The sequence below is a fragment of the Homo sapiens genome, chromosome 16 (assembly GCF_000001405.40).
Source record: "Homo sapiens chromosome 16, GRCh38.p14 Primary Assembly".
NCBI classification, from domain to species: Eukaryota; Metazoa; Chordata; class Mammalia; order Primates; family Hominidae; genus Homo; species Homo sapiens.
Window position 1 is genome coordinate 51,304,576 of NC_000016.10, and position 288,358 is coordinate 51,592,933.

Here is a 288,358-nt window from a genome sequence, read left to right on the forward strand (position 1 = left end):
GAACACAAAGACAATTCTCAAGGCTGAGTGTCATTGTTCCTGCTGGGCCATAGCATCAGCCTCATTTGCTCCTCTAGACCCAGAACCACCAGTGATAATTCTGGACCTCCTAAAGTTCTCTGAATGGTGCTATTGAAGGAAGCACCAGACATCAGTGTTGCTTATTTTTGTTGTTGTTGTTTGGGCTTTTTTGTTTTGTTTTGTTTTTGTTTTTTGAGACAGGGGCTTACTCTGTTGCCCAGGCTGGAGTGCAGTGGTGTGATCACGGCTCACTTTCATCCTCCTGGGCTCAAGCGATCCTCCCTGCTCAGCCTCCTGAGTAGCTGGGATTACAGATGCATGCCACCATGCTCAGCTAAGTTTTGTATTTTTTATAGAGATGGTGTCTCACTATGGTGCCCAGGCTGGTCTCAAACTCCTGGGCTCAAGGGAACTGCCCATCTTGGCCTCCCAAAGTATTGAGATTACAGGTGTGAGCCATGGCACTTGACCCAGTGTCGTTTATTTAAAAACAAGTAAATATGTCTGGGATCAGTGGCTCATGCCTGTAATCCCAGCATTTTGGGAGGCTGAGGTGAGTAGATCACAAGGTCAGGAATTCCAGACCAGCCTGGCCAACATGGTGAAATCCCACCTCTACTAAAAATACAAAAATTAGCCAGGCATGGTGGCAGACACCTGTAATCCCAGCTACTCCGGAGGCTGAGGCTGGTGAATCGCTTGAACCCGGGAGGTGGAATTTGCAGTGAGCCAAGATTGCACCACTGCACTCTAGCCTGGGCAACAGAGTGAGATTCCATCTCAGAAAAAAAAAAAAGTAAATATTTCCTCAAATCCTATTTCTTACCACTTACCTAAAAATTATACTGATTCAAAACAAAAGTGGAACTTTGGTCATTGTTTCTGAGAGTGTGAATGTGAAACTGACTGATAATGTCACAGCTTCCCATTGACATGGAGAGGGGAGGCGCCATGAATCCTGGCACTTAGGAGGAGGATTAGCACCTCTGGTCCAGGTCTTCATGGAAGGCCCTGCTCTGCCTCCCAGGGAACACTCTGGCTGGGTTGCTGCTTTAGCTAGCAACAGGGAGTTTTGGGCTCTGCGTTCCTTCCATGCTGACACCTGTCATTTTTGCCACCCAGAAGCTGGCAAGTTGAGTTGAGTCTCTTCGGCTTGTGTGTTGTGGGAGCCTCCAGAATCCCAGCACATCTTCCATGTTTCTTGACTTTCTTGTTAACACAGGTTTTGAAGGCCTTAAAAAAAAACTAAATATATTTCTTGTTCTCAACAAACAGCTTTTCAAATGACTATTATTTATTCATTAGTATTACATTCAGAGTGCCGCGCTTCATGTTACTTGGAGAAATAAATGAAAGAAAAGCAATATCTCTCTAAATCCCCAATTTACAGCTTTCGGGGAGCCTGGAACAGTTCTATCGTAAAGCTCTGTCCTGGCTGGCCCAGCATATCTCTCTCCACTGTTTATATGTCTCTTTATCACTCTATCTGCCCAAGATGGACCAACCTAGTCATTTTGTGGGCTCAACAAATATCTTGATCCATTTTGTGAATGTTTTCAGCTTGGCTAAAACTTAAAACACATTTTCCCCAAGCACTTTTTCCTCTTAATTTTTAAACTCGTATATTTTAAGGAAAATTTAGCCCATGTGTTTCTCATTATTCCTGATTCATTTGCACTTAACTCATCAAAATGTTGCTCTGCAAAAGTTGTTTGCTTTCCAAGAAGACTCCTGAAGCTCTTTTTTTTTACATTCAGCCTGCCCCCATCTTTTGTCTCTTCCTTCCTTTTTTTTTTCCCTTCAGAGGCACAGTTTTCTTAGAAACAGGAATTTTTGCCCCCGGCAGCAGATCTATTGGCACATCATAGGAAAAGCTGACCCTGGTGTGGACTCAATCTTCTAGCTCAGTCGTGCCTGGCTATCCCTTCATAGCATTTGTGTTCAGGAGAAGCGTGTGCTCATGCAGTGAGGAATGGTCATTTTCTGTTCTGTTGACCAGAAAATAAATGTTGAGCACTAGCAAAAACCAACCATTTAGGATGTAAACTTTAGAGCTTTTTAGGTTTAACCAGATATTAAACTCATTGAATTTTACTTTTCTCATCTGTAAAATAAGGGCAACAATAGTACCTGTTGCATAGTGAGGATTAATTGATATACTGTACATAAGGCAGGGCAATACATGACAAGCACATTGTAAGTGCTCAATTATTACCTTTTTGATTTTACATGAATTTTCCCAGAATCACACACCTCTTCTCCATGAGATGCTCAGGATTCTTTATTTAGGTTATCCCAGAAATAGACCCTGAGTCCAGGATTCAAGTGCGGGTAATTGGTTCACATGATTTTAGAGACTTGGTGAGTACAAAACCTGATGAGACTCAGGAAAGAGTTGAAGTTTGAGTCCAGGGGCAGTTAAGAGCTATTGTTATGGGTCAGGTCCAAAGTCAGTCTACTGGACAATTCCCTCTTGCTTGGGGGAGGTGACTCTTTTGTTCTATTCAGGCCTTCAGTGGATTGAATGAGGCCCATCCACATTCTGGAGAACAATCTGCTTTACTCAAGGTCCATGATTTACATGTAAATCTCATCCCTTACTCATCCCTCATAAAAAACATCCAGAATAATGTTAGACCAAATATCTGAGTACCATAACCCAGCCAAGTTGACACATAAAATTTACCATCACGAGAAGTAAGACAGGGAGTGAAAAGAAGCCAAAAATCAGGCAATATTAAGCAGGCTGCCTCTCTGGGTAACTGGAGTTTCATCTCCCCGTGCACCCACATTCAGGCATTGGCTGAGAGCTGCTCCTGCATGGATTCCAAACTCTGCTCTTTTGTCCTGTTGCACACACAGGCAGAGTGGCTCTGCCACTCCCAAAGAAAGCCCTTAGATAAATGAAGACAGATGCTGATGGTTGAAAGTCACGCACATGTGCTAGGAAATGATATGGGGCCAGAAGACCAGGCAAGGCAGGTACAGTATTCACCACAAGGTCCCTTCATCTTTCAGTCTCTGATTGATACAGTCAGGCCTCCCTCTCTTTCTCACACTTGAACTTCTCACAACTTACAAGTCAGATAGCAAATATGCTCAAGTTTATCAGCAACAAATCCAGAAGAGGTTCTTAGAGAGAGTCTCTGGGTCTCTGTGTACAGAGAGAGAGAAGCAGGTACAAGTCTTAGTTTAGGAAGTTGGTGTTGGCTAGAAGCATGCTTTACATTCACATATGTATTGCGCATAAATAAACATTGCCAATATCCTAGTCTAAATTGGCATGAAGGGCCCATTCAAGAATAAATAATGGTTTTATTTGGCTTCAAAAAACAATAAAATACATTTTATTAGAAGTTCATTAACTCTGAAATAACTAAAAGCAAAAAAAAAACACGTAAGAAATATAAAAGTTGTCCCATAAGAAAAGTATATTACTAATTTGTTTTTTTAAACACAAAGTTTAAAATATTATAACAAAAAATACTGTGTCTAGACTTTATTCTTAGCTTAGCTAACTCGCAGAATCCATGCAGGGTCATTTTGTTAAAAACAGCTTTATTAACATTTAAATGATCATTGAAAATAATCAGTGGATACCTTTTCATAGCACTGAAATACCTTGGTTTAAATCCTAGCTCTACCCTCTCCTGGCTGTGTGACCTTGGAAAAACTAATTAACCTCTCTGAGCCTCCATTTCCTTCTATAAAATGAGGATAATATAAGAAGTTCCTACTTCATGTAGTTGCGAAAAAAAATTGTGAGTCAGAACATGAAAAGCATTTACAATAGAGCATGGAACATACTAAAAGCTCATGAAAGTCTAAGCTATTGTAATTAGAATAAAGATGCAAGAGTTTGAGTCCAGTGACCCCAGTTCAAAACCTGACTCTTCCATGTACTTGTGTGACCCTGGGGAAGTCACTTCATTTCCTGGGGCTTTCATCATCTTGCCTATAAGATGGTCATTTTTGCCCACCTGTCTCTCTCATGGGGTCAAATAAGTTCCTGAATGAGCAAGCATGTGGTCTCTAGGGCTTCCTTTGCTCTTTGCACTACATTTTGACATTCTTTTGGAATATCTCTCACCCACTTGTCAATCTTAGAAGTTTCTACACATTGGTTGGTTTAGATGAACCAACATCTAAAGTGACAATCTAGCAAATGGGATGACATGGTATAGTCCTGAGAAAGAACCCCTATATAGCCAGAAATACCTAAATGTGCATAGCAAGGATTTAAGCCCATAAGTTTTGCTGGTAAACTTTAATTTTTTCTAATTTTCTTTCTGAAAATGTCCAAACATGTAGCAAAGTTGAAACTAATTGTAAAATAAACCATATACCTACCACCTAGACTCTAACATTAACATTTTTCCATACTTGCTTTATTGCATATCTACCCATCTATCTACCAATTGAGGTTTTGCATTTTGAATTCAGAGTTGGAAGCTGCCTGTCAGATATGGTGATTATCCATCTTCTGTTCTCTGAGCAATCCTAGTTCCAGTGTATACTATGGACTCTATAGACCATTTGAATGCATCGGGGATTCTCATAGGTTGCATTCAAAAGCATCTCATAGATTTCCTTTTAGATTCAGTCAGAAGAGACCTATAAGAATCTTATTTAGACCCTTATGTCGTTTGGCTCTATGTCCCCACTCAAATCTCACCTTGAATTGTAATAATTCCCGTGTGTTATGGGAGGTACCCAGTGGGAGGTAATTGAATCATGGGGATGGGTTTTTCCCATGCTGCTCTTGTGATTGTGAATAAGTCTCACAAGATCTGAAGGTTTTATAAAGAGGAATTCCCCTGCACATGCCCTCTTCTCTGCCACCATGCAATACATGACTTTGCTCCTCCTTTGCCTTCCACCATGATTGTGAATTCTCCCCAGCCCTGTGGCACTGTGGGTCAATTAAACCTCTTTCATTTGTAAATTACCCAGTCTTGGGTATGACTTTATTAGAAGCATGAGAATGGACAAATACAGACCCCATCACTTTATTTTTCTTTGAAAAATGTAGTTGGCATTGTTAAATTAGCTAGTGCAAATCATTTATTTTAGCTCAAGGACAGAGAGGCTTGGAAGTGATTGACCTTTGATCTCATAGTCCATGCTAAAATCATAACTGGAATTGAGGCATGCTGACCCCAAAGTGATTATGTGATAAAATTGTCTCCCTGTCGATTCTCTAATAGTCTTATTAAGGTTTTGCTGCACTTGATTTGGCTTAAAAATTTTTGACCCAACTAACTCCACATGAAAAATAATTGTTAAATACTGCTTTTACACACCACAGTTAAAATGTTTCTTAAATATCCTTAATTTTTCCTTTACAAAAGAAGGTCTTGGGAGAATGTGTTTTCAGTTTACATACTGAGAAACTGAGGCATTGGGGGATAAACAACCCTGTTGGAACTCTGGATCTGCATTTTCTCAAGTCCCATTATATGAGATTCATTCATTCATTTATTCATTATTTATCAAATATTAAGATTGCACCTACTATGTGTACTGTTCTTGGTACTGAATATAATGCTGAACAAAACAGACTAGGTTTCCTTCTTTTCTAATGATGCTTACTGTCTAGAAAAGAAAGTAACAATAATAAAAAAGTGAATAATTCACTAATATTTTCTTAGAGACTATAAAAAATAAGAGAGATAATAAGTGAATGATTGGGAATAAGTGACTAGTTCAGATAGGGGTTAAAAGATTTCTTTTGAGCAAGTGAGATAATAAATTAATCATTTATAGAGTGGGCAGAGAGAACCACAATTGCAAAGGCCACAGACTGAGCCAGTATTGGAGGTGGAGCTGGTGAGAATGGTGAGAGTTTTCAGAGAAGACCCTTTCTTTTTTTTTGAGGGAGTGCATGGTCTTGGTGAGAGAAGGGAGCAAAAAACTGATAGGGGCTGGGCACAGTGGCTCACCCCTGTAATCTCAGTACTTCTAGAGGCCGAGGCGGGTGGATCATTTGAAGTCAGGAGTTCAAGACCAGCCTGCCAACATGGTGAAACCCCATCTCTACAAAAAATACAAAAATTTGCTGGGCATGGTGGCATGCACCTGTAATCCCAGCTACTCAGGAGAATTGCTTGAACCTGAGACGTGGGGGTTGCAGTGAGCCGAGATCACACCATTGCACTCCAGCCTTGGTGACTGAGTGAGACTCCAACCCTCCCCCCACTGCAAAAAAAAACCTGATAGGAACAGGACTATATGACCACAATATGGTAAAGAATCTGAATTACAATGTCCATCATTCATATTTTTTTAAGTAAAACATTCTTTTTAACATAATCTCATACCACCTTTACTTTACCATCATCTATATAAGCAGTCCATTATGGCATGCATCCTTTGCCCATGCCAACTTGAAACTCCTTTTGGACATAGACTGTATGTATCTGAATTAATATTGTATTCCCACTTAGGAAGGTGCCTGGCACACCATAGGTGTTCAGTAAGATTCAACTGAATTCAAGTAGGCAGGTCAAACACTCATGGGGTCATTAATTTGTCCAGATGGACATTCAATTCTGCAGAAGTGTCAGAGATACCCAAATTTTGCTTCCATAGTTTTATTAAATATAAACTAAATGTACAAGCAAGGAGGAAAGGTTAGTTTACAAATTTTGCTTCTGGAACTCAAGGACTCTGAAAAATAGTACTTAGTTAACTTTCAGTCCTCCAGAGAAGATTTTTTTTGGAAAATAATGCCAAAGGGATCTTGTGGCACACAGCCTTCTAACATGACTCCCAGAAATCCGCATCTCCTGGTGTTCATGCCATTGTGTAATTCCCTTCCATTGAGTGGGGACTGGATTTAGTGACTTACTTCCGATAAGTAGAATACAGCAGATGTGATGTGATACTACTCCTGAGCTTTGGTTATAAAAGATTATCATTTCTATCTTTCTGGCATCCCCTCTCTGGCTCTTATGGTGTGCTTGCCCTAAAGGAGAGGGCCATTGGCAAGGAACTGAGGTGGCCTTCGATCAACAGCCCACAAGGAATGGAATCCTGCCAATAACAATCAAGTAAGTGGGCTTGGAAGTAGATCTTGCCCCTGTCAAGCTTTCAGATGAGGCTGAAACCTCAGTCAGTACCTAGATTGCAAGCTTGTGAGAGACCTTGACACAAAGGACCCAGCTAAATTGTGCCCAGACTTCTAATTCATGAGCACTGTGAGACAATAAATGTTGTTGTTTTAAGTCACTAAGTTTTGGGGTAATTTTCCAGGCAGTGATAGAAAATAAATTCAGCTCTAATAAAGCACTGATAAGATGCACATGAGATTTACTAACCTCTGAAATAGGGAAGACTCACCCATGTAAGCTGCAAGGGTTTAATCTCCTTTCATCCATTTATAATTCATGCTTGGAAGTGCCTGACATCTGGGGCACAGCACGTTTACTTCCAAATAAGTAGAATCCTCATGTTGGTACTACCCTCAACATCTCTATGCACCTCTGTATTTTCTATAACTGGTCAGGGAGACCGATAAAATCCCTGCTGCTTGAAAAAGTAAGTCACAATAAAATACCATGTTGAATATACCCCTTCAAAGCACTAATGGACATCTTAAGAGGAAAAATCTTTGTGGGAATGGAGGCTCCTGCATGTGTATGCGTGTGTGTGTGCATGCACATGTCTGTGAGATGTATGTGTGAATCTCTGTGTGCCTGAGAAGTGAGAAGAAGAATGACTCTATCTGTGCACTTCTATGTTTTTCAAACACATTCAGTCTGCCTTCCAACTGCCCTTCCTGCCAGATGTTGACATGTAAATTTTGGCTTCAAAAATGAGAAGGCCAAGCTGATCCAAACAAATTTAGCTCAATGAGCCAGAGTCAAATTACCCAAAGGTTAGAAGTGACCCCTTATCCAGAGAGATCCAAGCACTGCACTACTATTTGCTACAGGGCTGCCCAGGGAGCTAGTCTAACATGCATTTCTGGCATTGGTATTGTTTCAATTACTAGACCATTCACATCTCAGCTGACACATGCAATGAAGCTTGCTCCTTGCCTGGTACATAATTTAAGGTAAAAAGAAAAGAGGGTGTGTTTCATCATGGTCTATCATATCTTTGTCTTTTGTTCTGGGAGGTATTTGCATACCTAAAGGGAAATGGCCTCTTTAATTTCTTTCCCTTCTCCTAATCAGCTGAGGCCTATTAAGAAGTGCTCTGTATCCTGTAATCAGACAATTTATACAGCATGCACCCTTAGGCAACAGCTATTATAAACAAGCTGGAGAAATCCTTTACAATAAATGATTAGCATGGGAAGACACCATTCATAATTAATTTTTTTTTCTGTTTTTGTTGGCAGATGGTCCGAGGCATCCAAGCATGGCCTATTGCCTGTGTCTTTATTCTGAACAGAACAGGGCAGCCTTGGGAAAATGCTGGCTGCTCAGCTAGCTCACTTAAAAAAAATCACGTAAGCACTCCCTCTGCTCCTCTTATTGGTGTTCAAGGCTTGAAGAGAGCTTTAGGGAAGGGTGTCTAATGGATCACATGACTGTACCTACTGGTCCTTTTCCTGCCTTGTTAATTACAAGGTGTTATGATCTTCACCACAGATTGATTACATAAAGGGGATCATTTCTTCATCCCCACCATTTGCCATGTAACTTTGTCATGCCCTGTATCTCTGACTCTGGCCTCTGTCATTGACTTGCTGTGCCAATGTTAGCAAATGTGAAGCACACACAGGCTTGAATAGCACTGTGCAACGGGACTTGTTAACACTTACCTTCTACTGTTGCTACATGAACATGCCCAGGCTAGCCTGATGGATGATGAGAGACATGTGGAATAGAGCAGAGTCACCACATTCATCTCAGCTGAGACCTTTCTAGATGGGTCAACAGCCCTCTACCCCCAGACGTGTGAGCCAGCCCAGCCAAGATCAGCCAAGTCCAACCTGAATAATTGAACACTGAGGTCTTGTTGCAGAATAAAAGTGTATTATTGTAACCCACAGTGGCTTTATGATTTTTAATTATGCAGCAGTATTGTGGCAGCAGATAATTGATACAGCCCTCAAATGGATAATCTCTTTGGGTATGGAGAAACAGGATTTGGAAACCCATAAGTGTAAGCCTTCATATATGGGTAGAACAGGTTTCTTGCTCACAAGAGACACCAACTTAAATTGAAAAGAAAGTGGTTTTGGACTAGTGCTAGGTACTGGTGCATAAACCCATGTATATACGCACAGGCTCTTGAGGGGTCAGTGAAAGAAGCTGCTGAAATGTCACTCGTAGAATGGGCTTCAAACAGGAGTGGGATTTTCTCACCTTCATCTAACTCCCTGCTGTTCTTTAATGCAACTCTCCTAAGCCCCCAGCATCCAGGTGTTCCTTTTGCCATTTATGATGCTGCTTCTCTCCTACTTTGGGATACCCTCCCTCTTTTCTGTTCATCATTATCCCCCTGATGCTAACCCATTGAATGGCTCTATTTTCCTCTTCTCTGCAGTACTTTTAGGTTTTCAGCATCTGTGTTACATGCACTAGGCTTTGGTTTTATATGATTACACATCAGACTGCAACTATTCTACATCTAATCCCTTAATTAATCTATAAGCTCCTGAGAGGAAAGCTATGGTACTAAATGCTTTCACAGCGTAAGGCCAAAGTAAATGCTTTTGGCACTAAGTAAAGGTTTCACATATATTCATGCCTTGATTGAGGTGGAACAGGAGACCTACTAGTGATATTTAATAGAATGCTACCAATTTCTTCTGTCTGACTGAAAGGCTCATAGATTCTAAGCCATTCCTTTCCAGAAACATCTTTAAGAACCATGCTGCAATTGCTTGTTGATCAAGGCTTGTCTAACTATGGTCCTGCTTGAAGGCAGAGAAGCCATTTCTATTCATCCAACCAACCATTCAATAAATAGTTAATAGGTTCCTTCTATGTAGAGGAGATCTCTATTATGTAAGGATAAGTGATAGAAGAGAAAGACTTGAGTATAAATCCACTGAAAATCAAGGACCAAAATTTTATAAGAGTGAATAAAGTAAAATGATCTCATTGGGTCTGCATATTGATTAAAATGAAACAAATAATTTATTTTACCTTATATTTAGCAAAATATAGACTATAAACACAACAATTTGTTAACTCTGAGAATGAACAAAGAATGAATCAAAGGATGAGATTTTGGCATATTTTTTGACATCCCTTACCTAACCATTGATCTTTATTGAAATTTTAAAAAGTCATGTTAATTACCCTGACTTGATTATTACACGTGGTATATATGTTTCAAATTATCCCATGATACCCTGTAAATGTGTACAATTATGTATCAATTTAAAATAATAAAAGACAAGTGATTTTTTGGAGTGAAAATATTTGAGAACTTCCTCAGTTTCCCCAAAGACTTCTATTAACCCTTTAATATTTAAATCACTAATGAAAACCCTTTTCCTGACATTTATTGTTGATTTTTTTCTTCTTTCATTGTTGTGTTCAATGAAACACATTTATTTGTTGTATTTGTTGGTAGTTTTGTGTGTGTTCCCTCCCAGTGGCCTCTACTATCCTTTTCATCAACTTTGTGGAATCTGTGAATTAACTTTGCCTGGGGCTTACTTTGTATTTTGCATTTTAGCTGAAGACTTCCTCCAAATGGTTCATAACTGATAGGAGGGGATGGTTGCTAGTGTTAAGCAAGACGGGACAAAGGAGTGGAGACTGAACTTGTAAGTTGCTAGAATATTACTTTGGAATATTTTGAGATTTTGATGTTTATGAGGTTCCCTATGAAACTTTGTAACTGCATGCACTTAGACAATAAAAACCTGAATGACAAGATCCCAATATAAGGCTAATTGATTAGGAACTATGAGGGAGGTAAATACTAAATCTGAAGTCAGGACATCTGGGTTGTAGCCTCCATCAAGTCAAGAGTCTTGTGTTCAAGCCAGTTCCCTCACTTTTCTTTTCTATCATGAAAAGCCTCTAGCTCCCCTGACTACTTTTTATGTTCTTTCAGCAATCAGATAAACCCAATATTTAAACTGTAAGGTCCTTGGCTATGGAAGGTGACTGGAGAACCATTGATCCCTGCATTTTATAGGAAAAGCAAGGGCCCATTGGAACCTGTTGCTGTTGGTAAGAGTCTTGCTATTGGTAAGAGACTTGCTATTGGTAAGAGACTTTCTCTTGTGTCTGGCTGTGGAACTCCTCTAATAGAGTGTTTGAGATTCCAGATTTGGCTTCTTGGCACCCTTTTGTGTGACCAGGAAGGAATGCCTCCTTCATACCCTGTCTTTTGTCGCCTCTTCTGAGAGGCACAGACTCTTGGCTATAACTTAACCTTCTCTTTCTTGGCAAGTGATTGTCCTGCTGTCACTTGGGCTTCTATAGCCAGCAGTATTATAGAAAGGTTCAGTTTTAGCTGCTTCTGGCATTTCTAAGTGGTAATAAAATAGGCCCTCTAAGACCCCAGGCAAACGTCTAAAGTGCGGCATCCAAAATAAAAAATAAAAACCCTTTTCTTTGACAGATTCAACTCTTGTTTTAAAGCCCCTAGACTGTTATATTCCTAAGAGAAGTTCCTCTCTCTTATCATCTCTGCCAATATAATAGCAGGAAAGAAAATCTGTGCTCTCTTCACTCCAGGACAGTTACGACCTATTGGAGAACTTTGTCTTAGGGGTTCCTTGGGGAGAACAGTATGATCCTTTGCAAACACCAATCAGAAGAGGAAGACCTTACATTTTAAAAGCTTTGTATAGCTTATCTCATTTTATTCTTATAATGATTTTATGATATATGTAGTGTATGATTGGTTTATATTTGGTTGGAAGTGACATAAAACCTGATTCAAAATAGATCAGGCAAACGTGAATTTGTATGTAGAAATGGCTTCAGTCTGAAATGATCCAATCTCAGGTTCAGATTCATCGTATTTTTGGGTGGCTCTGTTCTACAAGTTCCTCTCTTTGTAGCAAATAGCTATACTAGTTCAAAGCATCACATCTTCATAGAACCAAGCCAAGCCCTCTTTTATCCAGCCTGGAGTTTACTTCTACTGGATTGCGCCAGTGGTGTGCTTGTCCCTTAAGCTGATTGTGTAGATTTCTTCCTGGCTTCAAGTTCAAGGATGTCATGTTGGTAGCTCAACATCAGCCATAGTGGGAATATTTAGGCCATAGAAATTGGCAATTGCTGAAAATAAGGCTTTTATTATTTACAGAGCCAGTTGTCAAACATTTGTCAGCACACCTGTTTGTACCCAACTTTTAAGATTTACCAGAAAAATGGGCTTATGCCATTCATAGGTGGCTTAGGTACTAGAAGTGAAGTTCAATCTCAATCAAATTACACATCTAAAAAGGAGGTAAGATGGTGACCCAAAATATATTCAGGGCACTCTTACCAAGGAAGAGGGGTAATGGATGCTAGCCCTAAACAACAGATACTTTATTTTCCACAGAAGGAAAAAATGCTGGCTCTGTATTTTCGATGAAGCAGCTGAGACTCAAGTGCTACTCAGGCTTTCAGTGGAGGAAGTGCTAGATCTGACACTAGAACCCAATTCTTCTGCATGTCAGTTTCATTGTTCTTTCTTCTACACACTTCACTATTCTTACCTGACCTCTCCAGGGTCTGCCTAACATGGAGATTGCCAAGCCTGGGGATGATATGAGTCATTTCCTACAAAATCCTTTACCAAGTGATATCCAAACAGCATTGGGATATCACTGCTGAATGGTGGCATTTCTCTGCCTGCATTTCTTTACTGACATTGAATTCAGACTAACTTCCCCTCTCTTTTTCTTTTTTGGCAGGCTCTCTTTACAAGGTGAATTTAGACATATGAGCACTCCAGGAGGAGATCTGATTTGACAAACATGTCTAGAAAGAGGAAAAGCAAGCACTGGCATTAACTTGGCTTCCACTGAGACTAGGCTCCATTAGTGAACTAAATGTTGGTATTCTGGGAAAAGCCAGCTTGTTACTGGAAATTTTAATTCTTTGAAAAAAATGGCATTAGATTTGCCTTTGGTTGTTGCATTCCAAGAGCTCTTGCCTATGAAACCTTTCTTGATCATAGAGTGCAGCAAGTCTACCAGAATGTTCAATTTATCTGCTACCAGTCATCATTTCTTGCCCTGGCAGACATTGCTAATCAATCTGATGCTGACTCAGCTCACATTTAAACTAAGATTTCCTGAGATGATTCTGTATGCAACCACTACCAACTGATGAGTGCTGACATGAATATGAAACCTGTTTGAACTCCTTGTGCTTTTATGGTGTGTACTTTACAATGAACTCTGATCTATTCACTACCATTGAGTTTTAGTGGCATTTGATAATGTTGCACTTGATTATATTGTTATAGTATCCTCTTTTTTGATTCAAATCTGTTAAAAATTGTTTATCTCCAAAACGTTTAAGTACCTAGGGCACTTGGACTGTGTTTTATACTACTTTGTGACCTTCCCAGTGTCAAGATGGGTACAGACTAGATGCTCAATAAATATTTGGGTGATTAATTACCTAAGGAATTAGGATTAATCACCTAAAGGATTCTTTGGTTGATAAACCTAAGGAATTCAATAGAATGGAAGTCTAGGAAAAACTTTGCTTGCATGGAACTATCAAAGTAAAGCTTTGGACTGTGAATAATTCAGTCAACCTGCAAGCCTCGATTATCTGCTCCGAGTTTGTGAAGACCATTGCTGTTGTCCCCGAGGTGTATTGATAAGTTAACATGATCGTAACTCTCAAGATGTTTATGGTTCAGTACCAGGAGCAAGAGAGATAAGTGTGATCATCAGAATTGTAGAAATATAAAAGTGGTGCAGAGGAGAAAGACTGAGATGAATGAAGTTGACAAGGATAACAGGTTGAACACTCCATAGTGGAAAGAGGCAGTGAGATGGGAAATTATTCCATAAAGCTTCCTTCAAAGAGTGTCAGCAAGATGCAATGCCAATGGAATAGAAAAATCTTTAGAATCACAGTGTCATATTTGAGGGACCTTTGACTTTACATGAAATTACCACTGCATGAGTACAGCAACACTTTAATCTTGGATATTCCTTTATTATTTATTCATCCAACCTAGCTTGCATAAATATTTCCTTGGGCTTTTTTGTTTTTCCATGTTTGTTGGCACTGATTTTTCAGCAAAGGAGCCTCTTAGACTGAATGTGCTGTTAAACTGTGGCCTCCTAGGCCTAACCCACTTGATAGCCTGCAGTTTGTGATGGTACCTCTGCTGCCCACTCCAACCACATCCCCTTCTTCTACCTGCCTGATCCACCCAGATCCCCTCTGATTAATTATTCACACCTATATATCTTCAACTTCCATTAGGACCTCCCTCACGTTGTGGTGCTTCTTTACCCGCAAAATGCAGAGCCCTGGCCGGGTGCGGTGGCTCACGCCTGTAATCCCAGCACTTAGGGAGGCCGAGGTGGGCGGATCACGAGGTCAGGAGATGGAGACCATCCTGGCTAACATGGTGAAACCCCGTCTCTACTAAAAATACAAATAATTAGCTGGGAGTGGTGGCGGGCGCCTGTAGTCCCAGCTACTCGGGAGGCTGAGGCAAGAGAATGGCGTTAACCCAGGAGGCGGAGCTTGCAGTGAGCCGAGAATGAGCCACTTTGATCCAGTAGGAATGCAGGCCGAGGGCTTCCCCTACAGGGTCTTACTGAAGCTGGGACTTTACCTGAAGTCACAGCCTGGCTTAAGTTCCTCCCCTTCCCTGTCCTGCTTCTTCCACTTTTCTGATAGTTTCTACTGGGAGCGATTCCTTAACCATCACTTATATACAATCATCTTGCCAGCTCAAGAGGCTCCAGCCTAAGTGGTGTTTCTTACAGTATTGTCTATTATAAGAAGCTAGGAGGCTTCTTATAATGGCAGGCTCTAAGTCCCCACCTCAGACCTTTTAAAACAGAATCTTGGGGGAGGTGGGGCAGGCCAGAGAATCTGCCATTTATTAACAAGACCCCCAAGTTAGCTTTTATTTTTTCTTAAATATAAGATGTTGATTAATAAATATTAAATTTTAATTAATAATTAACTTTCTTAAGGTTTTGCTTAATAAAAACTAAAGTTTTACTTATGGGGCAGTGACATTTAAAGCAAGTATACATCAAGTATTTGGGGATGAGGATTAATGAGGTAGGTTATAAATAATACCTCAGTTGGCCTTGCCTCAGGGTCTATTAAATGATTGAATGATCTGAATCTAGAGGTAATGCTGGCCGGGCATGGTGGCTCACACCTGTCATTCCAACACTTTGAGAGACAGAGGCAAGGGGATCGCTTGAGCCCAAAAGTTCAAGAGACCAGTCCAGGCAACATAGCAAGAACCCATCTCTATTTTTTTTTTAAATGTCGATGTTCTGTGTTGATGGCATTTTGTGTATGTGTGTGCCTGCGTATGTAATGTCTGGACAAATCTTAGAAACACTATTTTCCCCCCCTCAACAGTAATTTTTTTTCCTCAGAAAATTTACTCTGGAAGCCAAATTCAGTGGTTTTCTATATTATTTTACTTTTTAAAATATTTTAATCAATGAAACACTTTAATTGAGTTTAGGTAGAAGTTCAATGTGTAGTGTGGACAAGCGCTGAGCTGTTCCACCTGATGGAGGTGGAGAGACTGGGATCCTGCCTGCTTCAATTCCTTCCCATTCTCTGATCAGAGCTACTTCCACTAACTCCTATTAGTTATTGAAAGGAGATTAATTGCCCTGTTATCTCAAGGATCTCCTAGAGCTCTTGCTGAGTGGAAGAGAAAAAGATAGATGAGCACTTTTTTTTCTAGGTTGCAGGCTTGGTACTTTGAGGGACTCAACTTTTTGGCAATGGAAAATGATATCCACTTGTTTGACCTAGCTACAAATGTATTGAATTATTATTATTATTATTATTTGAGACACAGTCTCACTTTGTCACCCAGGCTAGAGTGCAGTGGTGTGATCTCAGCTCACTGCAACCTCCGCCTCCTGGGTTCAAGTGAATCTCCTGCCTCAGCCTCCTGAGTAGCTGGGATTACAGGCGTGTACCACCACGCCAGGCTAATGTTTGTATTTTTAGTATAGATGGGGTTTCACCATGGTGGTCAGGCTGGTTTCAAACTCCTGACCTCAAGTGATCCACCAGCCTCCTAAAGTGCTGGGATTACAGACGTGTGAGGGGTCTAGAAATGACCCTTCTTGGACTCTCAGCCCCCAGGTTTTAGTGGGAGCCTGGATTTTAGCTTCCAGAGCCTGGAAGAACTTTACTAACCAGGTCTAGGCCTGAACCTTGGCTTTATTCACCTTGTGACTTATTGCAGGTTGTAAAAAAGGAAGAAGTCACTTAGCATCCCTAAGACATGGGGGCTGGTGGTGGGAATAGATTACTCTAGAAGGAGTTTAAGCTTAAAAATAGGAGGGAGAAGAAAAGAGTGTGGGGACCATTTCTCCTAAAGTGCTGGGATTACAGACATGAGCCACTGCACCAGCCCAGTATTCAACTATTCTTGAAGTGTCTGCATACAATTTTCTTTTTCTGGTGCAGGAGAACATTCAGTAGCTAGCAGAGAACCTAGCCCTGAGATTTGTATGAAAATTGTTGAATGGGTTCAATGGGACTCAGCAGAGTCCATCCCAAGCCACCTGAATAACGAAGGTGGATCTTACTTGTATCAAAGCAGCTGATCTCAGAGCCTCCAGCCCGTGGTTTCAGGTCAGTTAGCTGTTTTTATGATGCCCTAGTGGGATATGCCTCTGTCCATTCCTCTCATTCTTTACCCTGCCTTCTGCTTCAGGGAAAAGTCACACTGGGTCGGCTCCAAAGAGTGTCCCTGCTGATTCACTGTGGCTTTCTCTGATCATTAGCCAAACCAGGGACCTTTCCCTTGCCACTAAGCTGCTGGAAGTTCAGATGTGCTGAATTTTACCCAATGGCTTCATGCTTGAAACAAAAAAGCAATCAACCGAGGCACTTGGGGATGAAGGCACAGTGTCTCTCTCCGCTAACTCAGTAAAGGGACTACTGTCACTAGGGAGATGGTGATGAAGTCAGGCCTCAGGAAGCAGGTACTGGATCCAAGGCAAATCTCTGGATCTCAGGAAAAGAATTTAGGGGATCTTTCTTGGGATCCTTGGATACTCTACCCACTAGGTCTGTGCTTTTTCTGGCCTCTCCCCCTCTATTCCTGGCTTCCTTTCTTCCTACTCTATATGTGTGCCTTTGCTTGGTTTTATACCTTCTGTTGCTCATAGTCTCCACTTCCTTGTAAATTTGTCTTGTGCATGGCTCTTCAGAGCACAGCATTGGCTTGCGGCTTTTGATCCTCAATCCTGCTTTCCAGAAATAAAGTTCTATTTAAACACAGAAGAACTTATTCTTCAAAGAAGACTTCCTTGAAGTAAAGTAAAAATCCTTTTGGAAACCAAACATCAGTCTATTTGTGGAGTTAATAATTTGGCTCCAAGCAGGACACATATGTACTCTAAAGCATTCTTGGAAAGGTCCAGGAGATGACAATGAAAGTGCTGGAGTATCTGGAGAATAGGGATGAGGAAGAGATGGCTGGGATATAGGAGATGTTTTCCAATAAGGGAAGTAAGGGCTTAAGAATGAAAAGACATGGATGAATATTCAGGAGACACAAATTCTAAAGTCAACTACGCTGGCCTTCATAAACCATGAAGATGTTACCAGTTCTCCTGTAAGAATCTTGTGCAAAGAATGAAGGGTGGTCTCCCTGCTCTCTGTCATCTGTTTCTCATTTCCCCATACATTTCTGTAATGATGGACTTTCCATCCTATCACATTGTGGGAACAGCTCCGAAGTCCCTAATTCTACCAAATTAAAAAGACTTTTTACCAATTAACCATTGGATACCAGTATGAATTGCTTGAGAAGTCCCAGGTTAGGCAGACAGAGACTGATTTGTGCCTCTTAAAAGAGTGTCTACCCACACAAGCAAGCTTTCTCTTTGGGGGGAATCTATTTAAAAGAAACACACACACACACATACACACACACATGCACACCACAGATTGTAGCCATTTCGTCAGCCTGAGCTTTGGTCTTTTCCTTTTTCATTGGAGCAGGAGGCTGATACAAGGGGCAAGGGGTCTCAAAATGACCTTTTTTGAACTCTCAGCCCCCAGGTTTTAGTGGGAGCCTGGATTTTAGCTTCCAGAACCTAGAAGAACTTTACTAACCAGGTCTAGGCCTGAACCTTGGCTTTATTCACCTTGTGACTTATTGCAGGTTGTAGAAAAGGAAAAGTCCTTTCTTCCTGCTCTACACGTGTGCCTTTGTCACTTAGCCTCCCTAAGACGTGGGGGCTGGTGCTGTGAACAGATTACTCTAGAAGGAGTTTAAGCTTAAAAATAAGAGGGAGAAAAAAAAGAGTGTGGGGACCATAGAGCTCAGAACAGAGGAATGTGTTTCATCTTTATGAGACAAAACAGCAACAGGCCTATGTGGGGAGGCCAAGGCTCATGGGAGACTGTGTAGGGAAGCATTCTGTCGTTTTCTAATCCCTCCTGCCATTATAGAGAGGCCAGCTCCCTCAGCCTGGAAAAGTGCCAAGCCAGAGGGAAGGGATCAACTTGAGACCTCAGTCTTGCCCAGCTCTGAGCAGAGTCAGTCTTGCCCAGCTCTGAGCAGAGTCAGTCAAAGAACCTCACCACCATATGAATCCTGAGAGGTCACTGTTTCAACCCTCTCATTTGACACAAACACAAAGAAGGAAAGAAACATCTCCAAAGGCATGCATATACCCATGGCTAGAGCTAGAACCCTACGAGCTGCTTCCTACCAAAAATGAGCTTTTGCTTTAGATCCAAGAAGGACAAATCTCTGATTTAAGAACCCAGAGAAAAAACCAACACCTCATGGCTAAGTCATTGTTAAGTAAAGGGGTAGGGGAACAAAGGACACAGGTGTTCCAAAGCCATCAAATCATGGTGTCCTCCAACTCCCTGATCAGATGTGGTGGTGTGAAGGCATCCCCGAGCTTTGCTGGTGACAGGTCTTGTAAGCCAGATAGGTAAAATTTTAAAGCAATGTGAATGCTGAGAACATTATATAATTATGTTCTTAATTTTCTATGGTTTTAAAACTGTACTATCAGTTGGTTAGGGCTCAAACCAGTTTCACCAAAAGAAGCACTTGCTTAACTCATGCAATCAAACCAACGGAAAGAATGGAGGTCCATTCGAGCCTCTGAAATGACTGGACACCAGAGATTATGAGAGCCAGGAAGCTTTCCAGCCCCCTCTGCATGATGGTTTTATTCACGGTTTTACTTACAGTAGTTTTGCTATAGTCTCTGACACCCCTTAATCTCACATCTCCAGGCGTTACTACTGAAGAAAACTTGGAGCTCCTCATTTAGCTCCAGATGAAAACAATTCAAAGATAGATTTTCCCAACAGGGACCACTTGTCCATGTCTTTTCTTTTTTTTTTTTTTTATGAGTTCTTCTCTGAATCAGCATTCAGCAGAGAACAGATGTTGATTTGGGGGCCTCTGCTATGTTTTTCCATTGTCTGTTATTATGTTTCCAGAGCCTTTCCTAACCAAGGAAGGCTTCATATTTAGGCATATGACAGGGGTATAGAAAAGGTTTTTTTCTGTGATCATTTGGTGGTGTCAACCCACAGGTTTATCTTCAAAATTCTAAGACCAGCAAGAGGTTCAGTGCAGTGATTGATTAGCAATATCTTCCACGACTGTGGGAAGGTAGAGCAGGCATGCATGCTACACATTAGTCATCCTTGTGCAAGGGGCCTTAAAGGCGTTGAACCAAAACTAGGGGCACTAGGTGCATCAGATATGGTCTCTGCCTTCAGAGTCAAGTGAAAAAGACAGATAATTAAGAGATTAATTACCACAAAATGACAAGAGGCAATGCTGTGGATATGTATAAGAACACAAGCTAACACAGAAGAAAGAAAAGAGCAATTTTTCTTGTGGCATAGATAAATTTTGATTATCTACCCTTCTTTGGGGAGGGAAGATAGAAAAATAATTACGTGTATCTTAAAATGCACTATTCTATTTTTTTCTCCAATCCATTTACATGTCTAATTATGATTTTCTCAGATTAGTATTGAAATGCTATCTCATTGCCTGAATACACAAACCAGATAAGAGTGCAGCTAGAAGCGCTCTCTAAGAGATGACAAGGTGCCGTCTCCCTGTCATTGTTTTCTGTAAATGAATCATTTGGAGTTTATTGATGGTTTTTGCATATATTTCAAACTTACATTTGAAGTAATATTCTAACAAGGTGATTAAGGACACTAACACTATGGCATTACAGCATGACACAATGGCTCCTGTTCCCTGTACCCCTCCCTCCCATCAGGAATGAGGTATAGGAGCTTGAACAAGTCACTGAACTCTTGAGCCTAAGAATTCTCATTTGAGAACCACTCTTGATAACATAGCTGATGTGGATAAAGCCCTTAATATAGTGCCTGGGACACTGCAGTGCTCAAAAGGGATGGCTACTGCATGTCAAAAGTCATCTAGGCAAGGCATGGTGGCTCATACCTATAATCCCAGCACTTTGGGAGGCCAAGGAGGATGGATCCTTTGAGGTCAGGAGTTGGAGACCAGCCTGGCCAACATGATGAAAACCTATCTCTACTAGAAATACAAACATTAGCCAGGCATGGTGGCGCTTGCCTGTAATCTCAGCTACTCAAGAGGCTGAGGCAAAAGAATCACTTGAACCCGGAAGGCAGCGGTTGCAGTGAGCTGAAATCTTGCCAGTGCACTCCAGCCTGGGCAACAGAGTGAGATGCTCTGTCTCAAATAAATAACAACAGAAAAGTCATCTATATGCCCATGTGTGTGAGAGTAGGCTCTTACACATCTGTAGGATATCCATACCAGAGACCCAGATGCCTGGCTTCAGACTATATCAAGATAGCACATCTATTGCTGAGCCTGGGTTTGACGCCTCCCTTGCTCAGAATCTGTCTTTTGTAAGTGCGGGGGAAGAGATCAAGAAATTGGTTTCAGATTTTTAGCTATGCTGGGGAGCCAAGAGTTTATCCTAGCCAAATCTGCCCCTTCTTGCACTTTGGCCATGGTGTGAGAACTCGTGAATTGTGGCCACCTGACAGTGAGGTATGGGAGCCACCTTAGGGTCCCACAGCTCCCAAAGCCCACTGCATGCAAAGGAACCCAGGTGTGTAGTGCACACAGGCCAGAGCACCTCCCTCTGGGCTTGGCCCAGACCACAATGCATTTGGCACTGGTCCTATTTTCTTTTAAAATTTTAAGCCTGTGAGTGTTTTTAGGGGAATTTAATCCACATGTTTTTTATTCATTTGCATTTAACTCATAAAAATGCTATTTCTAAAGAGGTGGTGTATGACCAAGAACCACTTCTTAATTCTTCTTTCCTCTTGCCTTCATCTTTGTTCGTTGTCATCCTCTTTCTTCTCTGCCTCCACCTTTTCCTTCTCCTCCCTCCCTTTTCAAGTCTTTTTTTCTCAGAAAAAGAGATTACTTTCCACCCTTCTTATTCATCTAAATATCTAAGGTCGAATGTCTGAGCTTGCCTGGAAGTTAGCATCCATTGATGTGAATAAGAGATATATGACTTCTTCCAGGGCAAAACCTGAAGCGTTATTTCTGTTTCAATGCTTATTCTGTGGATGCCATCACGGGGTGCATTTAGGATCATGCTACTTATCTCAGGGTAACATTAGTCATCCTGATGACTCACATGTGGGTGGAGATAGAGCAGATGGCTGGGAGGATGCTCTGCAATGCAGAGTTTCTGGAAATTTGGGGTTTGAGTGCATATCTTCAGGCTCTAGAGCTCCAAAGGAGTCAGCATCCTGACAATCGTAGTTTTGGACTCGGGATTTAAACCAGAACATCTGGTTACCTTCCAGATGGCTGCTTGGTGTGGGGACCTGTAAAGTGGCCGAAGCACTCAAGCATGCACATGGAAAGACAGAGGGGCAAGACTGTCTCCAGGTCCACTGCAGGGAGTGGACTGCAAGGGAAGGCTGGGCAAAGCCTGTGCCTTTGTAACACAGTGACCACACCCTCTAATAAATGTCACTCTTCACTTGCCTCAAACAACTCCTCCTTCTATTGGGAGATGCTAGGAAGGGAGAGGTCAAGAACTGGGCTGAAGCATCATTCCTGACACAGAGGTGTGTGGTTGGCTGTCTTCTGCCCTGTGATTAACGTTCTGTGTGTGTCTGTGTGTGTGCCTCTGTGTGTGTCTGTGTGTGTGTGTGTGTGTGTGTGTGTGTGTATTCCAGTGAAAAGAAAACCATATATTTTTATTCTATTTTCACAGTATGTAGATCAGGGTTCTGCAAACAATGGATACTGAATTGAAATTTGGTTACATTGATATCACTTTTGACCATCTCCCAGAAGATACAGGGAAGCACACAGGTTTCAGATTTGTGTCGCCATTTCAAACCTAGGACTTGAGTTCTTTTCACAAAGTAGTTTAATTTCCCCTGGGATGTTTTAGGGGCAACCCGTTCTCCAGCTTCTTTTACTGTGGATTGGGAAAGAATTCTACACTAGGACTCAGAAGGCCTGGGTTGGAGAACTGGCTCTGATTCATTGGCTTACTCATAGCAGCAAAACACTTCATTTCTCTGAGGCTCATTTTCATTGTCTTTAAAACAGAGACCCTATAACCACAGAACTTTGAAGATCACCTAGTTCAGCTTACTTAATTTTATAGATGAGCAAACTAATTCATATTTGGACTATGTAGAAACAGATACTTAAATCCTTTAGGGAGGAAGCATGCATAGCAGGTAGAGAGCACCAGCCCAAGACTGCCTGGATTCAAATCCCTCCTCAGTCAAGTACTGGCTGTGTGACTTTAGGCAAGTTACTTAAGCTCTCTGATCCTCAGGTTCTTCATCTGAGAAACAGAGTAATAATAGTACCTACCTCAAAGGCTCTCAAGAACTGTCAATATGAGAAAAGGGCTTGGAACAGCACTTGACCCATGGTAAGGAGTAAGAGTTAGCTTTTCTTATTCACCCCAAGATCATGCAATGTACCAACAATATTGATGGAGCTTAGAGCCCTATCTTCTGAGGGCCACTATCCTGCTGTTCTCAGCACAGGCTGCATGTTAGATTCACATCTGATTTAATATTTTTAAAAAACCTTCCCTGGGCAATTCTACTCCACAGCTAGGACTGAGAACAACTGTTTTACATATTGCCCTCAACTACTTCAAAAGACATATATGTGTGTGTGTGTGTGTGTGTGTGTGTGTATGTACATATAAATATATTAAATATATACATATAAATATATACAATATAGAAATAAAATATATAAAATATATATATAAATATGTGCAATATATAAATATAAATATATACAATATATACATATAAATTTATTATATATACATATAAATATATAAAATATATACATACATAGAAATATATAACACACATATAAATATATAAAATAAATTAATATAAATATGTAATATATAAATATACACATATAAATATATAAAATATATGCATATAAATATATAATATATAAGTATATGCATATAAATATATAGTATATATAAATATGGAAAAATATATATGTATAGTAGATGTAAATATATTATATATATTTTTAAATCAAGTATAATTCAAAAACTTTATGTGTAAGAGATATCATTAACCATTTCTCAAGGCCTCATTCTTTTGTAAGGGCCATAGGTTTCAATTATTTTTCACTGTTATTTTCATTTCAAGGATGATGTGAAAAATACATTTTTTCCTGTTTTCTCACTTTCTTGAAAGCCCCTGGTGGGGGCTGTGCACAGGCTCACTGAGACTTATTTCAGAAGAACCAGAACAGCCCCCCACCCACCATCTCCCCTGACTACCCCCACCCCTTGATGGAGAGACACATCTGATTCCTCCAGTCATTATCATTTTAATGTACAAAATGACATTATGCCGAAAAGAAGGGGTTCATAAATTATATCTGATTTTAGAAAGTTTTCCAGCTATTGTATAAATGACAGATCTATAAAAGAAGAGTCAAAATGAATTTCAAATTAAAAAAATAATTCCATGTTTTTATGGCAAGGTGAAAAAAATTCTCGGAACAAAATGTTTCTGTGGAGGGTGATTCAGAAGCCCGTGGAACTGAGGAAGCTTGACGGGAGGCAGGAGACTGAGAACTGGAGGGAACCTGGGGTCTGTCAGAGCTGGGAGGTGATCACCAAGCTGGCGTGCCTGGGAGCCAGAATGTAGTCCCAGAGGCCCGAGGAGGAGCAGCTTAATTATCTACTTCGAGGAGAGCAGACGTGGAGGCTGTGTTGAAAACCACTGTTCACAGGCATTTTGACAGGCCTGGAGGCCTAGACTCGGGTGATGGATGGAGTTCTGCCTTGAACTTCTCAACACATATATTTCCACTGGAGGCCTGGATGTAACAGAGTAGAGTTGGACAATTTCCTCCTCTATTCACACAGAAATTTACATAAGGTCAGAAAGCCTTCCTGGGAAAAAATTTCCCCCAAACTGCTCCCACACATCATGGCAGTTCAGAGACATTGAAACCTGTCTGAAGGCCTGGGGTGGTGACCAGTGAGGCTGGATTGCAAACCAGGACAGGGGGCCCCGGAGAGAACAGGAAAGGGGTGAAAGAAGGTAGTCTTCACTCCATGCCTGAGGGCTGCAGAGAAGAGGCTGACACTGAAACTATAGCAAGCCAGACACCTTTGTGAGGTCCTGTAACCTAACGGGGGATGGTAGATCTTGCAAAGGTAAGGGGGTTCTTTCTTGAAGCCTTGAGGCCTCTTCATTGCAGAAGCAAACCAATTATACCCATAATGCCAGAGAAGTCATGTGTAGGGAGCCGTCACTTAGTTTCTGGCCTCATCTGTGACTCAACACAGTGACTGAGGTCACCAAGTCCAGCAGGCAGGTTACTGTGGACCAGACATGGGGGCACAGTGGTTGTGGGGTTCAATTTGGAGGGGTTCAACAGGGCCATCATCCCCCTCATGAGGCAGCATGGGGCCAGATTTCCAGGCACAAGGAAATGCCCCTAAGAGACATAGAAATACATAGGAGCAGTAACATAGACTGAAATCTCTGCTAAGAGAGTAGGGGGCAGTGGAGGGACAGGGTGGGACCTGAAACTATCATCGCAGACTTCAAAAATGGGTAACCCGGGGGGTGGTCCCAAGATGGCCAAATAGGAACAGTTCCAGTCTACAGCTCCCAGCATGAGTGATGCAGAAGACAGGTGATTTCTGCGTTTCCAACTGAGGTACTGGGTTCATCTCACTGGGGCTTGTCAGACAGTGGGTGCAGGACAGTGGGTGCAGCCCATTGAGGATGAGCTGAAGCAGGGTGAGGCACTGCCTCACCCGGGAAGCGCAAGGGGTCAGGGAATTTCCTTTCCTAGCCAAGGGAAGCTGTGACAGACGGCAGCTGGAAAATTGGGTCACCCCCACCCTAATATTGCGCTTTTCCAACGGTCTTAGCAAATGGCACACCAGGAGATTATATCCCACACATGGCTCAGAGGGTCCCACACCCACGGAGCCTCACTTACTGCTAGCACAGCAGTCTGAGATTGAACTGCAAGGTGGCAGTGAGGCTGGGGGAGAGGTGCCCGCCATTGCTGAGGCTTGAGTAGGTAAACAAAGCGGCTAGGAAGCTCGAACTGGGTGGAGCCCACCACAGCTCAGGGAGGCCTGCCTGCCTCTGTAGACTCCATCTCTGCAGGCAGGGCATAGCCGAACAAAAGGCAGTAGAAACTTCTGCAGACTTAAATGTCCCTGTCTGACAGCTTTGAAGAGAGTAGTGGTTCTCCCAGCATGGAGTTTGAGATCTGAGAACGGACAGACTGCCTCCTCAAGTGCGTCCCTGACCCCCGAGTAGCCCAGCTGGGAGGCCTCCCCCAGTAGGGGCAGACTGACACCTCAAACAGCTGGATACCCCTCTGAGATGAAGCTTCCAGAGGAATGATCAGGCAGCAACATTTGCTGTTCAGCAATATTTGCTGTTCTGCAGCCTCCACTGCTGATACCCAGGCAAACAGGGTCTGGGGTGGACGTCTGGCAAACTCCAACACACCTGCAGCTGAGGGTCCTGACTGTTAGAAGGAAAACTAACAAACAGAAAGGACATCCACAGCAAAATCCCATCTGTACGTCACCATCATCAAAGACCAAAGATAGATAAAACCACAAAGATGGGGAAAAAACAGAGCAGAAAAACTGAAAATTCTAAAAATCAGAGTGCCTCTCCCCCTCCAGAGGAATGCAGCTCCTCTCCAGCAATGGAACAAAGCTGGATGGAGAATGACTTTCACGAATTGAGAGAAGAAGGCTTCAGATCAAACTTCTCCGAGCTAAAGGAGGATGTTCGAACCCATAGCAAAGAAGCTAAAAATCTTGAAAAAAGATTAGATGAATGGCTAACTGGAATAACCAGTGTAGAGAAGTCCTTAAATGACCTGATGGAGCTGAAAACCATGGCACGAGAACTATGTGACAAATGCACAAGCTTCAGTAGCAAATTCCATCAACTGGAAGAAAGGGTATCAGTGACTGAAGATCAAATGAATGAAATGAAGTAAGAAGAGAAGTTTAGAGAAAAAAGAGTAAAAAGAAACGAACAAAGCCTCCAAGAAATATGGGACTATGTGAAAAGACCAAATCTATGTCTCATGGGTGTACCTGAAAGTGATGGGGAGAAAGGAACCAAGTTGGAAAACACTTTTCAGGATGTTATCCAGGAGAACTTCCCCAATCTAGCAAGGCAGGCCAACGTTCAAATTCAGGAAATACAGAGAACACCACAAAGGTACTCCTCGAGAAGAGTAATTCCAAGACAAATAATTGTCAGATTCACCAAAGTTGAAATGAAGGAAAAAATGTTAAGGGCAGCCAGAGAGAAAGGCTGGGTTATCCACAAAGGGAAGCCCATCAGACTAACAGCTGATCTCTCGGCAGAAACTCTACGAGCCAGAAGAGAGTGGGGGCCAATATTCAACATTGGTAAAGAAAATAATTTTCAACCCAGAATTTCATATCCAGCCAAACTAAGCTTCATAAGTGAAGGAGAAATAAAATCCTTTACAGACAAGCAAATGCTGAGAGATTTTGTCACCATCAGGCCTGCCCTACAAAGGCTCCTGAAGGAAGCACTAAACATGGAAAGGAACAACCAGCACCAGCCACTGCAAAAACATGCCACATTGTAAAGACCATCGATGCTAGGAAGAAATTGCATCAACTAATGAGCAAAATAACCAGCTAACATCATAATGACAGGATCAAATTCACACATAACAGTATTAACCTTAAATGTAAATGAGCTAAATACTCCCATTAAAAGACACAGACTGGCAAATTGGATAAAGAGTCAAGACCCATCAGTGTGCTGTATTCAGGAAACCCATCTCATGTGCAGAGACACACATGGGCTCAAAATAAAGGAATGGAGGAAGATCCACCAAGCAAATGGAAAACAAAAAAAGGCAGGGGTTGCAATCCTAGCCTCTGATAAAACAGACTCAAAACCAACAAAGATCAAAAGAGACAAGGCCATTACATAATGGTAAAGGGATCAATTCAACAAGAAGAGCTAACTATCCTAAATATATATGCACCCAATACAGGAGCACCCAGATTCATAAAGCAAGTCCTTAGAGACCTACAAAGAGACTTAGACTCCCACACAATAATAATGGGAGACTTTAACTCCCCACTGTCAACATTAGACAGATCAACGAGACAGAAAGTTAACAAGGATATACAGGAATTGAACTCAGCTCTGCACCAAGTGGACCTAATAGACATCTACAGAACTCTCCACCCCAAATCAATAGAATATACATTCTTCTCAGCACCGCATTGCACTTATACCAAAATTGACCACATAGTTGGAAGTAAAGCACTCCTCAGCAAATGTAAAAGAACAGAAATTATAACAAACTGTCTCTCAGACCACAGTGCAATCAAACTAGACCTCAGGATTAAGAAACTCACTCAAAACCACTCAACAACATGGAAACTGAACAACCTGCTCCTGAATGACTACTGGGTACACAAAGAAATGAAGGCAGAAATAAAGATGTTCTTTGAAACCAATGAGAACAAAGACACAACATACCAGAATCTCTGGGACACATTTAAAGCAGTGTATAGAGGGAAATTTATAGCACTAAAAGACCACAAGAGAAAGCAGGAAAGATCTAAAATTGACACCCTAGCATCACAATTAAAAGAACTAGACAAGCAAGAGCAAACACATTCAAAAGCTAGCAGAAGGCAAGAAATAACTAAGATCAGAGCAGAACTGGAGGAGATAGAGACACAAAAAACCCTTCAAAAAAATCAATGAATCCAGGAGCTGGTTTTTTGAAAAGATCAACAAAATTGATAGACTGCTAGCAAGACTAATAAAGAAGAAAAGAGAGAAGAATCAAATAGAGGCAATAAAAAATGATAAAGGGGATATCACCACCGATCCCACAGAAATACAAACTACCATCAGAGAATACTATAAACACCTCTACACAAATAAACTAGAAAATCTAGAAGAAATGGATACATTCACGGGCACATACACCCTCCCAAGACTAAACCAGGAAGAAATTGAATCACTCAATAAACCAATAACAGGCTCTGAAATTGAGGCAATAATTAATAGCTTACCAACCAAAAAAAGTCCAGGACCAGACGGATTCACAGCTGAATTCTACCAGAGGTACAAGGAGGAGCTGGTACCATTCCTTCTGAAACTATTCCAATCAATAGAAAAAGAGGGAATCCTCCCTAACTCATTTTATGAGGCCAGCATCACCCTGATACCAAAGCCTGGCAGAGACACAACAAAACAAGAGAATTTTAGACCAATATCCCTGATGAACATCAATGCAAAAATCCTCAATAAAATACTGGCAAACCAAATCCAGCAGCACATCAAAAAGTTTATCCACCATGATCAAATGGACTTCATCCCTGGGATGCAAGGCTGGTTCAACATACGAAAATCGATAAACCTAATCCAGCATATAAACAGAACCAAAGACAAAAACCACGTGATTATCTCAATAGATGCCTAAAAGGCCTTCAGCAAAATTCAACGGTCCTTCATGCTAAAACCTCTCAATAAATTGGTACTGATGAGACGTATCTCAAAATAATAAGAGCTATTTATGACAAACCCACAACCAATATCATACTGAATGGGCAAAAACTGGAAGTATTCCCTTTGAAAGCTGGCACAAGACAGGGATGCCCTCTCTCACCACTCCTATTCAACGTAGTGTTGGAAGTTCTGGCCAGGGCATTCAGGCAGGAGAAAGAAATAAAGGGTATTCAATTAGGAAAAGAGGAAGTCAAATTGTCCCTGTTTGCAGACGACATGATTGTATATCTAGAAAACCCCATTGTCTCAGCCCAAAATCTCCTTAAGCTGAAAAGCAACTTCAGCAAAGTCTCAGGGTACAAAATCAATGTGCAAAAATCACAAGCATTCTTATACATCAAGAAGAGACAAACAGAGAGCCAAATCATGAGTGAACTCCCATTCACAATTGCTTCAAAGAGAATAAAATACCTAGGAATCCAACTTATAAGGGATGTGAAGGACCTCTTCAAGGAGAACTACAAACCACTGCTCAATGAAATAAAAGAGGGCACAAACAAATGGAAGAATATTCCATGCTCATGGATAGGAAGAATCAATATCGTGAAAATGGCCATACTGCCCAAGGTAATTTATAGATTCAATGCCATCCCCATCAAGCTACCAATGACTTTCTTCACAGAATTGGAAAAAATTACTTTAAAGTTCATATGGAACCAAGAAAGAGCCTGCATTGCCAAGACAATCCTAAGCAAAAAGAACAAAGCTGGAGGCATCATGCTACCTGACTTCAAACTATACTACAAGGCTTACAGTAATCAAAACAGCATGGTACTGGTACCAAAACAGATATCTAGACCAATGGAACAGAACAGAGCCCTCAGAAATAACCCCACACATCTACAACCATCTGATCTTTGACAAACCTGAGAAAAACAAGCAATGGGGAAAGGATTCCCTATTTAATAAATGGTGCTGGGAAAACTGGCTAGCCATATGTAGAAAGACGAAACTGGAACCCTTCCTTACACCTTATACAAAATTAATTCAAGATGGATTAAAGACTTAAATGTTAGACCTAAAACCATAAAAACCCTAGAAGTAAACCTAGGCAATACCATTCAGGACATAGGCATGGGCAAGGACTTCATGTCTAAAACACAAAAAGCAATGGCAACAAAAGCCAAAATTGACATATGGGATCTAATTAAACTAAAGAGCTTCTGCACAGCAAAAGAAACCACCATCAGAGTGAACAGGCAACCTACAGAATGGGAGAAAATTTTTGCAATCTACTCATCTGACAAAGGGCTAATATCCAGAATCTACAATGAACTCAAACAAATTTACAAGAAAAAACCAAACAACCCCATCAAAAAGTGGGCAAAGGATATGAACAGACACATCTCAAAAGAAGACATTTATGCAACCAACAGACACATGAAAAAATGCTCATCATCACTGGCCATCAGAGAAATGCAAATCAAAACCACAACGAGATACCATCTCACAACAGTTAGAATGGTGATCATTAAAAAGTCAGGAAACAACAGGTGCTGGAGAGGCTGTGGAGAAACAGGAACACTTTTACACTGTTGGTGGGACTGTAAACTAGTTCAACCGTTGTGGAAGACAGTGTGGTGATTCCCCAAGGATCTAGAACTGGAAATACCACTTGACCCAGCCATCCCATTACTGGGTATATACCCAAAGGATTATAAATCTTGTTGCTATAAAGACACATGCAGATGTATGTTTATTGTGACACTACTCACAATAACAAAGACTTGGAACCAACCCAAATGTCCAGCAATGATAGACTGGATTAAGAAAATGTGGCACATATACACCATGGAGTACTATGCAGCCATAAAAAAGGATGAGTTCATGTCCTTTGTAGGGACATGGATGAAGCTGGAAACCATCATTCTCAGCAAACTATCGCGAGGACAAAAAACCAAACACCGCATGTTCTCACTCATAGGTGGGAATTGAACAATGAGAACACATGGACACAGGAAGGGGAACATCACACACAGGGGCCTGTCATGGGGTTGGTGGAGAGGGGAGGGATAGCATTAGGAGATATACCGAATGTAAATGATGAGTTAATGGGTGCAGCACACCAACATGGCACATGTATACATATGTAACAAACCTGCACATTGTGCACATGTACCCTAGAACTTAAAGTATAATAATTTAAAAAAAGCAAATAAAAAAATGGGTAACCCCATCGTTTTCCACAAACTGATTAAGTTTGGATGCCATCTACCCAGTTTTCTTCTCTAATCCATTATATCTCTTTATTCTTTCAACAAACATTAAACCCAATTCTGTGATAGGAACAGAAAGCACAGAGAAAAACTGAGGTAAGTGTCCACCTCTCCTGGGTAGAATGGTCCCGATATTCTGGCACAAGCTCATGGGTTGTCACACTCTCCCATCCTCAGCCTCTGTCACTTCTCCACACCTGTATCCCACCCCAGCCGGAGGCTTGGACTGTCATGCCAGCACCTCCCTCCTGGCTTGCAGATCCTTCAAGCCAGTGGTTCTGCACACCTGATGGCGGTCCTCTGCCTACAGGTGTCTTCCTTAAACATTTTCCCAATGATTAAAAGGTCATTAGTGAGGTGCTGTGGAAGGAAGGCTACAGAAGCAAAATACATTTAGACAATGCAGTATCCTTTATCCTCTTCTTGGAGACTCTTAAGAAACACTGAAAAACATAAGACTCCTGGATGTTCTGGGGTGATGAAGTCTATTTAACTTTGTTTCACCAAACACTCTCCAAGCTTAGGTGGCCACAGGGCGATTGGTCCCACGACACTTAATATCGTTCACTCTTCTTTTCCCATCACCATCTCCATTTTCTTTTCCTGTTTTGTCTTTCTCCTTGGAACTTAGCACTTTCTCAAATTCAGTTTGTCACATGTGTATATTGAATATTCTGTTTCTGTCCTCCCCACATTCCTATTGGAATTCAAGCTTTATGGAGTTAAGGATGAACACACACACACGCACGCACTAACAGGCACGTGCACGCATGCACAGGCACACGCACCTAGAATAGTGCCTGTAACATGGTGAATCCTCAACTCACTACATATTTGTTGTAGTGAGTTGTAGCATGCTTAGGCCAGCATGCCTCTCTCAGTCCATGTTAGACAATATCGGGATCAAGCAGAAATCACTTAGCTGCTAGCTCCAGGAAATACCTGCTCTTGTGAATCAACCAAAACACTTACTTTTTATCAGTTTTGATGACTGACTTCTTGCTCATCAAAGTTTGCTTCAGGACCCTTGCCTCACTCTGTCTGCTAATTCGAAACCACTTGTTAGAAATTCTGTCCTGTGCCAATAGCTCTCCTACCTTGTAAGACCCCCCCTTAAAATCACTCACCCTGGCCCTAAAGCCCCATCAATGCCTTCCTTAATTGTCCCCATATTGAGATTCTATCAAGGTGGTGTTCTGCGTCACCGCAGCTGGTCTGATCAACTTAGCTGTGCTCAGTCCACAGGTTTTCTGACGGTCCTTGGCAAGGCCAGTGATTGACAATTCAATTATTGTAGTATGAATGAATCCTGTTGACTGCTAATCCAAAGAATCAACTTTGGCAAACAGGTGTTTTAACAGGCCAGGAGCAAGCTTCTCAGCCTGCAGTTCAAGGTCTTTGGGTCACATTTCTCACCATATGCTGTACCCTGGCTATTTCAGATACTCTTACACCTTAGCTTGCATTCTTCTGTCAACCGCTCACAGGAGTGGTTCACTGGCTTGTTGATGAGCCTCCCTAATCTCTCACAATTTCAGGGACTACATTTAGGGCATGCAAATCTACTGAAAAATCTTTGGGTCCAAGTAGACCACACTTTTTGATTAACTTATATAAGAGCAGGATCTTGCTTTTCTCACTGGTCACATAGGTATTAGAATTCCTCCTCTGCCCTTCTTGAAGCATTTGTATTATAATTTAAAGCCTGCTAGAGCTGCCTTAAATGACTACAAACTTGCTGGCTTAAAACAATAGAAATGTATCATCTCACTGTTTTGGAGGCCAGAAGTCCAAAGTCAAGGCATTAGCAGGGCCACACTCCCTCTGAAGGCTCTAGAGGAGAACATTCCTTTGTCTTTTTTAGCCCCTGGTGGCGGCTCCAGGCATCCCTTGGCTTGTGGGTGACATCCTGGCTGCCTAACTCCAGTTACTGCTTTGATCTTTACGTAGCCTGTGTCTCTCCTTTGTGTGTCGCTCATAAGGACACTTGTCATTGGATTTAAGGCCCATTTAGATAATCCAAAGATCTCAAGGTCTTTAACATTATTACATCTGCAGAGATTTCTTTATTCCAAATAAGGTCACGTTCATAGGTTCTGGGAAATAAGAGATTTCCGGGGCCACCATTCAAACCACCTCAGGGTTGTCAGAATGAAACCCAGTCATTCATGAAACATTGCTCTAGAAAGAAATAAAATGTGTTATTTTTACTGTCATTTTATTGTCAGAGGCAAGGGAGCATCACTGTTTCCAGAGCAAAGATACTGAACCCCTATTATAGAATACTCTGCCTTCCATGTAATATCTCACGTGAAAGAACTTGGAATTGTTTTTCTCTTACTTTGGATTTCCACCTGTAGAATTCACTTATTCAGAGCTTGCAACCACTTTCAGAATAAAGTACTCAAGGTCTCCTTAAATCAGGTAGACCATATCTTTGCAACCTCCTCTTCCATCCCACCTGCCAAGCCAGCTGCGACTCCTCCCCATGCAGTGAGCATGCCTTGATTCTAGGGTTTTTGCTCAAACCTTTCCCTGCCCGTCTCCACCTACAGGACCCCAGAAATAATCATCCTCCAATGTTCTCCTCATCCCCCAATCTCTGCTTCCTAATCCCATTGTGAGATTTAGTTGTCTTCTCTAAAATGTCTGTGATACTTTTCTACTTCTCTTTATTACCAACTATACCTGTATTAGTTAGCCAGGGCTGCCAAAACAAAGTATCACAGACTGGGTGGCTTAAAAAACAGGAGTCTATTTCCTCAAAGTTCTGGAGGCTGGAAGTCCAACATCAAAGTGATGGCCAAGTTGATTTCATTCTGAGGCCTTTCTCCTTGTAGATGACTTGTAGATGGCCGACTCTCCCTGTATCTTCACGTGGTCTACCCTCTGTACATGTCTGCGTGCTAATCGCCTCTTCTTACAAGGACACCAGTTATATTGCATTAGGGCACACTGATGTGACTTCTTTTTACTTTAATTATATTTTGAAAAGCCCTGTCTCCAAATGCAGCACATTCTGAGGTACTGGGGGGCTAGAACTTCAACATGTGAATTTACACGGGGCATGGTTCAGCCCATAGCAATACCCTAGTTATTTTCCATATGTCAGTCTTCCTTACCAGATTGGGAGCGGCGTCAAAAAGACCCTCATCTCATCTTTTCCTTCTCCTCTGTCTCCATGTTGATTTGTTTTCTTCTCTTTTGTCACCTCTGCCATCTCCTCTTCTTCCTCCTTCTTTCTCTTCCCCTCTCCCTCTTTCTTCTCACTCCCTTACTCCTCCATATTTTTCCTCTACTCCTTCTTAATTTTTAATTTGTATTTGTTTTTATTTTTACTTTATTTATTTATTTATTTATTTATTTATTTATTTAGAGATGGAGTCTCGCTCTGTCGCCCAGGCTGGAGTGCAGTGGCTCGATCTTGTCTCACTGCAACCTCCGCCTCCAGGTTCAAGCGATTCTCCTTCCTCAGCCTCCCGAGTAGCTGGGATTATAGAAGCATGCCACCATGCCCAGCTAATTTTTGTATTTTTAGTAGAGACAGGGTTTCACCATGTTGGTCAGGCTGGCCTTGAACTCCTGACCTCGTGATCTGCCTACCTTGGCCTCCCAAAGTCCTGGGATAACAGGCGTGAGCCATCGTGCGCTGGCCTTTATTTTTATTTTTTAGAGATAGTCTCACTCTGTCACCCAGGCTGGAGTACAGTGGTGTGATCTCAGCTCACTGTGCAGCCTCAAACTCCCAGGCTCAAGTGATTCTCCTGCCTCAGCCTCCCAAGCAGCTGGGACTACAGGTGCATGCCACCACGTCTGGCTAATTTTTTTGGTTTTTAGTAGAGGCAGGGTCTTACTATGTTGCCCAAGCTGATCTTGCACTCCTGGGCTCAAGCAATCCTTCCACCTAGGCCTTCCAGTCCTGGGATTACAGGCATGGGCCACTGTGCCCAGCCTCTGCTCCTTTTTTGTAATAAGTACTGCTTTCCACCTGTGAGATATTTAATTATATTATTTCATTTAGCACCAACAACAACTTTAAAAAGACAGTGGCATGATTACCATTTAACATGAGTGTGTGAATCCATGGAGCAGCTTTTTAATCTATATGTCGGGTGACAAGGCCAAAGTTGAAATCCCAACTTGTTGGGTGCCAGAGCTTCTACTCTTCCCAAAACAGCCTCCTAGGATCCCTCAAATCTCTGATTCAATACCTTGCACACAGTGGATATTATGCAAATATGTGTGAATGAATCAACAGAAGTTGAATAATCAGGGCCATTTAAAATATTTTAAAAATAGCAAAGGAGGGTAAGAAAATCAAATCATTTGAGCACAAGCTATTTGTGCATCTGACAATTGCAGCAAAAGCATCTAAACAGCAATGTTTGTTAGTGGTCTGTGGGTTAATTAGTAGGTGCATGCTTGCTTCTGTGGAAATAAGACCTCATTATCCCATCTTTTTTATTTCAAGTCTGACATTTATGAAAGGTGAACAGATAACTTATCTGTAAGAGCAGCCAGCCACTGCAGGGCTCCTGCCTTGACAAAAATACTTCTCCTAGTATTTGTTTTCCTGAGAGTCTACACTCGTGGCTCTTTTGGCAAGACTCTTGAAACCTGGGACTGCAGATGGGAAGCAGTGATCTGGCAACTCCATCAAAGCCACAGAAGGAAAGAGGGGAGGATCCCTCTCTTGCTGGTGACCTTTCTGATTCTGTCCCATGAGGCTGCTTTCCCTCTCTGAGACCCTTGACTGGCCAAGGAACACTGCTGGGAATTCTGGTGGCCAGCCTCTGTGTGCACGTCTGAATTTAGGAAGGGGTCAAGTTCAGAGATCTTTGGGGCTCAAAGAGGGGGCAGATCAGATCATGGGTGGTGCTCACAGCTTGCTTTCTGGCTAGACCACACCAGTACTTTCTCAGAAAAGTCTTCAGCTATTCTCCCCCAAAAATGGAAGCTTCCCCTTTTTTTTCTGAGCACCTAGGTAACCCTTTCCAATGAATAACTTTTAGTAGCTAGCCATCATGGTAAAAATAACTCATATTTATTGAGTACTATCAATGCCCAGCACTGTTCTGAAGTCCATGAGTCCCCACAGTAGTGCCATGAAGTAAATATTAATTTAATTATGCTGATGATAAAGCGATAGCTGACTCTTGATGTGGCAGTACTTCCTCACGTGAGTACAGATGTCAGAACTCATTGAACTGTACAACTTAAATGGGGCTAGTTTTTTTGCACATAAATTACTCTTAAATAACGTTGATTTAAAAATTATACAAACATTTGTACAGTGCTTGCTGCATGGCTAAGCATGATCCTAACTGTTTTATGCAGTATCCCACTGAATCATAACAGCCCTGTAAGGTCACGTCATCCACTTATGAGGTTAGTGTAATCCCAATTCCACCCAACTTTAAATATCAAGGAAAGAACAACCCCCATACTAACAATATTTTACATTTACAAAACACTTTGCAGTTTCCCAACAACTTCCTGTGGCGTGCTTGTAAACTCCCCTCAGTTTCTTTGAAAGTTCTAGAGTAATCATTCCCTATACCGCTTGCTCCTCTGGCAATGAATCACGTGCGATTTTTGACATACTCCCACTTTTTAAGTTTTTGTAAAACCTGCTGTTTCTGTTCAACTTCTGCCTCCTTAGCTCTTCCCTTCACATAGTCTGTAACTATGCTTAAGGCGGAGGTCTGGAAAAAGGAAACAAAGAATGAGCTTGAAATTAGCCTCAGGAGGATAAAGTTCCAGGTTTAGATTTGGCCAAGTCATTTTAACCTCACCACACCTTGATTATTCTCAACTGTGCAATGGGGTAATAGTATCTACCATACCTTTATTGTGGGTGCCTGCTATATTGATAAGATTAGTATGGTCTTTTAAAGTGTATCTAGACTCTGGAAGCGAGATGCGCATGTTCATATCTCAGTCATACCACTTACCTATGTGACTTAGGGATTCCTCAGTTTTCTCATCTATAAGATGGGGATATTAAAAATACTGACGTCACAGGGTTGATGTGAGGATCAAATGAGTTGATACATGCAAAATTCCCAGAACAGTGCCTAGAACATGGCAATTACTACATAAGTGAATTACTGTTATTGTTATTGTTACTCAATCTAGGCTAAAACTATATTTTGTAAGCCGGGCAAAAATTGATACCTTTACTTTGCTGATGTGGAAGCCAAAGTTTAGTAGGTTATGAGACTGATCAATATCCAGTTAGTTAGAAGGTAGCAGAGCTCAGCTCACACACTGTTGGGAGGATGAACGCTGGGACGTGACAATGCTATGTCAAGTGTGCAATGTTCTGCAATGTGGTGGCATGAAAGGGTGCTGTGGCTTCTGCTCCTCTTCTCTTTTTTTTTTTTTTTTTTTTTTTTTTTTTTGAGACAGAGTCTCGCTGTCGCCCAGGCTGGAGTGCAGTGGCGCAATCTCGGCTCACTGCAGGCTCCGCCCCCTGGGGTTCACGCCATTCTCCTGCCTCAGCCTCCCAAGTAGCTGGGACTACAGGCGCCCGCCACCTCGCCCGGCTAATTTTTTGTATTTTTAGTAGAGACGGGGTTTCACCGTGTTAGCCAGGATGGTCTTGATCTCCTGACCTCGTGATCCGCCCGCCTCGGCCTCCCAAAGTGCTGGGATTACAGGCGTGAGCCACCGCGCCCGGCCTCCTCTTCTCTTAACACAGTTCCTGGCACCCAGCACATGGCTACTGATAAAATAAAGGCAGTCCGTGAATGGCTCACCACCTGCTAAGCTGTGTGTTAAGGCATTACATATGTTTTCATGTTTAATTCTTGTCATGACTCTGGGAGTTAAGATTATCTTCCTCATTTACAGATGAAGAAACCAAAGTTCAGAGCAGTTGAGAGAATTTGTCTTCATTACTCAGATAACAAATGACAGAGTTGGAATTCGAACACATGACGCTCTAACTCCCAGGCCCAGGCTAGTAAACACTAGACTAGATTCCTTGGATTTGACTGTGAGGCAGAGGGTCAGGGGAGGCGTTGGGTATGGGAGGAGGTGGTTTCCAGATGCCCTTTAGGTGCTTGGATTCAGCTGTCAGACTCATGTCTGTCTTCCTGCTCCCAAGATGGCTTGTGACATCTGGAAGGGCACAAGCCCAGGAGTGGGTCACCTAAACCAGAGACAAGTTGTGGGTGGCTTCCCAATGCCCCTGGGAGCCCTGGTGAATGAAGTCCCAACGTTCTGTAAGTTGGATTTTAATGCTTACCTTCTGTGAAGGTCTTAGCTTCCAGGGAGAGAAGGAAAAAGCAGGAGAATATCTGAACTGGGCATCCTCATCCCCATTCTCAGTACTCAGCCTTTGCCCCATTGTGCCTTCTGCTGCATGCACCGCCTGCTTTCTTCCTGCCTCGGCCTACCTGGCTTCCTCGACCCCCACACTCTGCCTTCCCCATTCATTTGTCTAAAAAAACCCTGGCCAAGGGCTCCTTAAAGGAGTGGTTGATTTCAGCACTGGGGCAGGGAAAATCCGAGATGAGCCAGGAGCATCTTGTCATGCCAGAAAGCAAGAAAGTTCTCAAAATATGATAGAGGCCTTTCCAAAGAACGCAAAAGCCAATGTGAAGAAACTCTAAATAGGCAGAGCTGGAACAATCTGAGTCACAAAATAAATAAAGATAGTAACCCACAGATTATAACCCATAGAATAAAATAAATATCCACAAACCCATACTGGTATAAAAAAATAATTGAATCAGTTCAACTGGCATTCCTGCCTTTACATCCTTTGTACATGCTGTGCCCCCTGCCTGGAACGTCCTCCCTCTGCACCTAGTGAGCTTCTCTTTATCTTTTAGGACCAAAGAGAAGGATTTCCTGCTCTGTAAAGTCTTCCTTGATGTCTTGAGCATAGCTGGTCTCCTCTTCCTGTTCCATGCCTCCTATATTTTGTGTATATTTCTATCCGGGCCCTCCCCACACTATTCCTCCACAACCAACGAATGTCTGGAGAACAGGTACCATAGCTTAGTCATCTGGGCATCCCCTGCGTGTGGCACAAGGCCTAAAGCACAGATGCTTTCGAGAACTTGAACTTGCTGAAGTAGGTTTGTCTTTCTCAGTTACGGGTTCCATCATCCATCTAAGTGCTCCCACCAATAACCCGGGAGTCAACCTTCCCTCCTCTCTTGTCTATCTGCCCTAGTCCAATCAGTCTGGGCCAGCTCTGTCCACTCTTCTCCAAAAGAATGATTGATCCAGGCTTTCTATGCCATCTGCCACACACGCATGCCCAAGCTGTCATCAGCTTTCCCTTACAACATGTTCTTACCTGGGCTTTGCAGCCTGCTTCCAGTTGATTCTGCTTAGGGCATAGCCAGAGTGCTGTTTGTAAGTAAATCATTCGATGCAATGCTCTTTGGCCAAGTCATTTTAACCTCACCACACCTTGATTATTCTCAACTGTGCAATGGGGTATAGTATCTACCATACCTTTATTGTGGGTGCCTGCTATATTGATAAGATTAGTATGATCTTTTAAAGTGTATCTAGACTCTGGAAGTGAGATGTCCAGGTTCATATCTTAGTCATACCACTTACCTATGTGACTTAGGGATGCCTCAGTTTTCTCATCTATAAGATGGGGATATTAAAAGTACTGACATCACAAGGTTGATGTGAGGATCAAATGAGTTGATACATGCAAAATTCCCAGAACAGTGCCTAAAACATGGCTTTCAAGGCTTCCCTGGGTCCCTCTGATAAAGCACAAATTCCTCCATGGGCTTTGCAAGGTCTTCCTTACACTCCCTGAAGTCACATCTCTTTATTTTCTCTGCTTTTTCCAGTTCCTCCAGTTCCCAGGCCTTTGTACACACAGAATCTCTGCTTGTACACATGACCTCCCTTTCCCCTCTCCTCCATGTCCTTGGTTTGTCTACCAATCTGCCTGGTTTCCATGAATGCTGCTTTCTATGATGCGTCCCCTCTGACATCTGAGACTGGATCAGGTCTCTAGTTGGAAGCATTTATAGTATATTTTCCTTTTATCACATTTGCAATTAAGGTGACCAACCATCCTGGTTTGCCAGGACTGGGGAGCGCTTAAGTGCTAAAACTGGATAAGTCCCAGTCAAATTGAGGCAAGTAGGTCACTCTACTTGTAATGGATTGTTCAATGCCCACTCACAAAATTAAGCACTATGAAGGTAAGGGCCCAAGTGTTTTATTCACATCTCTGTTCCAGGGCCTAGTACAGTGCTTGGCATGTAGTGAATGCTTAGTAAATATTATCTGGATGGACGGATGAGTGGGTGGATCTTAAAGGATCCTTTCAACCCTTTCGTCTGAGATTCAATAAAGGTAAATCCAAATAAAGCAGTAGTAATGTGTACAATCTTTTCAAATGTCCTGCAGTGACTGGAGAGTGAATTCTGCTGGTGGGAAGACGGAAATTAGAACAAAGGATTGTTTCTAAACAGAATGCCTGCACGCAGATATGAAGATGAGGGGAGTAAATGCCTTCAGCAAAATGAGGTCCTCATGATACTATACTGAACACTATTCATGCATCCATTCCTTAGAACTACTCTATCAAGTAGGTACTGTTTTTCATCTCTCCTCTGCAAGTGAGAAAAGTGAGGGACTGTGAGGTTAGGTAGCAAGTTCCAAGTCACAAGCCACGCTGGTGTTAGAGATGGGGCAGACCCCAGCCCTGGAAGCTGCACTGATTAAATTGCCTCTTTATTCATCTTAGATCCCCTTATGCTTTTCAGTCTCTAGGCACCAGTGATGGAATTGGGGATCACAGGAAAGAAAGGAAACACACAAAAAGAAAGAGGGTCTGGAGCTGGAGAAGAAAGCAGAGACCCCCAGTAGGCATCTGGGGCTCCAGGGAGAGTCTGAGTAACAGAGAAATCATAAGAGCGACACAATCTGAATATTAAGAAATCAAGGGTAAATGATCATTCCCTAGTATTCAAACTTGGAAATTGTCTTTTTCCATAGAGGAAGAGAATGGAAATATTGATTGCATTTATTTTCTCATGACACAAAAGGTAAATTAATCCTTTTAGAGCAGAAAACATGTTTTATTACATTCTGAGTAATTTCCTTTGAAAAAGCAAAACATTTTTTAGAGCCACTGGCGGTAAAACTAGATTTTCCCCCCACATCTTAGATGAGAATGTGTGTCATTATTCATGCATAATCTGATTCCAAGTGATTCCTTGTTTACAGTTTGTTTTTTGTATTTCCTTATGTAAGCAAGAATTAATACACTCAGACATGAAAGAAGTAAGTTAAATTATTTTTACTGCTTCTCTTTAGGACGTACAATATGTCTTCTTTAACTATCAATGACACGTAAAACAGTCAAAGAAAAGCACAAATAAATACCTATGGAAACAAAGACAAACATCCCAAGGAGAAGCTATGTGCTTTGGGGTCTTGCCTGGCCCGCCTTCCTCCCTGGCACCTCCTAGGTACCAGGGGACCTGGTCTTCCCCCTCCCTGACAACCATTGTGTGCCACCCCATCCTGGCTTGCCATCTCAGAGAACCTACTCCCAGCTGAGCTGGAAGCAAGATGAACATCCAGATGTGCATGCCTTTTGCACATCCTGGGGAGAGTGGCTCCTGGTGGGGAAAAGCCATAGCTATTCTCATTTCCAACCCAGAAAGCTGCCAACAACCTCTGGTGTGTGCAAATGATCTGAAGATGGTATTTGTGTGTTAATTTGTCAAAGAATTTCAAAGCCTGCCTGGGACTTTAAAAAGACTTGGTTATGGCTACATATTGGCTATTGTGAATAATGCTGCAATAAACATTGGGGCATTCATATCTCTCTTCAAGATCCTGATTGTAATTCTTTTGGATAAATAACCAGAATTAGGATCACTGAATCATATGGTAGTTCTATTTTGAATTAATTTTCATTTTTTGATACAGGGCCTTGCTCTATTGCCCAAGCTGGAGTGCAGTTACGCTATCCTGGCTCACTGCAACTTCCACCTCCAGGGCTCAAGTGATCCTCCCACCTCAGCCTCCCTAGTAGCTAGGACTACAGGTGTGCCCCACCATACGTGGCTAATTTTTGTATTTTTTTTTTTTTTTTTGGTAGAGATGGGGTTTTGCCATGTTGCTCAGGCTGGTCTTGAACTCCTGGGCTCAAGTGGTCTGCTCACCTTGGCCTCTCAAAGCACTGGGACCACAGGTGTGAGCCATTGCACACAGCCTATTTTTAATTTTTTTAGGAACCTCCATACTGTTTTCCATAGGGGCTGCCTCATTTTGCCTTCCTTCCAACAGTGAACAAGGATTTCTATTTCTCCACATTCTCACCAACACCTGCTGCCTTTTGTTTTTTTGGATAGCAGCCATCCTAACAGGTGCAAGGTGATATCACATTGTGGTTTTGATCTGCATTTCTCTGATAATTAGTGATGTTGAACATCCTTTCATAAACTTGTTGGCTATTTGTGTGTCTTCTTTGGAGAAATGTCTAGTCAAGTCTTTAGCCCACTTTTTAATTGGTTATTAGTTTTTTGCTATTGAATTGTAGGGGCTTCTTACATATTTTGAAAATGAAGTCCTTATCAACTATATGGTTCACAAATATTTTCTCCCATTCTGTAGACTGCCTTTTCACTCTGCTGATTATTTCTTCTGTGCAGAAGCTTTTAAGTTTGATATAGTCTCACTTGTCTATTTTTGTCTTTGTTGCCTATGCTTTTGGTGTTATTTCCATGAAATCATTGCCATAACCAATGTGATAAAGGTTTTTTCCTGTGTTTTCTTCTGAGAGTTTTACAGTTTTAGTCTTGCATATAAATTTCCATCAAGAGATGAATGAATAAGAAAATGTGACAAATATATATGACATATATATATATACATGACATATATATATACATGACATATATATATATACACACACACATACATACATACAATGGAATAGTATTCATCCCTTAAAAAGAAGGAAATCCTGCAATATGTATCAATATGGATAAACCTTGTGGACATTATACAAAGTGAAATTAGCCAGGCACATAAGGACAAATTTTGCATGCTTCCACTTACATAGGTATCTAAAATAGCCAAACTCATAGAATCAGAGAGTAGAAAGGTGGTTACCAGGGGCTAGAAGAGAGAGAGAAATGGGTTTGCTAATCATAGGGCATAAAATCTCAATTGTGCCAGATGAATGAGTGTCAGAGATCTGCTGTATAATATTGTGCCTATCATCAATGCTGAATTGTACACTTAAAAATGTGTTAAGAGGGTAGGTCTCCTGTTAAGTGATTTTATCAAAATTAAAATTTTATATATTAAAATCATAAATAAAAATAAAATATTATATAAGAAGCCTTGGTCAACATAAAGGATGTCTCAAGGTGCAAATCAGACTGAGACAAGCAAGGGACAGAGGACTTACATGTAAGGATGTGCTTACTCTCAAGTGGTAACCTGCACTGACTTGAGCCTGAAAGAGAGTGACTTCTTACCTCTCTTGCCTCATTCTAGTTTCAGTCTAAAGATACCTCTAAGTGTGTGACCTTAAATTCATTTTTATACTGCCTTTCCTGGAACTCTGTTCTTGGCAATCTGAGCAACTTACAGTTTGCTAACTTACATTTCCATAAACAGCTCTGTATATGTGACAACTGTTTAGAAATATGTTTCTACCTCTTTAATTCCTGTGTATGTGACATATAGCTCTTTTATGCCTTCATTATAAGAAAAACACAGAAGCCACTTTTTTTGCATTTAAAGCAGAGATGAAATAGGTAGCATATTTCTGATAGGGATGATCAACTGTGGCAGTAACAGGGCTGTAAAGTTTGACCTTATGAATCTGGAATACTATGGCCGCTGGGAAGTGGAGGCCTCCTGTATCACTGGGTCTGTCTTGTCATCCCGTCACCCCCCCGAACTCTCTTTGAAGAGATAAAGTGGCTTTATTTTCTCTCCAACTCAAATAAAGTGTATTCTTTGTCATCTGTTAGTAGGTCTTAGGCTCAGAGGATAGTTGGACCTTCCGCAGCCAGATACCATAGTGAAACTGACATGAAATATAACAGCAGCTTACTGAATCTTTACCAGGTGCCAGCCCCATTCTCAGCCATCACTTAAATCTTCTGCCCAGTACCAATCTTGGAACCAGGCAAGACGGGCTCCTGCTTTGGTCCCTGTGTGCATGTGTGTGCATACATTTTCCATGAGCTCTGCCTTGGCTCTTTGCTGGCTGTGCCTTTCCCCCTGGGGATGAAACTCTGGGGCTAAAGGCATATATTCACCTGTAACTCACATCTCCTCTTCTAGTCCACACTCAGGGTGTCCAGGACCTCGGAATTTCCTGTCTGTGGCTGCACACACCTCTCTCCTAGGTCTGTCCTCTCAAAGGAGGATGGCACTGCCGGTGTATGTCCCCATATCCAAGAGGTGGACAACTGGGGTGGGGTGGGTATCAGAGTGGAGGGGTATCTGGAGTAGGGATAGGTAGATCATGCACTTGAGAACCCCTTTTGTGTTCTGCTTCTTCAGCCCTGCAGATGTCAGGAATGGGCCTGCTCACTACAACTCTGTGAGGTTTTCTTATTATTTATCTTCATTTTATAGAAAAAGAAACTGAAACATAGAAAAGTCCAGACATCTCCAAATGCACACATTGAGTGGGTCAGGGAGCCTGGATTTTTAACTCAGGCACCTGACTTCAGAGCCCCCAGCTTTATCCATGGTCCTGACAAGCAGCAGTCCCCCTTCTGAGATCACCACTACCTGGTGATGCCATGCTACAGTGTAACAGGGAGATCATGACAGCTACCCCAGAGGCAGCAGCAGCAGCAGCAGCAGCAGCAGCAGCCGCCGCCATGAGGGCTTCCTGGGAGCAGGCCCTGCATTGGGTGTTCTGATGCAGTGTGTTAGTCAGGGTCCTCCAGAGAAACAGAACCAATAGCATGCACGTGGTTTCTCATAAGGTACTGGCTCATGTGACTGTGGAGGCTGGGACCCAGGAAAGCTGATGGTGTCATTGGAAGGCCTGAGAGCCAGAGGGCTGATGGTACAAATGGTATAGATTCCAGTCCAGGTGTAAAGCCCTGAGAACCAAAAGTGCTGAGGGCAGGAGAAGATTGATGTCCTAGCTCAAGCAGTCAGGCCAAGCAATCCCTTCCTTGCGTTTTTGTTCTATTTAGGACCTCAGAGGATTGGATGATGCCCACCCACACTGGGGAAGGCCATTTGCTTTGCCCAGTCCACCAATTAAAATACCAGTCTTTTCCAGAATTACCCGCACAGACATGCCCAGACATAATATCTAATCAGCTCTTGGGACATCCCATGGCCCAGTCAAGATGGCGCGTAAAGTTAACCATCACAACAAGTCAGAACAACCTCAGCCTGGAGGCAGAGTCCTGGAGAGGTCCTTTCGGGTCAGGTGTTACTCACTTAGTCACTGGATTGCAGATGGATCCTGGGGGTCAGTGGGGGCCTGATCAGTGGCTGAAAAGATCAGAGGGCATGAGGGCACTTAGTGACTTCACTAAGCCTGGACCTTTAACCAATATTAAACAATGGGATGAACTGAGAATGTTTCCCTAAACCTGTGTTATCCAATAACATATCTACTAGACTCAACTGGCTATTTAAATTTAAATTGAGTAAAATTAAATCAAATTAAAATATAGCTCCCCAGTCACACTTGCCACATTCCATGTGCTCAATAGCCACACGTGGCTGGCAGATACCCTATCAGAAACACAGAACAGTTCCATCACTGCAAAAAGTTCCACTGGACAATTTTTGAGTAGCCTTTGCCACTATTATTGATTTTGAAAGGACACATTTCCAACCTGTATTGGTCCGTTCTCACACTGTTATAAAGAACAACTTGAGATTGGGTAATTTATGAAGAAAGGAGGTTTAATTGGCTCACAGTTCCACAGGCTGTAAAGGAAGCATGGTTGGGGAGGCCTCAGGAAATTTACAATCCTGGCAGAAGGGCAAAGGGGAAGCAACCACCTTTTTCACATGATGGAGCAAGAGGAAGAGAGAGCAAAGGGGAAACTGCTACACAGTTACAAACAACCAGATCTCTCCTGAGAACTCTATCATGAGCCAGTACTAGCGGGATGGTGCTAAACCATTAGAAACCCCTGCCATGATCTAATCACCTCCTACCAGGCCCCACCTCCAACACTGGGGGATTACAATTAGACATGAGACTTGGGTAGGGACACAGAGCCAAACCATATCACAACATTTTTGCCTTATTTCCAAGTGTCAAATAATTTTTATACTGATAGGCCAAAACCGGTTAGGAAGTGTTTGAGGCAGCAGGTTAAATTGTGCTCTTGACTTTTAAGACCTTTAATATGCTCATGTGCATTTTCACTATCCAAGAGGGAACTAGAGAAGGCAATGTTTTCCAACTTATTTGGGCTAGATTATCTTAATTTTTTCCATATGTATTGGGTCTGATGTTCCATCTATAAGGTGCTCCATCCAAGTAGGAAATGTTTCTTTAGAGGATGAATGTGAAGCCAAACTTGTTGGGACTCTTTTTCCTGGAAAATCAATTGCCACGTAAGAATTCAGGATACTCTGAGACCTGCATGCTGGAGAGCCCTGTCCAAAGCATCAGACACAGGGGAAGCTACCTTGGTCCCTTCAGACGAGACCAGCCATTCATTGAATACTTCTGTGTGACAACAGTTGATGCCCAGAGGGATTGACCAGCCATACACTGCCCCAACTTCTGACTTAAAGAATCCAGGAGATATCATAAAGTGGTGTTGCTTAAGCCACTAAATTTTGAGGAGTTTCTTATGTGGCAGTAGTATCCAGGACAGAATTTCTCCACCAAGAAACTAAAAGTGTTAAGAAATCAGTCACTTACCCTTAGCTTACAGCTTCTTTTCAGTCCTCAAAAGAAAAATAAAGTAAAACAAAAGATGCCAGACATTGATTATTACAAAAAGGGAGCTGGACTAAGATATTTAAGGGCAAAGAAAGCTAAAGGCAAATTCTGATTATGTTAGTTATCCATGCTGCATATCAAATTACCCCAAAATGTATTGGCTTAAAGGGACTGGATAATCTTACAGTTTCTGTAGGTCAGGAATCTGGGTGAGCGTAAGTTATCTTCTGGCTCGGGGTCTTTATAAAGCTGCTGTCAAAGTGTAAGTTGAGGCTGCAGTCATCTCCAGCCTCCACAGGGGAAGAACCCACTTCTAAGCTCACTCATGTGGCTTTTGGCAGAATTCATGGACTGAGGCCTCAGTCCTTCCCTAGCTGTTAGCTGGAGGGCACCTTGGTTCCTAGCCATGCAAACCTCTCTATAGGGAAACTCCCAACATGACAACTGGCTTCAACAGAGCAACTGAGAGGCCAAAAGAAGGTGAGTGTATTAGTCCGTTCTCACAATGCTATGAAAAAATATCTGAGACTAGGTAATTTATAAAGGAAAGAGGTTTAATTGACTCACAGTTCCGCAGGGCTGAGGAGGCCTCGGGAAACTTACAATCATGGCAGAAGGGGAAGCAAACAATTCCTTCTTCACATGGTAGCAGGAAGGAGAAGAATGAGTGCCAAACAAAGGGAGAAGCCCCTTATAAAACTATCACACCTCATAAGAAGTAATTCACTATCACAAAAGCAGGATGGGGGAACCACCCCTGTTATTCAATTATCTCCACCTTGTCCCTCCCATGGCATGTAGAGATTATGGGAACTATAATTAAAGATGAGATTTGGATGGAGACATAGACAAACCATATCAGTAAGCAAAACAGAAATTGCCATCTTTTGTAACCCACCCTCCGAAACAACATCTTACCACTTCTGCGATATTCTATTTATTGTAAGCAAGTCACTAGGTTCAGCTCACATTCAAGGAAAGGGGCTTAAACAAGGGCATAATTAATAGGAGGTGGGGACCACTGCCATCAAAGAACCTGCCTACTCTACACTGACATTTTGTTAATGGGAGTCAGGTTGCAGTTACCTGATGGTTAGCAAGGTTCTTGCACTGACATGGAAAAAGCAGTGACAACATCGTATTATATAGGATATGACCATTACAAATGGAATACAACAACTCATATCTGCTTTCCCAACATATCTGCCTTCAACCCCTATTCCCCCCATTGCCCTTCTTGCTTGTGGATCTTTGCCAAGTTCATGCAGCATTGTGGTCTAAGGTATGGAAATCTCAAGCTAGACTTTCCATGTGGTAGCTTCTAGTAGTTCTGCTTTCTTGGAAAACCCCACGTGTTCTTTTGATCCTTCTGCCTTTGCTCTGTGTTCATTACTGACCTAAAGAGCATAAAGTTAAATTCATCTTATCTTAGCAGCTGTTGTATTTCTCCTCCCAGAACATGGGAAGCACAGTAAGATAATCCTTCCAGCCCAGCAGAAAGAGAAGATTCAACATGCACACTGCGGTGAGGATAAATAAACTCACCTGTCATATATATTAGCTAAGGTTATAAGGTTCCAAGGTATCACAAGAAAAGCTTCTTAGATTGTAAAGTGAATGTACTAAGGTGCAAAATTAATAATATGCTCAAAATTAGCCCCTGAAAAATTTTCTTAACTTCCACATAAAGTACAGAATACATTTTGTATGCACCCTGCAGGTTATCGAAAAATTTATCACCTGGGCTTTTCTTTGTCCTGCATTGGAAAAGATCATCATTTCTTTGACTGAGGCACAGATGAAGCAGTTGCCTTGGTTTACTGCCATTGTTTTATCAAAATATTCTTATTTAGTTATGTATCACCCAGCAGGTTTATGAGAGTTTATACAAGTTGAAAGAGTGTATTTGGTTTACTGTCTATGTGTTTTGTTTGTTTGTTTTATCAATAAAACAAAGAAAACAAGGAGAAGAAGTAGTGTGGACTCAGAAAATCTAGTAATAATGTGGCTCAGTGGTTAGTTACCTTATTCTGTAAAGAAACAGTAAATAATTTAGGCTTTGCAGGCCATACTTCTTCTGTTGCAATACTTCAACTCTGCCTTGGATCATGAAAGCAAACAAACCTAAATAATGGTCATAGCTGTGTTCTAATAAAGCTTAATTTGCAAAAAAAAATGTGGTGGGTCAAACTTGGACTATGGGTCATGGTTTGCCAAACTTTGGCATAGTTAGTTGAGTGATTACTTGTCTGGTTTACTTTGCATTAAGTCTCTAAAATCATCCATCCTTCCATTTACTCACCCATTCATGCAGCCAATTAGCTAGGCACCCATTCATCTATCCATCTATCTACACATCCATCCACACATCCACCCATTCATTCATCCATTTACCCATCCATCCTCTATCCATTCATCTATCCATCCATCCATCCATCCATCCACCCATCCATCCAGCCACTTATCTAGGCATCTATCCATTCATCCATCCACCTATTTATCCGTTGAGTCAACTGGCCATCCATCCATTCATTTATTGATTCAACACATGTTTATTGAGGGCCTGCAGTACACAGGAAGCACAGACATCAATAGTAGGTGGAATATTATTCTTTTTATGCTGAGCCAAGAGGACACACGGTAATTATGGCTCTATACCGCAACTGTCACTGAGATTAGTGAAGCTGAGGCAAGTCCCCAAAGTCAGGACATTTGCCCTTTCACATCCAATTGCCTTTTACACCCACCTTCATTCCAAGCTGTCTCTTTTACTTCTTAATTCCTCCTTGAGCTGCAAGAACAAAAAACAAACAAATAAGCACATCTCCTTAACGTTAGAGCTGCAATGTAAAATCCCTTTGCCCAGGCAAGGTATGGAGTGGTGAGATAAACAGACCCTTTGAAAGGTGCCCTTGTGTCTCCTTTGCAACCTACAGAACTTCTCATCCTTTCAAATTCTGATAGAAGTAAGAGTTTCTGTTTAGTTCTTTCTATTGTATACTTAGCCATATTTGTAAGACCTTTTTGTTGATCCCAAACCCTTTAAGTGTTGTCGCTGTTACCTCTGGGAACAAGTAAAGAGCCTCCACTAACCCCAGAGACATTTCTGAAATTATTTAATCCTGAAAAATTTCTAAAATTTACCTCAGGCCTGCAAAAATTACACAAATGGCTAATGACTAGCGCCCAATGCTATGCCAAAGATGTGACATTGCCCCCCCCCCCAAAATACAGAATAAATGATAAGGGGATGAACATGAAATATCTGGGTTAATTTCTGATGTGGTGAGACAAATTGACACATGCATGTGACGATCTTTACATAATGAAAGATCTTTCTGTGAGATCTGCCGTTTCTCTCCTGCTAACACTTCTTCTAGGAGTTAAGATAATAAGAGTCACTGCTTGAAGGGGCTTGGGTTTGCCACCAGGTTGCAACATTGGCTCCAGCCATGAGGTGGCCTCTCTTCAATTGCTGGCTGGGCCTTCTGATGTGTGCAAAGAGCTTCGAAGTCCCTTTGGTTTGAACAGGTGCTGAAAGCTGGGGAAAGCCAAAATATTTTTTTCTTTCTGGGTCATGAACTGTTTGCTGTTGGAAACATCTGTATGGACAGGCGTATGGGCTAAACAAAACAGAAGCGCAATGAACGATGATACCAGTCTTTGCTAGGGAGCCCCCTGAGGACCCCAATAAAGTTCACTTTTTAAGCACGAGCTGTGCACAGCGACAGGCAATGAATTATCCACGTTGGTTAAAAGGCCAAGGTCACCTCATAACAACGTTGCCCATATTCTGCAGTTAAGTCAGGCCTGTCCCCAAATATTATTTGGGGAAGATGTGTGTGTGTATATGTGTGTGTGTGTATGCATGCATGTGTGTGTGAGCATGCATGCATGTGTGTGTGAGCATGTTCAGAGTCAAGCGATGATGTAGGCCCGCTTTCAGTAGCAAAAATCACCATAATTAGAGGAAATGCTACAAGTTCATTTCCGCAAAAAAGAGCAAGTGAGGGAGAAGGAGCTTAAAGACTAGATGTTTAGACAGGCCTGCAAGCCCCCTTGTGACCTTGCTCTGATATTTAACAAAACATTAATCTTCTTGCCAGCAATTATAAAGGATACAGTGATGTCGCTGGCTCTCGGAGAGTGAGTAATAGTAATTCCATTGTTCCCCTTTATTTATGCCTTGGCTGTACCAGGCAGATGAGGTAGGTTGGGGCTTTGATATGTTATTATTCCGCACTGGCAATACATAAAGGATGATTACACAAATATCTGTCTGTTTCGGAGGCACTGTTTCACACCTCCTTACAACTCCAGATCAAAGCGTTTCAACATTTTATTATGAAATCATGGAAATCCTCCTCTAGTTTGCATATGAATTGTAGCCTTTTTTAAAACTGCCTATGTACCCCAGTGACAGTGGCTTTTGAACCGCAAAAGGGAACAAGGTGTTAGATATTTATTCCTTGAAGGCTGTGCTAGCCGGATAATCTTGCCGAATGCTTTTCGCCAGGGTACTGTCCAAGATCCAGCAAACACAAAAGCTTGCAGGTGGGGGGACCCTCCATGTCACGCAGAGGCCAACGATTTCTCCTTCTCTTGTCAGGAAACAAAATGTGGTGTGAAAGCTTCCCTGTGGGAGAGAAGAAGAAAGAAAAGTTTATGCACCTTGCAATTTCAAGCTAAACAAAAAAAAAAAGCCATCTTTGCCTTCCTAAAATAAAATAAAATCCTTACCCAGTGGTTGGAGTGGTGGCTGTGTTTACTATAGGTGATGGCCTCTGAGGTGTCACTCAGATTTTTGCCCACATTGACTTGGCAAAAACAGAGGAGAATCAGTGGCTTCTTTTGTGGGATTCGCATATAAACTGAGTATCTCCCTTTTTAGTTGACCTCCTTCTCTGGGGACAATTAATAATCTCCCTTGGAGTGTGGAGGGTGAGAGGGAAGTTGCCTGACAATTTTGATGTTTCCAGCATATATATGTGCCCCGGGGTGTTGCTTCTTTTACAGGGGTTTTTGTTTCTTATGTGGATCTATAAGGAGTACACAGACTGCAAGAAATCAAAGCCATTTTAGTGAAGGAAGCTTTATTTGGGATGGGAAAGGTCCATTTGTAGTTACAGAAGATAGAGTTTGAACTTGAGATTCTCTGGCCTTATGGATGGGCCTCTGGCTTTGATTAGCACCTGTGGGCTGGGCGCCTCTCAGAGACCATAAAGGTGACCTGTCTTATGAAACGTGGAGGGCGAGGAGGTGCTTCATGGAGGACAGAGAGGAAGAAAGAGAAGCAAAATCATGTTCCTTTTCTGAGGGAGTCAAACAAAGTGTTATTCTACATGGAATGGATTCCAAACCTCAGCCCATCCCTGGTCGTGTGCAGGGAAATGGACACTGACCATATAGGAGACAGCTGACCCTGTGACTGAAAAATCAACCTCCCTGTTTTTGTAGAGTTGCGTGTGGTGTAGATGGCAAAGTGAGGAATTGCCAATGTTTCCTGCAAAGGAAGGTGTATCTGCAGGCCTGATTGTGCCTCTTGCTGGCTTTCATTCAAGGATACTTCAAATTTTGTTAGGACATACTATTCTTACAATAAAATATTTGTCTTCGTCTCAATTAAGAGCACCCTGAAATGTATACCATTATACATAAATAGCTTATGGAGTGACTTATAGTTTACCCCGTTTGGCTTAAAACCAGCAGGGATCTATCAAGATCACAAATCCTACCCTAACTTTGAAGCCTGTCCTGGTACCCACACCCCGCTACTTACAGACAATGTGATAGTTGACACCGTACTTAACTTCCACCATCCTACCTGCCTGTCTCTATTACTCATAGCCAGCAGGAAACCTTTGCTCATGGTCTGACCTCTCCAACTATCAGACCCCGTCTCTCCTCTCAGACCTTCTGACCTTCAGACCTGTTGACTCATGCCACTTCCCTCTACTCAGAGGGGCAAATAGTTTTATTTTATAAAGTAGCTTTAAATGATTGGTAATGTCTACCAGGAATACTGTGTTGAGAAGGATTATGAAGCTTAGACTGGACTAGGGGGTGATGGAGAAGAGCAGCTTGATTGATTGGTGATGATTGATTAGTGAGGATTGATTAGTGATGGCTGATTAAGGATGATTGATTAGTGATGGCTGCCATAGTCATAGAGGAGAAAAGCAAGCAACTGTGCTGAGCCTACAGAAGTCACAATGTCTGAGCCTGCTGGGCTGCCCACATTTCCCCTTTCTCCCTCCAAATGCTACCATCCTCCCAAATCCATAGGGGAAAAGGCCACCCTTAAGAATTTGCACCTAGAATACTGAAATGATTAATGATGTGTTCACAAATTGTTTGCATAAGGAATACTTTCTTCTTGTCATCCTGAGAAAACATGATATTGGTCTTCTAACAAAACTTGGAAAGTTAACTTGAGAGAAACCTTTTAGTTGCTCTACAACAGCCTCCTCATCAAGTAAATGTATTTCAGCATCAGGGATTAAAAAAAAAAAGTCTACTTTTGCAGGTCATCTTTTGGGATTCGTTAGGATTTGTTAGGTCACCTTTTGGAATTTGAGCATTTGTTAGAAAACAAATTCTCACCGCGAATCCTTGTGTCCTGCCCCCCCTATATACTTTAAGATATAAAAGAAGCATCAGAAATGGCCCTTCTTATAAAGAACCTGCTAAGATGTGAAAGGGCCAAGAAAGAGGATGAAGGAGAATGGTGAAAATGGCCATAGGGTGAATATTTCTGACAATAGCACTGTGAATAATAATAATTGTAACAGCACTAGCACACAGTTTGAAGGCTGTCTATGTTGCAAGTATTGCCCTTTATAGACATTTAATCCTATGGCAATCATATGAAATAGATAGTCTTACTGTAATGGTATCTTTCTTTACAGATGAGGAAATAGAGGCACCAGGAAGTCAAGATAAGGGCAGGGTTAAGACCAAGATGATTGTCCACATTGCTGGAACTTTTTTTGCATTTGGCTCCTGGGAAAATAGACTCCAAAAATTTACTTGGGTCTTTATTTAGCAAGAAATAGTATTGGTATTAAGATAGAATATTTAGATTTCCAAGAAAAAAACCAGAGTCAGAATAATCTTTTCCCTTGTAAATAAAAGAGAGAGAGAGAGAGAGAAGGAGTGAAGGGGTAACATTCCTCGGTGTGAAAAGCATAAAAGTGTCCCAGCGCTGGGCTGGCCTCCTGCTGCTGGGATGTCCCCCACCCCTGCGTTCTCCTTTCGGCCCAGCAGCCCAGCTGACATGTGATGGAGGCTCACAAAGGGAAGAATTCCACAGGCTGGGCTCTGAGCTTGTCCATAATTTGTTACATTGTTCCCCCACTTTGCTGCACGTATGAGATATGCAAGACCCCCGACAGCTCTGAGACCACTGCGGTGGCTGGGCACAATGGGGGGGCTCTGAAGCTGAATTGTGGCCATAACCTGGAGTTCCTTTGCCTTTGTGACTGCCAATAGGATGCTTTAAGTCATTGGGGTGGGCCTTTGTGAGTGCGATTACAAACCAGGAGAGGAAGGGTGAGGAAGCAGGGCTATCTGTGCACGCACGTGCAACAGTTACTAAGCTCGTGTTTCTGGGGCAGGCGGAATAGGAGCTGGGTGTTTATAACATGGTCATTCTCCTTTACAGAATCCTCTGTGAGCCGAGCTGCTAACCACTATGACAGGACTTTGTTTGGGGAGCGTGTTAAGTTAGCTTGGCTGTTTCCACCTGCTGCTCAGACCCACTGGTGACATCATGCTCGCAGGCTCACTGGCAGGCTGGAGGATTCTAGTTTCATGTCCAAAGAACAAGCAAAAATGGAGCCGATCCATGTGGGAATGGTGCCCACATCTGAGGCCTCAGTCACATGTGTCCTGAGAGCTCTGGTCAGTGTTCCCGCAGTCCATGTCCCAGATGGCCCTCTTTTGAGACTGACCCATGCCCCGGAGCCAGAGCTCTGGTTCCCTGGCAACCGTCCCTCCCTGCCTCTCCTCACCTCCCACCCTGTCCTTCTGTAGACACCTGCAGCTGGGCTGCAGCAGGCATGTAGCCATTTGGAGACTCAGTTTCCTTATCTTTAAAATGGGGGGAGCCTACAGCTCCCTAAAATTTAGGAGGAGAGGGCTAGGCCCAATCATTTCACACACTTGCTTTGTATCTCTCTGCTGCTTCCCTGTCCATTTAAAAAATTATAAAGCAGGTATTACATATTGTATACATGCAGTACCTCTGTAGGTGCTGAAGCATAATAAAAGGAAAAAAAATCATGCACTTGCCACTCAAATTAAGAAATAGAACATCGCCAATATGGTAGTGTTTTCTGTATGTTTCTCTTCTATCTCATTCCACTCTCATAAAATATGGGTCAGGTTCAGTGGCTCATGCCTGTAATCCCAGCACTTTGGGAGGCCAAGGCAGGTGAATCACTTGAGTCCAGGAGTTCAAGACCAGCCTGGCCAACATGGTGAAACCCTGTCTCTACTAAAAATACAAAAATCAGCCAGGTGTGGTGGCACACGCCTGTAGTCCCAGTTACTTGGGGGGCTGAGGCAGGAGAATCACTTAAACTAAGGAGGTGGAGGTGAGCTGAGTGCAGTGAACTGAGATTACACAACTGCACTCCAGCTTGGGCAACAGAGTGAGACTCTATCTCAAAAAAAATAATCAAAATATGTACATCCCTTCAGACACACACACACACACACACACTTAAAAATAAATAGAGATCATTTTAAATGTTGGGAAAGTTCAGGCCCATATGAAAGTAGAGAAAATATTTGATGGGTTCCCAAGTGTTCATCACCCAGCTTCAGCAGCTGGTAACTCCTGGCCACGTTTGTTTCATGCCTACTCTCCTACTTTCTTCCCCTTCATATTATTGTGAGACCAATCTCTTATGTCACTTCATTTCTTCTAATTTTGAAAAATAAATATTTTCTTTCTTTTTCTTTTTTTTTGAGACAGTCTCCCTCTGTTGTCTAGGCTGGAGTGCAGCAGCGTGAACATGGCTCACTACAGCATCGAACTCTCTGGCTCAAGTGATCCTCCCACCTCAGCCCCCTGAGTAGCTGGGACCATAGTTGCATGCCACCATGCCTAGCTATTTTATTTTTTATTTTTTTTGTGGCCTTCGTTGCCCAGGTGGGTCTTGAACTCCTGGGCTCCAGAGATCCTCTTGTCTCAGTCTCCCAAAGTGCTGGGATTACAGGTGTGAGACACTGTGCTCAGACTTGCTTTTCTTTATAGTTTTACTGCATGTGTATATATTTCAAAATTTATATATTTTTAGTTTTCCTTCTCTGTGTATTTTATAAAAGCAGGATTATTTCGTGTGTTTTCTTCTGCAATTTTTTAAAATTCAATTTTATGTCTGGAGTTCATCCTCCTTGGCATGTGTACCTGTAGCTTATTCACTCCTGCTACAGAGTAATATTTCATTTTATGAGCATTCATCATTTATTTAACCATCTGTGTATAGGCATTTAGATGAGTTCCCGTTTAAGCAATTTTAAACAAAGCTGTTGCAAATATTGATAGACATGTCCTGTGGATCATACATGCAACAATTTCTCTAAGTAGAGACCAAGAGATAAATTTTTAGGTCTTATCATATGACCCTTTCTAACTTTATACAATGATGCTAAATTGTGTTACTGAAGTAGTTATTTTAACATATAGTCCCATGCTGATATTTGAGTTCCTGCTGCTTTACATCCTCACCAAAACTTGACATTGCCAGATTTTATTAACATTTTGCCAATCTAGTGGTACAAAAATGAGTGATTTTCATGATGCTGATCATTTATCTTTCCCTTTTTCCCACTAGGGTTGAGCACTCATGGTAAACTTCTCTAGTTTTCAATCACATTTCCTTCTTGGTGAAGTTTCTATTTGTGTCACTTTGTCTTTTGCCAATTTTCTATTGAATTATTTTTATTTTATTTAATTAATTAATTTATTTATTTATTTTGAGACAGAGTCTCATACTGTTGCCAGGCTGGAGTGCAGTGGCATGATCTCGGCTCACTGCAACCTCCGCCTCCCGGGTTCAAGTGATTCTCCTGCCTCAGCCTCCTGAGTAGCTGGGATTACAGGTGAGTGCCACCACGCCCAGCTAATTTTTGTATTTTTAGTAGAGATGAGGTTTCACCATGTTGGCCACGATGGTTTCAATCTCTTGACCTCCTGATCTGCCCACCTCGGGCCTCCCAAAGTGCTGGGATTACAGGCGTAAGCCACCACTCCTGGCTGAATTATTTTTTAATATCTTAATTTTCAAGAGATCTGTAAGTATTCAAATAATTAAACTTTTATTGACTGATTATTGATTGATTGTCTGGAAATTATATTCTCCCAGTTTGTGGATTTTTTTTAACTCTTTTTTTTCTGATGAATGGGATTTCTTAATTTTAATGTAGTCAAGTTTGTTAATCTTTTACTCTGTAGTTATTTACTATTACCATTATTATTACTGGTCTTGCATAAGAAAATTGTTCCCACCCAGTAGTCATAAAGACATTTTTATGCATTTTCTCCAAAAAGCATTAATATTTTGCCTTTTATATTTAGCATGGTTAATCTGCCTGGGGATTTTGACATATAGTATGAGGCAGGGACCTAATTTTAATTTTTTTTTTCATGTAGGTAATGAATTTCCCCAGTCCAACTTATTGAATAATCATTGTCCTGAAGTAGTTAATGGATTTGAGTTACAGCTCGGCAAATTCCACAAAGAAAATAAAACAGCACAAGGTCCCCACAGAGCGACGGGAGGCAGGAAAGGGGAAGTCCATGCCACCAGAGGAATAGTTTCATTGAACGCTTGATCTTTGAGCCGAACTCAGAAGGAGCCACCCCTGTAAAGGTCTATAGGTAAAGATTTGCATGCACAGAAAACAGTGTGTGCAGAGACATGAGATGAGAATGAGCTTTGCAAATCTGAGGAACAGAAAGATTTGGAGGGAAGAATGTTGTGAGTGAAGAGAGCCTGGTGTAAGTTGAGTCAACGCTCAGAGATGGCATTTTACATAGAATATCATAGGCAATGAAAAAAATTGGGATTTTACACTAAGCATAGTGAAAAACATTTGGGAATTTTAATCAGGAGAATTGTGTGACTTAATTTATGTTTTTAAAAGATCACACGGGCTGGAAGGTGAAGAATGTACCATAAGGGCCAAAAGTGAAGAAAAAGTCCAAGCCAGAGAGGATGATGGTTAGGATGGGAAATTGAGGTGTGCTTCTGTGCATCAGCTCATCTGGCCAGCTCACACGCAGAGCACATTCCTGGGATCCCCAGAACTGGCCTTTTCTCTGCTTCTCCTGTGCTTTGATCACCAGTCCCTCTGCCTGGGAGTATCCTCCCTGAAACTGAACAGAATCCTGTCCATCCTTCAAGGCCTTGTTCACACGCTTGTTCTTCCCAGTAACCTCCTCCTTCTGAATGGAATAAATCTCTCCACCTTCTTGGCCTTGTTCTCATGTTCCTTCTCTGCCTGGTGGCTCTTTGCTCCTCCCACCTTGTTTTGGGGTTACTTATGTGCCTAAGTTCTAGTCTTTATCTTGTTGCCAGCAAGTTGAGTGACCATAGGCCAGTCTCTTTCTCTATCTGAGCCTCAGTTTCCCCATATCTAAACAAGCAGGTTTTGAGTAGATCTTCTCTGAGATCCTTTTCGGGCTGTAACACTCTGTATTACATATCTCCTGCCCCATTAGATTTAAGTATAGTGAGTTTAGGCAGCTTATTTTCATTTTTATCATTCTGTCCAGGCTCTTACTGAGTAAATATTGATTATTATTATAATGTATGTAATCATCATTTACCAATAAGCGTTCACTCTGAGCTCTAGATGATGTTTTATGTAGGTCGTAAAAAAGAAAAAAGGCAGAAATTTAAGAGTGTAGATTAGCATTCTGAGTTCCACTGCCTGCTTTGTTGAGTTTCTTCTCATGTATGGATTTGGGGTCCCTCCAGGATCTGATCATATGAGTGACTACAGACTTGCTTAACTCTCCTTTTTGGATGGTGGGAACAGGCATCTACATGAGGCTAGTATCTCTCTACCCAGATGTGTGCTGTTAAACTAACCTTGTCATTAGCTTGACTTGACAAGTGGCCTGGTGACTGGTTACTAATTATCTAGTCCTTTTTATATTGTTGTTACAGGCTGATTAAACTTGATGGGTTCTGGAGATGCCGAGGAAGAGAGGCAGCATCACCTACTTGCCTGGACTCTAGATGGGCAGCTGATCATCTTGGACAGACTGCTGGATGCTGTACCCAGGGTGGTCACTCCCAGACACCATAGAAAATGGTATGTGTCCTCCCTTCTCTCTGCAGGGGTCTCTGTGGGTCATGGAATGGCTTTCTTCGGTTCAGTATTTCATGGGCATCTGCATGTCTCTGCCAGTCTCACAGATACAAGCCATGATCTCTGCTTTCAGGAGCTTTCGAGAGAGAGGGTATTGGCCTGTGCCTAGAGCACTCTGATCTCAACTTGACAGGTGCCTCCACAGACATATACCAAGTTCTGTGTCAACACAGAGATCCACATGATGAAATCAGAGGTCTTTTCTGAAGAGGCAGCATAGAGAATGGCATTCCAGGGAGATGGAAGAGCACCTATACATATAAACACGTAAAGAATGTTTCTGACCAGGTACAGAGGCTCACACCTGTAATCCCATCACTTTGGAAATCTGAGGCAGGAGGATCACTTGAGTCCAGGAGTTTGAGAACAGCCTGAAAAACATGTCGAGAACCTGCCTCTACAAAGAAATGCAAAACATTAGCCAGACTTGGAGGCGTGCACCTGTAGTCCCAGCTACTTGGGAAGCTGAGACGGGAGAATCACCTGAGTCCAGGAAGTTGAGGCTATAGTGTGCCATGATAACACCACTGCACTCCACCCTGGATGACAGAGTAAGACCCTGTCTCAAAAAAAATAATAATCATAATAATGTTTTATACAAAGCAAGGACTTCAGTGAACCTAGAAGCATGAGGTGTGTTAGGGATGGGAGAGAGGCCAGAAAGTGTGAGTGATGCTCAGATTTGAAGCTTACCCAGTGGGCAGTGGTGACCCAGCCGAAATTTCTAGGCAGGGGGCTTTAGGGGCCTTAGTGTGGGTGGCAATGCCAAGGAGAGTCCTGGGAGAGGCTGGAGCAGGAAGATATCGTGGGAAATTTCAGGTGAGAAAGAACCAGGGCACGGGGGTTAAAATGAAAGGGGATAATTTGGGAGCCATTTAAAGGGAGGGCATAAGCAAGGCTTGTTGACCACTCCGATGAAAGAGAGGGAACTAAGGTTCAAGGTTGGGCAACTGGGTGAATAGAGATGCCAACTGAGACAGTGATCCTGCAACTCCCTGCCCAAGACCCCCCATGGCTTCCCATAGGCCTAGAATAGAAGCCAAATTCCTCACTGGGGCCTCCCCATTCCATCCTGATGTGGTCCCTGCTTTCAGGCCTCATCTCCTGCCAATGTTCCCCGGCAGGAGAACATTACCTTCAACCAAGGTTGACTCATTACCTTCAACCAAGGCCTCTCCAGTCTGTTTCTCTACCAATCAGGCTTCTTGCCACCTTCCAGATATTGCACCTGTAGATTTCTCTGTGGCAAATGCTCTGCCTGATCTTCACATGACTGACTCCTTGTCATGATTCAGGTCTGTTCTGGTCATTTCTTCAAACACGTTTTTCCTTCTCTGGCTCCCCCACCCCCATCTAATGTGCCCCAATGCTCTCTACTTACCCCTTTATTTTCTGCATAATGCTTATCACTATCTGAAAAGATTGTTTCTTCTTATTATACACACACTTATTTCCTATATTCCCATCTAGAAGTTATGCTCCATGAGAAGGGTCAGTATGTTGTGCAATTCCAAGGACACTAATCACAAAGAACACAATGCAATTGCTGCCTCCTGCATTGTATAATCTGGTAATCTTGTCTGTAAGAGCAGTGACCTCCTCTGTACTGTTCACCTCCATGGCCCCGTGCCTAGAATGGTACATGGCACATAGAAAGGCACTAAGGAAATATTTACTGGATGAATAGGGAAGACAGGAAGTAACACAGCTTTTGAGTTTTGCAGGAACAAAAAAATACAATTGAATTTTGTTTTGGGCATGCTGAGTTTGAATCGCCCAAACAACTTCCAGGTTGATATGTGTAGGAAGAGACGGAAGATATGAGTCCAAGAAAAGACATGTCAACCTATACATGAAGGCCTGACCTTCAGAAACATTCTCAGAGACCTAGAGTCTATTATTTCAAGTAAGAATGTAATTTTCATGGATGGGCGTTTATTTGTCACTTGTCTTAGGTGATTTTTCTTGCCTCATCCATCAGATATTCAATTACAGACTTCGCTTGAAACTTCTCAGTTTGGGAAGTTATGAGACACATTCAAGCGCGTTTGTAGATTATTAGGGAAGTAAGAGATAGTTACGGTGCTTTATGCTGGGGCATAGAGAGAGCAGTGACCCAGCTCTCTCACCCTCATTCTTTTAGTGACATTGCCAAAGTGAATCATAGATGGTCTGGACATTGGTCAAAAGAAAACTTTGTGTTTTTATGAGCTGCAAATACATAATGCCACCACTTTTATATCCTTTGTCCTATGCCCACACAAATCAATCTCAGGTATTTTTTTTAATTAGCTCATAGGAGCCTACAATTCCTCAACACATCACTTCAGGCAGATACAACTAATCTCTCAGAGTTGGCACTGGGATTGAAACCTACTAGTTATACTTGTCACATAATGAGACTTACTTCTAGTTTCTACTTAGAAAAGCACAGAAATATTAACAACATCAATGAAACTTCCTCTCTGGTGGGTCTTGCACCACTCAGCCTGTCTATCAACTGAGAAAACTCTTTTCTCTCAGAAATGGCTCAAGCATAGTCCTGCCTAAGAGTGGGAGAACAGACATGACAAGATCCTTTCCAATCCTGGGATCCGTTGATACTAAATTGGAAGATAGGGAGAAGCAAGGACTGCAAATACAGAAATCAAGCATGAGTAGAGACTGGGAAAAGTTTACTCTCTCATTTCATAAATATTTATTGAGAATTTACTATGGGTCAGACACTTCCAGGCATTGAGAATACAGCAGTGGGCGAGACAAGAACACAGGCCCAACATTGTATTCATGAAACTTGATTTTTAGTTTTGGGAAAAATATGCATACATGCACATGTATATTATGTGCATGTGTATACATACATACGTACATGTATGTACATATACGTGTCTGTGTATATACACATATAACAAGGCCACAATGTCAAGCAGGGATTATTGACATAAAACTAGAAATAAGATAGAGGGATGTAAGGGGTGACAATATTAAATCAAGTGGTCAGGGACCGGGTGTGGTGGCTCATGCCTGCAATCTCAACACTTCAGGAGGCTGAGGCAGGAGGATCGTTTGAGCCCATGAGTTTGAGACCAGCCTGGGCAACATAGTGAGACCTCATCTCTACAAAAATAAACTTGGGTCAATAAATCAATAAATCAGGTGGTCAGAGAAGGCCTCACAGAGGCGGCACTGAGTGAGATCTAAATGACAGAAAGAAATGAGCAGTGCAGGCTCTCGGTTCAGTACATCCTGGCAGGTGGAACAGCAAGCACAAAGGTCTTGAGGCAGGATGGAGCTGCTGGGTCTGAAGAACTGGGGAGAAGCCAGTGTGGCCACCAGGTTAGGCAAAGGAAAGTCAGTGATGTGGCAGGGGCCAGATTACTTGGAGCTTCATAGACCACAGTAAGGAGTTGGGATGTGATTCTAATTGTGATAAGAAACCCTCAGAAGTTCTAGGCAATGCAGAAATAGGATTTTGTTTTTGTTTTTTTAAAGATCTTCATGGCTGCTGTATGGAATGTTGATCACAAAAGAGCGAGGATGGAAGGGGAATGTCCAGGTAGGGGAGGAAAAGAACGTTTGCCATAGGAAAATGTTCCAAGTCTTTCAGACTGCTCTAACTGTATCCATATACCATGGAGGGGTGGCTGTGGTCCCGCTGCCTGCCTGTGTGCTCTCACCACAGTTGCCTGTGTGCTCTGTTTTGTGTGTTTGGCTTCCAGGTCTGCTGCATTTGACTCTTTGTTGTCAGTGTAGTAGGTGGCTTTTTGTGATTTCTGGGAGTGTGGCTCCCCGTTCATATTTTATCTTGATTTTGGCCAGTCTTCTCTTATGGTTAATGTAACATTAATGTTCTTATTTGCTGTGATAAATTGGGTCTTTTGCTTATACCAGTAGAAAAAGCCTTCAGGTCTCAAGTGGAATCACGCCATTACCCCAATTCTTTGTCCCCAGAGAGTTCAGTGATATTAAGTCCCCACCCAAACCTCATCTTGAATTGTAATCCCCATGTGTTGAGGGAGGGAAGTGATTGGATTATGGGGGTGGTCTCCCCATGCTGTTCTCATGATAGTGAGTGAATTCTCAGGGTATCTGATGGTTTTATAAAAGGTAGTATTTCTAGCACTCTCACATGCTCTTCTCTCTCCTGCCGCCATGTGAAGAAGGTTCTTGCTGCCCCTTTGCCTTCCATCATGATTGTAAATTTCCTGAGGCCTCCCCAACCATGTGGAACTGTGAGTCAATTAAACCTGTTTTCTTTATAAATTACACAGTCTTGGGTATGTATTTACAGCGTGTGAAAATGGACTAATACATTCAGCAAGACTTGTTCAGTCTGAATAGTGTGTTTTTAGCTATGAATGTTTGATAACAGTGGCTACTTTTTGTGTGGCACTGTACAAGTTGCCATAAAAATCTGTGTATATTTTGCAAGTATCATATCATTGGGTCCCCAGGTAGATGGAAAAGTTGTTAATATTATCCCATTTGACGGATGAAGAAACAGATTCAGAGAGGTTAGACAGATTTTTTAGAAATGCTTTGTACGTGATTAATTATTGCTCTTAATTTTAAGCTTTTCTTCTTAAGTATTCAGATTTTTACAAATAATAATTTTTCAAATATTCATTATCTGTTATCTCCTGAGGACAGTTCCGTAGCATAAGTTACAACTTCCTCTGTGGGCTGTGTTTATATAGAGACCAATATTCTCCTTAAGTGCCTAAACTGTCTGCATAAATTTCCAAACACAATGCACTCCCATATGTGCCATTCACTGTGCTGAGAGCTGCAGGAACGATATCAATGAATGAGCCACACCTTCTGCCCTTAAAGAACAAGCAACTGGTGGCAGGGAATTGGGATGATTCTCCAGTGGTCAACACTGCCTGTTAATAGAAGCCCAACTCAAAGCAGTTTAGGAAAAATGGCAAAGTATTGGCTCATGTAACTGGAAGTCCTAAGGTGCCTCTGACTGAGCATGGCTGGACCCAAGGGGCTTAAATGATGTCAACAGGACTCCTTTTTGCTTCTCATCTTTCTCTAACTGTAACATCTTCTCTTCTATATACTGTCTTCATTTTCAGCTAGATTCTTCCCTCATAGTGGAAAAGATACTCCTCACAAATGTCAAGCATATGTCACAGCTAGGAACCAGCTAGGAACACAGGTCACACTTTCCTTTCTTCCAAAAAGAGTATTCCAGGGAAGTGCAAAGAATGATGGTAAATTCATCCAACACTAGTCACATGCCCATCCCTCAACCAAATACGTTATCCAGACACATAATAGACACTCAGTGATTGCAATGCCCTGTTGGAGTTAAGAAGACAGTAATGGTGCTTAAATAATATTAATATGTCCAGCATTGTATTTTACAAGCATCATGATATCTAGTGCTCATAACATTTTATGAGGTAGTATATCAGTCACTTTAGGCTAAGTTATGCTTCTGTAACAAACATTCCCAAATGTCAGTGGCTTATAACAACAGAAATTTATTTTTTGCTCACGTTAATGCTCATAACAGGTCAGCCTCAACTGTGCTCCATGTTATCATCATCTGGAAACCCAGGCTGAAGGAGAAGCCCCTATCTGAGGATTGGGTGTCTCCTGGGAGAGGGGAAAGATAAGATGACAGAACCACATGAGGCTCTTAAAACTTCTCCTTGGAAGTGGCACATCTCACTTTCACCAACATTTCATTGGCAAAAGCAAAAAATATAGCTAAGTATGAAATCTAATAGGCAAGAGTGTATCATCCTGTCAAGAAGGAGAACAAAAGTATTGAGGAATAACATGATCTCCCAAAGGCAGGAAATGTGATTATCCCATGCGTTTGTCTCCTAGGCCTGCCATAACAAATTACTGCAAACCAGCTGGCTCAGAGCAACAGCAGTTTATTCTTTCACTCTTCAGGAGTCAGAAATCAAGGTGTGGGGCCCTACTCTCTATAACTTTTTCTTTTGCCCTGTTCTAGCTTTCAGTGTTTGTTGGCAGACCTTGGCATTGCTTGGCTTGCAGCTGAATCATTCCAGTCTCTGCCTCCATCATCACCTGGCCTCCTCTCCTCTGCCTGTGTATTTTCTGGAAGTCTCCTCTCTGTATGTCTGGGTACAAAACTACCTCTTTTTTTTTTTTTTTTTTTTTTTTGAGATGGAGTTTTGCTCTGTTGCCCAGGCTGGAGTGCAGTGGCACGATCTTGGCTCACTGCAACCTCTGCCTCCCAGGTTCAAGCAATTCCCTGCCTCAGCCTCCCGAGTAGCTGGGATTACAGGCGCCCACCACCACGCCCAGTTAATTTTTTGTATTTTTAGTAGAGACGGGGTTTCACTGTCTTGGCCAGGCTGGTCTTGAACTCCTGACCTCTTGATCCACCTGCCTCGGCCTCCCAAAGTGCTGGGATTACAGGCGTGAGCCACCGCGCCCGGCCAAAACTACCTCTTTTTATAAGCATGTCATCATTGGGTTAAGATCTACCGTAATGCAGCATGACCTCATCTTAACTTGATTTCATCTACAAAGACCCTACTTTCAAATAAGGTCACATTCACAGATAGCTCATGTCAGGACTTGAACACATCTTTTGGAGGAACACAATTTAACCTGCAACATCCCATTTTTAAAATGAGGAAACTGAATCACAAAGCAGCTAAATACTTTGCTTGTGAACACACAACTTACCAGTGTGGGGCGATGTTAGAATCACACCTAAGTGGCTTGGCTCAGAGCCTGTGCTCCTAACCAGTCAAATATGCTAGATAAAAATTTCAGGCAGGGTTCTGTGGCTCATGCCTGGAATCCCAGCACTTGCAGAGGCCAAGGCATGTGGATCACTTGAGACCAGGAGTTCAAGACCAGCCTGGGCAACATAGTGAAACCCCGTCTTCACACATACACACACACACACACACACACACACTAGCCAGGAGTAGTGGTACACCTCTGTAGTCCCAGTTACTCAGGAGAGTGAGGTGGGAAGGTCACTTGAGCTCGGGAGTTTGAGGCTGCAGTTAGCTATGATCATCCCACTGCACCCTAGCCTGGGTGACAGAGCAAGACACTGTCTTAAAAAAAAAAAAAAAAAAACAAAACAAAATTCAGAATCTTGGGTTCTTCTTGGGTTCTTGTTTCAGCTATGCCTCTCACTAATTACAACCATGGAGAGGACCTCAGTGGTGATGTTTCTCAAATGGGCATGAATTACTGACCTTGTCTTTCAGGATTGCTCCAAGTTTAAAGCAACATGAGAGACTAGAAAGCCTTTAGAAAAAGTAAATACAAACTACCATCAGAGAATACTACAAACACCTCTACGCAAATAAACTAGAAAATCTAGAAGAAATGGATAAATTCCTCGACACATACACCCTCCCAAGACTAAACCAGGAAGAAGTTGAATCTCTGAATAGACCCATAACAGGCTCTGAAATTGTGGCAATAATCAATAGCTTACTAACCAAAAAGAGTCCAGGACCAGATGGATTCACAGCTGAATTCTACCAGAGGTACAAGGAGGAACTGGTACCATTCCTTCTGAAACTATTCCCATCAATAGAAAAAGAGGGAATCCTCCCTAACTCATTTTATGAGGCCAGCATCATCCTGATACCAAAGCCAGGCAGAGACACAACCAAAAAAGAGAATTTTAGACCAATATCCCTGATGAACATTAATGCAAAAGTCCTCAATAAAATACTGGCAAACGGAGTCCAGCAGCACATCAAAAAGCTTATCCACCATGATCAAGTGGGCTTCATCCCTGGGATGCAAGACTGGTTCAATATACGCAAATCAATAAATGTAATCCAGCATATAAACAGAACCAATGACAAAAATCACATGATTATCTCAATAGATGCAGAAAAGGCCTTTGACAGAATTCAACAACCTTTCATGCTAAAAACTCTCAATAAATTAGGTATTGATGGGACGTATTTCAAAATAATAAGAGCTATCTATGACAAACCCACAGCCAATATCATACGGAATGGGCAAAAACTGCAAGCATTCCCTTTGAAAACTGGCACAAGACAGGGATGCCCTCTCTCACCACTCCTATTCAACATAGTGTTGGAAGTTCTGGCCAGGGCAATTAGGCAGGAGAAAGAAATAAAGGGTATTCAATTAGGAAAAGAGGAAGTCAAATTGTCCCTGTTTGCAGACGACATGATTGTATATCTAGAAAACCCCATTGTCTCAGCCCAAAATCTCCTTAAGCTGAAAAGCAACTTCAGCAAAGTCTCAGGATACAAAATCAATGTGCAAAAATCACAAGCATTCTTATACATCAAGAAGAGACAAACAGAGAGCCAAATCATGAGTGAACTCCCATTCACAATTGCTTCAAAGAGAATAAAATACCTAGGAATCCAACTTACAAGGGATGTGAAGGACCTCTTCAAGTAGAACTACAAACCACTCCTCAATGAAATAAAAAAGGACACAAACAAATGGAAGAACATTCCATGCTCATGGATGGGAAGAATCAATATCGTGAAAATGGCCATACTGCCCAAGGTAATTTATAGATTCAATGCCATCCCCATCAAGCTACCAATGACTTTCTTCACAGAATTGGAAAAAACTACTTTAAAGTTCATATGGCACCAAAAAAGAGCCCGCATTGCCAAGTCAATCCTAAGCCAAAAGAACAAACCTGGAGGCATCACGCTACCTGACTTCAAACTATATTACAAGGCTTACAGTAAACAAAACAGTGTGGTACTGGTACCAAAACAGAGATATAGATCAATGGAACAGGACAGAGCCCTCAGAAATAACACCGCATATCTACAACTATCTGATCTTTGACAAACCTGAGAAAAACAAGCAATGGGGAAAGGATTCCCTATTTAATAAATGGTGCTGGGAAAACTGGCTAGCCATATGTAGAAAGCTGAAACTGGATCCTTTCCTTATACCTTATACAAAAATTAATTCAAGATGGATTAAAGACTTAAACGTTAGACCTAAAACCATAAAAACCCTAGAAGAAAACCTAGGCATTACCATTCAGGACATAGGCATGGGCAAGGACTTCATGTCTAAAACACCAAAAGCAATGGCAACAAAAGTCAAAATTGACAAATGGGATCTCATTAAACTAAAGAGCTTCTGCACAGCAAAAGAAACTACCATCAGAGTGAACAGGCAACCTACAGAATGGGAGAAAATTTTCACATCCTACTCATCTGACAAAGGGCTAATATCCAGGATCTACAATGAACTCAAACAAATTTACAAGAAAAAAACAAACAACCCCATCAAAAAGTGGGCAGAGGACATGAACAGACACTTCTCAAAAGAAGACATTTATGCAGCCAAAAAACACATGAAAAAATGCTCATCATCACTGGCCATCAGAGAAATGCAAATCAAAACCACAATGAGATACCATCTCACACCAGTTAGAATGGCAATCATTAAAAAGTCAGGAAACAACAGGTGCTGGAGAGGATGTGGAGAAATAGGAACACTTTTACACTGTTGGTGGGACTGTAAACTAGTTCGACCATTGTGGAAGTCAGTGTGGCGATTCCTCAGGGATCTAGAACTAGAAATACCATTTGACCCAGCCATCCCATTACTGGGTATATACCCAAAGGACTATAAATCATGCTGCTATAAAGACACATGCACATGTATGTTTATTGTGGCACTATTCACAATAGCAAAGACTTGGAACCAACCCAAATGTCCAACAATGATAGACTGGATTAAGAAAATGTGGCACATATACACCATGCAATACTATGCAGCCATAAAAAATGATGAGTTCATGTCCTTTGTAGGGACATGGATGAAATTGGAAATCATCATTCTCAGTAAACTATCGCAAGAACAAAAAACCAAACACTGCATATTCTCACTCATAGATGGGAATTGAACAATGAGAACACGTGGACACAGGAAGGAGAACATCACACTCTGGGGACTGTTGTGGGGTGGGGGGAGTGGGGAGGGATAGCTTTAGGAGATATACCTAATGCTAAATGTCGAGTTAATGGGTGCAGCACACCAGCATGGCACATATGTACATATGTAACTAGCCTGCACATTGTGCACATGTACCCTAAAACTTAAAGTATAATAATAATAAATAAAATAAAACACAGAAAAAAAAGATATTACATGGAAAAAAAAAAAAAAAGAAAAAGTACTGAGTTCTTCACACATGGAAAGCAATGTGGTGAGTCACGGATCAAGAATGAGCTAGAGTCCTGAGATGTTTCCTACAGTTATTACCACAAACCTACTGCTTCTGAAGAGCAACAAGTGGCAATATTTGGTAAAGCAATCAAATTGGTCTCCAGCTTTCCTGCTCCAAGTTTCTCAGTAATAAGCATGAAACTGTAATATGCAGCAAAAGAGGCAGTTACATAAAAATATATGTATTTTTAACGTTTTAAGGATGTGGGTGGAACCAGAGGGTTGAATGGTACCCAGATGATGTGCGGGCAGGATGTGCTGGATAAAGCAGGGTTAGGATATCCCTAGACATTTTGGTTATTAGAGCAAATAGACTTCTAGTCCTTTGTGATAATACCAACTCTTTCTGACGGCTCTTGGTATCCATCATATATGTTGATCAAATAATCTATTGATGACTCTCCTCACTCTTAGATTACCCTTGCTCTTATACTTTCCCTGTACTCCCCCAAAGGGAACATTGTGCAATCATCTAACCTATGAGGTCTTCTTGTCCATCTACATTCATTCCGTTAGTGATGCTACTCACTGCTCTGGCTTCCGCAGTCACCTGAACATGAAACCCAAAAGTCAGAGCAGGTAAGCGGTGTCTAACTCAACAACAACCATGGGCAGCATTCCACTGGCTTGAGCCTATTGATTCTTTTCGGTTTCTCCCCCTCATCACTAGCCCTTGTCTCTAGAACCTAAGTGTGGATGATGAAGTATGATGGGGATGTCAGTCTGACATTGAAGTATGCAACTCTGCATGTTTTCCTCCTACATCCTCTCTCCCTAGCCAGAATTTAGTGGACTCTTTTCTCCACACCTCAGCTTCTTCTTTTATTATTGCTTCTTGAAAAATATAAAAGTTGTGGTTGAAAAATTAAAATAAGGCTAGGTGTAGTGGTTCACACCTGTAATCCTCCATTTTTGGAGGCCGAAGTAGGAGGATCACTTGAGGCCAGGAGTTCGAGACCAGCCTGGGCCACACAGTGAGACCTCCGTCTGTACAAAAAAAATGAAAAACTAGCCAGGTGTGGTGGTGCATGCCTGTGGTCTGAGCTACTCAGGACATTGAGCTGGGAGGATCACTTGAGTGCAAGAGTTTGAGGCTGCAGTGAGCTATGATCATACAACTGCACTCCGCCTGGGAAGTAGAGAAAGACCCTGTCTCAAAAAAAACAAAAAGCAAAAACAAAACAAAGCAAAAAGTTAAAATCATACCCCACCCCATGATCCAGATATAGCTCATGTTAAGGGTTTGTGTATATCCTTCTAGATCTTTGTCTGTGGACATGCACACACATGTTTCTGGACATTACACCACATCCCCAGCCTCTTTTTTTTTTTTTTTTTTTTGAGACAGGGTCTCACTCTGTTGCCCAGGCCAGAGTGCAGTGGCACAATCACAACTCACTGCAGACTTGACCTCCCATCTCAGCCTCCCAAGTAGCTGGGATCACAGGCACGTACCACCGTGCCCAGCCAATTTTTGTAGAGATTGAGTTTTGCCATGTTGCCCAGGCTGGTCTCAAACTCCTCGGCTAAGGCCATCTACCCACCTCGGCCTCTCAAATTCTAGGATTACAGGTGTGAGACACCATGCCCGGCCCCCAGCCTCTTATCTCCATGTCTTCTTTCTTTCTTATTTTTGCTTTCTACTGTTCTTATTCTCCCCATAACCCTTATGGCTTAGGCCTCTTGAATCAACCCATGAGGACAACACATTTACCTAACACCAGGGCTGCTGCATATGGTTGTGCACTGCACAACTCCAGGGGGCGCTGTAGACTTAAAGCCCTTGTGACTGCCTCTTCTTGGCATTCCTCCAGAATAATACATGTCAGTATTTGTCAGTCTTGCGTAGAGCACTTTATAGATTTCAGTTTACAAAACATTTTATTTGACCCTTATAGCAATCCTGGATGGAAGACCAAGCAAATAAAATGAGCTGTTTTCTCATGAGCCAGTGTGAAAGACTCAGGTCGAACCAACCGTAAGGAGTCATGGACATCTTGTGTGTCTCTTCTCAGACTGTTTTCCAATGGGGAAAAGGGTGGAGGGTGCTCAGTCTCAAACTAGCCTTGAAAGAAGATGAAAAGACGTGACCAAAGGTGACAAGAAGAACAAGAAAAGGTTGGTGAAAGAACCATAAAACTTCCCTAACATGAAGACATTAAGATGCTGCATGCAGAAGAGGTGGGGCTTGTAAAAGGTGAGAGTAAAGACAAATATATAAATGAAGATATTTGGAGGCGATGGTCAAGGCCAGAACTTCTCTGCCTAGATAAGGAGGACATCTCACCCCTCAGGCTGAGGTTGTTGCTGAGAGACAGAGTGGAATGGTATTTCCATTTTTCTAACTCTCAGAATCCAGCCCTCCAATCCAGCCCACAAATAATCTTGCCTAATTTTTTCATGCGAATAGAAATCTTGCATTTTTTGTGAACCTTGAAATACATTTGGTTCTCAAGTTCGGGGGATCATGTTATATTTTGAAATAAAAATTGTCGTAATTGGATTAGGCTCAATTGCAGTTGTAGTAAGACTGGCTTTGGGTATGGAATATAAATGAGGTCAGCTTAAAGGAAGTAATTCATTCCTCTAATGACAACATCTTGGTCTATGAAATGAAAAAAGATCAAAGCTCATTCAAAAATAAATGGATTTAATGGAACAGTAGTTAAAGAAGTCTGGAGAATTCATTTTATTTTCATTGTATAATATCTGTTTCTCATAGAGTTGTCTTGTTCTTTAGTACTTTTTATTCTTATGACTGTGCATGGGTTTGATTAGCTTAATTAGAGTTAATGTCTTGGGAGCAGAATGTGGGACTGTGAAAGTTTGGGTTCCTGAAGACTTTGAAAAGAGAACTGTTGGCCTCGTTCTACATAAATTCAGAATCGAAAATGTCTGATGGTTATTATCATCTTAAAGTAATTGAAGCACTGCTAAAAATAAAAACCAGAAGGAGAAAAATTGAACCCGAATAAAAGAAATGGAGTTATCCCAGATTTGGATACAATTCTCTCGGCAAATTGAGCTTAAATCTGAAGTCTTAGGAAATAGAATGAATGCCAAAAAATTATTTTTCCCCCTGTGTGCTGTTAACAAGGGCAGTCTCTTCGTTTTCACAGTATTTCCTTCTATTTTCCTCCTGTTGTCTGTGGCTCCACTTTAGGTTAGTAGGGACTTTAGAGGGAAATACCACTTCAGATTAAAGTCTTGTCAGATCTCATTTATTAACTGGCATGGGGTCTGGTGTCCTGGAGCGAGAAGGTCTCCTGAGGAAGCATTTGTTGTGAGCCTCTCTTGCAGGGACTGAGTTTGGAGCAGGACTTTCCAGGAGCCGTCCTGTGTTAGGAGGAGACGAAGTTCCACAAAACTAGGACCCAAGAGAGGATTAAGTATTTTGATCCTAAAAAGAAAAGGGTTGAGGGATGAGGTGGGGAGGGAGATGTTCCAAAATGTTTTACTTTGAGCTGGGCATGGTGGCGGGTGTCTGTAATCTCAGCTACTTGGGAGACTGAGGCAGGAGAATCACTTAAACCCGGGAGGTGGAGGTTGCAGTGAGCCAACATCACGCCACTGCACTCCAGCTGGGTGACAAGAGTGAAACTCCATCTCAAATAAATAAATAAATTAATTAAAATGTTTTACTTTGATAACCTGGCCTTTGCATTCTTTGCATTATGTGAAATAAGCTTTAATCAATGGTAATATATGAAATAACATTGCTTCGGTCATTCAATAAATATTTATAAGTTAAAAAAATATATATGTGTGTATTTGTTTGTAAGCCCACAATATAGAATGCCTGTACTCGGGGCTGGAGAAAAGTGGTGAATGGAACTTAACACATTGCTGTCTTTTTGGCAGTATTAGGGTGTCTCTGTGTGTGTGTGTGTGTGTGTGTGTGTGTGTGTGTGGTGAATGTGGTGAGTGTTAGAGAGTCAGAGAATCAACAAATAAAAAACAATTTCTAATAGTGATCTGTGCTAGAAAGGAAATAAACCAGTTAATAATATATAATTGGACTGTTCTTTCCATACCTTTTAATAACATGTTTAGCATTTGAAAAATTAACATGTTTAAGTAACTTTATAGATTTTTTCTTATCAATAATTATTAATTACCATCAGATATAATATACATTGATAGAATATTTGAGCAACTGGAAGTTTTTATTTCATGCCACTTCAAATATTTCTTCACAGTATCTATTGCTTTTCATGGCATTTCTGAACCAAAGAGGCTTTTATATTTTTCGGTCTCCTTTTAGTGTTAGATTTTTTTTCACCTGTTAATTCCTTGAAAATGGAGCAATCCATGTAGAGTCCATTCATTTGGTTATTCAGCGCACACTAATTCATACCTTCTCTGTGCTAAGCTGGGTGATGTGGGCTGTCTCCAGAGTTTGTGTGACAGCCTCTGTTAATCATAATGTAATTCCAGAACACTATTATTTCATTCAGCCGGGAGATGATAGACAATTTACTCATTTTTACAATTAATTTTCCTATCCAAATCCTTTTTCCAGACCAGATTGAAAGTTAGCATTCAGTCCAGCCCAGGCTCAGTTCCTGCCAGTTCCTCTTCATGGAGCTTTTGACCATTTGTTTTTTGTTCCAGTCACGGCAACCTGTAGAAAGGTGTGGACGGGGAAAGCCCTTCAGAAATACAGGAGCCCTGACATCTCCTTGTCCCTGGAGAGGACGCTTCAGGGGAGGAAAACATTTAGTAAATGACAAAGGATACTAACCTCTTGGAAAGAAAGTTAGGGTGGACGGAGACTTTAAATATATGCCTGGGGGAAAATTTTGAAATCTTTTAATGCAAAGAAGAAAACATTTCCAGCAATAAAATGTAAAATATAATGAAAAAGTCTAGAAGAAGCCCTTCCCTGCATAGTGTCCTGCCATTTACAGACCTTCTTCTGAGAGGAGAATATGGCTACCTTATCTCAGAGGAGCTGCTTTAGGTACCGAGACGGGGAGCCAAGGTTGGGGTACATGGACACTCTCTCTTCCCTCCCTGCTAGCTTTACTTAGGCATAACTGACAAATAAAAATTGTATATATTTAAGGTATACAATATGATGTGTTGATATATATATATGTTGTGAAATGATTACTACACTCAAGCTAATTAACATATTCATCACGTCACAGAGTTACCGTGTGTGTGTGTGTGTGTGTGTGTGTGTGTGTCTGTGTGTGTCTGTGTGTGTGTTTGAGAGAGAGAGAGAGAGATGGGATTACTTAAGGTTTGCTCTCTTAGCTAATTTCAAGTATACAATACAACATTATCAACTATAGTCACCACATTGTATATTAGGTCTCTGGAACATATTCTTCTTATAACTGAAAGTTTGTGCTCTTTGACCACTGTCTCCCCATTTTCCTCATCCCCCGAACCCCTGGTTACCATCCTTCTCTTTTGAAGCCAGGCATTGGTGGAATTTTATTAGGATCTTGAATTGTCTAATTTATCCCAAAGAATGGAAGTTCCAGTGATTCATACAGGTACTTATTATCAGTTTTTCATCTTTACAGTGTTTGTTAGGAGTCTGTTGTCTATCTCAATGTAACAAATTACCCCAAAATATTGTGTCTTCATGCAGCAAGCATTTATAACCTCACAATTGTGAGGTGGGGGCACCAAGAATCTGGACATACCTGAGCTTGAGTCTCTGCGTCAGGGTCTCAAAGTGGGACTGGGGGAAAATCCCCACAGGCAGGTCCCAGTCCTTGCTGGCTGTTGGTAGGGCTTTGGGATGTGGGCCTGACAGCATGGAGCTACTGACAACATGGCAACTTGCTTCTTTGAGGGCAAGAACTTTGAGAGAGAGAGAGTGTGAGACAGACAGAGATAGAGAGAAAGAGACCCAGAAAGAGACGTGAGAGCCCGATTCTTTTGTAACCCAATCTAAGTAACATCTCATCACTTTTGCTGTGTTTGTGTTCTTTCCTTTAGAAATGAATCACTAGATTCACGCCTCACCCGAGGGCAGAGGATTATACAGTAACAGGAGACCAGGCTCATTGGGGGCTCTTTCAGAGGCTGCATACCACAAAGTTTTCACTTTTCCTCTCTCTTTAGATATTTACTGTCCAGCTCATAAGAAATATAATAATGACCTTGGAGTTGGTGATGATGGTGGTGGGGAGGTATCATTTTCTCAGAAAAGCCTTCACTAGTTACACCCTGTGGCTAGAGTTTGTCTCTTCTAGGATAACTTGCACATCTCTATAAAACTAAACTTGCATTGTCCATTTTCTGTTTGTGTGAATCTACACACTGCAATAGGGTAGGCTTATTTAACCCTGCTTTCTCAATATTTCCACACTCTTTGGTATGCAGTCGGTGTTTAATCATTATTTGCTGAATTGAATGAAATGGTGAATGAATTATTAAATATGTAGAGAAAAAGGTCACGCTTTTTCACCTTCATGAACTTATGAACAACATCCCCTTTTAATAACTTTAACACCTCACACATCCTTTCTTTCACCTCCATTAGAATCTTCCCGGTTGGCAGGGAGGACGTCTCATTTCTCCATCAGTTAAGGGTATTTTCATAGTGTTTCTTTGTGTGTCTTCTAGGAAAACAAAATTCTTTCCTGCCTCTAGTATACAATTACAGCATTAAATATTCCCTTAAATATCCACTTCCATGATTCTGATATGTGCCCATCTCCCAGGGGGTGGTACCTTTCCTCCCCCAATTTCAGAATTACTGCTCCAGTTAATCTCTGAACCCTTTTACAACTCAAAATTCTGCAGGCCAATTCGTTGCCAACATTTGGTCAGGAGATGAGTGGAGAAGAGAGGGATTTAAAAAATATATTGGGCAGCTTTGTTCTTAAGCTGGTATTGGTGCCATTATGGATCTGGAGAGGTTTTGTAGTCAGATTTTGATTATTTGCTAGTTTTGGCAACTGTTGAGATGTTAGATCTCATATTGTTTCTATCATATTTTATAGTTTCTTGTTTAACTCTTTGCTGAACGTTTTAGACACACATCAAGACTCTCAAGCTTGATTTAAAACAGAATTGGCAATTGTGCCTCTCTTTTTACTTCAGGCTCTCCTGGCAGGACCTGACTCCAGGTTGTTGGGCAATGTTAAATCCCTATGCTGTGTTAGGGGATGGTAGTGCACTGAGTGGCCATCGTGATCTCAAACACAGGAAAAGACTTTACTGCATTTAAAGAAGGTAGTGCATTTAAAGAAGATTGGAATCCCCACAAGTGGGACCAATCAATCTGTATTGGCTTTATAAATTTATTCTTATTTGACACTTTGATACTTCTCTTTGAAATGCCTGACCCTACATGTTTCTTTTTAAATTATTACAGATTTCCCAAGATTGTTTACCATTCTGCTTTATGCCTTCCTTTGATACTGTCCTCTGGTCAAAGAAGCTCCATAACCCTCCCACCCCTGATGATCCCCACCACCATTGAGTTCAGTCTATGCATTTTAAAACTCCATCTTCAGGAACTTTTGAGGAAACTCTTACCTCCCCACACCCTCACTCCAAACAATAGTGCATTGGAGGTGATTTCAAATACAGTTCATTGAGGCTGAGGAAATGGACAAAAACTTCTGTGTGTTTGCCCTTAAAAAGAGAGGCTGCTTGCCTGGTTGAGTCTTTGACAACAGGCTGTGTTTCCTACCAGCTCTTAACTGTGGGCCCACACTGACATTTTTGTAGCCACATATTACATGATTGGTTTTTGATTTTTCAGTTCATAGCTTAAAATCACATTGATAAGAATATGACCTCCAAGCATTGGAAAATCAACTCCAGGTCCTGAATTCTCTGCATGCCAATGCTCTAAGTCACATGAGCAGAGTGCCGTGTTAGGTACATTACATAAACCATGCAGACTCTAGGTTAAATGGTTCTGGATTTTGTAATGTGAAAAGACCTCTGGTGACACAGCTGGGAATGTAGGTAATAGGTGTCACTTGACTATTATTGCTATATGCCTAAGAGCTGTTCGGAGGTAATCATGGTAGACATTAGCTTATTAGTTGCCACACCAGCAAACATTCTCTCTATCCCTCTTCACGTCATCCCTTGCACAAGTTAAGGTAGTACAATTTGCTTAACAGAGAAAAACCAACAGCTCAGCAGCTTGACATCACAGAGATCTCTTGCTTGGGTAAAATTCAATTGGAGGTGGAAGTTGAAGGGAGGCTCTGCTCCAGGCAGTCATTCAGGTATTGAAGTTATTCCATCTGTTATCCTATTCTCCACTAGGGTTTTAGAATCTTTTCCATTTATCCAGTGAATGGGGAAAAAGAGAGTGCAAAGAATTTTGTGGAAGATTTTCATGGGTCAGGGCAAGAAGTAGCCAACATTCACTAGCCATAACTCTATCACATGGCCCAAAGAGGTTAGGAAACGTGGTCTTGCTGTATGTATGTCTAGAATGAAAAAGCCCAGTGCTGTCCCTAGACCTGACACAAAAGGCCTCTGGCCTGTGCCCTCAGCTTGAGAGAGTTCTACAAATCACAAACATATGCATAAGAATACACTTATGACAGAATACATAGCTGCCTCTATCATGTGGATCTGGTGCTTAGCCCTGGCACAGCATGACCTAGTCTGCTTCTGTGGCTAATACAGTTCAGGCCCCAGGGAAATGCTTCTCCACCTCTCCAGTCATGTTTCCTCAAAACAACATGCAGATGGGCCTGAATGCCAGGAAGATCTGAGGGTGCCCCACTGTTGAAGTCAGAGAAAGACAGTGCTGTGGAGAGCAGGAAGAACTCAGCGATGGAAGCTTTTAGGTAACATAAAAGACAAATTACACACATCTTCTTCCCAGATAGGAAGAATGTGGTAGGTTTTGGCATAACAAAACATTATTCCCACGAACAAGGAGAACCCCTTCCCTGCTTCTCTTTGTGCTCTCCTGGGTGACATCAGAGGGACTCACAGGCAGCTTCACCCTTATTCTTCAATGTGTTGTAACTATGAAGGCATTTTTCAAGGTAGAAGTGGGGTTGCCAGATTAAGCAACTAAAAATTTAGGAAGTCTTTTTAATCTGGCAACCCAGGGCAGGTAGAACATATTTTATTAAACTGTTTGTTAGCTTGATTGATAACTTAAAAATCTTCATACATATGGAGGGTGGGCTTCTATTTATATTCTTTCCTGGGATCCCCACATATTTAGGGATGAGCCTGGGCCCAAGTTTTGTTTGGGAGCTTCACAACTTAGAGGCTATCACTTCCTTTCCTGGCTGTAGGAGTGGATCAAGTGACAATGCTAAACAAACCAGCACAGCCAACCTCCTGGTCCAGAGGATCACACGTGAATAAGCTGATCTGATATAAGTGATTCTTTGGACTTTTTCCTGGGAATTAAGGACAAAGTTATTCCTGGTTTTGCTGCTGGCTTTGATTAAAGAACGCATGGACTAAGGAGGTGCCAGCAGCCGTTTTAAACCACAAGAGGAGCCACTTACAAAGACTCCCTGTGACCCAACTTTAGTCAAGCTCCTCTGAGCTCTCTTTTCACCTAGGCCTTGACCTTGACCCCTGGCTTGTCTTTGGCCTGCCCAGCCGAGTTTTGGTAAGAATCCTGCTAAATTACTTCCCACCCTTGATATGGCATCACACTTGATATCAAGTTTCTCAACCCTCACTTTCCTGCAATTAGCAAGAATCTTGTTAGGCCAGTTTAGCAAGAATCCCCTACCCCTGATGTCTCTCCTCTTAGTAATTTCCAATCCACTGACACCCTCATCCTGTTCCTTGGCTATAAATCCCCACTTGTCCTTGTTGTACTCAAATTTGAGCCTGATCTCTCCCCACTACTGCAATACTCATGAATAAAGTCTTCTTTACTCCTTTAACTAGTTTTGCAATAATTTTTTTTCTTTCCCACCATCCTTAGGATTAAACTGACACCCAAGAAAGTAGAATAGAAAAAACAGAAACTAAGTTCTTGAAGCTGAGATTGAGCTGGCAAATCAAGTCTCATATGCATGAGTCTCAAATATGGACTGTTTGTTACAAAGCCAGAAAATGTTTTTATTGATCAAGCAAATTCGAATCATGTATTACGATACTTGCCATTGAAAGATTCTTGACAATGGGAATGATTAGGTAAAGAATATATACAGAGGACTTATAAACACAGCACCCTGCAGAGTGCAAAGAGGGTTTTACAAAAAGAGAAGCGAGATCCCAAGAAGAGGTCTCACAGGGAGACTGTTATGCTTACCAAATGAAAAAGCAAGGCAGATGACCTCTGCTGAGCAACTTCAGCACAAAAGAGCCATGGCTGAGGGAGTGGTGACAGTAATCACTATCCAATGTGTATTGAGAGCTGATTGTGCATTAGACACTGTTCTAAACATGCTCCATGTGTTATCTTACTTATTCTCTCAATAATCCAGTGTGGCAATTATTACTATCTTGGCTTCAAAGAGGAGAAGACTGAGATGCAGAAGGGCTAAGTAACTTTCTCAGCATCGCACAGTTAGACAGCAGTGGAGCTGAGATTTGAACCCAAGTAGAACATAGAGTACAGAGAGGCTTTGGCATTCAAAGCTAAGATGCATTGCACACACCAGCCCTAGAAACAGACAGGTACCAAGGAACCATCCTACTCTTCTTTAACATAAACACAGCCCGCATACCAGATGCTCCTGCCACAGCTGATTGGACCAGGAAGAACACTTATTTGAAGGGGAACCAATCCACTAGTTGGTCAGAGCTCTAGGACTTCTATGTTATGATAGCCAAGCCTGTGTCTTATTTAATACACTCTGGAAGCACAGCTCAGCAGCTTTGCTGCAAAAACTGTTGGAGCCACAGATTTGAAACTAACGAGGCATTTCCATCCCTTATACCTTTGTGTGGCTTCTTCCTCATTCACTGACTTTGGCTCCTCATTGTCACGTTTCCTGAGGCAGCTGTTACAGAGACTCTTTTCCTGTTCAAACATTGTGAATGGATACACTTAAGTGAAGTAACCACCCCTGAATTATGCAGCCTTGACAGTGACTGGGGTCTTGTAGGAAATTGGAAGCTCCTCCTTAGAGATGTGAATACATGTAGTGCTACTAGCATATATCACCACAAATGCCCACTACAGATAAAATAAATGCCTGTAAGTGAGATGGTGAGCAGGTGATTTGGAGATGGACCATCAAAGTATCAATGAGGCACTGAAACTGCCTTTGCAAAGATTATGACATGAGAGAAGTCGAGCATGGCTGAGTCTATCTTGCTTCTAGCCTCACAGGTTGGCTGTCCTCACTTGTTCCTGGGCATACCATGGGAGAAATTTAGTTTATAGTTTAACTTTGAAGCAGGGGTGATAACAGTCCCTCCCTAAAACTAACCCCCTCCTTGCTCAGGGACAGAAGTTATCTTTGTAAAACTAAAGAAGGCCATGAGATTAGGATTATGGGAGGAGCCTAAATTCTGCTAAAAATATAGGCATAGTTAAATGATAACCTGCCATTAGTCCCTGGTTTGCTTTTCCATAATTCCTTGGGGCTTGGGGGTCATGTGGCCAGGGTCACGAGGTTTCTGACCTCCCCAGTTGCTCCTATAGATAACATCACTATTGTAGAATCTGAGATTGGTCTTTTGAGGTGTTTTGCAGACTTTTGTGTTCTCGTAACCAACTCCACCTGGACCTTGACTCATGACTCAACCAGTCTTGTGGTCCCCAACCAGAGGCAGACTCCGCGCAGGAGGACCATTTTCCACACCTCTGCAATTTCATCCCCAACCAATCAGCATCCCCCTGCGTGCCAAATTATCCTTAAAAACCCTAGCCTCTGAGCTACTGGGGAGGCTGATTTGAGTAATAAACTCCTGTTTACTGCTAAGCTAGCTCTGTGTTTATTAAATTCTTTATTTGCTATAATGACTGCTGGTGTGGAAGTCCAAGGCATGCCCAAGAAAGCTGATATCTGAAGGTTTATGTACCTGGGTGCATGACTCTGAGTTGGAAGGGATTACTATCCAAAAATAAGACTAGAAAGATAAGACTGCAGAAAGCTTTCCTTGCTGGGAGAAGTAGTTTGGATTGTATCTTACAAATCACAGGAAGTCATTGAAGCCTGTTGGGCAGAGGTGGGCTAAGAGGAAGAAACTTTGCTGCCTTACGCTTGTTAGAGAGTGAGTGGTCTATTGGATTCTAGTCAGAAGAACCCTGAAAAAACACTGAAGGAGGAATCTAAGGCCCTGGGCTTAGAGTTTAGCTCTCCCAGTGTCTCTGGGCAATGTCTGTAATCCTATTTCTTCATTTGTAAATTGCAATTCTAATCTCTGCTCCTCCCACTTCACAAAGTAGTTTTGAGGGCCAAATGACATGATAGAGTACATGAAAGCACCTAGCCAAATATAAAGCACCATATAAACAGTAATTTGGGTTATTGTGTTATCACATCCAGCTGGCGCGCCAAACCCATATCTTACTGGTGAAATTCAGCTGTTTTCTTGTCATGAAAAGAAGGACCATTAAGATGATCAGACAGAGAGGGGAGAAAGAAAACCAACATTACTTAACTGAGGCTAGAATGCTCTCTTATTGAGAAAGTTACATCATTTTAGACTTCTATGGTAAAGTTTCAATGGTTGCTTTATTTATTAGACATTTACTGGATACTTCCTATGTGCCTGGGAATAAAAAAGTAACTATAATAAGATTCTTGCTATCAAGGAGCTTAGTGTCCAGTACAAGGAGATTGACAGGTAATCATATAAGTGCCCTAAAATGCCATAGGGTCAGTGAAAGGTTTTTGCATATGGTGGCCTCAAGTGCAAGCAATAAAATGGTCCATTCTACTTGGTGCCCAGAGGTGCTTTAGAATAGGAACTTCTACCTAAGCTCCTTTCCCTCCTTCATGCAATCTAAAAAACTCTTATTGAGTGTATAACTTGTGCCTGGCCCTGCATACTGGAAGTAAAGCAGCCAGTTAGATAGGCAGACAGAACCCCTGCCTTCAGGGACCTTATATTTCAGAAGGAGAAACAGAAACCTAAGAGCAAACAGATACATGAAGAACAGGATTTCAGATGGTGACAAGTAAAATAAGGTGATGAATGAGGGAGAAAGATTTAGAGAAATGGGAAAGGCCTTTAGAGTACCTACATTTACAAAAGCAGAAAGAAACAGGTGGAGTTCATTTTAAGAATATGCTTTATTTCAGCTAATGCAGTTTACCCTTGAACAGTGCAGAGATTAGGGATGCCAATACCCCACACAATCAAGAATCTGCCTATAACTTTTGACTCTGCCCAAACTTAACTACTGTCCAAAAATGTTAGCATACTGTTGATCAGAAGCCTTACTGATAGCAGAGTTGGTTAACACATATTTTGTATGTTATAAATATTATATACCACTGTATCCTTACAACAAAATAAGCTAGAGGAAAGAAAACGTTATTAAGAAAATCACAAGGAAGAGAAAATATATTTACTATTCATTAAGTGGAAGTAGATCATCATGAAGGTCTTGATCTTCATCATCTTCACGTTGAGCAGGTTGAGGAGGAGGAGGAGGAGGAGGAAGTGGAGGGTTGGTCTTGCTGTCTCAGGGGTGGCAGAGGCAGAAGAAATTTCACTTATAAGCAGACCTGTGCAGTTCAAACCCATACTGTTCAAAGGTCAACTTTATATCCAAAATGTTATCACTTCCACATGCAACCAATATAAAAATATTAATGAGACATTTTTTCTTCTTTTTTCATACTCAGTCTTTGAAATCCTGTGTGTATCTTGCACCTAGGGCACATCTCAATGTGTCCTTGCCACTGTGCAAGGGCTCAAAAGCCAGGTGTAGCCACTGGCCACTGTACCCAACAATGCAGCTCCAGCTTCTCCATTAGACCAGGCAAAGTCTCCTCCTTTCTTTATTGCATGGGTGTCTTGTCTCTATTCTTAAACCCCATAAAAGGAATTTTTAAATTTAAATGTAATCTACTAATGCCAACATTACCGGCAATGTGCTCTCATTAATTCCTGTAAGGAATATCCCAGAATTGACCTGTTGGGCATGTTGGAAGGACTGAGTCACAGTGTTGGTAAGCCATCCCTCACCAGGCAGTCCTTGGGGCAGGGACAGGTCAGGATGGGTCCAGCCTTTCAGAATGGGCACCAGGGAGCCAGCTGTGGGGATGGGCTGGGCTTGCTTTCTCTGTGAAGATCCCTCCTGGGCTGAGACTGGAAAAAAGGAGCTCATTTTTGTCCTGTAGTGGTTCTCACCCTGGCAAAGAGGAAAATGAAAACGAACACTTTGAAATGCTAATTATTTAATCTCTGCCAATGTTGGCTGCTTCCAGCGGAGCCTCATGCTCATTTGTAAAATGAAACCATTTTAGGAAATAATCCAGGTCGGGAACGTGTGGCCCGAAGGAGGGCCGAGGCAGCCTTCCCTGAACCCCTCAGCCTTCCAGCAGGCTTGCATGTCCTCCCTGTGGGATTAGGCTGCTCTCCTGGCTCCTGCTAAGCATCTCTCATGAAGCCTCTTTAGTTTAGAGAACTTTGCCAGCAGAATGCCATGGGGGTTGAGAGCTCTGATTTTAAGGGCAGAAAGACCTGACGACTTCTGCACTTCCTTCCTGAGAACCAAGCTGCAGTTTTCATGTCTCTAGAATTTTCCTCCCTAGATCTGTTTTGACAATCAGGTGACATCATTTATGTGGTGTGTGTGGCACTGCCGGTGTCCAATCTAGTCAGCACTCAGTACATTTTAGCCATTCTTAGTTTTATTGTCATTGTTAAAGAGGGTCTCAGTCAGTTTGAGCTGCTGTAACAGAGTACTATGGTACTCTGGGTGGCTTTCAAACAACAGATATTTATTCTCACAGTTTTGGAGGCTGGAAGTTTGAGACCAGGGTGCAAGCATGGTCAGCTTCTGGTGAGGGCTTGCTTCCAGGTTGCAGACAGTCAACTTCTCCTAGTTTCCACACATAGAGAAAAGAGAGTTAGCAGCTCTCCAGTCTCCTCTTAGAAGGGCACTAATTCCATTCATGTGGGCTCCACCCTTATGACCTAATTACCTCTCATGATTTAATTATCCCTCTAATTACCTTTAAATGTGATCACGTTGAGATTAGGGTTTCAACATATGAATGAGGGAGGGGGACAAACATTTAGTTCATTGAAGAGGATTGGCAATTGTGTGGTTATTTCTGACACACAATCATTTGTTTTGTTTTTGTTTAGTTTAAATTACTCCTAATTATAGAGAGAAAGAACTCTCGGACAAAATCTCTTCCTTTGGCCCATATAAGCCTGTATTATTCTGCTAGGTCTGCCATAACAAAATACCACATTCTGGGTGAATTAAACCACAGAAATTTATTTTCCCATAGTTCTGTGGGCTGGAAGTCCAAGATCAAGCTGTCTGCAGGGTTGATTTCTCCTGAAGCCTCTCTTCTTGGGTTGCAGATGGCTGCCTAGAATAGCCTAGTCCCTGTGTGCTCATATTCCTGGTATTTTTCTCCTTTTTCTTATAAGGACGGCAGTCCTACTGGATCAGAGCACTACCCTGATGACCTCATTTGACCTTAATTATCTCCTTAAAGGCCCTTTCTCCAAATGCAGTTATATTGGGGATTAGGGCTTCAACACAATGAATTTTGGTGGTGGTTGTGGGGATACAATTCAGTCACATAACAAAGCCTAATCCCAAGTCTCACATAAAAATTCAAAGTATGGGACAATGCTAACAGAGAATTAAAGAATGACATTGCATTCCTCAGTTCTTTGGAATACACACCTGAGATTTCTCCCCAAATCTAATCATGTATATAACAGTGTTTTTCAAACTTCAGGCATTTAACTACCATCTTCATGTTTTACCATACTCACAGTCCCCCACACAATAATTTATTTAGTATCTTTCTTGAAATTGACTTTATATTTAACTTAAATATATTTATTTTAAAAATAAACTTGGATCACTACCCAGAAATGAAAACTTCCTTGCTGTTCATAAATAAAGTGATGATCAACTAAATCAGCGAATAAAAGAAATGACACTGAATTCTTCCTACTGTGTTATTTGACAAACACAAAGCACTCACTAAATGCAGACACTATCTAAGCACTTTATAAACATAATACAGTGTATTCCTCTTCCCTTAAAAATAATAAGGTCACTCTCCTTTGCTTATTTTATCGAAGAAGAAAGTAAGGCACAGGGATGTTAAATAAGTGCCCAACGTCACACAGCTAGGAATCCAGACAGTCTGATTCCACAGCTCTTAACCATTAAATTGTATTTACTGAAAGGCTAATTTCTACAGATTTCATGGTGAAAACACCTGGAGATTATTCCTCTACATTCTCAGGATGAAAATTTCAAAGTCACATCAAATAAACTAAAAATAATCTTTGATTCCAAGACCAAATCTGAAGAGTCTGGCTAAGAGCTAGATGCCCTGAGTTCAGGAAAACCTTTCAACCGAGGCTTTTCTGACTAGGAAGTCCTTGGGGGATCCTTCACCCCAGGTGTCTTTTCCTATCAGGCTACAAGAGACACAAGACTGGAAAAGAGAAGCAATTCGGAGGTGGGGGTGGGGAGGCTCATTCATGGCTCTGTCTCTGGGGGCCACGAAAGCATCAATTTACCACATAGCTGAAACAAAACATGATTGAAGGATCCCTGGCAGAAGTCTCCACCTTGCAAAGCCCATTGAACCAATTACCAGAATCATCTTGAGTGCCTCTCTGACCACACTAGGCTCCTGGCAGAACTTTCCTTTCAGATAACTAATTTAGCACCAGATAGCTAATATTGTTCACTTGTGTTGACTTGCACATTCTCACACACACACACATACACACACACACATAAAATTCATATATTAATTTATCTTTACCACAGTGCTTGAGATTTTATATGTATACATATATGTGTATATATAATATGTATATGTGTGTATATACATATATATGTGTGTGTGTATATGTATCAAGCACTCCGGTAAAAATAAATTTACGGTGCCAAAATGAGATTATTTCTGTAATGTATGTCATTTTGGCGTTGTGAATTTATTTTTACCGGAGTGCTTGACAGGTTATATACATATACACATATATTATTATATGAGTAATATAAATACAATATAATATATCAAATACTTTTAGCCCTAACTCTATCCTAGGAGAAACAAGAAGATAGAATTTGATCTCCTTTCTTCTTTTAGCTCAGCTAAGTGCCCAAGCCAGGCTGTGGCAAAGGAAGTCGTCATTTTAAGGTGAAGACAGGTGAGCTCACCCCAGGCCATAGCCCAGCCAGCCCCACATTTGTCCCAGAATCCAGGGTGAGAAAAGCCAGCGATTGGCCATTCCTAGCGGCTCCCACCTGTTCCCAGTCCTGCCATCCGGCAGGTCAAACTAGCAAGATATGGCGGGCGTTTGACCCCTGAGCCCAGATAACTCTTTCAAACCCCGTGTTCCACGTTGCCACTCTGTCCCGGAAGGCTGCCTTGGAGGTCTGCCCTGGCATTCAGACGGCCATTTGTCCCCTAGCAGGCCTAGCCAGTCGCCTGTTGCTGTCAGCGGGGGACTCGGGCCTGGCAGTTTCATGTCTTAAAAGTAGTTTTGTGCAAATGAGCTCCTCCCAGCCCCCCTGGAGCCCCCACGGCCCACAGGATTTCCAGGCACCGGAGAAAAGAAGCTGGTTTGATTTAAGCACACAGAGAGTTTGGGAGCTGGGGGTGGGGGGGCGGTGTTTATATTTTCTGCCTCCATTAGGATGGGTGGCTGAGGGGTAGGGAAGGTGGGGGCCGAGCAGAGAGAAACTTCATTTATATGTTAATAGTTGCCAGCACCCGGGCTAAACTGACAGAACTATTTCATGGGAAACTGACAAATTTTGTCAGCCAGGCTGTGCGTCCACATCTCAATGGAGCAATAATCTTGATTAGCAAAACAATTGGGGGCCTCCGGGTTCTCTCTCAGGTTACACTTGGCCAATGTGAGGAAGGCTGGGCCTTCAAGCTTGAACACATTTTCAAAAGCCGCCGAGTTTAGGCAAATGAAGGGAACCGTTGGGGTGGGGGCGGGGGGAGGGAGGCAAAGGACAAAAGGGGTTAATTTGATTGACCGAATCTTCATAGTCTTATAACAGTCATTTACTTAGCAAGTAATTCTGCAAGAAACCAGTGGCGCCGACAGGAAATTGGAGTGCAGGATCTGTTTGCCCCAGATGTGTGGGAATTTTAGCTGCCTCCTCCCTCCACTTGCCAACCCTGGAAAAAAGATTCGCATCCCCCTTGGGGCCCTAATTACCACATGCAGAATAAGTCACTATCTAAAAATACACACATACACACACACACACGCACACGCACGCTCCACACCCACAGAGTCACTGCAGTTCACTGCCGTTACCTCATCTTGACTCAGGATTGGTCTTCATTTTTATTATTAGTTCATTGTATTGCTAATTAAATCTGGAACATGGTGACTTATTCCCCCTTCTAGGATAGGAACTCGGACCGCTTCAAAAGCTCCGGTTGCTTTATTTTCAGTCTGGCCAACTGGCCCTGTTTCTGTTTGTAAACATACACTCAGGAAGGGCTGCGGTTCCCCCATCTGCCTGGATACCAGGAGAATCCTTGAGAAGAGGCTGTCCCCACTTGGGCGGTGAGTGAGAGGAACACACACAGATTCCACACCTCCCCAGTGGGAAGCTCTTGCCCACTGTTAGACCAATCCTGCTATCATCCATTGCTGAGGCCTCCTGGAAAAGCAATGGTTCAATGCGATGTGATGAATTAATTTATTTTAAGCTTTTTACCTTGAAATAGTTGTAGGCTTACCAACATGGTACAATGAGGTCCTGTGTACCCATTACTCAGCTTCCCCTAAAGATGACATCTCAGGTAATTAGTGTGCATTACCAAAACCAGAAAATGTGTCGGCATAGTACAATTAACTAGACTACAGGCCTTACACAAATGTCCCTTTTTCTTTTGCATGCACTCATTTGTTTTTCTTTTGCTTATCTTTGTGTATCATTCTATGACTCATTTATTTTTTAATGTAGTCACTAAACCAGTCCTGGGATTTCAGAGATGGAAATGTCATGGTAATCACTTCATCCTACCCTTCTCTTCAATCCTCCCCCACCCTTCCAACAGTCACCTCCCTACCCCGCTCTAATCTTGAGTTCCCACAGGAAAACAAAAAAACAAAAAAACAGAAAAACCCCTTAAGAAATCATCAAGCTACTACTCACACACTTCAGACAGGAGACACATTACCTCTTGTGTGAAGCTGACTTTTCTTGTTTGACAGTTCACATGAAGACCCAAATTTTCCCTGTCTCTAGTGGCTCCTCAATGACTCAAACACTACCATGCAACTCTGAATTAAGTCAGTTGAATACAGTAGTCATCAACCTTGGTTGAACCTTCAAATTACCTGCAGAGTTTCTGAACACCCCAGTGACAGAGTGAAACCCAGACCACTTCTATCACAATTTCTGCAGGTGGGACCCAGGCCCCAGTATTGTTTCTAAAGCTTCCCAGTTGATCACTGTACCCAGTTGAGGACTGCTTCATGCCAATCCTTCAAGGAGTTGAAGGTATCCAACATCCCACATAAGTAGGGTTGCCCGATAAAATATAGGGCACCCAGTTAAATTTGAATTTCAGATTTAAAAAAAATCTGGCTGGGCATAGTGGCTCACACCTATAATCCTAGCACTTTGGGAGGCAGAGGTGGGTGGATCACCTGAGGTCAGGAGTTGAAGACCAGAATTACCAACATGATCAAACCCCATCTCTGCTAAAAATACAAAAATTAGCTGGGTGTGCAGTGTGTGCCCATATTCCCAGCTACTAGGGAGGCTGAGGAAGGATAATCACTTGAACCCAGGAGGCGGAGGTTGCAGTGAACCAAGATTGCACCACTGCACTCTAGTCTGGGTGACAGAGCAACTCTGTCTCAAAAAAAAAAAAAAAAATTCCAACATTTTAGTGTAAGTATATTCCAAATGTTGCACAAGACATATTTATACTAAAAGTATTCATTGTTTATCTGAAATTCAAATTTAACTGAGTGTCCCATATTTTTATTTGCTAAATTTGGCAACCCAACACACTAACCTTCTCCTCTCCAGGCTAAACATCCTTATTTTGGCATCTAACATGTTTCCAAAACACTTCACCAGTCTGTCACCCTCTAGAGTAATGAACTGGGGTTTTGCACTTGCTTTTTGAGAGTGGCTCCAGTGATTGGTTCCTTAGTTTTGGCCTCCTATATTAGCTCTTTGTACCTTGAGACTGGTGTGGGACTTTTCTGCACAATAGACTTCTGTGGGCTCTTTCTTTCCTTGGTCCTGGGTCTTTCTAGGCACCAAATGTGGGAGAGTGAGGAGTTACCCAGGCAGCTCCTTATTCCTTGGATAACCTGATCCACATCAGGGTACATGTTATAGCTTCTCAAAGTGTGATTCTTGGATAAGAAGTATCAGGATCACCTGGGAGCTTGTTAGTGTAGGGGAGGACAAATTTGCCCCCTACACTCTTCGGTTCAATTACTGGGGGCCTGTGAATTAAACAACAACAGACAGATAATATACAAGAGAAAATACACACATTTTGCTTAATTTAATTTAATTTTAATTGCTATTTATGTATTTATTTATTTATTTATTTATTTTGAGACAGGGTCTCACTCTGTCACCCAGGCTGGAGTGCAGTGGCACAATCATGGTGATAGGGAGAGGAGGCAGAGAAATTCTGGGCAGACAGGGGCAGGTCCCCGCTGAAGCCCCACCTTTGAGCCAAAGGCCTGAGACTGAGGCCCACAGTGAGAACTTATATCCCTGTTTTCCCGCTTAAATGTTGCCTTTTCCTAAGCCACACATGGCCCTACTCTGCCCCATCCTGTGCCTATAAAGACCCCAGCCTGAGCAGGCAGAGAGGAGAAGCAGCTGGATGTCAGAGACTATGGCTGGCCATTGGAGAGAAGCGGCTTGACTTCAGAGGGACAGCCTGATGGTGTAACTTTGCAGAAGAATCCAACTGGAGATGGCTGGACTTCAGGGGAAGACTACCTACCACCCCTCATCCTCTTTTCAGCTCTCCTTCCCACTAAGAGCCACTTTCCTCAGCAATAAAATCCCTCACATTTACCATCCTTCAATTCGCTCATGAGACCTCATTTTTCCTGGACGCTGGACTAGAGCTCAGGGGCCACAAGTGTGGATACAAAAGGCTGCCATACTGGCCCTTTGCCCTCACTGGCGGAGAGCAGCCGTGGGCCCACCAAGCTGTTAACACTTAAGCTGTCCGTGGATGGCAAAGCTAAAAAGAGCACTGTAACATACTCTCTGGGGCTTCAGGGGTCACAGGAACCCCACATGGATGCTGCCATGGGACATGCACAGTATTCACTCCTGCTGGCATCCAAAAGTGCTCACTCCATCTCCTGCACCTGCTCACCTGCACGCTTCCTCCCATGAAGGGTGGAATACAGCAGGTCTGAGTGGAGTTTGATCTGGCTGGTGCCAGTTCCCACCTAGTTTGCTCAAGTGCTCCTTCCCGCAAGGAGTTGACAGCAGTGGGCTGAGTGAATGAGGCACCCCATCACAAGTCTTGTGAAGGTGTCAGGGAAATATCCTGCTTCAATGGCTAACTGCAGCCTCAACCTCTTGGGCTCAGGTGATCTTCCCACCTTAGCCTCTGGAGTAGCTGGGACTGCAGTACAGGCAGACACCACCATGCCTGATTTTTGTATTTTTTGCAGAGATAGAGCTTCACAATATTGCTGAGGCTGTTCTCCAATTCCTGGCCTCAAGCAGTCCACCTGCCTTAGCCTCTCAAAGTGCTATGATTATAGGCATAAGCCACCAGGCCTGGCCTAGAAAATATACAAATGTTATTGACATGTGCAGAACATACACCTGGGAGAACTCAGTGATGAGAAACTCAAAGGAGTGGTTAGAATTTGGAGGTCTGTATACCTAAATTAGCAGGTCAAGGGAGAAGGGAGAAGGGGCATTTATGGAAAAGCAAGTGACTTTTTGGAAAGATAAATAGACCCTAAGGAGAATAAATGGGAGATATGACAGTCTTGTGGCAATGTCTGTTTGGGTGTGGTGCCAGCTTTTCCTCTCCAAGAAAAGAATATTAGAATTACTCCTAAGGGAGGGACTTATGACAATTAAGTTTTTTGGGAAAGGCTTTGCTTTTATACAGATAAGGAATTTCGGATCTAAAATGCCTTCAGCCCTAAAAGATTCTTATGCCAAAATAGCATATTTTGGGGTTGCATAGCTTGATCTTCTTCATTAAAAATGCAGAATAGCAGGCCCCACCCCAGACCCACTGAATCAGAATCTGCAGTTTATCTAGATCCTCAGGTGATCCTCATTCACATTAACCTTTGACAAGCACAGTCCTAACTACAGCTTTTGTAAATGCAGCTTGTAACACATAGTGACTCTTGTTATTTAAGAAAGTCTTGATTTGTCTTAAATATATGGGTTTTATGGGGTATATAGAACCTGTGGGTATGTGTAGGCTTCCTGCAAGAGGTGAGCATTCTTCACTGCACTCATCTGGGGAGAGGAAGCAGAAAACAGATGTCTTAGCCTGTCTCTGTTGCTATAACAAAATACCTTAGGCTGGGTAATGTATAAACAATAGAAACCTATTGCCTACAGTTCTGGAGGCTAGGAGGTTCAAGATCAAGGTGCCAGCAGATTCAATGTCTGGTAAAGGCTCTCTCTCTGCTTCCATGATGGCACCTGGTTGCTGCACCCTTTGGAGGGGACAAACATTGTGTCTTTACAAGGTAGAAGGGACAGAACGGCCAGGAGGCTCTTTGAAGCTTCCTTTATGAGAATATTAATCCCAACATGAGAGTGAAACCTTCATGACTTTATCATTTCCCAAAAGGCCCCATTCCTTAATACTTTTGTAGGACTTTCTCCTTAGTTTAGCTAAAAATGGGGTCCTAGTCCCATGACCATGAAAAATTAGGCTCATAGACACTTTGAGGTTTGAGAAGGGCAGGGTGCATTGGGTGAAAAGGAAAAAAAATGGGAAATGAGGACTCTCAGCAAAACCAGAGTCCTGCTAGTGGGCTTCCTGCCTCTCAGATTGAATCCCAGCTTCCACCCACAAACAGGAGAGGCCAGGCTCCTGCCCCCTACAAATGGTATGAACTTCCATGGCTCCACCCCAGTGCACACTACTCCCAGTGCACAGGCCAGTCAGAGGTTCTCCTGGGACCACTTTATACTTGGCTGTCTCAGTACCATCACCTTGGGGCTTATGTTCCAACAGATGAATTTTGGAGGGACACACATATTCAAACCACAGCAATAGGAATGCGAGAGATGGATCTTGGGTCAGCAGGAGCAGGAACTCCAGTCTATCTTTGGCCTTGATCTTGCATCCTTATGTGGTAGAAGGGAGCTCTGACAAGGTAGTCAATGGTATTTCCAGGGGATAAGGAACCAGGAGGAGCTGCTTACAATGAGAATTTGCCAATCTGAACAAGCCAGGTAGCCTTATTCCCTGGCTCTCTCTGTGTTTATTTTTCCCACCTCATCTTAGAGCTATGAGGAATTACAGGAAGGGTTTGTCTACAACTAGGAGACAGAAACAGTGGGCAGTAGCATCCCCTCTCACCTCAACCCAGGCCAGTGTGGAGTTTACAGAAACACTCAGGAATAACCACCAGAAAAAAGTAATGCTCAGGTATAAGAGTCCCAGCTGCAAAGCTTCGCCCTCCATCCTCATGTAGAGAGTCTCCCGTCACTTGCTAACATTGAAAAAACAGTTTTATTTTATGATGGAAGGTGGCAATTTTCTTAAGGTTCTTGAAAACTTTTACAGTTAACTCCTGGGAAATATAGACTTGGAGTCATCTTTTCTATTTCCTCAGAAGCTGAATTCGGTTCTAAGAAATAGGAAGGTCCCCAAAGTATACTTGCATGTAATTTGCATTTATATTCTCTACATCCTCTGGCTTTAAGGTGGAGGAAATAGCACATCACTCTTTCCAAAATTTATGCTTCATCTTTTTTAATTAATAAAGGCCAGCAGTCTTTATTGTTCAGCATTTGAGGCCAACACTCCAAATTGCAAATCGTCACATATCAGGTGGATGTATTAATTCAACCTAAGTTTTCCTTTCTTGTTTTCCCTTGTTTTCTACTTTATCAGATTCTAACATGCTAAAGTTTGAAGAGATCTTAGAAACCATTGAATTCAGGGGATGACAAAAAGATCTTCTTTTGATTCAACTGTGGTAGAATGAAGATTGTGTTAAGAGGAATTTCAGACTATGTCTCAGCTTAGCAGAATATTAAAAAATGCTGTGATTGATTAGTGATGTCTGCATGGGCAAGCAGTGTGGAAGTGGCAACTCCATGCCAGGCATTGACCAGTGCAAAGCGGGGCCCATCCCTCATTTTACAGATGAGGAACCTGAGTACTAGGGAATAGAAGTGATTTAAGCTCATATAGAAAGCCATTAGCACAGCCAAGATGTTGATCTCTTTACTTCAATCTATTTCCATTATGCAACTGTAGGCCTCTAGTATCCTGTTTGGTCATCTGCACTACAGGTTAATTGCTAAAACTCTTATTTTCTTGGTATCTTATAGATACAAAAATAAGCAGAGAGTAACCTCCAACTGTCAATCCACTGAGCACACATAGTAAAAACTCAAAACTTTTTGAATGGATTAGGAAAATGATCTTTGTACACATACTAATATCACAAAATAAGTGGGTCATGGGTTAAATTTTCAGAAACATGTTTATAATGGTGCTAATGATTTTAAAGGTACACATTTAAGAATGAATTATTTATCATTATTTTGCTTCATATACAGAAGAACACTCTGAATCCCAAACATCTGACTTAAAATTGCATGCCACTAATCACAAAGAAGAGTACCAGATGAGGAAATATAAATAAACAGTACAAATATTTCTCCACTTTTATGAAAACAGCTGAAAGAGCAGGCTGTAAGAGAGGCAGGTGAACAATGACTTGTTTGTTTGGTTTTTTTAATTTAAAGAAACAAGCTGCTGTTTTCATGTAACACAGAGCTGTGGATTTTGTAGGAAAGCATGATCAATATATAGTAATGTTGAGATTAATTAGTTAATTATTTTTATTATTTATTATGATGTATTCTACTCATTTTTCCCCTGGAAAGAGAACTTTTTTTTAACAAAGCTGGTTCTCCAAAGGCTGAAGGAACTTAACAGCCACTTTTGCACTGGGTTGGAAGCTATGGCAAGAATCAAACTTATCCTTCCAATATCCTTTTATAATAAGAAAAGTTTGATCTTGGCACATTGTTCCCCAGCCAAAAACTGCATTTCCCAATTCCCTTTGCTGCTAGTTGTGGCTATGCAGCCAGGTTCTGGTTGATGGGAAATGAGAACTGATGTGTGCAACTTATTCCTCACAACTTTAAAAGGGAAAGAGTGTGCTCTCTTTCCTCAAATTCCTTTCCCCCTTTCTCTCAGTGAAATGTAGATGTTGCAGGAAGAATTAGGATGGCAGCTATCTCAACCATCAAGAAGGAAGCTGCATGTCAGGTTGAGAGACAGTAGAATGAGTTTGTGTCCCTGACGTCATTGAGGTACCATAAGCCACTGGACCATTTGGAGGAAGAAACTATGATCTTGCATAAGCCACTGCATTTGGGAAGTTATTATTGGCAGAAGCTGAGCATGGATTGGTTACTACATCTGAGGAGCATTTATTGCACCATCTTGAATGCAGGTATTTTTTAAGGTCTCTTAATGTTAGAGTAAGCAGAGAGCCAGAAATGAGCAGGGAAGGGAGCCCCTGGGAACAGAAGTCCTGGAGATGATGCCCACCTACTGACAGCAAAAGACAGTGGCTACATTGGCTACTTCTGGCCTTGTGGTTGGGCTCCTCTGGCTCTAGAGGGGACTTATCAGGCCCTAGCCACAGACAACCATGCTAGGAATTTTCTCCGCTGATAAGCATGCATACTCCTCCAAAAACTCGCCCTAGAGCAGCCTTTTGCTCATTATAATAGTAAAAACTACACCCCTGGGTGGAGATTTTACATGCCAATGAGACATGTGTACTAGCAATGTATAATCACAGAGCACGCGCACCCAAAGGGACCTCCCAAAATATGGTTGCAAGTGACACCTCCTCCTGCCCCTTCATGAATAATCATGTAAGATTCTCCTAAAGAGAGGCCCCCAGCACTGATTGCTATTGGCTCATTCTTTCCAGTGGCCTGTGGTTCATTCTTTTGAGCAGCCTGCTCCACCTTGTCTTTCAGGGTGTACTGTCTTTTTAAATAAAACACTGCTACTATTATACTATTTTTCCAGCCAGAACAGTCCAAAGTTTTTTCCACTCCTCTCCAGGAATGTACTTTGTCTTCCTTCAATAAACTCTGCTACTTAACCATTGCTATGTGTCTCTTGGTTGAATTCTTTCTTCCAAATTAGACAAACACCAAGGATTCCCGCACTTCTTGGTAACATGTAGATACTCCTAACCCACGTTCATGTTTCCAATAATTTGGAAGCATCGGATCATGATCCACTATCTTCTAGGTACCTACACCATATGAGTTATATGTTGAAAATCTTCATTCATTGAAAATTTCTCAATAGGAGAAATTGAGAGGCAGCCCTTCACCGTCACTAATCAGTTCCTTTTATCCCCAGGTTGAAGGTTGTTAGTGATTTTCCATTGTGCTTAGACTGAAGTCCAATTCCTTACATGGCCTTGAAAGTTGTGATTTTGTCCCTCTCTACCTTCCCACCATCACCTCCTATCACTCCCCTCTTACCCATCCTCTCTGCTCCAATGCTGTGGCCTTTTTCATTTCATAAATGAGACTTGGCAGTTCCTTCAATGTGGCCTTCTATTCCCTAAGATCTCCCCATGGCTGGTTCTTTCTTCCCTTCAATGGCTGACTTAAAAGGTCAACTCTTCAGAGAGTGAACCTACGTGAAGTCCCATCTAAAATCCATCTGAAGTGCCCCTTCATTTCTCTTTCCTTCATTTTTTTTCCCCATTTTTACCGTAGAGTTAACACCAAGAAAAATTGTCTGATTGATTCATTTTCTTGGTGTCTTGTATTAGTCAGGGTTTTCCAGAGGGACAGAACAAATAGGATCTATGTATATATAAAAGGGGATTTATTATGGAGAATTTGCTCACATGATTACAAGACAAAGTCACATAATCGGCTGTCTAAAAGCTGGGGAAAGAGAAAAGCTGGTAGTGGCTTGGTACAAGACCAAGAGAATCAAAACCAATGAAGCCAGCAATGCAGCCTTCAGTCTGAGGCTAAAGGCCTGAGAGTCCCCAGCAAACCACTGGTGCAAGTACCAGAGTCCAAAGGCCAAAGAATCTGGAGTCTAATGACCAAGGGCAGGAGGAGCAGAAGCAAGCATCCAGCACAGGAAGAAGAGGAAGCCAGAAGACCCAGCAAGCAAGGACATGAAGAGGAAGCCAGAAGACCCAGCAAGCAAGGACATCCCACCTTTCTCCGCCTGCTTTGGTCTAGCTACACTGGCAGCTGATTGGATGGTGCCCACCCACATTGAGGGTGGGTCTACCTCTTCACTGACTCAAGTGCCAAACTCCTCTAGCAACAGCCTCCCAGACACACCCAGAAACAATACTTTGCCAGCCATATAGGCATTGTGCAATCCAATCCCATTGATCTATCACACATCTCTTTCTCCTATGGGAATGTCAGCTCTATAATAGTATGGCTTACTATCCCAGTGTCTATGAAAGTGCCAGCACATAGTAGGTGCTCAATAAATATTCATTGAATAATTACAGACTGAACCCTTATGAGGTATGTACCATTGTCCACAGTGGACAGTTGAAGATAGGAAGGGAGGTTCACAGAGCTCTCTCAGAGCCTGGCGTGAGAGCACTGACTCAATGTACTGCCCTGTTCTGTAGACACTAGGCTCTTTCCTTCTAGGAACTAATCTAGATTCCTTGAAATTATCTGTCAGTAGCTTGCCTATATTACAGTCTCCATGAATGTCAATTAATTTACAAGGTGAATCCACTAATGGGGCAGTCAGAGATCATAATACATTTACATATTCAAATATAAAGGCAGACAGCTGTGGCCAACTCTTTTTTCTGGCTGTTTTGCATCTGAGTGTGGAAAAAAAATATGTTTTTGAACTTGGCTTTTGAGTTAGACTTGGCTGCCGATGATAAATGGCAAAGCAATTCTGATCTTATCTGGACAGTTTTTCCATGAAATATAAAGGGAGAAAGAAGCCAGAATAAAGATCTGAAATAAATATATTGACAGAATTCAAAGAAAAGATAATAGATTTACTCATGTTCCTGGCATGATTGGTTAGTGGGAAAGGAGGCTGGCCTCGCCAGAACTGTGTTTGGTTATAGATTAATAATCCAAGGTACAAATGGTTCCGGACAATTTAGAGAAAACATAAACTACAATATTCAACAAACTGGAGTTCAAAGGTTTCTGGAATTTGCTAACTGTTCTAGGTCATACATTTTTCAAAAGTGATGACACAATATGGAGTTTTTGAACTTTGCAACACAAATAGCAAGTAGGTTTTTGCCTGAATCTCATTAAAGAATTGTGCAACCATTATTTAAAAAAAAAAAAAAAAAGAAAGAAAGAACGAAAGAAAAGGAAGGCAGGGAGGAGGAAGAAGAAAAGTGGAAAGGTTAGGAAATGCCAACTGTCAAGTTACTGAAAATCGAAGAATAATCTCATAATTCTACTGTAGGAAGTGTGCTTTTAGTTCATATTCTGTGTTGCATGGTGGTTGCAAGCATGGTTTCCGGGTCACTCTGCAGATCCCCATCTGCCTCTGATCCTTATTGGCTCTATAATCTGGGACAAGTGATGAAGCTCAGTTGATAGAAATATTGTTTATGTCCTATGAGCTATGCCAGGCACATTTAACTTTTTCCTGAATCCACTCTTACTGCTCCAGTCTGTTCTCTATGTTACAGTAAGAGAGTTACCTTTATAATACAGATAAAGTCATGCCTCGATGTCTTTGCATAAAGATGAAGACCACAGTTCTTACTCTTCCTCTGTCACAGTCTACTCAGGTACCTCCTTGTTCTCTGTGCTCCAGCCACACTGGGCCTCTCCAATTTCCTTCAGTATGCCATACTTCCTGCCTCAGGGTCTTGGCAACTGATCTTCCCTCTACCTAGAATTCTCTTTCTCATCCTTTTGATTCCAACTGAATTACAAAGTCTTCAGAGAATGGTCCTTCTCCATCTTTCTGACCTGCTCCTTTCTTGCATGTACACAGGTGAACTTTGACAGTGATTTGTCAAACCAGTGGGTATTGTCCACTCTCCAACTAGACTGGGGGACAGAAGTGGCTTCTGACTTGGTCACTACCTCCCTACCACTTAGCACAAAGCCTTGCACATTGACAAGCACTCAACAACCACTGCAAGATTGAAGAGAATGAATGCGTCATGGCCTCAGCTGGTCCAGGTCTTCATCTGTGAATGCTGGGAAGACATTACCTTTCGCATAGGTTCACAGAGAAGATTGAATGAGAGAAAAGTTTGCAAGGGCTTTGTAAACCATGAAGGGCAATACCTGAGTAAGGGATGACTACAATTTTTAGATATCTGCTGGTGACCATTTCAATTGCCAGTGATCCGAAATGTAACTCAAATTCATGGGTTTAGTCTGAAAAAGGGAATTCTTTGGCATACACAACTGATTAGACTGGACAAGAAAGGTAGGATTCAGGTGCTGAAGTGGCATCATCTGATTTCTCTCTCTCTCTCTTTCTCTCTCTCTCCTTTGTGCATTTCCCTCTCTGCTTTCCTACATTCAATCATTGGCCGGGCTTTCCCATTGTGATGATGACCAATAGATTCAGGTTACATTACGTTATACCAGCCCAGCACTCCCAGGGCAGAGAGAGAGCCCTTTTCTCTAAAGTTTCAGCAAAGATCTATGAAAAATTGTCTTTGGCTCACCTTAAGCACATGACCTCTCTGAGTTGGTCACTCTGGAGAGGGGGATGCACTGAGAGAAGGGCCAGGTCTAGGTTACACAACACCTTCAGATCTTGTGGATGGCATTAGTCACCAGGAACTCCATGGACTGAGAAAAGGAAAGTGCAAAAGAAAAGTGAATGTTTCTGCAAAAGAAAAGTGAGTTCTATTAACAAAAGCAGAAACAAATGCAGACTGGAGAAATCAACAAGCATCCTCTAGGGAGACTCACCAGTTCAAATGAAGGAATTTTTTTTTTTTGAGACTGAGTCTTACTCTGTCACCCAGGCTGGAGTCCAGTGGTGCAATCTCGGCTCACTGCAACCTCCACCTCCCAGGTTCAAGCGATTCTCCTGCCTCAGCCTCCAGTAGCTGAAATTAGTCACCATGCCTGGCTAATTTTTGTATTTTTAGTAGAGACGGGGTTTCACCATGTTGGCCAGGCTGGTCTTGAACTCCTGACCTCAAATGATCCACCCGTCTCGGCCTCCCAAAGTGCTGGGATTACAGGCATGAACCACAGTGCTGGCCAAATGAAGGAATTTTTGGCTCCCATCTCCTCACTCTAATCTTATTGTGTCAGTTGAGTTCTGTCTTTTCTCCCGCTTGATGGAAAGGCAATACAAATCATATTCCACAGCCATCTTCACATAAAAGCTTGGGGAGGTCTTGCTCTGAGTTGGGAAGAAGGAGGTAGGGGAGGTGTACAGGAGAAAGCAAGTGAAGTGATTCGGTCCTCTGTTCATTAAAGCGGGTAAGATCAGAGTAGTCACATTCATCTCATACATCTGAATCCCCATAAAAGATAAGGTAAACCCTGTAAGAAGAAAAATGCCCCAGGCCCTCAAGTTTGGGGTTCCTAGGAAACAAGCATATTAGGGAACTCACTGGTGTTAATGAAAGAAAGAAATACCACCAAGCATTTTTAGACAGTTGACTTTGTCATTCATTACCTGTGTGATACTGAATAAGTGTGGCACATGCTGATGGATAGCTGAGCCAATCCCTGTTCAACCTCCTTTTTCCAAGGGAGGAAGCTGTGGCCAATGAAATGTAGGAAAAAGTCACTGGGTGGGGCTTCTGGAGCTACAGCAACCATTTTGTAATAATGAAAGTGAACAGCATACACAAAGTCTTAATGTAAAATCAAGAGGGTTTTTTGTTCGTCTGTTTGTTTGTTTTGGGGTTTTAGTGTTTCCATGCTGGCTTAACTAGCTAGATAACGGCTATCAGTGTTACATATAATAACATTGATTTGCACACCACTTTCTGGTCGCTTTTCCATTTTCTCAAACTGGTGGGAGCTGTTTTTTGAGTGTGGAGTGATCATTTAAAACAAGCTTGTCCAACTCGGGACCTGTGAGCCACATGTGGCCCAGGATGGCTTTGAATGCAACTCAACACAAATTTGTAAATTTTCTTAAAACACTATGAGATTTTCTTGAAATTTGTTTCCTTTTTTGTTTAGTTCATCAGCTATCAGTACTGTTAGGGTATTTTATGTGTGGCCCAGGACAATTCTTCCTCTTCCAATATGGCCCAGGGGAGCCAAAATATTGGACACCCCTGATTTAAAATAAAGATCTTTGCTCCATTCAAATTCTAATTTTGTAATACATTTTAAAAAACTTATTATTACTGTTTGGGTCCTGAATCTTTTAAAAAATGTTTCATGGTAATTTGAGGAAACTTTCCTATGAAACTTTGCTACATTTCTTGAACATTCACTTTGTTTTGGAAGTTGCCAAATTGTATTACTGTCTATAAAGAAAAAAATGTCTAAGCTGGGTGCAGTGGCTCGCACCTGTAATCTTAACACTTTGGGAGGCTGAGGTGGGTGGATCATTTGAGCTCAGGAGTTTGAGACCAGCCTGGACAGCACAGTGAGACCCCAGCTTTCCAAAAAAAAAAATACAAAAATTAGCCAGGCATGGTGGTGTGTTCCTGTAGTCCAACTATTTGGGAGGCTGAGGTGGGATGATTGCTTCAGCCAAGAAGGTCAAGTCTGTAGTGAGCCATGAATGCACCACTGCACTCCAGCCTGAGTGACAGAGAGACCCTGTCTCAAAAAAAAAAAAAAAAAATCTCTGAAAAGATTATGCTTGGTGTTTTCCTTAGCAGTCACACAATTCCAGTTATCATGTTTTCATGGTGAAGTTAGAAAATAAAAGAGAGTTATATTTCTAGCTGTAGAAACTATATTTGTTTGTTGTCATTTAAGTGGCCTGTCTGGTACTCTACCATGACCGTACTTCATGAGAGTAACCAACAAAACCTGAATGTACTTAGTGTGTGGTAGGTGCTCATAGGCCTGAGAGACAGATGGCGGTTATGATGAAAGACAAGAAAGACATTGATCTTCTGCTTTTAATTTGTGAAACAGCAAGACATCCACCAAGACGACATTTTGAGGTGGAGGTGTTTCCTATGTTGTGTCAGCTATTCTTGTATTTTAACAGAATCATAGAATATTGATGGGAAGGGCATAATTACTAGGAAAAAAATCATAGAACATTGATGTTAAGGAACAATGTTAAGGTCTACCTAGTCCAAAGCCTTCCTTTTACAGAAACAGCCCCGGATGCCCAGTGAGGGAAAATGACCTGCCCAAGGTCACATGGCCAGTTAATGATAGAGCCAGGAGTAATGCTTGGGTCTCTGAGATTTGCTGTTATTTAATCCCATCTTAACGGCTATGATCAAAGGACATAGTTTCTCTCACACATAAAGAAATAACTTGACTTTTTTAAAAAGCTGGCTAGGTGACTAATGAACTATGTCTACCGTGAAGTGGGTATCCTTAGTCAACTGCCAAGGCCTGTTTGTGCATGTGCTTTTATTTCTGCGTGACAAGCCCTCATTTGGATGCACAGTGAACACACATACCCCTGTGGAAAGATCATTAACTGAGTTGTGGTGGGGCCCACCGGTGGTCAAACCACATGTTTGTGTGTGCACAGGTGGAAATGATGGTCATTCTGAAAGTGTTCACCTCCTACCACCTTGGGGCTGTGTCTCAAACATAGAAGTTCCCTCTCCTGGGTAGTAACCCTCTTGTCTTAATTAAAAAACAAAATCTATACTTGCAGATTGATATCTGCCTATCTATCATCTATCTTCCTCTGATATATGTGTTTGTGGGTGTGCTTGGTGTGTATGTTTGTGCATGTGCATGCACTTACATATATAAAATGACAAAGAGATACATATTTTCTTATCAGATGGCTTTGTCAGGGATCTTGTGAAAAAAAAATAGGCATACACATACAGTTTTTAACCCAGTTATGACCTTCTGCATCAAAATTGGGTTTTGTAGGGTTTGGTAAATTACATTGCAATCTACTACTCATTCTGACATTAAGTATAAATGAAATTAAACTGTAATGAACAGAAAACACAGCTTTAAAGAAAAAAGAAGACATTAAAAGAGAGGCTGCTGGACTATATGCCCTTTCTGAATACTGGGGCCTCAGATTTTGTTTCTTTTTAATTTATGTTTGTGCCATTTGAACCCCCCTCCACAAGCCCCTCCTGGAGCAGCCTGGACAGCCCTTATGAGGTGAGACATCAAGCCCTTCTGATTCACAGCACTGTAGGGCAGTACTACTGCCACAGATAAGTTGAGCCTAAGCCACATAATTTTAGGATCTACTTTAAAATGAGAGCCCGGGCTTAGAATTTTTCTCCAAATTCTGAACATTATAAGCCAACAATGAGAACAACAACAACAGCAACAACAACAGAAATAACCCAAAGCAAATGCCCCCCAGTTCTTTTTGCCCTAATTTTTCACCAATATCAAACTCTTAACTTTCTGAATGTACAAAGAGATTCTTATTTTAAATCCAAGAAAGAAATGACCTCTTCAAATTCATAATGAGGTATGCATTGAACGGAACACAGCCCAAGGTGAGTCATTCATTAATCATAAACAAAACAGCCCCTGATCAAGGACACATAAGCACACACTGTAAAAAGAGGCCAGGTTACCCAATCCCTTTATTTAATATTAACTACATTATGTTTTTCATGTGAGTTCTGAGAAGGTGATTTTCTCACTTTATTTGTAGCCAGCTCAGTGTGAATGGATAATTACTTCCCTTAATGCTGTTTCCCCTGAAGGTTAACCCTGTTCAACAAGACACGATTGAATCTTGCCTCTCACGGTTGGGTGGGGCTGGAGTGGGGGGAAGGGTCTGCATCCGTAGCTAAAGACTTTTAGCTGGAATTCTTCAAGGATGAAAACATCCGCCAACAGGAATATTTCAAATGACATGAATAATATTTGTGATTAATAACAGCTAACCAGAGAAGTACAATCCAAGAAATACATGATTAGCTTATTACAGACATCTGATGTGCTAATTATCTTCAAAAATTTCATTGCTGATGACTGTTTTGGCAGAAATTTGAGCAAGGGAAGAGGAAATTTAAACTTTTATGTAAGTTGGAAACAAAGCATTTGGGCAATTGGACTTTAGAAGACCTGGGAATGGTATTTGGTATTTAATTCTGTCTGATGAGGAGGAAATTAAATAATGAGAATAGAAATCAGTGTGAAGATTGAAACTTGAGTCAACGAGAACTTGGCCGTCATTGTCAGAAGCTCTTCCTTACCTTCCTTGACAAAAGGCTCCTGGCCCTGAAATGAACGGGTAACATGATGCGGTTTGGCAAGACTTGCCTGGGTGCCAGTCATGGGTGTGTATCACTGCTTGTGGAAGACCAACAGTTCCCTAAGGATTTGCTTCTCATTCCCAGTGGAGACCTCTGCAGCACCAGCTACTTTCACTGAAGCATCACAGAATATCCTAACACATGGTAGGGGACCCAGGAGAAAGCCATACAGCTACTTCTGGGAGGAGCCTGGAGTACACACTCTCATTTTACTGATAGAAAAGCTGACTCCCAGAAAGGATGAGCAAGTTAGCAAAGATTTCAAAAGGATGATTGAATTCAGGCCACAGATAGCCAGCCATCTGCTGTGGGAATAGTGAACTGATATCACAGGGCCATTTGCGTAACCACACATGTTCTCTGTCTCACTTTCCAGAAGTTTACAATCAAGAAAGACATTTTGATGTTGATGGCAAACAAAGTAGGCTTAAAACACTCCTCAATTCAACTGCAAAGAAGGAGAGGCAGACTCTCCAGCAGGGAGACTCCCCATCTCCAGCCCTCCTTTCTGTAGCTTCATTGCCAAGGTGCTCCTTCTTTTGTTTCTTTCTCTACCATCCCCTAAGCGGATTGGGGTATCTTTGTATTCTATTAAGTAGGTGCAAAAGTAATGCAGGTTATGCCATTATTTTCAATGGCAAAAACTGCAATTACTTTTGCATCAACCTAATACATTCTGGAAGAAAAGAAGCAGGGGTCACAGCAGGCAACTGCCCGGGGTAGTGATCAAGACCAACGTGCACCTCCCAGCCTGGACAGGAGTAGTCAGATTTATGATTCTGATCCCCAGAAAACCAGATAATCCGCATTAAGCAAAGGTCCGCAAAACAATGAGTTTATCAGAGCAAACCAAGAGTTAAAGCAGAATGCTCCACTGAATGCAACTTAAGCCTCATGAGGACTGAGACCTGTGCTACCTTATTTACTGCTCTATCCCCCTTCAGACCCCTCACCCACTGATCTAGAACTGGTCTGACCCAGATTAGGCACTTATTTCTAGAAAGAACAACTGATTTGAACATTTTGAGCACCTACGTGGTGCCAGGCTGCTAGGCAACTATAAAAGAGACAAAACCACTGCCCTCAATGAGTTCTCAGTGAATGCAAACAGAAGAGAAGGTGATGAACCCAGTGGACTAGTGGCCAAGGGAGTGGACTCCTGGTGGCCAGATTAGTTCCTTAACTCTGCCATTTATTGGCTGTGTGACTTTTGACAAGCTAGTTACCATCTCTGATCTTCCATTTTCTCAAATGGAAAAAGTGGAGAGTAATAATCCTAACATATATAGAGGATTCTGTGAAGGCTATGAAATCACAGACGTACAGATTCAGCACAGAGGGGTAACTAGAAACAGAGAAGAAGTCAGCTAAATGACTACTTCAGTTGTCGCCAAAGCTGCAATTGCAGTTGCCTTGTGTGTTGCAGGCAGCTTTGATTGAAAAGTTAATCAGTAGGCTTGAGTCTCTATCAATAAAAAGGAGAGAGATTGATTTAAATACTTGATGATTCTTTTTAAAAAAGCCCTAAACCCCAAACACCTTAAAACATAAGTGATAGTGAATCAAGAGACAATGAAAGATGAATAATGGCATATTTTCATCAGAAAAATACAATTTTCAAGAAGAAAGTGGCCTCAGGGACCAGCCACGGTGGCTTATGCCTGTAATCCCAGCACTTTGGGAGGCCAAAGTGGGAGGGATAATTTGAGCTCAGGAGTTCGAGACCAGCCTGGGCAACACGTCAAAAGCCTCTGTCTATTGAAAATGCAAAAAATTAGCCAGGTGTAGTGGTATGCACCTGTAATCCCAGCTGCTAGGGAGATTGAGGTGAAAGGGTCACCTGAGGCTGCAGTGAGCCATGATTGTGTCATTATACTCTAGCATGGGTGACAGATGAGACCCTGTCTAAAGAAAATGGCTTCAGGAGTGAAAATTCAGTCTTGATGTGGAACTCTGAGAAGGAAGATGGGTATGAAAGATAGGAGAGTGGCTGATAACTGGTTGGGTGGGTGTTTATGGGTGCAGGATGAGCCAGTGCCTGCCAGAGCTCCCTGATATCATGTTCACCTCCATCCCACACACCCTACTCTGCCCCAAGGTACTCTGAGGGCTCAGAGGGTGTAGATGAGATACTCTTCTCCTTGGCCCAATCACATAATGGTGAACAGCTTAAGATGAGCAACAGCTAAGCATTCAGTAGAGAGGAAGAGCTTTGTAGGTGGAAGAGAACTGGCAAGGCTTCCTGGAGGAGGGGTATTTGCATGGGGTAGTGAAAAATGGGCATTTCAAAGCGAGAAGTATATTGAAGTCATCAAGTTCTTTTTTTTGAAGTCATCAAGTTCAACCTTTTAGCTGATAATTTGAAAAAAGGATCAACACATCAGGTGGTAAAAAACAGGCAAAGAAATGCAGTGTTATCTCTCAGTTTCCAGTAGGTTCTCAGGATAGCTTCATTGGCCTTCAGTAAACTGCTGGTGGTGGAATGGTAATAATAATTAGCAGTTAGTAAGTGTTTACCATGGCCAGGCTCCATACCAGGTGCTTTTCAGGTAGTCTCTTATTTACTTTTCTCAATCACCTTGGGAAGGCACTAATTTAACTGCATCTCTCATTTTATAGATGAGGAAACTGAGCTTCGAGAAGGGAGAGTAACTAGTCCTGAGTCACACAGTTGGTGAAATGTGGAGCTGTCTTGAAAGTTCATGGGTTCACCTACTGCACTGCTTGAAGAATATTTCGGTGTATTACAAATCTGTTCAGAAGCAGAACAGAGAAAACAAAAATCTCCAACAGCGTACACAGCTTATTTGCTAGCAATGTACATGCACATCAAGTGCTTAACACAGTGCCTGACATGGTAAGTCCTTTCTACATCTTAACAGAGATTTGCTTTTATTAATGAGTTATTTACTTCAGAGTCAAGAAGACAACCGGTACTCAGTAAATGGCAGGTGTTGCCATAATGACTGATACGATCAACATATGAGCCCTATTCCCTATCACCTTCCCCTATATAATCAAAGTCCTTGCCACTTTTGGTTTTTCCCTACCATTTCTAGTACAAAATGCATTTTGGGAGACTCTGTTCCCTTGATTATGCTGTTCTCTTAGCTGGAAGTGTCATTTCTTCATTCTTTGCCCATCTCATTCTGCAATGCCCAGCTCAAGAACTGTTATTCTGTGGTGTTTGTCCAGACCTCTTTAATTTCCTTGCCTAATCCTATAAACAGAATGTCTTTATTTCTCCTTCATGAAGGCTCCAGGCTTTCATTACACCTAGATAAGCACTTATTAATTTTTCTTGCATTATTCTGAGATGTAAACATGACCATTTCCCCCAACTCCACTCTGATGTCCTTGAAGTCTGGATGTTATTTGTTAATATTTACTCTCTTTTCATTCTTCATCCTGCCAGCAGCCTCTAGAACTGGGCTCAGCACCTAGTAGGCACTCAATAGTTGACTTCAATTACAGAGAATTTGGGGGAATCCCACTTTAAAACCCATGTGCTTTTTTCAGATGCATTGCTCAATACACTGTTAGCAGATATTGAGTCCTTACCAGAAATATACTGTACTCAGAGATCTCAGTCTGCTGTGTAGAGAACAGAGTTTTGATGGTACAGAATAGGCATCAGATAAGTCTTGAACAGGAATGATTGGCAGGAAGAGAACAAAGAAAACCAACACTGTTTGGGGATTAAAAGCCATGCTGCAGATACCTGCAAATAGGATTGTTGCAATATTGGCCCCCAAACCACCATTACCATAGAAACTAGAACTAGGGCTGGGTAGGCATTTCCCAACTTGCTGCATGGTGATCCTGAGTAGGTTTGGGCGGGGCACCTGTTTGGCACCCTCTGAGAACATGCTGTGGTAAACACCGTCCTCATCCCCAGGGAACCTGTCAGTGTCACACATTCTATCAGGCACTTAAGCAACCCCCAAATCACTACTTTACAAAAGCATCTTTTGATTGATTCATCAGCTACCAAACAGGAAAGACACAGCTGTCACAGTATGGGGAGCAGTAATTAGCAATGGAAGAAACTCACAGGTTGGAGTTTTGAGATTTGGCATGGAAGATAAAGCCAAAAAAGAGATCTTGGCCAGGCGTGGTGGATCACACCTGTAATCCCAGCACTTTGGGAGGCTGAGGAGGGTGGACCATGAGGTCACGAGTTCGAGACCAGCCTGACCAACATGGTGAAACCCCGTCTCTATTAAAATTACAAAATTAGCTGGGCATGGCGGCACACGCCTGTAACCCCAGCTACTCAGGAGGCTGAGGCAGGAGAATCGCTTAAACTCGGGAGGCGGAGGTTGCAGTGAGCTGAGATTGCGCCATTGCACTCCAGCCTGGGCAACAGAGCGATACCCTGTCTCAAAAAAAAAAAAAAAAAATCTTCATCCAAACACCCCAAAAAGCCTGGCCCATTACCTGACTCACAGATAGGAATAAAATGGAGTGTGAGAACAACATATTAGAATAGTAATATTCATAGTGTAATTAACAGATGCTGATTGAGCACTTATTGGTGTTAGGTGTTTTATGTATATCATTGAATGCTCAAAACAGTCCTATGGAAGAGGAATATTTTTTCCATTTTACAGATGAGGAAATAGGAGTTCAGAGACATTAAACACTTCGCTCAAAGTCAAACAGCAAAGAAGTGACACAGGGCTTTAGAAACAGGTCTTTCTGAACCCGATACATGAGTATCTAAACATTTTGATTTGCTCTGTTGGGAGGTGGCCGTAGTCCAGGATTTGGTTGTACAAAGTGGAACTTAAGTTTGAGGAGAGATTAAAACTTACTTGGTAAATCCCTGCTTCAAAGTACAACCTTTTCCTTTTTTCCTTCTCAAGAGTACCTGCTCCTCTCTCCATAGTTAAGCATGCAAATGCATAACATTCTGTCTCAAACTGTTAGGCACTAGGGAATTACAGTTTACCCACTGGCCATATTTAATTTTTTCAATGTGTTTTTATTTATTTCTCTGCTTCCGGGATCTTTTTTAGAGTTTTTTTTTCCAAAATGGGAAAATTCTTAGTTATTAATCCAGCTAACCTTAGTCAATTATTATTATTGATATGATTATTCTTAATTAGAAACAGGTTTTAGCAGGGTTAAGGGAAATTTTGAATAAAAAATGAATAGAGCACATAATCTACCAGCTTGATATAACTTTATTAATGTCTTGTATTTTATTGTGAACAATTAGATCACAGAACTGTATTTTCACATAGGTGTTATGTACACAAACATTCTCATATATTTTTCATAGATTTATATAATTTTAATTTTTTTTAAATCAAAACAAAACTTCCGTTTCACTGACTTTCCTAATTTCCCAAATGATTCTCCATGTCTTTGGATATTTAGGTTGGGTCTACTTTTCCAACATTGTGTTGCTAACAGTGATAAATCTTGCACAAACACTTTTCTTCCATTTCCTAAGGCAGTAATTTATTTTCCCAGACTACTTTGATGTGTCCTTCCTACCTAATTTTAAAGAGTTGACAAAGGACACTTTAATTTACTGACTTCAACTATTTTTAACCATCCTTTGATTCTTTTTACTAAGCCAAACACCACTGGGCACCAAGATGGCGTGATCCTCAAGTCACCATGACTCTTATCCAAGTAGTGGTGAAAAGCTGCAAAAGGCAAGCATCCCTGCTGGGATTCCTGGGTTTCCGTCATGAACCCAGCTTGCCTGTGAGACCATGTGAGAGCAGGGTGAGCGCAGTGTGTGTATTAACTGTGGCTTGTGCCACATACTCATGCTACACCAGGTACTGTGCCAAATGGTTTATATGCACCAGCGCCTAGCACAGTGCTCTACACATGTCAGTCCTTTGGCCAGTGTGTGCTGAATATTTGCTGTACGATTGCGTTCTCAGAATACCTTCAGAAGTCATTCCCATGATTAGTCCCATTTGAACGGCTGAGTAACTTGTACAGTCACATAGTGTCTGCGAGTAGTGGCTCACGCCTGTAATCCCAGTACTTTGAGAGGCCAAGGCAGGTGGATCATTTGAGGTCAGGAGTTCAAGAACAGCCTTACCAACATGGTGAAACCCCATCTCTACTAAAAATACAAAAATTAGTGGGGCGGTAGTGGTGTGCTCCTATAATCCCAGCTACTCTGGAGGCTAAGGCAGGGGAATTGCTTGAGCCTGGGCGGCGGAGATTGCAGTGAGCCGAGATTGCACTACTGCACTCCAGTCTGGGTGACAGAGTAAGACCTTGTCTCAAAAAAAAAAAAAAACAAAAAAAAGAAAGAAAAGAAAAAGAAAAAACTCACATAAAGTCACACAGTTAGTAAATGTTGAAGCTAATGGGATGCAGTTCTGCCTAAACCCAGAGTCCATCACCTTTCTGCGTTTTTTTTTTTTTTGAAAAAAAAAGGGTTAAAGCCTCCTGTCTTTACCATGTCACTGTGTTGCTCGTGGGTGGAAATGCATCTGCTTATTTATTTTCTTCTCTTTTATCTGATCTAATTTCTGGGAATCCTTAGGAGACCTAAAATAACCTCAAACTCAAGATTTTATTCTAGTTTTGTCTCAAGTTTTTATTTATTTTTGTTTTTTATTTTTATGTTTTGAGACAGAGTCTTGCTCTGTTGCTCAGGCTGGAGTGCAGTGGCACAATCTCTGCTCACTGCATGCTGGGTTCAAGGGATTCTCCTGCCTCAGCCTTTTGAGCAGCTGGGAATACAGGTGTGAGCCACTATGCCTGACTAATTTTTTATTTTTAGTAGAGATGGGGTTTCACCATGTTGGCCAGGCTAGTCTTGAACTCCCGACCTCAAGTGATCCACCTGCCTTGGCCTCTAAAATGCTGGGATTACAGATGTGAGCCACCATGCCTGGCCTCAAGTTTTTAAAGAGACAGTGGGACCAGAGGAACAGGTATATTAAAGTCCTTGATGTGTCTCACCAATATCCTAGAGGCAAGCCCAGTACAAATTTGCTCATTTAACAGATGCTTTGGAAGCTGCCATCTGTGCCAGGCATGGAGGTATCAGGATACGTGCACGTGAGAAACCTCCCATTAATATCTCCTATTAAGGCAGAGCAGAACTGTGCACATAATGAGTTCACAATAATTACTGAGCATGAGGGGTTCGCCCAAGAAAATAAACAAGGTGCTGAGATATGGATAGCAGGATGGGATGAGGGGGACCTAACTTCCATAGGTTGATCGGTCACTGCTTGCTATCCTGTGGAGCGTAGGGTGTGCAGCAGTACCCCTAGTCTCTACTCAGGAGTTGCCAGAAGTCTCTGTCCCCTCGGTATGACAATGGAAAATGTTTCTAGACATTGCCAAACGTGCTTCAGGAGCAAAACTGCCCCGGTTGAGAGCCACTTCTCTAGACTTGTAGATCATAACATTTTTGATGTCATGAATAATTTCCAGAATCTGATAAAATCCAGGAAATGTATAAAAATAATAACTATTATGGAGTGCTATGTGTCAGGCATTCTGTTCAATGTTTTTCACACATGATCTCATTTAATTTTCATAGCAGTCATATGAGGAAGGTATTGATTTTTGCTACTTTCTTAAGGGCTAAGATCACACGGCTGAGCCTGGGGTTGAACTTGTGTCACTGTAATCCACAGACATGGATCTCTAGAGAGCTGTGACTCTCTAGAGCCAGGAACAGGCATGGATTGTCCTCATGGCATCATCAAAATCAGCATATCTCACACTTTAAAGTGCACGTGAATCACCCAGGGAGCTTGCTGAAACATCAGTGTTAATTCTGCAGGTCTAGGGGGGAGCCCGAGATTCTGCGTTTCCGTAAGCTCTCAGGTGATGCCTATGCTGCTGGTCCATGGACCACACATTGAGCACCCAGGGCCTGGAGCAGCAGTTCTTACTTAAGCCTTTCTGGGTTACAGATGCAGCCAAGAATCTGGTAAGTTATGGAACTCTGCCCAGAAAACTGCAATTATGCACATACATCTCCTAAAAGCCCAGGTTAGATCGCAAGCTCTCTCTGGAATCATACATTAGCCCTTGCCAAACAGATGGATCTCACCTGTTCCCGCAGATTTCTGATAAAGCAGAATTCCTAATGCCACCTTGGCTTACCCCATTCCATCATCTGGAACACTGGCAGTCCTGGGGTCTTTGCAGTGCCTAACTGGGGCCTTTTTTGTTGTACTACAAGTCCATTACTTCCATCATTTTCCTAAGCAGAAGTAAACAGCAGCCCGTCAATAAAGAGCATTGGCCTCAAATCCAACCCACCACTTTCTTATCTTGCCTAAGCTTAGAAAATTCTTCAAGTCCTGTATGGTATCTTTCCATAATAGTACTTCTTCCTACCCACTCCCCTCTTCCATGAACAATCATCTACGTAATGCATATGCCATGTGATACAGTTATCAGAAAGCGATGTTACCTGAACATACACATACAAAACAATATGAGAAGATACTTTGCTAAAATAACAGATAACCTTAAACATTAATAAGTGGAAAATCTGTGAAATCAAAGCATTTTTTTCTTTTTTATATAATAGCCTTTCATTCTTTTTATGATTTTGTCTTTGAAAGCTTTTTCTGCAGATGACAGATGATATTGTTCTTCCATCCTGCTTCAGACAGAATTAAGGGAGGAAGGGGGAAAAAACTATTGTAGAGCCGCTCTGCTCTGCAACATGATTTTTATAATTAATATATACAACTGAGCAGAGAAAGGTACGTTATAATGAAATGCAATTAAGAGGTGTTTGTTCTTTTCCCACACATGATGACTATAATTTCCTTGGCTGTTTAGAAGTCAACCATTATCATTACATTTTGCACATATCTTTTCTATTTTTTTCTTTTGCTCCCGAATTTGTTTATTTTTCAATAAAAAACAAACATGGATTTAGAGCATTTGATATTCAGATAACATCATCTTTTAATTATAGTCCTTGGTGATCATTAAATCTAACACCTTTTATGGGATTTCTTGCATTGGCATGACTTCCAATTTTTAATTAATGGACCTTTAAAAATAGCTCCAAATAAAACCGTAATTTCAATTTACAAAAAAGCTTGGGTTGGGCGACAACATTATGTTTTCCTTCCATGTGGAAAGGAACCAATCTGATTTTATAGTTATCTGTCATCTTGGACTTTAATTATAACTCTCCCGTACAACCTGACATTTAGTCATGCATGCTGGGCTGCCCTCTCTTCAGGCTCCCCCGTTTTCTTTCCCTTTTTTCCTGATCCTCCCCAACTTGAATGGAAGAATAAAGGTTGGGAGGATCCACCAGTCACTTGTTAGGGGAGGCTGTGTATGATGGGGTGAAAACAGGCACCTATTCAGATCCTGCTTCTCATTTTCCCTGGCTGTTTTCATAGCTGGAAGTGTCTGGCAAGTCAGAATCAGCCCAACGGGTGTAACTCATTTGGAATCTCTAAGCTCAAGTGCTGCGAAACTCGCCTTTGACAGCAGAGACCCACCAACCTGGGAATGTAGAACCATCACCTTGCATACGGGATGCTTAATACAAAGCTGTGGCTGAAAAGAATCCAGGAACTTTATAGGAATGAACAGAAATAGATACAAATGTTAGGGAATTAAACGACACTAAATGTTAGGGTATAGTTTTTATTCAACATCTTATAAGTATTTTGAGACTTTAACAGTTCTGGTGGCATTTACTCTTCTTTACTTTCTTTCTTTCTTTTTTTTTTTTTTAATTTTTATTTTTTGAGATGAAGTCTCGCTCTGCTGCCACGCTGGAGTGCAGTGGTGCAATCTCAGCTCACTGCAACCTCTGACTCCCTGGTTCAGGTGATTCTCCTGCCTCAGCCTCCCAAGTAGCTGGGACTACAGGCATGCGCCACCATGCCCAGATAATTTTTGTATTTTTAGTAGAGACAGAGTTTTACCATGTTGGCCAGGTTGGTCTCGATCTCCTGACCTTATGATCTGCCCACCTTGGCCTCCCAAAGTGCTTGGATTACAGGCATGAGCCACCACGCCTGGCCTTCTTTACTGTATTTCATTTTAAGGGATTATTTAAAACACACATTGCAAAGAATGATTATGGCCTCTAAAGAGCTATGCTTAATATTTCAGAAGTTGTCGGGTGTGGTGGCTCATGCCTGTAATCCCAGCACTTTGGGAAGCCATGGTGGGAGCATCGCTTGAGCCAAGGAGGTTGAGGCTGCAGTGAGCGGTGCACTCCAGCGTCAGTGGCAGAGTGAGACTGTCTCAAAATAAAAACGTATTTCAGAAGCTACTATCAGTGAAGGATACTGCTGGTCCATCTATGAGTATGTCTCTCCTCCCAGGCATGCACAATCAGGAGATACAGGAAGAACACATAAAGCAAATATTTCTTTCTTTTATATATTGTGTAAAGTTTTATTAAAGTGGCAATGTTACTAAATATCTTAAATAGCTCTCTCAGCCTGTTAGTAGGAATCAAAATATATAGAGAATAAGATGTAAAGGAAAACACTTGGATCCCAAATAAGCACCTTCCTCTACAAACCCAGCTGTTGCCAGTTCAACTTACTGAGCCTCCTATGTGCCAGATAAAGCACTAAAGGGACACCACGACAAATAAAACAATAATTCCGGTTTTTGAGAAGCACTTTGGGATTGACAGAGACAGCCAAAGCAGACAGATGTTCTAGCAAAGTAGTGGGAAAGATTTCTCACACCTGGTAGGTGCTGAAATGCTGGGCTCTCTGGCCAATCTTCTGGTTTCAGACTTGCCTCTGAAAAGCTCCTTCCTTCTTCATGCTAAGGCTGAGTCAGCATTGCCTTGGTTCTGAGTGATCAGCAGTTCCATTTATGAAAGAGCTGCTGGTGAATCCTAGGGTGAGGGGATCCTAGGCTCCTTTTCCTTATACCCTCTTATTTCCTGATATTTCCCATCAGGGCAAAAAATGGGGAAGAAATGTTAAAATAAGCTGGACCACATTCCCCTGCTCTGAAAACTTTTGCTTCCAATTGTAGGAACAATTTCCTTTCAACCAGGAGTAAAGCCTTCTTAGCAACTAAGTTATGATTTAATTAACTTTTCCTTTACACTTTTACAACCTGCTTCAGCCAGGTCTTTTTTTTTTTTTTTCTGGCTATTGCAAAACACTGTTTGAAACTAAAAAGATTTTACAGGTATTTGTGTGGTGGGCTGTTCCCTTAGGCTTTTCCATTTGTTTCTCCTAGGGGTCTGTCTGCCTGGCTCAGCACCTACCCTGCCAGGAGGTGTCGGGCATGTGACCTACTGATGTCCTGCCAGCCTTGGTCCTCAGCTGCGTGGCTGTATGAGCACTGAAGGGTGTTTGGGGCCATTCCCTTTCTTCTTTCCTTTGTTCAATTAGGGAGCCATGAGCAGGGGTTATGTTTGGACTTGATTTTCCTAGTAATTTTCCAAGTAACTTTCAGAGTGCCTTGACCTCTCTTCCCTTGATTGTCAAATGAGACAGGTGAGAAAAAGAAAAAGTCAGTGAGACAATGCATTCCAAAGAAGGGAGTGTGGCCTCCTGGTTAAGAATCCAGGTCAGTCCAGGCACGGTAGCTCACGCCTGTAATCCCAGCGCTTTGGAAGGTCGAGGTGAGCAAATCAGTTGAGGTCAGGAGTTTGAGGCCAGCCTGGCCAACATGGTGAAACCCCATCTCTACTAAAAATACAAAAATTAGCAGGGCATGGTAGTGGGTGCCTCTAATCCCAGCTACTCGGGAGCCTGAGGCGGGAGAATGGCTTGAATCTGGGGGTGGAGATTGCAGTGAGCTGAGACTGCACCATTGCACTCCAGGCTGGGCAACAAAGTGAGACTCCATCTTAAAAAAAAAAAAAAAAAAAGGAAAAAAAATCCAAGTTAGAACTCAGAATTCAGACTCTGTCCGTGCAGTAGTTATAGACCCTTGAGTGTGATAGCTAATCCCATGAAGCCTCATCTCCCTTAGCTTTAAAATTGGGATAATATGGAAAATAGTATGGAGATTTCTCAAGGAACTAAACATAGAACTACCATTCAACCGAGCAGTACTATTACTGGGAATCTATCCAAAGAAAAAGAAATCATTATTGTATTAGTCCATTTCACACTATGGATAAAGACATACCAAGACTGGGAGGTGAGATTTTGTTGGACTTACAGTTCCACATGGCTGGGGAGGCCTCAGAATCATGGTGGGAGGCGAAAGGCACTTCTTACATGGGGGTGGCAAGAGAAAATGAGAAGGATGCAAAAGCGGAAACCCCTGATAAAGCCATCAGATCTCGTGAGACTTATTCCCTACAACAAGAACAATATGGGGGGGATCTGCTCCTGTGATTCAAATTATCTCCCACCAGATCCCTCCCACAACAGGTGAGAATTATGGGAGTACAATTCAAGATGAGATCTGGATGGAGACACAGAGCCAAACCATCTCATTCTGCCCCTGGCCCCTCTAAATCTCATGTCCTCACATTTCAAAACCAGTCATGCCTTCCCAACAGTCCCCCAAAGTCTTAACTCATTTCAGCATTAACCCAAAAGTCCACAGTCCAAAGTCTCATCTGAGACAAGGCAAAAAATCACAAGCAAGCTGGTTAATTCCTAGATAAAATGGGGGCACAGGTATTGGATAAATACAGCCTTTCCAAAGGGGAGAAACTGGCCAAAACAAAAGGGTTACAGGGCCTATGCAAGTCTGAAATCCAGCGGGGCGGTCAAATTTTAAAACTCCAAAATGATCTCCTTTGACTCCAGGTCTCACATCCAGGTCACACTGATGCAAGAGGTGGGTTTCCATGGCCTTGGGCAACTCCATCCCTGTGGCTTTGTAGGTATAGCCCCCCCGCCCCCCAGCTGCTTTCATGGGCTGGCATTGAGTGTCTGCAGCTTTTCCAGATGCACAGTGCAAGCTGTCAGTGGTCTACCATTCTGGGGTCTGGAGGATGGTGGCCTTCTTCTCGCGGCTCCACTAGGCAGTGCCCCACTAGGGACTCTGTGTGGGGGCTCCAACCCCACATTTCCCCTCTGCACTGCCTTAGCAGAGATTCTCCATGTAGGCCCTGCCCCTGCAGCAAACTTCTGCCTGGGTATCCAGGTGCTTCTGTACATCTTCTGAAATCTAGGCAGAGGTTCCCAAACCTCAACTCTTGACTTCTGTGCACTCACAGACTCAACACCATGTCGAAGCTGCCAAGGCTTGGGGCTTCCATCCTCTGAAGCCACAGCCCGAGCTGTACCTTGGCTCCTTTTAGTCGTGGCTGGAGAGGCTGGGACTCAGGACACCAAGTCCCTAGGCTGCACACAGCAAGGGGACCCTGGGCCCAGCCCACAAAACCACTTTCTCCTCAATAGGCCTCTGGGCCTGTGCTGGGAGGGCCTGCTGTGAAGACCTCTGACATGCCCTGGAGACACTTTCCCCATTGTCCTGGGGATTAATATTGGGCTTCTTGTGCAAATTTCTGCAGCTGGCTTGAATTTCTCCTCAGAAAATGGGTTTTTCTTTTCTATCACATTGTCAGGCTGCAAATTTTCTGAACTTTTATGCTCTGCTTCCCTTTTAAAATTGAAGGTCTTTAACCGCACCCAAATCACCTCTCGAATGCTTTGCTGCTTAGAAATTTCTTTTGTCAGATACCCTAAATCATCTCTATCAAGTTCAAAGTTCCACAAATCTCTAGGGCAGGGGCAAAATGCCTCCAGTCTCTTTCCTAAAACATAACAAGAGTCACCTTTGCTCCAGTTCCCAACAAGTTCCTCATCTCCATCTGAGACCACATCAGCCGGGATTTCATTGTCCGTATCATTATCAGTGTTTTTGTCAAAGCCATTCAACAAGTCTCTAGGAAGTTCCAAACTTTCCCACATTTTCCTGTCTTTTTCTGAGCCCTCCAAACTGTTCCAACATATGCCTGTCACCAATTCCAAGGTCGCTTCCACATTTTGGGGTATCTTTTCAACAGCGTCCCACTCTACTGGTACCAATTTACTGTATTAGTCTGTTTTCACACTGCTGATAAAGACATACCCGAGACTGGGAAAAAAAAGAGGTTTAATTGGACTTACAGTTCCACATGACTGGGAGGCCTCAGAATCATGGTGGGAGGTGAAAGGCACTTCTTACAGGGCGGCAGCAAGAGAAAATGAGAAAGATGCAAAAGTGGAAACCCCTGATAAAAACATCAGATCTCGTGAGACTTATTCACTACCACAAGAATAATATGGGGGAAACCAACCCCATGATTCAAATAATCTCCCATGAGGTCCTTTCCATAACATGTGGGAATTATGGGAGTGCAATTCAAGATGAGATTTGGGTGGGGACACAGAGCCAAACCATATCAATTATATAAAATAGACACCTGTACCCTCATATTCATCGCAGCACTATTCACAATAGCAGTCATGGAATCAACCTAAGTATCCATCAGCGGTGAACTGCATAAAGAAAATATGGTACATATACACCATGGAATACTCTGCAGTCATAAAAATAATGAAATCATGTCCTTTGCAGCAACATGGATGGAGCTGGAGGCCATTATCCTGAGTGAAATAATTCAGAAAGAGAAACTCAAATACTACGTGTTCTCACTTATAAGTGGGAGCTAAACAATGGATTTACATGGACATAAGGATGAAAATAATAGACACTGGGGACCCCAAAAGGAGGAAATGTGGTGAGGAGCAAGGGTTGAAAAATTACCTGTTTGGTACAGCGTTCACTATTTGGGTGATGGGTACACTAGAAGCCCAAACTTCACCATTATGCGATATATCCCTGTAACAAACCTGTAGATGTATCCCCTGAATCTAAAATTTGAAAAATAAAGGTAATAATATTTCATTCTTTATAGAGTCATTATGAAGCTCAAATAAAAGCTTTTAATACCAAACCTACCACACAGTAAGTACTCAGCAAATATTGGCAATTATTTGGGGTGTGCGTGTGTGTGTGTGTGTGTGTGTGTGTGTGTGTGTGTGAAATAGGAAGCTTGACTAGGATCAGGTGATTTCTGTATTAAATGCTGTCGAGCACTGACAGGTAATATAACCTTTTACAAGCCAAACCATTGGGCTCAAGTACCCAAATTCAGAGCTTCTTCCCCTCAACAGATTTTTTTTCTTTTATTGATCAACATATTGTTATTATAAAAGCCCATTTTGACTTTTCCTTACCAGTTGTTCCAATAACAGCTACAGGGTCTCTTTCTGTTTTGAACAAGTCCCCATATCTCCTAGTGCTCCTGATCTCAGTGACCATCTGACAGGGATTTACTCTGATCACAGATGGCTTCATAGGCAAGTGACCCACATCGCTTTATGAAGTCCTGCTCTCAAAAGGGCCTTGCATTTGGCTTAATGCCCTGTTGTTGACACCTTATCTTGAAATTCTTTTTGTATGTTTGGAGGTGTGGGGGAGACGGGGTCTCCATCTGTCACCCAGGCTAGAGTGCAGTGGTACAATCATAGCTTACTGCAGCCTTAATCTCCCAGGCCCAAGTGATCCTCCCACTTCAGCCTCCTAAGTAGCTGGGACTATAGGTGCATGCCACCATACCCAGGTAATTTTAAAAAGTTTTTTTTTTATAGAGATGGGGTCTCAGTATGTTACCGAGGTTGGTCTTGAACTCCTGAGCGCAAGCAATTCTCCTGCTTCTGCTTCCCAAAGTGTTATGATTATGGGTGTAAGCCACCGCACCTGGCCCTTGAAGTGTTTAATAATTTTTAAACAAGGGGCTCTGTGTTTTCATCTTGCTCTGGGACCTGCAACTGATGTTGCTGCTCCTGTATCAGACTTTGGTTTCTGATGCGGTATACTCTTGTTCTCTGAGCCTCCTTAAATCCCACTCCTGGAGTAGGTGTTTGCTTTCCAATCAAGTTAGAAAATTGTTGTGTGATCTCTTTTCTGAATCCTGTGGGAGAATCGCTTTACTATTTTATTCCTATGGGAAAGGCCTAGTGTCCATTTCATTAACCCAACTCTACACACTCTTCACCTCAATCATCTTTGCTGTCTGATATCAAAACCCATTGATGAGACAGATGGTGCAACCTAGTTGTGGGTGATTTGATTAATGTTGTTGTTCATGGTCACATGGGCTGCAGGCACTTAGTGTGCTTTCAGACACTTGGGATCAATTGCCCTGTAGTTAAAACATCAGCCTTGAGACAGTTGTCTGGGAGCCCCAGAAATCATAGCCCTGTCACCTTTGTTGACCTGCCTATGGTGATATGGTTGCCAAACCCTCTCAGGAACTCAAACATCCCTCTACCAGCTCCTACGCACCATCAGAATGCCCTTTGCCAGTTTTTTTTTGTTGGTTTTTTTTTTTTTTTGAGACGGAGTCTCACTCTGTTGCCCAGGCTGGAGTGCAATGGCATGATCTCTGCTCACTGCAAGCTCTGCCTCCTGGGTTCATGCCATTCTCCTGCCTCAGCCTCCCAAGTAGCTGGGACTACAGGTGCCCACCACCACACCTGGCTATTTTTTGTATTTTTAATAGAGATGGGGTTTCACTGTGTTAGCCAGGATGGCCTCGATCTCCTGACCTCATGATCCGCCTGCCTCGGCCCCCCAAAGTGCTGGGATTACAGGCGTGAGCCACCGCACCTGGCCCCTTTGCCAGTTTTATATCTGCCCTGCGTCGTTTTGGTTTCCCTTCTATTTCTCCTTGTAATGTCAGGCTATGCCCAGTGATTGACAATTATAATTATTCCTCAGAGAGCCTCATATTAACAACAGCCACTGATCTAAGTAAGATCATTCCAAACATCTTTATTTCCTATCCTCAAGTAGGACTTTAGCTCCTCCAAGCTTGAATTCTATACTTGCAAAGGAGAATTAAGACGAGGTTTCAAAATAATAGGTAAACTTCCTCTCTGTATCAGCCCGAAAGCAGAGCCCCCTCTCCTCAGTAGATTTTTTTTTCTCTTCTTGATCAACATATTATTATTTTAAAAAATCCATTTTGACTTTCCCTTGCCAGAAAAGGCTCTCCAGCCTCCCTGCTGCACAGCAGGAAACTCTTTCAGACTTGCTCAGATTGGTGGGTGGAGGAGACCACAATTATACCCCCTTTCAATGACATGTCTGGGGTTGCAGTGACTCCAGACAAAGAAGCTGAAATGTATGAAAGTTTCCGTGTCTTCAAGACAGAACCTAAAAATACCTGCCTAAGATGCAGGTTGGGAGCTATTTCCAACAACAGGGCTCCAAGGTTTTCCCGCTGAGAGCTTGAGAGGCTCTGAATTCTTTTCAGCAGGCTGTCTAAGCTACCTGGTGATCAGGGGAGTGATGGACAAAGACCAACACGAAGGTTTAGAAGGCTCCCCTAGAAGCACCTTGGCCCCCTGTTTTCACCCTGCTGTGATTGGCGACAGATTTCCTCACGTCTACTCTATGCTATTGTAAATAGCTAAGGACACAGCCCATGCAGAGGGCTGGGTCTTTAGGGATCAGTGTTGATGCCATTGGTCCTATTTCAAAGAGACTTCTCTGTCATAGGGAGAATAAAGAAGAGAGAAATGTGAGTGTGTAGTAAGGGATCTTGGAGATTCTTCAAGTCACTCTTTCACCTGATGCTTGAATTATCTCTAAGGTGGTTCCTCACCCAATCGTCATACAGCCTTTGTTTTCATACTTCCTTTGATGGAGAGCTTACTACCGATGGAGGCATCACATTATTCTATCTTTGGCCACTCCCCTTTAAAACACTCTTCCTTGTTCTTGAGTCAAAATTGACCTGTCTCTAACATGTAATTAGGGGCATGGATAATTCATCTCACTCCTATTCTACAGTTTAATATGTAGGGACTTGGAAACTTTGCTCACATGTTCCACAAATCTTGTCTGCTGTAGGCCAGTGTCTGTTTCCTTCAAGCTTTCTTTCTGTTACCTTGAGTCTAACCTCATGAGGTCTAACTCTTCTGGAAAATCCACCCAAGACCTTCTCAACTGTGGCACAAAGGTCATACCTTCTGATATGGGCATGTGAGAGGATATTCTGGGAACATTTTAACAGTGCAAATGAGGATGAGGTTTTGCCATGAGACTCAGGGATGAACCCTGTCAACCTGAATTCTTTGAGGCATCCAGAGGTCAGCTGGGCTAACTGAATCTGGTGTTGAAATGCTGAATCTGAAATCCATATCTGGACTGTGCTCAGGAGTGTCTCTTAGCATTTTGTGATGTGCAAGGTCAGCTCCTGGTTCCAGGAAAACTCTTTGTGTGACGGTGGTAGTGCTCTTCTTCCAGAAGGGTGAGGGAGAGTCTCCTGATTGGCTGAGCAACTTGAGAGAACAGAAACATTTGTTAAAGGGAGAGCGGAGAGAATCATAGTTGTGGAGGGCTCTTTCTTTCTTTCTCTCTTTCTTTTTTTCTTTCTTTGTGTCATCATATTATTATCTGTCTGTCTGTCTTTCTTTTCCTTCCTTCCTCCCTCTCTCTCTTTCTTTATTTGTCTGCCTGCCTTTCTTTTCCTTCCTTCCATCCTTCCTTTCTCTTTCTTTCTTTCTTTTCTTTTTCCCATTTTTTCTTTGTTTCTTTTCTTTCTTTCTTTCTTGACAGAGTCTCCAAGGCTGAAGAGGCTCAATCTTGACTCACTGCAGCCTCAACCTCCCTAGGCTCAGTTGATCCTCCCACCTCAGCCTTCTGAGTAGCTGGGACTACAGGCATGCGCCACCATGCCCAGCTAATTATTGTATTTTTTGTAGAGACAGGATTTTGCCATGTTGCCCAGGCTGGTCTCTATCTCTTGGGCTCAAGTGATTTTCCCACCTAGGTGTCTCAAAGTGTTGGGATTACAGGCATGAGCCTCTGTGCCCAGCCTGCCTGCTGCTTGATTGCCTGCTTGCTTGCTTTCTTTTTTCTTTCTTTCTTTCTTTCTTTTTCTTTCTTTCTTTCTCTTTCTTTCTTTCTTTCTTTCTTTCTTTCTTTCTTTCTTTTCTTCCTTTCCTTCCTTCCTTCCTTCTTTCTTTCCCTCCCTCCCTCTCCTTCCTTCCTTCCTTCCTTTCCTTCTTTCCTTCCTTCCTTCCTTCCTTCCTTTCTTTCTTTCTTTCTTTCTTTCTTTCTTTCTTTCTTTCTTTCTTTCTTTCTTTCTTTCTCTTTTTTCTTTCCTTCTTTCTTTCTTTCTGACAGAGTCTCACTCTACCACCCAGGCTGGAGTACAGTGGTGTGATCTTGGCTCACTGCAGCCTCTGCCTCCCAGGTTCAACAATTCTCCTGCCTCAGCCTCCCGAGTAGCTGGGATTACAGGGGTGCACCACCATGCCTGGCTAATTTTTGTATTTTTAGTAGAGATGGGGTTTCATCATATTGGCCAGGCTGGTCTCGAACTCCTGACCTCAGGTGATACACCAGCCTCAGCCTCCCAAAGTGCTGACATTACGGGCATGAGCCACTGCGTCCAGGGCCTTCATTATTTCTTGAAAAGGATATAAAATACCTGCATGAGCCACATTGTAAAGAAGGGGAAATAATTGCACCAAAAACCTGGACTAAAGAAAACCATGTAGTTTTGCATAAGAATAATTTCCTTTTTTATTTTTTTGTGAACTTTTCTTTTTAAAAAATACTTTTTAATTCAAAAGTTTTCAAATCCACAGTAAGGTTGAAAACGTAATATAATAAATGACCATATATCTTCATCTAGATTCACCAGTTGTTACCATCTTACTATAAACTACATCTCTTCTATACATACACACACTCTCTCTCTTTCTGTCTCCAAAAATAATTAGTAGGCATCATGATATGTCCCTCCCATTAAATACTTTATCTGGCATCACCCAAGGAGAAGGACATTCTCCTCCTCAACCAGAACACCATTATCAAAGCTAAGAAAATCATTAATTCAATAATGTCATCAACATACATTCCTTATTCAAGTTTCAACATTTTCAAAAGAAAGTTGTTTGGGTTTTTTTTTAATCCTGGTTTAATCAAATTCCTTGCATTTCATTGATTGTTACGTGTTTTTGTTTCTCCCAATCCAGACAAATCCCACCACTTCCCTTTGGTTTTCAGCACATTGTGTCCTTTGAAAAGCCCTTGCCAGGGTTTTGCAGAACAAGCCACATTCTGGATTTGTCTGGCCATTTTCTCCCAGTTAGATTCAGGTTAAACATTTCTTTTGCAAGAACACAGTTCCCTCCCACAGCATCACACCAGGAATGTTATTGGTTTCCTTTTTTTAAGAACCTCTTAATGCCTGCTCTTCCCTGTCCCACCAGCACAACAGCAGCAATGACCACGACACCCACAACACAGCACCCATTTAGAAGATGAGAGAAGATGGTTCTTTGTGGGCAATCCCAATAGAATTGAGAAGATTTTGAAAAGGTGGTAAATAAGGTGACTCTAAATGGGTTGTAAAAAGCATGCATTTACCGACAGAGTAGCTCCAAATTATCTGATCTGATTTTTAGTTACACTTAAGGGTAAAAAAAGAATGGACTTGGGTATTTTACATGTAACATCAGATGTCTTGTAAAAATCTAATGTCTTAGAGATTTTGAGTAAAACTGAAATGTCCTTATGATTAATGAACTGTCCATATGACTGTGGCAACTGGTTGCCATCAGCTCCTCAGTCTTCCTCAACATCTCCCCAGCTGTTCTGGAGACTCTTAGGGCAGGTGGTGTCTACCAGGTGATTTAGAATGACTCTACTCATGGGCTTTCACTCTGAACCTCTTGTCAAACCTTGGCCACAGCTGCCCCTACAAGGACCCCACTGCCCGAGCTTCCTGCCCTCAGTCGTGCACTCTGCAATCTGTTCTCTGAATCAACCCAGTCAATGATGGACCTTTCAAAGTCTCTCAGGAGTATAGTTCTTTTTTTTTTTGAGATAGAGTCTCACTTTGTTGCCCAGGCTGGAGTGCAGTGGCACAATCTCGGCTCACTGCAACCTCTGCTTCCCGGGTTCAAGTAATTCCCCTCCCTCAGCCTCCCAAATAGCTGGGACTACAGGCGCCTGCCACCACGTCCAGCTAATTTTTGTATTTTTAGTAGAGACAAGGCTTTACCATATTGTTCAGGCTGGTCTCGAACTCCTGATTTAAGGTGATCCACCCACCTCGGCCTCCTGAAGTGCTGGGATTATAGGCATGAGCCACCGCACCTGGTCAGGAATATAGTTCTTGTTTTTAACCATCCTGCTCAAAATTAGGGTTCAAAATCAGCTCTTAACCCTCAGGGCTCAAAATCAGCTCTTTGGGGCATATAAGTATGGGAGGAGGGTGAGGCTGGTGTTATAAATTCAGAAGTCTTGCTGTCTTTCTCCACTTTCATTGTGTTCCCGTTTTCATTAATTCCTGTACCCAGAGTTTCTCTTTCCTCCAATAGCACATTATCTTCTCCCCATTAAAGCCTCTCATAGACATCACAAACAGTAGCTACTTGGAGGGCAGGGTCTTACTCACCTGTGGCCTAAGCTCACCTTCAATACAACCAACACAATCTAATCAAGACCAGTATTCTGTTATGTGTGTTTTATTAGAAACCATTTCTTCAGGATATATATATCCATTTCTCTATAGATATAGACATAGTTATTACATAGGTGTAAATTAAAAGATATATTTAAAATACAAATACATGTTTTAGAATTTTATGGCCAAATATATTTGGGCATCATTGTGTTAAACACAATTGAATACATTTTTCTGTTGTTGCAGATGCTTTAACAGAATAGTGTGCATTGTGATTCTCCAAGAAAGGGTTATTGTTGCAGCATTTCTCTACTTACTGGAACAAGAACCCTTATTTCTTGGAGGAGCTTATAGAACTACTGTCACTCCAAACCTGCTTGGGAGCATGACTTGCTTTAGGAGTTGTACTTATAGAGGATTTCTTTAACGAGGTCAAGCTGGGACTAGGTATGTTTTAGTGTCTTGTGCCAACTGGCTGATTTTGGAAGCTAAAAGAAGAATTAGCAGGAGGGTGAATTGTCTTTTATTTAGAGTTTAAAAACAGCTCCAGGGCATGTTTACCCAATAGGTTCTGCCCTACTAGTCATTAGGAAAGAAAACTTCTTGTACTTTGTGTGTTTTTATTTTGTGATCTTTCCCTAAAGAGCCAAGAGAGATCTCTGTCATTCTATCAAAGATATGATAAAGTCTCTCTCGATTTCACCCCTTGGTTCACCATTCCTTATGGGCATCATCTATGTGAGAGACACTAAGCCCAGTTCTACGGAGGTTATGAAGGGAACAAGTCTTGTTTTCTTCTCGCAATGTTGTAATTGAAGTATAAATAGAAGCATAATTTGGGAATTACTACTTGTCCTTTCTCATCAATCACCACTCTTTAAGCGTGCCACTGGGATAATTCTAAAAGTGCTAAGTCCTTCCTCTCAATTCCTTCCCTGACAATATCTGAAAGGGTTTTAGGAAGTATAGTAATATTTGAGTTGTATGCAAATTTCCTCTGCAGGAAAACATGGAGACGGTGGCTGGGGTATCGGTTGCACACAGTCTAAACATTCCCTGCAGTCTTAATTAACCACATTTGCTTTCCTCTTGCTTCAGGCTGAGTCAGCCCAACCACCACTGAAGCCAGTTACCAGCCTGTGTGATCACGTGATGTGTGACTACATCTTGGCCTGTGATAAACGATCGTGTCTCTTGACCCACAGGAGTTTGTAACATTCTTTTAGTGTATACCGAGTCATTACTATTGCACTGAACCAAAGTAAATGAATGTCTACTGCCATTGTCATAGAAAAAGAGGAAAGAAGGAAGGAAGGAAGGAAGGAAGGAAGGAAGGAAGGAAGGTAGGATCATCTGCTCTATATAAACTCCCCTGATCCTCCCAGGCGCAACTGAAGGATTTGTGCTTTCACAAAGCTTTGCGTAGACCTGCGCCTGGTTGTGCATTCTTTTCAGTCAGTCACTGTGGTAAGGTAGTAATTGCATGCCTGGGTTTAAATAATGATTCAACCCTTATCAATTGGCCATGTGAATCCAGGCAAACTATTTAAACTTTGTAAACTTCTCTTGCTAAGCCCTTAACTTTGTACTGGCCTAGCCCTAACTACTCTACACATATTAACTCATTGTTTCCTTTTGACAATGTTATAGGATGGTACTTCATTAACCCCAATTTACAACCAAGGCCAAGTAACGTCTCCAGGGTTGATGGGTGCATTTCCTTGTGAGGGTGAAATGAGATAGATAATCAGTGTAAAACCCTTCTTAGCACAGTGCTTGGTCCATAGTTAGCACATCAAATTATAATTTTCATTCATTAGTTTTTAAGATAAAGTTTACATAATATTATAATGTGTTAGGCATTATTCTAAATGTTTTAGACATATCATCTCATTCAACTCTATGAAGTAGGTATAGTTTTCATGTCCATTTCATAGATGAGGAAAGTGAGGCACAGACAGGTAAGAGATCTGCCCAAGGTCACACAGCTGTTTAGTGGTGGAGACTAAATTGCATCTCAGAAAGCCTGGCTCAGAGATCGCACTCTTAGTCTTTATAATAAACGATCACTAATATTGTTGTTTGTTTAAGTGTCTGTAGGCACCCATTTGCCCATGACTTTGGACAGGGACTGTTTCACAGTTTGTAATTTCTGTAAGCCTATAGCCCCACCCAATCCCTGCCACCTCCCACTACCTTCACACACAGAACTGGGAGGTTCTGGGTGAATTTGTTGTCGAATACATACACATGCTAATAGTAACATATGATTTGATGAAGAAATTATTAGAAAACTCGTAGAGGTGGTAAATGTGAAATTTGTGCTTGAAATGAGAAAGCAAGTTAAGGAGGTACTGCTAAGCACAATTTCAGTGAAATGCATGCAGGAATTCCTGGGCAAGAAAATCACCGACTCCTGCTGAATCTTGGATAGAATGTTTTCTCCAGTGCATAGGAGAAACTGAGTAAGTTTAGTTCCTTTATTACATGACCTGCTCATGTGTATCTACACTGACAACAAACACTTGAGCTCTTACCATTAGCCAGATGCTAAGTTAAACCCCTTACTTGCTTTCATAGATACTGTAAGTATCTAATTTAATCCTTTTGACAGTCAGAGGAAGGAGGTCCTAACAGTATCCCTATTTTACAGATAAGTAAACTGAGTCATGGGGCCAATAGACTGAAGGTCACTTACTAGTTAGGTTTTTTTTTTTTTTTTTTTTTTGAGACAGAGTTTTGCTCTGTCACCCAGGCTGGAGTGCAGTGGCATGATCTCAGCTCACTGTAACATCTTTCTCCCAGGTTCAAGTGATTCTCCTGCCTCAGCCTCCTGAGTAGCTGGGACTGCAGGTGCATGCCACCACACCCGGCTAATTTTTTACATTTTTGGTAGAGATGGGGTTTCGCCATGTTGGCCAGGCTGGTCTTGTCTTGAACTCCTGACGTCAAGTGATCCGCCTGCCTCAGCCTCCCAAAGTGCTGGGGTGACAGGCGTTGAGCCACGGTGCCCGGCCAATTAGGATTTGAATCTACATCTTCAGTAGTAGAGCTCCTCTTACTGTTAAAATGGGAGCAATTCCAGGGGTCAGTGAAGTGAGGGACAAATTTGTGATAGTTTTGGTGAGTCCTAGAGTCTTGCTGGGTGTGCATCTCTTCTTGTCAATGTTTCTCAGTTGTTGACGTCCAGCCCTCTGGTCTATGGAGTGCAGCCAAGAAAAGGAACTCAGGGTAGAGAGAGAGCCCTAATGGCAAGGTACTGTTTGCTTCTGAAAGCTGTTACTAAATACAATAGCTATTGAATGCACAGAACATCTTTGGTGTAAATACTGACTGAGACTGAGAAAGATGTCTAAATTTACAGTACCCAAATCAGTTGTATGGCTTTACTCTAAAATCCTCCATATTATAATTTTTCTTAGTTTCTCCTTGGATTTTAATGCTCAGAAATCTACCATCATGTTGAGATAGTGGTACAGACCATGCCATAAAAATTGTCTTTGATGCCAACGGCAGACAAATATGACTGTTTTTATTGGAGGGGGAGGGAAAATTGGCATCAGTTAGGAAGTCACTGTGTGTTCACTATCAATGACTTCAGTTCCCTCTGGTTGGCTGCTTCACAAATCCCCAAGCTCCATGAAACAACATAAAAAACAATAAAAGGAAAAAAAAGCAAGCACAGGGTGATAAAAAGGCATCCAGAAAGATTTTCATAAATGCAACAGTACTTTAACAAAAAAAGCAATTTCATGTCTACTCCAGGTAGACACATAAAATCTTATGAACAAGTACAAAGTCTCATTCATGCGGCTTTCTTGAAGATTCTTTTAAAAATTTTAAAGGAAAGGAGTTGGATTGGAGGAAAGGGGGAGAAAATGACTTTTGGGGCCATATGAGTTTGGAAATCAGGGAAAAGATTCTTTACATCTTCCCTCTTTAAAGTGTTGTGAGTCTTGAAGCTCCCAACATTAGTGGTGTCTAGACGGAGGTTGCCTTGTCACGGGGCTCATTAGTATTCATCATTAATTCATATTTTCAAAGCAACAAAGGAGAAAACAGTAGTAGGAAGAATAAGAAAATGTCAAATCCTGGGAGTAACATTTCAGTGCAGTGTTGCAACTACGGTTAGCGGAGGTTGTGCTGTTTAAAAAGTCAATCCAAACACAGGGAACAGAAGCAAGCACACTCTCTCTTTCCCACTTAATGCCAAATGCATTCTCCTAGGTCCCAGCCTGTCTCTTCCTATCGGGAAGCTTCCTTGCATCCCAACCTCACCAACCAAGTCTCTGAGTCCCCGTTGAGAAGCCTCATTTGGTAGTCATGACTGCATACATTTATGAAGTGTACGTTTGTGCCAGGTGCAGTGCTTAGGGATTTACGAGGATTATCTCATTTCACTTCACAACAACCCTATGAGGTCATGGCCACATTATCCCTTATTTTACAGGCAAGGTAACTGAAGACAAAAAGGGGACGTGCCTGGCCTGGGGTCACCCAGCTGGTAAATGTCATGGCTGAGACTCAAACCCAGGTAATCTGGCTCTAGAGGCTGTGTGCATTAGTGGGGGACATCTACCCTAAAGAGGACATTGCTCCTCCGGCCCCAGAGACTTCCCTTCTGAAGGCTCATTCACACCCACCCTCTTCTCCTGCTTGACATGAGCTGGTTTGGATTTTTGGTTATCAGAGTGTAGATTGAAAAAAGACCATATATTTAGCATCATGTTTCATGGAGCCTCCTATCCACACCATGGAGGTGGAAAATAACTTAGCCCAGTGAGGTTTTTCCTCCTACAAATATGATAATTCTCTACTTTCCTTGATGAGTGGCTATATGTAAGCTTAATATTAATATATAAGAAGCTGTATTTTCAACTACCTTTTTATAAAGTATACATATTAGTAGGACATATGTGTTCTCTATTTTTTTTTTGTCAATTCTTATACTAGTATATATTTCCACTACTCCTAACACCATTACTCGTAACAGTTTTTCTTTACTTTTCCCATTCTCTTATTCTTCATTTTAGCAAGTGCCAAAAAACTTTCCTTGGGTGCTTATAACATGTTACGCTCCAGGCTAAGAACTGAGAGTACAAGGATAAAAAGGGTAAGATCCATGTATTCAGTGGGGGTTTCCCAGACATGGGAATTGAAAGTTATCATAGAAAATAATAGCTAACATGTATTGACACTATTTGCCATTCTGACATGTACTGCATATGTGTCTGTTCTTAATCTTTGGTTAGTTACTACTATGTCCATTTTACAGATGAAAAAACCAAGGAATAGAGAGGCTAAATCACTTGCCTGCAGACTCGTAGCTAGCAAGAAGGCAGCTAGTATTGTAGACTGAGGAATCTTGCTACAGGGTCTGGGCTCCTAACCGGTCTGCTTCAAAAGTAAATTACACAGACTGGGTATGGTGGCTTACATCTGTAATCCCAGCACTTTTGGAGGCCAAGGTGGGAAGATCACTTGAGGTCAGGAATTCAAGACCAGCCTGGCCAACATGGTGAAACCCCATTTCTACTAAAAATACAGAAATTAGCTGGGTGTGGTGGTGCACACCTGTAACCCCAGCTACTCAGGAGGCTGAGGCATGAGAGTCGCTTGAACCCAGGAGACAGAAGTGGGAGCGAGCTGAGATCTCACCACTGCACTTCAGCCTGGGGGACAGAGTGATTTCCTGTATCCAAAAAAAAAAAAAAAAGTAAACTACACAATTATATTTAGCGAAGAGATCACTGGACTCTGCCTGCATGGCCCAGGCACAGATGGAGGTTGATATGTGAACTGGGGCTTGAGGGATAAAGGATAAGTAGAAGTTAACCAGGAAGGCTGGATGCGGTGGCTCATGCCTGTAATTCCAGCACTTTGGGAGGCCAAGGCAGGCAGATCACCTAAGGTCAGGAGTTTGAGACCAGCCTGGCCAACCAACGTGGTGAAACCTCATCTCTACTAAAACTACAAAATTAGCCCGGTGTGGTGGTGTGCACCTGTAGTCCGTGCTACTCGGGAGGCTGAGGGGGAAGAATTGCTTGAATCCAGGAGACAGAGGTTGCAGTAAGCCAAGATTGTGCCACTGTACTCCAGCCTGGGTGGCAGAGCAAGACTCCTTCACAAAAAAAAAAAAAAGAGTTAACCAGGCAGAGAAAATAGCATATTGCCTGGCAGGGAATACAGTCCCTGCAAGGGCACAGGGGTCTGAGAAAACAATGTAGGTAAATAATTTACAGAGGTTGAATATAGAATGAGGAGAGTGTGGAGGCGTAAGACTGCATGAGGTAAGGATAGACAAAGCATGTTGTCATTTACATAGAAAAGTGACTGGACTATTTTGTGGGTAAAGGGAGTTATAGAAGGCCCTATGCAGGAATGTGCACTCACTCAATTCTGATTAGAACATAATCTCCATGGTTCAAAATGCAAATGAAATCAGGGATGTCAATCCTTTCAGGAAATCTTTTCTGGTATTAGTTTTTATTCTTTGAGTATATTTTTTCTTTACTTATTTTGGGAAATGTCTGAGTCTATAAGAAGTAGAGTATAGTTGAGAAATACAAATCTGCTTTAGGTTGTCAGTCTAAACAACATTTTGTACTGTCCAAGCCTGTAGGAATTAGTGCAGATGGAATAAGAGATGAGGTTAGTTGTGACCTGAGTACAGAAAACAGCCTGGAAGGTTATAGGTCCCAATAATCCCTTGAAATGTGCTTTTAAAGAAAATAATGTGTATCTCTTTCTCTTACAGATAAAGTGTAGCCAAAAGACAAACAAACCTGCTTAACTGAAGATGATCAGTTAGGATACAGGTAATTGAGGCCACACTGGACATACTGGTGGTGAAACAATTTATCCTGTTGTTTTAAGGTCCTTGATTTGATCTCCATGTGGATCTGTTAGTTTCAGCTAAGACTTTTCATCTGTTGAGCCAACTCTGATTGATTTGTAGTATGTGTTTTGAGAAGTCTTCTGAGGCTTTGCCTAGGGTCAATGAGGAAGACTGCTGTAATCCACTAGTGATGTCTGCAGAGGTCATAGGCAGGGTTAGTGGTAGCACATTTGCTAAGTGATTTGTATCCCTGGTCAAAAAGAACTCTGATGCAAGGTTATAGATATTTGGTGTCCTATTTTAACAGTGACCTCAAAATTTGGAGTTGGTAGAGGGGGAAAAGTAATGATGCTGCATGGATGGTTCCCTAACACTGCCTCAGTACAGGGAACCAAACCAATGTCCATGTTCAACCCACGGTAGCACAATATGTCCACACTCATAGACAACCATGCACTGTATAATGATATTTTGGTCAATGATGGACCAAATATATGGTGGTGGTCCCATAAGATTATAATTCTGTATTTTTACTGTACCTTTTCTACGTTTAGATGTGTTTAGAGTGACAAATACTATTGTGTTACAACTTCCTACAGTATTCAGCACAGTAACATGCTGTACAGGTTTGCAGCCTAGGAGCAATAGGCTATAATATATAGCTTAGGTGTGTAATAGGCTATAACATTTAGGTTTGTGTAAGTGCACTCTACAACGTTTGCAGATGAGAGAGCCTAACAGCACATTTCTCAGAACGTATTCCCACCCCCCGTAGTTAAGCAATGCATGATTGTAATTGTACAACAGATACTAGTATTGTGAGTTAACAGCCCCCGCATGTATAAATACAGAGGGACATGGTTAAAACAATTCTGTTCAGTTAGCACAATTTGCTGAACTAGACTTTAAAACAAAATCTAATTTTAAACAGTACTCCAGTTTTCAGGATATAGCCTATTTGTTCTATGTAGCTTAAGAGGCTTACAATGTGTTTGCATCTGAAACAGGTGAAATTACTATGGGAAATTTCCTTATGGCTGTTACATAACCAGGGTCCTACTGTCAAAAGGCTGCATGGATGGCCTCTGAGTAGCAGAGCTGAAATAAAACATTTTATAATTAGTGCATGATTCTAACAAAGGTAGACGTTAAGAATATGCTTGCGTGTTAAGGGGAAAATGATTTTTTTTTCTAGTTTATTTTGTAATTCCTAGGTTCACTCTAAGCTTTAGGTCTAAGCGAATGAAGGACAAATTCTTAAAACATAACATTTGCCTGTATTATTGCTGATTTTATCACCAGACTATAAGCTTTTCTTCTGAGAGATTTTGATTTATACACCCACCTGAATGGCATGTAATATGATTACTACCACATCACATACAATTTTCTTGCAATTTCATATTAGGGTGGTGACAAGAAAATCAAACCTACAAACAAATGGAAAACGCTTTGCCTTCTGAGAAGTTTCAGGCAGGAGCAGAGGAGAGATTTAGTGGGAAAACGAACCTAGCAAAACACATTTTAAAATAGAATGATAGGCAAGTTTATCAATTCAATTTACTTTGAGTCTAATTTTTTTGTGTTGGCAAAAATCCTGCCCAAGGCAATGTAAGAAAGAAGAGAGGGGGAGAGAGAGAGTAAGAGAGAGGGAAAGAAAGAGAAGGGAGGAAGGAAAGGCGGAAGAGAGAAAAAGAAAAAAGAGGGAGGAAGGAAGGAAGAAAGGAAGGAAAGAAGGAAGAGAGGATGGAAGGAAGGGAGGGAGGGAAGTCCAAATGGGAAATATCAGATTGAATGTAATAAAGCTGTCAATATTTGACAGATTTTGACCTACAAAAAGACATCTTCATATGTTTCAGCCTAACAGTACTTAGTGACTTCCAAGCAGTTGGATTTAGGACATTTGCACGGACCCATCTGTGTTAACTGGCTCGGAGTCCAAGCCATGTGCAGACCGGTCTTTCCCTAATTGCATAAAGATTTTTGTATTGAGCACCTTTGAAAATAGCTCTGGCTTCCCAAGGGGCATCTTTTCTTGGTGCCTGTGACCTCTAAAGAGAAACACAAATCACAGGCAGAGAAGTAGCTGTTTAAACATCCTTTGATTTCCCCTCGTCATTTAGTAAATGCATTTAAATTAAGCTGCAGATGTTTTGCTGTCAACACAACGCTGTATTATGGTGTGTTATTTTCCTGATAGAAACATTTTATATACTGTAAATAAACACAGTTTTGTTAATTAGTTAATGAATTATTTTTTAATGCTCCATTACGCTTTAGGGAAAAAATAGCTCAAGCTATTGAAAGTTCTCATTTTTAATAAACAGACCTTGTGGTAAATATAGAATGCCTAATATCTGGCGAAATGGTAGCACTTGCAGGAATAACTATGGCACCAGCTCTCAGTTTTAAGTTATTATGTGCTGCTTAGAGTATTTTAGGCTTGGATTAAGGTTTGTTAGAAATGCCCAGGATTTACCATAAAATCTTGAAGGGAGGGAGACACTAGGGGTGTGCTTATTTATTTTATATTTTATTTTTCTTGCAACAGGGAGGTGTTTTAAACAAATGGCAGACAAACTGAGAAATCTGCACTTCAAGTCCAACTCATCCTGAGAAATGCCAGAATTTTAGCAACAAAACAAACCCGCAAGTCTTCTTCGTTCTTGAGAGTCATGCCGTTTTCCTCCAAACAAGGACGAAAGGCTCTTTGCTTGTGGAGTGTCTCAGTCTAGCAGTAGATTGGAAAAATGTCCAAGCAGGGGACTCGAGTTCTCTCCCGGATGAGTTCATTTCAATAGTCACTGTGTTTCATCGGATGCAGCTGGTTACATTTTTAATAGGCAGATGGCTAATTTTACAGTTCCAAGCCAATCTCTCATTGGACAACATCCAGAAAGCCCGTGGTAGGGTGATGCCCAGCAGAAAGTTCAACAGGACACTTGGGGGGAACATATGCTAATGTCAGCCCTTTTACTTAAATGTCTTTAAAAAGAATATTCAGTGCTAAGCTGAGGGATTTTCACAGACTCAAGCCTAACACCAGATGGGTGGCCAGCTATGAAGTCCTTAGGGCCTGAGCAAATGCTCTTAATCTGGCTTGGATGGTCGGAGAATCAAATAGCACCAAACCAGTAATCTCTGAGTGATTTTTAAAAATGACAAAGGTGTATGCACTTGCAGAAATGACCAGGCTAACTAGAGAAGCGAGTTTCTCTTAATAGAAGTCCATGGCGTTACTAAAGCCCTGTGGTCCTATGATTACCTCGGCATCCCGACCTCCGTTTTGGGTGCCCCTCCCCATCTGACCTTTATGGAGTTACAGGAATGAATGTCCGTTTACCTCCCCCCAGGTGACAGCCCCTCGCCTCCAGGGTCAGAGAGGGCGGAATGTCTGTTGCAGTTAAGCATCCTTATTTTTAAACTGTTTGGAAATCTCTCTCTCCAAGGAGATGGCTATTTAGACATCTTAATTAAAAGGGAATTTGGAAATATCTCCCGTTTTGCAGCGCATGTAATCAAGCATTTCTTTTTCTCTGCAGAAGGACTTTGGTTGCCTCTTCACAAAAGGCTTTGAAATGTCCTAAAACAATCCCCCGCAGCTCGGGGTGGGGGTAGGGACGAGAGAGAGAGAGAGAGAGAGAGAGAGAGAGAGAGAGAGAGAGAGAGAGAGAAAACCAAAGCAAAAAACAACAAACATTTTCTGGGAGGTGATAAAAGTCTTGGATGCAAAGTATCCTTATTTTATCCCATGTGATGAATTGCCATAGGGTGGCTGGAAAACTCTTTAAGAACCCCAAGGGCAAATGCCGTTGTTTAAATGAGGCAAATGTTGTTTACCTCTAAGCAAAATAAAAGCTAAGGATCAGAAGAAAGAGGGGATCAAAAGATCTTTCTCCAAACAGATTTATAAAAGAGAGTGATTTTTAAATGATTTCAACTCCTACTTTATAAAAATATTTTATGAGGCACTTTTCTGAAAATAACATGCTTCTGAAGAGTTTTCCTCCCCAAATCGCTTCCTGAAAATGGTGGCATTACTTTCATGCAGTACAATTGCCTACACAAGACCTTATTTAAAACAATGCAAAAGAAATTTGACAAAGCTAGTAACTCTGCACAAGGAAACTGGGCATTTTTTTTTTTTTTTTTTTTTTTTTGCCGGGAAAATAACCTTCAAACCTCAAACTAAATCTGTAACTGCTTCTATCAAATTTTTCTTTCAAGAACCTGGAAAGCGGTTCATTTTGTTTTATCGAGCAGATTGTGAAAAGAGTTTTCTTGCAGAGTTTTTGTTTTATAATCAAAATAATTCGAGGGAAGTGACACGACTTTTCTTTTGAGATTTTTTTTTTTTTCTGGACAAAATCTAATAGAGGGAGAGAGAGAAAAAAATCTAACCAAAGCCAAGACTTGCAGACAAAAGTTACACACAATCAGAAAACCCTCAAAGATAGGTATAAATTATTCTGTCACTAAATTAAAGTATTGGTAGAAGAAAAGTCTTAAAAATGTAAAATGAGTACTAGCCAAATACCTTCACAGTTAATGGAATTATGGAAACTTCTCTCTGGTGTGAATACCCCCAAACACATTTTAGATTTATTTTTAAAGTGTAGTTTAAAGAAACTTTATACCATTTAAAAAAAAAAATAACTTTGAAAGGAAAAGAGCCAAAAGAAAAGCAGAAATTAGGGCAGTTTTTAAACTACAAGCCAACTGTTTGCTCTACTTTGCTTTATTTATTAGTTCTCAAGGTATTTAAAACTTGAGCATTAAAACTGCAGAATAATTTGCAAATGAATGCAGTTGCAGTTGTGAAAATATAACTCACAGCTGAATGTGGGTTATTCAGACAAATGGCTGCTTTGTTCGAGGAGGGGAAGTAAAGTTCTGTGTTAATTTATTACAAACTGCAGCATTTCATCCCTGATGTCCAGGCAACAATGTTTTTTATTTCAAGTAATTTATAAGCACTTCCCAGAGCACTTAGCGGTGATGTCCTTGGCTGTTTTGCTCCCAGAGACGGAGTGTATATGTATTTACTGTGGGAATTTGTTTTTAATAAAACTGTTGTAAGGCATTTTTATTCCTTTGCTTTGTTACATTAAAAACATTCACTGCATAAGTAATGTATTTTATTCCAAGTTGAAAGGCAACAGATCACAGCCGGCAACTGTATTGGGGGGTAGAGAATAATGACGAGAAAAGTAATGTTTAAAGTGAACCAGACCCTTTTCTGAGTTGCTCTAGGTGTCTCTTTGCCTCTGCATTTAAGGGAAGCAGCAATTAGATGACCAAGGGCCCAGGAAAAGTATCTAGGAGGTCCCAGGATGCAGGCAATCGGAGAATGGAGAATCAAATAGAGAAGGGCAGACTAAGGTGCAGCGAATGTGTGTTTGTGTGCTCCCGTGCATGTGTGCATAAACATGCACACGTGTGTGTGATCAATGTTACCAATTCTGATAAGTTTTCATGATTCCCCTGTATCTCCCAGAGTCAGTTCACGACCCTAGATAATCCAAAATTGGCCTTTATTTCAATGTTTAAGGAAAACAGATGCCTTTGTAAGTACACATAGACAATTTTAAAAATCAGATTCTGTGTGGTAGGAAGAAATTGTGGCAAGTTTTCAACTTCAAAGAGAGAATTGTGGAGTGATCTAAAAGTTTCAAGGGTCCTGTCCCAAGGGTAGCTGTTCTGCTGATGCCAAGAGTCTTTCTGGGGATCCCAGCATTTCAGTGGCCTTTAACCATTTTTCTTTATCAAGGGGGATGAGTTGGTTAAAGTCATAGCTCATTTGTCAACCTATTTTATTGATCTATCGTCTATCTATCTATCTATCTAATCTCTCAAGCAGCTTTATCATCCTTAAAACTTAGGGAGAAGATAATTTGTGCTGGTCCTAACAGCTGATGCTATAGGAAGTTGATAGATAATTTCCATATGGATGTGTTTGCAAAAACAGAAATGTACTATCTTTTACCAGCAAAATGTACCAGCAAAAACAGAAATGTACTATCTTTAACACGCATCACACAGTGCTTTACACGTGAACACAGTTGATGCAATCTTGTGCTCCAATGGCAAAGATTGTAACAGGCCTTGCAGCCTACTGAAGTATTAGGAGTTATATAAAATAGAGCCTCATAATTATCTAGACACATTTGAGAAGTTCCTTATAATTTGAAAATTGCTTTGACTTTTAAAAAGAAATTTGATGAGCAATTACTCTATAATAATAGATTTTTAAACTTATTATTAAAAAAAATAACGAGAGAACTGTTTGAACACATTACCTTTAAGAGAATGTAGCTTTTTGTTGTTGTTCCTCTGGCCACTAACTTTTCCAGAAGTGAGAAGTAAATTAAAATACAGATTGCTGTGTTAATTAACCATAAAAATAATATTTATTATTTGTAAAAGGGCCATGAAAATAAGCACTGGCCTGTGAGCCAGGGAATCGAAAGAAATTAGGAAGCAGATCTAATAAGAATCAGACCTTTGTGTTTAACAGAGTATTTCTCTTCTCATCCAGTAACAATCCCTAATGGAGAAGAATTGATAAATACTTTCTCCTGTTTCTTTATTTAAAAATCAACTTTTTTTTTTTTTTTAAGACCAGCTCTATGAAGCTTTCCTGACTGTATTCATCTTTTCTGACTCCTAGGCTGGGGAGCATATGTGTGCATATATGTAAACTTTCAGGGCTGGGAAGGCCTTTAAGGATCACAAGGCAGTCCTTCCTCTAGGCCTTGATTGTCTCATGTGAAAGTGGGTAGGTTACCTTGGGAAGAAGGAGGAATGGGCATTGGGAATTCTCGCAGAACATGAGTGTGGAATAGAGCTGGGCTGGGCTCAGGAGATAGATCCAGGCTAGATGGAGATCTGCACATCCTGAGGTTCTTGCAGGGCCCATCCCACAGCCTTGCCTCTGGAGCTTCTAATAGCTTGGGTCCCTTGGATAAAATGGGAGTCATGTGTTTTTCCCTTAGTGAAGAAATCAACTTAAGAACTGGTAATATGAAAATAATGTGCACAGTTTTTTTAAAAAAATGAGAGAGAGAAGCCGGGCACAGTGGCTTATGCCTATAATCCCAGTCCTTTGGGAGGCTGAGGTGAGAGAATTGCTTGAGCCCAGGAGTTTGAGACTAGCCTGGGCAACACAGTGAGACTCCATCTCTATTAAAAAAATAAAATAAACATTTTTTTTAAATGAGAGAGAAAGAAAACAGAAAAAGATAACACATCTACTCGAGAATTGGCAGCGACAGTTGAGCATATTCAGCTGACGTTGGAAACAATTATCTATCAATCAAATGATCCTCAATTTAAAATTTGTCCAAACAAATATTTACCGTGTATGATGAATCTTAGTGCTTCTGGAAGGAATCTGTTCATTCAGTTTCTAAATGAACAAATTTCAAATATTACTTGTCACTGCTGAGATAATTTTTTAACCCCCTTTTAAGCATGTCTTTAATAAGCTATGATGGTTAATTCATATACCATAGAATCTTTGAGCAGAAAACAGCCTTAGTCCCTACAAATCGAAGCCCAGAGTAACTAAGAGACCAATATACTGCTTCTCAGTTGAGCAGTCATTTCACAGCACAACTCTGCCTACTAAATACTAGTTAGCAAGGAAAAGAGAAACTCATGAAGTTAAAGGGGCTTTCCTTCAGAGCATGGAAACCCTGACTCTCTCAACCATGTGTTCTAATGCAGATCCTCTGCAGTAGGGGTAGAGTCCTCTGTGTACAAGTGGCAAGCTCTGCAGGTTGACCACCTCGGCTCCCAGCCTCCGATCTGCCCCCTACCAGCTGGGTGACATTGGGCTGATGACTTTACCGTCTTTGTGCTTCAGTTTTCTTATTTGCAAAATTGGGATGATAATAATAATAACATCTACCTTATAGGGATGTTATAAGACTTAAATATGTTATAAGGTATTTTCTGTGTCAACAAAGCTTGGCGTATTGGACATGCCTTAGTGTTACGAAACACTATTATTTCAAGGCAGAATCTAGGTTAACACGTGTCATTTAATTGAGTAACACCCATATGGAAACTTGACTTGGAATTTTGCTCAGTAATAGGACACTTTGCTGCCCCCTTTTCTCTTTTCTAAAGTGTTTTCTTCACCAACCATGGTGGCCAAGCTCTTTTTTTTTTTTTTTCATTCTATGTCTCCCTAGGACTTTTGTTTTCTCACTTTGTATCTTCCTCTTCCTGAACAGGTCTCTGTAACTTTGAGTTATCTCTAGACATCCTCATTCCAGCCCTATCTGACTCATTTGCATATGTCATTAGCATGTATTTTGTGTGTCCCTCTCTTAACAAATCTTAGAAAGGGGATAATGGTGCTACAGAAGTCACTAAGGCAGAACTGGGAGGTATTAAAAGGGGTACAGGAAGGTATTTAGTCTTTTCCAAGTCACTCTGGAGGAAACAGACTTTCAAGTTTCAGAGCACAGAAGCAGACCCTGTTAGCTTCTTGACAAGTTCAGGGTACTCAATGTTGCCCAAAGGGTCAGAAGAAAAATGTTCCTTAGGTGGCTGATCCTTCTGCCTCGATCAAACTCTGGAGTGGCAGTTGCTGTGATGAGGGGTAAATGTGGACCAGGAGCAGATACTCGGGCACCTGAATCACCAAGTTTGTTCTTTTTGGGCCTCTCCTCTTAGTTTCTCTGGGTCTTATTACAGTTTTTCTCTTCTCCACCATTAGGGACACCTGTCAAATACATTTACATGCTGGTGCAAAGAGCTGATCCAGTGTGATTTGGTGTCTCTCTGAAGGATTTGGGTTTCAACAAGGTGCAATGATTGCCTCTAGATTACAGGACCAGGGTCAAGAACTGGCAGAGTATATGACATGTTTGACCCTTACATGTCTTTGGTTCAGTCCATATTGTAACACCAAAAGACAAACTGATACTAACCATTGGTACAGTTCCCATGAATGTCTGGATGTCTGGTCTCCCTTGAAGAATCCAGGCCTGCCTTTCTTCGTTTTTCCTTTCCCTGCATCCATATGAAACACTGAGCTGGAATTTTGCTCAGTAGTAGGACACTTTCCTGCTCACTTTCTGCCCAGGCCTTGGTTTGCAGACCCTCTTGGTTATCACATTTTCATTTTCAAATGTCTGCCATCTAAGCCCAAAGGCACAGAGGCCCGCCACTATCCTAGATACTGGGGATCTCCATAAAGAGGCTGGCTGGCCCAAAGCGACCCACTAAGATATGATGTTAATATGTTTGGACTTTTTACTTTCTATTTTTGGTGTTTATTATAAAATGTGTATTGCATATTTAATGCACATAATGTTTATGTAAACACATCTATATTGGCATGCATGTTCACACACTTCTGATGGACGATGTGCATGATCTAACATGGAGACCCTTGCTGCTACACTACCGTGTACTTTGGAGCAGTTGTTAAAAGGTGAATGCATGCAAACACAGGTTAATTCATGAATAACAAATGAGCCAGATGGAGCTGTACCAAGGATGCCAAGAGATACATAGCTCAAAGAAGCAGAGCCAAGCACCAGGAGAGAGAGAGAAGAGAAGAGAAGAGAGGAGAGGAGAGGAGAGGAGAGGAGAGGAGAGGAGAGGAGAGGAGAGGAGAAGAGAAGAGAAGATAAGGGAAGAGAAGAGGAGTCCAAGTAATCGTAAATATGATCCTTAAAAAATCCAGATTCTTTATAACCAATTCTCTTAGCCATGGAAGTAGCACCACATGGGTAATATTGAACTCCCATTTTATAACACACATAGAATTCTTGATCAATCAATGTGAAAGTGGAGAAAGCTTAAAGAACATCTATTCCTATAGGACATTTTATGCAGTGGGAAAATCAGTCTTTGAGAGCTTAAGCAATTTATCCAGGGTCATCAGTGAGCCTTCTTTGATGATAAACATGTTTATTTTAAGTTTCTGGGAAGTGACCAGTTATTGCTGCATCTAGAAAAAGACGGTGCAGTTCTTAAAGACCACCAATAAAAAAAAAATATGAAAAAGTTTTCCAGGCCGGCTGGCTCATGCTTGTCATCCTCAGCATTTTGGGAGGCCAAGGAGGACAGATGGCTTGAGCCCAGGAGTTCAAGACCAGCCTAGGCAACATAGTGAAATCCTGTCTTTATAAAAAATATAAAAATTAGTTGGGCTCGGTGGCACATGCCTGTAGTCCCAGCTACCCAGGAGGCTATGGTGGGAAGATCACCTTTGCCTAGGAGGTCGAGGCTGAAGTGAACCATGATCACACCCTCTGAACTCCAGCCTGGGTGACACAGCAAGACCCTGCTTCAAAAAATAAAGTAAATAAATAAATAAATAAATAAATAAAGTTTTATTTTTCTGTTCATAATCCTGGAATGTACCGCTTATTAGGAACCCATTCTCAGTATTTCTACAAAAATTAAATCATGTTCCTTGCTCATGTGCCTGATGAGTCCAGGTCATCACCCATCTGGTTGGTTGTTTTCAGGAAAGAAATGTTGAGCAGCACAAAATTCTAGGAAGGGCACAGTGGATAAGGACAAGGCTTTAAGGTCAAATGAACCTGGGGTCAACTTCTAGGTCTGCTTGTTACTCAGGGTGTGACCTCAGTTAAGTCGGTTTTTCCATCTATAAGATAGAGATAATGATACTGCTTATCTCATCAGGCTTTCAGGAAGATTAAATGAGTTGCTATAGGTAAAATGTACAGTAGAGGGTCTAGCACATTGAAAGGCTCAATAACTCGTAGATATTTTGAGATGCAAATTAGCTTCATGATGTCAACTCTCTGTTGAATCACTTCTTGGGAATTAATGGCAGGGAAAGCTTCCCCAGTATGTCTTCTGCAGTTTCTGATGAGCTAAGGTTGCCCTTCTTCATTGACAAGAGCAACATACTCAAGGCACTCTGTCTTTTACAAATGAGTAAAATCACAGTTTGACAAGTTGAGGTCCAGGAAAAGAGTCCGGTCTCCTGGAAGAAAGACTAATGACCAGAGATTAACTGAGCAGGGCTACTGCTCATAAATGAGCCTAACCACAGCATAGGTCTATAGACCTTGAATTATCCATACATTCATTAATAAAGAAGTTTTGCTTTCTTTCAGAAAGAGAAATTGGGTGTTCTATGGGATATAGTATGCTCTCAGTTCCGGCCAGAGCAGCTAGCCTTTGGTTTACAAGAACCTTTTAGGCAGCAAATAACTGATTTGAGTTTTGGTGTAAAAAAGCTTCTTGTTGGGAGGCTGGGGCAGGAGAATCGCTTGAAACCAGGAGGCGGAAGTTGAAAAAAAAAAAGGGCTTCTTGCCTTTTTTAAATTTCCATCTCCTGTCTTTTCCCCAATTCCTCTTCCCTCTGTCCCCAGGAAGTGTGTTAGGACAGGTGAAGGCCTCCGAATATGGTCCTGAACCCACATAAAAGGATGGGCCAGAGCACTGCCTCTGAGACACCACCTCACCTTCTGCTGTTGCAGCTCCTACTTCCTCTGTGGCTTCACCCTTGGGTGCCACCCCTGTAGAGGGACAGACTGGGAGCACCCTCCCCCAATCACCTCCCCCTCATCTTTGAACAAAGCTGCCACCCCCATGCTCCAACTCAGGTCCCAGGGCTCCAAAGCAGCTCCCTCCTTTTCATGAGGAGCCACCCCTGCTGTTTGGCTGGCTCTTGTGCCTGGTTTATTCCATACTTGCTCTTGGGCAAGGGTATGAGCTCAAAGGCTGGTGGTGAAGGAGGTCTGGTGGGAAGGGCATGTTATCTCCCAGGTCAAACACCCCTGGAGGGAAAGAGGGTTTGGTACTGGGCTACTGACTGTGGTGGGCACCCCACTTGAAAAGCCAATGCTGGGCCAGGGAGATCCTGAACCTGGTGCCACCACGTGCTTTCCCCGATGCTGGGGCTTCTTTCCTGATGCCATTCCGGGTTGGGCGCCCGGCTTCTTTTCCTCAACGTGGCTTCTCTTATCAGTCTGGAATAAAAACTTCTAAAACCCCATTAACTAGTAATCACTCAGGGCCAGTGAGGGCGCCTCCACCACCCCAGGAATATCCAATTAGCAAATCATGATCCGGCCCTCCAGTGAAAGAAGTCAGACCCATTATCTGTGATGTCCCCAATTAGAGTGTTTATTCATGAAAGACTGAACTGAGCTGGCCAGGCCTCGCGGCTCCTTCCTTCCCAAAGACTCGCCAGATTAAGCATCACTTCCCACCCCCACCCCTGCCCCCCAGGCCTCCCCCACAGTCTGCCCAAATCACGAGGAATTCGGCTAGCAGCAGGATGGAAGAGTCAAATTTTTCAGGTTTGGTCATGCCTGACTTGAGTTCCATGTTTTGTGTGCCTTTTGTGGGGGTGAGAAAATAAATGAGTTGCGCCCTGAGTGTGGCTGTGATTTAGTTAGTATTTATCAATCGCATTTTAGCAGTAAGTCTGGCATTTATCAGACACTGACAATGCCCCAGGTGCCGGGGTCTCACTCCTTTCCCTTCCTGCTTTCTCTTCTCACTTGCAATTGGTTACGTTTTAACTTCATAAAAACGTGGAACAAAAATTCACCTGCTTTTAGGGCTAAAATGATCCTTAGTGGTTTGGTGGTTTAGCAACACCTTCCCTTCCTTTTACAAATGATGAAACATAATATTATTAGGTTTGGTTGTTTTATAAACTTCTCCATTTGTATATATCCAGTAATATTTTAATATGGCCATGAAAAAAAATGCTCATCTAATACAGATATCATGAAATAAAAAAATCAAGCAACATAGTTTTTGCTAGGAAGATGATTTTAGTAAAGTCTCCTCATTCTGGAAAAACTGATCAAGGAAAAGAAATATTCCGATGCATTCAAAAGAACAGCAAATTACTTTCTGCTTGCTGATGAGATAATATCTCAGGCCCCAAAGCATTCTGAGCAGGACATTTTAGTATTCGCCATAGTGTGCATTTCATTCCAATATCAGGCCTCTGAAGCCAAATCCTTTTCCCACTAGAAGGGAAATTATATTCCTCACTATCTTTCCTGCTCAGGCAAGTTGCTTGGGGGAATTAGGGAGCCTTGCTCTCGACCAAAACTTGTGTCAGGCTGCTGCGAAAACACAATCTGTCTGTTTATATTTCTAGAGCCAAACACGGTGTTTTCTATAATTCTGATTAGCATCTACTTGGCCCCTTCCTTGAAGTATTCTCCGTGGAAATGTTCCAGATACAAATCTGTACGCTCCTACAGTCAGTGGTATGCTAGAGCCAGCCTGTACGAGCTGTACGAGCTTAAGAGAGCTGATGGATCAAAATTACAGGAAATTTGCAAACTGATTTTTAAACATAACAATTATTAAAATTTATATAAACTTACCATTACATGAACGATGTGAAAAACAAAGGCAATGATACTCAAAACTTATCTCTTCTTGATTATTTTACTACTTTTTACTGGTTATACTGTATATGTTCTTGAAGTTTTTGTATCTATTGGGCCTATGTAGAGGAAATACTATAGAATGGTGTGGTGCTGTAACTGAGAATCTCTTCCCCACTAGCAATGTCTCATTGGTAACTTGAAAGCAGCCGTGGAGGGATTATTTACATCATGGAAATCAGAAACTCTGCAAGTCAGCACTCACCCCAACTATCCCCAGAGCCAGTTGTTAAACATTTACCAGCAGATTATTGGATGCAATACTGTCTCTTGAGTGGAGCCTGTAAACATCAGAAGAACCCCCAGTGTGGCCAGTGTGATGGTTCACTCTGTACCTTTCACTCACCTGGCAGTGTTGGGCAGGTACTGTACAAGTGAATTTTATATGCAGCTGAACCGTATCTATTTAGTATCAAGTTCTTTATTACTGTACTTCGATTATTTTTAGTGGACATTTTTTTCCAAATCATATCACATAATTTGCTGCCTTTCAAACAGAAATTTTGACAATATTTTAATACGTCTTGAGCTATGAGGTGTGTAAGTACCACCATGGCTTAGTGCTGTATTGTAATGATATCCTCACGTACATGAAGATATGTTTATTCACTATGCTAAATGACCTAGACAGCTATGAATTCTTAGTTGTTCTTTCCACTTTGATTGGTTTTTAAAACATTCTTCTGGGTTAGTGGAAAGATGTCAGCTGTCACTCATCCTTTTAATTACACAAATAATATATGAATCCACATTTATAGTGAACAACTTGAGCAATACATTGATTAAAAAGAGAAAGTCCTTCTGAAACTATTTTCTATTCTCTGCCCAGAAATAATCCCTATTACATTTTGATGTGTTTCCTTCGTGATCTTTACAAGCATAGATGTTATTATATATAATACATTTTTATATTATATATGCATGACTATAACATACATGGAAATAATAATCACATATTCTGTGGCAAGAGTTTTTTCACTTACATATTGAATTTTTTCCATGATAGTATATGTGTTGATTTCTGTCATTCTTTATAATAACTTCAGGATCTCAAAACCTTTAGTGAACCATTCACCTATTGAGGGGCACTTATGCGGTTTCCATTTTTTGTTTGTTGCAAACAAAGCAACATTTAATATCCTTGTTCATATATCTTTGGAAACATGTGTATGTATTTATGTAGGATAACTTTCAAGTAGAATTTGTGAGTCATAGCTCCTTTCATTTGTTCTTGTGACCTCAATAAAGTTTACTAATATTGCATCAATATAGTTTAATATTATACCTATGAGTAAAAAGGCTCTGAATAAAGCTCTGATATGAATAAGTAATTACTGTTAATAATAAGATACAAAGGTCGGACACGTGGTGGGAACCTGTAATCTCAAGTTCTCAGGAGGCTGAGGTGGGAGGATTACTTGAGGCCAGAAGTTTGAGACCAGCTTGGGCAGTATAGTGAGACCCTGTCTCTACCAAAAAAAAGAAAAAAAAAATTAGCCTGGTGTGGTGGCACACACCTGTTGTCCCAGCTACTTGAGAGGCTGAGGTGGAAGGATGGCTTGAGGCTGGGAATTTGAGGCTGTAGTGTACTATGATTGTGCCTGTGAATAGCCATTGCACTTCAGCCTGGGCAATATAGAGAGATCCTATCTCTAATAAATAAACACAAAAATTTTCGTGGATATTAGAGGCTGTTCACCAGCTCTCCTCTGGATAAGTGAGTTGGTGCAGAACATATTTGTTTGAAGGTGAGGAGGCAGATTTCCAGGATCTTACCCTTCTAGCATGCTCCAGCTGCCTTCCACCTGTCCTTCTCCACTTCTCCATGCCTGAGGGCTTTCTCCGATATCTCAGAAAGCCATTTTGCCTAGGAAGAGTAAGCCCAAAGTCCTGGGGTATTAACAGCCCCTTGAAGCAGGTCTCAAACAATGGCTGAAGTTGGTGTATAAACACCCCAGCTCACTCACTGCGAAGGTGGCTCATTCTGAGGCCTGAGCTTTACACCATTCTTTGGAGTTTCCCCACAGGATTGAGCTCCAGTTGCTCACAATGTTAGCTAGTTCTATAAGAAGCTACCTGCTGGCCACCTTCCCTTCCCTGGATCATTTCCCTACTCCTCCACAGGGACCTTCTGCAGCTCCCAGATAAATTATCTGCACTTGAACCCTTGTCTTTGGGTTGCTTCTGGAGGAAACCAAACTAGAATGGCCTGTCTTCCCAGTATGGTGATTATGGCAGTCTCAGCCCCCAAAATGAGATGTTGCTAAGCAAACATAATGCTTTATCTCACTTGTTGCAAGAGACAAGTACTCTCTTTATGAACCAATCAAGTTACGTTTGGCTGCCCTTGTACAAAACTTTGGGACATGATTTGACCGGCAGGGTGTGCTGATTAGGATAATAATGTGTTGCATTTTAATAGACATTCTCTCATGGAAGAAAGACAAATAGCCTCACACTGTCTTTCTTCCCAATGCACTTGATAGAGAAAGCTCACGGTCCCTTGAGAGTACTGGGCCTACATTCAGAGCTGGGGGAACTTGGGTGAAACTGAATCAGCTTCTCAAAAGAATGGGAAGCCTTGAGGCTTTGTTGACCAGTAAGCCAAAATCCAGGCAGCATGGACTTCCTCATAAGTCAGTGTTCCCCTGCTTGAGTCTGAAGCCTGGCACAGAGACACATCACATCATCCCTGGGCCAAGGTCAAAATGCCCCAGAGCACTTTGCTTTTAAGAGATATTTAAGGGAAGGCTTGGAAGTTGTTTAAAACTTGTCAGAAAAGCTTGTACCTTCTCTGAGCTGACAGGGCCTTTGGTTAAAACTGTTCCTTTTTCCCTCCTGAGCTGGGGGCTTTGACCAGCTGCTAGTGACTATCAACTTCTCTATCATTTCACTTGGGATTCTTTTTCTCATCTACATCCATTTATTTTCCTTGCTTTAAACAGCACTTAGATGTTCCTGATGAATGGACCCTAAAATAATAATCACAATCATAGTAAATCTTTATTAAATGAGGTACCAGGCATTAAGTTTTGTGATTCACATGCATTAACTCATTGAGTCCTTGAAATAACACTCAGATAAGACAAATAAGATGATTATTATTTCCTTCCAGATGAGGAAACTGAGGCACAGTGAGGTTTAGTAAGAGGCCTAAGGCCGCAAAATTAGGAAGTGACAGAGCTGGAATTTCATCACGGGTGGTCTAAGTTCACAGCCCAAGCTGTTAACCCCTCTAGGTGCATAAACTGGGCGAATCAGACCATTCTTTCTTTATAGGCTTATTCAGCTCATTTAACTGTGTGACCTTGAACTAATCATTTATCTGGGCAGTGCAGAAAGTCTCTTAGCTTGAGTTTTTCCAACGCAGATGATGATACAGCCTCATGGGGGTTGTAAGGATTACAGGGGTTGTGTATGAACAGCCATAGCAGGTAGTAGAAGAGGCATCCTATAAGAGGTAGTGATTATGATTGTTATTGTATTATTTTCCATCTACACATATGCATTCTATCTTCTAGTCATACTGAAGAAATGTTTGCTCCTCTCTAAACACATGGGACTTGGTACCCAGTCTTGCAACTGCCTGAAATTTTCTTTCCCTCCTCTCTTTGATGATCTCCTTTAAGGCCCAGCATAAGTGTCACCCTCTCTGAGGGAACTCCGTAAATTTCTCTGGAGTCATATCTTCATCAGTGATTCCAGCTAGCAGTAGGTAGCTTGATGTTTAAGAGCATAAGGTCTGGAGATAGAGTGTTGAGCTTCAAGAGCCCCACCTCTTCATAGGTATGTGATGTGGAACAAGTCCCTTTATGTGGAAAATGAGAAAATTATAGCACCTGTCTCATAGGATCATCATGAGGCTTAAATGAGAGAAATTATGTAAAGAGCTTAGCATGGGGTTGGGAGCATAGTAAGTGTTCAATAAATCTTTATATTATGTTAGCACTATGAATGTACCTATTATATCATTGACTACTTGCTATTATTGTGCTTATTGATAAGTAGTCTTTATTCCCACCAGACAACAAACTCCTTCAAGATGGAAATAGTGTCTATTTCTTCTTTTGATTTTTGCACCTACTTTAACGCCTGGAATATAGTAGACCATTTGATGTTGCATGGGTAGATAGATGAGTGGGTGGGTGGATGGATAGTTAAATGGATGGTTGGAGATTGTTGCCTGGTTCAATGGATAGACCAAGGGGCTGGGTCATCTTTGCCAACTGGGATACACTGATTGTCACATCAGGAGAAGGAGGGCATTTAGGGTACAGAAATAAGCTCCCAAACTCTTTAGTTTGAGCCAGGGATGACAAAGGAGATAAACAAAGCAAAACAAACAAACAAAAAACAAGATGGCTGGTGGCTCCACACTGGATAAAAGGTTGACTTGAATTGTCCCAAGATACCTTTCACTTCCTAACATTTGCCCTCACCTTTCCCCACCTCCAATCGTAAAAATACCAAAGTCTCATTCAGAGACACACTTGTCCACACAGAGCGGCCCGATTTGCCATCTGAGCGTCAGAAACACCTCAGACAAATCTTTCCTCAGGCAAGGAAATAGACAAATCAGTGTTTGGGCTTAGGATTCTCTTCCTGATTCTTCTTAGGGAGGAGGCTTGAGGATCCTACAGTTTTACAAATAAGACTAAAGCTTGCTGTGGTGGGAGATCACTGGTTTGGGGTCCTGATGCTTGATTTATATCCTTGAGGACTCTACATGTTTTCTTAGTCATTAAACCCTGTTTACCAGACCAAGTCTAAAATCTTGGTGGAGTCTGGATCCCTGGTATTTAGATTCAATGAGATGAATGCCTCAGAAATCACTCAGGTGAGAATCATCTCATTACAGTCTCATATGCACGCTATGGCATTAATGACTCTCTCTTTGTCAGATGCTAAGTGCAAAAAAAAAAAAAAAAAAAAAGAACTAACCCAAAAACATTCCTCTGAATATGTTTTTTATCTTCAAAAAGACCATCTTTCCCACCAACCAAGGCTTTTACTTATCTTTTTCTAGAGTGATTGCAGAGAAAATCAACTGTAAGAACTTTGCCACTGAACAATTAACTAATCATGTATCCACTTCCAATTGGGCTTATTTACTGAGCTTCAGCACTTAGGTGGGACACTTGGAGAAAGTGGGAACAGACTTTGTGCTAAGCTCAAAATAGACCCTTGTTTAACCCTTGTAAGAAAAACAGAGAAGAAGAAGGAGGAGCAGGGGAAGGAAGCAGAGGAGGAGAAAAGAAGATAAAGGAGGAGGAAAGAAGATTCTTTTTCTCTAAGATCTCACACTTCAACCAGGTTGGCAAGCCTAATGCCTCAGTATGACCTAAGAATTGAAGGCAGTTAGTAAAGCGTTGTTGTGCCAGGTGACCCCAGAGGAGAGGTCTATGTAAGCATTGAAAAATGAGATGCCAGGATTGGACAAAGGGACTGGGAGAGGTTCTTTAGGAAGAAGAAATTTATCCTTTCTTAAACGTCTCTTTTAATGGTGAAGACATATAGAGGTCTGGCAACCTGTCCCAAGCCATTCAGCCACAGGGGGAGAGCAGTGACCAGGACACCAGGGCAGCTATGCTAAGTCCAGTGCATCTCCCACAAGGCAGCAGTGACTTGTGTCTTCCTCCCTCACTCTGTCCCTCCTTCTCTTCCTTCTGCCTTCCTCCTTTCTTTCTTTATCCCTTCCATTAGTTGTTCAAGAAATATTCTGATTAGCAGAGTTGTCAAGTCCTCTCTGTACAGACTAACACTGTTTAAGGCATGGAGGAGGTGTTGGTATGCTTGGTGGGTCAGAGCTTAGACTTTGGAGAGCTCTAGGCTTCAATTCAAATTGTTGTTCACAGGTACCAGCAATTAGCTATGTGTCCAGGCCTAGTTATTTAACTCCATTAATCTGAGGGATTCTCCTCCATACGGTGGGATAATTATAATACATACTTTGAAGGATTTTGTGAAGAACAAAATGAAGTAATTCATATAAAGCAAAAAAAGAGTCACTAATATTATTAGTTTTGCTATCAGAAAATACCCAACAAAACAAAACTGGCTCAACATATCTTTATCTTTTATATTTCGGAGAACATACTGGGATCATCCTGAGAAGCTTCAGTTATCACTGTTGGAAAGAAGTTCAGAGGGACTGGGAAATCAAAATTTCTGCCCTTAAAAAAAACACAATGGCACTGAAAATCAAGCTTTAACTTGCTACAAAATGCTGAGTAGAAGAGAATGAAAGAAAAGCAAAAGCAGAGAGGCTGAATCACATGCTCAGGTGCCTTAGCAAGGACAGAATGATGTCTAAGGCCTGGAAGAATCTGTGACTTCAAAGGTTCTGCAGTGCCCACGCTGCAGAAGTGGTGCTTTGAGAGAAGGCCTCTGTCTGGGACATGAGATGAGGCATCTCCAAATGAAGTTTTCAGGCCCAGCCCCCATCTCTCCTCATCTTTTGCTGGTGACAGAGATGCATCATGGACATCAGAAATCTTGATTCTCTAGGACTTCTTCTTCTTTTTTTTTTTTTTTTTTTTTTTTTTTTTGACAGAGTCTCACTCTGTCACCCAGGCTAGAGTGCAGTGGCACAATCTCAGCTCACCTCCGCCTCCTGGGTTCAAGCACTTCTCCTCAGCCTCCCGGGTAGCTGGGATTACAAGTGAATGCCACCACGGCTGGCTAACTGTTCTATTTTTTTTTTTTTTTAGTAGAGATGGGGCTTCACCATGTTGGTCAGGCTGGTCTTGAACTCCTGACCTCGTGATCCACCCCCTCGGCTTCCCATAGAGCTGGGATTACAGGCATGAGCCACCACACCCGGCCCTTAGGATTTCTTCTTAAATGTCTTTCTGTAAGGCCCAGAATCTTTCTCTGCTCTACAAAGTCATTCCACATTAATATCAAAATCGAAGAGAACCTTGCCACTCTAAGACCTCAGGATCCTTCTTTCTGTGCCCTGACAACCTCCAATCTTATTTTAAAACTAGGGGAGAATTTGGCACTTTGCTTTACAGTTTTGAACCTTCCTGCTCTTCTAATGGGCTCTTTCTTTTCCTCACACAGACAGGGCTGCTCTTGCCTTGCTCATGGGGAAAGACCAAATCGCTTTCTTTGTTTTCTCCCCCGGGGCAAACAGCATCCTGCCCCGTCCACCTGTTCTCTCCCTGTGGCCCCTAAGGTCTCGGAGTTTGGTGTCTTGTATACTTTGCCTTAGAGAACAAAAGACACACTTTGTTGAAATGTCATATGTCAGCCGCGTCCTTCGATTCTATTAAAACCCTTTCTTTCTTTCCTCTTTCTTTCTTTTTTTTCTTTTTGAAAACATTATGGGGGAAAAAGGAGAGAAAGAGATCGAGGAGAGCAGCCCACAAAAAAAAAAAAAAAAAAAAAAAAAAAAAACGCAGCAAACCCAAGCCCCACTTTGGGGAGTTGAAACATCTGCACTTTCTCAGCAGTTTGAAAGGAAACAAAAAATTGCCAAGTGGTATAAAATTTGAAGAAAAATTACCCAAAGGAGGAATGGACGTTAACCACGCTTCAATTCCCCACTATGGGTTGACATTTGAAGTACTTTCTTCTCTCCTCTTTCTTTCTGATTCACAGTGTGTCTAAAGAGGTGAATTGGGCACACAAAACCCAACCTCCTCTTGCCAGGGTGGGTATGAAATATGAAAGCTAGACGATTGTCTGGGCTCAGTGCATTGGAATAACATTGGTTAAATTATGGATAGTTTTTGAATAGTGTCACTTTTTTTTTCTCTGCAGATGGTTGTTCACACAAGGAGCCGGGTCTGCATAATTGTATCACTAATCAGCAGTAAGGCAATTAGTTGTGTAAGTGTGCTATAATCATTCTAACAGAAGAGATGACGAAAAGACAAAAAAAAGGAGGGGGGGGACCAAAATGTCTTTTCTGAATCCATCAACTGACAGCCATAATTAGATATATATAATTGAAAATTCCACAGTAGGGGGGCCAGCTTGTACAAATGAATTTTCTCTGCTGCCCTTACGCATTTTTGTCTGTGGCTGAGCATCCCCCTTAGGAAAAGGCAGAAAACTCGTCATTCCAAAAGAGTGCATACTGTACTGGGTATTCTTTCAGGCCAATGATGTCAGAATAACAATTTTTTTTTTTTTTTTTGGTGTGGGGGTAGGCATGGGCTGGGGGGGGACTTGGAGGTTAGTCTGCTGTGAAGACCAGGGCTTCGCGTAAGCTGATATGAAATGCCTTGCTGTGTCGTCGTTGCTGTTATTTTGAACCCATCCTTCAGTGGCCTCATGGCCTTCTTTTGGCTCATAAAAGGACATTCCAGGCAGGGCCAACTTATCCACCGGGCACAGGAGGCAGGGTGTCTTAGGGACTACCATACCTTAAGGGACCCACTAGAATGTTACAGTTTTAATTTCTTTTATTTTTATTATTATTATTTTTTGAGATGAAGTCTCACTCTTGTACCCCAGGCTGGAGTACAATGGTGCAATCTCTGCTCACTGCAACCTCCGCCTCCCGGCTTCAAGCAATTCTCCTGCCTCAGCCTCCCAAGTAGCTGGGATTACAGGTGCCTGCCAACATGCCCGGCTAATTTTTGTGTTTTTAGTAGAGACGGGGTTTCACCAGGTTGGCCAGGCTGGTCTCGAATTCCTGACCTCAGGTGATCTGCCCGCCTTGGCCTCCCAAAGTGCTGGGATTACAGGCATGAGCCACTGAGCCTAGCTTAATTTCTTTTAAAAGTCAAAATAAAATAACTATAATAAAAATAAATCTAGCCTGCATTATAGTCACCTTTATACCAATGCAGTTATAAAATATAATTTTTCATATATTTTTTACAGATGATAGGGCCCAGGAGAACAAAACTGCTATGGCACATTAAAGTTCTAATGGGGCCTCGATTCTGGGCTAAGGTGTAGTCCTCTATGGAAGTGAGAAAAAGTGGGGTTTGAGAGATCTCCCTCACAACAAAATATTTTATCCTCAGTTTTTATAGGAAAGAGGGGACTTTATTTAACCAATGCCTGATGATCAAAACCTATAATTACATTTGGGTTAAAAATTCTTAAGTGCCTATGAGTTTGTGGAAACTGTAGAAAAGCTTAGCACCGAATTAATCAGACTATCGTTCTCCCATCAGACTAGAGATCTTCTTTTTAAATTGGGAGTGCATTCTCCCAACCTCTCTCTCTCTCCCTTTGAATCCACCAACTCTTCTATAATTTAATTGGACAAATCTTAACTGTGATTTTTTTCCCCTCCCAAAGAGGTGGCACATTGCGGCCAAAGCTTGTTAATTAAGTTCTTAAAATGCCCCCAGCTGTGCAATAAGTTTTCAAAGCAACACAACTGCAAATTTATTTATTTTTTTTTTAACATTTGGTGGCTAGTTTTCAATCATGTATTCTTCCCCCCTCCTTTTTTTTCAAGATGAGAAAAACAGGAATAATCTCTGGGAGAATTCCCATGCATTGTGGAATCTTGGACAGACAGTCAAACTGGAGGTGCCATTAAGTGGTGTCTAATTGGAGCCTGTTGAAGGAGGGGAGTCACAAGGGACGATTCTCTGGGCTCACAGGCAGCTTGGGCATGCATATGCCTGTGAAGAAATAATTCAGAGAAGTACCCAGGAAAGTGAGCTCCCTACTAGGGCCTGAGGGCAGGGCTTCTCCCTACAGGCAGGTGGGGCTTTAGGGATAGTGGACGGAGCCAGGTTCCGCAGAGAGAGCCCAGCAGACAGGATGGACACCCAAGGTGCTTCCAGTGTCCCCTTGCCCCTAAATGTAGCCCATGTTCCTTGTCTTTACCACCTCAGCTTAACTGCTAAAGAGATGGGATTGAAATGGAAGGAAAAACGGAGACGTGAATTTGCAGTTATCTTCACCCTCTGCAAAGCACCATCTATGATGCTACCTCTTCGCTGCTACATTGAAGATGCTACAAAGGATCATTTTATTTAGGATCAATTTTAAAAGTTACAAGGATGTCATTAATTCATATTTCAGTTTTCCATATTTCAATTCTCTTTTCAAGCACCTTATCATTCCCCTTGAAATGGAGTGTGGACACGTGTTTTGTGTAAGCCAACGGTGTGTCTGTAAACATGATACATTTCAAGCGGCAGTTTTAAAGAGCCAATGCATAATTTGCCACATTCTGTAATCCTCAGCAGACATGGTTCTGTTCATATGAAGGCTTCTCTATCCTGGGTCCATGTGTTTTCACCATGCACAGAACTTCCCAGCAGGGTCTACCTCCAACGCTATGCTGGACATGCAGCTTGAAGAAACAATAACCTTTTCCAAGTGAGACCAACGAGCTTTGAGGGTTGTTTGTTACTGCAGGGTAATTGTAGCCTGACTGATACAATTACTTAGAGTCTGTACTCAAAGGTGACTTGGGGGCCAGATAAGGCCTACAGAAATGTCTTGTTTGGCCTACCACGTGTTTTCTAAAAAAAAAAAAACAAAAACAAAATAAAGCAAACAAAAAACACAAAAAACTAGTTGCACACATAAAAATCTGGCAACACCAGACTTGCACTCTTCCTGTGTAGCCCCAGTCACCTGGAGCTCAGGGTAGCAGCCTCCAGCACTCTCCTCTGACACTAGGAGGCCTACATGATCTGCAGTCCAAGAATTTTCCACAGCTGGAGAACGAGAGTGTGAGGCGTCTCTTCTCTTCACTTCTGGATGTCATGGAAAAGGCAATGGCCAGGATTCTTTGGCTTCATATCCCAAGGGGTGCTGCATGGGGTACTTGCCGAAGTAACAGACTGTAGGTGTGAGTAGGTGCTGCAGATCTGAGATCTGGGTTTCTGGCACTCTGTTTGCATATCCATGGTATGGCAGTGTCCGCTGAGTGGGACATAGCTTTGAGGGAGTTAGAACCATTGGAATGGTCCCTTGCCAATTTCACACTTATCCCACTCAGTCATGGCAAAGAGAAGACACTACTGGCACTGGTAGGTGTGGCGCACTAATGACTAACCTCCCCTCTTGGCCCCCTCCTTGCTCTCCTTCAAATACCACTTACCTTTTTCCCCATGTGCATAGAAAGACTTGTAGCTGTTTATCTCTAAGCATGCCTTCTCCTGTATCTCTCGCATCCTCAGCAACTTCTCCCCGTGATTCAAGATCTATTTGTTGCTTTGCTCTCATTCTCATGGCTTCAAAAAAAAAAAAAGCACCTTCCTGGGCTTCATTGCCTGCTAGTCCCCAGAACCTCAGATGGAACAGTAAGTCAGGGGGAAGACATAGATGCTTGTCAAAACCTGAGTTAAAAATAAGTCACTGAGGCTGGGCACAGTGGCTCACACCTGTAATCCCAGCACTTTGGGAGGCTGAGGCAAGTGGATCACCTAAGGTCAGGAGTTCAAGACCAGCCTGGCCAATATGGTGAAACCCCATCTTTACTAAAAATACAAAAATTAGCTGGGTATGGTGGCAGGCACCTGTAGTCCCAGTTACTCGGAAGGCTGAGACAGAAGAATCGCTTGAACCCGGGAGGCAGAGGTTGCAATGAGCCGAGATCACGCCACTGCACTCCATCCTGGGCAACCGAGCGAGACTCCATCTCAAAAAAAAAAAGTCACTGAAACTTGGATGGAGCTGGACATCATTATTCTGAGTGAAGTCACTCAGGACTGAAAAACTAAATATCCTATGTTCTTGCTTCTAAGTGAGAGTTAAGCTATGAAGACACAAAGGCATAAGAGTGATATAATAAATTTTGGGGACAAAGGGGGAAGATTGAGAGGAGTGTGAAAGATAAAAGACTACACATTTGGTACAGTATGTGTTGCTCGGGTAATAGGTGCACCAAAATCTCAGAAATTACCACTAAAGAACTTATCCATGTAACAAAAACCCACTTGTATCCCCCAAAACTATTGAAATTAGAAATAATAATTTTGTTTTTGAGACAGAGTCTCACTCTGTCACCCAGCCTGGAGTGCGGTGGTGTGATCTCAGCTCACTGCAATCTCTGCCTCTCAGGTTCAGGCAATTCTCCTGCCTTAGCCTCCTGAGCAGCTGGGATTACAGGCATGTCACCATGCCCAACTAATTTTTGTATTTTTATTAGAGACAGGGTTTCACTATCTTGGCTAGGCTGGTCTCGAACTCCTGACCTTAAGCGATCCACTTGCCTCTGCCTTCCAAAATGCTGGGATTACAGGCGTGAGTCACTGCACCAAACCAATAATACTTTAAAAAAGAAAAAAAAAATTGCAAAGGAAAATAAAGTTCAAACTTTACATACTTAAATTTTGTTTTGTTTTGTTTTTTAAAGTTGCTGAGACAGAGTCTATCCACCATGGGATGAGGCCACAGAAAACGTGTCCTGAGCTGCCCCACGCCCGGCACCTGGCTGCTAATATCTTTCCTGCCTTTGTTTTACTCCCTGGGCAGCTTTCTCTCCTTTCTGAGTGCTGCCAGCACAAAGGGTCTTCCTCTCTCAGCATCCTCATCTGTTTCCAAGATGTGGCACAAGCTTTGAGCAAAATCGTAAAACAGAACAAGATTTTCTTCTCCAAAGTCCCTAGCTGGGCCATCTCCTTCACCTCATTGCAATGCTCCTTACCCCTGGTTCCTGAGTTTTTTCTTCTCGACACCCCAGCTGACACTAAAGCTTGCTCTCAGTATAAGTTTACCTCATTTAGGCAAATTGTGTCCCCATATGACCTCTCTCAGAGCTGCTGGCCTTTTAAGCCCTCCTAAAGGTTCTATCCCTGTTAAAGCTTATTTACCATTACACTCAGGACACAGACTTATTTTCACAACAGAGCTCCTTCCCAGGAACTGGAAGTGACACCTGGTCAGTGGAAGCTGATTTCACCTTTGGAGAATGGCTTCCTTATTTTCTGGGATGCTGGCTCCCTTTCATCTCCCTGGGATGACCCCTTCCCCCACAACCCAAGCATGCGTGCTCCTGAGCTCTTGGACCTGGTCCTGCTTTTGAGATGATTCTCTGTCTCTTCCCTTTGGCTGTCTTCTTCCAAGCCATCTTGCAAACTGATACACAGATACATAGAACCATCTTGCAGACTGCCCCGCTAAGCAATTCCAGGACTGACTCCCTAAGACTGGCAGCCTGGGAGAGTGGTTAAGAGCACAGGCTCTGAGGCCAAAGTGCAGAATTTGTATCCTGGTTCTGCTACTTCTTAACTGTGTGACCTTGGGCAAGGGACTTAAGCTCCAGATGTCTGTTTTTTTCACTTGTAAAATGGGGAGGGATAATAACGGTACAGGCCTCTGAGTTAATACATGTAAAACACTTCAAACATTACCTGGCATCTTCAGGGAGCTCAGTAAACATTAGCTACTCATCTAGCTCAGCCTAAATAAGAGCTCAGGGTCTCTGCTCCCTTTGTTGCTTTTGCCCCTTTTCTCAAGCCAATTTCCTAGATTTCTTGCAGAGCCTCCCTCTGACTGCGTCCTGGTCATCCTGGGAAGTCTCCTCTCTGACTTGGGGTTTGCCCTGAGCCACAGTCACTTTGCATGGCTTTTCCTCCCAACCTCCTCACCCCTGCAATATAGCCCTCCTCAGGTTGGCAACCTCTTCTCTTCACCTCTGCCTCCCCAACATGCCTTGCAAATAGATCTGCTGACCACAGCTGCTCAAGAAAGAGTTTCTTTAGCTTCATAATGTTGGCTCTTGCTCTGTCCTAGGATGGAGGTGGTTTTAGAATCCTTTTACCTCCAAGACCCTATTAGTACAGCCTTCTGCTGCTTCATATTTATTTGACACTCTTTCATTTGGTCTCCCACCCAAATCATAATAATAAGTGAGCCATGAATTGGGGTTGTCCACCGTCTTGCAAGGCCGGTCAGTCACTTTTTGGTTTAGAGAACCATCAGAATAGGCCGGGCATGGTGGCTCATGCCTGTAATTCCAGCACTTTGGGATGCCAAGGCAGCCAGATTATTTGAGGTCAGGAGCTGGAGACCAGCCTGGCCAACATGGTGAAACCCCATCTCTACCCAAAATACAAAAATTAGCTGGGCGTGGTGGTATGCACCTGTAATCCCAGCTGCTGGGGAGGCTGAGGCAGGAGAATCACTTGAACCTGGGAGGTGGAGGTTGCAGTGAGCAGAGATCGCACCACTGCACTCCAGTTTGGGCAACAGAGTGAGACTCCGTTTCAAAAAAAAAAGAGAACCACTAGAATTAAGCCTATACCAGCCTGCTGGAGGCGGGAGCTTCCATCTGCAAATGTTGAAATGTACGTCTTCTCACCCTAAATCCCAGTCTCCAAGCTGTTCTATGCCATGCCAGCTACCCAGAAAAGTCCTCGGCTGTGGGTTGTTTGTGTTATTTTTTTAGCTGTCATTAAGCCACATGCATTCCTGCTTGTGTAATCATCCGAGAACTATATGAGTTAGCCTGGGAATTGCCACCAACATGCTGCTTGTACTTACTAGCTTTATAACTGATGACCAGGCCGCAGGATAATGACAGCTTTGCTGCCCCACAGTCACTCAATTTAATGTAACTGATTTCTGAAGAAGCAAATGCATCTGCTAACTTTGTCTATATGAGTCAGTGGTATGGAGGCAGAAATCGGCTAAATTATAGGATTAAAAGAACCAAGCAAATTCTAAACATCCCATCCTGGGCCTCTTTGGTCATAGGTCAAACCTTGGTCCTGGAAAGTAGAATTTGATCTGCACAATGCTTTTCAAAAAAATTAGATTTGAACACCTTTAAGAAACTCCTATATCCTCTAGTTTGCTACAATCTCCACTGTTCCCTTTTGTTTTACGTTTGGTTTGCTTCATTCATTTATGTTGACCTGCTTGGTCCCTGAAGCCATTGGGTTTACAGCTAAAAAGCTGAGTGCTTCCTCTAAAAATATGAAAACTAATTACAGAGACACAGAACCATGGAGTTTAGATCTGAAAGGGAAAAGGGAGTGTAATTAAAAAAAATAATTGTCGCCCCACATTTCCAAGTGGAGACTGTGAGGCCAAGTAACATGAAACCATCTGTGACCCATGAGTATCTGTTGACATGGTCTTTGTCATCTTGTTTTCTCAAAAGAGATAACTTCTCTGGATTTTTTTTTTCTTTTTTGAGATGGAGTCTCACTCTGTTGCCCAGGCCTGGAGTGCAATGGCACAGTCTTGGCTCACTGCAGTCTTTGCCTCCCAGGTTCAAGCGATTCTCCCCGCTCAGCCTCCCGAGTAGCTGGAATTACAGGCACCTGCCATCATGCTTGGCTAATTTTTATGTTTTTGTAGAGAAGGGGTTTCACCATGTTGGCCAGGCTAGTCTCAAACTCCTGACCTCAGATGATCCACCCTCCTCGGAATTCTTTTGAGAAACATAAAAGCTATAGAACTATAATAATCATGGTAGCATCATTTGTTAAGAATGTCAGATCCTGATACACAGAACTCACGTGCCAGCTGTCATCTGCCATGGCCTCGGCCTTGTCCCTGGCCAAACCTGAAGAACTTCTCCTTCATCTGGAAGGGCCCACTCCTACCAAAGCATTGTAGCATTGTAGATTTTACTGAAGATCTTGCAATGGAGACAGAAAAAGGGATTGATGTCATGGTAGACCCAGTCTTTCTCTTAGGAATCTTCCCCAGATGTATATTCTCCTCCTAGTATCACTCCTGTGCCCACTACTGACCAGGTCTCTCCCCTGAGCCTTCTTTTTATCAGCCTCTCCAACCCCACACTTCCACGTGCCTCCCCTGGGTTTTTCTGTCCTCTTTTCTTATGTTAAGCGACATAGCTTCTGTCTCTTTCTATCCAGTTTCTATCTCTTTCTGCCACTTAATACTATTTTCAAGTGTGAGGATGGAAATTTTGCTTGTGCTCAGCAAGTAAAAAATTCTTCAGTTCTCATGACCTATCTCTATAAATATGACAATGGAGGATTATAAAGAATAGCAACAAAACAGTTTTGTTCCTCTAAACACACATGGTCTCTAATCCTCACTACAAATTTACAGTGAGGTAGGTATTTTTTGTACCTCATAGAAAAAAAAAAGAAGAACAGAGATCAGGGAGGTCAAGTCACTTGCCCTGGGTCACACAGCTTGTAAGTGCTGCAGATAGAACTTACTCAGGCCTGACCCAAACTCCTTCTTTGCCATGTGGGGGCATTGGATGGCAGGTAGTGGTAGGGCTGAGTTAATTGATCTGCTGGCATCAATTCTAGATGATTCTTCCCTTTAATCTCTATTGGGATCTAATAACTCAGAGGTGGCAATTTTGGTTAAACACCCTCTTTTTTTTGAGACAGTCTTGCTCTGTCACCCAGGCTAGAGTGTACAGTGCAGTGGCATGATCTCAGCTCACTGCAACCTCTGCCTCCCAGGTTCAAGTGATTCTCCTGCCTCAGCCTCCCAAACAGCTGGGATTACAGGTGCCTGCCACTGCGCCCGGCTAATTTTTGTATTTTTAGTAGAGACAGCGTTTCACCATCTTGTCCGGGATGGTCTCGAACTCCTGACCTCTTGATCCAGCTGCCTCGGCCTCCCAAAGTGCTGGGATTATAAGCGTGAGCCACTGCCCCCAGCCCCTTAAACACCGTCTTTTTAAAGAGAATTCATCTTCAGGATGCTTTTTGATGCTTAGAAAGAAACTCCTAATGAGGATACTTCTCCAACTTTTCTTTCTCCTCCTCATCTGAGCCTTATTATAATTCAAGTCTATACATTGCAAGTGACAGTGGTCTCTTTTCTTTACTTCTTTAATTAGTACTGTCATTTTTAATCCACTGGAAAGAAGAATGGGAGATTGAATATCCCAACAGACATGTTATTCTGAAACTCCAATGGTGACAAATTCAAAAACTCATAATAAAGATTTGTTTTCCTATGCTATCCTATTAGCTCAGAGTAGAGAGACTTAGGAATCTTTTCCCCTTTTGGGGGCTAATTCAGAGCCATTTGTGGTTATCACACATAAGATGTTTTAAAACCAAGTTGTCAGGTTGTTAAATGTCTTCGCCATAGAGTGTTCCAGTAATTCAATCCCTCTGAGTTGCTCTGGGTGTCTTAAATGTTTTGATTGCAAATACAGGAGGGAAACTGCTGTCCTGAAGTCTCCTCTTAAATCTTCTTATGGATTAATTTGCTGTGTGGCCTGAAATAGGTCAAAAGGTTTTGGCTCAGGAGTAGAATTCTAGAAATAATCACCCTATAGACACTCTAAATCAATCATAATTAATGCACTTGCCAGGTCCTGTCAGCTGATTGCTGCTAGAGGGTGAAATAAAGAGACCCTTTCTAATACAATTTGAAAAGAGATCAAATCTGTCATTTCATCTAATAATTGAGCCAAATGAGAAAAGAGAAGGGTCAAAGTTCACTGGATGACCTTATGTAAACCCAATAATGCATAATTCATTTCCTTTTTATGGAATTTATAAGCTGCTGTAAATGGACGGGACAGAATCATCTGCCCTCCCTGGCTTCTCCCAAACTCTTCTTGCTTCTCCTAAAATGCCTTGTAGAGCTGCCCAAACTTTTCAGTGGCATATTCTGGCTGCATAATCCCCAAACCTTCAATATGGGCCGGCATTTAATTCATTCTCCCAAGCGTGTGAAGTTAATAACTGAATAAATCACTGGCAGCTCTCTCTGAATGATATAAAACCTGTAATTTATTTATTGAGTGTTACAAATACAGTTACAACATGTTTTCATGCAAAATGCTTTCCCTCTTTTTAATATTATCCAGAGAAAGAATCTGGGTTTTGAGTTCTGGAAATGGAGTTTGGAAGACAGCATGTTTGTGGATTGTCCGTTCTTTCCTGGTGTAGCGATGTTAGGAAACTGGGTCTCTTCCCAGCTTTTGCACCATTTGGAATGAGGCGAGGTGGGACAGAAGGAAAGTGTATTTCAGAAAAGCTTCTAGCCACTGCCGGGGCTCCCCCAAGCAGCTGTACTCAAGTTTACCAAAGCTCTGAACTGCGTGTGAACAAAACTCTTCTCTTAAATGCACAGTCAGAGTTCTCGTCTCAAGACCTCTTGATAGGCCGGGTGCGGAGGCTCACGCCTGTAATCCCAGCACTTTGGGAAGCCAAGGCATGCGAATCACTTGAGGTCAGGAGTTCGAGACGAGCCTGGCCAACATGGTGAAACCCCCTTTCTGCTAAAAATACGAAAAATTAGCCAGGTGTGGTGGTGTGCACCTATAATCCCAGCTACTTGCCAGGCTGAGGCGAGGGAATCACTGGAACCCAGGAGGCAGAGGTTGTAGTGAGCCCAGATCACACCACTGCACTCTGGCCTGGAAGACAGAGCAAGACTCTGTCTCAAAACAAACAAACAAACAACAACAACAACAACAAAAACTTGATAGCCGCCAGCCAATTACTTTTTTTAAAAAAACAAAACAAAAAAAGTTCATTTCATCAGATGGCACCATTAAAGTAGCTATGCATTTGATTTTTATGGGTGATGTATGAAGGGATCGTATACTTCTCTCTAATGAAGTCAGCCCAAGTTGCCTTCAAAACTTCTGGCCGCTATTGCATATTCTTTTCACAGTTGCCACATCAGACTGTTTAACTGAATCCCTTCAGACTGGATGGAGAGAATCCCAGGGACCCAGCCACTCAGCGTGCTACATGGCACTCACGACATTTACAAAACGTTTCATTTCTCTTTTTTATCTGTTGCTCAAGTCTTCCAAAACACCGTTTATTTCTTTGCTGCTTTTGTATTGCATATTCCTTTGTACCACTATGAGGATAAGCTTTCTAAAATATGGAAGCGATCTTGTCAGTTCCTGCTGTTGGAAACTTCCGTGTACTGTGAAAGGACAAGTCTAAATTGGCTCCGTCATTCCAGAGAATGCTTTGTTTGACATTATGTAACAAAATTGAAATTTTACTTATTCTTTGACTCTCAAAGTTCCACTTTTCATAATTTGCCCTAAATAAATTATGAAAAACTGATAAATATAAAGATACATATATACATATATACATATATATGATGTGTATTGTAATTTTAGAAACAACCTAAAGTCTCATCATTAGGAGATTGTTAAGTAAATTATGATATTTCTAAATTAAAGGAATACCCTGCAGGCATTAAAAATGATGTCTTCGAACACCTGGAAATAAATTCCAGACATGTCTTTAAGTAAAAATGCATGTCATAATACAGCCTGAGAAGTGTGATCCTATTTCGTTTTTAGAATATCTTTCTTAATAAGCAGAGAAGAAAAACATGAGTACTTTGTAGTTTATCATAAACCAATGTCACAACGTTGGCAAGAATGGGAAAATCACACACACTAAGAAGAAACCTGGCTTATAACTGGAGTAGCATTCCAATCAGTGGGGTGGATGATGGGCTCAAAAAATAAATGATGTTAGGATATTTGACAATCCATAAAGAATCCATGAAGAAAAAAGCTATAGAAAAGTCCAGATTTCAAATTTTAAAACCTTAGCCTGAAAAGTATATTTATTCTGTATATATTATGTGTATATGTGCATATGCACACACACATTCAGATAAAATACTTATACATACAGATTGATTTGCCAACACTGTAATTAAAATTTTTAATATGGTATAAAACATCACAAGCAAAGTTAAAAGACAAGCTGAAGACAAAGATAATATATTTTCAATAAATATCACACCGATAGATGATATATGAAATATTAAGATAAAAGAAACAGCTCAATAGACAAATCATGAAAGACGTTCTGGCAATTCACAGAAGAGAAAATTCAAAAGGCCCATGAACTCATGAAAAGAAATTCAGCAACCTTAGTAATAAAGGAAATGCACATTTTTTAAAATAGCAGTTTGTGAAGTCTGCCAGTGTCAAGTGCTGGGAAATATATGCAGAAATGGGAACTCTTAAACATTGCTGATGGAATTTGCTTCACATTAGACAGCAATCTGGAAACAGCCATCGAAGTTAAGTATGTACCACAGCGCAACAGTTCCATTTGTTGTTGTACATGTTAAAGAGATTCATTAGGTATACAGCACAAGGAGACAAGAAAGACGATGTTCTTAGTTGGGGAGAGCAAAAAATGAACAATCTACAAGCCCATGGGTAGTGTACTAGATACATAGCAGTGGTATTTATATTATAAAGACACAATTGCTGGGGCAGACCCTTCAGGTTCAAATCCAGGTCCTACCATTTGCTAACAGTACAATCAAGGACAATTATCAAACTGCTCTGTGCTTTACTTTTCTCATCTGTAAAATGGGAACAATAATAGCATAGGATGAATGTATCTTAATGAAGAACAAAAGGTTAATGTGTAAAGCATTTAGAACAGTCTGTGGTACATAGTATCACATGTGATTTACTATTGTTATTATAATAGAATAATCAAAGTAAAAATAAAAATCCTAGGTTTTCATGGAACCACATTGTTAAATATCAGAACTTAGTGTTGAGAAGAAAAAGCAAGTTGTAAAATGATATGTATTACATGGTACCATATGAAAACATCTATGCCATCTTTAAAAAAGTGCATAAAGCAATATTATTTGTTGCTATGATAATACTGATGAAAGAGAAGTATCAGAATATTCACAGATAAATTTAATCTGTGCCCAGTTCTGGAGAGAAATGGGCTAAATCAGGAAAGGGTGCTGCTTTAAGTATATCTACGTTGTTTTATTTTCTTTAAAAAAGAGAGATCTGACGAAGAAAAAAAAAACTATCAGTGATTATAAAATTTTGGTGGTGAATATACAGGAGTCTGTTCTGTTTTTTTCCAAACTTTGTTTAAAGTTGAATGTTTTTATTTTGAAATAATTCTAGAGCCACATTCAGTTTGAAGAAATAATACAGAGATATCCCATGTTCTCTTTTAAAATTGGCTTCATTCACCCAACATATTGCTCTAGAAACGTATGCAGCTTGCTGCATCTATAAATAGTACATTTTTATTGTTGAGTAGAGCTGCATGGTATGGATGTACCACATTTGTTTCACCATTCACCCGTTGAAAGATATTTAGGTTGCTTTCAGTTTGGAGATATTATAAACAAAGCTGCTATAAACATTTGCATACAGATGTGTGTAAACAGAAGTGTTAATCTTAGATGAATGCACAGGAGTGCAATTGCTAGACCCTATGGTGATTGCATGTTTCGTTCTTAAGGAAACTAACAAACTGTTTTTCAGATTGGCTGTGCCATTTCACATCCCCACCAGCAATATATGAATGGCCTAGTTTCTCTGTACCCTCGCCAGCATTTGGTGTTGTCATCTTTTTAATTTTAGCATTCTGAGAGATGTGTAGTGATATCTCATTGTAATTTTTCTAATGGCTGATGATGTTGAACATCCCCAGATCCCAAAGGCTATAGCCTATTTTTTTTTTTTTTAAGTGGTGGCCGGGCGCGGTGGCTCACATCTATTATCCCAGCACTTTTGAAGGCCGAGGTGGGCGGATCACATGAGGTCAGTAGTTCGACACCAGCCTGGCCAACATGGCCAAACCCCGTCTCTACTAATAATACAAAAATTAGCCGGACGTGGTGGCGTGCACCTGTAATCCCAGCTACTTGGGAGGCTGAGGCAGGAGAATCACTTGAACCTGGGAGGCAGAAGTTGCAGTGGGCCAAGACCATGCCATTGCACTCCAGCCTGGGCAGAAAGAGCAAAACTCCGTCTCAAAAAAAAAAAAGTTTCATAGTTGTACATCTTACATTTAAGTTTGTGATTCATTGTTTTCATACATTTATTAATTTTAATTGAAATATAATTCACAAACCATAAAATTTACCATTTTTAAGTATGCAATCCAGTGGTTTTTAGTATATTCACGAGATTGTGCCACGTCACTGCTATCTAGGTCCAGAACATTTTTACCGCCCCAAAATGAAACTCCACACCTGTTTGCAGTCACTCCCACTCTCCTCCCTGCAACTCCTGGCAAGCAGTAATTCACTTTCTGTCTCTATGGATTTTCTATTTCTTGACTTTTCAAACAAATAGAATTATATGACATGATATGTGACATTTTGTGTCGACTTCTTTTGCTTAGCATATTTTCAATGTTTATCCACTATAGCATATATCAAGCTTCATTTTTATGGCTGAATAATATTCCGTTGCATGTCTATACCATATTTATGTACCCTTTCATCAGTTGATGGGCATCTGGGTGGGTTCCACATTTTGTTTTTCATAAATAATGCTCCATGATGTTCTGTGAACATCATGTATACATTTTTGTATGAACATATGTTTCCAATCCCCTTGGGTATAGATCAAGAGTTGAATTGCTGGATCGTATGGTTAATTGTTTATTCTTTTGAGGAATCAACAAACTGTTTTTCACAGTGACAGCACCATTTTATACTCTCAGGGTATCAGGGCTTTAATTTTTCCATATTCCTGCCAATGCTTGTTATCTTCTGGTTGTTTTGTTTATTTTATAAGGGGCTATGTTAGGGAATGCAGTGTGGTATCTTGTGGTTTTGGTTAGCATTTCCCTAAGGACAAATGATATTGAGCAACTTTTCGTACTTTTTGGCCATTTGTAAATTACCATTGAAGAAGCGTTTATTCATATCCTTTGTTCATTTAAAAATTTATTTTATTTCTTTTTATTGTTGAGTTGTAAAAGGTCTTTATACATTCTGGATACTAGACCTTTATCAGAGATATGATTGACAGATATTTTCTGACATTGTGTGTATTATCTCTTCACTTTCTTGATTGTGTCCTTTGATGCACAAAAGTTTTAAATTTTGTTGAAGTCTAACATATCTATTTTTTTCTTTGGTTGCTTGTGCTTTTGGTGTCATATCTAAGAAACTATTGCCTAATTTAAGGTTACAAAGATTTAAACCTATGTTTTCATCTTTATTATTTTAGATATTAAATTTAGGTCTTTGATTCCTTTTTGATTTATTTTCTTTTTTGTTTTTCTTTTTGAGATGGACTCTTGCACTGTTGCCCAGGCTGTAATGCAGTGGCATGATCTCCGCTGGCTACAACCTCTGCCTCCTGGGTTCAAGCAATTCTCTTGCCTCAGCCAACGAGTTAGCTGGGATTACAGGTGCCCACCACCACGCCCAGCTAATTTTTTTGTATTTTTAGTAGAAACGGGGTTTCACTATGTTGTCTAGGTTGGTCCTGAACTCCTGACCTCGTGATCCACCGCCTCGGCTTCCCATAGTGCTGGGATTACAGGTGTGAGCCACCATGCCTGGCCAATTTATTTTCTATATATGATGTGAGGTAGTGGTCCAAATTTTTTTTTTCGTGTAGCTACTTAATTGTCTTATTGCCATTTGTTGAAAAGAATATTCTTTCTCCATTGAACGGTTTTGGTAACTTTGTCAAAAATCAATTGACCATAGATGTATGGGCCCATTTCTGGTTCTTGATTCTATCAAATTGATCAATAGGTCTATCCTTATGCCATTACCATACTGTCTTAATTACTGTAAATTAGGAGTAGATTTTGAAATTGTAAATGGTGAGTCTTCCAACTTTGTTATACTTTTTAATTAATTAGTTTATTTTTGAGACAGGGTCTCACTCTATCACCCAGGCTGAGTGCAGTGAGATGATGACAGCTCACTGTACCCTTAACCTCAGGCTCCAGTGATTCTCCCACCTCAGTCTCCTCAGTAGCTGGGACTACAAGCACATGCCACCATGCCTGTTTTTTTTGTTGTTGTTGTTTTGTTTTTTTTAAATTTTCTTGTAGAGACAGAGTCTTGCTATGTTGCCCAGGCTGGTCCTGGATGCAAGCAATCCTCCTGCCTTGGCCTCCCAAAGTGCTGCAATTACAGGCGTGAGCCACCAGGCCTGGCCTGTTTTACTTTTACAGGTTTTTTTAAAATTCCATATGAATATTAAAATTAGCTTATCCATTTCTGGAAAAAAAGAAGTTGGAATTTTGATAGAGAATACATTGAATCTGTATATCAATTTGTAAAGTATTGGCATCTTAATAATTTTAAGTCTTCCAATACATGAACATAAATGTCTTTCCATTTATTTAGGCTTTATATTTCTTTCAGCAATATTTTGTAGTTTTTAGTATATGAGACATATGAGTCTTACACCTCTAAAGTTAAGTTGATTCCTAAGTATTTTATTATTTTTTATGTATTATAAATGGAATTGTTTTTTCCCTTCCCTTCCCCTTCCCCCTCCCTTCCCCTCCCCCTTTCCTTCCCTTCCCTTCCCCTGACTTCCCCTTCCATCCCTTCCCCTCCCCTTACCTCCTCTCATCTCCCCTCCCCTCCCCTCCCCTCCCCTTCCCTTCCCTTCCCTTCCCTTCTTTTTTTTTGACAAGATCTTGCTCTGTCACATGGGCTGGAGTACACTGCCATGATCATCGCTCACTGCAGCCTCAAACTCATGGGCTCACAAGATCCTTCCACCTCAGCCCCTGGAATAGCTGAGACTACAGGCATGCACCATCACATCTGGCAAATTTTTCTATTTTTTGTTGAGACGGGGTCTGACTATGTTGTCTAGGCTAGTCTCGAACTCCTGGTCTCAAGCAATCCTTCCACCTCAGCCTCCCAAAGTGCTGAGATTACAGGTGTGAACCACCGTGACTGGCCTGGAATTGTTTTCTTAGTTTCATTTTCAGATTATTCATTTCTAGTGTATAGAAATACAATTAACTTTATACATTAATCTTGTTTCTTGCAAACTTGTGCAACTCATATATTAGCTCTAATAGATTTTTGGCAAATTCTTTATGGTTTTCTATATATCAAATTATGTCATTTGCAAAGAGAGATGGTTTTACTTCTTCCATTCCAATCTAGATGTCTTTTGTTTCTTTTTTCTTGCCTAATTGCCCTGACTAAAACTTCCAGTACAACGTTGAATAGAAGTGAGAGTAGATTCCCTGTACTGGTGCTGATTTTAGGGGAAAGATTTTATCAGCGTGTATGATTTAACTGTGGGTTTTTCATAGATGGTCTTCATCAGGTTGAGAAAGTTCCTTTTTATTCTTAGTTTTCCAAGTGTTTTCATTCTAAAAGGGTGTTAGATATTATCAAATGCATTTCCTACATCAGTTGAGATAATCATGTGGTCCTCTGTTTATTCTATTAATATAATATATTGTAGTGGTATATATATTGGTATATACATGTAATGTGGTATATATATCTTCATGTATTAAACCAATTTTGCATTCCTGGAATAAAACCTACTTGGTTATAGTGTATAATCCTTTTTGTGTGCTGCTGGATTTGATTTGGTAGTATTTTGTTAAGGATTTTTTACTTATATTTATAAGGGATATTGTATAGTTTTCTTTTATTCTGATGTATTTATTTGGGTTTGGCATCAGGGTAATGCTGGCATCATAGAATGGGTTAGAAAGTGTCCCCTTTTCTTTTATGTTTTAGGAAGACCTTTTGAGGAATTAGTGATAATTCTTCTTTAAACATTTGGCAGAATTTGCCAGTGAAGCCATATGGTCCTGGGCTTTCTTTGTATAACATTTTTTAAATTGCTAACTGAATCTCTTAACTTGTTGGAAGCCTATTGAAATTTTCTATTTCCTCTCGAGTCAATTTTGAAAGTTTGTGCGTTTCTAGGAATATTCATTCATTTCATCTAGGCTCTCTAATTTGTTGGCATATGATTTTTCATAGCATTCTCTTATATTCATTCCTTTGTACTTATGTAAAGTCCATAGTAATGTCTCTTCTTTTATTCCTTTATTCCTGAATTTTACTGATACGAGTGTTTTTTTTTTTTTTTTAGTTGGCCACTGTAGCTAAAAGCTTATCAATTTTGTTGATCTTTTTAGACAACCAACTTGTTTTTGTGAATTTTTTCTATTTTTTCTATTCTCCATTTTATTTATTTCTACTCTAATGTTTATTATTTTCATGTCCTGGCTTTGGATTTAGTTTATTCTTCTTTGTCTAGTGTCTTAAGGTGGAAGATTAGGTTGTTGATTTGAGTGATTCGAGTTTACAATTATAAGTTTTCCTCTAGGAACTACTTTCACTACATTCTATAAGTTTCGATACGTTGTGTTTTCATTTTGTTCATCTGAAAGCATTTTCTAATTAACCTTGTGATTTCCTCTTGGTTATTTAGAAATATGGTGTTTAATTTCCCAAATTTCCTTCTATTATTAATTTCTAATTTAATTTCTTTTTTTTTTTTTTTTTTTTGAGACAGAGTCTCGCTCTGTCACCCAGGCTGGCGGGCAGTGGCAGGATCTCGGCTCACTGCAAGCTCTGCCTCCCAGGTTCACACCATTCTCCTGTCTCAGCCTCCCAAGTAGCTGGGACTATAGGCACCTGCCACCACGCCCAGCTAATTTTTTGTATTTTTAGTAGAGACGGGGTTTCACTGTGTTAGCCAGGATGGTTTTGATCTCCTGACCTTGTGATCTGCCCGCCTCGGCCTCCCAAAGTGCTGGGATTACAGGCATGAGCCACCACGCCTGGCCTTCTAATTTAATTTCATTGGGGCTGTAACACATACTTTGACCTCAACCCTTTTAAACATATTGACACTTGTTTTATGGTCATCCTAACTTATGGTCTAGCCTGGAAAACGTTTTATATGCATTTGAGAAGAATGTGTATTCTGCTGTTGTTGGCTGCAGTCCTCTCTAGATGTCTGTTAGTTCTAGTTGGCTAATAGTGTTGTTCAAATTTTCTATTTCCTTGATGATCTGTCTAGTTCTACTTGTTATTCAAAGTGAGGGATTGAAGGGTCTAACTATTACAGTTGAATTGTGTGTGTCCCTTCAAACCTGTCAGACTTTGCTTTATGTATTTTGAGCCTTTGTTGTTAGGTACATATATGCTTTGTTAATTTTAAAATATTCATTCTACCAATTTCTGCCTTTAAAACTTTACTTATTTTAATTGACATAATAATTGTACATATTTATGGGGCACAGGGTAATGCTTTGATACATGCATACATTGTGTAATAATTAAATCAGGGTATTTAGTATAGCTACCACCTCACACATTTTATCATTCTCTGTGGTGGAAATATTCAAAATCCTCTCTTCTAGCTATTTTGGAATGTATAATACAAAATTGTCAACCATAGCTACCCTCCTGTGTGATAGAACATCAGAGCTTATTCCTCGTCTCTAACTGTAACTTTGTACACATAGACCAATCTCTCCATATTCCCCTTCCTGTTACTCTCCCCAGCATCTGGTAACCACTCTTCTATTCTCTACTTCAGTGAGATCAATTTCTTTAGATTCCACATATAAGTGAGATCACTCAGTATTTGTCTTTCTGTGTCTGGCTTATTTTACTTTACATAATGTCCTCCGGGTTTATCTGTGTTGCCATGAGGGACAGGATTTCCTTCTTTTCATGGCTGAATAGTAGTCCATTGTGTATATATACATTTTCTTTATTTATTCATCAACTGATGGACACTTAGGTTGATTCCATATCTTAGCTATTGTAAATAATGCTGCAATAAATATAAGAATTCATACTCTGACATACTAATTTTATTTCCTTTAGATAAATATTCAGTAGTAGGATTGCTAGATTTTATATTTCTACTTTTAATTTTTTGAGGAAACTTCACACTATCTTCCACAGTGGCTATACCAATTTACATTCCCACCAGCAGTGTGTAAGTATTCCCCTTTCTTCACATCCATGCCAACATTTGTTATTTTTTGTCTTTTTGATAGTGACCATTCTAAATGGGGAAAGGTGATATCTCATTGTAGTTTTGATTTGTATTTGCCCTGATGATTAGTGTTGTTGAGCATTTTCTCATGTACTTGTGGACCGTTTCTCTGTCTTCTTTTGAGAAATATCTATTGAGACCTTTTGGCCATTTTTAAATTGAATTATTTGGTTGTTTTGCTGTTGAATTATTTGAGCTCCTTATATATTCTGAATGTTAGAATATATGTCAGATGCACAGTTTTAGCCTATTCTGTAGGTTGTCTCTTCACTTTATTGATTGTTTCCTTTATTGTGCAGAAGATTTTTAGTTTGATGGAATCCTATTTGTCTATTTTTATTTTTACTGCCTGTTTTTTTTTTTTTTTTTTTTTGAGACAGAGTTTCACTCTTGTTTCACTCTTGTTGCCCAGGCTGGAGTGCAATGGCGTAATCTCAGCTCACCTCCACCTCCACCTCCTGGGTTCAAGTGATTCTCCTGCCTCAGCCTCCCGAGTAGCTGGGATTACAGGCATGCAGTACCACACCTGGTTAATTTTGTATTTTTAGTAGAGGTGGGGTTTCTTCATGTTGGACAGACTGGTCTTGAACTTCCAACCTCAGGTGATTCACCCGCCTTGGCTTCCCAAAGTGTTGGGATTACTGGCGTGAGCCACCACTCCCGGCCTGTGTTTTTAAGGTCTTATCCATATATATATATATATGTGTATATATATATGTATATATATATATGTGTATATATATATGTATATATATATATGTGTATATATATATGTATATATATATTTTAATTATGCTTTAAATTCTAGGGTACATGTACACAATGTGCAGGTTTGATACATAGGTATACATGTGCTATGTTGGTTTGCTGCAACCATCAACTCATCATTTACATTAGGTATTTCTCCTAATGCTATCCCTCCTTCAGCCCTCTGCTCCCTGACAGGCCCCGGTGTGTGATGTTCCCCGCCCTGGGTCCAAGTCTCATTGTTCAATTCCCACCTATGAGTGAGAACATGCGGTGTTTGGTTTTCTGTCCTTGTGATAGTTTGCTGAGAAAGATGGTTTCCAGCTTTATCCATGTCCCTGCAAAGGACATGAACTCATCCTTTTTTATGGCTGCATAGTATTCCATGGTGTATATGTGCCACATTTTCTTAATCCAGTCTATCATTGATGGACATTTGGGTTGGTTCCAAGTCTGCTATTGTGAACAGTGCTGCAATAAACATACATGTGCATGTGTCTTTATAGTAGCATGATTTATAATCTTTTGGGTATATACCCAGTAATGGGATTGCTGGGTCAAATCGTTCTAGTTCTAGATCCTTGATGAATTGCCACACTGTCTTCCACAATGGTTGAACTAATTTACACTCCCATCAACAGTGTAAAAGCCTTCCTATTTCTCCACATCCTCTCCAGCATCTGTTGTTTCCTGACTTTTTAATGATTGCCATTCTAACTGGCATGAGATGGTATCTCATTGTGGTTTTGATTTGCATTGCTCTGATGACCAATGATGATGAGCATTTTTTCATGTGTCTGTTGGCTGCATAGATGTCTTCTTTTGAGAAATGTCTGTTCATATCCTCTGCCCACTTTTTGATGGGGTTGTTTGATTTTTTCTTGTAAATTTGTTTGAGTTCTTTGTAGATTCTGGATATTAGCCCTTTGTCAGATGGGTAGATTGCAAAAATTTTCTCCCATTCTGTAGGTTGCCTGTTCACTCTGATGGTAGTTTCCTTTGCTGTGCAGAAGCTCTTTAGTTTAATTAGATCCCATTTGTCTATTTTGGCTTTTGTTGCCATTGCTTTTGGTGTTTTAGTCATAAAGTCCTTGTCCATGCCTATGTCCTGAATGGTATTGGCTAGGTTTTCTTCTAGGGTTTTTACAGTTTTAGGTCTAACGTTTAAGTCTTTAATCCATCTTGAATTAACTTTTGTATAAGGTGTAAGGAAAGGATCCAGTTTCAGCTTTCTACATATGGCTAGCCAGTTTTCCCAGCACCCTTTACTAAATAGGAAGTCCTTTCCCCATTTCTTGTTTTTGTCAGGTTTGTCAAAGATCAGATGGTTGTAGATGTGTGGTGTTATTTCTGAGGCCTCTGTTCTGTTCCATTGGTCTAGATATCTGTTTTGGTACCAGTACCATGCTGTTTTGGTTACTGTAGCCTTGTAGTATAGTTTGAAGTCAGGTAGTGTGATGCCTCCAGGTTTGTTCTTTTTGCTTAGGATTGTCTTGGCAGTGCAGGCTCTTTTTGGTTCCATATGAACTTTAAAGTAGTTTTTTCCAATTCTGTGAAGAAAGTCACTGGTAGCTTGATGGAGATGGCACTGAATCTACAAATTGCTTTGGACACTATGGCCATTTTCACGATATTGATTCTTCCTATCCATGAGCATGGAATATTCTTCCATTTGTTTGTGTCCTCTTTTATTTCCTTGAGCAGTGGTTTGTAGTTCTCCTTGAAGAGGTCCTTCACATCCCTTGTAAGTTGGATTCCTAGGTATTTTATTCTCTTTGAAGCAATTGTGAATGGGAATTCACTTATGATTTGGCTCTCTGTTTGTCTGTTACTGGTGTATAGGAATGCTTGTGATTTTTGCACATTGATTTTGTATCCTGAGACTTTGCTGAAGTTGCTTATCAGCTTAAGCAGATTTTGGGCTGAGACAAAGGGGTTTTCTAAATATACAATTGTGTCATCTGCAAACAGGGACAATTTGACTTTCTCCTTTCCTAGCTGAATACCCTTTATTTCTTTCTCTTGCCTCATTACTCTGGCCAAAACTTCCAACACTAAGTTGAATAGTTGTGGTGAGAGAGGGCATCCCTGTCTTGTGCCAGTTTTCAAAGGGAATGCTTGCAGTTTTTGCCCATTCAGTATGATACTGGCTGTGGGTTTGTCATAAATAGCTCTTATTATTTTGTGATACGTTCCATCAATACCTAGTTTATTGAGAGTTTTTAGCATGAAGGGTTACTGAATTTTGTTGAAGGTCTTTTCTGCATCTATTGGGATAATCATGTGGTTTTTGTCATTGGTTCTGTTTATGTGCTGGATTACATTTATTGATTTGCTTATGTTGAACCAGCCTTGCATCCCAGGGATGAAGCCCACTTGATCATGGTGGATAAGCTTTTTGATGTGCTGCTGGATTTGGTTTGCCAGTATTTTATTGAGGATTTTTGCATCAATGTTCATCAGGGATATTGGTCTAAAATTTTCTTTTTTTGTTGTGTCTCTGCCAGGCTTTGGTATCAGGATGATGTTGGCCTCATAAAATGGGTTAGGGATGATTCCCTCTTTTTCTATTGATGGGAATAGTTTCAGAAGGAATGGTACCAGATCCTCTTTATAACTGTGGTAGAATTTGGCTGTGAATCCATCTGGTCCTGGACTTTTTTTGGTTGGTAGGCTATTAATTATTGCCTCATTTTCACAGCCTGTTATTTGTCTATTCAGAGATTCATCTTCTTCCTGGTTTAGTCTTGGGAGGGTGTATGTGTCCAGGAACTTATCCATTTCTTCTAGATTTTCTAGTTTATTTGTGTGAGGTGTTTCTAGTATTCTCTGATGGTAGATTGTATTTCTGTGGGATCAGCGGTGATAACCCCTTTATCATTTTTTATTGCATCTATTTGATTCTTCTCTCTTTTCCTCTTTATTAGTCTTGTTAGTGGTCTACCAATTTTGTTGATCTTTTCAGAAAAACAGCTCCTGGATTCATTGATTTTTTGAAGGGTTTTTTGTATGTCTATCTCCTTCTGTTCTGCTCTGATCTTAGTTATTTCTTGCCTTCTGCTAGCTTTTGAATTGTTTGCTCTTGCTTCTCTAGTTCTTTTAATTGTGATGCTAGGGTGTCAATTTTAGATCTTTCCTGCTTTCTTTTGTGGGCATTTAGTGCATAAATTTCCATCTACACACTGTTTTAAATATGTCACAGAGATTCTGGTACATTGTTTCTTTGTTCTCATTGGTTTCAAAGAACATCTTTATTTCTGCATTCATTTCGTTGTTTACCCAGGAGTCATTCAGGAGCAAGTTGTTCAGATTCCATGTAGTTGTGCGGTTTTGAGTGAATTTCTTAATCCTGAGGTCTAATTTGATTGCACTGTGATCTGATAGGCAGTTTGTTGTGATTTCTGTTCTTTTACATTTGCTGAGGAGTGCTTTACTTCCAACTATGCGGTCAATTTTAGAATAAGTGTGATGTGCTGAGAAGAATGTATATTCTGTTTATTTGGGCTGGAGTGTTCTGTAGATGTCTGTTAGGTCTGCTTGTTGCAGAGCTGAGTTCAGGTCCTGGATATCCTTGTTAACCTTCTGTCACATTGAGCTGTCTAATACTAACAGTGAGGTGTTAAAGTCTCCCATTATTATTGTGTGGGAGTCTAGGTCTCTTTGTAGGTCTCTAAGGACTTGCTTTACGAATCTGGGTGCTTCTGTATTGGGTGCATATATATTTAGGATAGTTAGCTCTTCTTGTTGAGTTGATCCCTTTACCATTGTGTAATGGCCTTCTTTGTCTCTTTTGATCTTTGTTGGTTTAAAGTCTGTTTTATCCGAGACTAGGATTGCAACCTCTGCTTTTTTTTGCTTTCCATTTGCTTGGTAAATCTTCCTTCATCCCTTTATTTTGAGCCTATGCGTGTCTTTGCATGTGAGATGGGCCTCCTGAATACAGCACACTGATGGGTCTTGACTCTCTATCGAATTTGCCAATCTGTGTCTTTTAATTGGGGCATTTAGCCCATTTACATTTAAGGTTAATATTGTTATGTGTGAATTTGATCCTGTCATTATGATGTTAGCTAGTTATTTTGCCTATTAATTGATTCAGTGTCTTAATAGCATCAATGGTCTTTACAATTTGGCCTGTTTTTGCAGTGGCTGGTACTGCTTGTTTCTTTCCATGTTTAGGGCTTCCTGCAGGAGCTCTTGTAAGGCAGGCCTGGTGGTGACAAAATCTCTGAACATTTGCTTGTCTGTAACATATTTTATTTCTCCTTCACTTATGAAGCTTAGTTTGGCTGGATATGAAATTCTGGGTTGAAAATTCTTTTCTTTAAGAATGTTGAATATTGGCCCCCACTCTCTTCTGGCTTGTAGGGTTTCTGCAGAGAGATCCGCTGTTAGTCTGATGGGCTTCCCTTTGTGGGTCTTATCCAAAAATTATTTGCCCATACCAATGTCATGAAGCACATTTCCAATGTTTCCTTCTAGTAGTTTTACCATTTGGGGTCTTCCATTTAAATCTTTAATCCATTATGAGTTGATTTTTGTGTATGGTGAAAGATAGATGTCTTGCTTTATTCTTCTGCATGTGGATATCTAGTTTTTTCAGCACCATTTATTATCTGACTTTTAATTAGAAACTTTAATCCATTAAAATGTAATTACTGATATGATAGGATTTTCAGGTGCCATTTTGTCATTTGTTTTCTATATGTCTTTCTTTTTTGTTCATCAGTTCCTCCACTGTTGTCTCCATTTGTGTTAAATAGTTTCTAGTGTGCCATTTAAAGTTTCTTGTTTTCTTCACTACATGTTTTTGAATTATTTTCTTGGCAATTGTCCTGAATATTACCATCAATATCTTAATTTATAAAAAAAAATTGATTTGTTTTATTACCAACTAAATTTAAATAGAATATTAAAACTTGCTCATATATGGCTTCATTCCTCTCCTCCTATTTTGCTGTTATTTTCATAAGTTAAATCTTTATATAGTATGTGCCCTTCTTTAGATTTATTGCATTATGAAGTTGTCTTTTGAATCAGGATGAAAACAGAAAATACATTCATACTTTATCTCCATCTGTGTAGTTGCTTTTCTGGTGTTCTGTTTATTGTGGATTCAAGTTACTGTCTGGTGTCCTTGTATTTCAGCCAGAAGGGCTGCTTTTAGTATTTCTTGTGAGGCAGGTCTGCTGGTGACAAATTCTGTGAGTTTTTCTTTATCTGGGAATTCTTAATTTCTCCTTTCTCCATGAAGTTGGACCAGATATAAAAAACCTGGTCAACAGTTTTTTCTTTCAAAAATGTCATCTCAATATTTTCTGGCCTTCATGGTTTCTGCTAAGGAACCAGCTGTTAATCTTATTGGGGGTCTTTTATACATAATAAATTGTTTCTTGCCTGTTTCCAAGATTCTCTCTTTGTCTTTGAATTTTGTAGTTTGATTATAATGAGCCTAGGTGTTGATCTCTTTTAGTATATGCTACTTGGAGTTCACTAAGCTTTTTCAATGAGTAAATTAATGTTTTTCATAAAATGAGGGCAGTTTTGGGGTATTATTTCTTCAAATATTTTCTTTACCCCTTTCTCTCTCTGTTTTCCCATTAAGACTTCCATTATGCATGTTTGTACACTTGATAGTGTACAACAATCAAGTCCCATAAGTCTTTGCTGGACTGTTTATTTTTATTCATTCTTCTTTCTGTTTCTTAGCCTGGATAATCTCAATTTACCTACTTTCAAGTTGACTTATTCTTTTGCATGCTGAAATGCTATTAAGACTTTCCAGTGAATTTTTTATGTTAGTTTTACTTTAGTTTACAAAATTACTATTCAGTCCCCAAATTTCTATTTGATTCCTTATCATTTCAATCTCCTTATTGATCATCTTTATTTGGTAAAACATTATTTACATACTTTCCTTTAGTTTTTTAGACATGACTTCTTTCAGCTTTTCAAACATTTAAAATAGCTGATTTAAAGTCTTTTTCTTGTAAGTCCAGCCTCTGAGCTTTCTCTGGGATGGTTTCTATAGATTGCATATTTCTTTTTCTAGGTAAGGATCATAAGTTCTTGTTTACTTACAGGTTCTATAATTTTTTGTTGAAAAGAACACATTTCCAATTATATAATATGTGACTCTGCAAATCAGACCATCTGTATTCCCCAAGATCTGTTGTTACTTCCTGTTGTAGTTGTTACTGTTTTTTTGTTTTTATTTTTCTGAACTAATTCTGTAAAGTCTGTATCTTTGTAGTATGTGGCCATTGAAATCTCTATTCAATTAGCTTCATGGTCAGCTAATGATTGGACAAAAATTTCCTTAAAGGCCTAGAGCTAATATGTCTCCCAGTCTTTTTTGAGTGACTCTGTGTATATGGTGGGGAATGCCTTTAACACTCAGCCAGGTGATTACAACTCTGCCTTAGCCTTCACTTCCTGCTTGGGCAGAGACTTGAGGTCAGTCAAGTCTCTGAGAGATTAGGACCTACTCTGGTCTTTCATAAGCATGTGCACAGCTGTGCACAGCTCTGGTCATATATGTAGACTTCTAGCTTCTCAGAAATATGTCAAAGACCCTAAAAGTATTTCACTTTTCAGATTTTCCTGTCAAGCTCTTTTGTTAGTTTATTGTTTGCCCCAACTGTTATCCATCACTTGAGGCAGCTGTGATGTTAAGACATTTGACAAATGCCCCCAGAAAGAGGTGTTTAGCATTGGGCAAATTTGAGTAAGCCCCACCAAAACACCAGCCTTTCCAGTTGGGTATTTTAGGAAGCCTTTAAACAGATGAAACAAAACATTTTTAGGGAATATGGTAGCTCTCTTTCCTCTGATGCTGGGATTCAATGCTTTTATTTTTCTAGGCTAACAAAGAGCTGGAGAGTGGTTAATGGGACTAATATAAGTTAAAATGCCACAAAGCTCACTGTTCTTATTAAGATTTAGCAATTTTTCTTGCCTAAACATCTCTTGGGTTGCCGCAAGCCTTTGATTAATTTCCAGAGTTCTGAAAAAGTTGATTCTGACCACTTTTTTTTTCTTAGCTTTTTCATTGCTCTTCTATAAAGGGACAAACTTTTGGTGGCTCTAATGCCACCATTTTTGCTGGCATCACTCTTTATGATTTATTTTTTTGTATAAATTATAAGCCTTAGATCAATATTCTTTTGATTTTTCTTGTTTTTGTTTGTTTGTTTGTTTATGGGTGTCCACTGGTCTAGCAGCATTTATTGAAAAAGTATTCTAGTTTATTTGCACTTACATATAAATTTTAGAATAATCTAGTTTATATCTACACAAAGTATTATTGACATTTTGATAAAAATTAGGTTAAACCTGTTCATCCATTTGGGGAGTATTGACATTTTTATGTTGAGTCTTTCAACCCATATACATGATATGTCTTGCCATTTGTTTAGAACTTCTTTTACTTTTTTCATCTGTGTTTTACAGTTTTCAGCATTAAAGTCCTGTACATATTTTGTCAGATTTATAATTAATCATTTAAATTATTCTCAAGTAATTGTAAATGGTATTGTATGTTTAGTTTTGGTGACTATCTTTTTATTATTAGCATACAGAAATATAATTGAGTTTTGTAAGTGGATCTTGTATCCTGCAACTTTGCCAAATTTACTTATTACCTCTTTTCCTGCCTTATTGTATGGGCTAGAACTACCAGCACTATGTTAAATAAGACAGGGGAGAGTGAAAATCTTTGACTTTTTCCCAATCAGAGAGGAAAGTATTTAGTCATTCACAGTTAAGTATAATATTAAGTATAGATTTTTTGCACATTATCAATTGATGTAATTTCCTCTATTTCTAATTTTATAAAAGTGATTTTTAAAATCAGAAATGAGTGTTGAATTTAGTCAAATACTTTTTACACATTGACTGATATAATCATATAAATTTACTTCTTTCACTTCTTAATGTGATGGATTACACTGATTGATTTTTAAAAATTGAGCTAGCCAGCCTTTCTTCCTTGGAATAATCCCCAATGACCATGGGGTATAATTCTTTTATATATTGCTAAATTCTAATTGCTAATATTCTCTTAAGGATTTTTGCATCTACATTTATGAGAGATATTGCTGTGTAGTTTTTGGTTTTGTACTGTCTTGGTCTAATTTGGATATCAGGGTAATACTAGCTTCATAAAATGGATACAGCAGTGTTTACTCCTTTTCTATTTTTATTTTTATTTTTGGCAGTGATTGGGTAGAAATAGTGTTAGTTCTCCTTTAAATATTTCCTAGAATTTTCCAATGTAACCATCTGGAACAAGGTACTTCGATTGGGGGGTGGGTTTTGGGGGAGAAGAGTTGGGGGAGGGGCAGCTTTAAAATGATCAACTCAATTTCCTAATAGTTATAGTTTTATTCAAATTTCTATTTCATATTAGATGATACAATACTTTGTACTTTTGTGGAATTGCTCCATTTTTATCTAAGTTGTCAAATTTATGTGGCTAGAGATGTTTCTAGTATTACCTTACTATTCTCTTGAAGTCTACAGAGTCTATATGATATTCCTTATTTAATTTCGGATATTGGTAATTTGTGTTGGTCTTGTTGGAGGATTGTCAATTTTACTGATCTTTTCCAAGAACCATCTGTAAGTTGTAAGGATTTCCAATGTTGTTTTTCTGTTTCTAATCTCATTGATTTCTGCTATTATTTTTATTATTTCTTTCATTATCATACTTTGGATATACTTTGCAGTTCTTTTTCTAGGTTATTAAAGTGGGAACTTAGGTTATTTGAGAATTTCACTCTTTTCTAATATAGATAATTCATGCTGTAAACTTTTCTCTCACCACTGCTTTAACTGTTTTCTACAAATTATGATGTCATATTTTCATCCTTACTCAGTTTGACAATTTTTTTTATTTCCCATGAGAATTCCTATTTGATTCGTGGATTATTTAAAAGAGAAGTGTGTCTTTTAGTCTTCAAGTGTTTGAAGATTTTAACTTCATCTTCCTGTGATTGATTTCCGGTTTGATTCCACTGTGGTTGGAAAACATGGTCTCTATATAATTTCTATTTTTAAAAAGTGTTTTGGGTTTTTTTTATAGTCTAGAATATTATCCACCTTAGTATACATTATTTATTTATTTATTTTGAAATGAAATCTTGATCTGTCTCTCAGGCAGGAGTGCAGTGGCATGATCTCAGCTCACTGCAACCTCAGCCTCCTGGGTCCAAGCAATTCTCCTGCCTTGGCCTGCCGAGTAGCTGAGATTACGGGCATGTGTCACCACATCTGGCTAATTTTTATATTTTTAGTAGAGATGAGGTTTTACCGTGTTGGCCAGGCTGGTCTCAAACTCCTGACCTCAAATGATCCACCTGCCTTGGCCTCCCAAAGTGCTGGGATTACAAGTGAGAGCCACCACACCCAGCCCACATTTTAGTATATATTTCATAAACATTTGAAAAGAATGTGTAATGTATATTCTGCTATTGCTGAGTAGAGTATTCTATAAATGCATATTGATTGTGCTATTGAGTTCTTTCTTTGCTGACATTCTACATAGTTATCTATTAATTTTTGATAGAGTGATGATGAAGCTTTACACCATTTCTATTTCTATGGCTATTTCTCCTTTTAGTTCTATTAAATATGTTTCACGTATTTTGTAACTCTGTTATTTTGTAACTCATTTAGGATTGCTACATCTTCTTGGTGAATTGACCCTTTTATCATTATATGGTGTAATTCTCCGCCTCTGATAATCTTAATCTTTTTTGCTCTGAAGTCTAATTTATATGACATTAGTATAGCTACTTCTGCTCTATTTTGTTTTAATATTTACATGATGTATTTTCCCACTATTTTGTTTTTAATATACTTATAGCATTATCAAGGAAGTGAGTTTTTGTAGACAAGATAGAGTTTCTGGCATCCAGGAAGAATGAGGTACATAGACAAGTGAAGGGTGAAGAAGATGAAGAGGAGCTTTATTTAGTGTTAGAACAGCTCAGAGGAGACCTGCAGTGGGTAGCTCCTCTCTGTAGGCAGGTCGTCCTGTCAAGTGTTCAGCTCTCAGCAGAGAGGAGGCCCTGGAGAGGGTAGCTCCTCTCTGCAGGCTGGTCATCCTGTCATCTCTCTGTCCTCTGTCCTCTGCCCTGCTCTGGCTGAACCTGGGGCTTTTATGGACCTCAGAGGGGAGGAAGTGCATACAGATTGATCCACAGGTGACAACGGGCAGGCAGCAGGAGGCACTACAACTCCCTATTCTGGTCTGTGGACTGGCAGTCAAGCCCCCAGCCTTCAGCCTCTCCCTGGCCTGAAGGTGAGGCCTTACCCTGGACTATTGTTTTCCACCCAGGGATCTAGCTGACTCCTGCTGCCATTCATGGCCCCTGGCGCACATTGCCAACCCTGCTCCAAGACTGGAGCTGGCACAGGGAAAGGAGAGAGGCCAGACAACAGGAGCAGACACCTCTGAGCCTACAGGGATTGGGAAACCCTTCCTGGGCCCTGAGGACACAGGCTGCAGAGATGCCCAGGCCTTGCTCCTGGGAGGGCTGCTGCAGCAGCACTCGGGGAGCTTCTGCTCTGCAAACTCGGAAGGGGCAGGGCTTCCACTTGTCCCCAGCTCCTGTATACTCTGTGGAATGGGAGGCCCAGGTCTGCAGCCGTGGGTTGGGCACCCAGGAGGGCAGATCCCGCCCACTACCGGTTCCCCCCAAGAGCACAGAGAAGCTCGGATTCACAGCCACAGTTTGGGTGGCTACAGCTGCAGTTTGGGTCTGCAGCCTGTGGTTTGGGCAGCTGCAGCAGTACCCTAGGAGCTCCTGCCCCAACTCAGAAGGGATGGGGCTTCTACTGGCTCCATGGAGTGTGCAGCCCCAGCCGAGCCTCCCTGCTGCATCCATCATGTGCTGCCATCACTTTGGCTAGAAACAGCAACTTGTTATTATTGTCGTTTTCATCTATATCCAGTGACCATTCCAGGGTGCTGTCTTCTTCAGCTTCAGGTCTGGGGTATATGAGGCAAAAAGAAAGCCCAGGGAACTTGCCACCACGTTGTTCTGTGGGTCCTAAAGTCTCTAGCTTATCTGCCTTCTTCTCTTCAACTTTTACAGTCTTTGTATGTTGGTTTCATATGTAATGCCCAAGGATGTTTTAGCTGTAATTAGCAAAGAATAGTGAAATATTCATCTGCTCCATCTTCTCTACAGGAGAAACTTTCCAAACTTACAAACATATATTTCAAATATTTCATAATTAAAATAAGTACTAAAAAGTGAACAAGAACTTTGGGGAATTGGGGGTTAATACTAGGTGGAGGGGGGAAGCAGTGAGTTTGATGGAGACAGGGAGGAACGCCCAGCAACAGTGACAGGAAGGCACATGGAAGAGAGAACTGGTGAAACATTTTCCAGTAATGGAAACTGACAAGGTGAGAACTGCTTACAAGCAGAGCCAGGTTTTGAAGACTTTGGGGATACATGAAGAATGTTCTTGAACTGATCACTTCTATAGCAGAAACATGGGCGTCGCTTTGACCCTCAGGGCCTACTTTAACCTCTGTTCTCACCCTTTTGGAGTAACATAAAATGACAGTAATAGTTGAATCCATCGTATTATTTGAGAGTGACCCTCTGACCTAGAGGTCAAGCTTTTTGCTTACCCGTCTGATTAGAACATTCCATAATTTTTGAAGGAACTCATCTCCGGGCCCTTTCCATTAATTAGTCCAGCACTAGCAGATCCTTGAAGAGGAAAAACCAGTGTCGAAGGCTCTCAAATCCCTCTTTGGCGATTAGGAAGTGAGATAAGGAAGGGAAGCTTTTAACAACATGAGAGTCGTCCTGCAAGCTCCAGAGAAGCGGTTCTTTGCAATCTGAGAGGAGCCCAGCCACATGAGAAAAGCAAACAAACAAAAATACCTCTGTGATGCTTGGATTTTATAAAGTGCTGATATCTGATGGTTAATCTGCCTGGCCCTGCCAGAGAGGACAGTGTTAAATTGCCTTCTATTCTTGGGAAACTTAACTTGTCATTGTTAAGCCTGCCTGCATGAGAGCCTTTGAAACAAAATCTGGATGTATAGAAAAGTTGTCTAGGTTCAGGTTAGGTGAACTCTGCAGCAGTGGAAGTGGCCTGAGGTTAAGTGAAGCGTCCCCAAGCCAAGTGAGCTCTAGAGAAATCTGCTAGCTGGAAGGCACAGTCAGAAGACCCTTCAAAGTCTACAGAGGGAAACTAGGGGCATCTTTCGGACCTAAGGCCCTTCTACCTTCCATAGACTCCGGGGAGGTGGTGTGAGACAATGGTGATGCGCATAGCCTTTGAATACATTCACACTTCAGCCAGCTGGTGGTACATGAGAGAATGGCTCCATCTCTTCAGCTTCAGTTTCCACATCCATAAAATGGAAACAATTATGGGACCTGCTATCTCATTGACTGAGAGAATTCTTGCATTATACATGGGGAGTGTTCAATGAACAATAGTTGCTATTATTTTAAAAATCACTGGTCTAATAGAATGTTTACAGGGAGCCAAAAGAAACTCATAGAATTGAGACTAACCATTTCATTTTAGAGAAGGGGCAGCTGAGACTCAAAGATGTTGCCTATGATGCCCCCACACACCCCTCAAGGTCATATGGCTAGTTGGAGGCAGAGCTACCAAAAGAACACCATTCTCCTAAACTCTGTGGTCTCCTTCCCTGTTTTTTTCAATTGCCACATCAAATCGAGGTTATAGTTTGAACCTGATAAACATATTATCTGACTTTACAAGAAGTTTCTACTTTAATTTTTTTTTTTGAGACAGGGTCTTGCCCTGTCACCCAAACTGGCACAATCATAGCTCCCTGCAGCCTCAACATGCTCAGGTGATCCTACCTCAGCCTACCAAGTAGCTGGGACTACAGGCATGTGCCATCACACCCAGGAAATTTTTAAAATCTCTTTCTTTTTTCTTTTCTTTTTTTGAGACAGAGTCTTGCTCTATCACCCAGGCTGGAGTGCAGTGGCATGATCTCAGCTCACTGCAACCTCTGCTTCCCGGGTTCAAGCAATTCTCCTGCCTCAGCCTCCTGAGTAGCCAGGATTACAGGTGCCCACCATCACACCCGCCTAATTTTTGCATTTTTAGTAGAGGTTTCGCCATGTGGGCCAGGCTGGTCTCGAACTCCTGGGCTCAAGAAACCTTCCCTCCTTGGCCTTCCAAAGTCCTGGGATTGCAGGAGTGAGCCACCACACCCAGCTAAGATTGTTCTGTGTATGTTTTTTAACATGTGTCTCAAGAAAGTTGCACCAAATGAGAAACCAACAAAAAACTGAAAACGAAAATAATAACACTAAATGAAAACAACCGTCAAAAGAAGAGATCTAATTGCAAATACCAGAACCCATGTCTCATACAGAAGATCCAGCGTCTTGTCATAATCACATCGTGCATAATATCAGAGTCTTCCTTCTCTGTCTCGTGAGGTGAGTGATCCCACGTGCATTCTAATGCATGTTTTATTTCTCCATTGATTTTAATTAAAAGGATATTGTCAAGGTTGCTAGGCATAAATATTGACTGCTTTTGACACTACAGTTGTCCCAGAGGGTCAGGCTTGCTTTTTCAAGCTTCTTGAATCTCTTTCAGTTCCTTGGAGTCTCTTTTTGGTATGTTGGAAATTTCAAAAAAAATGGAACTATTAGGGCATGCCTGATAGTTTTTTTTTTTTTTTTTTTTTTTTTTTAATGCAGGTTGAAAAAGAAAAGAAAGGCCTGGTAATTTGGAATAATCATACACAAGTTAAATCTTGGGTCTTGAGTTAGCAAGAATGGTTGCATGAGTGGTAAAAATTACTGAAAATTACTTCCTATTCAATCAGTTTGGTCAGTGTATATGCTGATATATCTCCAAAATATCATATAGACATCATTAGTGCTTTTAACAAACCAAAGAGATATGTTCTTTTAAAAGAGAATTTTACTAAAAGAGATTCCTAGTGTCCCAACCCCAAACCCTTCACCCAGGCCTGAGTTCCTTTGTAATTTCTAAATGATCACAGCTCCCTTGCCTAAGTAGGCTGTCAATTCAGCACTGATGAACATTTCTATCCGGGAACTGGAAGGGCTTGAGATGGTGCTGGCATTTCAGGGTTAATTCTAGCAGAGTCTAAAGCAGCAGGGGTTTAAAGAGGCCCAACAATATATCAGGAAGAGGTGGACTGCCGAGAATAAGTGGTGTAAAATGCATTATGAACATTCTCAGCAAAGAGAAATTGTCTTTTTCTTGTTGATAGTAGAAAATCAATACAGTTGTTTTCTGTTCAGTTTTCAAGGGCACAAGTTGCTGCTACTTCAGGCTTGAGAAGTTCATAGGGTGGTTAACGAAATGTCAGCAGTGATTGAGCAGTTCAAGCAAAATTGACATCCCTCTGCCATAAGTCTACCCTAAGTGAACTGGCAGCCACGGGGGATGGCAGAGCATCCCAGGGCCACAGGGAGCAGGTGGGTTAACGCGTCAAGCTAAAAGAATAATTGCTGGCCCCACACAACAGGTGGAAAGACAATTCACGTTGGTATTCTCCTTGGTTTGGGTAGCTGGCGTGAGGAAAGAAGAAAGACTCTGATCAGTAGAAGGGCTGCCCAGAAGCCGATAGAACTCCAGTTACCCTAGGACTGTGTGCAATCTCTTTTCCTCATCCCATCTGGCAGCATGGGGATTCTTTTCTTTCTTGGCACTGTCTGGCTTGTCATATATATTATTTTCCCTTCTCTCCAGATGCCCTTCCTTCCCTACTTTTTCTACTTTCCATCTCTAAGCCACCTTTTCTAAGTAGCTGAAGGTCATTACTCAGCATCCACGGTGGTTAAGAGGCAATCTCTGGAGATCCAAAGCCCTTTAAATGGTTTGGGTCTGTGTTCCCATCCAATTCTCATCCCAAATAATAATCCCCATGTGTCAGAGGAGAGGCCGGATGGGAGACCATTGGATCACTGGGGCTAATTTCCCTTTTGCTGTTCTCATGATAGTGAGTTCTCATGATATCTGATGGGTTTAAATTGTGGCCCTCCCCTCCTTGCTCTCTCTCTCTCCTACTGGCTGCCTTGTGAGAAGGTGCTTACTTCACCTTCACCTTCTGCCATGACTGTAAGTTTCCTGAGGCCTCCCAAGCCATGTGGAACTGTGAGTCAATTAAACCTGTTTTCTTTATAAATTACCCAGTCTCAGGTAGTTATTTATAGCAATGTGAAAATAGGACAGTACAATCCTGAATTGATCATTTAGTAAAAATGTTTCTTGAGCCACTCCCCCAGCCCCAAGCCTCAGTTTCTTCAACTGTAAAATGGGTGATAATTTTCCTCACTTTATGAGAATAAGGTGCTCACTCAGTCCTGCAAGTACAGGGTTGATGGCTGAGAGTGAGCACTTCCTTAAATTTTGTGCCCAAGACACCTCACTCATCTCACTTTCATAGTAACCTTGTTGCAATAACATTGTAAGTTAACCTGTTGATCTCCTTAAAATGTTTTGCACATTGAGTGATTATGACCTTTCATTTGTATAAATGTTCACAATTTTGCCAAAACACATTCCCAGACAATCTTCTGACTGTTTTGGGCTTTATCACTTGCTTCCTTTTCCCCTCCACTCTGACTACTGGCAGATAAAACAGTCTTTCTTCTACACCATGCACTTTAGCAGTTAGCGCAGAAACAGTCACACAGGAGGCACTCACAGAATAGACTTGGGCTAAAAGAAAAAGGTAATGAATAGTCTTTGTTTCACCAGATTACCAAAGGACTATGTAAATATTTCAATCTCTTACTCCTACCCAGTTCTATAGACAATGGGTCAACAGAACTTTTATGAACAGATGAAGAAACTATGTCTACAGTACCTCTGTGAAGCAGTGTTAAGTCCCAACATGGTCAGGGATATTTCCTTTTTCTTCGAATACGATGACTGGGTCTTGATTCAAAGGCACTGTTTGGGAGCAGCATGTCTGCATGGGAACAAGCACATATACATACTCACATGTATGTTTGTACACAGAAGCACGCATCGGTTTCTACGCATGTGATATAGTTAAATGATGGTCAAGACAGTGATTTAAATTTGCCTGAGCTCCAGGGTCTCTGCATGACACACAATCCAGGATGGAAGGCTTAGTCTCATGAAAGACCAATAGAAATAAAATACAATGAGATACAGAAATGCAAAATCATCCAAATACGGCTGCTTCCTCCTTCCTTAAATGTTTTCCTATGCATGTGAATCTCTCTCCTACCGGGTACCAGCCACCCCCTCACCATGGCATTTTAGAAAGGCGAAATAGATAAAAAAGGCTAGTCTCAAAAGAAAATGAGGACATCCTCTTAAAAAATGACCTAAAGCAGAATCCTTATTGCTAAAGCTCTTCTGATGTTTCATTTTTTTTTTTTAAAGCCAAGGCATTGTAATTTAGTCAGTTAGGAAAATCCCTGAGCAGTTTCCTTAACTTTTCTGTGGCTAAGAAGCATTTCCTTTTTTTTTTTTTTCTTGTTGGGTGTGGAAAGTTAGAGGGTATATCTTTGTCTTTTCTCCATACCCAATTTTCCAAGACTAAGAAATGGGACATCAAAGGGCTCATTGAAATAGATAAAATGCTCCGTCAAATAGCTCTAATAAAACAACATCTTGATGATTCTTGAGAAAATGGATCAGAGCATATGGACTCAATTTCCCTTGGAAAAATCTATTGGGAAAAAGAAAACCAAGTGGCGTGGGTGAAGTGTTTTCAGTATTTTATTCTTTCCAATTCTGAAATGTAGCTCTAATTCTCTGTCAATTAAGGAAGCCCATTGGGATTTGATACCCACTCTGGATCTACGTTATATTTTGACTTCCAATGAGTCTAGAAAAATAAATTGAGGAAGTACAAAAGGATGACAGCTTAGCAATAATATATCTTTAAAACCCTCACTGCATTTTTATCTAAACACAAAAATTTGGTGTGGGGAGGGAGGACGGGGAGAGGGGAGAAGGATTGCAGAAAGAACTTGGAGTTTGCAGTTTGTAACCTTTTGTTCTAGGCCTTCCATCTTCAAATGTCATCAGCTCTGAAATGATCACTAATCTTCACTATATCTCTTGCAATTGTTGACCATTCTTTTGTTTGGTGTCAATTAGATAGGAAAGAATTTTCAATAATTCAATAGTTCTGTATTAAAGGGCAGCTCAACTGCACATAACTTATCTCCTTGGTTATCAATTGTTTTTATGGAACAGCCCAGGGAAGATCACTTGGCTAACTCACCATCCATCCATCAGGGCTCAGATTCATCTGAGTAAATGTAGAGTTATGATTTAATTTCCAAAAGGTTGGGTTCAAATACAACAGAATGAGACTTGTTTATAGAATGATGGCTTGTTTTTCTCAGTTACTAATTGTGAGCTTAATTTTTAATGGAAGAGCATTGCTAGCATAATTAACACCCAATTTACATGTGCATCCATAGAACCAATTAATTAAATTTTATTGATGCCTAGTTGCTCTTTAAAATGCTTTCCAAATGCCTCCAAATTGATTTTAAACTGTTGATAGTGGAAGTCAGTTTACACTTTTCTTGGGTTTATGAAATACTAACCTCTTCATTCATTAAAATATGTTTTATCTACTAGACACATTCCATAATTTGCTAAGGATATTTTGCATGGAGTGCATAGTGTGGGCTGATGGCACTGCCAGTTTGAACAGTGTTTAAAACAAATGCTATAGTACTTGGGGACTACAGTTAGATGGCCCCAAGGATCTGAAAATGAAGAAAGAGTACCCTCTGAAAACAGAGCAGAGATAGGCAAAGTCAACTGAAAAAGACAAGAAAATCTCCCAGAACATCCAGGGGAGACTTAACGTGGAGATTTTCGTGCATCTAAAGAAAAAGTGTTTTACCCCTAAAAGGCTGATCAGCAATGAAAGCTTTGAAGAGGAGGGCTCTAGAATGTAATTCAATGTTGCAGAGACATACACACACTTTGGGAGATAAACTTGACTTTATCTTTTTGACTTTTTGATTCCTGGGATGACAATCATTACTGCAAATTAAAATCTCTGGCAGTCTCAATCCAATGCCAATAGATATTAACTTCACAGAAGTCCTGTTCTTCTTTGTCAAAAAACATGTGTATAAATTTTTGGGGTACAAGGGCAACTTTGTTGCATGGATAAATTGCATAGTGGCGAAGTCAGGGCTTTTAGGGTATGCATCACCCAAATAACATACATTGTACCCATTAAGTATTTCTCATCATCCACTGCCTCCCACCCTCTCATCCTTCCAAGTCTCCACTGTCTATCATAAGTCCTCCTCTTCTTTTCACCAAGAAGTCCTCTGAATATAATATGGCTTCCATGTGGAGACATAAATATGTTAACAAAGAAGAAATGAGCTGCCCCTAAAGAGGACTTCAAGTGTTTTGAATCCCTGTGATGGTGACTTTGTATGGTCAATGAATCAAAACACATTTGGATCACATTAAGCTCCACTAGATGGAAAGAATGACCAAGCATCTTTGGCAGCTCTTCCTTTTTATGAACTCTCCAAAAACAAAGCTCCAAATATTGCTCAGATATGATTGTTGTCCTCGTGTCTATTACCTTTATCAAGGGAGCTTACTGTCTTGCCTGGGCTATTTCAGTAACCTCTTAATGGTTGGACTCACCTCCAGCCTGGATGCCTTCAGTCTGCTCTCTGTACTGTGGGTGGCATGATTATGTGAATGGCCACCCCTGCCCCCTCAACATGCACACACACACACACACACACACACAGCTCCCACACCACTATACATGATTAATCCTTCAATGTCTTCTAATGCTCTCAAGCTCAAGGCAAACTTGCTTAACATGTCAACACTGCCCTATATGGGCAGGCCACTACCTATCCACCTATTCCTAGCATGTCACATGTACACTCCTGTCTCTGCTCCAGCCACTCCGGTCTTCAATTCCTTGTGCAAACAATCCCCTCTATTGCTATAGGGCCTGTCAAAGTATCATTTTATAAAGGTGATGAACAAGGCTTTTATGCAAATACAAAGTAAACAGGTACAAAGATTTATTTAACTCATTAAAGAGGAAACCAGGAGTGTTTGAGAACTGTGTGTTTATCAGCACAGGAAAAAAAGTTAGAATAAGATTGCTAGTTTAGGTAAGAAAGTGGTTAATGGATTAGGACTACAGCACTATGAAATCATAACCTTTATTTTCTTTTTTTTTACCAGCAAAAATCATTTGCATCTCTTGCAGACAAAAATAACTTTAAATTAATCATGACTTCCCAGGGTCTGGGCCTTAGTCAATAGTAAAGAAAATGGCAAAGGTGGGTTCTCCTAGAACAGGGATTGGTGAACTATGGCCCACAGGCCAAATGAAGCTTGTGGACCACTTTTGTACAACTTGAGAGCAAAGGATGTTTTTTTTTTTTTCTTTTTTACATTTTTAAAGGATTGTGAAGACAATCCTGCCAAACAGGCCATAGCTTACTCCTGTTAACCCAGCACTTTGGGAAGCCTCAGTAGAAGGATCACTTGAACCTGGGAGTTCCAGACCAGCTTGGGAAACATAGTGAGACCTTGTCTCTAAAAAAAATAAAAATAAATTAGCCGGGCATGGTGGTGCGCGCCTTGTAGTCCCAGCTACTTGGGAAGCTGAGGTGGGAGGATGGCTTAGGCTGGGGAGGTCAAGGCTATGGTAAGCCGTGATTGCGCTGCTGGACTCTAGCCTGGGTGATAGTGAGACCTTGTCTCAAAACAAACAAACAATCACCCCAAACAAATAAGAATACTTCACAGAAATACATATGGCTCTGTTTTAAAATAAAGTTTGAAATATTTACTCTCTGGGCCTTTACATAAAAAATTTGCTGGCCCTGAGCTGGAAAATTAAATAATCCTCAGATGAGCCTTTTAACCAGCACTCCATTGTGACTTTGAAAAGACAAGCATCTATCCTTTTGCCTTACTTCCAAGGTTTTGGGCATTTTTTAAAAATAGCCTTTGCAGTTATAACCTTTCTGTGTAGAATGTCTTTCCCTCCCTCTTCCCCAAGTTTACTCCTTTTGCAGATGTCAGCTCCAAGGCCATTTCCTCAAAGTTTTCCCTGACTTCGAGACTGAGCCGTATTGCTCTATCTCTAGGCTCTCTTGGCATCGTGAACCTTCCTGTAGCAGCATGCGTCATTGTTACAGCTCTGTTTGGGGGATTATTTGATTAATATCTGTCCCCCCACTAGTATGCTGTCTCCATGAAGATAATGACAATGTCTGTTTTATTTTCCATTTTCTGCTGTGTCTGTAGTATCAAGATAGTGTCTGGCTGTCAGTAGGCAGATAATAAATATATGTTAAATACATGAACAAATGTATGACATTATTACGGTTCAAATTAGTGTTCTGGTGTGTAACTCAACTGTGTGTGTGTGTGTCAGTGGTCTTGAATCAGTTTCTCACTTTTAGGAACCCTTAGACATTGATACGTATGATTATTTGGGCTTTTTAAATACAAAATTAATGCAAGAGATGTCATAAAATAATCAAAAGGTACCCAGTGAATCCTTCCTCAGTCTCAGCCAACTTTTCTCAGGCTTAGATGATTAGTAGTTTTCTCCTAAAAACTACTGATTGCCATAAATGGGTGAAGACATGGACTGGGATTGTATCAAGGGAGCTTTCATGGTATAATCAATGCTAACACCTTGTAAAAGAGGAGCAACACCCCATATTAAGCTGTGACCATGGAATATTATCCAATACACCAAGGAACACTGGAATTAAAATAAAAATAGCACATGTTAATATGGAGACTTTCATGAGTTTCTCAACAATATGTGTAAGTTTGTATTTGTATGTGTTTTCTGGTCTCCCTGTGAGTAAAGCTGATGATTGTAAAAATGGCATCACTTCACTGTAAGATTATTTAGAATTTAGTGTAAAGCTACTGGAATGTAAATTGCTTTCCTTTGGCTTAGCACTAGGTATAGATCTGAACTTAATAAATATTTGGGAACTCAAGAGTTTCACTTGAATTTATTTTCAAGAGGTCAAAGACCAGTGAAATTTGGTAAGTTCATGGGATTTGGAGGTGAAAGCCTCCTGAGAAATTCTGTGGCTTATATGGTTAGCTCTCTTTGGAAAACAGAGAGAGATGGCATCACCAGAAACTTCTGCTGGAAGTAAAGGAATTGGGATGTTGAATCTAGACCCATAAGCCCCTTGAAAATATCCTTGAGGTATGAGTTTAGTTGCTTTGCTGAGTCACCATCAAAAGGCCCAGTAGTTTGCATGACTCAGAGGCATTAACTCCAAAACGTTAAGACTAAAGTGAAAACCTAATGGAAAATCACACAATTTGTGGCATGATCAATCTGGGTTTTCTTCCTGCTACTTATACTACAATATTGGACAAGATACTTATTCACTAAGCTTTGGTTTTATTATTTGTAAAGTTGATGTGAAAATATCATAATCATGTATCATTGCTAATATTTTTGAGGAAATCATATGTAAGACATCTAGCAAAGTGCCTGGCCCTTAGCGGGTGTTCAATGAGAATAACTACCTTTTGTTTGGCTCTTATTATGTGTTTAACCTTGCACCACTTACTTTACTTAAAATAAAACATAAATTGAAATATCAGGGAGAATAGTTATTTGACAAATAAGAAAATTAAATCAATGGGGTCTGATGGACAGCATAATGGCAGAATTGAAATGTAAACACATGTTTTCAAAGTCATTCCTTTTCTGCTGCATCTTATAGCCCCTTAGAAAATGTCAGTTTTCTTCTTTTCACCCTTCAGCTTAAGGAGAGTGTGTTCTGGGATCTCAGCCCCAGAGCCCACAGACTTACTAGTCAGTTTCTAGCTAATTTCTAACAAGTTCCCGAGGACCACAGTTGAAGAACCTTTGCCCTATGGTATTGTGGAGCAAGAAATGGAAGAAACCTGGGCCCCTGAATGACCACATGGAGCAGAGCTACCCATGATATAGAGATCCATTCTCCTGAGGACTTTTATGCAAGAGCATAATCTTCGGTCTCCTTTAAGCTACTGAATTTGGGGGTCTTTGCTCATGTTTTTTTTTTTCCAGTCTTTCATCCCAATTCTGTCTCAGATTTAAGACCAAGTTAAGTCCCACCTTTCCCTGTTGCTTCACTACACTGGGATTTTCTCTTTGTTGAACTTCTATCATACTTAGAGTCTATCACAAATCATACCAATTTGTTCTCCAATTGTTCCAAAAACGTTAATGCCATCTCTTTCCTTCAATATACTTTTCTATGTCTTTCATTCTGTTCAGCACAATTCTGAACATATGGTAGATGCTCAGTAAATAGCTATCAATTAATATTTTAGTTAACTGAGAATCCACATATACACTATAAACAAATAATCCTCTTTTAATTAAAAAAATGCATGTATTAAAACTGCCTCAAAACACACTCTGCTTCCTTTAGTGACTCAGAGGGCAAGAAATTAAGTAGTATTGTTTTTATTTTATAAGGCATCTCTCATGCATTGCATTTACAATCCACAGACTGGTGACGAGAACTGACCACAGAGTATATACATGCAATGTGCCAATGTGCCTCTTCAGAAGACAAGTAGGTTTGAAGTTAACAAAGAGATACAATCCTTATTAGCATGGGCATATCTCCACTAATATTTATCATGTATGGTTAAATGGTAAAGCCGCTACACATAGATCTTTTGTTTAACTATACTTAACTTCAAAGCCTTAAATTGTTGGAGATGGAAAAAGAAATCTCAACCTCTTATTTGAATTGTCCCTGATTTTAATCACAGAACATCGGCATTAACATAATAGAAGTTCCAGTTACTAAACTATCATCTTCCTCCCACGAGTGAGTTGTCCTTGGACTTAGGCATCATTCCAAATAAAGGCTAGGGCAAATCCCACATTACTTTTTATCTTTTCATGATAAAGGACACAAATTTTATTTTATAATCAAGTAAAAACTTTATAGCTTAGTTTAATTTCTCTTAAGTGTATCACAAATGATGAGTATTGACAATAAAAAGTAGTCCCTATATTATTTTATGCATATGGTAACTGAAAAAGAGTCAGAATTTTATTCAATATGCAGATTGTTTGCGAGATCCTAAATGAAATGAGGCAATATACTTGAATAAGTGCACAATCACACATTTATAAATACATATTAATTTTTGTATACTTTTTGTTCATGTAGTGTACATGGAAGAGAGTAAAGTTACATTCAATAGAGGATTTGTATCCAGAATAAATAAATAATTCCCACATGTGAATAAGCAAAAATATCCAAACAAAACATAAAATGGGCAAAAGACCTGAATTCTCATTTGTGAATGTTTGATGGGACAAGCATTCAGAAAGGAAGATATAAAATAACCAATAATCATATTGGACAACAGATACATTCAAATTAAAACCATGATAAGGGCTGGGCACGGTGGCTCATGCCTGTAATCCCAGCACTTTGGGAGGCTGAGGCAGGTGGATCACGAGGTCAGGAGTTCGAAAGGAGTCTGGCCAACATAGCGAAACCCTGTCTCTACTAACAATACAAAAATTATCCATGTATGGTGGTGGGGGCCTGATATCCCAGCTACTCGGGAGGCTGAGGCATAAGAATCACTTGAACCTGGGAGGCAGAGTTTGCAGTGAGCCAAAATCGCACCACTGCACTCCAGACTGGGCAACAGAGCGAGACTCCATCTCAAAAAAACAAAACAAAACAAAACAAGAATACAAAAACCACAATAAGATATCACCACATGGCCACCAGAATGGCTAAAACTAAAAAATAACCCTGACATACCAAGTGTTGACATTGTTGATGGCATATGATGGGAGCCGACGCAGCCAACCTGTGATGCGTGCAATGACAAAGCATGAGACTAATCCTGATGTGCCCAGGACAGAGCTGCAGACTGATAGGAGCTAGTTCCTCAGAGCAATGTTGGCCGTATTTCTGAGGCTCTGAACCAACACAAGCTCTCACTTCTCCCTGGATCTCTTGGTATGGAAAAACATAAATCAGTGGACAGATAGCTAGATAGACTATCTTCTGTTTAAGCTGCTGTTGGGTCAGGTTTTCTATTATTGGCAGCTGGATCAATTCCTCACCTATTCAGAGATGTTACTAATTGAAAATGGAACTGTGTCCTCTAATTCTTTCTTCATTGGCTTTAGATTTCTTCTAAAGGAAGCACCCTTTCTTTCAGTCCCTTGAACATCCCCTAGCTCATTTCTGACTCTCAAACTTAATCTCTGAATGGCAATTTAAATTGTAATCCATACAGTAGAGTACTACTTGGCAATAGAAAGAAGTAAACTTTGATACACACAGTAACTTCGATGGATCAAAAGTAACATAATGGAGTGAAAGAAGCCAGATTACAAATGCACACTGTATGATCCCATGTATACACAATTCTAAAAAATGCAAACCAACCCTTATAGAGGCAAGAGGGAAGGATTACAACAAGGCACGAGGAAATGTTTGGGGGCAATGGATATGGTCCACATGTGTCACATGTGCAAATATATGTTAAAGTTTATTAAATTATACACTTTAAAAAATTGTAATGCATTATAATGCATTTTCTCTCCTTACTAATTTGTACTTATTTGCAGATTTCTTGGACTATCCATATTACCTTACAAAGAAAACTGAGGGAAGTGTAGGAAACAAGGACAAAGAAAAAGGAACAAAAACCTGAGTTCCTACTGGCTAGATGTAACAGCTGTCAACTTTGAGATATCTATATTCTTCCCATCATTTCTGAATGCATACAAGCACATATATAAGCACACGAATGTCTCCCTCACTGAGGTACTCTCAGTACCAAGCATTGTGAGATGTGCTGTGGGAAGAGGTTCTGACAATTATATACTCACAACCCGACTACCAGAGTTCAGATAGATCTTGGCTGTGTTACCTGGGACAAATTTTCTAACTTCTTTGTGTCTCAGTTTCCTCATCCCATATCGATGGGATGAGGAAGCAAAATAATTGTGCCTAGGGTGGTTGTGAGTAGTGAATGAGTTATATATATAAAAAGGTTTTAAAATGCATGGCCTATATAAGTGTGAGGTAGGAGTAATTACTCGGAAGTCAGTATTTGTCAAATGAATTATCCATCGCCATTCTTTTAATAGTAAATCAAAAATAGGTGGATAGACTAAGGGAGAGAATCTGGTCCTCAGAGTTTTAGTGGATGAGCAAGCAGAAATTCCTTCCTTAAATAAAGTCATACGATGCACTAACCAGGCTCTATACCTTTCTCTTACTGCAATGGGTGGCCTGGAGAGGATGAAATGTATGTGTGTGTGTGAGAGAGAGAGAGAGATTTGTGTGTGTGTTTGTGTTATGTGTGTGGTGTCATTATTTTCTTAGACACATGATTTGACCTGGGCTGTGGTCAAAGCCTGATAAATAACAAGCTAGGATTAAATGTAATTGTGTGTCCTAAGTACCTTAAGAGGCAAAGCGCTGATGAGGGAGATGTCACTCTTCTGGCATCCTCTTGCGAGCCAGCCTTTTTCTCCGGAGAATCTGATGATGGTGAGTTCATGGGCAGCACAGAGAACATATTGACCAACCAACCATGAGAAATATATCAAGATTTATCATCTCTTGGAGTAAAAAATTGACCCCAATTTAACCTCTATTAATATTTATTTCTCAGGTCAATAAATCTAGAATTTGTCTTAGTAAAAGTCAATATCAGTTGAATTCTGCCTACACTTCTTAGGGGGCAAAGAAGAAAGGGGAACTGTAATTTGAACATGTTAACAATAAAATAATAAAGCCACACACAAAATTCCCAGGGTGGGGAGAAACCCACAACACTCCTGCCACTTCTGATTTTAAAACAAATAGACATTCCACCCCAAACATAAATTGCCTCGATTCCACAATTCACATCTCTGGTGGAATAAGAGGCCAACCACAGGGAAGAGGCATGGAGCCTATAATGCTCAGACACCAGAGACTTTTCACCCATCCTCTCACTGCACTCAGTCACTGTTTCCTAATCTTAAAAAGAAAAAAAAAAAAATCCGGCAGGTTTGGTGGCTCAGGCCTGTAATCTCAGCACTTTGGGAGGCCAAGGCGGGCGAATCACGAGGTCAGCAGATCGAGACCATCCTGGCTAACACAGTTACAAAAACAAAATTAACTGGGCGTGGTAGTGGGCGCCTGTAGTCTCAGCTATTTGGGAGCCTGAGGTGGGAGAATGGCGTGAACCCGGGAGGCAGAGCTTGCAGTGGGCCAAGATCAGGCCACTGCACTCCAACCTGGACAACAGAGCGAGACTCCGTCTCAAAAACAAAAAACAAAAAACAAAAACCCCAAACTATATATGCCTATCAATGTTGTTTTGTTCATTGTGCTTTTCACTCAAGAATTTCATCTCTTTTAGACCAGGTAGTCATCTTTCTTTTGTATGCATTTTACTGACTCTTACTGAAAAAAAGGTAAAATGATGTGACTATATTATGTTTTAAGGAAAACATAAATTATTCTTCGTGTTGGACCTCATTTATTTTTATTCATTTATTTATTTTTTCAACGTTTATTTTAGGTTCAAGGGAGTACATTCCTTGTTGCTGAGGTTTGGTACACAATGATCCTGTCACCCAGGTAGTGAGCATAGTACTTGATAGGCCATTTTTCAGCCCTTGCCCTCCTCCCACTCTCCCTCTTCAGTAGCCCCTGGTGTCTATTGTGCTCCTCTTTATGTCCATGTCTACTCAATGTTTAGCTTCCACTTGTAAGTGAGAATATGTGGTATTTGGTTTTCTGCTTCTGCATTAATTTGCTTAGGATAATGGCCTCTAGTTGCATCTGTGATGCTGCAAAAGACATGATTCTATTCCATTTTTATGGCTGTGTAGAATTTCATGGTGTATACGTAACACATTTTCTTTATCCAGTTCACTGTTGATGAGCACCTAGGTTTATTCCATGTGTTTGCTGTTGTGAATAGTGCTGTGGTGAACATACAAGTGCATATGTCTTTTTGGTAGAATGATTTCTTTTCCTTTGGGTGTGTATCTACTAATGGGATTGCTGGATTGAATGGTAATTCTGCGAAAAGATAAAACTTGAAAATAACTAAGGGCTAATATGTGAAGCCAGCAAATCTTCCTTCCATCCTTTCTTCACACTGCCGTGTGCCCCATGATGCTTTGTGTGGGAGGGGTATTTAGATGTCAACAACCACATGTTTGATCATTAGCTTTCATATCTCTTGCCAACCTACAAAATCTTCTCTACCTCTCATCCATTACGTGATTCTCATTATTTTCTTTTTCTCCTGGAGAGTAAACTTTAGCCCTCTTGGGACCGTCCTTCTTCCTATGCCTCACAGCATCCTCTATTACCCATGCTTTGCTATCTAATTCCTACCCAGACTATCGACAAGAAACACCATGAAACTCAAACGATGCAATAGTTGAAAAAACATATTGTAAATGTAAGACATCAGACACCTATGAGGGCTTTTAATATTTTTAATTCTCCTGGGTTAATCAACATATTTCAGGACTGGCGTCAAATAGAGTGGTGTACAGCAGGCACTAAAGGTTGGGTTTTCATGACTTCACTACATACTTGAATCAGGTAGCAGATAAATGGAATAGGGAGTGTGTGCTTCTCTTACCACACTTTCTGAATTAGCCACGTCATCTCTTCCATTATTGCATTTTTTTATCAATGTTCTTTATTTCCTTCAGAGAACTTATGATGGCATTCTATTGTTTTAGTTGTTTGTTTACCTATTTATTATTATATGAAAATGCAAGTTTAGAGGTTTGGTCTTGCTATGTTACCCAGGCTGAACTTGTACTCTTGGGCTCAAGTGATTCTTCTGCCTCAGCCTCCAGAGTAGCTGGGAGTACAGGTGCATGCCACCACACCTGGCTCATGTGTTACATTTTCTGCTCAGTAAATATTTATTGAAAGAATGAATAAAAAAAGAGTGAATAAATGAATATATGAATAAATATTTTAAAAATAAAGTAATAGATTGAATTAATAGCTCCAATTCTTCATTTTATCCTCTCTACATGCCCTTTGCTGTGTGACTTTGAGGTTCCTCCACAAAAGGGGAGAGGTATATTTTGCAACCCTTGGCTCTTGGCTTGGCCACGTGACTTACTTTGATCAGTAGCATGAGACAGAAGTGATGATGTGCCAGGTTGAAGCCCAGACCTCAAGAGGCCCCATTGTTTCTGCTTGATCCCTTTCACTTCTACTAATGCCATGAGAAGGGCATGCCTTTGCTCTCAGGAGAGGATGAGAGACTTGTGGTGCAGAGCCGCCTACAACCCATTAGTCTAGATCAGCTGACTCCCAGGCATTCGTGGCTGTTTTAGGCCACTGCGGCATGGGGTTATTACATAGCAATACTGCTGATATAATAAATAAGACAATTAACAATGGTAATCATGCTTATATTAACTTAAACCACCTGTATCTAGGTAATGAGCTTGGTTCCTGGAATGCAGATCAAACACTTCTAGAATTGTGATTTTTGGATATGGGGCTTTCAAGATCACTTCATGAAGGCACAGAATTAGGAAATTCCAGAGGCAAGCATAGAGTCCTTATCGCAGCTCTTCTCTCTTTCCTCCTCCCACCGCTTCCCTACACACATATAGTTGCCTTAGGAATGAATATTATGCTAGCTGGATCCAGAGCTGAGATTTCTGATGGGACCTTGCATTATATATAGCAGAAACCGGAATCTTTCCAATCACTCGACTGAAGGAAAACAAATTGTGCTTTGTTATTTGCATTTGTTTTTGCATTCCCACCATTTATGAGATTGAGCAAAGCTAATCTGACAAACATTTATTCATCTTCTGTAATGAAATTGTAAAGAATGGTGTGAATTTCTTTCTGCAGGCCTCTCAGAACATCATTTTCTAAATGTGTGTGTGTGTGTGTTTTTTAATCACCTAAAATGTTTATCTGCCCTGAAGTTTTAAGACTGAAAACTTGGCATTCCAAATCATCATGAAGAAAACCATAATAAATTTACTATTAATTGGAGAGTCAGGAAAGTAGATTATAGAAATACCCAATCTTTTTTATCAACCTTTTATATTATAACTACCCATTTTTCTTATTATCTGGCATCCAACATTTGGTTTTTGGGCACAAACAATGTTAGCACTTATGCATTTAATTTACTTTCTGGAATCTCCTTTTTGTTTGGTTCTTAGAGCATTTTTAAGAAATATCTCTGGCTTCCATCTAAACTGATAATGCTTTAAAACTTTATAACATTTTAATTTAACTAATGTTGCTATGACAATAGTGATGTTTCTAAAATGATTTTCTGAGTTCAAGAGGTAAAACAGTAAGCATGAAGTCACTTCATGACTGAGAAGTTAGAGAAAAACCCAGACTGATAGTGCCATATGAAACTTTTCTCAGAAAGTGATGTGCATGTAGGGAAAGAGGTTGGAAGGCTTGAAAAACGGGCCCCGAGGCCCTCACCAGAAGCAGATTCCCAATCTTTAACTTTCTTTTTTGGATCAAAATCATGATCCAAAAATAAACCTTTTTTCTTTATAAATTACTCAGCCTTGGGTATTCTAACAACACAAAATGAACCAAGACAGTTACTAAATTTTATTTTCCAACTTTAACATGCTGTGCATATTCAGAAAGAGCTTTGCAGGCAGCTTTATCCAAAGTCCCAAGCTTGGCTTCTATTGCCTCATCATAAGTCACATGCTCATCCCTGAATGAAACCATATGGCCAAGAGGATGAGTTCCTCTGATTGGCCAGTCTCCCATTTCTTGTTGTTTCCTAGAGGCCGGAGAAGATCAGCCCCAACTGAATTATATATAGAAAGGGGACGGGTAGTTCCCCAAAGAGAGATTGCTATTATTATCAGAATTAAGCAAACAAAAACTCTTGCTAATAATGTTTTTTCTATTATCTGGGTCTAAAGAAAAAAAAAGCACTATAGCACTATTTGGGTAGTATTGGCTCTCACAATAGACTTAGTTATTTCTGTATGTCCTCATTCCTCCATGCTATGATTTTAATGTTTGTGTCCCCCCATTATTAATATGTTAAATCCTTACCCTCAAAGTGATGATATTCAGAGGTGTTGCCTTTGGGAGGTAATTAGGTCATGAAGGTGTCACCTTCATAAATGGAATTTATGCTCTTACAAAAGAGACCTGACAGGGATCTCCTGTTACTTCCACTATGTGAAGATGTCACCAGATGGCACTGTCTTTAAGCCAGAAAGTGGGCCCTTACCTGACACCAAATCTGCTTTGCTCTTGGACTTCCCAGCCTCCACAACTGTGAGAAATAAATTTCTGTAATTTATAAACCATCTAGTTTATGTTATTTTGTTATGGCAACTTAAGGGACTGATACATTCCATAGTAGATTAGTGTAACTACGGCCTTATTTTGTCCTTATAGTGGAAAGAGTACCCTTACCTGCTTCTTACTTTGAGTTTGGCCATGGGATTTACTTTGGCCAATGGAACATTGGTAGATATGACAAGCATAGAAGTTTGACATGTGTCAGTATGTTTGGCTTGTGGTCTTAACTCCTGCCACCACCATGAGAAGAGCGTGTCTCAGGTACCTGCCAACTTCGGGAGAGTAGAGAAATGGAGAACATACCTGAATCTAATTTGCCGCCCCGGACCAGGCCCAGCTAGGTTCAGACAAGATCAGCTCAACTCCAATCAAACTACAGATGGATGAATGAGAAATAAAGCTTATTATTAAGTGCCATTGAGACTTTATGGCTCTTTGTTACATCGTAATAGCCAACAAAGATGCCTTCTCACTCACATCTAGCCATGTAGAGGAATGAGGAATTGGAACATACTAGATTGTTTCTGTCTGCTAGTGGCATTTACTGGAAAACCATCCATCTTCCTTCTCCTTTGTCAGTCTGGACACCATCCACGAAGTGAGTAAAACTGATTTCTAATTTGGTTGAGTAATTTCTCACCATTATTCCCCCAAATTAGATTTTACTTCATTGTCTCCTTTTCTATAAACTTCCCCCAGACTCTAAGAGTTTATAATTTGTGTTCTGAAGTATTTGACGTTGAACACGATGCTATAAATAATCCACCGCTCTGAGCATGTTCAATAAGACTTACAACACTATTATTATGACTACACTTAGGCATTTACAAATTTGCCTTGAAATAGAGATTTATCAGGGGTTTCAGCTGCTCAGTGATGGAACAATATTAATGTCTTCACAAGGACAAATGAGTTAATCCAATCTTTCTATATGCTTGGAGACTGGCGATCTCAGTTTGGACAGCTGGGTTTCTAGATACAGTAACTTCTCTGTTACATGGAAAGGCTGGGGGATGGGCTGTTTTCATTTTGTGTGTGTGTGTGTGTGTGTGTGTGTGTTTGTATGTTATAATTGTTATACAGGGCTTGAGGTTGCAGAGAAAAAAGCCACTGAGATAGGCTTTCCATTTAGTCTGAGGTGCAGATATTCGAAGAATATCTGCAGGAAAAGGGGCAGAAGTGTGGACCCTAAAGGAACATCATCAGCTCCGCAGTCTTGTCCACACAAAGCCGTATTTTCCTCAGTGAACTCGTTAGGGAAGGCACCCTAGTAGTTGGAGAGTGGACTTTGGAGTCAACCTCATCTGGGTTTGAATCCCAGCTCCAAGCTTAGAGGGCTTGAGCATTTACAAAAATTATGTAGGCTGGATGCAGTGGCTGGTGCCTGTAATCCCAGCATTTTGGAAACTGAAGTGGGACGATTGCTTGAGACCAAGAAGTTCAAGATCAGCCTGGGCAACATAGCAAGACCCTATCTCTATAAAACTTAAAAAAAAAATCATCCAGGTGAGTTGGTGCATGCCTGTAGTCCTACCTACTGGGAGGCTGATGCAAGAAGTTTGCTGGAGGTGAGAGGTTGGAAGCTGCAGTGACCTATGATTATGCCAATGCACACCAACCTGGGTGACACAGTGGGACCCCATTTCTAAACTAAATAAAGAAAAATAAAGAAATAAAAAATAAAAAAATTATTTGCACATTTATTTTATCCACTGGTTCACTTACGGTTTTGGGTCACATTCCATAAAAGTGGAGACTGAGAGAAGAATTAAAAAGTCCTTTTTTAATTGAGGGAGGGACTGCTCTTAGGAGAAACCTGAGAGGGAGAGAAGAACACCAGATAGGGGAGAGGCAAGAGCTGAGCAAGGATGTGCCAGGTAAGGTCTAAATTTGGCCTGATCAGTGTGGGATGCTGGAGCATGTGTCCCAACACAGGCATCCTTGCATTGTGGCAGCAAAGTGCCAGCCCTTTCTAAAAGTTGTCACATAATAGCAAACAAATGGAATCAACCTAGGTGCTCATCAATGGTGGATTGGATAAAGAAAATGTGACACATATACACCATGGAATACTATGCAGCCATAAAAAGGAATGAAATAACATCCTTTGCAGCAACATGGATGCAGCTAGAGGCTGTTATCCTAAGCAAATTAATGCAGAAACAGAAAACCAAATACCACATGTTTGCACTTGTAAGTAGGGGCTAAACACTGGGTACAAATGGACACCAAGTTAGGACAACAGATACAAGGGATTCTTTTCTTCTTTCTGTTTTTTTTTTTTTTTTTTTGAGATGGAGTCTGGCTCTGTTGCCCAGGCTGGAGGGCAGTGGCACAATCTCGGCTCACTGCAACCTCCACCTCCTGGGTTCAAGTGATTCTCCTGCCTCAGCCTCCCAAGTAGCTGGGACTACAGGCGTGTGCCACCACACCTGGCTAATTTTTTGTATTTTTAGTAGAGACAGGGTTTCACCATGTTAGCCAGGATGGTCTCGATCTCCTGACCTCGTGATCCACCACCTCAGCCTCCCAAAGGGCTGGGATTACAGGCATGAGCCACTGCGCCCGGCTGATACTAGGGATTCGAAAAGGGGGAAGGGGAGGAGGGGAAAAAGGGTTAAAAACTACACATCTGGAACTAGGTTTGCTGCTTGGGCAACAGGATCATTAGAAACCCAAACTTCAGCGACACACAACATACCCATGTAACAAACTTGCACAGGTGCTCCCTGAATCTAAAACAAAAACTTTTAAAAAAAGCAATACAAATTGTGATAAAATATACATAAGATAAAATACCATTTTAACAATTTTAAAGTGTGCAATTGACTAGTATTAGGTACATTCACAATGTTGTGCAACCAGCACCACTATCTAATTTCGGTACTTTTTCTTCACCCTAAAAGGAAACCCTGTATCCATTAGTTTTCACTCCCATTCTCTCCTCCCCTCAGCCCCTGGCAACCACTCATCTGCTTTCTGTCCCTATGGATTTGCATATGTACTCATTTCTTTTTAAGACTGAATAGTATTTCATTGCATGCATATACCACTTTTTTTTTTTTTTTTTTGAGACAGTCTCACTCTGTCTCCCAGGCTGGAGTGCAGTGGTGCGATCTCAGCTCACTGCAGCTTCCACCTCCTGGGTTCAAGTGATTCTCATGCCTCAGCCTCCTGAGTAGCTGGAATTACAGGTGTGCACCACCACACCCGGCTATTTTTGTATTTTTAGTAGAGATAGGGTTTCACCATGTTGACCAGGCTGATCTTGAACTCCTGACCTCAAGTGATCTGCCTTCCTCAGCCTCCAAAGTGTGAGGATTTTAGGTGCGAGCCACAGTGCCCGGGCACATTTTATTTATCTATTCATTAGTTGATGGACATTTGGGTGGTTTCCACATTTTGGCACTCCTGAATAGTTCTTCTATAAATATTTGTGTACAAGGTTTTTGTTTAAATACTTCTTTCAGTTCCCTTGGGTATGTACATAGGAGTGGAATTGCTGAATGATATGATAATTCTACATCTAACTTTTTGAGAAACTACCAAACTGTTTTCCACAGTGGCCGTGCATTTTACCTTCCCGCCAGTAATGAATGTGGGTTCCAATTTCTCCACATCCTCTACAACACTTGTCATTATCTATCTTTTTGATTGTAGCCATCCTAGAGGGTGGGAAGTGGCATCTCATTGTGGGAAACAAGCTTTTTGTACTCATATCAACAGTCATTAGCTACAGACTTCATTAGGGCATTTATTCTTCCATTGAGGTGACCTTTATCAGCCAAAGGCAATTCTCCAAGGAAGGGGTGCAGCTGTGAGCCATGATCAGGCCACACTCACAGCAGCTGATAAATGGGTCTGCCACACTCATTCATTCAAGATACATCTACTTACTCATTCATACAAGAGACATTTAAGGGCATCTTCATGATGCTGTGCACAATATTAGGTACAGAGGATGCAAAGAACAGACTTTTTTTTTTTTTTTTTTTTTTTGAGACAGAGTCTTGCTCTGTCATCCAGGCTGGAGTGCAGTGGCGCAATCTCGGCTCACTGCAACCTCCCTCTCCCAGGTTCAAGAGATTCTCCTGCCTCCGCCTTCCGAGTAGCTGAGACTACAGGCACATGACACCACGTCTGGCTAATTTTTTTTGGATTTTTGGTAGAGACAGGGTTTCACCATATTGACCAAGCTGGTCTCGAACTACTGACCTCATGATCTGTCTGCCTCGGCCTCCCAAAGTGGTGGGATTACAGGCGTGAGCCACCATGCCTGGCCAAAGAACAGACTTTGACTTAAAAGAGCTAACATTCCACTGAACAACCTTGATGAAATTACCCACACAATGGTAGAAACACAACTCTGATAAATATGGGGAAGAAAAGGAACTTGGTGCTATGCATGTAATAAGATCTGACAAACAAACAAATAAAAAGATTTGACCTCAGCAGGATGGTCAGAGGAGTCTTCTGTGAGAAATTAATGATTGAGGTGAATTCTAGAGAATATAAGTATAAGGGAATTAGATACCTAAAGAAGAACCAGGAAGGAGTTCTGGGCTGAAGAACAAATGTGCGCAAGGAATGATGTGTTCTATAATCTGAAAACTTGCTGTGAGGATATGGAGTGGGCAGGTGTTTTTGAATCCACCTGGTAAGGTTGGTAGGGCCCACACCTGCAGGATAACCTAGGAAGCTTATGTTTATTCTAAGCACAATTGGAAGCCATCACAGAAGATTAAGTAGGGTTGGGATGTGGGAGGGATCTGATTTGTGTTTTTTGATAATATTGCTCTTTCTACCCTGCAGAGAGTGGACTGGGATTATATTTGAAAGAGCACATGTGTCATATACAGATTTTTGTGTTCTCTCTGGGATCAGGGCAGTGCATTCTCTCATTGTGGCACATGCTGACTCTCCCTCATGGTGGTTTGTTTCTTCATCAGTTTGTAGGCATTTTCATCATGAGGTCACCTTCAGCAGGGGTTATTATCCATGAGAATCCTAAATGCCTTAGATTGTGGAAGTGTTCCTTCCAATACTGTTTTGGAAGCTTGAAGTCTCTGCATTGTATGGGTAGGAATTTGAGAGGGACACAATAAATAAGAACCGTCTTTCCTACCTGAGTTCAGAACCAATTGACAAAAGCAGAGAAGTCACACAAATCAAGATTGGCTTCATTGCTGTGAAAGTTGAACTGGAATAGCATGGCTTAGAAGCATGAACCAGGAGCAAGAAGCTCCCTAGTACTGCACCTGAAAATTAGGCTCACCCACCTAGTCACAGATGATAGCTAAAAACTGCTGACTCTCACTCTCCCTGTATTGACGAGATCTTTGCTGATAAGCTGCAGGGCCAGGAGCAGGCAAATTATTCTCAACAAGAAAAGATGAAGAGCAAAGGGCTGTAATTGAAGTGCAAAGTGTTCTGGGAAACTTAGAAAGTATTTCTAAGAGGAAATTAGAGAGTATTTCTTTTTCTTTTTGAGACAGGTTCTCACTCTGTAGCCCAGGCTAGCATGCAGTGGCACCAACACCACTCATTGCAGCCTTGACTTCCCCGGGCTCAGGTGATCCTCCCACATCAGCCTCCCGAGTAGCTGGGACTACAGGCATGTGCTACCAAACCCAGTTAATTTTTGTATTTTTTGCAGAGACAGGGTTTTGCCGTGCTACCCAGGCTGGTCTCAAACTCTTGGGATCAAGCAATCTACCCACCTCGGCCTCCCAAAGTGCTGAGATTACAGGTGTGAACCACCATGCTGGCCTAGAGAGCATTTCTTGAAGGAAGTGAGATTTGAACTGGGCCTTGAGTGATACGTTATTTGTTTATTTAAAACATATTAATGGGTTATTTACTCTGTGGTAGGCTACACTAGCTATGATGCCTGTGAATTGACAGAGAGAGAGATGATAGTGTCCTATGCTGGGATTATAGATTAAGCAACAATACAGAGGCATTTCTGATGTAGATACCAGAAAAAGTAGCAGCAAATTACCTGATATGCTTGTCAGTAGCAGGTACAGAAGATGCCTCATCCGTACGACCTTGACACTTACCATTCCTACTAAAGATGTCTTTCTGGTAGTATGCCTCTAGAAATGGGAGCAGCTGAGCCAGAGTCCAGGGCAGACTGGAATTGCTGGGCAGTTACCATCCATGGGAGCATCCCTCAGCCACCGATGAATGGGAGTTGGTGCATACCCCAGCTTCCCTACTTCTTGGGTAGGCCAACTCTGAAACATGTTTTCCCATATGGACACTGACTCCTGCTTGTCTACAGTGGAAACCTCCTCATCTATGCCCCAAGGATTGGCCTTTTCATTCACTTTCCTCTACTGGTGTCTCCTGAGATCACCTCTCAAATCAAATACTACACTCACACCTTCATCTTCAAGATCTTCTGGATATGTATCCTTTTTAAAGTAGAAGTTCATATTTCTATTATTTAGATAATAACACATGAGTTAATTATGTACAAACATAAATAGGAAGTTAAAAAGATATTTCAAATGCATATTCATTAGATCATTCATCCATCAAATGCCATTGACAATTATGGTTGAGAAACGTTGGACATTATTTTAAGGAACAATAAATAACATTGAACTCTGCATGTAGGAAGTGCTCAATGAATACGACTTCCATATGAGTAGGATTCTTGCTAAACTCGGCTTGTCTTTTTCCTTTTTTTTTTTTTTTTCTGAGATGGAGTTTTGGTCTTGTTGCCCAGGATGGAGTGCAATGGCATGATCTCGGCTCACTGCAACCCCTGCCTCCTGGGGTGCAAGTAATTCTCCTGCCTCAGCCTCCTGAGTAACTGGGATTACAGGCATGCACCACCATGCCCAGCTAATTTTGTGTTTTTAGTAGAGATGGGGTTTCTACATGTTGGTCAGGCTTGTCTCAAACTCCTTACCTCAGGTGATCCGCCCACCTTGGCCTCCCAAAGTGCTGAGATTACAAGTGTGAGCCACCGCACCCAGCCTTCTTTTCCCTTTTTAAAAACAGATTTGGGAGTTGCGTGCAAGATGGCCGAATAGGAACAGCTCTAGTCTGCAGCTCCCAGTGAGATCAACGCAGAAGGTGGGCAATATCTGCATTTCCAACTGAGGTACCTGGCTTATCTCACTGGGACTGGATAGACAGTGGGTGCAGCCTATGGAGAGAGAGCAGATGCAGGGTGGGGCATTGCCTCACCTACACCACCAGGGCCCTGGGTTTCAAGCACAAAACTGGGTGGCCGTTTGGGCAGACACCGAGCTAGCTGCAGTTTTTTTTTTTATATACCCCAGTGGTGCCTGGAATGCCAGCGAGACAGGACCATTCACTCCCTGGGAAAGGGGGCTGAAGCCAGGGAAACAAGTGGTCTAGCTCAGCGGATCCCACCCCTACAGAGCCCAGCAAGGCCCTGGCTGGAAATTCTTGCTGCCAGCACAGCAGTCTGAAGTTGACCTGGGATGCTCAAGCTTTGTGGGGGAAGGGCATCTGCCATTACTGAGGCTTGAGTAGGCAGGTTTCCCCTCACAGTGTAAACGAAGCCTCTGGGAAGTTTGGACTGGATGGAGTCCACCACAGCTTGGCAAAGCTGCTGTAGCCAGACTGCCTCTCTAGATTCCTCCTCTCTGGGCAGGGCATCTCTGAAAAAAAGGCAGTAGCCCCAGTCGGGGGCTTATAGATAAAACTCCTGTCTCCCTGGGACAGAACACCTGGGAGAAGGGGCGGCTTGTGGGTGCAGCTTCAGCAGACTTAAACGTTCCTGCCAGCCAGCTCTGAAGAGAGCAGTGGATCTCCTAGCACAGTGCCTGAGCTCTGCTAAGGGACAGACTGCCTCCTCAAGTGGGTCCCTGACCTCCATGCCTCCTGACTGGGAGACACCTCCCAGCAGGGGCTGACAGACACCTCACACAGGAGAGCTCCAGCTGGCATCTGGCAGGTGCCCCTCTGGGACGAAGCTTCCAGAGGAAGGAACAGGCAGCAATCTTTGCTGTTCTGCAGCCTCTGCTGGTGATACCCAGGCAAACAGAGTCTGGAGTGGACTTCCAGCACACTCCAGCAGACCTGCAGAAGAGAGGCCTGACTGTTAGAAGGAAAACTAACAAACAGAAAGGAATAGCATCAACATCAACAAAAAGGATGCCCACACAGAAACCCCATCCGAAGGTCACCAACATCAAAGACCAAAGGTAGGTAAATCCACGAAGATGAGGAAAAACCAGTGCAAAAAAGCTGAAAATTCCAAAAACCAGAATGTGTCTTCTCCTCCAAAGGGCCACAACTCCTTGCCAGCAAGGGAAGAAAACCAGATAGAGAATGAGTTAGATGAATTGACAGAAGTAGGCTTCAGAAGGTGGGTAATAACAAACTCCTCCGAGCTAAAGGAGCGTGTTCTAACCCAATGCAAGGAAGCTAAGGACTTTGAAAAAAGGTTAGAGGAATTGCTAACTAGAATAACCAGTTTAGAGAAGAACATAAATGACCTGAAGGAGCTGAAAAACACAGCACAAGAACTTTGTGAAGCATACACAAGTATCAATAGCCAAACCAATCAAGTGGAAGAAAGGATATCAGAGATTGAAGATCAATTTAATGAGATAAATCATGAAGACAAGATTAGAGCAAAAAGAATGAAAAGGAATGAACAAGGCCTCCAGGAAACATGGGACTATGTGAAAAGACCAAACCTACATTTGATTGGTGTACCTGAAAGTGATGGGGAGAATGGAACCAAGTTGGAAGACACTCTTCAGGATATTATCCAGGAGAACTTCCCCAACCTAGCAAGACAGGCCAATGTTCAAATTCAGGAAATATGAAGAACACCACAAAGATACTCCTCAAGAAAAGCAACCCCAAGACACATAATCATCAGATTCACCAAGGTTGAAATGAAGGAAAAAGTGTTAAAGTTAGCCAGAGAGAAAGGGCAGGTTACCCACAAAGAGAAGCCCATCAGACTAAGAGCAGATCTCTCTGCAGAAACTCAACAAGCCAGAAGAGAGTGGGGGCCAATATTCAACATTCTTAAAGAAAGATTTTTCAACCCAGAATTTCATATCCAGCCAAACTAAGCTTCATAAGTGAAGGAGAAATAAAATCCTTTACAGACAAGCAAATGCTGAAAGATTTTGTCAACACCAGGCCTGCATTACAAGAGTTCCTGAAGGAAGCACTAAATATGGAAAGGAAAAACCAGTATCAGCCACTGCAAAAACATACCAAATTGTAAAGACTATCAACACTATGAAGAAACTGCATCAACTAATGGGCAAAATAACTAGCTAGCATTGTAATGACAAGATCAAATTCACACATAACAATATTAAGTTTAAATGTAAACGGCCTAACTGCCCCAATTAAAAGACACAGACTGGCAAATTGGATAAAGAGTCAAGACCCATTGGTGTGCTGTATTCAGGAGACCTATCTCATGTGCAAAGACACACATAAGCTCAAAATAAAGGAATGGAGTAATATTTACCAAGCAAATGGAAAAAAAAAAAGCAGGGGTTGCAATCCTAGTCTCTGAGTCTCTGATAAAACAGACTTTCAACCAACAAAGATCAAAAAAGACAAAAAAGGGCATTACATAATGGTAAAGGGATCAATGCAACAAGAAGAGCTAACTCTCTTAAATATACATGCACCCAATACAGGAACACCCAGTTTCATAAAGCAAGTTCTTAGAGACCTACAAAGAGACTTAGACTCCCACACAATAATAGTGGGAGACTGTAACACCCCACTGTCAGTATTAGACAGATCAATGATACAGAAAATTAACAAGGATATTTAGGACTTGAACTCAGCTCTGGACCAAGCAGACCTAATAGACATCTACGGAACTCTCCACCCCAAATCAACAGACTATACATTGTTGTAAGCACCACATCACACTTGACCACATAATTGGGAGTAAAACACTCTTCAGCAAATTCAAGAGAATGGAAATCATAACAAACAGTCTCTTAGACCACAGTGCAATCAAATTAGAACCCAGGATTAAAAAACTCACTCAAAACTGCACAACTACATGAAAACTGACCAACCTGCTCCTGAATGACTATTGGGTAAATAGCGAAATTAAGGGAGAAATAAATAAGTTATTTGAAACCAATGAGAACAAAGACACAATGCAGCAGAATCTCTGGGACACAGCTAAAGCAGTGTTTAGAGGGAAATTTACAGTACTAAATGCTCACAGCAGAAAGCAGGAAATATCTAAAATTGACATCCTAACATCACAATTAAAAGAACTAGAGAAGCAAGAGCAAGCAAATTCAAAAGCTAGCAGAAGACGAGAAATAACTTAGATCAGAGCAGAACTGAAGTATATAGAGACACAAAATATCTTTGAAAAATCAATGAATCCAGGAGCTGGTTTTTGAAAAAATTAATAAAATAGATAGACTGCTAGCCAGACTAATAAGTAAAAAAAAGAGAAAAGAATCAAATAGACACAATAAAAATGATAAAGGGGATATCACCACTGATCCCACAGAAATACAAACTACCATCAGAGAATACTATAAATACCTCTACGCAAATAAACTAGGAAATCTAGAAGAAATGGATAAATTCCAGGACACATACACCCACCCAAGACTATGTGGGGAAGAAGTCAAATCCCTGAATAGACCAATAACAAGTTCTGAAATTGAGGCAGTAATTAATAACCTACCAACAAAAACAGCCCAGGATCAGATGGATTCACAGCCGTAGAAAGAGGAGCTGGTACCATTCCTTCTGAAACTATTCCAAACAATAGAAAAAGAGAGATTCCTCTCTAAATCATTCTATGAGGCCAGCATCATCTTGATACCAAAACCTGGCAGAGACACAACAACAACAAAAAAGAAAATTTCAGGCCAATATCCCTGATGAATATCGATGCAAAAATCCTCAATAAAATACTGGCAAACCAAATCCAGCAGCACATCAAAAAGCTTATCCACCACGATCAAGTCGGCTTCAACCCTGGGATGCAAGTCTGGTTCAACATATGCAAATCAATAAATGTAATCCATCACATAAACAGAACCAATGACAAAAACCACATGATTATCTCAATAGATGCAGAAAAGGCCTTTGATAAAATTCAATACCACTTTATGCTAAAAACTCTCAATAAACTAGGTATTGATGGAATGTATCTTAAAATAATAAGAGCTATTTATGACAAACCCACAGCCAATATCATACTGAATGGGTAAAAGATAGAAGCATTCTGTTTGAAAACCAGCACAAGAGAAGGATGCCCTCTCTCACCACTCCTTTTCAACATAGTGTTGGAAGTTCTGACAGGGCAATCAGACAAGAGAAAGAAATAAAGCGTATTCAAATAGGAAGAGAGGAAGTCAAGTTGTCTTTGTTTGCAGATGACATAATTGTATATTTAAAAAACCCCATCATCTCAGCCCAAAATCTCCTTAAGCTGATAAGCAACTTCAATAAAGTCTCAGGATACAAAATCAATGTGCAAAAATCACAAGGATTCCTATACACCAATAAGAGACAAACAGAGAGCCAAATCATTAGTGAATTCCTGTTCACAATTGCTACAAAGAGAATAAAATACCTAAGAATACAACTTACAAAGGGTGTGAAGTACTTCTTGAAGGAGAGCTACAAACCACTTCTCGAAGAAATAAGACAGGACATAGACAAATGCAAAAATATTCCATGCTCATGGATAGGAAGAATCAATATTGTGAAAATGGCCACACTGCCCAAAGTAGTTTATAAAATCAGTGCTATCCCCATCAAGCTACATTGACTTTCTTCACAGAATTAGAAAAAACTAATTTAAATTTCATATGGAACCAAAAAAGACCCTGTATAGCCCAAGAGCACCCTAAGCAAAAAGAACAAAGCTGGAGGCATCATGCTACCTGGCTTCAAACTATACTACAAGGCTACAGTAACCAAAACATCATGATACTTGGTGCCAAAACATATATATAGACCAATGGAACAGAACAGAGTCCTCAGATATAACACCACACATCTACAACCATCTGATCTTTGACAAATCTGACAAAAACAAGCAATGGGGAAAGGATTCCCTATTTAATAAATGGTGTTGGGAAAACTGGCTAGCCATATGCAGAAAACTGAAACTGGACCTCTTCCTTACACCTTGTACAAAAATTAACTCAAGATGGATTAAAGACTTAAATGTAAGACCTAAAACCATAAAAACCCTAGATGAAAACCTAGGCAATACCATTCAGGACATAGGCATGGGCAAAGACTTCATGGCTGAAACAACAAAAGCAATTGCAACAAAAGCCAAAATTGACAAATGGGATCTAATTAAACTAAAGAGCTTCTGTACAGCAAAATAAACTATCATCAGAGTGAACAGGCAACATACAGAATGGGAGAAAATTTTTGCCATCTATCCATCTGACAAAGGGCTAATATCCAGAATCTACAAAGAACTCAAACAAATTTACAAGAAAAAAAACAAGCAATCCTATCAAAAAGTGGGCGAAGGATATGAACAGACACTTCTCAAAAGAAGACATGTATGCGGCCCACAAACATTTGAAAAAAAGCTCATCATCACTGGTCATTAGAGAAATGCAAAGCAAAACCACGATGAGATACCATCTCATGCCAGTTAGAATGGTGATCATTAAAAAGTCGGGAAACAACAGATGCTGGAGAGGATGTGGAGAAATAGGAATGCTTTTACACTGTTGGTGGGAGTGTAAATTAGTTCAGCCATTGTTGAAGGCAATGTGGTGATTCCTCAAGGATCTAGATCCAGACATACCATTTGACCCAGCAATCCCATTACTGTGTATATACACAAAGGATTATAAATCATTCTACTATAAAGACACATGCACATGTGTGTTTATTGCAGCACTGTTCACAATAGCAAGACTTGGAACCAACACAAATGCCCATGAATGATAGACTGGATAAAGAAAATGAGGCACATATACACAATGGAATACTACGCAGCCATAAAAAAGGATGAGTTCATGTCCTTTGCAGGGACATGGATGAAGCTGGAAACCATATTCTCAGGAAACTAACACAGGAATAGAAAACCACACACCCCATGTTTTCACCCATAAGTGGGAGTTGAACAATGAGAACACATGGACACTGGGAGGGGAACATAATACACTGGGGCCTGTCAGGGAGTTGGGGGCTAGGGGAGGGATAGCATTAGGAGAAATACCTAATGTAGATGACGGGTTGATATGTGCAGCAAACCACCATGGCACGTGTATACCTATGTAACAAACCTGCACGTTCTGCACGTGTATCCCAGAACTTAAACTATAATAATAATAATAATAATAATAATAAACAGTTTATCTTTCTTTTCTCTTAATCATTCTAATATGTTCTTAACAGCCAGGTGCAATGTTAGCTCAGCTGCCCTTTAGCTGCCAAATACCTTCCATGTGCTATCAACAAGATGATTACCTTGGGCCCAAAGTGCAATGCTTACCCAATTATAGAAACTGTGTCAACCTGGTGTTGACTACCACTGCCACTGCCATTGTGAGGTTAGGACTTGGGCAATCACCTGGACAATTTAATCAGAAATCATCCAACTTTTGAAGAACAGGTCAGGATTGATAACTTAGTGCAAAGTTCCCTTGGATGATGGTACAATCTTTTCATAGCCTGTTATTCTCCACACATGCACACTCACACATGAACATGCATTCACACACATGCCAACAACAATCATCAGTAGGTATTTTTAAAAATTCAAATTGTAATATACTAAACAATAAGCCATGTTGATATTTCATGTTCCTTTCTAGTCTTTGGCCATAAACAAATGTCACTTTCATGTGATTATAATAAAATTTATAGATTTCATTCGTTTTTTTCTTACATGATTTTGCCAGCATTTTTCTCCATGAGGATTTTCCAAATGCTTTGTAGATGTCAACAATGGAATCCTTCCAGCTGGAATGAGTTTGCACTCTGTGCTGAAATCACAGTCGGGGACTCAAAGAAAGAGCCACTTTTAACCTTTTGTGTTTTCTGCTCTAAGGAATGAACTCCTGGCTGCTCTTTCTTTCAGGAATTAATGTGTTTGGATAATTGTCTCAAGTGGGAGCTCGCCACAGGAAAGCAGGTGTAGGGGCTTGGCTTTTGGCAGAGGCTTAGTTTATTTGTCATTTATTCACTCATGCATTCATTCAACAAACATTCCTTGAATATCTATCCATTACCCAACAGACATGGGTAGCAATGCTATCTGCAGGCAGGTCATGGAGGCTGGATCAGGAGCAGGAAGATGGAAGAAATGAATGACCTCGAGAGCTGAGTGTAAGGATTCACACCTGCCTTCCAAAAACAGAGATACCAGCTGAGCAGAGAAGAATGAAGCGCACGAAGAGAGGCCTGTGGTTCAATCAGACCAACCAACAAGAACTAGAAAGACAGGGCGTCATTGCACAGCAGACATCCCAGATTAAATAAACAGATGTCAACCATGAAGACTGAAGATTTGGGGCCTTGGAGGCAAGGACAGATCCTGAAAAGGACAGCAAAGAATCACATGAGCCCATCTTGAATGTGGCTCCTGGGAAAGCAATGTATTCTAAGCACTTTGAATCCAAGATCTGCTGCCTGAGTCTTGTAGAGAGGCCGTGAACTCAAGCAGGGCTGCCTGCATGTGAATCCCACGTGGAAGCTAGGTGACTTCAGGTAAGTGACTTAACCTTCCAGGACCACATTTTCCAGATCCTGAAACAGTGATGACCTAAAAGTGCTTAGCTCATAGGTTTGTAATGAGGCGTAGGAGAGCTCATACTTGCACAGCGTTCAAAACAGTGCCTGATACAAAGTAAATGCTTATATAAGAGTTTTTAAATAAAATTAATGTACAGTGGAGGAAAGCATTTCATGACAATACTTAATTCTTTTCAGTACCCCTAACCATCCTCATTTTTAGAGATTTACAAATCTATATGACACCATGGTCTTTTTTCTTCCTAATTATTTACATGTGGTTTCAACTATGGCTTCCTTCCCCAACCGTGATGACCACAGCCTCCTACTCCTCTTCCCCCAGCAATGGGTACCTTCACTGTTGTGTCCTGTTGGTTGCAAGCCAAACTGAAGCATTGTCTAGGTGCCGGGCCGGGTACTCAACCTTCACACATATCAGAACCTAACCTTTTGGCCTGCCCTGTGTTCTCAAGCTCTAACATGCAATAATACTTCCCAGCTTCCCTAAAACCCCCAGACCTCTAAGCTGGTTACATACCAGTGTGGTGTTGAGTCGTATACCAATCTGGCAACATGTTGATGTTTCCATGCAGGAATCCTCACAGCCAGGCTTCACAGCTCAGCAAGGGTCCTGTGCCATCCCTGCCTGAAGATCATTTTGCATTTTTTAGCTGGTATCCAGCATGTTGACTAAGAACAAGAGGGATTTCTTTGAAAGAACAATCAGGATGCCCTAGCTCCTGGGGCCTTTTCCCAGCTCCCAAGCCTGGGAGGCATTGCCACGGATGGCCCAGCTCTTTGGTTGAAGGCCTAACTCCAGGAATGGTGCCATCATTTCAGTGGTTAATAACAAACAAAACAGAAAGATAGACTGCATGACTCATGTACACTGCCACCTGCCGAGGCCTGGGAGCAAAGATTTGGCAAGGACTAAGGAAGAGGACACAGAATCTACTTTCTTTCCTCTTCTTTTTCTTTTACAGAAAGACTCTTTGTTTTTGCCATTTTATGCACAAGCTAAACAGATTACAGTCAAGAAAAATGGGGGCAGGCCCAGGTGTCTAGGAGATGGGAGAGAATTTGCATTCCAATTGTGGAACGTATCAAAAGGCGATTCTTTCTGCCTCAATTGGAAGGTGCAGCTCAATTTGGGGGCAATTTCAACAAGACCATACCTTTTATCTCCAATTCAAACTGGGGGCACTCCAAGGATGCCCTGGGGAATCCTGGAAGGAAAGAGCAGCACCTTTATGAAGGCAGATGTTTTCATTTCCTCCCCTCTAGATCCTTGAAGGTTGAAGGTTGAAAAACATGAGGCTCATTTTTTTTTCTGTTTTTGACTTCTAGTATATTCGAAAATGGAGAAATACCATAAGTCAATTGCAAAATAAATGAATTTGAGTATGTTAAATGTTAACTCTTGTCAAAATAACACATTTCGTGTACCCACATTGCAGTGATTGTGTGTGTGACTTCATTTATGGATAACGTCAAAAGTTTGCATTTAAGGAACAGGATGGAAATGAGGCTCCCAGCAGATGGTTCTTGTGCACCGCCCCCAGCCAGATGGTTCTGACAAGATGATTCTCAGAGAGAATGCTTCCTCCCTCCACCACTACATAAATTGCCCCCTGGCCAGGCATGGTGGCTCATGCCTGTAATCCCAGCACTTTGGGAGGTCGAGATGAAAGGATCAGTTGAGGCCAGGACTTCGAGACCAGCCTGGCCAACACGGGAAAACCCCGTCTCTACCAAAAATACAAAAATTAGCTGGGCGTAGTGGCGTGCACCTGTAGTCCCAGCTACTTGGGAGCTGAGGCACAAGAATCGCTTGCTGCAGGAGGTTGCAATGAGCAGCGATCATGCCACTGCACCCCAGCCTGGGTGACAGAGCAAGACCCTGTCTTAAAAATTTAAAATAAATAAAATAAATTGCCCCCCGCCCAGTGAAAGACCCCATCCCTAATTTGTGTGGCTCCCTAAGAAACATTATCTCAACTCCGACTCTTCCTTTTTTATCTCATTAAAATAAAACAAACAAACAAAAAAACAAGAACTATAGACCTCCATGAGAGACCTCACTTAAAAGCAAAATATTCTGTTAGTTTGAAATAAACCAGAGAATCAAAGCCTCCCTATCCTCTCCAATCTCCACCCGCGTTCAGATACCCCTGCCACACACACACTGAAACTCAGCTCCAGCTCTCTGTCCGCATTGCCCCCTTTCTGCCCCCTCCACACAGACTTATTTCATAAAAATGTCAGCTATTAAGTTAGCATTATTTAAGGGGCTTTGGGTTTTAGTTCCTGAATGCAACTTAAGCTGGATCCGTAAAGGCCTGACACGAAGTCCCGGCTGTATAAAACATGATCCACGGAGGTACTAAATAAATAACCTGGCTGTGGGCTTCCAGGCCGCTCTATTTATCACTGCAGTGAGGATAAGGATCTGATTTAGAGTGAACCCTACTGAGGGTCGAACCCGGCACAAGCTGTAATATGATCTGCAGGGGAGGGCTGATAACCCGAAACAATGTGAAGAAACCCTGTCAGATAAATAAAACAAACTGTTTGTCCATTAAATAGCGCTGTCAGGAAGAGAACAGGGAAGCCAAACAGAGCTAAATCCAATTCTTTTATAGCCACACAAAGCCAGGAACACCTGAACTAAGCTGGGGGAAATAAGCTCCCTTAGAAATAGGTTGTGGGGGGTCGTGTCTGGAGGGAGGGGGATCGTGGTCTGATTTATTGAAGTCACTATGGTAGGAAAAAGTTGCTCTTTGATTCAGGGCAAATCCTGCCCCCTTCCTGGGTCTTGGTCTCCCCATTTGTGAAATGTGACCTGTCTTGCGGGTCCTGCCCTCCTCGCTGGATTACGGAGGTGGACCCATGGAAGAATTACAGAAAAAGGATTCTGAAAAAGAAGAGAATGACTATACGAGGCTCAGAAATGCAAGTGCCTACAGAGGCCAAGCTTGAAGCAGAAAACCAGGGCAGCGGGGACTAGAGAACGAGGGACGTATCTCAAGGGGCGGAAGCCACCCGGCACCACCAATGCTGCTGCGCAGACATACAGGCCCCTGCTGCCAACTCTGAATTTTTTCAAAAGGAAATATATGGTTGTTAATGTGAAATCCCAAGAATTCTAGATGTTGGAGGTAGTTATTGTATGAATGTTTTTAGAATACTGTGTGTGTTTCGTTGGAAAACCATGTGAGTAACATGTGACCTATAGTCTGCAACCTGTGGATGGAAGCAAAACCAGGTGGAATATTTTTGTGATGACCACGTTGCTACTGCTGTTGATGCTGGACACAACCCTGGGACACAAAGGCAGCAGAAACAACAGTGCCCTTTCTCAAACCCACTGATAGATCTCCCGTATGTTTGCCTCAGCTCTTTCAAATTTTTGATGTATTTTACTGGATCTATGTGGCATCTCACTGAATACTACACAGAATCTTCAGAGAACAAAGATTCTCATCAACTGTGCATGTTCTAACTGTCCTCTGAGCTTTCCATTCCCAGATAGAGAACACTAGTCCCTTCCCTGGCCAATGCTTCTCAGTGGGAGCATCACTGGCATTTTGGACAGGCACTAAATGTCTACAGCTCCTCTGAGGCCCAGGACAACCGAGCAATTGCCCTCACACTTTAAAAACAACAACAAAACCAAAACCAAAAGCACTCTGATACTTTACCTTTGTGGAAACCAGAGAGTCTCCTACTCTATCCTTGAAGACTGATATAGTTTGGCTGTGTCCCCACCCAAATCTCATCTTGAATTGTAACTCCCATAATTCTCACATGTTGTGGGAGGGACCCAGTGGGAGATAATTGAATCATGGGAGTGGTTTCCCTCATACTGTTCTCGTGGTAGTGAATAAGTCTCATGAGACCTAATGGTTTTATAAGGGGTTTTCCTTTTCACTTGGCTCTCATTCTCTCTTGTCTGCTGCCATGTAAGATGTGCCTTTTGCCTTCTGTCATGATTGTGAGGCCTCCCCAGCCAAATGGAACTGTGAGTCCATTAAAGTCCTTTTTCTTTATAAATTACCCAGTCTTGGGTATGTCTTTATCAGCAGCATGAAAATCGACAAGACCAAGCAGGCTAATTTGGCCCTGTCATGGTCAACATGACCAGCCCAGGTCTCTGGATGGACTTCCTGAGGCAGCCTGGAGTGAGGCCTGGGCTTCTTAGGACAATGAAGACCAAGCCAGCAAACAGAAACAGAAGGTATCCTGGAATACCAGAATGGCTTAGGTTTCCAACAGAGGTTCCGAGTCACCACTGTTACTTGTTGAACAGACCCATGCCCTGGCCTTATCCTGGCAGGCCTGAGGATATGGTCCAGTGTATTTCCTTTTATATAAAGCTTCGCTGGTGAATCTAGACCATGTTTTGAGCCATTGTTTTAATAAAAGCACTAGTGCTTCCTTCATCTAAAGCAGTGGTTCTCAAACTTGCCTGTTCTTCAGAATCACTTGGAAAGCTTTACAAAATATGCTTCCTTAGGAACTATTGTAGAAGACTGATTTAATTTGGATAGTGGATTACATTTTTATGAAACTGTTGTAGGCAGGGGAGTAGATAAGAATCTCTCATGTCTTTGCTATGTATTTGAATAAGTAAGTCTGCTTATCTGCACATTACAGATGGCAAAAGAGAGACCCAGAAATAGAAAATGACCATTATGATCTTAGACCCAAGACTAGAATAAGATTCAAATGTCTAGTCTTATTCTTGAGGTTATTACCATCACCTTTTTCTGCAGAATCTGAAGCTGACTTGCTGCATCCAAGCTGTTTATTGTTGGGCTAAAATTAATTTTTTGAAGTAGTTACAGTGAGATTTTTCTTTTCATTGAATTATATTTTTTCCTTGCAGTTTGTATTATTGAATAATTCACCTCCCCCCATCAGGCAGGAAGCAGTTTCTGTGTTTCCTTGGCTTTGGGATGGTTTGTGGCAGAGCCTCCTGGCTTTAGTTTCCAAAAATCTCATGTTCGTTGAGGACCCCAAGGCATGAGGATAAAGGGATGGCTTCTCAACTAAAAAGCAGTTCCCAGAGACTTAGGAAGGAGTAGATAGAGGCTCAGAATAAAAATTAAGAAGATTAAAAATACAGAAATGTGAAATATTTTTCTTAGTAAGCCTTTAGATCAAAATTCAGATGGATAGCCTTTAGTTCAGGTATAAATAAACTATTGGCCTTTTCAATTTGAGTAATCTCAGAGAAGGAGGTCAGTGTTGTACAAGAAGATAAAATTATATGCAAGGAAATAAAATATTTCTTTTTATTTTAAGGGATTCCTTAAGAAAATAAAATACACTTTAAAATCTTTTTTTTTTTGAGATGGTATCTGGCTCTGCCGCCTAGGCTGGAGTTCAGTGGTGTGATGTTGGCTCAATGCAACCTCCGCCTCTTGGATTCAAAGGATCCTCCCACTTCAGCCTCCTGAGTAGCTGGGATTACAGGAGTGCACCACCATGCCCGGCTAATTTTTTGTGTTTTTAGTGGCAATGGGGTTTCGCCATGTTGGCCAGGCTGATCTCAAACTTCTTACCTCAAGCAATCTGCCAGCCATGGCCTCCCAAAGTGCTGAGATTACTTACAGGCATGAGCCACCACGTCCAGCCTAAATTCTATTCAAGTGAATAAAAACACAACCTAAACAAGCTTTAAAAAAGGAAAATAAATAAAAGTAATATCTTAGTTGGTATGAGTCGAAAACTCAGGGGTACAAATGATGACAGGTACGACCTAATCCAGAGCTTCAAATAACATTGTCAGGAATGGCTTTACTTGTCTCTGTCTCCAACTCTGTATCAACTTCATTCCTCTGGCAAGTCCTTCCATCTTCCATGTGGTGGCCATCAGGCACCTGACCTATTTCCTACAGCTCAGCAATTCAGGTGCTACCAGCACGTCTTCTCATTGGCCTGCCTTGGGATTCGTGCCCATTCCCATAGCCATCATTGTGAACAACATATGTATAGAACATTTCTAAGTGGCCATCCTGGATCCAGGAAGGTGGGGTCAATCTATCTAACCTGCATAGACAGACAGTGGAAATGTGGTGACTCCCAAAAGGGGGAAAAAAATCAGGACTGTGAGAGAAAAAAGGGGGAAATTGATCATGGTCAAGAATGAACAGATGCTCTTTTTTTTTTTTTTTTTTTACAAAGGGAGACAAGAGGGATGTAGGGAAAGAAACCAAGTCTATTTTCTCTTTTCTGTCTCACATTAGCATTCATTAAATAAAAGCAGGAAGTCAAAACAGTGAAACAAACACTGATTGAGAATAAAATCAAGGAAAGGGCCCTTTTTATAATAGTGAGAATTCTGACTTGATATTGTTTTCAAGAAAGCTTTTTTTTTTCTTTTAAGAACCTACAGTAACTCAGCTTGGCTAATAAAGTATTTGTCTAGTACATTATGGAAGTCTTTTGGGAGACTATTGAATCAATTAGAATGATTTGTAATTAGCACACCAACCTAATGACAGGGTGTCTCTAAATTGCTGGAAAAGAGTTTGCTCTCTTAAGAGACTTGTATGATCCTCTTGTAAACTTATTTACATTAATGATATGCTTACTAGCTTTTTAAAATTTTTCCAGAATATAAATTTTGACCAGATCCTGTATCAAATATTACAAATTCTCAATTAAATGGTTTTGAATAATTGGGAAGTTACCATATGAATTAGAAAGATTTCCCCCTCTATATAATTATTCACAAAGGCCTTGGAACAAACTATCACAAGCCAGCATTTTTGAAAATTCTGATTGATATGAAGTTATGTCAGACCCCAAAGTCATATCAAACAGAATAGAGCTAGATACAATAGAACTGTTATTACAAGGTGTCATTGCTTGTAATTCCAGGGATATTGACAATACAGAGGAGTGTAAAATAATGCCTTATGTTTTTCCCCCCACAAAAGTTTGAAAAGAAGCTGGGAATTAGCTGAACTTTAAAAAAGTTTTCCAGATTCAAGTGGGCAGATGTCCATTCATGTGGCACAACGTTATTCTTTCAAATTTCTAGCACCTAATTTTAGAGCAGTGTCAACCCACAGATGTGGCATTTGGTCAACAACATGGGTTCTGAAGTCAGGCAAAACCTGGATTCAGGCCAGTTGCTGTGGCTCACACCTGCAACCTCAACACTTTGGGAGGCTGAGGTAGGAGGACCGCTTGAGCCCAGGAGTTCGAGAACACCCTGGGCTATATTACAAGACTTCATCTCTACAGAAAAATAAAAAAAAAATTACCTGGGTATAGTGATGGATGCCTGTAGTCCTAGCTACTTGGGAGACCAAGGTAGGTGGATGCTTTGAACCCAGGCATTCGAAGTTGCAGTGAGCTGTGATTGCACCACTGCCTGAGTGACAGAGTGAGACTCGGTATCAACAAAAAAAATTTTAAAAACCCCAAACTCCCAAAACAACAGAAAAGCACCTCCAAAAACCCAACCTGGGTTCATATCCTAGCTCCTTCTTTATTATGGATGTGGAATTTCGGGCAAGTTAGTTAAATTTGACCCTTCTCAGTTTCTGACATATCTGTCAGAAAAGTGGACAGGATGGTAATAATCATATGTTTTGTGGAAAAATGGAAATGACAATAATATATTTAGTAGGATTAAATAGAATGCATGTATCTTGTACATAGTAAACCCATATTGGTTGCAGCAAGACCCCTGGGTTAATAGGGATTTGATTCTGAGGAGTTACTCATTTTTATCTTATTCCAGTGAATAATCTGGAAACTACAAAGAGGTCTCCGTAGCAGGCTAGAGCAAAGGTTGAGGAGTGTAGAATATGCAATAGTAGAAGTGTGTTTTCTGTCAAATCATGTTTGCAGCACCTCTGAAGAGTAATCAATTTCCATTCATTCTCTCATTCATTCACTTCTCCAATAGGTATTGATGCCTACAGATATTAATTGGTATTAATCAAGCCCCTATTAGACATTGCAAATATATTGGAGATTAAAACAATAAGGTAGTCATGTACTTAGAGCAACTTAAATTTATTTTCAACTTGTCATCACTTCTCTTGAGTCACCTGTGATACTTTGTTATAACCATCCAAGAAAAACAGAAAACAAAATAGCTTCCCACCTCAAGATTGTTGTTAAAAGAGTTAATACATGTGACATGCTTAAGATAGAGATTTGCTTATAATACAAGAAATAGCTTAGTACAAATAATTATTTCAACCACTACTACAATGATCATTTTGTGATGTTTTTAAGCATTGTGATGCTGTTGGAAACATTAGACCAAACTCAGTTCAGACCTGAGTCTGCCTTATAATAGCTACTGATTTTACATGAATTATATAACCTCTCTGAGTTTCAGTTTCCTCATGTATAAAATAGGCATAATCTCAGTACCTGACTCATAAGGTAATGATGAGTCTTAAGTGAGATATTGTCTGTAAAGTGGCTGGTATAGCACCTGGAATGTAGTAAATAATCACTAGTTACCATAATAAAAACAGTAACTAAAGCTTGTGTTACCATTTTGAGTTGTCACAGTACTTTCACTTCGACATTCTCATTTCATGCTCAGGGAATGAGAGAAGGGTCATTAATATTATTGCCATCACTATCATCATTATACCTATTTATAAAATAAGGAGGGGTTCAGTGACTTGCCTAAGATCACAGGGCAGGTAAATGGTCAAGTAGGGTCTCTGTCCTAGTAGGCATTACAAGTGATTTTCAAAGTGATCCTTTGGCCTGGAGAGAATTCCTCTTCTTATTTGTACAACGGATCAGCAGTGATAAGGATGGGTCTGAGCTGGAGTTTCTAGATGCATATTTTGATGGGGTACATAAGTTCAAGAATTGGGGGCTATGGCAAACTGATCAGTCCATGCCTCTTTGTGGGCAAAGCCACTGCTGTCATGAGAAAGTCGTCATCCCTTTATTTACAACAAACATACATTGCCACGTAACTAAATACTCAAGAATCTTTGGTCTTGCTTCCAGAATAATTTAAATCATAGCTGTGCTAACATTTTCTTTTAAAAAAAAGTTGAAAAGGCAGGGCACGGTGGCTCACGCCTATAATCCCAGCACTTTGGGAGGCTGAGGCGGGTGGATCATCTGAGGTTGGGAGTTTGAGACCAACCTGACCAAGATGGAGAAATCCCATCTCTACTAAAAATACAAAATTAGCCAGGCGTGATGGTGCATGTGGTGGTGAATGCCTGTAATCCCAGCTACTCAGGAGGCTGAGGTAGGAAAATCGCTTGAACCTGGGAGGTGGAGGTTGTGGTGAGCCGAGATCGTGCCATTGCACTCCAGCCTGGGTAACAAGAGCGAAACTCCGTCTCAAAAAAAAGTTGAAAAGATGCTACTTTTGGAGAATATCCTCTGGAATGGCTGGTGAGAATACCACCCTCCCTGATTCCTCTAGCCAAACTTCTGTGAGATGTGGGTTTAGCGTTAATGTATCTTCTGATTTCCAAAAGGAGCTGGTAATCTGGATTTTTATATAAAATATACAATTTTTAAAAATTTGGACTCAAAACAAAGACAAAACAAGATGATTGCCTGGATGAAGCCTGGGGTCAGGGAAGAATTCCATGAATAAGTGGCTTTTAATCTAAATGCAGAAAATGGGTAGGTATCTGCTGGAAGAAGGACAGAGAGTTGCTTCTGAGAGCTGGAGTGTAGACTCTATACTATAGGTGGTTGGCTGGTGGGGTGTGAGGAGCAATGAGCCTGGAAAGGCAGGCAGGGGCTACATCCTATAGGGCATTATTGGCTCTGCAAGGAGCAATGGGAATGGTTGTATGGTTGATTCAATCGGCTTATTAGAAACATGGCACCCTGACAGGAATTGACTGGAAAGAGGCAAAAAGGGAGCTGGGAGAGCTTGTAAGGTGTTGTTGGAATAATTTAAGGAGATACTTCACATTCTTAATCCTATCTCATCCCCTGTTAGACCCAGTTCCAATATTCTACCAAACTAGTTCTCTCTTGTGTTTTACTAGAGTAAAGATGACTATCTTTCAACTTCACCCTCTCTAGAGACTGTTTCCAAATCCTCTGACATCTCTCACCTACTCTGGTCCTTTTTTAGTTCTCTCTAATTATTTTCTCCTTGTATTTTCTTTTTATACCTAAATGCCCAATTTTCAACTGTCATTGAATAAGAATTAGGAACACGCTACATTAAAAAATCACTTATCAGTATATCAAACCTTCTGGCAAACATTAGGGCTTGGCTATTGCCATTTCTTTTCTTTCTACCTAAGGAAACATTTCTGCCACCTCCTTACTGCTGACATATTTTTTTTTCAGAAACGCAGCCCTCAGGTTGTTCTTCTGCACTCTTTGAAGTCACTGTGAATTGCATGAAATTAGTTTGATGGCAAAGTGCCAGGATAATTTAAACAACTTGTGAGAGAGGATATTACCACTTTTTTCTGTCATTTTAAATTTCCCAAGGCCATCCCACAGAGTGGTGGGAAAAGGTATCGATCAGTGGTGACTGTCCTTCAATGTGGGTGCTCACACTCCCAAATCATGACTTAAAATTCATGAGAACTAAGACAATTCTCTCCACCCTAGAATTAAAATTTTAAGGTCATCATATTGACTCAATGACTTTGAAAGTAAAGGGATAGGGATAAGTGAAAAAATAAAGTGTTGAAGAAACTGTCTTCCACTGATTTCAGCAAAACAATGCTCTTATAATACACAATATATATATAATAATATGTAATATATAATACCTAATGGGCAATTATTTAGACGGTGTTGGGTTCTTTGTTGACTGTGTTGTGAAGCTATTTTTTGTTTCTTTTTCTTATTCAATGTCTTCAACTTTTTTCCTCTCTTTGCCTTTCTTTCCCATTTTGAAAAACGGAGCAGGCATCTACCTTAAAGAAGCTAAATGCCCAAACTTCTGTGCCCTTGGTATATAGTTGTGGGATTCATGTTACATCGCACTGAGCGATGTATATGTCTGCTTGGGGCAGGACACATTTTTCTGTTGAATCACGGCTTGCATCTGGTCCCTTTGCCATGCACCAACTTTTGCATTTTTTAAAGATGGCAAATAAATCATTTCTTTCAGATTGGATAAAAAATGGGCTATGGTCTTTGGAAGCAGAAGACTTCCAGATAATTCCATGTTTGTACTATAAACTATACCAGTCAATTGCACATTCAGGTTTAGATTTGGGCCAGATTTATGCCCCTGAGAAAGTTCTATTTTTGCATGATTTAGACAAAAAAATGTGTCTGAACAGCATTACCCCGCCTAATTTATATGAAACTGTGATTCTGCCACCTGGAGTTTCGGGTCTGCTCTGTGAGACGTGTCTGGTATGTGACTAGAGGACCAAGCAAGGAGGAGGCGGCGAGGGGGAAGAGAGTCCGCTTAAAAGGGAGACGGCCATCCCAGCCAACTGAATGGGGCGTGCACAACCAGCTGGGAGGGAGGCCTCTTCATTGTGTTTTATTATTGGCTCTTGTGTACAACCAGAAAGGCACCCCCCTCCTCGGGGCATGCTTGGTTGCTACGATCTGTTCCTGGGGGATGGTGTACATCCCGAATGGCATCCCCCTCCTTGCCAGACAGGCTTGGGTAGCTCAATTACCCAAGCAGCATTTTGATACCAGACACTTCCAAGTTCCACCTGCATCTCAGCCTGTGTAAAAAAAGACAAGCTGAGCAGCTCTCCCATCACCATGCTTGGGGAATATCTGCAGGAGAACTCGCTCCCCACTAGACAAATATTGCTCATCTCTTCCTAAGCAAGAGATTCCAAGGTGATTTGGTTTTGCCTTGTTTTTAACTGTCAACATCCTCTTCTAAGGCGCCAGGCATTCTTAGTTTGCTGCTCTAAGGAGTTAGGGTTATGTATCTCCTCATGGCTTGGAAACTGACCCTCCCTGGTCTGTGCATTTCACAGTCATTGGAGGCCTCTGCAAAGGTTTGGCAAATATTTTTTGAGCATTGGCTTCATGGCAGGCCCCTGTCTGGGGATAAATTTCCAGGGATGGAATACAGTGATGAACAAGACAGACATGAGCGATTGGGAGGCTTGCAGTGTAGTGGAAAAGAGGACCATGAATTTAATGCTCACATAAATATGCAGACAGAGAAGTGAAAAGGACAGTCCACAATAAGGGTTTGCCTTACTGGGAAGTAGATAGGGCATGGCAGAATTGAAGAGTTTCCTAAGGAGGGCCCATTTGAGCTGATAACTGTGTGCTGAACAAAGAAGTCTGAAATGCCAGTCTGGGAAGGAAGCAGGGATAACCACTAGCTCAAGAGAGGCACTTTTTTTTCTTTTTTTTTTTTTTTGAGACAGAGTCTTGCTGTGTCACCCAGGCTGGAGTGCAATGGCATGATTTCAGCTCACTGCAACCTCTGCCTCCTGGGCTCAAATGATTCTCCTGCCTCAGCCTCCTGAGCAGCTGGGATTACAAGTGCCCACCACCATGCTCAGCTGATTTTTGTATTTTTAGTAGAGACGGGGTTTCACCATGTTGGCCAGGCTGGTCTTGAACTCCTGACCTAGTGATCTGCCCACCTCAGCCTCCCAAAGTACTGGACTACAGGTGTGAGCCACCACGCCCAGCCAAGGGGGCACTTTTTAACTGGGTAGGGACACTGACTTACCCAAGGGCACTCAGCAAGCCAGTGGTAGGGTCACAGCAAAACTCCCTGCAGTCAAGGAAGATGCTTAAACACAAGGACTCTTCGTCAAAAGGAGCTAGGGCTGACACACTGGAATGCCTCATTCCTTAGTCTTTCTGAGTCTTCATTTCCTCACCTGTGGCATGAGAATGATAGCAACCACTCCACACAGGAATATTTTGAGATATAATTAGAATAAGTATGCAATGTGCTTGAGCACAAAAAATATTAGCTGTTACAGTCATTTATTCTTATTTCGTCTTTGGAAGCAACTCTATAAGACTGAAAGAAAGAGAAGTACCACCTCCCCAAATACTGGCCCAAAAATCTTTTATTTTAAAAGACAAAGAAAGAGCCACAGATCACACATGCATGGATCCATTCAAAATATTTATTTATTAAGTTCTTACTAATGGTAAAGGCATTATTTAAGGTGGTAGGAGAGAGAAAGGGGACTGTGAAATAGATTTCCTGCCCTCGGGGTCAGATTACCTGTTTGAGGAGTTCCCAAGTTTCAGAAAATCAGATGTGAGGGCTGAGACATCATCTTGATTATCCCATCATTTCATAGGTGGGGAAACTGAGGCCTGGATCAGGAGGTTGGTGGCTGATCTTAGCCCTCGGGCCATTTTCCCTGCACCTTCTCTCTGTTTTTACCAGCGGCAGCCCTTTGATCTCAGAATCTGCTTTATGCCCCTCACTGAAGAACTGCCTTTGCGGAATTGTCAAAAGATGCTTGTGGAGAGTTGGAAAAAGCCCCCACCCTTATCTTTCTGAGGAGGAGCAGAGGAGGCTGAGCTCTTTCAGCATCCTCTGAAATTTTATCAGTGCGTATCAGAGAGCCACTGCATAGGGAGCTGGCTGGTGCGTGCTTTTTTATGTAGGCTTCTTCTTCCTTTCAATGGACAGTTCTCAGTGCTTCCCAGACTCCTCCTTCTAATTCAGGTATCCTGTCCCCATTGCAAACCTGCCCAGGATGGGGTACGTTTCTGGGCTCAATTATCACAAGTTGTCCTTGCCTATATGGATATACTGCATTATTTCATCTCTTAAAGGGGGCATGATGTGGCCAGGCATGGTGGCTCACGCCTGTAATCCCAGCCCTTTGGGAGGTTGAGGCGGGTGGATCACAAGGCCAAGAGATCGAGACCAGCCTGGCCAACATGGTGAAACCCTGTTTCTACTGAAAATACAAAAAATTAGCTGGGTGTGGTGGCGTGCACCTGTAGTCCCAGCTACTCAGGAGGCTGAGGCAGGAGAATCACTTGAACCCAGGAGGCAGAGGTTGCAGTGAGCCGAGATTGCACCACCGCACTCCAGCCTGGCAACAGAGCAAGACTCCATCTAAAAAAAAAAAAAAAGTTGGGAGGTGGGGCATGGTGCAAGGCAAAGCTGCTTGAGGTGTATCCTGGTACAAAAATGGTTTCTCTGAGACAATAATCTCCATTTTCCACAGCCAGACTTGACTTAGCTGATGGTTTGGAGGTGCTGCTTGCCAATCCTTGGACTGAAGTTTTTAATTTCCAACAGCATGGCAAACAACATTTTATTTCTGGTTTATTTACAGATACATTTTCAGGGGCTGGACTGAGTGGGAGCGTTCTTGGACTAGGGTGGTAGGGATGCCGGGTCAGCCCACAAAGCAACATGGCCTGGGCATGAGGCTTCTCTGAAGAACGCATTTGGGGAGCCACCCAGGCCCCTGCCTCTGGGACAGTGTTTGGGGACCCTATTCAAATGGCGGAGAGCTGCCTTCCTAGCCTGTGATGCAAGGCTCTGCTGCCAGTGCTATGTATCAACAACTACCCTGGAAGTCCTTCCTGTAATTAACCCCAGCTTCAGGGACACTGCTATTTGCACATCAGTTCTCTCCTAAACACCGCCTCTTTGCCATTATTCCCTAGGAAGATGAGTCACTGAAGGAGATGGCTTATCTCAACTCAGTTTTTAACTAGCTTTTGTCTCCTGGAGATATTTGTCGATGATACTTAACAACATTTCAAACCAGGCACTTCTTTTCCCCTTCAACTTTTTTTTTAATAACATTTTCTTCCTTTCTGCTTTTATATTTCTTCCTCTCCCTCCCATAGCCTTTCATGCATTCAGGATGTAAGAGAACCGGCATCAAAGCCCAGAGCCCTGCTGAATCCTCCTCCCCTATAGTAAGCGTGCCCTTTTCCTGTCTGATCATTGACTCATAACCACAGAACGTCCCAGGCACAGGATGGGGGAGAGGGAGGGCTGAATAAGAGGTACCACGGTCTGCAGCCCCAGAGGAGACAAAAGTTGAGGATTTGTTGAACAGGACTTTTTTTCCCCTTTGGGGATAATTGTCCAGGACACTCTGAGCTGACCCAGTCCAGGGTGGGAGTGAGGGGAAGCCAGCACCCCACCCCCAACCCATCAACTGGTGACTCCAACCAAGTGAGACTCCTGTGGTCAGGCTCCAAGTCCCAAGGCCAGGCCAGTCACCAGCCCATGCCCTGGGCACCACCAAGACTTTTGATTGCATTATTTAATTTTAAAGAGATTGAACATATGTGTATTGATTGCATACTATGTGCTGGACTTTGAGCTGACAGGTGACAAATACAGGCAGGCTTAAACGCTGTGGAAGTTACTGTCCCCCTCCTACAAGACAGAATTTCCAGGCCAGAGACAGCCCCGAGCTCCCCACACTGCCCAGGTCCTCCCTCCCCTTCTGTCTCCATTAGGGATGAATGGGGATCACATCTGTTTCTTTTCTTGCTGAAAAGCAAGAGGCAAAGACCCTAAAATGGGGACAGACCAGCACACACCTGGGTGGTCTTTAAATTAGAGAAAAGGATTTTTTTGCCAGAGTTCCTCATTTAAGCCTGCATTCTCAATATTTTTCATTGCTCTCTGCCCCTGTAGGTTGGGAGAAATGAGGTGGGTCGGGGGCAGGACTCTGGTGGGGGCATAACAGGGTACCCCCCCGCATTGTCCCATTCCTCTCTGGGGTTCACGCATGTTTCTCTCCACCATGTTTCCAGCACTGGATTCCTCACTGGGCTGGCCAAGCATGGTCCAGGCACTAACAGCTCAGTGGGAGAGGCAGCGGCGGGTGCAGGCCATGAGGCTGCAACCATTTCCATTTTAGTATACATGTGCAGTTTAGGTCCTTTGGAAAATTAAATTGTTAATGTTCTGGCTTGGTATTATTTTTATTTTAAGTGTAGAGTCTCAAGCCAGACTCTCTGGGGCAAAATCTCTGTGTTATAGCTGCCTGGCTTTGGAAACTGTGCCTCAGTTTTCTTGTCTATAAAATGGAGATAATAAAAGTCCGACCTCCTTGGGCTGTGAGCAACATTTGAGACTAGGTGTGAGCTCTGGTTTGTTGCTGGGGGCAGCCTCTAATGGTCTGCTTCTGCCTTCCTGCCCCACATTGAGACACCTTCCTCAGAGAGTTGTTGTGTCTCATTGAGAAACCTGGACATCTGTGGTTTCACTCAGCACTTTCTTTGTTAATTAAAATCACAAAGTAAGAAATAAGATGCCCAGGGTGAGTCACTCTCCTGGAGTCACCAGGCTCGGGCTTTCTCAGGGTAGTGGTGTTAGAGAAGTATACACCAAATATTATATGGGGATGCAATTATACTAACAAATTATTTGGTTGCCTGAAATTCAAGTTTAACTGGGGCATCCCATATTTTTATTTACAAAATCTTACAATCCTATCTGAGGATTTTTTTTTTAAACTGGTGATTTGGTCCGATGCCCAGTATCCCTAAAGTAGACACAGGCCAGATGGGCTTCTAGAAATGGCTCTTCTCACCCGGCATGGAGGCTCACATCTGTAACTCTAACACTTTGGGAGGCGGAGATGGGAGAATTGCTTGAGCCCAGAAGTTCAAGACCAGCCTGGGGTACATGGTGAAACCCTGTAGCTACACAAATAAATAAATAAGCTGTGTGTGGTGGCATAGTGGTTCATGCCTGTAGTTCCAGCTACTTAGGAGCCTGAGGTTGGAGGTTGCTTGAGCCCTGGCGGTCAAGGTTGCAGTGAGCCATGATCCTGCCACTGTACTCCAGCCTGGGTGACAGAGTGAGACCCTGTCTCAAACCAAACAAACAAACAAACAAACAGAAAGGCTCTTCTCAGGAATATTTGAAAGCCTTAGAGCAGACGGAAAGAGAAAGGGGTGTCAATGGGAACTCACGTCTTCCCTGTTTCTTATGAAAATAGTGACAGCCATTCTTAAAGTAGCTGCCTATGGCTAAGAGGACAGAAAAATATGCCTTCTGGAGGTGTTGTGGTTTTTTTAGGCTTCAATATAGTTGTGTGTGTGTGTGTGTGTGTGTGTATGTGTGTGTTATTAGGAGAGCAGGGGCCATGGGAGCAATTCAATTAGTGGCTTCTATACATCTGAGGGTCCTATGAACTATGTGATAGGCAACATATATGCCGTTCATTTTTGTATAAACATATACAATGTTTACCCAAACTGCTTGGTATAACAGTTTAACTTTCCAAGTTCTTCTTGCTTAATTAACATATTCTGAGTTACAGAAAATTCTAATTCATTCATGAATGGGAGCGATTAAGTGGAGGAGGAATCAGCTATAAGGCATACTCCTGTGGTTGCTTTTTAGAGTTTGCCAAGGGAACCATTAAGTGAGCCTAGTTAGGCTTTTGTGTTTGTTATGTGAGGGGGGGCTGATAAGAATTATTATTATTACTTATAATTGTGAACAAAAAGTAAAATTACTGTCTTATGGGAGATTTATTGAGTGTTCATTTCATAGACCATGCTTCTTAATGAGCCAAATCGTGATCCACTGGGCTTATAACGTCAATGAGTGTAGCTTGAGTAAGAATGTTGTTTAGAAAACGTGTGTGTGTGTGTGTGTGTGTGTGTGTGTGTGTGTGTGTTTCTTTTTCTTTCTTTCTTTTCCTCCAAAGAGAGTGATGAGAGAAATTTAGTCTCTGGCCACAACAGTGGTGTGATTCAGATCCCAGCATTTATAGAGGCAAATTAGTTGGTGCACCAGCATACTAATGTGGCAGACACCAGCCTGAAGGCAGAGGGGCTAGAGGAGGGGCTTTCTCTAGGAGATGCTTAAAGGTGACCAGAGACCCAAAGACAGACTTTTAGGATGGAACAGCCCCCTGAGTCAAAAGAGGAAGTTTGCTTCGGTCTTTGTATTTTCCAAATGTTCTTTTCTCCTTTCTTTGCAAAACGGCAGATAAATATAATTTTCTATTGTTACATCAGTAAGTTTTGATCCAAGTCCCACAGTGAATAAATAACTATATAAATAAATACATACATAAATGAGGTCATCATTTCTTATTTAGATTTTTAGAGGAGATGGCTAGGAAATACTTTACCAAAATTAAAATTCCAATCTACATTTAGAGTGGCTAGATGATATTTCAGCCACTCCGTGCCTGATCTTTTCAAAAGCATGAGCTCCTTTGCCTCTTAATTCCACAGCTTCTCTTTGAGAGAGAGTGAGGGACGAATTTGTAGGCTGGAGTTTGTGGCATGGCAGGAAATCAGAGACAAACTCTCAGAGATTAAAGGAGCTGGGACTTAAGGGTAAAAATATAATGGAAGCCAGTTTTTGACAGAAACTTTTTCCAATACATGTGCAGCCATCATGGCCAAAAAACATAATTTACATTCACCTCTTTACCTGCAAGACAAGTTACTTTGGTTCCTTTCATTAATTGGATTTACAATGCATCCTTTATGAATTATAAAGTAGTTTGATTTAAAAATACCTCATTTTCCCTTCCATGTAACTTTATCTAGGATTTTCAAATCTCACTTTTGTGAATAAGTCACTCCAGTTTAGCTCCTAGGCATTGCGCAGGATCACCTGCCGCATGGGTTGCCACTCGCCTCACCCTATTTTAAGATTTTTTAAAACTTAATTACGACAAGATGGAATATCCCTCTGTCAACAAGTCTTGGTAACTGCTGGCTCACTCTTTTTCTTCTTACCCAGGGCCCATCCTTTTTCTTCTCAAATCCTATTTAATTTTTGCATTTCCTGATTTTTATCTTGGGAAAACAAAAACCAGCTGCAGTCAGTTAAGGAAACAGCTGAGGGATGCTGGCAGGTAGAGGCCTTGCAGATTTTCAGCCTGAAATTGTGAAAACTGAAATGCAGCGTGTCAGGTTGCAGTGACTTCTGCACCTCCCCAGTTCTCTCCCTTCTGCCTGCAAACACACACACGCGCGCACACACACATACACACACACATGCATACGCATACACTCATGCACACACAAGTCCCTTTTTCTCGCCTCTTGCCTGGCGTCCCCCTCACTTTCTACAGCTGTATTTCTAATCAGCAGAAGATACATCTTGCTTGGAGTCAACACTCCTTTTCTCTGCGCATTCTTAACCTTCTATCTTATGCATGGATCACTGGTTAGCTTAGAAATGCGCAGACACAAAGGGGGAGCTGACATGTGAGGTTTGACGGCCATAATGGCTGTTTATAAGCCTAATCCATCACGTTTAGTGGACACCTCCATTTTTGTCCCTCTGAAAAGGTATAAATAATAAAATGGGATAGCTCCAGCTCAGAGGTGCCTTGGTAAATATTTTAACTATTTACAAAATAGCACCAATAACAAAAGAAGCATCTGTACCCATGCACAGAGGGGCCCCCGGTCATTAAGAGAGACCCAGATGGTTCCTACCATTCAAACAACAATAACATTTCTTGATGACAGAGCTTTTGTAACATGGTTTACATTTTTTTTCCATATCACATTGTGATATTCTGAATTTGCACTGCTTTTTCTTCATTGCCCCCAGCAACCCTTCTAAAGAAAATCTCCCCAAATAGCCTTTGCCCCTAAGAAAAGAACAAGGCCTTGGAGGAACATGGCAAATGTGTGATTCAAAGCCCAATTCAGAGACAATTCTGAACAGTTATAAACCAGGCCTTCTTAAAGTCCAAATATTGACATGGGCCCACTTATTCTGTGGCCCAGTTCAAGGTTAGCTTTCGGTAAACACCCCCCTTAAGTCCCGAATGAGCTGTGCCATCTCAGACTGAGTGCATGAATCTGCCGCACTGGGTTTGATTTTACTCTTTCATGCCAGGCATAAAGAGAGTAAAATGGAGGTCTGGGAACCCCAAAGGAGACTTTTGGAGTTAAATGTCTTTTTTCTTTGAGGACCCTGTGCGTGACTATATGGTTGGGGGCAGAGTGGCAGTGAAGACACTGCGTGGCTTTTGAAATCTTTCAGCAAGTCAGACTTTTTTTGTTCTGTGCGCAACAAAGCAGGGGGTATCTGCAGCCCGGGGCTGCTTAGTAACTGTTGGAAACTTTAGTTCTCTCTGAACCACTGGGAAAGTCAAATTTTTCGTTACACAAAAAACGGCAGAGAGAGAGGCAGAAGAGTGGGGCGGTTAAGGAACCCAGGTTCTCGTGTCAGGGCAGACCTAGTTTTCAGTCTTCTCTCTGTCCACACTAGCTGTGGGGCTCCAGGCAAAAGTTTCTCAGCATTGAGCTTCATTTTCCAACCCATAATACGAGGTCAATAATGAAGTGAGCTTTGGATAATAACTGTGTGAATTACTAGATATGGTATATATTTAAAGCCGAGTGCTAAATGCTCTACAAAGGTTGCTATAATTAATACGAACAAACCTCTCATAGAGAAATAAAATCTTTTAAAACTAGAAGATGAGGCGGACAGCAATTTCACTTCATGCTTTCTAAACAGCACTGGCGTCTGAAATTTCCTATAGGGAAAGGAAACCAAAAAACGAGACCATGTAACCACTCTCTAGGTCTTTCAGAAACCTAAATGTTCATTTTTTTTCCAAAGGCTCTATTTAATTTTGGAGCTCCCACTTTCCAAATTTGGTCAATAAAATTAACAGCCTCCTTTTTAGTGGAACATCACACCTCCAAATGAGCTCAAGCTGGCCCTGCGATTGTCCTTCGGAATGTGAGGTTTACATTTCACAGCTCCTCGCCAAGTAATGAATGAATCGGAGCTCGTAAACAAACGAGATCCTCGCTTCCCTTGTTCTGTGGCCCCCAACGTGGGGTGTGTGTTACAAAGAAAAATATTTATCCTGTTTGTGTGGCGCTGGGTCCCTGAATGGTCCACCAATAAAACAACACCATAAAGGGCATTTCACAGCTGAGCTCGCAATTTAATAAACAGATGCAAACAGAAGGCCTTGGAGGTCAACAATTAAAAATAAACCAGCAGAGGTTCTCCTTGGAATTCCGTTTCTCTATAAAGCAGAGAGGACCAGGCCCCCGCAGCTGTGGTGGGGGAGGGTGAGTGGTGGGAAAGAAGGCTTTCCAGCCCGTATGAGCTTGGGGGTGGGGTGGGGTTGTACCTGCTCTAGATGATTATTCCAATAACTCCCTTTCTAGCAAGAAAGGGAAACTTTGAAAGCAGATGACATATAACTCATGGACCCAAAGTGGGCTGGAGAATGATACCTTAACCTTGGTTGACAGCAAATGCTATATCTCAATTTCTCTATTTTATGCACCAAAGACAGTAAATATTGGAGCCAATGATCTGAAACAGTGGGAGAATCAAAGAATCACTTCTGTAGAGTTGGTTTTGGAATGGGTTTTCTACTTAAATTTGGAAATGTGTGTGTGTCTTGTGTCTGTCTGTGTGTATGTGTGTGATGCCTATACAATAGCAAAGCCACTAACTAAAGTCCTGGAAAGTTGGCGAGAGTCACCGTTCTGTACCCATTTCCAACTTCACCTTGTACCCCCTCTTATTGCTGCTCAAACCAAGGCTGTCCACAGCATGGATACACCTGTCAGATCCATAATCTGCCACCTACCTGTGTGACCTCAGGCTTCTGTGTCAATTCCTCCTGGCTCATTTTTCTGTTAAAAAAGGGTAACGACAGTACCTGGTTACTACTGGCTAAAAAGTGTTGGGTGAAGATTCAGTGAGGTTGTTCACGTGAGTCTCTTAAGACAGTATTTGCACAAAGCAAGGACTCGAAAATGTTAGTTCTTGTTCACAGTATCTGTGCAGTCTGAGAAGGTTACGCTTTCTTTCAGGGACCTCTGCTGGGGCAGATTACACTCACTTGATTTGCGAATGTGTTGAAGGCCTATAAGCCTCCCATTCCCACACACTCACCCACACAAAATCCCAAATGCCTACACTGCTAATGCCTGCAATCTTTCCACATTCCTCCACTGATAAGACGGTGAAGGATGGGTTTAAAGATAACCATTTGCTATGGGGATAGACCTCCCACCAGGACCCAGGTCCATCTGATAGGCAGAATGGAAAGGAGCCCAGTATCATGTGGCTGGTTGCGCCAAGCTCCTCTCCCACATCAGCTTAAGGACCCCAGAGCCACGTTGTGAGTCCCCAGTGTAAATAACCACTATGATGGGTCTGACTTATGCAGTTAGGAGCTTCCCAGCCCCATCTTCTTCACACAGGGGTGGTAGAGGCTGTGACCTCAGCAAATCACTCAAGTACTGGGTATTCAAGTGAATCCCAGTTATACCAGGGAGCTCCCACAGAGGCTTGAGGCAGAGAGAGTGATGTGGCTCACATTTGGAGACTTGGGTGTTTTATGCATATCCAGACCCTCTTTCTTCTTGAATTAGTTACTTGGGAATCACATGGGCTTGGGTTTGAGTTCTTCCACTGCCTTCTTTCTCTCCTTGAAACAAACAAGAGAAAATGCCAAGAGCATTGCTAGGAAACAGGATTCAGAACTAAAGTCTTCCTTTCATCTACATGTCAAATACCAATATTTTCCACCTCTGCATCTAGTTTACTAATATTTAAAAAATTCTCTTCTACACATCTTTTTATCTACCCCTTGGGACGAGCTCGAGTGAGACTATTATCATCCTACTGTCACCAAAGACAAAACAGATATTCAGAGGTGATGTAGCCCCCAGTACATCAGGGTTAAATAGCAAAATTGGATGTTTTTACCCATAACTTTTATTTTTGCATTTTGATTTAGATCTGAACTTTAAAAATCCAACTGTGGCAAAGTATAACACTCATACAGAAAAATGCCTGAAATATAAAAGCACGGTTTAACAAATAATTGTGAAGTCACTGCCTGAATAACCATCATTCAGGTCTAGATATAGATATCTCTATCTTCCCTGGGTTCTCCTTTCTAAACAGGACACCCAGAATAGATAGAGGCACTGTTTTGACTTTTCTGGTAACCATTTTTCTTCCTTTATTTTATGATCTTACTGCTTATATTAGTTTTCATAAACAATGTAGTTTAGTTTTGCTTCTTTTTGAATGTTACAGGAATAGATGCATATGGTATTTATTTATTTGAATTTGCCTGTCTTTTGGCAATCATAGGTTTGTAAGATTCATCCATGTTGCTGAATGATACTGTGGTGCATTCATTTTCTTTATTGCTATAATGTATTTCACTTTGAGACTGCAACCTGATTTATATCCCCATTCTAAGTTGGTTGACTCTAAGCCATCTTCAGTTATGTTTTGTGATGTAGATTGCAAAAATTGTTCACACCTCTATACGTCTAGGCCCTCTGCCAAGCTTTGGGTAATTTTTAAAAAAGGCAATAGTTTGACAGGTGTGAACTATGGCTTCAAGAGGGCTTATATGTCTCTACCTCCTCTCTTGCAGCTCTCTCATCACCATGAGAAAAATAAGGGCAGGCTAGGCTGCCAGCGCAAGGAGGAGGGTGAGAGATGTGGAAAGAAGTAAACCTGAAAATAAATGAACAAGGCCAACCAAGATCTGCTGAACCCTATAAATACGTAAGCGGTAAATGCTTATTGTTATATAATGCTAATATCTTGTAATTGTTTGTTATGCATTATTTAGCAATAGATAAGTGATACAAGCTGCTCTAAGAAATATGCTTACACATCTTCTTGTCAAAATTAGAAATTTGCACAATTTTCCAACTGCAAAGCCTAAGTTACTTCCATCACATTGGACCTTAGCCTTTATCAAGTAGTTTTGGTGAAAAATGTCAGCTAGAATTTAAAATCGTACCCCCAGCATATGAATCTAACTGTGAATAATCCACCCATGGCTCTCATAGAAGTCCCTCTGTACCTTTTTTGTTTATTTGTTTTAGTTTTTATTTTTATTATTTATTTTACATTAGAAAATTTCAGCTTTCAAAATCTCTTCTTTGATTATCTGGGAATACTTCTTGCCCATGGCATTCTCTTTCTTTGTTTTTATTTCTGAGTTCTTCAACAGAAATTGTGGAATGATCATAGAGTAAAGGTGTCTAGGTCAGATTAATACATGTTCTGAATCAACTGGAATCCAGAGGTCTCAAACTGATGGCCCTGATGACAAATTAAGTCCACAGACATACTTTACTTAGTCTATAGAGTTTAAAAGTTGTTACTGAGACAACAAGAAAAACAAAACAAAAACAGACATTTTACATAAAAACAGATTTTACACTTTTCTAGAATTATCATAATATTTATTAACATTGGGCCTGTAGTCCTACTTGGTAAATATTGAACGAAGCTGAGGAGTGGTTTTCCCTTTTGAGGGGTATGTGGCCTCTAATTTGCCACAATCCCCTTATCTCCTATTCCGCCCAATACTGGGACTGGGTACTGGTTGCCATTTATAATAGTCCATATGATTCTGTTTTCTAATGAAAGAGAACTATTTCTCTAACAAAAATTGGGGCAAAAAAGGGGGATTAAAAGGGAATTCTAATTTATTTTTCTGGCCACTATGGCTCTAATAAGTCTTTACTCAATGATTAATGTGCATTAGATCTCGTCACTTACTTCTCAGCTCCAGAACCTTCAATGGCTCCCCACTGTCTATGGGATAAAGTCCAACTCCCTTATGTGGCATTCAGTCCCTTCACAGTCAACTTCCTTGACAGCCACATCTCCTACCCTATACATCTGTGAATTGTAGGCTCTAGAAACCCTGTACAAATCAGAACTTCTGGATCTTCTGCTCACTTCACATCCTCTTCTTTTGGTCTGTTTGCCCAGGCTGGAGTACAGTGGCATGATCTCGGCTCACTGCAACCTCCCCCTCCCGGGTTCACACCATTCTCCTGCCTCAGTCTACCAAGTAGTTGGGACTACAGGTGCCTGCCACAATTCCCGGATAATTTTTTTCCTTTTTTTGTATTTTTAGTAGAGACGGGGTTTCACTGTGTTAGCCAGGATGGTCTCGATCTTCTGACCTCGTGATCCACCCGCCTCGGCCTCCCAGAGTGCTGGGATTACAGGTGTGAGCCACCGCACCCATCCTGTCCATTATTCTTAAACGTCATTTATCTGCTGTTGTATTAAAATGCTGCTCATCTGCTAAGGTTAAACTAAATTCTTCTTCCTCTCTGGGCCCCACTGTCAGTGTTAATTGTCGGAGTTCTTTTGAATCTTGAGCTCTGTGTATCATCATTTTGAAACATAATTCCTTCTGTCCTGATGTATGAGCATGCACAAATGAATAGTGAACATCTTACTGAGTATTCACTCCATGCCAGGCACTATGTTACATGCTTCATGTGTGGTTCACTAAGCCTCACAACTGGTACCTGAGATGATGTGAGCCTTATCCCCATTTTACAGATGAGGACACTGTGATCAGAGAGGCACAAGGTCACAGCCATGTAAATCATACAGCTGGGATTTTCATCCTGGTGTTCTGGCTTTAGACCCCAAGTTTCTAACCACTATGCCACAATCCCTCTCTAGTGTCTCTTACCAGATGACCAGATAAGTAATTGCCTATTATTTATTTCTTTTTCTCAGTCCATCTTAGCATGATGCATTAAACATAATATGTATGCAAAGAATGTTAAATGAATGACGGAATCAGTGACAGAAAACTGTGATGATCTGTTTACCATCTTCCTTTGCTTTTGAGAAACTGATGGCGCTACATTACCCCCAAAGCCTTTGTTGGTGGTTTGGGGTTGGACATCTGAGACAACCTACCCAATCATCATTCTCTAATCTCCTGGTAACACTGGGTAACTCCAGGATTGGCAAATAGTTGGTGCTGAACCAATTGGAATTCTTCCCTTGAACTTTACAGACTGTAAGCAGGAGAAATCAGCAGTCTGTCATCCGTGGTTAGAGCTGTAAGACCTAAAACCTGGACGTTCTTGAAGACCATGTTTCCTGCCATGCCAAGAAAACCAGGCTGCAGACAGTGAAAATTAACAGAATAGGCAAAGAGAAATAGAAAGGTAAAACACAGAGAGATTCTGAATAGCATCCACTATTTGTTACTGTTATTGTTCCTAAAATTAGTCACCTTCCTTGACATTCCCCCAGCTTGAATGGTCAATCTTTCCTGGAATCCACGAGCCAGTATTTTCCCTTTTGTAGCTAAAGTGGTGTGAATAGCATTTCTGATACTTCCAACTGAAACAGCCCTGATGGATATAGGCAGAAGTAGAATGTGGACTGAAAAGGGATTCTGTGTCACAAAGCTATTTTCTTGAACCTCTGTGCCACCCATTAAAGAGATATAAAGAGAACACATTCTGTGTTTATTATTTATTTAGGACTGCAAACGCATTATCCTTGGAAGTTAAATAAATGGATAAGACACTTGCTGTCCATGAACTCATAGCTACAAATAATTAGAATTTTTATTCACTTCTGTACACTCAGCACCTGGCTCCAGGACTGGCACCTAGCAAGATTTCATAAGTATTTGTTGAATAAATAGATAGGATACCCAGGATTATGGAATGATAGCAAGGTGATGGGGGCATAGAAGAGGAAAATAAAATTCTACTAGGGTAGGAGAGTTGTAAATGGTTCAGGCAAAGTTCCCCAAAGAGGAGGATGTATTTGAACTGAGCCTTGAAGGATGTGTAGGTGTTTAGTAGGTAGAAAAGGAAACATGCAAGACGGAAGTTCAGACAGAGGGAAATATACATGTTATAGCCAGAGGCATAAAGTGCACGGCAAATTACAGAAACCAAAGTTCCAGGAGGCTGGCTGATGGTGTTAGAGAAGGCTGGGAGAAGGGGCTGGTGAGGTAGGCTGGGCTGAGTAATGCAAATAGAGAAGATTAAATATTTACATAAGCTCATTAGTGACAATGTGTGCATGTGACAAGTATGATTTAGTTTAAACCTCCAAGGTTTAAATACCCTAAGTGCAACTGTATCTTTTTTGAAATTCATTACATGACATTAATAGGCTCTTTCTCAGCTTCAGTAGTGATCATATTCATGATTTACTCCATCTCTCATCCCTGGGGTCAGGGACAGTCCATTCTGACCTCCATCCGTCCTCTCACACCTTCCTCAGGAACTAAACATTGGCCGCTAGAAAGCTCCCATTTTTTGTCCCATATAAAGGGAAGCAATTTTGCTTCTAAAGATTTAACAGGAGAATTCCCATTATTATGAGAATCAATAAAAAAAGGGATTCTGTGTCACAAAAGCTATTTTCTTGATTTTCTGTGTCACCCATTAAATGCAATTCTATAAGAATCCTTTTTTTTTTTTAAACAAAAAGAGGTTTAATTGGACTTACAGTTCCACATGGCTGGGAAGAATTCTTTAAGAACTTGTCAGGAGTCCTATAACATGGTAGGTATATCCTAGAAATATCTAAGCTCTCAAATTCCTCAAGGACAGAATCTCTTCTTCTAAAGACCTTACAGCCTTATTGAGGGGACAAGATCAATATCATTAAGTTTGATAGAATCACTTGCTTTTCCAAAATGTTTGTAAAATGTTTATAGATTACAAAGCACTTCTGTGTGTCTTCTTACATTTGACCTTATCTGTGCAGTGGATGGTAATTAATGATTATTATGATATATTAGGCAGTGGCTAAGGGCTCTGAAGAAAGGCAACACTGAATCCATACCCTAAATTTCAATTAGGCCGAGGAGGGCAGATCACGAGTTCAATTAGGTTAAGTTTTGCTGCAGTATCAAAGAACCCTGAGATCTCAGTGATTTAAGACAACAAAAGTTTATTTCTCATCTATGCCTATGTCCACTGAGGGGTGGTTAGGTGCTCTTCTTCTCACAGCCTTGTACCAGAATTCAGGATGATGGAGCAACCACCTTCTCACGTGTTGCTTTCAGAGGGGAAGACAGCTCTGGAGGGTCTCAAATCCGCAATTAAATGCTTTCTTTCAGAGGTAGCATACTACCCACTCACAACTCCTTGGTCAGAACCAGGTTCATGACCCCAGCAAAATACTACCAGGTGGACCACTTGCTGAAGATAAGCAAGTCATACTTTTTGCTATGAGGTTTCTAGTAGTTAATGCAAAGAGGTTTATCTTTATGCTGTCTGTATTTTTTTGGTGTCTATCAAACTTAAAAACAAAACATTGCTCAAGATAAGTAGATGAGTAGTTACTCCTGGGGCTGAACAAAATTTGAAACCTGCTGAAAACAGATTCCTGAACCTCACCCCCAGAAAGTTTGACTAATAAGACTAAACAGAGATAGTTCAAGTGGAACATACCAGGACAGATGAATTTATTATTGAAATATTAAAATACTTCTTTATTTGTTGGTAAATACCAAATGTCACAGTCCCTCTGACATTTGTCTACCCTCCAGTCCCACTAACTGTCCTGACCCCAACCCAGGACTCCTTGCAATTCTCCAGTGAATAAAAGAGTAATGTTTTGCTGAGTTGAGTGTTCTGAAGCCCCTTATTGCTGCAGGTGACATACTGCCTGATTCGTATGACTCCCCCCAGTTGTTGAATGTTTCATATATGACCTTTGATGGGGAGGGCTGGGAACCGGAATTATATCAAGTACCCCAGAAAATTCTGATTCAGAAGAATATTGGCCATCCTTTTAGAAACACTGATCACACAACCTGATGAGCCAACCATGATAGTGACTGTATCAGAAATTCCCTAATGGAAGTGTGCAGAGGATGCAACAAGACCACAGGAACAGGACCCAGGCTTCTGGCAATGGGGGACTGGCATTGTTGGGGAATCTTCCAAGGAGAGATAAAGTTAGCAACACCTTGAAAGCCACTCCAGAGCTCTCTAAGACCCAAAATAAGTAGAAGCCTTGGTTGACTTTCTCAGCTTAGCAAGAGATGCAAAATATCTATATATGCAACGTCCAGAGATTATGAAGCAGCTGCCTGCAGAATGAATACAAAATGGCAGCGTGGAGGAGGTATAGAGAGGGACTTCCTTCCAGCTGGTCCAGGAACAGAAAAGGACAATTTCCCCATTTCTGCATCTACCCAACATGCATCACATATGAGAATGTCAGAAGTGCATATTGGAGTACTGTGGGAATTAATGGAATTTGGAATGGTGTGGTGGATTAAAGAATTCCTTTTCAGAAATAGTTGCTCTCTCTCTCTTATACTTCCATGAGAGAAATATACTTCATTTTTGATCTTGGGTATGATCACCTGACTTGTATCTGCCAATGGAATCTTAGCAGACGGGATGTGGCAGGGACTTGAAATGTGTTTGTGTGCTTGGTTGTATAAGTGTACTCTGGTGTGTCCTCCATGACTATGAGAAAGACATGCCCAGACTAGCTCACTGACACCACAAGGAGGATGAGATCAGCTGCCTCATGGGCATGTGAACTAAGTAAGTGCCTATTGTTCTATGCCACTGAGATTTTGTGTTTGTGCGTTGTACAGCTACTGCTAACTACTGGGGAGGTTTATAACAAAATTGTGTCAAGGGCCAGAGAAGTCCACCCAAATGAGACTGAATTGTCTTTCCTATTTTGCTCCAAGGTAGCTGAGCTATTGGCCATGGTTCCAGGATATTCTCTTAAGAATAGAAGAAGGCCAAGCAAATAAAAGCCAAGGGATTTAAAGTCTACAGATAATCATAATATTGTATTTTCACAATTTATGGAGCACTATGGTGTACCAGGTTCGTGGTGTGTGCTTTAGATGGATTAGTTCATTAAATTAAAGTTCCTCTGTCAATCAGTCCCATGTCCGTATACTCTTTTCGGAAAAATTGTGGGGCCCACAGGGGGACCTGTATGCAGACTGCGCATTTTTTGGTTCCTGTCTAGACCATTCAACCCAAAACTGAAATAGCTGAACTGAACAAGGGGCTGAGCTTTAGGGAGTTGAAGTAGGGGAAAGGCAAGGCTGGGGAGCTTAAAAATAGTGGGAAAAACATTGCATAAGGCCTTGGAGATAAACAATGCAGTAGTTTCAGTGTCTCTTCCCATGACTCAAATCACGGGTCTTGGGAGTGTGTGATGCTTGTTTCTGGGTCATGAAAAGGTATTCACTTTCCAGTAAAAGGAAGGGTCCCACACCAAATAGCCTCTGGCGGTCTTATTAAAAGGCCACGGTGGGGTCAGCGTGGGACTCTATCAGTATCAGAAGAAGAATGTAATAGTGGCTGACATGCCCTGAGCTTTAATGTTGTGCAAGTCAGAGGAATAAATGCTTTGTATGAATTATCTGCCTTAACGCTCGGAAGCATGTGTCCAAACTCTCCCAATTGTACCCACAAGGAAACTGGGGTTTGGGGACGCTGAATCACTTCCCAAGTAAATAACTCAAAGGGCTGGAGTTAGGATTTAGAATCAGAATCTGTGATTTTCTAAATTTCATGCCATCATTAACAATTAATTATATATTGAGAAATGATGCATTTGAAGTCTAAAACTCAAAATTCAATTTCAATCATGTGCTTCTAAGGAATAAGGCAGGGGAAAGGTTAGACTCTCAGCAGAAAGTAAAGCTGCTGTTAGCCTCTTAGATTGTACATTTTACCTCATTTCAACTCACATTGAGAATCTCCAAGTCACTGGTGACTGGACAAAGTCTCACGTGAGCCAATTGTTTTAGGACAAGGCAAAAAAGTAGAGAAGCCTTTATGAGTTACATGAGCCCCCAGTTCCTACAGACTCCAGAGCTCCTGAGACATGAGGTATGGTGAGAGCTTTGAGGTGGCTCTGAGGCACAGGCTGGTGTGAAAACCCAACCTCCCCATTTTAGCAAGAGAGAAACTGAAGTCCGAGAGGGGAAGTGATTTTCCCAAGAGTCCGCAGTGAGAGAGCGGGAACCCCCACCCCGAACCCAGGTGGTCCCACACCCAGAGCAGTGCTCTTTCTCCTGTGTCATGCCCCCTTACCTTGTCAGGTCTGGGGTGTGACTCATGGGAGGAGCTGATTTGGGACTCTGCCATCCCAGGGCTCTTTCTCACAAATGTCACTTTCTGGTTTTGAGGAATGAAGGAAGAGTTCCAAAAAATTAAGTGTTTGTAAACTAGTGCACTTTGTATTGTTTCTTAAGTTGACCCCTCTTGGATTTCCTCTCTTGATATTTTTAAATTTTTTTTGGTCAGAAGAAGGGGTTTGCTTGCCACCTCCATCATGACAATATCAGAGCTAGAGCTAACGAGAACATTTAGGGGTGCATCAGCCTGAGAAAGTGAGAAAAAGGAATCCCTGATAGCCATAGCCATATGATTCTTGGTAGAGAAAATTATCAATATGTTCTTCCACATGTAAGCTTGGCTTTATTATCTTTGTGAGTGTGCACATGCGTGATGGTGCTAGAGTCCACCATTCATTGAACATGTGGTTTCTGAGTAGCTATAAGACATTGCAGGGATTTAAGAGATGGCAACGTCGTCCCATCCAACATGTCCATCAAGACTGGCTTCATCAAGGCTCTTTGCTTACAAGGAACAGAAATCTGCTCAGAACAGCTCAAGCATACCAGAGATATTTTTGAAAGGATGCAAGGATATCTCCCAGAAGGAGATATGAATGGGAATCAGGACTGGGCAAGTCAGGAACAGAAGTACTTCAGTGTTTCTCCTAGGGTGTTGTGGTGTCTCAATTTTGTTTCTCTCTATGAAATCTCTATGAATCTCCTTTTGTGGATTCAGTCAGTTTTCTCAATTGCAAATAAGAAATTCTAGCTGTACAGGAGGGGACAACGGTGTTCCCATTGTTTTTAATCCAGTCCAAACTGACTATATGTGGGTCACCTTCCACGTAAAGCAGTGAATGGTGTTTCTTGTAGCTTCTTTCACATTTTGACATTTCACAGGATTTTATTCTATGCTGCCTTCTACCCTTTGCAGGTGCTCAGGCAAGCTGCCCTTGCCATAGGAGAGAAAACTGGAGAGATTAGAATAACGGGTTGAGTGTGTTTCATTTCAGGAGAAAAGTTAATTTGACGATGAGCAGGTTATTTGGAAAGCAACAGCTTTGCAGATGGGAAGTCTTGTGACTACCCTCCTGTAATCTTAACACTTTTTTTTGATAGTGCGCTACGTGCCAGAAAAGACTAAGCATTTTCCACATGTCAGCTCATTTAATCTGCAGAAAAATCCAATGTAGCAGTGTAATTATGGCCTCCCATTTACAATCCAGGAACCTGAGGTACAGGGAGTTTAACCTAATTTGTCCAAAATAGAACTGGGATTTGAACCCGGGCAGTCTAGCTTCAGAGCCTGCATTCTTAACCACTATTCTAGTCAGTATCCTGTGATAGCATTAGTGCATTAACTATTTGCCTGGAATACAGTAGTACCTTGTGCATACAATATTATTTCATTAAATCTACACAAAAACCATGACTTGTAGTCAGAACCAACCTGCATGTGAAGAAACTGAAGCTCAGTGAGGTTAAATGGCTGGAATCAAGTCACGAAGTGAATAGTGACAGGCCAGGTATGTGGGCTCAAGTCTAGCTGGACATAGTCTGGGCTTCTGCCCCCAGCTTAATACTGAAAAACAGAGGCTAGAGTGTTAGCCTAGAAAATGCTAGGGAATAAATAGTTAAAAACAAAAAATGTTTTTAGGGCATTAAAAGAGGAAAGCAAAGATTAGTTTGAAGCAATTTTCTGTGTGGAGGAGAACTTAACGAAACAAAACCCTTCTTCTCCTCTTCGACCTATCCAAAGCAGATGCATCAGAGAGAAAATCTGGTAGATATTGAGCAACTTACAAGTTCCCAACAGCTGAAAAGGGTTCAGCTTCAAACTGATCATTGTCAGAAAAGCAAATACAAATTTGCCCCAGAGCAAAATAACTTTCAGAAAATCAGGAAGAGTAAATGGACAGTAAGTTATGAACATAAAACTCTTTGTACTCGGCCCAATTAACCCTAACCCAAGGCAACCCTGTGCCCCTAAGCTATTCATTTAAGGGTTTTACGATTTATAGGCAGCCTTACTCAGGGGAGGTCCCGCCTGGCTCTGATTTCAGTTTTCACGGCAGCACATGTGTAATCCTGCTGCGTCACAGCTCCATGACTCAGAAAATGCACGTTTCTCAGGATGGAAAGAGACCCGGGGAGTCCTCAGTGGGTGAGCTCTGCTTCCCTCCAAGTGGCAGGAGAGAGCCCTGTGGAAGAGTGTGCACTGAGACCTGCCAATTTCCACTCCGGGGATGAATAAGGGAGCTGGGGCTGCTCCACCCATGGCTCCCATTACACATTATATGCATATTTCAAAATATCACATGTACCCCATAAATATGTACAATGATTATGTGTCTGTATTTGGCAGTATGTTGTGAGTGTCAGACACAGTGATAAATTAAACCCAAAGTCACAACTGCTACCTTCAAAGAGTGGCAGTCTATTATTTGATTAGATAAGAGCACCTAAGACTGCTACACAGACACAGAGGCCAGGACAATGAGAGATGTGCATCTCCAGATCATTCTTTAGCCAAAGTGTCATTGTGGCCACAGAAGATGTGGCTGAGTGGAGGAGCAGAGAGAAAGGGTTCCTAAAGGCTAAGTAGAGGCCTGGAGATAGGATGGAGGCTGGAGAAGAATAGCTTGAGGAGCTTAGACCACATCAGATGCCTCATGCCTGCTCTGGTGGGGGCTGATGCTGAAAAGGCAGGTGTTAACCAGAACATAGGAAACTTTGAAATCAAAGCAGAAACATTCAGACCTGATGGGTTGGGCAAGAGGGAGTCGTGGTAGGCTCTTGAGAAAGAAAGAGAGTCAAGAGCTTTCAATTTTCATTTTACTCACAATGTTGTACTGTATAGGCTTATTTCTAGGTTTTGCCAATTGCGTCAAAGGGAAGAGATCAGTTCGCTGAGAGTGCTCACCTCTGTTGGAGGAGTAGAGGAGATGGGGAGGGGGGAGGATGAGGGTAGGGTGCTGGAAATCAGGGTGCTACTTGTAAGCTGTCATTGGAATCAAGTAAGGACGGGCAAGGACATCAGGCAGTGAGAAGGAGGCTTCAAAAGAAAATTGCCAGGTCGTGGGGAAAGCAGAGTGCCCAAGAGGACCATGTCTAGTTTTCTGGCTTAAGATTTAGAGAAATCTGACCCTCTGGTTTTAGTCTCCTGGAGCTTTGCCTGAATGCATTAAATAATCAAAATGGAAAAGAGAAAAAGAAAGAGGGGAGAAAAGAAAGAGTAGAGATGGAGAGAAGGGCAGAAGAGAGAGGGGTAAGAGTGGAGGAGAAGGGAGGGGAGGGGAAGGAAGAAGGCTGGCAGGAAAGAGACAGAAACATCACACCTGCAGACACCTCCCAGTCAGTAAATCAATCATGCAGAAACAAGCCACGCATAGAAGTGTGTGGAAGAAGATGGTCAAAAATGAACTCCATGTATCCCTCATTTCCCTGGGTCATCACCCAACACTCTAAAGTTCAGCAGAGACTATCCAATGACTACAAGGAAGAAAAGAAACCAGCCTGTGTGTCTGAGTCAAGAGCTTTCAATTTTCATTTTACGCACAATGTTGTGCCGTATAGGCTTATTTCTGAGTTTTTCCAATTGCATGCCTTCTGATATCTCAGGCCAGCAACTTGACTTCATATGCACATCTTCTTTCTGCTATCGGCTTATGCAAACATGATTGAAAAGCTGAGCGTGATGGTTAATTTTTATATTTCAATTTGACTGAGCCATGGGGTGCCCAGACATTTGGCCAAACATTATTGTGTGTGTCTGTGAGAGTGTTTCTGGATGAGACTGACATTTGAATCGGTAGACTGAGTAAAGCAGGTTGCCCTCCCCATTGTGGGCACATCTCATCCAGACAATTGAAAATCTGAATAGAACAAAAAAGTTGAGTAAGAGGGTACCCCTTCTGCCTGACTGCTTGAGCTGGAACTTGCGTCTTTTCCAGCTTTCAGACTCAGACTGAAATTTTGGCCCTTCTTGAATCTCAAGCTTGTCAGCTTTCAGAGTTTAGCTACATATCAGCTCTCTTGAGTCTCCGGTTTTCTGACTACAGATCTTGGAACTGATTTCTTCGCCTCCATAATAGAGTAAGCCGTGGATAGTCATAGGCTGCCTAATGAAGTTTTGGTTAATGATGTATTGCATGTACAATGGTGGTCTCATAAGATTATACGATTCTATCTTTACTGTACATTTTCCATGTTTAGATATGTTTAGACACACAAACACTTACCATTGTGTTATAACTGCCTACAGTATTCAGTACAGTCCCATGCTGTGACAGGTTCGTAGCCTGGGAGTAATAGGCCATACCATAGAGCCTAGGTGTGTCGTGGGCGACACCATCTAAGTGTGGGTGAGTGCACTCTAGGATGTTTGCACAGCCTCAAAATCACCTAATAATACATTTTTCAGAATGTATCCCCATTACTAAGTGACACATGACTGTATATACACAGTATTTCTTTTGGTTATGTTTCTTCTGAGAATTCTAATACACTCAGGGAGATCTCTCTAGAAAAGGGTCAGGGTAATGGTAACAATGGTGCTGAGATCCAAGAAGTATTTGAAATTAACAAATATAGGAAGCTTGGAAGGAAGACAGTCCCCAGCAGAGGCAATGGCCAAGGTAAAGTCTTCAAGAGTGGAGGGAGGCTGGTGGAGGGAGGGACTGACAGGTCAGTGTGGCCTGAGTGAGGAGTAGAAGGGGACACTGGCATGAGATTGGCTGGAGATTCTGCATGCACCAGGCCACTCCAGGCCTAGGGAGGCTGATCGTATAGTTTGTCATCTTCCCGGGACACATCTGAGGGAAGAAGGTGCTATGAAAACCAAAATAACACTTTGAAACCAGAACTATTCTGCACAAATTGAGGCCCTCCCTTTCAGGCCATTAAGAGTTTGTAATTTATTCTACAATCAATAAGGGATTCACTGAAGTGTTCTAAGAAGAATTGTCACATGACCCTATTTGCATTTTAAACTCACCGTGGCTGCCATGTGAGGAATGGATTGAAGAAGGCGAGAAAAGATAAGGGCAGACCAGTGGGGACTAAATCTATTTAAGATTGCAACAGTGAAAGCATGCCTGAGTTTCCAGCCTGCTGCTCTGAGAATTTTAGACTCAAAATTGTACCATCAACTCTTACCTGAGTTTCTAACCTGCTAGTCTGCCCTGTGGATTTCAGACTTGCCAGCCCCTACAGTCACATGAGCCGATTTCTTAAAATCTCTCTCTCTCTCTCTCTCTCTCTAAGTTTGAGTAAGTAGTGTATGTAGGTATGTATTTACTATGTATGTATGTATTGTGGAGGAGGGAAAATGGTTCCCTCTACCTTTCTAGGTTCCTTGGCTGAGCTACAACTTAAATGGACACAAGACAGATCAACAGGAGCAAAACCATATTTATTACATATGTGAGCACAGGAGTCCCGCAAATATATGAGACTCCAAGAGAGGCCAGATGATTGAAGCTTATTTAATATCCTGAGCTACAGAAAGGAATAGGGGTTTGGCTTCCGAGGGGTGGTAGAGACAAGTTTATGGAAGGGCAAGGGGAGGAAAAGTATAGTGAATAAAATTTGTCTTGTTATGCAGGTAAGTCTTTCAGGTAATAAAAGCTGTAATGGAGCTGCTCCTTCTGATACAGATACTAATGCATATTTTCCTTATAGATGTAAATTTCTTTTACCAAAAAAAACAACTTTTCAGAGCTACTCTTGCGTCTGAAGTTTTTCAGAATAACCAGCTCCAAATATGCAAAATAAATATATATTGGGGTGGCATATCTGGTCTCCTATAGTCATATTTGGGATAGTATGTCCTGAGCCCAAACATTATATACACACACACACACACACACACACACACACACAACCATATGTGTACATATCCATATTATATATAGTATGTGTGTTTTGTATATATTGCAAAAGTTATCAGTATCAAAATGGAGTCACTGATGTCAAACCCTAATAAAATGGAGAGACAGGAAGACCTGAAGGAAGGGGCCCCTCACACAAGCCTATGACGGGGATGACGCATGGAACTCCTTGAAACCTCAGTGTTTCAGGTAGGCCACTTACATGAAGAGACTTGGGTAGAAATGGCTGCTTTCACTAATTTATATATAAATATCTACCTATATAAATATATATTTATATGTAAATATATATGAGGTGAATATATAATTATATATGTATATATAATACACATATGTACATAATATGTTGGTGTATAATACATATGTATATATAATTATATATATTCATTCCTCATATATTACATATATAGAGAAATAAATGCAGATATATAATTATAATTCATATATAACTAATATATATAAGTATATATGAGTTAATTATATATATAATTACATATATAAATTATATATATGGTTACATATGTATTTATAATTATATATATATGGAGAGAGAGGAAGAGAGAGGGGAGAGAAAAAAAATACGTGTATGTCTCCCATTGGTCCTTTTTTTTCTTTTCTTTTTTTTTTTTTGAGACGGAGTCTTGCTCTGTCGCCCAGGCTGGAGTGCAGTGGTGCAATCTTGACTCACTGTAACCTCCACCTCCCTGATTCAAGGAATTCCCCTGCCTCATTCTCTTTAGTAGCTGGGATTACAGGCGCACACCACCACACCTGGCTAATTTTTTTTGTATTTTTAGTAGAGATGGATGTTGGCCCGACTGGTCACGAACCCCTTACCTCAGGCAATCCGCCCACTTCGGCCTCCCAAAGTGCTGGGATTACATGCGTGAGCCACTGTGCCTGGACTCATTGGTTCTTTTTTCTGGAGAACTCTGACTGACACAGATTTTGGTATGGTGGCACACAGAAAGAATGCCATGTGATGACTGCAGTCATGCTTTGTTGTTGTTGTTGTTGTTGTTGTTGCTTAGAAGCCAAAAAACTACCAGAAGGTAGGAGAGAAGCCTGGGACACATCCTCCCCTAGCTCTACTATCTTCAAAGAGAAGATAGCCCGGTCTACACCTTGATCATGGACTTCTGGCCTCCAGAACTTTAGACAGTACATTTCTATTATACTAAGACACCCAGTTTGTTTCACTTTGTTACAACAGCTCTAAGAAACAAATACAGATTTTGGTGCATTAGTGAGAACGCAGAGGGTTTGCAGAGGCTATGGAAAGAAAGGAGTGGATTTAAGTCAAATCTGGAGGGCTCAGGGAGGGCTTGGATATGGGAAGAAGGAGGGGGATGGGTTTTGACTTCCCCTGATCTGCTGCCTCTGAAACCCTGCCCCTTCCTCTGACCCCCATGCTAAACTGCACATGTATCCTGGGAATTCTGTCTCAAGCAGTATTCTTGATCTCATTCTCTGCTCAAAGTGCTACAGTTACTATGTGGGGCTGCATGCAGATATTTGAGAACATAGGATATTTGGTCCTAATGTAGACATGGCCACAGGGGACCTGGGTCTCTGTCCTGGCGTTTCCATGTGCTGGCAGTCAGGTCCCCTTGGAAGCTCTTGGAGAAAAATGGAATAAGTCTTCTCCAGTAATTGCAATAGTTCTGCTGCTGAGACAGTCAGTAAATTATTTTCCACATTCTCTGCTGAGAACTACAACAAAACCCACATGAACATTTTTTTTTGGATATAATCATATAATAGACCAGCTAACATTTGGTTAGCGGTTGTCATATTCAGAAGACTGTGTTTCACACTTTGCAAAAATTTAACCCTCATGGCTAACTATGTAGTGAGTTCACAAATTACTCTCATTTTGGAAGTAAATAAGTAGAGATTCCACGAGTCCTGTTGAGGTGATCAGGTTTACCATGCTGAGACGTGGTGGATCTAGGGCTGGTACCCAGGTCTGAGGCAGAGCAAGCAGTCTTAATCATCTTTCTGTCTTCTGTCTTTATCCCTCTCTCTCTTCTACACACCCACATGCACATGTGCACACACACACACACACACACTCACACACATGCATGAACCGTCACAGATAAACCCAAAGGAAGTGGTTCTGCCATTGTGATTTCCAGCATTTCCAAGCTGGTGTGATTCTGAATGCCTCTTGTTAGACTAAGCTGACTCTAGAATAGTTTTATTATCTTAATGTTCTGCTGTTCGGTACAAAAGATGCTGTTAAAGACAGAACTTACTCTTTTCCCCTCTGCCAACCCTAGGTTTGAACCACTGTGTGCTTTTCGTGGGTCCTTTCTCCTCTGGGAAATCACCTAGTTGGACTTCCTGGGTTGGTTTTTTCACCTCTCATTCTCCACCACTGAGAGCTGACTTTTTTCCCACCGGGATAGAGTTTCATCATACTCTTTAGCATTTTCATCAGGTTTGTTGGTAGTCCTGATCACCACCATACTGGGATACAGATGACAAAAGTTTAATTGTTTGAAACTTATATACCCACCCCCATACTCTTTTTACAACTCTGGCTCAAGGTGGACAACTGTCCAAGGTAGATCAACTAGTTGTTTGCTATTCTTCTGTCTTCTTTGCTGTCACCTTCTGTGGTTTGTTTGAAAGTCAATGTCCCCAGCCCCAGGGAAGACTTGTGAGGGACATAATCAATCTGAGTGGGGGTTTTCCAACCCTAGCACTAATTTGGCCTAGGTAATTCTTTGTTGCAGGAGACTACCCTATGCATTGTAAGATGTTTAGAAGCATCCCTGGCTTCTACCCACTATACATGCATAGCGGCAGCCTAAGTATGGACAATCAAAAATGTCGCTGGGAGGCAAACTCACCCCTAGCTGAGAAGCACTGATCTAAGCTGGTACAACCTCATTTTGTTTACCTTTTGCCCTTAGAGTTGGTCATGAAAGCTTTAATAAAATATTTTACCTAATGTAAAAAAAGGAGAACTTCTAAACACATGGCTCCTTTTTTCCTACCTTGAATGTAAACAGGAGATGCTTAGAACTGTGACAAAATATAATAATCAACTATATTTTGACCTCCAAACTTAGGGAAGCAGGGACAACATACAGGAGGAAGGTCAAGTAGAACCTGGACCATTGATGACATTATAGAACCACTATATCAAACCTGGAACCAGCAACCTCACCTTGTTATATAAGAAAATTTAGTGGCGCAAATGATCTGGAATACTCAAAGTAATTTTAAGAAAGGAGAACAAACTTGGGGGACTCACATTACCCAATTTTAAGACTTTTCATAAAACTATAGTAACCAAGAAAGTGAGAAAGGATTGTTCAATAGATTATTGATACAGAATAGAAAGTCTGGAAACAGATCCACACAAATAGACTTGACTGAGTTTTGACAAAAAGGCAAAGGCAATTCAATAGAGAAAGAATGTTTTTCTTTAACAAATGGGTCTGGAACAATTGAATATTCAAATATGAAATAATATTAGTTATAATAATGACAATAATAATCAACATTGACCTATACCTCAAGATATATACAAAAATTAACTCAAAATTGATCATCATCGACCTAAATGTAAAACATAAAATTATACAACTGCTAGAAGACAACATATGAGAAAAGTTGGGTAATCTTGGCTTATGCAAAAAATGTTGAGATATGACATCGAATGCATGACACATAAGAGAAACAACCCAACATCCTTCAGCTAGAAAATGATTAGACAATATGCGATTAATCCATTCAGTAGAATATTACTCAGCAATGAAAAGGAACAAACTTGATTAACATAACGTAGATACATCTTAAATGCATTTTGCTAAGAGAAAGAAGCTAGATCATCCCAGGGCTACTTATCGTATGATTCAATTTAATGACATTCTGGAAAAGGCAAAACCATGGAAGCTGAAAAGAGATGAGTGATAGCCAAGGGTGGTGGGATGGGGAGATGGGTTTGAGTACATAGGCAACAGCACGAGGGTGATGGAAATGATCTGTAAGTGATGAATGCACAATTCTACGCATTTGTCAACACTCATAGAACTGTAGACTACAAAAAAATGAATCTTACTTTATATAAATTTTTGAAAAAGTCAACCAGGACGGAGGAGAACCCAAGATGGATTGCAACCTGTGACAATGAATCAAACTGTTACAAATGAATAACAACCACACTGAAGGCAGTGGAGATGAAGGAACTGATCTAAATCACTTTGGAATACAGTGTTCTCACTGGATACTATCAGGCTAAAGGCAAAAGGAACCGCACACAAACACCGTACTCAGTTGGCAAATGTGTTTTTCACAGGGGAAGGGTTAGCAATTCCGAAACTATATGTATAGTAGCACTGGACAAATAGTAAATATATTGTAGATAATGAGAAACAGGTTTCCCATGGTCGGAGGAAGAAATTATAATACAAATGAGGAAGTGAAGAAAGCTAGACTAAACCCTGTGGTGGAGACTTAGAGTCAGAGCTGTTAGTATAAACTCATGATTTTAAATACATATGTGTGTATATATATGTATATATATGCAGATAGTTCAATAACAAAGTAAACATAAATATGTGTGTACACATGGGCTAGTGTTTATATATAGGTTTACATTTCCTAGCTCTATCTCCTTAGAAGACATAAAAACAGTAATGTCCCAGTATCAAGCAGCACTCCTAGCACTTAAATATCATTCTCCAATAAAAGAAACCAAGGCTCCTTGCAAAAGTGGTTGATTCCTGGGCTAGGGTAAAAAAAAAAAAAAAAAAAAAAAATCAAGATGAGCCTGGGGCATATTGTGGTGCCATAAAGCAATGAGTTAGACAGGAAGACTAAGTTCTAGTGATCTATTGCATGGCATGGTGACCCATAGTTATTAATACTGCATTGTATATTTCAAAATTGCTAGAAGAGTAGATTTAAATGTTCTCATCACAACAAAAGACAAGCTAGAGGATATGTTAATTAGCTTGATTCAGTCATTCCACAATGTATACTTATATCAAAATGTCACATTGTACCCCATAAATATATATAATTATTATTTGTCAGTTAAAATTTTTACAAAAGGAAGTACTTTAAAAGAAAAAAAAAGTAATATGCATGTTAAAAGGGCAGAGGAGACCAGGCATGGTAGCTTGTGCCTGTAATCTCGGCACTTTGAGAGGCCTAGACAGGAGGATGACTTGAACTCAGGAGTTTGAGACCAGCCTGGGTAACATAGTGAGACCCCTAACTATACAAAATTTTTTTAAAAAATTAGCCAGTTGTAGTGGTATGCATCTGTGGTCTCAGCTACTCGGGAGGCTGAGGTGGGAGGGTTGCTTGAGCCTGGGAGGTTGAGGCTGCAGTGAGCCATGATTGACTGTGCCACTGCATTCCAGCCTGGGTGACAGAGTGAGACCCTGTCTCAGAACAAAAACAAAAACAGCAGGAGGGCACAGGAGCCAACCTGAAAAAGTTCCCAATGATCTACACGATTGGGGAAAATTTCAGCAACAAAATAAATAATGATGTGATTGCTATAACCTAAAGAATAAAATATCCTTGTGTCTCTACTGATAAACAAATAATCAAATAAATAAAAACAGCAGAAAATACACGTCTTCATTACAGAAAAATTCCAATTAATAGACAGAAAGAAGCAAGAAAAAGAAAATCACCACCGGAATACCTCAGTGATAATTACTGCAAGTAAGATCTACTGAGGGATGTTAAAATTAGTGAGCAAAAGTTTAATGAGAAGTAGGATATTTCTCATTAAATATCTCTCCCCACATATATTTATTAATTGCAAAGAGAAAACAGCAACTTTACAGTGGAGCAACCTGGCCGTCACTACCTAATCCAAGTGATCCAGGTTAACATCACCAGTGATGAGACATCATCACATGCCTGCAGGTATAGAGCACTTTGCCTTGATGGCATTCTTCCCATAAAGGACAACCCTAGTCTAGTCATGGAAGAAGACTATATAGTCTCAAATTGGGGACCATTATACAAAGTAATTGGCCAGTACTCTTCAAAAGTTTCCAGGTCATAAAAGACAAGGAAATACTAAGTTGCCATAACAGATTGGAGAAGAAAATGAGGAAAATTAAGTGCAACGTAGGATCTTGAACTGAATCCTGGAACAGAAAATGACATGAGAGGAAAATCTTCAAAAAAAAAAAAATCCAAATCAACCCTGTAAATTAGTTAATAGTATTGTACTGATGTTAATTTCTCATATTTGACAAATGTACCTTGGTTATGTAGGATGTTAATGTTAGAAGATGCCAGATAAATGGTGTATGGGACTCTCTATACAATGTTTGTAGTGCTCTGTTAACTTAAGTCATTTCAAAATAAAAAGTTTTGTTTTCAATTTATTTTTAAAAATTATTAACTTATCTGTTTTAGACACAAGGTCTTGCTCTGTTACCCAGGCTGAAGTGCACTGGCTTAATCATGTCATTTCATCCTTGAACTCCTGGGTTCAAGCAATCCTCTTGCCTCAGCCTTCTGAGTAGCTAGGACTAGAGGCACATGCCACCATGCCTGGCTACTTTTTTTTTTTCTGTAGAGACAAGGTCTTGCTATGTTGCCCAAGCTTGTCTCAAACTCCTGGCCTTAAGTGATCCTCCCACCTCGACCTCCAAAAGTGCAGGGATTACAGGTGTGAGCCACTGCCCCTGGCCAAAAGTTTTGCTTTCTTAAGCTACTACTAGTCAATGTTTGGTGCTGGCAAAAGCATCCTGAAGTAATACAAAGGTCTATTTTGGAATCTGGTTGTGGTGACAAATACAACCTGACTGCATTGTTGTAAATTAGGGGTACAACTAGGAAAACAGAATTTTGGGGGGCTCCTATAGGGACAGTCAACAAAAACTTCCTAAAGTGGAGATATAAACATTTTATTCAGTGGTAGAGAGTGAATTAGGTCTTCTTTATAATTTTCCCCATCTCTAAGTTTATATGACTCATTTGTTGTATTTGCAAGTGGGACCCACTTGTTTTGCAGCCAACACTTACACTAATTTTTTTTTTTTTTAAATGGATCGGAATCTATTGTAGGAGGGGGAATGGTAAGCAGTGGAATGTAAAACGCAAACCAATCTATAGTTTCCAAAGGGCCTAGGGAGGCTGCCAAAATTAAAGTTGGCAGCAAACAGTTTACTAAATCTCTAAAGAAGAAAAAAAAAGGTTATATTACAAGTCCCATAAATATTCTAAGAGTGGTAGGTAAAGTGTGTTTAATACTGATGAACAAAGTTTTAGCATGTATTGGAAAAACAGTTTCTAATATAAAATTACCGACAACTGGAAGTTATCTGCAAAATTTTATACCTAAGTACTTGCAGATGTAATTTATTTTTCTGACAGCACCGCCTGTGTAATGAAAGTTGCTTTTAATAAAACATGAATGCAGTTAGGTTTTGCCAATTAGGTTCAGAGGAGTTGTAATCAGTCTGATTCAAGTTGATACGTAGCTCCTTAAATTCAGCACTGACCCATAGAATGGCTTCAGAATTTCTAAAGTGTTTGTGAAAGATGAACTCCCAAAGCTCCAACTGCCCAGGCAGAAGGGAGGTGGTCCTGGCCAACTCAGGACAGATGCATCCCAAAGGGACTACAGTGGTCGTGGCTATAGAAAGCCATGTGTACTGGGTTGGGTGTTAACACAAGATTACAACTGACATGAAAATAAGCCCATTCTCCATTTCATTTTATTCATGAAAACATGAGCAAACGTCTAATGCATGCAAACATCTAATAGCCATAGATCAATTATCATTTTTACACAATCAGCCAGAAGACAAACCCTGGTTCCTTCTATGTTAGCACACTTCTTGATGCTCGGTGAGATTTCAAGATCTATAAAGACATGTCCTGTCACCTTGAGCACCTTAATAACCTGTCATCAGAAGAAAAAATGCAACAAAATGAAGTTTTGGGGTCTAGAATGAGGTCATCAGTATTTTGAACTTTTCATTTGGGTCCCTGAAGTCTTATATTCAACAAATATTTGTTGTTTAAATATTTGCAAAACATAGAGGTCAAAAGATTTGAAGCATTAGTTGGACTCAGCCAGAGACCTGTTTCTAATAGTTGCTATGTTTTCATATTTAAAAACAGTAATAATAATTATTGCCCTGCCTAACTTATTGGAATGTTGGAATGACACAGTATAATGATTTTAAGGGAAAGTGCTTTGAAACTTTAAACGCACTATGCAAATGTCAGTTACTGGTAAGTACTGGGAATAAAATAGAGGGCTCCTGTCAGTCGGAAATCTTATAGGTTGGTTGAGAAGGATGGTTTTTTGCCTCTTGGGTTTCAAGTTCCCTGCTAGGTCACAGATTAAAGCATTTCATAGGCATGATCTCATACCAGTCCCACAAGGATGAAGAAATTGATGCCTGGGATAGTGCAGACACTCAGGTGAATGGTTGAGATAGACTCTGATACTGCATCTATTTTGCTCCAAAGCTCATCTGTTTCATCTGATGACTTCATTTGCTCCCTCATGAAGCCAATTAACAACAGAAGAACCTAGAAGTGTTCTGCATAAATGATGCAGACATAAATACCGTGGGGATATCAAGGCATTGCCTCCCCAGAGCTGTGGTTAAGTGCACACTTTGTCAGCTCTTCCTTCTCTGTTCCAGCCTGCACAGAGTTGGCAAGAAAAGTTAGTATTTTCTTGGTATCTGCAGCTGGTACTCCCCAGACAGGAACTGAAACACGCCTAATGGTGATTCATTCATTCTCAACTGAGTTTCTTCTTTCCTGTACCCCAGGGCACTTCCAGGTTCTGGCCCTGAAACGGAAGTCTATGTGTGAAAGAGACACACAGAGGCAGCTTCCCAGCTATTTTCATCTCAGCTGGCTTGCCAAAGCCCCATTTCAAACCTCTCTCCTCCCCCAAAGTCACTGGAATATCAATCACAGTAAAGGCGTGTTGCATTCCTTAATGGTAACTCCGACTCTTGGTTTGGCATTTAGATAATGTCCCTACTATCTGTCCCTTAAGCAGACAATAGGGACAAAAGATGGAGACGGGTTGGTTCCCTGCAAAATCAGAGACTATAGTGGTAAATACATTTTATTGTCTTTTAGCTTGTTTGGCTGAAGCATCTTGAACCCTCCTAGAGTTGGCACAAAGCATTTTTTCCAACTTGAAAAGCATTTTTTGTTAAGTTTATTTTTATAGGTTTGAAATCATACTTCTTGTTCAGTGGCTTTTGAGGGACAAGTATGAATAGCAGGAGACAATGGATTACAGAAATATTTAAATTGGCATGAACAGAATGTGAGCTGGAACTAGGATGAGGCGAGTTGGAAAATTATGATATTTTGTATATTGAGTTTCTTTGCATTAATTTTAATTTAAAAAATTATTGCATTAAAGTATTATTGATCTTGATTACTAGGTATTTTGGTACCTCTGTAAAATTTGCACCTTGGGCAAGTATCTTACTGGCCTCAACCTAGTTCCGTCCCTGCATAAGACACGTTTATTATGCTACCCATGGACCTGTGGACTTCAGAAGACATTTTGTGGCTCCCTTGAGTCAACTCAAACAGGGCCCTGTTGGAGCAGGATACTACCTCCCTCTTCTCCAAAAAACGACCCATGCTCTGCTTTCATAACAGAAAATTATTCTGCATGTCTGCTCTGGGGTATAGAGGAAGAAAGTATGCCATCTAGGCTCTGTGCACGAGCGCGTTCAAGCCGGCATTGCTCAAACTTTAGCACGGATATCAGTCACCAGGGACCTTGTTAAAAGTGTAGGTTCTGATTAAGCAAGTCTAGGATGAGGCTTCAGATTCTGCATTTCTAGCAAGTTCCCAGGTGATGCTGATGCTGCTGGTCCCTAGATTATATAGTCCCTGGTAAGCCAGCGACTATAGCAGTAAATATATTTTATTGTCATTTAGCTTGTTTGCCTGAAGCATTTTTAACCCTCCTGGAGTTGGAATGAAGCATTTTTTCTTACTTGAAAAGCATTTTCTGCTGAATTTATTTTTATAGAACCTTTGAATAGCAAGGGTCTACAAACTGGTGGTTCATGGGCTATGTCCACAAACATGGTTTGTTTGGACCAGATTTTTTTTTTTAATTAGCCAGATAGTCACCTATTCTTTAAAAAACCTCTGGAATATCTAGTAGCCTTGGACCAGCCTTTCTGCATAGTAATGAAAGGCTAGAGAATGGTAGGAACTTTTTTTTTAGACAGGGCATAGGTCCTATATTTTCCTGTAATCCTCACCACATGTATGCACAATGTGAACTTACTTAAACTTCTCCACTTTATTTGTTATTGGTCTGGACTACATAGGCCTTTGAATTTTGCAACCTCGATCTCCTATTTAGTTTGTCAAAAACATTGACTGGTATTCACTCAAATCAGAAACAAGCATATTGATATTTGTTGACTCTTATTCTCAAGCATTGGTCTATGTATTTTTGTGGCATTATTACCAACTTACAGCATATCCAAAGGCTATGTTTAAAATTAGCCTCATGAACAAGAGGAAACAGCAGTAAAATTAACTCTCTAAAAGGCTTAGACCTTACTGACTTGGATTTTGAAACCATTGGAAAATTTTATGTGCGATTAAGTTGAGGACTAAAGAATTAATGGAAGCACCATCTACTAATTTGTGTTTAAATTTGGCCAAGGTGTATTGTAGCATTTGAAGCAGAAAGCATGGAACTATTACTTGAATTTGGAGTCTAAATATTAAAATGGTACTCAAGCTAGTATAATTTGAATGATAATTACCAACTAAGTGACTTTTTAGGACACAGATATTTTAACTACCCTAGTTTTTGTTAATCACTGGCCACGCACAGTTGCTCCTCAAATCCTGCCAGTTCTATTCCTTAAACAGGTCCCCATCTATTCCCTCATCTTTCTTCTCCAGCCACTGCTCTGACATCCTGTCTCACATGGATCATTGTAAGAGTGTCATAAATGTCCTCTTGACTTCTAGTATTTCCCTCTGCAAGTCATCTTCCAACTTCCTGTGGAAGTAAAAAGCAAAAATTTACCAAGTTGCCCTCTCCCTAGACCTCCTCAGTGACTGACCATCACTGACAGGACAAAAATTTAAAATTCCTTCCCACCATGCAAGGCAGCACCAGCTCCCATCTGTCCACCTCCCACACCACACAAACCCCCTGCCCCATGATGCATCCATGCTAAAGACCCTAGAGCTCTAGGAATTTTCTGCAATGTATTAAACCTTCTTGCTTCATACTTACTGGTCCCCAGGCACATTGGTTACCCCTTCAAGGTGTTCCCCATAGCACATATTATATATAGTGGAGTTCCACATTATGTGGGCATTAAGCTCTAATATCAGAAAGCTTAGGGCAAAAATGAAGTATAGTTAAAACTATCTTGAGAAATTCTTTCTATCACCCATACCACAGAGTATATATGGTTTGTGATATAAGCAAAGCCAATAGTTCTCCACGTGGAACAAGGAGCTTTTAAAAAAGTCGATTACTGATTGACATAGTTGAACTTTAAGAACTAGAGAGAGAGGAATTGAATTTTTGCTGGTCCTCAGTTTCCCTAGCTGTGAAATAAGCAAGTTCAACTAAGTAATCATTAATAATTTCATTCAGCTTTACTATTCTAGGCTAAGAATCAAATACAAGTTTCAGGCAGAAAAGACATGTAGGTGCTATGTTTGGGGTGCTAGGTACTTTGGAAGTCCTACAACAATATTTAAGTGCATCAGGATGGACACATTTTTATGCAGTAGAACTCAAGGCACTTGGGAATTCCAGGCAGATCAGCTTGGATGGTCCATTCTCCAAAAAGAAGCAATTAAAGCAATGGGTCCAAGCTATTCTTCTCGGATGCATGCCAGAGAAGGACATGGGTAAGAACGTGGGCTTTTGGAATGTGCCGACACCCAAAAGGTATAGGAGGGCAGCAAGATGGCGAAAGGCTGTGTGGTGCAATATGGCACCTCTCCACACTTCTTCAAGGCTTCAGAGAAATTACTGACCGAGGCTGTCAGGTGATTGGAGTTTTTGAGGGACATACCACGAAGGGTGCAGTGTGGCATAAATCTAAACTGAGAAGGCAACTGAAAAAGTAATTCAGGAACAATCTTTTAAAACAATGATGCCAGGAAATTTGCAAGGAATTGAAGAGGGACTGGAAGCTTATCCAACTCTGGGTGATTCATATCAATCTCAGACATCCCCCAACCCTTTCTGGAAAAAGTTTCTGAAACAGAGTAGGGAGCAGAAGGTGGGAGGGAGATCTCAAGTCGAAAGCTGTGACTTTCTCTCCTCCTGATGAATTGATTTTCCAGAGTAGTGAGTTTCAATTCCCTCCAGACGATGTCCGAGGGGCTCTTCTGTTCATGAGAAACTAGAGCTGGAGGAAACTCATTTTGACTTTTTTTCCCCAGAATTGTTACGACAGTTTCCATTTGTGACCTGTGGTTACTTTTCTTTCAGGCTGTATGCAGCTCCCACTATTTCTAGCATAGCTCTGGCTTTTTTTTTTTTTTTTTTTTTTTGCCTCCTTGTTATATAGACATCTCTGGTGTGTATTAGTTTTCCTTTTTGCGAACAACATTCTAACTTTGAGCTGTGGAAAACAATCATTTAATCAATAAATCTGATATTGACTATGCCCACATATGTTTATGACTCTGGTAAACTTAATCATATGAAGCAACAAGCAAATGAATAATAGATCATAGAGTTTTATACCTGGACTGAACCTTTGAGATTATCCAATGTAGCACTCGTTTAACAGAAGCACCTGAACTTTAGCAGGTTTCAAGGCTTGTCCTTAGGATCATTTCGTGGCAGAAATGGACAAAACCCTTCTCTCCCTCCTTTGCGTTCTTTGCCCTTCACTCTGGGCATCTGCTGTTGTTTCTGCTAGACTGCAAGCAACATCTGATGAGGAATATCATTCCTTGATTTTGCCCATAGATCAAGAATCCAAAACTTTAATTTCCACAGCTGCCAAAAAGACAGCATAAAATAGGGAAGTGGCTAATGTATGATGTATTTTTGTAATTCACCCACTCTGTTGTACATTAACAGGTAAAATCAAGCTTTATTCTCCCCCATCCCCAAGAACTTTTCCCCATTTTTTTTCGTGGAATATTTATTATTTTAGGCATCTTTAATTTTTCCATTTTTTGGTAGATACATGTTCATTAAAAAAAAAGAGAAAGCAAAACAGACTAGCAACATGATCAACGGCAATTGTCCCTAGACCACATGGCAGGGATTGCCCAGGGATGGCGCATGCAGCAGCAAATTGCCAGGTGTCTACAGTGCCCACCGCTATCCCACTGCAGCCACTGTGCTCATATGACAGAGGAGAACCAGCGAGACTGGCTATTTTGATTTTCAAAAAAAAGTAAGATATCTCTATTTTTTTTTGTGAAACCTGAACATTTCTTTTTTTTTTTTTAGAAGTTTTATTATTTATTTTCTTTAGAGACAAGGTCTCACTCTGTTGCCCAGGTTGCTGGAGTATAGTGGCTTCATCACAGCTCACTGCAGCCTTTGACCTCCTGGGCTCAAACGATCCTTCCACCTCAGCCTCCCGAGTAGCTGGGACTACAGGTGCATGCCACCATGCCCGGCTAATTTTTGTATTTTTTATAGAGACAGGTTCTTGCAATGTTGCCCAGGCTGGTCTCAAACTCCTGGCCTCAAGCAATCCACCCACCTCAGCCTCCCAAAGTCCTAGGATTATAGGCACGAGCCACCACACCCAGCTGAAATCTGCTGATTTCTAAAATGCTGACCATCTGTTTTTAGAGCGACATGAAACAAAAAAACACACCTGTCTGAGATGGAAAAGATGGGTGAGCTTCGGATGGAAGAAGAGCAGCAAAGAGAAAAGACCACAGTCTTTGAACTGGCTACAGATGTGCTCAAGTCCCAGCTCCACTACAGACTTGTTCCTTATTTTGGGCAAATACAGCAATCTTCCTTCTCAAGTTGGTTTCTCCAGGAAATAGACTCTGAGGTTCTGAGATCTGTGTGTGGGAGCTGTATCAGGGGAATTTATTAGAGGTGCTCTCAGGAGCAATGTCTATGAGGGGAGAATGAAGCATCACTGGGCAGAAAGAGAAGCTGAACCTCAATGAGGTGATGCTAGAGTCCTTAGCTGATCCACGGGGAGCTCTAGAGCTGTCATGGTCCTTCACCAATGTCTTGAGCTAGGCAAGGGGGCTGAACCTTGATAGCCCTGCACCAGTGAGTCATAAAATTTGGGCTATCTCTGAGGAGGGAAAAGCCGTTCCCTTCTAATTCCTGGGGAGGGATGAAAGTGTGAGCTGTTTGCAGCCAACACCTGCAGCAGCAAGGAGAATGAGAGAATGAGTGCCTTGGTCCTGAAAATGGGGTAGTGCTTGGGGTGGCACCTCAGCATCCACAGCATTTTCTGAGCCTGTTTCTTGTTTGGTGTAAGAGGGATAAAAATACTTATCTTTCTTGGGCATTATAAGGGTAAGGCAGTATACCATATGCAAAGGGTCTAATCATACTCGGCACATATCCAGCATCCAATAAAATGTAATTATCAGTGGATATGAGCATGAAGTCACTTGACAGCAAGGACCAGAAGCAGTGTAAGAGGAAAGTAATGGAGGTAGAAACAGTTACGACAAGTTTAGTATATTAAGAAAAGCAGAGGCCCAACCTAGTGGCTCACACCTGTAATCCCAGCACTTTGGGAAGCCAAGGCAAAAGGGTTGCTTGAGCCCAGGAGTTCAAGACGAGCCTGGGCAACATAGCGAGATTCCCACCTGTACTAAAGAAAAAAAATTAGCTAGTGGTGCACAATTATAGTCTCAGGTTCTTGGGAGGCTGAGGCTGGAGGATTGCTTGAGCCCAGGAGTTCAAGGTTGCAGTGAACTATGGTTACACCACTGCACTCTACTGTACTCTAGCTTGGGTGACAGAGTGAAACCTTGCCTCTCTCTAAAAAAAAAAAAAAAAAGAAAAAGAAAAAAAGAAGAAGAAAAAGAAGAGTAGAAGAAGAAAAGAAAAGCCGGGAGAGCAACCATGGTTTTAATGTAGGTGATCACTTGCTGTATAGCATGGCTTAAATATCTTGAGACAAGATGACAGAGATTCTTCAAATTTAGGCAAGGAAATCAGGACTGATGCAGTAGACACTAAGGCTTGAAGATGGCTGTAACTTGCTGAAGGCAATCTGTGCTCCGATTCTGCATGCTTTCCTATTGTGGCAGAAGATAGTCAGTGGGCAATCAGCTTCCCTGGCTCTATGCTTAATGAGACATTAACTGCAAGCAATGTAGGGTGGGCATAAAGAAAGGCTTACTTAAAATGGATAACAGAAAGATTGTCATGTTGCCCCTCAGAATGAGACATTGATTACCCTAGACCTATGGATTGAACTGGAAACTGTTCTTTTATCGAGCGAGGTGGAGAAGTAACTTGAAGCTTTGGAAATGTGGACAAGGGCCTCTTGGGATATACCTGGTTGCTTGGAGTAGATCACTACACCCCACCATGTCCCCAGAGGGGTATATAAGGCTAGGGTGCAGCATTGTTGTCTTCAGCAAAATACATGGAGGTCTGGCAGAAGCAGAGATGCTCAGTGCATCCGGTTCTGTGAAAAGTTCTAAGAATATCACACATCAGAAGGTTGTCAGCCTAGTGTGACCAGGTGTCCAAAGTCAACTCAAAGCCAGCAGATAAAGGTGAACTTTCCTGTTTTCACTCTCAGACAAAAATGCACTGTGTGCTGCTCAGAACCAGCAGAGCCATGGGCAAGATGGGCCATATCCTGTTTAATGGTGGCCGCAGATATTTCCTGGCTGAGAGCTCAGGTCAGAGTTATATACGAGCATGCGATTATACACAGTACTCATTTATACACAAGCAGATGAGACTTTCTTTTCCTTTTTTCTCTTTTTGTGCCTCTTGTAAAATGTCACTTTTGATCTGGGGTTGAAAAATTGCCGGCTTCCAAAAGTTGGCCTACTTAGTCCCCAAGGGACATTTTTAAATGTTGAGGATATGCCTGTTGAAAATATTCCCTTTGCAAAATTGGAGGAGAGCTTCCTGCAGATTTCCACCGCCTTGCAGCAGCCCCGTCTTCTCCTAATGAAGAAATCACTTTTTACAATGTTCGTTATAAAATAGGGAATGGCTTGAATTATCTCTCTCTGCAGGGAGTTTCATTTATCTGGAATATTCAACCTAATTAGCTAGCCCAACTGGTCAAGACTCAAGTTGATAGCCAGGGGCAGTCTTAATACATTGAAAAAAAAAGTATACAGTAGCTCTTTAAGCAGATCCGTAGTGAATATTTGAATGCTTAATATATTTACTTGAACAAATAAAGAATACATAAATGACAGAGTTTCTAAACTCATCACCTGGAGATTGCGAGGGGTGATATTTCAAATTAGTACGGATGCATCTAGAAAGTTAGCCAAGGCATGTCAGTGTTTCCTCTTAAATGCATTATTTCGTGTGTGTGTGTTTTAAGTGGACACAATGATGTTTGTGCTGTCTTGTGGCCCAGCAAACACAAACCAGGGTATTATCTGGTTATCATGGGTGTGAAAATTCAAGTACGGGTCAGAGACTGAGCATCGGAAACAGTGAGCTGTTTCTTTGACAAGCGTTAACCAGCTTGCCAGGCTGGGACCCAGAAGCAAATGTTTCCACTCCCTTCACCGGATAGCCTGGAAAGATAACTATGCATCAGGTAGTTACTTAAGTGGAACCACTGGTGTAGGGTTACCAGAGTCTTTTCCTTTTAGTGCCCAAGGGCAAAGAGCATTGTTAATGACGCCTACACCGGAAAGTAGGTTAAGAGGCTTGACACCGAACTGTTGGCGGTATTACAGTTTAACACTTGGCGTCCTCTGACTCAATGTGTAGATGCCAGTTCATGCTTTGTAGCTTCACAGAAAACTGAAGTTTAGACATCTGTAGGTGGAAGGAGTGGAACTGATGAATCATCTGTAGAAAAAAAAATGAAATACATCTTTGTTTCTTTGAACTCAATAATACCCGGTGCCTGAAATGTGAATGTGTTAATTACAGAGATTTCAAAGCAAAACCATAGCTTGCAAAGGGTAAGTGTGTTTTTACTCAGCATATTAACAATACCTTTAGAGTAGGTGCTGTCATCTCCTGAACAAAGGAATGTTTATGGAATTGAATGACAACAATGCATGGGAAGCCAAATCATAACAGGCACAATCATAAAATGTCTTTCTATGATTACATTTAACAGATTATTCTCTTATCTGTCCCTTTATTAAGAAGATGCCATTTTCCCATGAGAGCCAAACACTGCATCCAAAAAAAAATACAACAAACAACCCTTTCCTGAAATGCATGCATAATTTTAGACAGAAAAAAAGAGAACCTTGAATCTCATTCTTTCCTACAATTAAACTCATACATTGTTTTAAATACTGCTTGAATGCTACTAAATTCACATGGATGCAAGATGGTGTGATGGTTAAGAGGCTGGGTTTAGCAATAGAAGTTTCCTCTTTTCACTCCTTTATTTGCAAAATGGGAGTAAAAATGCTGACTTTAAGGACTAAAGGATATAATACACAACGACTGTTCAGTGCCTAGCATATAGTATGTGTTCAGTAAGCATCGCTATCCCAAATATTATTATTTTTCAGGTAGATGGGTGAAAAGCCGAGCAAGTTGTAACAAAAGGAAGGCAATTTTTTTTTTCTGTTTGCAAACATTTTTATGCAGGAGAATCTGAAAGAAGTCTTAGTTTTTTTTAACAGTAAGAAGTGGTTCTAAGACAATCTGATCCAATTCATCATTTTACACCACAAGAAACTAAGGCCCAGAGAGGGGGAAAGGACTTGCTCAAAATCCAATTGAATTCTCAGAAGAAAGAGGACTAGGCCCTAAATCCTGACAGTCAGGGCAATATTCTTTCATTACATTCCCTGTCAATCTTTGAGCATGAAACTATGTTCATCTGGGAATGTATCATTATGTGTTATCAGTTAATGCGAGCATTGAGTCTAACTTACTCTAGCTGGTAACTGGGGTGAGTGATAACATTGCATATTTCACTAAAATCTTTAGATGGTTATTGTTTTAAAAGTTCCTTTGTACATGTACTTGAGCTCACATTATGTATGAGTTTTGGAATATGTAGTATCTATCTGTCTATAACTCTATAGGTGTAATTCAAGTGGAACTTACAAATTGAGAGTAGGGGCAGTTTTTTATATGAATGTTAGAGACTTTAAATTTTAAGGCATTTGTCCTAAAACGTTGCTATTAGATTGACTCTTAGGGGTTAAGGTAGACTCTCACTAAGAAGTTCATGATAAGATACTGCTGGGATATATTTTAGGTAAGAATAAATTTTTCATGGATTTGTTTGTCAACTTCCGTTAGCTGTGAACAGTATAAGCCAAGGAATTAAGGCAATAGAACAGGAATATTTGAAGCAACATGAGGGGATGTTTCTAAATAGGGTGGTTTTCCAGAAGAGCAGATCCAGAGAACAGTATTAGGACACTGGACATCAGAAAAGTTAACTGAAAATGGTAAATACCAAGACAAGAGGAATAATGGAGGTCTCAAGCATCACTGAATTTGGAAGACTTAGCTACAATAAGCCTTTTCTTGCTGGTAACCATTGGTTGTCATGGTTCCCATAACTAACTTGCTCATTTGCAAGAACACAGAAAATGTTGGTTTGTGTGTTACAGGTTAATTTCTGGGGTGGTTATCACCATGACTGACCACCAGTGTGTTTTACAGCAGGGGGATCTTGAAACTCAACACACCTTCTGAAACACTATAGGTAAGGAAAAAATAGAAAAACTGGCTGGGTTTTGTTTGTCTTACAGGAGAAAGTTTGTCATTTTGATCAGGTAGAAATTACTCCATCATGGGCAGTTAACCTGCAGGAATATCTTTTTCAACCTCTGTCTGTAACCACTCTACTTTAATGACCTCCAATGCCCTTCAGGCTTCCACTGACCTGAGGCTGCAAGAGAAGACTGAGAAGGCAAATACGACACACTCTAAATATTGCTTACAAATAGCCCCATCTTCACATTCTTCTTGGAAACACACTTTGATTTTATTTGAGGTCCAGCTCAAGAGAATGAAACATGATTGTTCCAAGTCCTGTGGCCATGTGATTTTTTTCTTGGCAAAAGTTCTTTTTTCACTGGAAATAAACCAATAGAAGGAGAAATCCAATTTTTCAGGGAAAGTTTTCCTTCCAAAACGAAAAGACAGAAACTTATGCGGACAGTGCCTTGTACCTATGCTCCATTCCCCTACTTGAAGGAACCATGATGTCTGGAGCCATTATAGCCATCTTGGGAGCATAAGAGAAAGTAAGAAATTTCCAGAGAATTCTACGCAGTGCTGTTACATTGTTCAGCTGCTGAATTAGCTCTGGAGGGCCTGTCTGTAAATTCTTGAGTTATTAAGCCTTTGATGTCTAGGTTTTTTGTTACTTGCAGCTAAATGTCTTTAATTAGATATAACGAGACTTTAGAGATGGCCTTAATTTTCTGGTGGTCTTGTTCCTAACTTCCCAAATACTGGATGTGTGGTTATTTGAGTTTGGGAGATAAAACCCGGTCTCCTAATGATTTTGTGAGTTTGGCCAAAGTTGAAATTCTTCCAAAGGTCTAAGGACCATGGTTTCAGAGTAGGAGCTCTTTCTGTGACTACACTTAAAATATAAACAATTATTTTCTATTCATATTAATAATTTTTTTTTGAGACAGAGTTTCACTCTTGTTGCGCAGGCTTGAGTGCAATGGCACAATCTCAGCTTATTGCAACCTCTGCCTCTAGGATTCAAGAGATTCTCCTGGCTCAGTCTCCCAAGTAGCTGGGATTACAGGTGCACACCACCACACCAGTGTGGTGTGCTGATTTTTGCATTTTTAGTAGAGATAGCGTTTCACCATATTGGCCAGGCTGGTCTTGAACTCCTGACCTCAGGTGATCTGTTTGCCTTGGCCTCTCAAAGTGTTGGGATTACAGCTGTGAGCCACCATGCCTGGCCTTGTATTAGTAACATTCTAATTATTAAAAATTGGACAGGGCTGAGAAAGAAGGCAGATAAAAATTACTCAAAAACTGTTAACATTTTAACATGTTTATCAATTTTTTTCCCTAGACATATGTATTTCTATAAGGTTATATCTAAAATGGGGCCAAACTAAATCCTCTAAAGTTTTTCTATTCTTGATTATTATGAAATATAATTATTTTATTTTAGATTACTAAAATATTCTTAGAAAACTTGATATTTAATGAATGCTTATAATACCTTTTAAAAAATTACCATATTTCAAAATTCATTTTTCCATTTTATAGTATATTGGTGCTGTTTCTGAGTTTCACTCTTTTAAGTTACACTGTAGTGAACATCTTTATGCACCAATTTCAATTATGTATTTTATTATTTCTTTAGAATAAGTCATAGCAGTGGAGAGATTAGGTTAAAAGGGATGAAATTGTAATGATTTTAGTTGGAATGTAAATGTTACAAACTTTTTTTCCCTCTTTTAAATTGAGGCATAATTTACATACAGCAAAACTTACAGCACTTGGATCTTCCGGTTACAGAACATTGGTGTGGACATTTTAAAGTCTCAGTATTGATTACATATTACAAATTGCTTTCCAGGAAGGTAGTACCAATGCACACTTCTTCCAGCAGGCTATATTATTATTGCTGTCATTAAAAACTCACCAGTATTGACCCCTAACACCTTAACATAGCTGATAATTTGGTGGACAAAAGTATCATTTTAATTACATGCCATCTTCTTTCTTAGCTATTTGTATTTTTAGTGTGAATCATCTTTTGCCTTTGAAAATTGGCATGTAAGTGGCATCACAAGTTTGGAAGAGTTATTTAAATTAAGGTTATTAATTCTTTGGCAGTTATTTAATCATCCTTTTGAGTTTGTTGTTTGCCTTTTAATCTCATTTTTATTGCTTACCAACTAACATTTTTGAAAAGTCTCAGATACATTACTTCTCAGATATATTATTCATCTTTCTTTTATGATTTCTTCCATTGCTTTTATGCTAAGGAATTCCTTGCCCATTTTAAAATAATCACCTACATTTTCTTTTAAGAAAAGAAAGACTTATAGGTAATTATTTAAATCAGGATCATTTTTCAACCAACAATTTTGTTTTCCATTTAATCCACCTGTAATTTATTTTAATAATGGTGTAAACAGTGGTACAGGTGCCCTGTAAGGCTGCTTCTCATCATACACTAAGAATTCATCCATATTAAAGGTCTATTTAAGGGTTTTCTCATTTGTTTCAACCTGCTCATTTAAACTATTTTAGATTTTTAATACATTTTGATATTTGGTAGGGCAAGTCTTTTATCATTGGCCTTATTTTTTTGTATTTTTCTCCACTGGTCTGGACCATTTGTTCCCTAGATGAAAATCATCATTTTTTCAAAACTCTGGTTTGAATAAACCTATACGATATTGTCTTCCCAACCAAAAACATGATTCATCTGGTTTTATTTTATTTTATTTTGAGATGGAGTTTCGCTCTTTTTGCCCAGGCTGGAGTGTAATGGTGTGATCTCGGCTCACTGCAATCTCCACCTCCCAGGTTCAAGTGATTCTCCTGCCTCAGCCTCCCAAGTAGCTGGGATTACAGGCGTGTGCCACCACACCCGGCTAATTTTGTATTTTTAGTGGAGAAAGTGTTTCACCATGTTGGCCAGGGTGGTCTCGAACTCCTGACCTCAGGTGATCTGCCCCCTTTAGCCTCCCAAATTGTTGGGATTACAGGCGTGAGCCACTGAGCCCGGCCTCATCTGGTTTTATATACCAAAACCTAGTGTGGCTGACAGATAATGTTCACAGATGCTCACTTGGTCCCCCACATCCCAGACTCTTATGTAGCTGGCTTCGGATTAGATGACTAGTTCTGACCAATACACTGTAAGCAAAAGTGACCTGGGTCACCTCCGGACAAGAAAGTCTCAGCTGGAAGCACCTCTCTCTTCGCCTTTTGCAGTGACCTCCCAGAGTCAGCCCAAGCCCACAGGAGGCTTTGCCCAAATAAGCAATAAGCATTTATTTCATAAGCCACGGAGATTGTAATTTTATTTTATTTTGTTTTTTATGTTTTGAAATGGAGACTCACCCTCTCATTCAAGCTGCGGTGCAATGGTGCGATCTCATCTCACTGCAACCTCTGACTCCTGGGTTCAAGCAATTCTCCTGCTCAGCCTCCTGAGTAGCTGGGATTATAGGCACCCGCCACCATGCCCGACTAATTTTTTTTATTTTTTTTTTATTTTTAGTAGAGATGGGGTTTCCTAATGTTGGACAGGCTGGTCTTAAACTCCTGACCTCTGGTGATCTGCCCGCCTTGGCCTCCCAAAGTGCTGGGATTACAGTGTGAGCCACCATGTCCAGCCCGAGATTAAAATTTTATTTGTTATTGCATCACCAATTTCCTTATACAAATCTCTTATTGTAATACACTTAGGTAACATCTTGGAATCCTTTTATCTCATTTACACCCCATATCCACCCCACCCTCAAGTCCTGTGCTCCAAGTCCTCTCACCCCTGTCATTGATAAAACCCTACATCAGTGGACTTGAAATCAGAATTTTTGCATCTGTTGGGTTACATAAATATTTTCCCAGGGGTATGAGGAACAATTGAACAATTAGTTTAAGGCAATCCATTTCCAGATCTGCAGCTCCCGTCTTCTCTTTCCCCAGACACTCTGCCTCAGAAGGCTGCTGAGCTCATGGCTAGCCTTGGTGCCCTCCCCTTCCTCTGACCTTTGCTTTCTGTGACTCTTCTTCTTCTTCTTTTTTTTTTTTTGACGGAGCCTTGCTCTGTTGCCCAGGCTGGAGTGCAGTGGTGCAATCTTGGCTCACTGCAACCTCCGCCTCCCGGGTTCAAGCGATTCTCCTGCCTCAGCCTCCTGAGTAGCTGGGACTACAGGTGCCCACCATCATGCCCAGCTAATTTTTGTATTTTTAGTAGAGACAGGGTTTCACCATGTTGGTCAGACTGGTCTTGAAGTCCTGACCTTGTGATCTGCCCGCCTTGGCCTCCCAAACTGCTGGGATTACAGGCGTGAGCCACCACACCCAGCCTCTGTGAGCTTTCTTACCCATCACAACAGAAAAACCGCCGCTATCCCTAGTGGACTAGGGCACCTTGCCCTGCAGTGGAAAACCCCTACAGTTCCTTGGTGAAGGGATGAAAAGGAAGGCATCTAAAGACAGAGAGACATGCTTTAGCAAGTCAGGTCGTTTCCAACTCCTTGTGCTCAACCAAACTGAAGGAAGAACTAAATGAATGGATACATCATTAGAGCATATTTTGAAGATAGATTCGCTTGTCACATTTTGGCATATAACGCAGGAGTTCAAAATATTGGCAGATTTTGCCAAAAAATAGTCCTTTCATTCTATTTACATATTTTTGTAAATAAGTTTTCTCATATTTTTGTGAATACATGTCCTCAGCAACGCTTATTATCAATAAGAACAAAAATAGAAATAGAACTGGGCCAGGGCAGTGGCTCATGCCTGTAATTGCAGCACTTTGGGAGGCTGAGGCATCAGGATCACTTGAGGCCAGGAGTTTGAGACCAGCCTGGGCAACAAAGCAAGACCTTATGTATACAAAAAATTAAGAAACTAGCCGGGCATGGTGGCATGCTCCTGTAGTCCCAGCTACTCAGGAGGCTGAGGCGGGAGGATCACTTGAGCCCAGGAGTGCCATGCTGCAGTGAAGCTTTGATTCCACCACTGCACTCCAGCCTGAGTGACAGAAAGAGACTGTTTCAAAACAAAACACAAAACAAAACAAAAACAAACAAACAAAAAAATTGATACTGAGCACTGTAGCAATAACTAAAAATCATCCAAGGGGAATAAAGCCTCATAAACCTCTTGAAGAGATATATTTCTAATAAAACCCATTTTAATGTCTAATCGTTACTAAATAGCATTTGTAATGTGATTATGTTATTTTGATAAATTGTGTGTTAGTAATTATAATTATAATTCAATCAGAAACTATTAGTAGTTAGTACTTTATGGCCACAAAAATAAAAAAAAAAAACAAATTTCCATTTTCACACATATTTTTGATGCAAAGAATTATGCCAAGATAATCAATAAAAGACATTCAAATATTAAAATATATTACATTTGGATAAAAATCAGTGGGGAAAATATAATGGAAAGCAGAATAAAAATACAAATGAAAAGATAAAAGAGAATAAAAAAATTGACTGTCATGGAAGAGCATGTTAATGTACTTTTAAAATGAATGCAGGCATTAGATAGTATTTAATATGTTACAGTATGTAGATTCAATTGAGTATATTGAAAGGGATTTTATTTTAAAATGTCAACATTTATAATAAGAAGAAATTACATTTTGTAACTACTTAGATGATTGGCAAAGATTAGATGTCAACTTAAAAATGTGGAAAGGAGCTCATAATTTTTTCAAATCCTTTTAGGGTGAACAAGAGAAAAAAATGCTTGGAAACTCCTGCCTTGGGAGAACACCCTTGTCTGTTGCATATATAATTCTCCACAATCACTCCCTAGCTGCTTTCTAAACTTCCACATTTCCACTTTCCACCATTAATCTTCCCATTCCTATTGTCAATTCTCCAGTCAGTAGCCAGAGTGGTCTTTTGGTTTTGGTTTTTGTTTTATTCATTTATTATTTATTTATTTAGAGACAGGGTCTTGCTGTGTCACCCAGGCTGGAGTGCGGTGGCAGGATCATAGCTCACTGCAGCATCGACCTCCTATGCTCAAGTGATCCTCCCACCTTGGCCCCCAAAGTAGCAAGGACTACAGGTGCATGCCACTGCACCCAGCTAAGTTTTTAATTTTTTGAAGAGACAAGGTCTTGCTTTGTTGCCTAGGCTGGTCTCGAACTCCTGGCTTTGACCAATCCTCCTGTCTCAGCCTCCCAAATGCTGGTATTACAGGTGTAGGCCACCGTGTCTGACCTTGTTTTTGTTTTTGAAGCTCAATCAGATGATGTTACTCACAGCTCTGCTTGCAAATTCTCCAACGTCTTTTCATCTAATGCAAACTCCTCATGGGCTATAACGTCCTACGTAACCTGGCATCAGTCATCTTTCACCTCCTTTCTCCTTATTATCTTGGCTGCAGTCATATTGGACATTCTGATCCCAGCACAGATAAGCTTGTCCCTGCCTCAACACCTAGGCACTTGCTGTTCCATCAGACTGTAAAGCTCTTCCCTCCCATCATTCAGTGTCACTTACTTAGAGATCCTGTCCCTAATAACCCTATCTGAAATTGCTGCCTATCTACTGCCTCTCCCCTTACCTGCTTTACTTTCTTCCTAGCACATAGTGCCATCTGAAATTATAATACATGATACTTCCTTCTAAGTTATTTTTGTGTCTGCCTTGGTAGAATGTAAGTTCCGTGAAGGCAGAGGCTTCTGTCTGTCTTGTCTCTTTGTCCCCAGCCCCTTGAATAGAATGTGGTACATACTAGGCATTCAGTTAATATTTGTTCATAAATGAATGGTATAATTAGAAACAATTAGATAATTGTTTCTATAATTAAACAATTTATGTATTTAGACATTTATATATTTAGATATATAAACAACTTATATGTGGACAATTTATATAAATAATTACATAAAGGTATAATTTGAAACAATTTATATGCCCACAAAAAAGATAAATATTTCTTCAGTGTGATAATATTCAATTTTAAAAATCATGTTTAAACTAGTTTATCATAAGTGAAAAAGCTAAGAACGTAATTTCAGTGGAAAAAGAACAAGGTGCAAATATCTTTAGTTATATCTATATCTGTATCTGTATCTATATCTAAATCTGTATCTATATTTTTCTCTGTAGCTCTTTATCTATATTTCTATCTATATCTTTATCTATTTCTATGTCTTTATCATCACACTGGAAAAGATTAGATACCATCCCATAAAGAGGATAATACTAGTTTTGCGGGCATGGATTATTTTGTGCTGTTGTTATAAAAGTTGTACTTGGATTGTGTAGGGGTTTAGGAAGTTGGGGAAGAATAAAGAAAAAAAAAAGGACACAATTTGGCAATAACTGGAAAGCATCCTATTCATTCACAGGTCCTGTTTTGGAAGTTCTTGCATCCATCAAACCCAATTCCCAGGAAAGGGTATGAAGTCCATGTGTGTAAGGAAGGATAGAATACAGTAACAAACAATCCCAAAATATCAGTGACTTAATATGAGCCAGCCAGCTGTGGCTCACGGGCAAATCTGGCCTGCAACCTATTTTGGTATGGCTTGCAAATCAAGAGTTATTTTTATTTTCAAGAGTTTTTTATTTAAAAGAATATGTAATAGAGATATGCCTCACAAAGCCTAAAACATTTACCATCTGCACCTTTACAGTAAAAATTTGCTGACCCTTGGGTTAAAATAACAACCTCCTCAGCCTCCCAAGTAGTTGGGACTACAGGTATGCACTGCTGTGTCTGGCTAATTTTTTTGTTTTTCGTAGAGATGAGGTCTTGCTTTGTTGCGGAGGCTGGTCTCAGACTCCTGTCCTCAAGCAATCTTTCTGCCTCAGCTTCCCTAAATGCTTAGATTACAGGCGTGGGCCACCTGTAATCCTGACGTTCATGTCCCTGTGGGCTTGGAGGCTATTCTCATCCATGTCCATCCTGAACCTGGACTGATGGAGCAGCTGCCATCTTGAATGTTGCTGGTTGCTGTGATGGAGACAGAGAGGGAGCTTTAGGCATCACATGCCTACCATTAAACTTTTAGCCCAGAAGTGACATATGGCATTTCTATTCAAAATTTGTTGATCATAAGTTATCACGTGGTCCCTCACAATCATAAAGGGACCAGGAAGTACAGTTATACCCTGCCATAGGGAATGACTGCCATAGCTTAAGAGGAACCATGAGATTCTTTGAGGCCCAGAGAAGTTAAGTGGCTCTTCAAGGCCTAATATCCTGAAAGAGTCAGAGGGATTAACACTAAATCTGCTTCTAGTGATTTCTGGAGAATATGACTGCCTCTTAGAGTGTGGAACCAGGCAATTAATTATTGGAAATCACTTTTAATCTCTACTGCTTATTTAAACATTTGGGAAATATCATATTTACATAATTAAAACAAATGATAAATTGGAATTATAACAGAAATTGTAAACTCTGCTACCTCCAGGGATCAGTTAGGTAATTAGGACAATGGGAATAAATGACCACTAGAGAGAGGTGAAGACTGCAGTGAGCTAGAGTGTACAGGCCCTTTCTAAAGGAGGGTGGTACCAGGCGTGATGGCGCACACCTGTAATCTCGACTATTTAGGAGGCTGAGGCAGGAGGATCACTTGAGCCCAGCCTGAGCAACATAGGAAGAACCTGTCTTCAACAAAATTAAATCAAAGGTAAAATAAAGAGTGTGGCTACTACTCAGCTCCAGCTGATTCTAGCCAATGCTATGCTGTTTTTTTATTTTATTTTATGTGGAACGGGAAAACAGTAATCTGGGTTTTTATGTGAGATCATCCAAAATTTAAAATTGGCAACAGATATTGAAAGTTTACAAAAAAATGATTGGGTCCATCCAATAAGCCATATCTGTGGACTTCCATCTGAAGAACTCTACTTTGCAAACTCCAGAGTAGGAGGACTCAGTTTTTCATTTAGAACAAGGCTCTGTCTGCTTGGGGCTGATGCCTTTGGATGGCAGAAACCTAGTTTTCCTGCCTTTTGAGTTAGCTTCTGGCTCAAAGTAGTGAGTGTGTGTCTCTTAACATGTCATGGTCCTCTCTATCTCTCCCAGGTCTATGGATGAGGTTTGTAACACTATTGCAGTTTCTGGATGAAACTTGCAAGGGATTTGTCAAAGCTGGGCTCAGAGTGACTCAGTCCTAAAATCTCAGGCTCTCTGAAGAGGAATTAGCCTGGCACTAGGCTGGAGCACCCGGTCAAACCTAGCAACGTGCCATCATTGCTGATGGGCCAGATGGTGACAGTGACAGCACCTTCTGTCTGTAATGAGTCGACTGTCAGTTGGTGGCTTCATCTTTACAAGATCTTCTTGCTAATGCATTGCGGTGTTGTGCCTAGCCTTGGGTTGGTATAGAGATGGTATATTGGACACCGCTTGTGGCAACCCGTCACATTCTCTTGGGCTGCATTTTGGTCCAAAATGCAGCAGCTTGCTTCTTAGGAGTATAATCTGACTCTGTTCTGCCCCAGCACGCTGGGTATGGGCTGCACTGTGTATCTCTAAACTTTCTGCTTCAGGTCTGCCTGCAGGAACCCATTTAGCTTGGCACTCACACATGTGCAAGAGATTTCACACTCCTTGGGGAAATTTTTGATCTCCAAAATATGAAGAATCGGGGAGCATAGGTAAATACTCGCCTGCTCAGTCCTCAGTTCTTTAAGCAGACAAGGCTGGGGAACATTCCAAAAGCTCCTCAGAGGCTCCTAAGGAAACCAAACTCACAATAGTAATACCCTGATGAGACACCCTCATTTCAACTTTCCTTCTTTCCAGGTGTAGCTCTTTCCAGTCCCTCACAGAGATTCCCTGAGCTCATGTCCTATAACAAATAAGCCCTGTCTCAAGCTCGTCTATCCTGGGGAAGCCGCATTAGGACAAAAGGCACGCAATGCATGTTGATTGAATACTTGGGACCCATACTTTAAAATGAGGGCTTGCAATTTGCCATAACGTGGTCATTTCTAGGAACCCCCTAACTCTAGGGGGGAAGTTATGATTAAATATATCAGGAAAATCTATGGAGTACAATTCTAAATTGCATAGAAAAAAAACCCCACAGATCTCCTTGGGATCGTGCCATCAGGATAGATTTCCAGCTTTTTCAGCAGACCACTCTTCTGCCGCTTATCTTGATCCATCCAAGCATGGTTTTTCACTTTCCTCCTCCTCCCTTCAACACATCCCTTGTTTGTAGATAATGAAGCCACTAGGCCAGGGATAAAAACTGAGTACCACCTCATGAGCCATTGCCAATAGGCTGGAGCCCTGGATGGAGGAGAATTCTGAGGCTGTACGTGGCCTTTGGGAGGGCTCTGATCCTGTAACCATGTCTGTCCTGCATAGACCTGGGGGAGGAGGATATTGGCCTTCCATCCATGAGGCTGTCTTCTGAGATTCTTAACTGTTGTCCCCGCCTATTGTAAACACCCTTGTCGAAAGCAGAGTTTAAGATTATTTTTATCAAATCATATATTTTTGGTTCACTAAGGACAACTTTGGACCTGATCCGTCCTAGCATTTTTCCTTCCACCACTATCATTTTGACATCATCCCCAGTTCTATATTACCATTTGAACCAGTTTGTTTTTTTTTTAATCATCCCCAAAACAGTCTGCTGATCTTAAGGAATTACAGTACTTGGTCCAAATAACCCAGGAAGATGCCACATGCATTTATGTGTTACAAAAACAGAGGATCCTAGAATAGCAGGCGTAGAAATGAGAGATGGCAGATATCTAACAGGTCATTGGCAGTCCTGTACAATTTAGTTAAATGCCTGGTATTTTTTACAGAATTTCTTTTAACACTCTCTACTTCGCTACCTAGTTCAGTCACACCTGTTACAAAACTCCATTCAAGTCTTCTACTCAGACATAGTTAGAATTTACTCTTTCATGCCAGTTCCCTATCTTCATCTTAGTTCTCAGAAAAATTTCTAAAGCATCCCTAAGTTAGTCTGTTTAAACAACAGCAACAATAATAACACTTCAATGCGAATATTCACCCACAAGGTGGTTTGCTGAAGCAGTTTTCAGCACACACACAAGCTGGAAGTAGTCTGAATGTCTAAGAATGAAGGATTGATTAATTAAGTCTTCATACAACCATGAGATAGAACACGAGGCTGTCATTAAAAATGATGTCAGGCCAGGAATGGTGGCTCACGCCTGTAATCCCTGCACTTTGGGAGGCCCAGGGCGGACGGATCACCTGAGGTCAGGAGTTCAAGACCAGCCTGGCCAACATGGTGAAACCCCATCTCTACTAAAAATTCAAAAATTAGCCAGGCATGGTGGTGGGCACCTGTAATCCCAGCTACTCGAGAGGCTGAGGCAGGAGAATCGCTTGAACCTGGGAGGTGGAGGTTGCAGTGAGCCGAGATTGCACCAATGCACTCCAGCCTGGGTAACAGAGTGAGACTCTGTCTCGAAAAAAATTAAAAATTACAAAAAGCAAAAAGATGTCAATGCAAAGTTATCAATTTCAAATAACAGCCACAATAAAGACTCCAAAGCGACAAGGGTATATTACAAAATAGTATGCATACCATGGCCCTGACTTTTGTTAAAAATTGAATAGTTATTTTTCAAGTTTGAAATGTCATATGCCACAGTTAACAACAGCTAATGGGGAATGCTTACGTAATGGATACTTTTAATTTTTATTTTTTATTAGTTATATTTCCTAATTTGTCTGTAATGAACATGTACTGCTTTTATAAACAGAAAAATAAATGTCCATTTTAATAAGCAAAAAGCCTTACACCTTTTTTTCTTTAATTTTAATTTCTGGTTAAGAGGGGTCATTCTCCATGAGTTCATTCAAAGACAACCACTGAGTTAGAAACTTTACAAATCAATATTTACCTTCCTGGCTCAACCCAGCCTGTGCTAACTGATAACCCCTCTGAAGAATTTTCTGAAGTTGAATTGCAAAGGTCTCCGTAGGGGTCTTGCCTGCTTCAATAAAAGCGTCTTCTAGTTTTGTTATTTCTGCCAGGTACATCTTCTGACTCTTTCAAGTTCTGGCAGGTTCATGCTTATTTGAGCTACAGGTGCAAACCAGGTAAATAACTGTCCCCAAATGCAAGGTTGCAGTCCTCTAGCCTCCTGCAAACCCAATCCTTCACTCCAGGGACAAAGAAGACAGCTTTCCCTATAAAGTTACCCCACGGGATTGCAGAGTTTTTCTGTGGGTTCACCTAAGCTCTGTTTATATCCCTGCAAACAAAGGCGCAGAAAGTCACCGGAGCAGCAAGGTGTGTCCGGTGCTGAACGTTTCTCCAGGAGTGCTGCCTGCACTAAGTGTAATGTGACTCTTTCCCATCCCCTTCTCCCCCACTTTTAAAACCCAGCTGATTACAAGTGTTGTTAAAGGTTACTGAACTAGAAAAACAAACCGTGCCATGGTTGGTGCATTCCTAATTACAGACGGGAGTGCATTGGGAACAATTGTTTTTGTACCTCGACATTTCTCGGAGCCCCAGTCAGGAAGTATGCTGTTTCTCTTTGGCCACTCATAAGAGAGGATTACTGACAATCTAGAAACTGCTATCAGCTTTCCTTTCTATCCCAAACTAATGTAAAACAATTTCTCAAGTATCAGCTTTTTCAACAAAAGTCTTCAGCGACTGACATTGCATCAGAAAAACAAACTTAACAGATTTGACCCTGAGGTGTGCATTACTCTCTTCCGATCATTTTTTAGCTGAGAATATTGTCTGTTGCCGATAGCAAGGGGAGGAAGAAGAGGTAAGCCAGGGCTGTTGAGGATGTTCTCACCCTGAGCAGTGGCCAGTAAGTGAACACCGGAGTTTCCTCTCCTTGTCGTTTGCTGTTGTGTTTGCACGGTTAAAGGAATCAGGGAGCCTGCCTGTTAGGTCTGCTTCCATCCTCTGAAGCTTAAAATGAATCAGCTGAAGAAAACATGATGGATTGACATCACTCATGATAAAGTCCTCAGTGAGATGAATCAGAAGTTATTTTTATTTTGCAACTTTCATTACCTCACAAAGCATGGAAACTACTACCACGCTCTCTTTACTTGTACAAGAATCTCAATGCCCTTCAAATATCAGGGAACCCTTTGTGCGGTGGCCGGTAACCTCACCTAATTGTTAAAAGAAT

The 288,358-nt window shown here is 41.2% G+C and overlaps 3 long non-coding RNA genes across 8 annotated transcripts, besides 10 other annotated features; 2 read left to right on the top strand and 1 right to left on the bottom strand.

The window, feature by feature from the left end:
- The first annotated feature begins 6,163 nt into the window (after positions 1-6,163).
- LOC107984886 (uncharacterized) lies at positions 6,164-14,483 on the top strand. Of its 2 annotated transcripts, XR_001752175.1 has the most exons (4): positions 6,164-7,073; positions 8,369-8,479; positions 10,666-10,756; positions 11,050-14,483. It is a non-coding gene; the product is annotated as an uncharacterized LOC107984886 (long non-coding RNA). The 2 variants fall into 2 exon arrangements; XR_001752173.1 differs by having other exon boundaries at positions 8,369-10,756.
- Positions 54,211-55,012: an enhancer, noted in NCBI's record as "OCT4-NANOG-H3K27ac-H3K4me1 hESC enhancer chr16:51392697-51393498 (GRCh37/hg19 assembly coordinates)". NCBI's record gives its function as "activates a minimal SCP1, AML or CMV promoter by ChIP-STARR-seq in naive H9 embryonic stem cells {active_cell/tissue: H9 hESC(naive)}" and the evidence as "EXISTENCE:reporter gene assay evidence [ECO:0000049][PMID:30033119]".
- Positions 56,129-56,298: an enhancer, noted in NCBI's record as "experimental_43383 CRE fragment used in MPRA reporter constructs". NCBI's record gives its function as "activates a minimal promoter by MPRAs in K562 erythroleukemia cells, with activity observed for both the introgressed and non-introgressed 16:51394700 variant alleles {active_cell/tissue: K562}" and the evidence as "EXISTENCE:reporter gene assay evidence [ECO:0000049][PMID:34662402]".
- Positions 56,754-56,923: an enhancer, noted in NCBI's record as "experimental_43384 CRE fragment used in MPRA reporter constructs". NCBI's record gives its function as "activates a minimal promoter by MPRAs in K562 erythroleukemia cells, with activity observed for both the introgressed and non-introgressed 16:51395325 variant alleles {active_cell/tissue: K562}" and the evidence as "EXISTENCE:reporter gene assay evidence [ECO:0000049][PMID:34662402]".
- Positions 57,338-73,702, top strand: LOC105371256 (uncharacterized). 2 transcript variants are annotated; one of them, XR_933560.3, is made up of 4 exons: positions 57,338-57,458; positions 58,009-58,236; positions 59,531-59,678; positions 63,228-63,779. It is a non-coding gene; the product is annotated as an uncharacterized LOC105371256 (long non-coding RNA). The 2 variants fall into 2 exon arrangements; XR_933559.3 differs by lacking the exon at positions 63,228-63,779 and adding an exon at positions 71,843-73,702 and having other exon boundaries at positions 57,417-57,458.
- A 9,389-nt stretch (positions 73,703-83,091) lies between these two features.
- On the bottom strand, positions 83,092-220,558 carry LOC102723323 (uncharacterized). Of its 4 annotated transcripts, none has more exons than XR_933558.3 (4): positions 220,289-220,558; positions 190,527-190,631; positions 99,927-100,053; positions 83,092-84,177 (listed from the first exon to the last, which is right to left on the bottom strand). It is a non-coding gene; the product is annotated as an uncharacterized LOC102723323 (long non-coding RNA). The 4 variants fall into 4 exon arrangements; XR_002957885.2 differs by lacking the exons at positions 83,092-84,177; positions 99,927-100,053 and adding exons at positions 188,591-189,225; positions 205,336-205,405; XR_001752179.2 differs by lacking the exons at positions 83,092-84,177; positions 99,927-100,053 and adding an exon at positions 162,769-163,378.
- Positions 88,311-89,510: an enhancer, noted in NCBI's record as "CDK7 strongly-dependent group 2 enhancer chr16:51426797-51427996 (GRCh37/hg19 assembly coordinates)". NCBI's record gives its function as "activates an origin of replication core promoter dependent on BRD2, BRD4, P300/CBP, MED14 and CDK7 cofactors, with strong dependence on CDK7, by STARR-seq in HCT116 cells {active_cell/tissue: HCT116}" and the evidence as "EXISTENCE:reporter gene assay evidence [ECO:0000049][PMID:35650434]".
- Positions 153,313-154,539: an enhancer, noted in NCBI's record as "VISTA enhancer hs848". NCBI's record gives its function as "enhancer in: neural tube[8/9] | hindbrain (rhombencephalon)[6/9] | forebrain[7/9]" and the evidence as "EXISTENCE:transgenic organism evidence [ECO:0001131][PMID:17130149]".
- Positions 221,710-222,439: an enhancer, noted in NCBI's record as "VISTA enhancer hs74". NCBI's record gives its function as "enhancer in: neural tube[4/12] | midbrain (mesencephalon)[6/12]" and the evidence as "EXISTENCE:transgenic organism evidence [ECO:0001131][PMID:17130149]".
- Positions 234,703-235,317: an enhancer, noted in NCBI's record as "H3K27ac-H3K4me1 hESC enhancer chr16:51573189-51573803 (GRCh37/hg19 assembly coordinates)". NCBI's record gives its function as "activates a minimal SCP1, AML or CMV promoter by ChIP-STARR-seq in primed H9 embryonic stem cells {active_cell/tissue: H9 hESC(primed)}" and the evidence as "EXISTENCE:reporter gene assay evidence [ECO:0000049][PMID:30033119]".
- Positions 235,318-235,931: an enhancer, noted in NCBI's record as "H3K27ac-H3K4me1 hESC enhancer chr16:51573804-51574417 (GRCh37/hg19 assembly coordinates)". NCBI's record gives its function as "activates a minimal SCP1, AML or CMV promoter by ChIP-STARR-seq in primed H9 embryonic stem cells {active_cell/tissue: H9 hESC(primed)}" and the evidence as "EXISTENCE:reporter gene assay evidence [ECO:0000049][PMID:30033119]".
- Positions 238,239-239,615: an enhancer, noted in NCBI's record as "VISTA enhancer hs73". NCBI's record gives its function as "enhancer in: neural tube[7/9]" and the evidence as "EXISTENCE:transgenic organism evidence [ECO:0001131][PMID:17130149]".
- Positions 272,565-273,764: an enhancer, noted in NCBI's record as "P300/CBP strongly-dependent group 1 enhancer chr16:51611051-51612250 (GRCh37/hg19 assembly coordinates)". NCBI's record gives its function as "activates an origin of replication core promoter dependent on BRD2, BRD4, P300/CBP, MED14 and CDK7 cofactors, with strong dependence on P300/CBP, by STARR-seq in HCT116 cells {active_cell/tissue: HCT116}" and the evidence as "EXISTENCE:reporter gene assay evidence [ECO:0000049][PMID:35650434]".